General features: G+C 49.0%; 8 protein-coding genes, 1 non-coding gene and 1 pseudogene across 15 annotated transcripts; 4 read left to right on the top strand and 6 right to left on the bottom strand.

The window, feature by feature from the left end:
- Positions 1-485: 485 nt before the first annotated feature.
- On the bottom strand, positions 486-25,605 carry CALR3 (calreticulin 3). Of its 2 annotated transcripts, XM_005208499.5 has the most exons (10): positions 25,288-25,605; positions 24,972-25,073; positions 19,150-19,353; positions 10,605-10,699; positions 7,583-7,771; positions 6,397-6,504; positions 6,186-6,314; positions 5,250-5,342; positions 842-1,013; positions 486-687 (listed from the first exon to the last, which is right to left on the bottom strand). In XM_005208499.5, the coding sequence occupies exons 1-9, from the start codon at positions 25,502-25,504 to the stop codon at positions 870-872; spliced, it is 1,281 nt and encodes a 426-aa protein (XP_005208556.3). In that variant the 5' UTR covers positions 25,505-25,605; the 3' UTR covers positions 486-687; positions 842-869.
- Positions 14,117-14,189, top strand: TRNAR-CCU (transfer RNA arginine (anticodon CCU)). Its single transcript has one exon. It is a non-coding gene; the product is annotated as a tRNA-Arg (tRNA).
- Positions 25,606-25,619: 14 nt separating the features above from the next.
- On the top strand, positions 25,620-43,548 carry C7H19orf44 (chromosome 7 C19orf44 homolog). Of its 2 annotated transcripts, XM_024994813.2 has the most exons (6): positions 25,620-25,727; positions 29,104-29,195; positions 32,017-32,761; positions 34,776-35,082; positions 39,699-39,772; positions 41,118-43,548. In XM_024994813.2, the coding sequence occupies exons 3-6, from the start codon at positions 32,018-32,020 to the stop codon at positions 41,919-41,921; spliced, it is 1,929 nt and encodes a 642-aa protein (XP_024850581.2). In that variant the 5' UTR covers positions 25,620-25,727; positions 29,104-29,195; position 32,017; the 3' UTR covers positions 41,922-43,548. The 2 variants fall into 2 exon arrangements, with proteins under 2 accessions (XP_024850581.2, XP_024850580.2); XM_024994812.2 differs by lacking the exon at positions 29,104-29,195 and having other exon boundaries at positions 25,621-25,727.
- Positions 30,023-30,588, bottom strand: LOC786929 (ribosomal protein L12 pseudogene; annotated as a pseudogene).
- Positions 43,457-49,033, top strand: LOC132345680 (uncharacterized protein C19orf44-like). The gene is made up of 3 exons (XM_059888512.1): positions 43,457-44,034; positions 45,642-45,808; positions 47,730-49,033. Exons 1-3 carry the CDS (start codon positions 43,878-43,880, stop codon positions 47,799-47,801), a joined length of 396 nt encoding a protein of 131 aa, XP_059744495.1. The 5' UTR covers positions 43,457-43,877; the 3' UTR covers positions 47,802-49,033.
- Positions 48,277-67,562, bottom strand: CHERP (calcium homeostasis endoplasmic reticulum protein). Of its 2 annotated transcripts, none has more exons than XM_005208508.5 (17): positions 67,472-67,562; positions 66,991-67,164; positions 62,289-62,473; positions 61,088-61,225; positions 60,683-60,834; positions 58,968-59,112; positions 58,776-58,865; positions 57,311-57,563; positions 56,097-56,272; positions 54,009-54,444; positions 52,928-53,166; positions 51,938-52,071; positions 51,190-51,276; positions 50,700-50,843; positions 50,500-50,616; positions 49,915-50,009; positions 48,277-49,645 (listed from the first exon to the last, which is right to left on the bottom strand). In XM_005208508.5, exons 1-17 carry the CDS (start codon positions 67,494-67,496, stop codon positions 49,452-49,454), a joined length of 2,784 nt encoding a protein of 927 aa, XP_005208565.1. In that variant the 5' UTR covers positions 67,497-67,562; the 3' UTR covers positions 48,277-49,451. The 2 variants fall into 2 exon arrangements, with proteins under 2 accessions (XP_005208565.1, NP_001103268.1); NM_001109798.2 differs by having other exon boundaries at positions 48,280-49,645; positions 58,968-59,079; positions 67,472-67,555.
- Positions 67,563-72,396: 4,834 nt separating this feature from the next.
- On the bottom strand, positions 72,397-91,128 carry SLC35E1 (solute carrier family 35 member E1). Its single transcript, XM_002688579.6, has 6 exons — positions 90,673-91,128; positions 90,198-90,268; positions 87,776-87,913; positions 86,517-86,642; positions 75,899-76,144; positions 72,397-75,435 (listed from the first exon to the last, which is right to left on the bottom strand). The coding sequence occupies exons 1-6, from the start codon at positions 91,097-91,099 to the stop codon at positions 75,205-75,207; spliced, it is 1,239 nt and encodes a 412-aa protein (XP_002688625.1). The 5' UTR covers positions 91,100-91,128; the 3' UTR covers positions 72,397-75,204.
- Positions 91,129-93,406: 2,278 nt separating this feature from the next.
- On the bottom strand, positions 93,407-134,086 carry MED26 (mediator complex subunit 26). 4 transcript variants are annotated; one of them, XM_024993952.2, is made up of 4 exons: positions 133,754-134,086; positions 115,143-115,275; positions 96,804-96,878; positions 93,407-96,129 (listed from the first exon to the last, which is right to left on the bottom strand). In XM_024993952.2, the coding sequence occupies exons 3-4, from the start codon at positions 96,867-96,869 to the stop codon at positions 94,477-94,479; spliced, it is 1,719 nt and encodes a 572-aa protein (XP_024849720.1). In that variant the 5' UTR covers positions 96,870-96,878; positions 115,143-115,275; positions 133,754-134,086; the 3' UTR covers positions 93,407-94,476.
- Positions 134,087-149,836: 15,750 nt separating this feature from the next.
- SMIM7 (small integral membrane protein 7) lies at positions 149,837-162,293 on the bottom strand. Its single transcript, NM_001205376.2, is given in 5 exon segments — positions 149,837-150,932; positions 157,302-157,392; positions 161,556-161,608; positions 162,100-162,141; positions 162,224-162,293. Coding segments are annotated over 5 exon segments (228 nt in total). The 5' UTR covers positions 162,250-162,293; the 3' UTR covers positions 149,837-150,916.
- A 1,307-nt stretch (positions 162,294-163,600) lies between these two features.
- Positions 163,601-190,097, top strand: TMEM38A (transmembrane protein 38A). The gene is given in 6 exon segments (NM_001083463.1): positions 163,601-163,736; positions 182,706-182,862; positions 183,087-183,271; positions 185,700-185,787; positions 187,617-187,734; positions 188,503-190,097. Coding segments are annotated over 6 exon segments (900 nt in total). The 5' UTR covers positions 163,601-163,612; the 3' UTR covers positions 188,731-190,097.
- Positions 190,098-205,727: the final 15,630 nt, after the last annotated feature.

Raw genomic sequence — 205,727 nt, 5'->3', positions numbered from 1 at the left:
TTCAAAGCAAGTCATTTGCTTTAAGGGAAAAAAAATTAAACTGCAAAGTAATCACTATTTTCACTTGAGAGAATGGATTTCATTGCTCTGTTTTACAGAGAACCAACGGCCATAGAAGTGGGCCACAGAGTGGGGGGAAAAGCGTCACCTTCTTTATGGAATGTTAAACGTCTATACACAAGGCCTGGGTTCTCTGGAATAACCAGCATGCAAGGGAGGCATGCAAAACCTTTCCAGACCAAGGGTGCTGCATAAAGATTCCATACTGGAAAAGTTTCCCACGTTATTAGGATCTTCCCAACCCAGGGATCAAACCCAGGTCTCCCGCACTGCAGGGGGATTCTTTACCAGCTGAGCCACAGGGGAAGTCCAAGAATAATGGAGTGGATAGCCTACCCCTTCTCCAGCAGATCTTCCCAACCCAGGAATCAAACCGGGGTCTCCTGTACCAACTGAGCTATCAGGGAAGCCCCAGTAATTTACAACCCAAAGCAATAAAGCATCATTTCTCCTTTCTCAAAGTAAGTTTTACTACCTTTTTTAATAAAACATTTGAGGGGGATTAAGAAGAGGGTGTGGTGTTTTGGGCCAGAGTCTCACTGGCCTCGGGCTTCCTCCAGCACTTGGGTTTGTCCAGAGGAAATGTTTCTGGGTACCAGGATTGGGGGAGGTTGGAACAAGGGGGACCTGTGGGGAGGGGAGGGGAGGGGAGGGGAGGGGAGAGGAGACTGCTCAGGGAGAACCATACCCACCCCACTGAGAAAAATAGGAACATTTTTCAAAGAAAACTAGACAAATGACACTTTTAAAGGTAGAATAAAGTAAAGAAACAAGGTTTTACCAGTCATCTTTATCTGGGGTGGGGATGACTAAAACTCGTTCCTTCTGTGGAATCCTTTGAAGCTATTTTCTCGCCCCCTGAACCTGCCCATCAACATGTCGTCCTCATCTTCCTCCTGGGCCTTCTTCACTTCTTCCTTGGCCTGTATGGCATCCATCTCCTTTTCTGGGCCCTGGGGAAAAAAACAAAGAACCCGGTGGCCGGGGATTAGGCTTTCTGAGGGCTGACTGGGTGTCAGCATACAGCCTGCCTCTGCCTCCTGGAAGCCTCCACACCAGCTGGGGTCTGAAAAAGAAGACCCCCCTAGGATATTCAAGTCCTCATTCCTGGAACCTGGAAATGTAACCTTAAATGGAGTAGGAGAGCGCTTCCCAGGTGGCGCCAGTGGTCAAGAGCCCACCCGCCAATCCAGCATATGAAAGAGATGTGGGTTTGATCCCTGGATGGGGAAGATCCCCTGGAGGAGGGCATGGCAACTCACTCCAGTATTCTTGCCTGGAGAATCCCATGGACAGAGGAACCTGGTGGGCTACGGTCCACAGGGTTGAAAAGAGTTGGACACAATTGAAACGATTTAGCACGCACACACACTATGTAGGGGGAAAGAGCTTTCCAGATGTGATTAAATTAAGCATGCTGAGATAAGGAAATTCTACTGGCTTACCAGGTGGGCCCTAAATTCTATCACAGTGTTCTCATAGGAGAGGGGCAGAGGGAGATTTGACACAGAGACAGAAGAGGAGATGGCCATGTGAAGATGGAAGCAAAGATTGGAAGGATGTGGCCACAAACCAAGGAGCACCAGGATCCTTCAGAAGCTGCAAGAAATGAAATAAGGGTTCTCCCCTAGAAGCTGTGGAGGGAGCAAAGCCCTGCTGATGCCCTGATTTCAGCCCACTGATACTGATTTTGGACTTTTGGCCTCCAGAATTTGGGAGAATACATTTGCCATGGACCTTTTTGTTTTTGACCAGCTTCATGGCATGAGGGATCTTTGTTCCTTGACCAGGGATCAAACTCAACCCCCCTTACAGTGGAAGCTCAGAGTCTTAACCACTGGACCGCCAGGGAAGTTCCCATCTGTGATGTTTTAAGCCAGCGAGTTTGTGGTGATATTGTTATGGCAGCCCCAGGAAACAAATACCCTCTCCTTCTTCCATTCCCAGAGCACCTGGGTCTGTCTTTCAACCAGCTGACCAGTAAGGGAGAAATGAGAAGAGGCCTCAGAGCCTAAATGAGAAAATCCAAACTTTGGTAATTAAAAGAAAGTCCAGGACTGAGTGCAGATACGTCAAAGAGGTTCCCGAAGTCATTGCCGAAAAGAGTTTAGTAAGCCTTTGCGGCAGAAATCAGATTCAAGAAGAAGTGGCTCATAAGAAAAATCCCTTAGTGATAACCACCTTTCATCAGTGAAGGGGAAGTTTCCCCCCGAAATGCCATGAAATGGTCAAAGTTTAAGCACCCACTTTGCAGCTGGTCCCAGGGTGATGGACATGACATCTGACGTGTGGGGCTCTGCTGACCCAGGGATGGATGGATGGCCCTTCCAAGGGGACTGAGTCTTAGAGTCAATGCCTGAAAGAACTCCTTTCATATGCAAGCTACATCCAGAGCTCACATCCCTAACCACCTCCACTACTGGGCTTTTTATATTCAGGGCTGATATCTCATCTGAATTATCCCATTGCCAGGTGCTAGAGAACTAGCGCCCCAGGGCCCACAGAAATTCTTAAAACTAGCCAATCCTAAGCCTGTTTATCCTGCTTCATCTACTCCTTCCTGCAGAGACCAAACCAAAGTTTTTTGCTCACATCTTCCACCCTTTCCCTCTGCCTCCTGACCAAACCTGGTGCTTCCCCATATGGCCGTGTGGCCTGGCGTGGCCCCTCCTCTCAGGATCTGTTAGTAAAACAAACTATCTTTTTTTGATGGTGCCCACTTCCTGGTCTGGGAGTCTTGCCATACCTGATTAACAACAAAACTTACATCTTAACACACAGGTATTACATCTTAACACACAGGTATTACATCTTAACACACAGGTATTTCGGACTTCCCCGGTGGTGAAGACTCTGGATTGCCAGTGCAGGGGGGCTGGGTTTGATCCCTGGTTGGGGAAATAAGATTCCTCATGCCATGCAGTGGGGCCAAAAGATTTTTTTTTTTTAATTTAAGAACACAGGTATTTCACAAATGAGGATATCCAAATGGCCACAAAAGCCATGAAACAGTGCCCACGTCCATTCCTCATCCAAGAAATACACACAAAACTAGAGCGAGATACCCCACACACACCTATAGAAACCCACTCTCCCCAGTGCTGGGGAGACTGGAGGAAGCGCAGAACAGTGCGGCCCCTCGGGAAACAGTCTGGCAGTTTCTCATAGAGTTAAAGACACATCATGCAGCTCAGCAAACCCCATCCTGGATTTTAACCAAAAGAAATAAAAGCGCTTATCTACACACACACACAAAAACTATATACGAAATTGTTCACAGCTTTGATCATACTGTGAAAAACTGGAAACAACCCAAATGTCCATTAGCTGGTGAGCAAATAAACTTCTCAGTGAGATGGAGAAACAAGGTACTGATGAAACCCCAGCAATATGGAGAAATCTTGGAGACACTGCACTTGGTGTGGAAAGCAGACTCAGAAAGACTCCATGCCTCCAGTGGTTAAGACTCCATGCTCCCAGTGCAGAGGGCACAGGTTCAATCCCTGGTCAGGGAACGAAGATTCCACGTGCCACACAGTGAGGTCAAAAAAGAAAAAGACAAAAAAAGAAGACCCTATACTACATGATTCGATTTATATGACATTCTGGAAAAGGCAAAACTATAGGGGCATAAAAACAAGGACTTATTGTACAGCACAGGGAACAACTATATTCAACATCTTGTAATAACCTATAAGGAAAAAAGAATCTGAAAAAGAATACACACACACACACACATACACATATATATAGAGAGAGAGAGAGCACCTTGCTGTATACCTGAAACTAACACATTGTAAATAAATTATACTTAAAAAAAAATCCAATAGGGACAGATATCAGATCATCAGTAGTTGCTGGCGTAGGGGAGGGCTTGGCTACAAGGAGACTTCTGGGGGTGGTGAAATTGTTCTGGGCTTCCCAGGTGGCACAGTGGTAAAGAATCCACCTGCCAATCCAGAAGATCCAAGAAAATCAGGCTCGATCCCTGGGTTGAGAAGATCCCAGGAAAAGGAAATGGCAACCCACTCCAGTATTCTTACCTGGGAAATCCCACAGATAGTAGAGACTGGGGCTACAGTCCATGGGGTTGCAAAGAGTCAGACACGACTGAACACACACACACGAAATTGTTCTACATCTTGATTTTTAGTGGTGTTTTCATAACTGTATGTGTTTGTCAGAATTCATGGAACTGTACATTTCATGGCACGTAAGTCAGCCTTCAATAAATCCGACTCATCAGCAATTGACAGTAACGCCTAGCATGGCCGAAGATTTGCATTCCCTCCTGCATGGAAATTCTCATCTGTGCAGAAGGGAATGTAAATAGGATGACACGCTGGAAACCGTTTGCGTATGAACTGGTGACTGCTCTGTCTACTCCTGGGCATGTGGCCACTGAAAGACAGGTACGGGAGTGATGGTACAGGAATGACGGGAACCAGCTTATCCCTGAGGCCACAAGCTGGAAGTCTCCCAAAGCTGTATCCACAGAGAACAGATGCATAGCTTCTAGAATATTCACAAAGGAAAGACAAGCTACTGCTCTATGGGAAAATACAAATGAGCCTCACAACATGGCCTGAATAAATAATGGGTAGCTACATTGATACAAATTTCAAAAGGAGGTCAAATCCATCTGTGGTGATGGAATAGTGGAACGGCCATTCCTTTGGGGATGAGTGCCGGCTGGGAGGGGACATGAGGAGGCTCCTAGAGCTCTGGTGACATTCTATATCTTGATCTGGGTGGGGTGTTTATTATAGAAAAAGTGAAGCACCTTTTTCTATATGTGAGACTCAAGTATGGAAATAAATGAATAACAAAAGCAAAGTTCATCATGTTCATGGGCTTCCCTGGTGGTCCAGTGGTTAAGAATCCACCTGCCAATGCAGGGGACACAGGTTCAATCCCTGTTCCGGGAAGATCCCACATGCCGCGGGGCAAATAAGCCCGCGTGCCTCAGCTACTGAGCATGCGCTCTAGAACCTGTGCTCTGCAACAAGAGAAGCCACTGCAATGAGGAACCTTTGCACTGCAATGAAGAGTAGCCTCCACCAACCAAAAGTAGAGAAAACAAACGTCCGACAGTGAAGACCCAGCACAGCCAAATACACACATAAATAAATAAAGGGCTGTCTTCTTTAAAAAAAAAAAAAAAAAAAGGTTCATTGTATTCATCGTACCTTGGTTTCACCCCAGGTGGCCTTGCCAAAATTCTCAGCATACTCTTCGTCATCTGTGATCAGGAAGTTGTCAAAGATGGTTCCGGATCTCACCTGTGGATGAAAATAAGTCCTTTGATACTGGTGTGGAAAATGAAACTTTCCACAAAGTAAAAACTGCTGTGATTTATTCAGTACTGTCACAGAGATTAGCTGTCGACATTAGCACGTGCTGAAACCCTTTTCTGGAATGTCAGTTCCCTCCAGAGCACTGGTCCTCAAACTTGGCTGTGTATGGGGACCACTGAGAACATTGACAAGACCGCTGATGCCTGATCTCACTCCCAGGGATGCTGGTTTAGCAGGTCTGGGGCATGACCCGACACAGAGGCTTTGACGGTCTCCCCAGGGACTCAAGCATCCAGTGATGTTTGAGAACCGTGATTGAGACCCTGCCTGGGCAAAGTGTGAGCCATGGATGGGCAGCATCAACATCACTAGGGATTCAGGATCTCAGGTTCCACCCTGGACCCACTACATCAGAACCTGCAATCTTATCCTAAAGCTGATAGGCACCACAAGGTCAGCTCCAGGCAGATTTCCAGGGGGTGTGGGGGGCAGACAAGAAGTGTCCAGCGGACAGGAAGGATGTCCGTTTTACCTAGGGCTGTAAGTTTTGGGTCTGGGTAAGGGTGCCAGGTGCACGACAGGAGCAGGAATTCAGGGTGAAGTTCAGAGTTACTAAACCAGAGCAAGTTTAAAACCCGGCGACTTGCACATCCCTCGCAGACCAGTGACTAAGAAGCCACCTGCCAACGCAGGGGACACGGGCTTGACCGCTGGTCCTGGAAGATTCCATACACCTCAGGGCAACTAAGCCCCTGCACCACAACTACTGAACCACACATGGCAACAGAGACCCAGTGCAGAAAACAACAAAAAGACAAAATGAGCGACCTGCCAAAGCTCCAGTCCAACGGCACCAATGTTCTCAAATTCTGAGAGATCGTATTCGGTCAAATAGCTGTTTTTCATCTTCTGATGGAGCCAAACATCTTTGTCTATGCCCTCAGGTTTCAGGCCATCCTGCAACAACAAACCATATGTGCTGGTCCCTGGGGACAAGGGTGGGGAGGGGACTGGCAGGAAGATGGTGCCATATACGCACCTGGTATGGAGGCTTCTGGAGCATGGCCGCCTGCCAGTCCCCGTCCAGTTCGCCCTTCCAGTCACTCGGCTTGCTGGCGCTGGCATCCAGAAAATGCTTCTCCCAGTCCTTCAAATGCGTGCAGGGGGAAAAAGTTAGATTCTCAGCTTTGAGAAAGGAAATCTGCCGAGAGGCAGAGGCAGGCCTGTGACCCCGGGTGCCCTTTTCTCCTCCTCAACTTGATGGTGGAAGGGCTGAGTGCTGGGGTTCCTAACTTCACCAGGGGTTTCGACCACAGCCTGCAGTTTGAGGTCCTTTTGGTTAGACAGCATCACCAACTCAGTGGAAATGAATCTGAGCAAACTCCGGAAGGTAGTGGAGGACAGAGAAGCCTGGCGTGTTGCAGTCCATGGGGTCGCAAAGAGGGGGGACAAGACTTATTGACTGAACAACAAGAGGAAACTAATACGCAGCTGTTACAGTCATGGATGCTTGGCTGCTGGTTACAAGCATGATGCTCAAAAATGCTATGTTCAAATGCAGAATGAAAAGAAAATCATTTTTATAAAGGTTGCTGAGGCATTTTCTTTTTTTTGGAAAAAGACATTGGTTTGGAACTTCTCTGGTGATCCAGTGGTTAAGACTCCATGCTCCCATTGCAGGGGCCACAGTTTGATCCCTGGTCAGGGAACTAAGATCCCGCATGCCGCAACTAAGGCCTGGCACAGGTGCAAGCATGCTCAGTCGTGTCCGACTCCCTGCAACCCCACTGACTGCGGCCCACCAGGCTCCTCTGTCCATGGGATTGTTCAGGCAACAATACTGGAGTGGGTTGCCACGCTCCCCTCCAGGGGATCTTCCCAACCCAGGGATCGAACTCAAGTCTCTTGCAGTGGCCAGCGGATTATTCTTTACCACTTGAGGCACCTGGGAAACCCAAGACCTGGTGCAGCCAAATAAATAAAGATTTTTAAAATATCGGTTAAGAAAACAAACCCTTCTTGCTTTCATCTCAAATACTTCTAACTCCTTCACAATACCGTGCAGTATGCAGCTGTGTGGCTGGTCTCAGCACATGCACTCTAGGGAGGGCTCCTTGTTTGACTGTTAGCACCATCACTACCAGCCAGGCAGCACTTGCACGGCACCTGGGCACTCACAATCTACGCTTTACACCTTCTAGCAGCTGTGTGGGAAGAATCCACACCTGGGATTTGTCCTTGGCAGCCTGGTCCCAGCCCTCAGCCTCTGCTGATGCCTTCTCCATTTTCTTCAGTGACGTTAACTGCCAGTCATACTCGATGCTTCCGGATTCAATCGACTGACCATCAATTTTCACTTCGTAAGTGAGGTCTGGTCTTAAAACCAGAGTGTAGAGGTGTGTAAAGCTATCAACCTGCGTGTTTTGTGGGGAGAAGAAGAAAAGAATGAGACCCTCGATGTTTCCTAACACTCTCCTGATGAGTTGTCCAACAACTGAAGCTTGGCTGGGGCAGGCCTGGTTTCTTTCTTGGGCATGGTTAAAAGCCCAGACTGGACATAAGGAAAGCATTTAACATTCAATAAAGGAGGTCTGGAGACTTCCCTGGTGGTCCAGTGGTTAAGAATCCACCTTGCAACGCTGGGGATGAGGGTTGATCCCTGGTCGGGGAACTACACGAGAGGGAGCGACAAAGCCCATGTGGGGCACAGCTACTGATCCCGGGTACCACAACTGGAGATCCGTGTGCCGCAATGAAAGATCCCAAGGATGCAACTAAGACCAATGCAGTCAAATAAATATATTTTTTTAAAAAACAAAAAAACTCTGTGCTTCCACTGCAGGGGGCATGGGTTCAATCCCTGCTTGGGGAACTAAGATCCCTTCAAGCCACACAGTGCGGCCAAAAATAAATAAAATAAAGGACGATTGGAAGGTGGGTGGGAGGGTGCCTAGGGAAGCTGGGGGTTCCCAGGACATGCCTGTCACCAGCAGAGGAGACCCCAGCACCATACCCCGGCAGCATCAGTGTCACTGGGGGTACAGGGGCGATGCTCATTCCCAGGTCAGCCCTGATCTGCTGCGTTGGAACTCAGCGGACCCTCTGGTCACTTTCACAGGCCCTCCGGGGTCTCTGATACCACTCAGGTTTGAGAACCACCACCCCGGCATAAAGGCCCTGCCAGGAGGAGTCTCTCCCTGCTAAAAGCCAAATCCAAACACTTTCAGGGGCTTCCCTAGTGGCTCAGTGGTAAAGAATCCGCCTGCCAATGCTGGAGAAATGGGTTCAGTCCCTGGTCCAGGAAGATCCCACATGCTGTGGAACAACTAAGCCCGTACGCCACAACTATTGAGCCTGTGCTCTAGAGCCCGGGAGCTGCAGCTACTGAGCTTAAGTACCGCAACTATGAAGCCCACGCGCTCCAGAACTTGTGCTCTACAACGAGAGAAGCCACTGCAACGAGAAGCCCGTGAACCCCAACGAGAGAGTAGCCCCCACTGGCCGCACCTAGAGAAAAGCCCACCCAGCGATGAAGACCCCGCATGGACAAGAGTAAATAAATACAATTAAAAAATTTTTTTCAGTATCACTCTGATCTGCCATACTGTGTGGCCGATAACTCTATCCAGAATCAGCACTACAGTCTATTCTGTGTCCCCCTCAACCCTTGTAGTCCGCTCTGACAGCTGAATGCATGATTCTTCCAATGCTCTCCCCCTGCTCTCTGCCTGCCTCTGTCTCCACTCACCTTTCTTAGCTTAGAGTTTGAGCTGGCTGGCAATGCAGGAGACCTGGGTTTGAACCCTGGTCAGGAAGATCCCTTGGAGAAGGGCATGGCAGCCCACTCCAGTATTGTTGCCTAGAGAATCCCAAGGACAGAGGAGCTTGGCGGGCTGCAGTGCACAGGGTTGCAGAGAGTGGGCATGACTGAGCACGCATTCACGTATGCTCCCTCTCCTTGCTGTCAATCATCTTGCAACACACTGGCCTCCTGCCCAGATTCCCAGAGGCTATGGGTGCTAGGGATTCCTCAGGGGCCAAGTCCCTACTTCCTGGTGCTTACCTTCAAAGTGGGGGCTGCACACTGGGGAGGCTACTTCTTCTTCCTAGGCCCAGACACCAGGGACTTAATGCAAGCTGCCTCTTTGGAGGAGCCCGGCTCAGGATCATTGAGTATAAACAGGCCCTAGGACCTAAAGGGTCATTTTCACAGGATCCTCTGGGTAAAAACGTCAAGGATGTATGCATTCATTTTAGAAATATTCCCATTTTAAAATGTTTTGGGGGCCTTCCCTGGTGGTCCAATGGCTGAGACCCTTTGCTCCCAAAGCAGGGGGCCTGGGTTCAATCTCTGGTCAGGGGACTAGATCCCACATGCTGCAACTAAGACCCAGTTCAGCCAAACAAATAAATATTTAGAAAAAAAATTGTTTTGGTATTTGGAAGATGAATTCCTCCAGAATGATTTTTCATCCTGAATACTTCATTCCTTAATGATGATGGATGTGCATTCGTGCTAAGTCGCTCAGTCTGTCCAACTCTTTGGGACCCCATGGACTGTAGCCCTCCAGGCTCCTCTGTCCATGGGATTCTCCAGGCAAGAATACTGAAGTGGGTTGCCAGGCCCTCCTCCAGAGGATCTTCCCGACCCAGGAATCGAACCTGAGTCTCTTGCATCTCCTGCACTGGCAGGTGAGTTCTTTACCACTAGCGCCATCTGAGAAGCCCAATGATGATGGAGGCTGAAATGCCACCATTCTGCTATAACCATTATGAAGCAAATTATAAATGGGTGTCACAGCTCAGGGTGAGATGTAAGTGTGCCCTTCTGGTGGGAGGGGAGTTTGGGGGAGAATGGATACACACACACACACACACACACACACACACACACACATATGGCTGAATCTCTTTGCTGTCCACCAGAAATTATCACAACATTGTTAATCATTGTTAAACTATATCCCAACATAAGATAAAAAGTTTAAAAAAACTGTAAATTTAAAATAAAATAATTTTTCATCAAAAAAAAAAAAAAAACCCAAAAGACTTCAGAACCCAATCCAATCCAAGTTGTGGACAAGTGTCTCTAATGGGCCTGCTAAACTGGAAAGTGGGGACAGGAGAGACAAGGCTCACCCCCATGGTTCCCTTAAATATTTTAAGGTCAAAACTATTTTCTACAAACTTCCATTATCATCTTTTCAAGAGTTAACACGATCACCAATTTAATAGGAAAGCATTTACCTTACACCTGATTGATTTCTTGTTTGCATGATACTGATTCTTGAAATGTAAAATAATATGAACTGTCTTGATGTCAAATCCACAAATATCAGGTCCTACAAACAAACAAACAAAAATTAACCGCTCTCAAATTCCTTCCGTAATACATCACCAAAGCAATATCCCCACCGTTCTCCTGAAACAGTACACAAGACACAGGGAGCATACATGTCTGGGAATAATTAGATGCCCCAGGGAGATTTTTTAAATGGACGGCGACATTCAGTTCAGGTCATGGTCACCGCAGCCACTTTGAACTCAAGGGTAAGCCAGCAGGTGAGGAAGAAAAGGAAGGTCTAACAACACTCTGGTAAGCGTCCCCGCCACATGCAGTCTGAACTTCAGACCCTCCCTCGGAAGCTCTGATCAGGGCTCCTGTACCCACAGGAGGGCTCCAGAGCTGGACTGACTGGCTCTGATCCCAGCCACCTTCCATGTTGAGACGTATTTGCAAATAACATATTTGCCTCTCCCGCCTCAGTGTCCCAGTCTCTAAAATGGGGGTGTTAATCTTGACTTCACAAAGCTAATTCAAGGGGCTAATGTATGTAAAGCTTTTAGTATGGCAATGCTCAATATTTGTTATTATTGTCATGCTCCAAGAAAATATACACATATATAGATATTCTTTCTTAATAATATCCCCACATCAGAAGCAAAAGAGACGTTAGGATCAGTATGTAGATTCTGCCGAATGGTGAAGTCTGTAAGAAGTTCTATTTAATGATTTGGGGATTTCCCTGGTGGTCAAGTGGTTAACACTTTGCCTTTCAATGCAGGAAGTGCTGGTTCCATCCCTGATCAGGCCAAAAAACATGGCCAAAAAACAAAGAAATGTAAAATGGAAACAATATTGTAACAAATTCAATAAAGGCTTTAAAAGTGGTCCACATTAAAAAAAAAACCTTAAAACAAACACAACAAAGTTAATGATTTTTAAATTGGTATGAGATCAAGTTTCAGTCACCAAGGAAATGGAATTCTGTAGGATACTCTATGGAGAAGACAATGGCACCCCACTCCAGTACTCTGGCCTGGAAAATCCCATGGACGGAGGAGCCTGGTAGGCTTCAGTCCATGGGGTTGCTAGGAGTCGGACACAACTGAGCGACTTCACTTTCCCTTTTCACTTTCATGCATTGGAGAAGGAAATAGCAACCCACTCCAGTGTTCTTGCCTGGAGAATCCCAGGGACGGGGGAGCCTGGTGGGCTGCCATCTCTGGGGTCGCACAGAGCAGGACACAACTGAAGCGACTTAGCAGCAGCAGCAGCAGCAGGATACTCTATTCCTTGCTCAAAGACTAGGAAGTTCTGAATATTCTAAGCAAGGTTTACAGGAGGGATCTAGAAAATCTGTCAAGCCTTCTGAGAATGTCTGGAATTACCCAGCTGTGCCTTCATTGACTTGAAGCCGTAGGAATGCATGAGAGTGTCCGCGTGTCTTTCTGTCTCAAATAGAACTCCATTACATCCACAGACCCAAACCTGTACCTACCCCCATGAAAAAACTCTGTAAACACAGCAGATGACTGCGATTTCTTCTAGAATCTGTAGAGATGAACCTCCAGATTAAATAAGAGATAACTAGGCTGCACATAATTACTTAAAGAATATTAACAATTTGTCAGAGTACATGCGACGTTGAACTTAGAAATAGCATCCTGCTGCTGCTGCTGCTGCTAAGTCGCTTCAGTCGTGTCCGACTCTGTGTGACCCCATAGACGGCAGCCCACTAGGCTCCCCCGTCCCTGGGATTCTCCAGGCAAGAACACTGGAGTGGGTTGCCATTTCCTTCTCCAATGTATGAAAGTGAAAGGTGAAAGTGAAGTCGCTCAGTCGTGTCCGACTCTTAGAGACCCCATGGACTTCAGCCTATCAGGCTCCTGTGCCCATGGGATTTTCCAGGCAAGAGTACTGGAGTGGGTTGCCATTGCCTTCTCCGAGAAATAGCATCCTACAGGAGGACAAAAAACACCACATCTATCTCCCAGTGGAGTTCCCTGAAGATGTGTGGTTTATGAAATTTCTTTTTTTTTGTTATTGCTGGAAAAGAGTTTAATTTTTTAAAAAAACAAAAGCTATGTGAACTATTTGTATGAAAGTCTATTACCTTGGATAACCTCACATATGCAGATGACACCACCCTTATGGCAGAAAGCTAAGAACTAAAGAGCCTCTTGATGAAAGTGAAAGAGGAGAGTGAAAAAGTTGGCTTAAAGCTCAACATTCACAAAACTAAGATCATGGCATCCAGTCCCATCACATCATGGGAAATAGATGGGGAAACAGTGGAAACAGTGTCAGACTTTATTTTTTTGGGCTCCAAAATCACTGCAGATGGTGATTGCAGCCATGAAATTAGAAGACACTTACTCTTTGGCAGGAAAGTTATGACCAACCTCGACAGCATATTAAAAAGCAGAGACATTACTTTGTCAACAAATGTCTGTCTAGTCAAGGTTATGGTTTTTCCAGTGGTCATGTATGGATGTGAGAGTTGGACTATAAAGAAAGCTGAGCACCAAAAAGAATTGATGCTTTTGAACTGTGGTGTTGGAGAAGACTCTTGAGAGTCTCTTGGACTGCAAGGAGATCCAACCAGTGCATCCTAAAGGAGATCAGTCCTGGGTGTTCATTAGAAGGACTGATGCTGAAGCTGAAACTCCACTACTTTGGCCACCTGATGCGAAGAGCTGACTCATTTGAAAGACCCTGGTGCTGGGAAGGATTGAGGGCAAGAGGAGAAGGGGACGACAGAGGATGAGATGGTTGGATGGCATCACTGACTCAATGGACATGGATTTGGGTGGACTCCGGGAGTTGGTGATGGACAGGGAGGCCTGATGTTCTGCGGTTCTAGGTGAAATTGCTTAGTCGTGTCCGACTCTTTGTGACCCCATGGACTGTAGCCCACCAGGCTCCTCCATCCATGGAATTTTCCAGGCAAGAGTACTGGTGTGGGTTCCCATTTCCTTCTCCCATGCTGCGGTTCATGGGGTCGAAAAGAGTCGGACATGACTGAGTGACTGAATTGAACTGAACTATTACCTTGGAATTGGAACATGAAATTTATTTTTCCCTCGAAATTGGTCAGAAATTTCTTCTAAGTACCTGCACGTTTTTACTATTAAATTCAGCTTCAGAATGTGCCTAGATCTGACCAGAAAAATCTGGACTTTTTCCATTAACAGCAATCATAAAATAATTATGCAGGAGTGGATTTTTGTGAAAAATGGAAGCATATGGGCTCTGAAGTGGGGCTGACCTGACTTTTGGGCAAGTATTTTAATCTTTCTGAGCCTCAGTTTCCTTATTTGCAAAATGGGGGCCACATTACCCATTTCTAGCATCTTAAACATAATCTAAGATCACATAGTTAAGGCCCCTGGAAGGGCCCAGTGAAACATACTCCTCTCTTCCTCTTCAACACCTGCAAGCTGCTCTCAAACCAAAAACTGCAGCTAAGGGGATTTCCCTGGTGGTCCAGTGGCTAGGACTCCGCACTCCTAATGCGGGGGGCCTGGGTTCAATCCCTGGTCAGGGAACTAGACCCTACATGCCAACTAAGACCAGATGTAGGCAAATACATAAATAAATATTTTTTTTTAAAAAACTGCAGCTAAGAAATTGCAGGAAGTGTTTTAAGACTGACACAATGGATTTGAGTGAAATGTAACTGATTTTGAGTTAAAAACAAAGTTTTCTGTATTAACAGAAAACTTTAAATATCTTCTTTACTCCAAAATATGCTGCTTTGCAATTTACATGTAGCAGACATGTTGAGTGTATTTAAAGGTAGTATTAGGTAGATATTTGCAGTTATTTTGTTTACCAAATCCAACTAAATCAAATATTTATGAAATCATCTTTAATTCAACAGGTGGTAATATTTTTTTGCCAGATATCTCTGCTATCCTGTCTTGAGGGAATAATTACATAACCCAAATTGAGCCACTTAAAATTGTTTCTTAATCTAAAGAAAGACCTTTTTCATTCCAGATTTTAAATTCAAGAGTAAATGTGAGACATGGCAGCATACCAGGCTTCCCTGTCCATCACCAACTCCCAGAGTTTATTCAATTGAGACAGTGATGCCATCCAACCATCTCATCATCTGTCATCCCCTTCTCCTCCTGCCCTCAATCTTTCCCAGCATCAGGGTCTTTTTCAATGTGTCAGCTCTTCGCATCAGGTGGCCAAAGTATTGGAGTTTCAGCTTCAACATCAGTCCCTCCAATGAATATTCAGGACTGATTTCCTTTAGGATGGACTGGTTGGATCTCCTTACAGTGCAAGGAACTCTCAAGAGTCTTCTCCAACACCACAGTTTGAAAGCATCAATTCTTTTTGGTGCTCAGCTTTCTTTATAGTCCAACTCTCACATCCATACATGACCAGTGGAAAAACCATAGCCTTGACTAGACGGACCTTTATTGGCAAAGTAACGTCTCTGCTTTTTAATATACTGTCGAGGTTGGTCATAACTTTCCTGCCAAGGAATAAGTGTCTTTTAATTTCATGGCTGCAGTTACCATCTGCAGGGGTTTTGGAGCCCAAAAAAGTGAAGTCTCTCACTGTTTCCACTGTTTCCCCATCTATTTGCCATGAAGTGATGGGATCAGATGCCATGATCTTAGTGTTCTGAATGTTGAGCTTTAAGCCAACTTTTTCACTCTCCTCTTTCATTTTCAGCAAGAGGCTCTTTAGTTCTTCTCAGCTTTCTGCTGTAAGGGTGGTGTCATCTGCATATCTGAGGTTATTGATATTCCTCCGGGCAATCTTGATTCCAGCTTGTGCTTCATCCATCCCAGCGTTTCTCATGATATATTCTGCGTATAAGTTAAATAAGCAAGGTGACAATATACAGCCTTGATGTACTCCTTTCCCTATTTGGAACCAGTCTGTTGTTCCAAGTCCAGCTCTAACTGTTGCTTCCTGACCTGCATACAGGTTTCTCAAGAGGCAGGTAACGTGGTCTGGTATTCCTTTCTCTTTGAGAATTTTCCACAGTTTGTGGTGATCCACCCAGTCAAAGGCTTTGGCATAGTCAATAAAGCAGAAATAGATGTTTTTCTGGAACTCTCTTGGTTTTTTGATGATCCTACGGATGTTGGCAATTTGATCTCTGGTTCCTCTGCCTTTTCTAAATCCAGCTTGAATGTCTGGAAGCTCACGGTTCATATACTGTTGAAGCCTGGCTTGGAGAATTTTGAGCATTATTTTACTAGCATGTAAGATGAGTACATTTGTGCGGTAGTTTGAGCATTCTTTGGCATTGCCTTTCTTTGGGAGTGGAATGAAAACAGACCTTTTCCAGTCCTGTGGCCACTGCTGCTGCTGCTGCTGCTGCGTCACTTCAGTCGTGTCTGACTCTGTGTGACCCCATAGACGGCAGCCCACCAGGCTCCCCCGTCCCTGGGAATCTCCAGGCAAGAACACTGGAGTGGGTTGCCATTTCCTTCTCCAGTGCATGAAAGTGAAAAGTAAAAGTGAAGTCGCTCCAGAGTTTTCCAAATTTGCTGGCATATTGAATGCAGCACTTTCACAGCATCATCTTTTAGGATTTGAAATAGCTCAACTGGAATTCCATCACCCACACTAGCTTGACTTGACTTCACATTCCAGGATGTCTGGCTCTAGGTGAGTGATCACACCATCGTGATTATCTGGGTCGTGAAGATCTTTTTTGTACAGTTCTTCTGTGTGTTCTTGCCACCTCTTCTTAATATCTTCTGCCTCCATTAGTTCCCTACCATTTCTGTCCTTTATTGAGCCCATCTTTGCATGAAATGTTCCTTTGGTATCTTTAATTTTCTTGAAGAGATCTCTAGTCTTTCCCATTCTATTGTTCTCCTCTATTTCTTTGCATTGATCACTTCGGAAGGCTTTCTTATCTCTCCTTGCTATTCTTTGGAACTCTGCATTCAAATGAGCATATCTTTCCTTTTCTCCTTTGCTTTTCGCTTCTCTTTTCACAGCTATTTGTAAGGCCATTGTTTCTCTTCTCCTTATGCAATTCCCACAGTGCATACGTTGGTTTGTTTGATGGTGTCCTATAGGTCCCTTAGGCTCTGCTTGCTTTCCTTCAGACTTGTTTCTTTCTGCTTCTCAGCCTTAATCATTTCCACTAACCTGTCTTCAAGTTCTTGGATCCTTTCTTCTATATGCTCAAACCTGCCTTTAACTCTTCTAGTGAACTTTTCATGTCCGTTGTACTTTCTAACTCCAGAATTTGATTTTGGGTTCTTGTTAAGTTTACCATATCCTTGGCTTTCTTTCTTTCTTCTTCTATTTTTTTTTCGCCTTTTTCCTATCTCCTTACTGTATTTCCATTTTCTCATATTTTTGACTTTCACTACATCTTCATTTAGTTCTTTGAGAGTCATTCAGACAGATATTTAAGTCTAACAGGTCTGTCATTAGGTCTTTTTACCAGGGACAGTTCATATTGATTTTTTTTTTTTTCATTTGAGTGGGCCATACTTTCTGGCTTCTTTGTATACTTTGTGATTATTTGCTAAACACTGGACATTTGAGGCTAATGTTAACTCTGGAAATTGGATTCTCCTCCTTCTGTAGGCTTTGCTTTGTTGTTTTTGGTTTTTTGCTTGATTTGTTGAAGGCTCACTCTGTACCAAGGGTCAGCCTGGGACATAAATAGGGTTTTCTCAGGCTTTTTTCTGAGTGTTTTCCTGGGTATGTGCAGTCACTTTTTAGTTTCCCTTGCATATGCATTTGTCGTTTTAATGTCCTAATCTTTAACGCCTAGTTTCCTAAAGGGGGAAAGGTGAAAAATGAAGAGTGGGAGGGGAGGGTTCTAGCCCTTTTAGTCCCCTGAGATTCATTTCAGGGGGAAGAGGAGAGGCTTACAACAATGTATGGAGATGTAACAACAATGGCTGGCCATCTGTTTTTCTGTGCCTCTACCATCAGAAGCAGGAATCAGCCATTGGACCTCAGATCTTTGTTATTTGGAGGACAGGATCCTTTTTGCCTACCCTGGTCCCAGTAAAAGCTGCTCCAGGAACAGGGTGCACAGCTGTCTGTCAGCCATGTGGCTTAGAGGTGGGAGATGGGTAGGTACTACCAGGCAAAGAACTGAAATTCACCGCCGGTGACCTCCCCAGTCTTCTGCTGGGAGGTGCAATACTTCCACTGACTGCAGAGTTCCGTAATAGTTACATCAGAAAGATTCTGCCAGTGCAACTGTTGTCTAGGTGGGGAGACAGATTCCTGGTGCTTCCTTTTCCCCCATCTTCCCAGAATCCTCATTCTTAAAGGTTTTTGAATCCACACACTTCAGTTATGTCTGGTTCCTATAGCCAAATGTGGTCCCTTCCCAATTCCAGCACAGATGTTAATTACTCCTGGTGTTATGAGACATTTAATGTATTCTAGCAGTCACCACAGAGAAGGCAATGGCACCCCACTCCAGTACTCTGCCTGGAAAATCCCATGGACCGAGGAGCCTGGTAGGCTGAAGTCCATGGGATCGCTGAAAGTCGACACGACTGAGCGATTTCCCTTTCACTTTTCACTTTCATGTATTGGAGAAGGAAATGGCAACCCACTCCAGTGTTCCCTTGAGAATCCCAGGGATGGGGGAGCCTGGTGGGCTGCCGTCTATGGGATCACACAGAGTCAGACACGACTGAAGCAACTTAGCAGTAGCAGCAGCAGCAATCAACAAGCTTTTTATGTAAGGAGCCAGACAGTAAATAGTTCTGGTTTTGTGAACTACATATTCTCTGTCATGACCATTCAATTCTGCCACTGCTGCTTGAAAGCCGCCATAGACAAGATGTGAATGAACAGAGTGAGGCTGCATTCCAATTAAGACTTCACTTGTGGACACTGAAATCTGAGTGTCTATTATTTTTATGGATCAAAAGTACTGTCCTTTTTTTAATCATTCAAAAATGTTAAAAACCTAGGAGTTCCTTGGGGACCTAGTGGTTAGGATTCTGGGCTTTCACTGCCGTGGCCAAGGTTCAGTCCCCGGTTGGGGAACTGAGACCCTGCAAGCCATGCAGTGTAGCCAAAAAAAGAGTTAAAAACCCATCCTTAGTTCACCAGCCATAATACACACAGGCTTTGGGCTGACATGGCCCATGGTCAAGGTATACATTCCTGAGGCATTCAAAATACCTGGGCTATATAAATGTTGGATAAATAAATTTCTCCCCAGAACAATAGAATGGTACAGTTGCCTTTCTGCTATATTAATTAAATCTGTGTGGGGGCATGCTAAGGTGCTTGTCATGTCCGACTCTTTGTGATCCCAAGAACTGTAGCCCATCAGGCTCCTCTGTCCATGGAATTCTCCAGGCAAGAATACTGGAGTGGGTTGCCATGCCCTCCTCCAAATTAATTAGGTTTAACAGCACTAAAAACCTTTAGTTAGATTTTCTCAACACAACTTGAGCAAAGTCAATCTAAGGATCCTATAAGTGGAAAGGTTTTCAAAAATCACCAGAAATGGTTGTCAGTACTATCGAAACTCACCAAACATAATATAGTACTGGGACTTCCCATTCAGGTTCTTCTGATCCACGTCTGCAGGGAACAGCTTAATGTAGCCCCCTCCGCAGTCCATCTTCTGCTCATGTTTCACTGTGTACTGAATGATCAGAGTCTTCCCCTTATTGCTAAATGGTTTGAACCGTGCAGAGATGGCATAGAATCGGCTATTTTGCGTGGTTTGCAGACCTTTAAATAAAAAGTACTCATGAAGGAATAGGAATGACACCACTCAGCAAGACAGGAATTAAATGGCTATCCTCCCCTACCTAATAAACCTCCCAACCATTTATGTTGATCCTGAACCTATAGCACATCTGTACAATAATATACAACGGGCGTGTCACTAACAGGCTCTCTGCTGCCACCGAACTTCTATCTCACATACCCATGTGTGTGTTTTGTATTTAATATACCAGTTAGGTCTTAAGTTATAAAAACGCTTCAGTTCTAACTGACAGATATGCAGTCTAATTACAAATAAAAGATTCATTTTGCTTCCCTTCATTTTCCAAGGGGTGGGAATATACAAGGAAGCTTTGTAGCAACTGGGTTAAAAAATGGAGCATTCTGGGACTTCTCCGGTGGTCTAGTGGTTAAGAAACTGCCAGCCAGGGCAGGGGAAATGGGTGTGACCCCTGATCCAGGAAGATTCCTCATGCCGTGGAGCAACCAAGCCTGTGTACCACAACTACTAAAGACCGTGTGCTCCAGGGCCCACGCGCTGCTGGAAGAGAAGCCAGAGCCACGAGAAGCCTGCGCGCCACGACCAGAGTAGCCCCCACTCGCCACAACTGGAGAGAGCCTGCGCACAGCAACGAAGGCCCGGTGCGGTCGAAACTAACTAATCTTCTAAAAAATGAAATAGTGCCATCTGCAGCAACACGGATGGACCTTAGACTTACTTACTAAGTGAAGTAAGTCTGACAGAGAAGAAGAGATGTCCTATGACAGCCCTTATATATGGAATCCATATTTTAAAAAAAATCATGCAAATGAATTTACAAAACAGAGACTCACAGGCTTAAGAGAATGAATTTATGGCTGCTGGGGGTAAGGATATGGGGAAGGGATAGTTAGGGAGTTTGGGATGGACATGCAGACACTGCTACATTTAAAACGGATAACCAACAAGGACCTACTGTAGAGCACAGGGAACTCTGCTCACTGCTCGGTGGCAGCCTGGATGGGAGGGGAGTCTGGGGAAAAACAGATACTTGGGTATGTATGGCCAGTCCCTTCGTTACATTGTTTGTTAATTGGCTATATCCCAATACAAAATACAAAGTTGAATAAATAAATACATGGAGCAGTCTACTTCTTTACCTTAATTCTCATCATAAAACAGCTACTTTAGAGACACAATAGCTAAAGGAGAACAGAGTGCGGATCTGGGAAAAAAAAAAAAGGTGCTTCACCACGTGGGGTGAGTTGGTTCGAGGTGTCACCTGTATAGCGGCTCTTTTTATGAAGACAACCATCCTTTTGTTGTGTGAATCATCTTATACAAGCCTAGTCATTTACTTCAAGACCAAACTCCCTTTTCAGCTGCCACATGGCCCTGAACCAACTCCTTACCTTTTACTGGGCTATAAGACAAACCTGACCACAAGGACCTACTGTAGTAGCACAGGGAACCACACTCAATATTTTGTAATAACCTATAAAGGAAAAGAACCTGAAATATATATATATATATAACTGAAGCACTGTGCTGTACACCTGAGACTAACATGATATTATAAATCAACTATCAACTGTACTTAAAACAAGAAAGACAAACGTGAAAACAGCCAGTCTTCTTATAACCTACCCTTCTGTGCAACATAATCCTGTCCCCATAATTGCCTCTGCTGAGAGCCATCATTAATGAACCTGGCATTCTACATCAGTATGTCTAAGCCTGAATTCACCATTGACTTCCCACTCCCACACCTACTTCTCTCTTCTCCATTCTTTCCCCCCTCAACCTCTCTCAGGTGATCTGCAGTCCCTCCCGCTACCATCCAGGCAATTCTAAGGCCATCTGGTTATAGCAAACACCCTCTTCCAACAATACAAGAGATGATTCTACACATGGACATCACTAGATGGTCAATACCAGAATCAGATTGATTATATTCTTTGCAGCCGAAGATGGAGAAGTTCTATGTAGTCAGCAAAAATAAGAACAGAATCTGACTATGGGTCAGATCATGAACTCCTTATTGCCAAATTCAGACTTAAATTGAAGAAAGTAGGGAAAACCACTAGACCATTCGGGTATGACCTAAATCAAATCCCTTACAATCATACGGTGGAAGTGGCAAATAGATTCAAGGGGTTAGATGTGACTGACAGAGTGCCTGAAGAACTATGAACAGAGGTTAGTGACATTGTACAGGAGGCAAGTTCAGTTGGTAAAGAATCCATCTGCAATGCAGGATACTTCGGTTTGATTCCTGGGTTGGGAAGATCTGCTGGAGAAGGGAAAGGCTACCCACTCCAGTATTCTGGCCTGGAGAATTCCATGGACTGTATAGTCCATGGGGTCACAAAGAGTTGGACACGACTGAGCGACTTTCACTTTCAGAGATCTCTTCAAGAAAATTAGAGATACCAAGGAACATTTCATGCAAAGATGGGCACAAAAAAGGACAAAAATAGTATGGACCTAACAGAAGCAGAAGATATTAAGAAGAGGTGGCAAGAACAGACAGAATTATACAAAAAAGATCTTCACAACCCAGATAATCATGGTATGATCACTCACCTAGAGCCAGACATCCAGGAATGTCAAGTCAAGTGGGCTTTAGGAAGCATCACTATAAACAAAGCTAGTGTAGGTGATGGAATTCCAGTTGAGCTATTTCAAATCCTAAAAGATGATGCTGTGAAAGTGCTGCACTCAATATGCCAGCAAATTTGGAAAACTCAGCAGTGGCCACAGGACTGGAAAAGGTCAGTTTTCATTCCAATCCCAAAGAAAGGCAATGCCAAAGAATGTTCAAACTACCGCACAATTGCACTCATCTCACACGCTAGTAAAGTAAAGTAATGCTCAAAATTCTCCAAGCCAGGCTTCAGCAATACGTGAACCGTGAATTTCCACATGTTCAAGCTGGATTTAGAAAAGGCAGAGGAACCAGAGATCAAATTGCCAACATCCTCTGGATCATCGAAAAAGCAAGAGAGTTCCAGAAAAACATCTACTTCTGATTCATTGACTAAGCCAAAGACTTTGACTGGGTGGATCATGATAAACTGTGGAAAATTCTGAAAGAGATGGGAATACCAGACCACCTCCTGAGAGGTGCCTGCCTCCTGAGAAATCTGTATGCATGTCAAGAAGCAACAGTTAGAATCGGACATGGAACAACAGAGTGGTTCCAAATTGGGAAAGGAGTATGTCAAGGCTGTATATTGTCACCCTGCTTATTTAACTTATATGCAGAGTACATCATGAGAAATGCTGGGCTGGATGAAGCACAAGCTGGAATCAAGATTGCCGGGAGAAATATCAATAACCTCAGATATGCAGATGACACCACCCTTATGGCAGAAAGCTAAGAAGAACTAAAGAGCCTCTTGATGAAAGTGAAAGAGGAGAGTGAAAAAGTTGGCTTAAAGCTCAACTTCAGAAAACTAAGATCATGGCATCTGGTCCCATCACTTCATGGTAAATAGATGGGGAAACAGTGGAAACAGTGTCAGACTTTATTTTTTGGGCTCCAAAATCACTGCAGATGGTGACTGCAACCAAGAAATTAAAAGACGCTTACTCTTTGGAAGAAAAGTTGTGACCAACCTAGACAGCATATTAAAAAGCAGAGATGTTACTTTGCCAACAAAGGCCCATCTAGTCAAGGCTATAGTTTTTCCATTAGTCACATATGGATGTGAGAGTTGGAATACAAAGAAAGCTGAGCACCAAAGAATAGATGCTTTTGAGCTGTGGTGTTGGAGAAGACTTTTGAAAGTCCCTTGGACTGCAAGGAGATCCAACCAGTCCATCCTAAAGGAGATCAGTCCTGACTGTTTACTGGAAGGACTGATTTGAAGCTGAAACTCCAATACTTTGGCCACCTGATGTGAAAAACTGACTCATTTTAAAAGATTCTGATGCTGGGAAAGATTGGGGGCAGGAGGAGAAGAGGACAACAGAGAATGAGATGGCTGGATGGCATCACTGACTTGATGGACATGAGTTTGAGCAAGCTCCAGGAAGTGGTGATGGACAGGGAAGCCTGGAGTCCATGGGGTCGCAAGGAGGTGGACACGACTGAGCCACTGAACTGAACTGAAGGCCATCTGACTCACCCCACTCCTCAGCCATCACCATCACCTCTCAGCACCTCGCTTCTCTGTCTAGTTTAATTCTGTGGATCTTTCCATCCATGACTTCTATGTCATGATCCTGGGAGACCACAATGAGGGGTGGAATTAACCAGTATACTCAGTGTCTTGCCTGTATCTGCTCTCAGTAGACACGTGCTGGAGTGAATGAAATGCAGAGTCTAGAGCCTCAGCATTCCAGGTTGGAGGAAGGAAAAATATTATGGTGGAAAAAAAACAAATGACAACTCTGCTCCTTAGACAAGCTTCATAGAACTTGTCATTTTCAACTCCATTTTTTCCATTACAGCCTGACAATTTGGAGCACCATGTATCTATGAAACAATACAAGTACATTCCAAAACCAGAGGTTGCCGGGTTTTAGGGCAACATTGCTGTAACAGGGCCAAGATGGAAGATGAATGGAAGGTGAACGGAAGGTGGTAAAGAGGGGAACTTTTCATCTAAATCAGGGGTTGGTAAACTTTTTTCTGTTAAAGCCAGGGAATAAACATTTTACACTTTTGAGAGTCTGAACTACTCAATTCTGCCTTGAGAATTGTAGTCCGAAAGCAGTCACAGACTGTATGCAAATAAGTGAGCCTGGCTGTGTTCCACTAACCCTTTATTTACAGACTGTGAAATTTCAGACACTGCATGGAACGCTTCGTATAACTTTAACGCATCACAAAATACTATTTCCCTTTCTTTTTCCTCCAACAACTAAACAATGAAGAGGGGACTCCCTGGTGGTCCAATGGTTAAGAATTGGCCTTGTAATGCAGGAGACAGAGGTTAAGCTCTGTTCTGGAAACTAAGATCCCACATACCGCACAGCAACTAAGCCAGGGTGACACAGCTAGAGAGCTCGTGCATGGCAAGAAAAAGATCTCCTCGCCATGGAACGGAAGCTCCCGCATGCTGTGACTAAGCCCTGAGGTGGATTAAAAAGAAAATTTAGAAATCTAACTGGGTGTATAAAAAAACAGGCAGTAGTTTGTCTACTTTTAATTATTAGGAATGAGAAGCCAAAACGGAGGTTATTCTTGGTACCAGAAGGCTACTGACTTGGGGCCGGGTGGGGGTGGGGGACTTGTCTCTGGGGGTGGAAGTGGGGCCTGAAAGTTCCTACCTTGATCTGGGTGTGCAGTCATATACTATATTCATTCTATCGGACCCCCTAAGATCCATCCACTTGACAGCATATAACTTTTACCTTAATTTTTTTTTTAACTTGAAAATAAAAATGAGAAGTATCTTCTAATCTTTTTCCTTCTGGAGCGTAAGGCCCTCGGGTCTCCAAACCCATCTGACTAGTGCTTGTAAAGAGGCATCATCCTGGTCTCTTCTAAAGAGAGAAAAGACAAAACAACCCTACCCAGGTCTGTTTCCCGAATTGTGAAATGGGTTTTGGGGTGTGCCACACCTACCTTGAAAGGTTTCTATGAGGCGTTTAATATTCATTTAATTAATTTCACGTTTCCTACACTAACCTTTGTCTTTCTCTTTATGACCATAAAAATTCCCGGACGAAAGTCTAAAATGCCCAAATTGTGAGTCATTAGTGGAATGCACCCATCGGTTCCGCCAGCGCTCTGTAGGGGGTAAATAACACAGGTTAGGGCTGAAAACTGTTAATGTGTGCCGTAGGGAGAATGATGGGGACGCTCGAGGCTTCGAGGCTTCAGGGTTTTGATACCACCGATCCTTCGTCTAAAGGCCGGGCCAAATGGCAACTCAGGCCATCCGATGGGCAAACGGGGTATGCGGGAGCTTACACCCCCGCCACCATCGGCGTCGCCCCTTCACCTCCATCTAGAAATTCCTCTTGGAAGTAGACGGTGGCCAGTGCCACCCGCAGCACACAGATTGCCCAGAGCGGGACGCGAGCCGCTGCCATGGACCGTGCGGCACCACTTCTTCTCGTAACTGCCCCTTGGCGCGTCCAGCGGTCTCCGCGGCCCGCCAGGCCAGTCCCGGAACTACAGCTCCCGTCACGCCTCTCGATTATGACCCGAGAGACCATTGGGCTCGGACGCGCGGTGCACACCAGGCCCGCCCCAAAACTACCACTCCCATGAAGCCTTGCGATTGTGATCTGAGGCGCTATTGGTCCTCAGGGCGCGGGGTGACCCGGGAGATGTAGTCTCTTTCGCCAGGGCGCTATTGCCGAGGGCAACGGTCCCCTCTGGCACGAGTGTTCCACCGTGAGCGGCGGCAGCCTCCGCGGAAGGACTTCGCGGGAGGAGGTTGGCGGGGTTGGCTGGGCGGTGGCCGGGCTTGATGCCTGGACTCGGGAGAGGAATTGAGGGGAAAGGGGCGCGCTCCGGAGCTGAGTAGGTCGGGCAGCGGGAGGGCGGTTCAGGGGCCTCAAGCCTCAGTTTCCCCGTCTGAGGCGCACAGGAGAGATGGTCCGATGTGGGTCGCTCCAGGCCTTGGGGGAACAACCCGCTGGTCTGAAGGGCGCCCCTATTTTCAAAAATTGGTTTATCTTTTAACAGCTTTATTGATAACTCATCTACATACGGTACAATTCACCCTTTTAAGCTTACAATTCCCGTTATTTTACTAAAAATTTACCAAATGGTACAAACATCACCACCATCCAGCTTTCGAACCTGTGGGTCACCCGAAATGTATCTCTCCATCCCCGCTACCACCCGCAGTCCCAGGCAACCACCCATGAGCTTTGTGAGTTTGTGGACTTGGCTTTTCTGGACAGTCCTTGTAACTGGAATAACAGGGTGTGTGGTTTTTTGCATCATCTGGTATTTTCACTTAGTGTGGTGTGTTTGACACGTGTGCGTGTTGTGTGTATCATTATTTGTTCTTTTTTATTACTGAATAGTTCTCATCCATTCACTGCTGCTGCTTTCTGCGTCGCTTCAGTCGTGTCCGAATCTGTGCGACCCCATAGACGGCAGCCCACCAGGCTCCCCTGTCCCTGGGATTCTCCAGGCAAGAACACTGGAGTGGGTTGCCATTTCCTTCTCCAATGCATGAAAGTGGAAAGTGAAAGTGAAGTCGCTCAGTCGTGTCCGACTCTAGCGACCCCATGAACTGCAGCCTACGAGGCTCCTCCGTCCATGGGATTTTCTAGGCAAAAGTACTGGAGTGGGGTGCCATTGCCTTCTCCGTTCACTAGTTAATGGCTATTTGGGTTGTTGCCACTTTTTGTGTATTATGAATAAGAACTGTTACGAACATTTGCATCCATTTCAGTTATCTTGGGCTGCAGGGGATTGAAATTGCTGGGTCCTATGGGAACTACGTTTAACTTTTTGAGGACCTACCAGACTGTTTTCCAGGTTGGCAGATGCATCGTTTTACAGTCTCCTCCAAGGGGTATGATGGTTCTATATAATATCTTCACATCTTCACCAACCACGTGTTCCTTTCTGTACTTTTGATTACAGTCACTCTAGTGGGTGTGAAGGCAATGGCACCCCACTCCAGTACCCTTGCCTGGAAAATCCCATGGATAGAGGAATCCATGGGGTCACTAAGAGTCAGACACGACTGAGCGACTTCACTTTCACTTTTCACTTTCATGCATTGGAGAAGGAAATGGCAACCCACTCCAGTGTTCTTGCCTGGAGAATCCCAGGGACAGGGGAGCCTGGTGGGCTGCCGTCTGTGGGGTCACACAGAGTCAGACACGACTGAAGTGACTTAGCAGCAGCAGTGGGTGTGAAGTGGGATCTCATAGTGGCTTTGATTTGAATTCCCCTCATAGATAATGTTGAGCATCTTATTACATGCTTATTGGCCATTTGTATATTTTTTTGTGTGAAATATCAGTTCATGTATTTTGCCTATTGGTTTATTTTTAATTGTGAGTTTATAATGTATTTTTACAAAAAATACATGTTTCTGAAGCTAACACAATATTGTAAATCAACTATACTTCAATAAAAAATTTAAAAATACATATCTATTTTAGTTGTGGTAAAGTATATATGACGTGAAATTTACCCTTTTAAACATTATTATTTTTTTTTAATTCTTTTTTTTTGCCTGATCTGTGGGGCTTGCAGGATATCACTTCCCAGATCAGGGACTGAATCCCACCCCCTGGAATCCTAACTACTAGGCCACCAGAGAAATTCCCCCCTCCTTTTTTTTTTTTAATAAAAAAATTTTTTTAATTAATTTTTAAATTTATTTTAAACCTTTCAGAAGAACTAGATGCCAGAAAACCTGGCCTGGTGGTCAGACTTGCCCTCTGACCAGCACGGAATGGCCTGGAGCCTTAACTACAAAAATATTCACAGAGATAGCTGTTGTTGTTCAGTGCTTTCTACTTCCCCTTCCCCATGTCCTTGCAGCTAAAAGTTAGCCCATTATGCAGGTAGTCCAAATACTGTCATTGTTATCATTTTGTTTAGTTGCTAAGTCATACCTGACTCTTTTGCGACCCCATGGACTGTAGCCTGTCGGCCTCCTCTGTCCGTAGGATTTCCCAGGCAAGAATACTGGAGTGGGTTGCCATTTCCTTCTCCAAGGGATCTTCCCCACCCAGGGGTTGAACCCACATCTCCTGCAGTGGATGGCAGATTCTTTACCACTGAGCCATTTGGGAAGGCCCCCAATACCATCATGACAGCTATCTAAATTTTATTGTATGCCGTACTGAACATAGGATTCCTATGTTCTTATGAGGAATTCCTATGTTCCTATGTTATTCCCTTTTTACAGATGACCAAACTGAGGCACAGAATGGTTAAGTAATCTGACCAGGGTCGCTCCCTCTAGGAATTCTGCGTGGTTTCCCATTCACTGACCCCTGTGGTCAGGCCTATGCTGGGCACTCTTAGTGTATGAATTGTTAAGATGGGGATAAGAAAGCAAGCACACTAGTCAGAGAAACAGACAATAAAATAATAAAAATAATTCATTCTTCTCCAGAATCTTAGGGATTGGGTTAAATGCTTTGCCTAGCACAAAATTTGCAACCCACTCCAGTACTCTTGCCTGGAAAATTCCATGGACGGAGGAGCCTGGTAGGCTGCAGTCCATGGGGTCGCTAAGAGTTGGACACGACTGAGCGACTTCACTTTCACTTTTCACTTTCATACATTGGAGAAGAAAGTGGCACCCCACTCCAGTGTTCTTGCCTGGAGAATCCCAGGGACGGCGGAGCCTGGTGGGCTGCTGTCTCTGGGGTCGCACAGAGTCGGACACGACTGAAGCGACTTAGCGGTAGCAGCAGCAGCAGCACAAAATATTTGAACTCAGCTTTAAAAGGTGTCTAAGATGTAGAGTTGCCAAGTTAAATCAGAATACTGGACACCCAGTTGAATTTCAATTTCAGATAAATTTTTTAATATGAAGATATTTGGAACATAATGCTTTTTAGTATAAAATGTTCAGAACATTAGCTTTTACCATAAAAATATTTGTGTCATACTTAATTCTTAAAAATTATTTGCTGTTTGTCTAAAATTCAAATAACTGTCCTCTGTTTATTCTGGTAATCCTAATAAAGTAGTTTTCCAAGTGGATAGAGAGGGGGAAAAGGCTTTTTTGGGTCTCACAGTACTTTTTTGTTTTTTAATAAAAGTAACATATATAGTCTTGGTAGAACATTCAACAGTATTTTTTGTTTGTTTGTTTTGGCTGCAGTGTTCAGGATGTGGGATTTTAATTCTCTGATCAGACATTGAACCTGTGCCCTCTGCATTGGAAGCGCAAAGTCTTAACCCCTGGACCACCAGGCAAGTCCCACCATTCAAACAGTATGGAGCTGAGGCATGGTTCTACATCTCGTCTTTCCTGCCTCACAGACCATTATGCTGGAGATGTTACGCACACAGATTTCCCCCTTCCTTTAATGGCTGCCTAATATTCCACTGTGTGCCTGTGGTTGTCTGGACCTCACTGGGCCTCTGTTTCTGATTAGTACAAATAATGCTACCAAGACATTCCTTGGACATCTCTATGTGCCTTTGAGAATGTAATTGTAGGTAAATTCCCAGATGTGGAATTGTGGGGTCATGGTTCTGTGCATTTCATTGCCATTGCCAAGTTCACTAAAGGGCCTGCAGCAGACACCCACCCATGCCATACTTTTCCCAAGTCTTTAAAATCTTTTGAAACCTTGGTAAGTCTTGCAGTGGATTGTTCCTATTCTTTTGGGGTACACGAGAACTCTGAGAATACGATGAAAACTCAGGCCCTTCTCCCCAGAAAAATGTACGCTAGCACACACGCACAACACATGGCTGGCATTTTGTACAGGATGGGAGGAGAGGGCAGCCTGTGTCTGTCCAAAGGCCCCAATCCTGCTCCCGGGGCAGAGGTTCTTACACTAAGTAAAATAAGATTTCTGGGGAGCTCATTAAACATATAGATTGAGTTTCAAAAACAGCTTTTTTTAAAAAATAGTACAGCCAGTTTTAAAAACTATTTTTATTTATTTAGCTTCACTGTGTGGCATGCAGGATCTTAGTTCCTTGACCAGCGGTTGAACCTGGGCTTCCTGCATTGGGAATGTGGAGTCTTAACCACTGGACTACCAGGGCAGGCTCTCAACAGCTCTTTTTTTGGGGGGGAATTGTCAAATAATCCTTTATTTTTCTTTTCCCTTTGCCGTTCTTAACTGGCTGGGCACTCCACTGCACCACTGTTAATACCATCTATGATGTCATAAGGGTGGCGGCCATCAACATTGCAGCCCACAGACTGGGCGGTCCCCAGGATCTCTTTAATGGTTCCAGAAAGTTCCCTAGCTAGAGACCGATGCTGCATCTGCCAGGCAATGTTGACGATCTCATCAAAAGTGATGTTTCCACTGTGCTTAATGTTTTTCTGCTTCTTTCTGTCTCTTGGTGGTTCCTTGAGGGCTTTGATGATCAGGGTAGAAGCAGAAGGTACCACCTCAATCTGGGCTTGTCTATTCTGAATGGTCAGTTTCACTGTAATCCTCAGACCCTTCCAGCCACCAGTTGCCTTGGCGATGTCATCACCGACCTTTTTTGGAGACAGACCCAGGGGGCCAATCTTGGGGGCCAGGACAGACATGGCACCGACCTCCCCACCAGTGCACCTCAGGTACACAACTTTAATCTCGTTGGGGTCAAGCTTAGGTGGCATGCTGGAGGCGGCTGGTGTCAGATGAACCCAGATTCGGGACTACTGAAGAAAGTTGCACTTTGGCCTCCTCTGAGCCAAAAGCCGAGAGCTCAACAGCTCTTTTTTTTTTGAGAGAACTGAGGACACTTGGATAAAGGAGGAGACTGGACTTGGGGTGCGACTGGGGAGTAGGACTGACTTGGAGTTGAAGTGGGGCATCTGTAGAGACTGTGAAGAACTCCGGGGGTGAGCGAGATCTTTGGAATCGGCCTAAGCTCTGAATTTGGCTCTGCTACTCACTGGCCATACAGACAAAGCTATGGTTTTTCCAGCAGTCACATACAGATGTGAGAGTTGGACCATAAAGAAGGCTGAGTGCCAAAGAGGTGATGCTTTTGAACTGTGGTGCTAGAGAAGACTCTTGAGAGTCCCTTGGACTGAAAGGAGATCAAATCAGTCAATTCTAAAGGAAGTCAACCCTGAGTATTCATTGGAAGAACTGATGGTGAAACTGTAATACTTTGGCCACCTGATGCGAAGAGCTGACTCACTGGAAAAGACCCTGATGCTGGGAAAGGTTGAGGGCAGGAGAAGGGGTGACAGAGGATGAGATGGTTGGATGGCATCGTTGATTCAATGGACATGAGTTTGTGCAAACTCTGGGAAACAGTGAAGAACAGCGAAGCCTGGCGTGCTGCAGTCCATGGGGTCTCAAAGAATCAGACACGACTTAGCAACTGAGCAACAATAGCAACTCACTGATCAGGATCTAACCTGCTTCGGCCTTCATTTCCTTCCTCTCCTTCTATGAGAGAGGGATGACAATAACCAACTCACAGGGTCAAGTGAGGGTTAAATGAGATACGGCAGCTCTGAATGAAGTACTGGGGCTCCTGCTGGGGCCTGAGAATCGCTGACTTTTGTCTTTATTATGTAACATGTGTCACTTAATACCTGGCAATTCAGTGTAATTGCCAGGTAATTCAGTGGTAACATACCAGATATCTTATTTATATATTTTTAATTTATTTTTTGGCTGCCCTGGGCCTTAGTTGCTGCTCCAGGGTGCTCTCTAGTTGCACAAGCAGGGGCTACTCTTTGTTGCGGTTCATGGGCTTCTCATCGGGGTGGCTTCTCTTGCTGGGGAGCACGCACGCTAGGGCACGCAGGCTTCAGAAACTGTGGTGCTCGGGCTTAGTTACTCTGTGGCTTCTGGAATCTTCCTGGATCAGGGATCGAACCTGTGTCCCCTGCATTGGCAAGCGGATTCTTACCCACTGTACCACCAGGGAAGTCCCAGGTGTCTTATTTTCATGGTGGTCATCGGGCTTGGTGGGGCGGATCTGGCCAAAGGGCAAAAGGGAATGTGGTCTCTCCCAAGTGGTGGGAGCTGTTGAGAGATTTGAACTGGTAGTATGAACATCAGATGTTCTGATTCTTAAGTTTTCTGTCTTTACTCCCTAGAATGGCTTCAATAAGAAAACCCAGCCGTCCTGTGCGTGACATCTTTGGCGACCTCAGTGATATTTCCTTAGAAGATTCAAAGTTGGGGGACATGTGGAACTCTGATATCAGTAGACATCTTACCAAAATAGCACCCGGTCCCAGCAGATTTTTAAAAAGAAACCAGACTCTGGGTGGAAAACACTTCCTGCCAAAAGAGAACGCTGTCCTGGGGAGCGAGCACTGGCACTCTTCAAGTAGACCGTCAACCACTGCCTCCAAGGTCAGGGCCAACGCGGCGCTCATGAAGCTGGCACAGATAGAGACCAAGATCAGGAACCGGAAGGTGCGGGTGGATCCATCGGACGCAGAATCCGAGGACTGGCTCCCTAGCAGAGCTGAAGAAACTCCCCCTAGGAGGACGGCTGACCTTTCTTCACAGAACACAGGACAACTCTCCCAGGAACAGGCCCTTGAAATTCCTGTCCCTGAGACAGACATGCCGAGTGGGAAGGTCAGTAGGTTTCTAAAGAAGAGAGAAGCACAGGTGGAAAAGATACCCATGGAAGCCCAGGTTGGGAAGGAGAGGGATGCTCAAAGACCCAGAGAGAAACAACCTCCTAGAACACTGGATTCGCCAGACAGTGATGAAGAGGAAATGAAAAAGTTGCTGGGGAGCTTGACAGAATCTTCTGGGGAAAAAGAAACAACCACCAATCAGGGTTTCACCAAAGCCACTGAGAAAGAACAAACAAAACTGGTCTTGGTAAGGTTTGCATGTATTTATCCATTTTTGTTTTTTATTTGTTTATCTGGCTGCACCGGGTCTCAGTTGTGGCCCGTGGGATCTTCCCTGTGGCACAGGGACTCTCTAGTGCCAGCACACGGCTCTGGAGCTCCTGGGCTCAGTAGGTGGCGACACAAGTTGCTCTGTGGCACGTGGTATCTTAATTCCCCAACCAGGGATCGAACCTGCATCCATGCCCTGCATTGCAAGGTGGATTCTTAACCACTGGACCACCAGGGACATCCTGCATTTTGCACTTATTTATTTTGTACTTGTTTGTATTAATACTTTGCATTTGTACCTTTATGTCATAGCACTAGAGTCTTGAGGAGTGCCATCACCTGTGAGCTCCTTGAGAGAGTGTTGGATGAGGAAGGGCTGGGTTTCAGCCCATCACGGGGCCGCACTCCTGGCCTGCTCTGTAAGGGATCGGGTTTGGACACGGTAGGTGTTTGCACCATGCGGTGCTGGGGACTGTGTACCCCGCAGGACGGCACTTTGCATGACTGAGGCAGCCCCGGCCGTGAGCACTGCCGTTAGTGACCCGTGCCCGCTCGCTGGTTGGACCATATGGGAATCACTAACTTGAGAAGGCTCCGTTTCCATTTTTTTTTTTTTAATTGAGGTGAAATTCCTATAACCTAAAATTCCTAATTAACCTATTAAAAATGAACAATTCAGTGGCATTTAGTACATTCACAGTGTTGTATAACTGCCATCTGTCTCATTCCAAAACATTTCCATCCTCCCAAAAGTAAACCGTTACTGATTACTATCAGTCTTCCTTCTTGGCTCAGTGGTAGAGAATCTGCCTGCAATGCAGGAGTCACAAGAGATGCAGGTTTGATCCCTGGGTTGGGAAAATCTGCTGGAAGAGGAGGGCATGGCAACCCACTCCAGTATTCTTGCCTGGAGAATGTTGTGGACAGAGGAGCCTCGTAGGCTACAGTCCATAGGATCACAAAGAGTTGACGTGACTGAAATGGTTTAGCACGGACACGTGCACCAAATAATCACTCCCTGTTTCTCTGTCCTCCAAACCCTAATAATCACTAATCTGCTTTCTGTCTCTGTGGGTTTGCCTGTTCTGGACATTTCTCCAGTGGAATCATACAACCTGTGACCTTTTGTGTCCAGTCTCTTTCCCTTAGCATGATGCTTTCGGGGTTCACTCACATTGTAGCATGCATCAATGCTCCATTCCTTTTTATGGCTGAGGAATATTCCACTGCGTGGATGGACCACATTGTGTCTATCCACTCATCCACTGATGGACGTCTGGGATGTTTCCACCTTTTGGCAATTATGAATAGTGTTACAAGTATCTGTTTGAGTCCCTGTTTTCAATTCTTTGGGTTTTTCCTAGGAGCAAAACTGTTGTGTCTTATAGTAAGCCTGTGTGTAACTAATTGAGGAACAGACAAACTGATTCCCACAGTGGCTGCACTGCTTTGCATGAGGGTCCCAATTTCTCCACATCTTCACCAACACTTGTTATTAAGGGAGATTACGGTAGAGGTGCTTTGGCCAATAGTCACTCTTGTGACTAACTTTGTCTGACTCTTTGCAACCCTTCTGGACTGTAGCCCACCAGGCCACTCTGTCCATGGGATTTCCCAGGCAAGAATACTGGAGTGGGTCGCCATTTCTTTCTCCAGCCATGCAGGCATCGTGGGTTCAATCCCTGTGTCAGGAAGATCCCCTGGAGAAGGAAATCGCAACCCACTCCAGCATTCTTGCCTGGGAAATCCCATGGACTGAGGAGGCCAGCAGGCTACAGTCCCTGGGCTTGCAAAGAGTCAGACACGATTTGAAAGCCAAGCAATATTTCTGAGTATTTCTTATTTATTTATGAGGGGAGAAGAGAGAAAAGGGCTGAGAACGGTAACGGTCATCATGAGGCCTCACACTGTCCACCAACCCCAATGTCGCTTGATCAGGACTTACTTAGCATGTTTGGTTAATTTCCCTTCTTTTGTTTCTGCCCACGTAGGGTCAAATCCCAACTCCACCAAGAGCCCTTTCACGGCCCAGTAAAGATCTTCCCAGCTCAAAGCCATTCGCCACTTCATGGCCGTCAACCTCACGGTCAGCAGACGGGTCCCTTCCCGGTGCCGGCTTGAGAGCTCCCTCCCCACAGACGCCTGCCTCCCGCATCGTGTCGCATTCCATCCCTGGTGCCTTTTTGAACTCAGCGCCCTCGACCTCGGGGGCCGACGAGCTCTCATCCTCCCTGAGAAGGAGCGAGCCTGGGCCTCAGGAGGAGCCTCCCTCAGAAGCCACTGATGACAGTCTGAACGGTAGCCTTCATCCCTGTGCAGAGTTGTCACCCTGGGCAGGGAGGGCGAGACTGCCTTTAGGGTCCCCAGCATGGTGGTCACAGGGTATTATCATGAGGGGTGCAAGGCACCCTCGGCTCTTCCACACCCTCTTTCCTAGTTGAGGGGCCAAGTCAGATTTCTTTTTCCCCTCGGGGCCTGTGGGCTCTTAGTTCCCTGACCCCCTGCATCTCTGTGTCTGAAATGCAGTCTTAACCACTGGACCGCCAGGTAAGTCCCTGTTCTGTCTTTAAAGTCTTCATCTAGTGACCCTGCCCAGTGACAGAGCAAAGGCAAACCCTTCTCGAGCCTCATATGAGAGAAAGTTTTCCTTGTTGTAAAAGAGAAGTGTATTTCCTTTCCTTTTTAATTGCAGAAAACAAAACCAACCTCTAAGCAGTCACAGACATTTTTATTATTTCACCATCATTCAACATGATTTTTTATGTACTTATTTATTTTTTATTTTTGGCTGTGCTGCAGTGGCCAGGGTCTTAGTTCCTTGACCAGGGATCGAACCTGCATCCCCTGCCCTGGAAGCCAGGGTGGATTCATTTTTTTTTTCTTCTCTTTATTGAACTCCCCAGATCTTTTCTTTTTAAAAAAGAGAAAATTTTTATTTTGTATTGGGGTATAGCCGGGAAGGCTGATTCTTAACCACTGGACCACCAGGGAAGTCCCCAGCATGAGTTTTAATATTGTATGTATTTAAGAAAAGAACAGAAAAAGAAAACATGGATTTCTCCCCTCTGCAGTTGCCTTGCCATCAAAACCCAGTTAAATAACTGGGTTGAGTACCTGCTGTTTGCCAGCAGGTGCCAGGCGTGGTGGTGTCAGTCAGGACCACAATGAGAAACAGGCAAACCTGCCCTGCCCCGGCCCTAGTTCCCAGGTGCTAGGATGATCTTTAGCCAGTGAATCAGTGGTCAGGAAGGAAAAATAGTTTTTTTCCTTGTGTCCTTTTAACTTCTCAGCTGGATCTCTGTAACCAAAGACAGGTTAACAGGAGAAAAGCATTCTGAGATTCAATAAAGATTTCATATAAGTTTTATGTGACCCAGGAGCCTTCATAAGGAAATGAAAATGAAAAGTAATGGTGATGCCTCCTGCTAGGTGTGATGAGCAGTGGAGAGTCCTGGGAGAATGTGATAGAAAAAGGATAGGAGTAGATGAGGGGAGACAGAGCAAAACCTGCTGGTGAGGGGTGGCTCAGTTCCCCCCATCCTGGGCATAAGGATGCTCCTCTCCCCCAGGTAAAGGGAAGGTGAGTCTTACCTGAGGGACAGCCTGCTTCGGAGGAGGTCAGGGAGTCCTTGCAGCCCCTTCTGTGTCTCAGATTCCTGCAGCTCAAAATATTCAAGATGCGGACTTCCCTGGTGGTCCAGTGGTTAAGACTCTGCACTTTCACTTCAGGGTCACAGGTTCAGTCCCTGGTCAGGGAACTAAGATCCCACAGGCTGCGTGGTGTGACCCTACCCCCGAAAAAAAATCCAAGATGCTAAGGCACCATGATGTAGGGGCAGGGAGGGGAAGCACAGCCGACCAAAGTCCCCTCCCTGTGCAGGGGGATGGGCTTGAGGGTTCGAGAAAGCCCCCTTGGAGTCCCCTCGGGGGTCACCACACATGCCACGTGGCACCTCACTGCTGTTGGCTCGGATCTTCAGGCCCGAGGAAATGGTGATGGGTGTCCTAGCCAGCCTGGTGGGCGTTGATGAGAAGGTGGGCGTACCTGCACGGGAAGCCTGTGAGGGTCAGGGTTGGCTGACGTGACAGCCGACAGGAACGCCAGACCTGGGTTCTGGCCCTCCCTGACTGCCCCTCCAGGCTGTGCCTCAGCCCCCTGCTGCTGGCCAGGAGGGGTCCCCTCTGTGTCCAGACCCCACCTTCCCCTCCAGATGCAGCTTCAAGAGAGGAGGGCAGCAAGGAGTGGCGAAGACAAGTTTGAGTTTGGGGGGTCCAGCCCATCTGGGGTGGGGGCTTCCTGGTGGCTCAGACAGTAAAGAACCTGCCTGTGATGCGGGAGACCCAGGTTTGATCCCTGGGTTGGGAAGAGCCCCTGGAGAAGGGATGGCAACCCGCTGTAGTATTCTTGCCAGAACTCCATGGACAGAGGAGCCAGGCGGGCTACAGTCCACGGGGTCGCCAAGAGTCGGATAAGACTGAGCGACTAACAAGCACACTACCTGGGGTGGACACGCTTGCCCTGCTGCCTTCTGGCCACACGGCCTCAGGCTCTGTGTCTCGGTTTCCTCATCTGTAGCGTGGGGCAGAGCTATGACAGTGAGCTAGTGCACGTGGAGGGCTCCTGCACGGTGAGCCTGTGAGAGGCAGGGTTGGCTGACATGACAATATTACTAGTCCACGGTCTCCTGCTGTGCCTTGGCCCAAGCCAACCGTGATGGCTTAGTTCAGAGGCTTGTCCGTGAACGTATCTCAGGACCTGTGTGCCACAGGCATGCTGGCAACTGGCAGTGTCGGAGGAGTTCAGAGGCGGGGTGGGTGAGCCCTTAGCACTGAAGTGCTGAGCTAGGTTTTCATTTCCGTCTAACATTGCTGGGCAGCCTGGCGTTTGGGATTGCACTCAGCTAGCCTTTCCAGGAGAAGGCAATGGCACCCCACTCCAGTACTGTTTCCTGGAAAATCCCATGGACGGAGGAGCCTGTGGCCTGCAGTCCATGGGGTCACTAAGAGTCGGACAGTACTGAGCGACTTCACTTTGATTTTCACTTTCATGCATTGGGGAAGGAAATGGCAACCCACTCCAGTGTTCTTGCCTGGAGAATCCCAGGGACGGAGGAGCCTGGTGGGCTGCTGTCTCTGGGGTTGCACAAAGTCGGACACGACTGAAGCGACTTAGCAGCAGCAGCCTTTCCAGGAGGAGTGAGCCGCTTGGTCTTCCATCTCCCATTCACCCCCAGCTCTGTGCCTCCCACATGGTGGGCGATGCTCCAGCTGCCCCCGCTGACTGCCCCCTGTCTGTTCCTGGAATTGCGGGCGCATCCTGCCTCCTCTGGGAGGCTCATCCCTCCAGCCAGCCAGGCTGCTCGGCGCCCCCCGTGGAAGCCCCTAAGACACCTTGGAGGCCCCACCAAGTGTCCACCCAGCTCAGCTGGGGTTGCATGCACCTGCTGGGGCTTTGAGGTCCCACAGGGTGGACTCCCCCGTCCCCCTAGCATCACACACACCCAACCTCTGTGCTTCAGTCATGAAGTGAGCCATGTGGTGGAGTTGCTCCTCACCCTGGGTGCCCGTCAGCCTTCCTCCTCCCGGGGAAGAGCAGGCCCACATGTTGATGGGGCAAAACCTGCTGGGGCACTGGAACTACGTGGAGCCTTCCTCTTCTAGTAACCTGCACTCATGGCATTCAGGCATTGGCAGCTGGCTAGCTGGCACCACAAAGTGGAAGTTAACCTGAGCTAGAAACGAAAGTGTTAATCACTCACTCGTGTCCAATCCTTTGCAACCCCATTGACTGTAGCCCACCGGGCTCCTCTGTCCATGGAATTCTCTAGGCAAGAATACCAGAGTGGGTTGCCATGCCCTCCTCCAGGGGATCTTCCTGACCCAGGGATTGAACCTGGGTCTCCTGCATTGCTGACAGATTCCTTACCGTCTGAGCCCCCGGGAAAGACCCCCTGTGCCCTTAACTTGCTTTAAATGAGAACCTAGGATGAGGTGCCCTCTCCCAGTGGAGGGCCCGCCCCTCCTACCTCAAGCACGCTTACCACTGCGCTTCCCTCTTTGCATTGTGAGCTGCTCTGTGGAGGCCAGGGGCTGGGAAGCTTCTGGCCTGTTTTTCTTTTTTTCCTTGCTTCTCTATTTTTCAGATCTTCCTGAAAAAGGAAATGGCAACCCATTCCAGTATTCTTGCCTGGAGAATCCCATGGATAGAGGAGCCTGATGGGCTATAGTCCTTGGGGGTCAAAAGAGTCAGACACAACTGAGCAGCTAAACCACCCCCACCACTATGTTTTGGATCTGAGTTCCCTGACCAGGGATTGAACCTGGGTCCTTGGCAGTAAGAGCATGGAGTCCTAACAACTGGACCGTCAGGGAATCCTCCCGTTGTCTGTTTTTAAATATGTATTTATTTGACTGCCTCAGCTTTTAGCGGCCACGTGCGGGATCTTCGCTGCAGGGCAGGGGCTCAGTAGTTGCAGTGCCTGGGCTTAGTTGCCCCACACCATGTGGATCTCAGTTCCCTGACCAGGGATCGAACCTGCATCCCCTGCATTGCAAGGTGGATTCTTAACCACTGGACCACCAGGGAAGCCCTTCCCATTGCCTGTTTTTATAAGTAAAGTTGTACTGGGACACAGCCACGCTCATTTGTTTATACACAGTCCTTGGTGGCTTTCCCGTCATCACAAGGGCAGAGTTGACCAATGGTGAGAGAGACAGACTAGCCTGAAAAAGCCAGACTATTAATACTTACTACCTCGCCCTTTAAAGAAAAAGTGCTCAGATGCCCGGACTAGCTTTCTGAGGGCACTTTTGCATCTTCCCATCCCTAGCTCTTAGCCCAGTTCCTTCAACAGGATGGTCAATACCTGTGGAGTAAATGAGTAAATATTGCCATGTTACATTTTTAATTACAGATTTTAGAATAAACATTTTATCCCTGGATGACCTGGCTCCAGTTGTCAGTGAGAAATCAGACTTGGAATGGGAAGTAAGTACAGTGAACCGATTTTTTGTTTCTTTTTTTAAAAAAAGATTTATTTAATTACTCTGGCTGCGCCGGGTCTCAGTTGCGGCCTGCGGGATGTTCTGTCTTCATTGTGGGAATCTTCGGTTGCAGCATGTGAACACTTAATTGCAGCATGTGGGATCTTAGTTTTCGGACCAGGGATTGAACCCGGGCCCCCTGAATCGGGAGCTTGGAGTCTTAGTCACTGGACCATCAGGGGAGTCCCTGAACTGATTTTTCACTTTAGATCTTTATGCAGAACGGTTTGCAGCCGTGGTGCTTCATTTAGGTCAGCGATTCTCACCTGGGAGCACTTGGCAATGTCTGGCAATATTGTGGTCATAACTGTGGTGCTGGAGAAGGCAATGGCACCCTACTCCAGTACTCTTGCCTGGAAAATCCCATGGACGGAGGAGCCTGGTGGGCTGCAGTCCATGGGGTCGCTGGGAGTCCGACGCGACTGAGCAACTTCACTTTCACTTTTCACTTTCATGCATTGGAGGAGGAAATGGCAACCCACTCCAGTATTCTTGCCTGGAGAATCCCAGGGACAGCGGGGCCTGGTGGGTTGCCGTCTATGGGGTTGCACAGAGTCGGACACGACTGAAGCGACTTAGCAGCAGCAGCAACTGTGGTGCAGGGTGCTCCTGGCATCGAGTAGGCAGTGGCCCAGATGGCGCTCAGTGTCTCAGAGTGCACATGGTGGCCCCCACTGCAGGGAATATTTGTGTCTTGAATGTCAACGTGTCAATGTGCAGCGACCCTGATTTAAGATGATAAGAGAGGAGTTATTTAACGTATCAGACAATTAGAGCAGGTCCGACTTCAGCCTCCCCACAGCAATTCCTGCACTGACCTATATTTATTCCAGCGCCCTGTGGTGACTCTTGCTGTATTAGTAACCACCTCACCATCAGCATTCAGGATTGCCATGCAGGATCACCAGGGTTCCCCCACCAGGGTTCCCTGACCAGGGTTCAAAACAGTGTCCCTTCCAATAGAAGCGCAGATCCTTAACCACTGGAACGCCAGGGAAGTCCCAGCACAGGTTTTAATGGTACAAAAATGACACACATATTTCACCCACCTGCTGCTAACACACGCTCACACCATCAGTGTTAAGTGCAGCAGCTTCGTGCCGAAGGGTTTCAAGAATTCTGCTCCCAATACTTGGCCTGCCCAAATCTAGAAAGGACCGTGTAGACCCTCACCTGCCGGGTCCCTGGGGTGCCTTCACTTCTAATGCAGTGGTACTTTGATTGTGTATTTTGATTGTGTTGCTCATTTGAAAATACTTTCCAGTTGCCTCTGCCATCCTTCATTTTAGAAAGAAGGTCAGGGGGGCAAGGCATCCAGCAGAAGGCCCTGGGCAGGGGATCCCCCCTCTGAGAGCGAGATCTCCGAGCGCCTGAGTGAGCCGTCGGCCTCATCCCCTGGGCCCCAGGGCATTTGTTGCCTGGGGCCAACGTCTCCGGAACCTATGGCCAGCGCGGTGAACTCGACTTACTCAGAAGATTTTGAAAAATCTCCCAGTCCCACAGCATCTGAGTCAATGGCCCCTTCAGAGGAGTCTCCCTACAGGACGCTGGCCAGTCGGCCTGAATTTTCTGCAAGTCTGAAGTCAGACCTCCCTCCCTCAAGTCCCAAGTCCAGGAAGAAGCGGGCCAGGGGTGGACACCCAAGAGTCGTGGTGAAGGAAACGGCTGTGCAGACGCCCGATCCTGCCTTCACCTACCAGTGGGCTGAGGGTAAGGACGTGGCCCGAGGGTCGGAGGAGGGAGGGGGAGGCCTGCGCTGGGGATCGGCAGGAGCCCCGGACCAGGAGGCCTGGGCTGTCATCAGCCAGCTGGTGGGACCTCAGGCCCCTGCTTCCTCTTCCACAGAAAAGGGGAGCTCCCTGGGTATTCCCCACTGTCTCCCAAGCTTCAAAACACTGAAAGGTTTCAAACCAAAAACTAAAGCAGTGGTTGTCAGCGGGGCTGATCCTGGCCCCAGGGGACATCGGCCAGGGTGGGTGACTGACTCTCTGGGTGGAGACCGGGCTGCTGCTCAGCACCCTGCAGTGGCCAGGAAGGCCCCACCAGAGTGCGACCCCGCCCGAAACATCAGGTGTGACAGGGACCGCCTCTAGGACAGCGCATCCTCAGATGCTTTGGGGTCCTTGAGCATGGCGGCTCCAAGAGCTGCTGCATCGCCGGTCCAGCTGGTGGTCTGCACTCGCCGCGTGTGTTTGGTGGATTCCCTTCTGGCGTGCAGCAGGCACGGCTCATCATTTCTCTTGTTCTCAGCATTGGCCCATGTGGACGGAAAGGTTGCTTTCTTTTAGTGATTCCCCTTCTTTGTTTCGGGGCTTCCCCAGTGGCTCAGCGGTAAAGAACCCACCTGCAATGCAGGAGACACAGGAGATGCAGGTTTGATTCCTGGGTCAGGAAGATCCCCTGGAGGAGGGCATGACAACCCCTTCCAGTATACTCGTGGAGAATCCCATTGACAGAGGAGTCTGGCGGGCTACAGTCCATGGGGTTGCAAAGTGTCAGATGTGACTGAAGCAAATTTCCATGCACACATGCACTGCTCCTTTTTTTCGTCAAGACCAGGGGTCCCCAACCTCCAGGCCACAGACCACGATGGGTCTGTGGTCTGTTCAGAACCTGGTTGTACAGCAGGAGGTGAGCAGGTGAGTGAAGCATCTTCTGTATTTAGAGCTGCTCCCCATCACTCGCATTACCACCTGAGCTCCGCCTCTTGTCTGATCAGCGGCAGCATAACAAACGTAATGCGCTTGCTGCTGCTGCTGCTGCTGCTAAGTCACTTCAGTCGTGTCCGACTCTGTGTGACCCCGCAGACAGCAGCCCATCAGGCTCCCCTGTCCCTGGGATTCTCCAGGCAAGAACACTGGAGTGGGTTGCCATTTCCTTCTCCAATGCATGAAAGTGAAAAGTGAAAGTGAAGTCGCTCAGTCGTGTCCGACTCTTAGCGACCCCATGGACTGCAGCCTACCAGGCTCCTCCGTCCATGGGATTTTCCAGGCAAGAGTACTGGAAAGAAGTTCAGAGTACTGGAAGTACTGGAGAAGGCAAAGGTGCCATTGCCTTCTCCGCTTGAGTCATCCCCAAACTGTCCCCCCACATCACCACCCCCACCCCAGTTGGTGGAAAAATTGTCTTCTGCAAGACCAGCCCCTGATGCCAGAAAGGTTGGGGACCAGTCGTCTAGACAACACCCACAATGCAGACAGAGCTTGTTCCCGGGCTGTGCGCTGGGGTGTGATGCCTGCTTTTTAAAATTTACTTATTTATCTTGGCTGCATTGGGTCTTTGTTGCAGTGCATGGGCTCTTCATTGAGGCAGGTGGGTTTTTCTCTAGTTATAGCACTCAGGCTTAGTTGTCCCATGGCACATGGGAACTTAGTTCCCGGACCAAGGATTGAACCTGCCTTGGAAGGTGGATTCTTAACCACTGGACCATCAGGGAAATCCCTGTGGTTCTTGCTTGATCTGGTCCTTTGGATCTGGGGCTTTGTGATACTTCTGTCCAGACCTCGCACCTGTCCACGGGGTGTGACTACTCTGTTTTGCAGGGAGGCAGGTCAGTCAGATGGGCCCAGCTGAATCACTGGAAGGTGTTCAAGAGGATTTTCAACTCTGGCTCTGTGACTCAGAAACCTGAGTCCCTGCCCATGTCTTCCTGCTCCCTTTCTTGCAACAGAGACTTTGGGCAGCAAATGAGCACATGTCTGTTTCCTTCTTTGCAATTTAGAGATGCTTTCGTAAAACATCAGTGGTGCTGATTTCCTAGATTAGGCCTGACATCGAAAGGAGAGAGGAAAAAGGCAGCCTCTGAAGCTCACAAATGGCTGTCAGAGGAGGGCCCATCCAGGGAAGGGCAGCCACCCTGAGCTGAGTGACTGCTTCAGCCAGCTCACCTGACCTGTGTATTGAACAAGGAGAACCTACCAGAAAGATGGAGGCAGGTTTGGGGAAACTTTAAGAAGCGGAAAGATTAAAAAAAGCAAGGAGAGTGGCCATCACATTCAGGAAGAGAAAAAGACAGACTCACATAGCCTATTTCAGCATCTTACCTGTTGATGAGAAGCTCATTGCTCTGGACTCTGCCCACTCACCTCTCCCCCTGTGTGTCTGGAGCAGCGGCCGGCATGGCGGCCATCGGACCAGCCCTGGGAGGTGCCTACGTGGACCCGGCACCCATCGCCAGCCATGTCATCAGTGCAGACGCCATAGAAGGTAACAGCCCAGCCCACCTTGTGGGTTCCTTTAGGTGAAGCAGACACATTTTACCTGCAGTTTCACATCCACCCTTGGAGGCGTAGGGCCACCCCTAGGTGCTGGGTTTGGAGAATCTGTTGGTGGGACGGTCACAGCCACAGGTAACTGCCACAATTTCTGGGCTCCCAGACGACAGACTGGGTGTCCCAGAACCTTTTCTGTCTTGCAATAGGACACCCATGTTGGAGAAAACAGGAAGGTTGGCAGGGACACACTGCAAGCCTCCCGCCCCGACAGGGCCGTCTTTATGTGTTCCCTCTGAGACCGTCTCTCCAGATTTCATAGCTGCTTTCCTCCAGCAGGTGCTCAGCCAGTGCTGAGTGGCCAGTCCCGTGGACACGGCCCTTGCCTTCTTGCTGAGTGTGGAGGGGTCACGGGGCCTTGGGGAGGCCCCGCCAAGCCTGGGGTGAGAGGAAGGTGCCAGTGAAGAGGTGACGGTCACTGTAGGAAACCCAGTCTGTGCCAGGTCCCCATGGGGCCACTGATGGCTCACACGACAGAAGCCGGGGGGCGTCTGGAACCTGTTCTTTTCCTTACCGTTTCAATTTGCTTACCATTTTTAGAAGATGAAGATGTTAAAATGTATTGGTTATAAGTAAAATGTTTATATCTTAAAAAAAAAACACCCTCATCCTTTTTTTAAACATAATATTGACCTCAGTGACTTTTCCATGAGTATAGTCTTAGTAATGATCTTTTTTATTTTAGTAATGAGCATTTTTAACCACTGCAGTTATTTTTAATTGTACTTTTATTTTGTTAAAATTATATATAAATATTTAAAAAAAATTTCTGGCCATGCCATGTGGCATGTGGGATCTTAGTTTCCTCACCAGGGATCAAACCTGTGCCCTCTGCAGTGGAAACTCAGAGCCCTAACCACTGGACCATTAGGGAAGTCCCTAAAAATTTTATCTTAATTGCATTTTAAATTATTTTAATTACGTGTTTAAACATGCATGCGTGCCTGCTCGGTTGCTTCACTCGTGTCTGACTCTGCAACCCCATGGACTGCAGCCCGCCAGGCTCCTCTGTCCATGGGATTCTCCTGGCGAGAATACTGGAGTGGGTTGCCATGCCCTCCTCCAGGGGACTTTCCCCACCCAGGGATAGAACCCGTCTCCTGCATTTCAGGTGGATCTTTACTGCTGAGCCACCAGGAAGCCCCACATGTTTAAACATACGAAGTGTAAAATTTCCACTCTTCCTTATTTTGAAGTGTACAATTCAGGAGAGTTAGACCCACACCATGAGGCTGCACTGTCTGGAGAGCCACGTCGCTGGCCTTCCTCCCTTGTGTTGGACACCGAGGTTGAGGCTTCCGGTGGTGCCTGGGGGCCGATGGTGTGAGACCCACACACAAGTCAGAGAGCGCAGTTCATCTACCGCTGAGCAGAAAGGCACATAACGAGGCGAGGCGGCTGCTGCTTCCGGAGGGGCAGTACCTGCGGAGAGCATCCTGCCACAGCCGAGGGGTGGGGGTGCAGGGCTGGCCGGGGGGTGCAGCGAGGGCTGGGGGCTGGGGCCCCGGGGGGCCGACAACTGACCGGGAGCCGGGATGGCAGCCCTGACTGCATACAGCCCGGCCGTGTTCGCACTCAATGATGTGCTGAAGCAGCAGCTGAGCCTGACGCAGCAGTTCATCGAGGCCAGCCGGCACCTGCACGCGTCCCTCCTGCGCTCCCTGGACGGAGACTCATTCCACTACCACACCCTGGAGGAGGCCAAAGAGGTGAACTCGGGCTGCCCCACTTCCATGGGGGGAGAGGGCAGGGGGCTTCCAGGGTCAAACCAAAGAGGTGACCACAGTGCTGCCCCCACTTCCATGGTGGGGAGAAGGCAGGGGGCTTCCAGGGCTCCCACTTCCATGGTGGGGCGAGGGCACAGGGCTTCCGGGGCCCCCACTTCCATGGAGGGGAGAGGGCAGGGGGCTTCTGGGGCTCAAACCAAAGAGGTGACCACAGCGCTGCCCCTACTTCCATGGGGGGGAGAGGGCAGGGGGCTTCCGGGGCTCCCACTTCCATGGAGGGGAGGGGGCAGGGAGCTTCCGGGGCTCAAACTGGGGCGCTGGGGATGCTGGGGCCCAAGCCCCCTTCGGTCCTGGCCAAAGGAGCCCCTTTCTCTCCTTGGCTGTGACCAAGGCTGGGGCAGGGATGCCGTGTGACATCAGAGCAAAGGTGCCCTTCTCCTGGGTGAGGGCCCTGCCCCTCCACAGACCCTTCCTGAGGGCCACCAGTCCCAAGGGCTGGCGCTCCGGGGATATCACACTCATCTCGCTTTTTCCCCTGCAAAATTCATTTCTTGTCCGATGACAAAAAGACATTATTTTATAAAAATCCTGTTGGACATCTGTTACTTATAAAGTTCTCCATAATTTCAGGGATAATTATTACCAGCTTGATATATATCCTTTAGATTTCTCCTATGTAATATATAAACTGTTGAGCATGTATACAATATCATGTCACGTATCCTATACAACGTATAAAATATATAGAACAGGTGTAGTGTTATACGTGATGTGACAGGTGTTTCTTTATAGAAATGGCATCCTACTATATGAATTGTTCATTTTTAGCATTTCAGCTACATATATTTTAGTACGTATTTCTTAAGAATAAGGACTTTAATAATCACAATACCACTGTAATACCAAAACCAAACTGACTTTTCTCAGTTACCATTACTAGGTGTCCAGTGTTCAGATTTTCACTCATCTCATAAAAGGTGTACATTTCATTCCTGTTTTCTTCATGTGTATCCAGAGTCCTACATCAAATTTACTTAATATTTTTTTAGACTCCTAACCTATATATATCGGAGAAGGCAATGGCACCCCACTCTAGTACTCTTGCTTGGAAAATCCCATGGACAGAGGAACCTGTTAGGCTGCAGTCCATGGGGTTGCAGGAGTCGGACACGACTGAGCGACTTCACTTTCACTTTTCACCTTCATGCATTGGAGAAGGAAATGGCAACCCACTCCAGTGTTCTTTCCTGGAGAATCCCAGGGATGGGGGAGCCTGGTGGGCTGCCGTCTATGGGGTCGCACAGAGTCGGACACGACTGAACTGACTTAGCAACCTATATATATAGCAGAGGTTCTCAGCCCTGAGCAGTGAGACCCCCGAAGGCCTGACCACCTGGTTTGCCTTGGCGGTAGGGTGGGCCTGGGAGTGGGTGTTCCTCCCATGGGCCCACTGGGGACCCACTCTGAGAACCGCTGCTTACAGGCCACCCCGCCTTCCCCACCTCTTGTTTCCTTAAAGTTTATTGGTTGGAAGAAAACAGGCTGTCCCACTTTCCCACGTTCTGGCCTTGGCTGATGGCACCCCTGAGGGGTCCTCGAACTTGTTCTGCTGTTGGACGTTGTTAGCTGAATGCAAGCTGAAGTGATCTGACTGCTTCTGCCTACAGCCCCTGAGTGGCTGGTGGCCTGCTCTGCTCCAGGCCCATACCCTGAGGGTGGCACCCGAGCCCTTCTCCCCAGCCTGTATCCTCTGGGCAGCCGGGTAGCCCTGCCCCTGTCCCCTTTACCACAACCCCTCTTCCTCTTAGCCCCTGGAGACAGACAGGTGCCATCCCCAGGCCCCAGGACCTCAGTGCACGGAGGCAGCAGCGGTGATGGCTTCCTTGTGTCCTCTGCCCCACAGTACATCAGACAACACAGGCCCGCCCTGCTGACCATGGAGGAGGCCCTGGAGGAGGTAAAGAAGGAGCTATGAGTGCCAGGAGAGATGGGCTCGAGTACCTGAGGAGCTGGTCCCGTACACCGGCTGTGACACTCACCCCCGAGACCCCAGGGGGCATTCGGTGGTTGGGGTGCTCATCATTTCCAGCTGAGTAGCCATCTTGTTGGTGTGCCTGTCGTGGGAGAGGACACCACAGGCCAGTGAAGTGGAACCAAGTGGAGCCTGTCACCACGCGCACAGGATGGGGATGCCAGCATGCCAGGGGATGCCACGTGGAGTGGCTCCACTGGGGCAGGTGCTGGCTTCTCAGGCTCACGAGAGACGGTGGGGGTGAAGAGCCCCCTCGACTAACGAGGGAGCAGGGCCACGCGTCCATGCTGGGGACCCCCGTGAGACACCCAGGCAGAGCTCCGACCCAACTCCACGATTCAGACAGTCTGCACTCAGGACGCACCTCCGCCCTCCTCAGCCTGAGTACGCTTCTGATTTAAACACAGGGATAAAAGTCTTTAAAAAAAAAGGTCTTTATTTGAAGGCAAAACAGTAAAATCCACAAGAAATTGTTAACAACACGTTTACATTTTATCCTGAATCAGACACCTTTGAACAATTCACAGCTACAGGAAATCTAGAACAAAAATCAAACAGTTTATCCTATCAGGTTGAAAAGTTGGAGAGGATTTTGCATCTTATTGAAAAGAATTTTCCAAAAATGTTTCTGTACAAATAAACGGCACTGCACCAAGCTGCCCGGGGATGCCAAGGAGGGCGGATCCCAGGCGGCTCCTGGCAGAGGCGGCCCCCTCTGGCCTTCCCGCCCTTTGGGGGTAGGCGGGGACCCGAGAAAGAAGTGGCCGAGCAGGAGGCAGGGCCAGGGCTCGCACCCCACACCCTGGATGAGAATGGGCCGTCTCACACGAGTGCTGGTGTGGGGGTTCCTCTCAGTGAAAAAAGCAAGTGGAGACGCCAAGGGTGCAAGTTCTCCGAGGGCGTCATTGTTCCGTGACCTGAAGATGCCTCAGGTGAGTTTCCTCAGAACTTTTTGTTTCTGCAGGTAACAGCAAATGGCTAATGTTCAAAAAAAAAAAAAGAAAAAAAATCCTCAACTTAAACAGCTAAGTAACTGAATTAAGGGCTGGTATGTCTCAGGGGAAATAGGTTTCAAATTATGTCCCTGGGGATCAGCCTAGATCAGTATTCTTTTTTCTAAAACTAAACCGCTTGGAATAAAAATGAAAACCCCATTTAACTCTGCAAATCAAAAAGGTTCTGCTTTTTTCCATTTTTAACGAGTGAGCAGTAGCAGCGCCTGGCCTGGCGTGCGTGCGCAGGGCCCGTGCACACACGCCCCCTGGTTTCAGAGGCTCAGGCTGAGGGGAGAGTGAGACGGCCGTGCCTTCAGACGGTGGGAGTTTTTATCCAGGGGTCTTGTGTCGCTTGCTTCACTGTCCGGGGAAATAAGCTTGTGGCCGCGTGGGCTGGGCACCCCTCGTGACGCCTGCTGCTACGTTAGAGCTGGTGTGCGGGTGGGGTCTGGGCCTTTGGCACCATCCAGCGTGGCACTGGTCACGAGACCCGCGCCCGTCTTCCTCCTCCTGTCGCTCCCACGGGCAGAGCCGAGGGGAGCGGGCTGCCCCTGCCATCCTCCACCAGCAGTGGGCCCAGCAGCGGGGCTCTGCCGGCCTACTTGCACTCCTCCCGGGCCTTCATGCGGGCGATGAAGGAGTAGCTCTTGTTCCTGCGGTAGTTCTCGTAGGGGTCGTCCAGGGCCACGCCCACACCCTTGTACTGGTCCCACTTGTCCCGCACGTCCCCCCCCTTGATGGGGTCCTGGATCCCTTGCTCCTTCACGCCGAGGCCACCTGATCCACTCCAGCCTGAGAGAGAGACGGATGAGTGGTTACGACCCAGGGGACCCAGGGGAAGCCCGAAGCATTGCGCCTTTACCCTGATGTGAAGTTCAGTGCAAATGCCTACAGGGAGTCCACGACACGCAGGGCACACACTTGGAACTAACGCGGTGAGAAAGAGCACCGGCAGAAGCCCTGCAGGTTTCTGTTTTCCAAGCGGGAACCTTCTGACTCCCTCAGCCCTGTCAAACCCCGAGTGCCCAGAGCGGGCTGTTCTGTCTTCCCCGGAAACTTACCCATTTTCACCAGCATCTGATGTCCTTTGTTCTCTTCCCCAAGCCTTGAGTCGGGTATAGGAGGTGCTGAATTAGAACCCAGACCAGCCGAGGAACTAAAATTAAGACAGGTAACGTCTTTTACAAAAGAGCGGATACATTTATTGGAATGAAAACTTAAGAGTATTACAGCATGTGGCTTCTATGAAGGGTCGCCAGCGTGAGACGGACACACACACACACGTTTCGGGTCTCTAGCCGCCTTCTTTATCCTCTTCGCCGGCCAGTTAAGGGGGTCCCCTAAGATGACGGTCCCTGCCCCACACTTGGTGGCAACGGCCGGCCACACCGAACCCGTCAAATGGTTAGAAAACAGAGCCCAGCCCTGGCCTTGGGCTTCACAACGTGACCGCAGAGGTAAGAGCGAGGAGGGAGACGTGATGCCACCGTCACTGCGCTAGCGAGCGCCCAGGGGCCCCCAGGTGCCGCCTGGGCGCGGGCCACCTAGAGAGGATCTTCTAACGACACGTTTCAACATTCACAGCAAAGCATCAGAGGGTTCCAGTGGTACCAGAGATCATTGGACAGTTAAGACAGAAATCTTACGGCGGGGTGGGGCTCCTGGACCGTGACCGGTGCCTCCTTCCTGGGGAGTAGGACTTGGACCTTGAGCGCGAGCGGGAGCGGGAGCGGCTGCGAGAGGAGCGGGAGCGGCTGCGGCTCCTGTGGGCCGGGGAGAGGAAAGGGTCAGTACGGCCACCGAGAGGCCCCAGGCCTCGCACCCCGTGTAGCGGTGCCCTGCTCACCTGGATCTAGAACGGGAGTAGGAGCGAGAGCAGGAGCGGGACCGTGACCTCGAGTAGGAGCCAGACGACTTGGAGGACCTCGAGTTGGAGCGTGAGGAGGAGCGCCCTCGGCTTTTGGATCTGCTCCGAGACCTTGAGGGTCCACTGCGGGGAGAGGCCTGGTGAGCCGGAGGCACCCCCCAGCCCTGCCCTAGAGGACCCAGAGGAGCCCAGTGCGGGGGCAGACACACCCCTTCCCGCACGCTGCGCGCCAGCCGGTGCGTCCTGTCTTACTCTGGCCGTGTGGGCGGCGGCTCCCGGCACCCTTACCGTAGGGTGCTTCACCCAAGACCCAGGCAAAGACCAGAACTAACCCCATCCCTGCCCCTCGCCTTGGGCGTGACACCACAGAGAGCCTGTGGGCCATGGTGGAGTTGCCTGCAGGCCGCCCTGGGACGAGACTGTGGAGACTGGCTCTCCACGGGGGACGTGGCGGGCACGTGACTCTCACCTGTTCCTCTTCTCCTGGCCTTTCCTCCGCCGGGCCCGCATCTTTGCTCGGAAGAACTCGTAGAGACCGTTCTGCTCCCAGCCTTCGCTGTAAGACACAAGTGTCCCAGGGCTGAAGGGAGACCCAAGTCTCCCTCCTCAGGGACCTTCTGCCCGACAGGCCGTCCCTCTTTTGCTTGGGATCCTGAGCAAGGACCCAGCACGAAAGCCCTTGGGGGCTTGCCTCGACAGGCTGCCCCTTGGAGGAGGAGCCAGGCTGAAGGGCGGGCCAGCCCCGGGATGCGCCCCCAGCCCTGCGTGGCTTCCTCGCCTTTCCAGGCTGGGGTTTCTCTGAACAGCTGAGCAGGTTACCATAACGGGGGCTGAGGCACTCTGATGTAGGCAGGTAGGCCTGTGCCCTGCCACACGGCAGGGTAACCACTGAAGTGAGATCACCAGGGGAGAGGCTCCTGAGGGACGCCTATGACAAAGCCTGCTGGGCGGCAGCTGGCCGTCTCTGAAACACACCTGCCCCGAGATAAGCGCTTGTCTGATGTGATAAAAGCTTTCTATCGAGGGCACTGCACGTGTGACACGCAAGCTGGGGGAGAAGTGGGCCCTCCTAGTCAGGCTCCTCACGCCACCCCGGGGCACAAGGTGTGCCTGCTGTGAGTTTCTGGTGAAGAAAGACCCGGGAGGACAGGCCGGGAGGGGACAGCAGCCTCCCCTCCTGCTGCCGGCCCCCCGGCGGGTCTCCGGGAGTGCCATACCTGTTCCTGGGCCTGTCATGGGAGGGAGGGCTGTAAAAGGCCTCCACGGCCGCCAGCAGCCTCTCGCTGGGTGGCATGGGGGGTGGGAGGCGGATGTCTTTAGGATCCAAAGGCTTATACTCGTGGTCTTCCAGCTGCAACAGAGAACACGCTGTCACCACTCCCTGCCTCAGCGCCCCAGGCCCATCCCATCCAGGGAACCGAGGGGCAGCAGACAGCTGTCCTGGGCATCAGAGTGCCTCAGGCGGCCCTTCTTGGGAAACCCCATACTCTTGTAGGGCTTTAACCACACCAATGACTCAGTAGCTACAGAATTCTCTCTCTACCAAAAATGCAAAGACCCTGTTTATCCAGACCCTCCGTGGACCCCAGATCCCCTCACTTGCCGACCACTGAGCTGTGCCCAGATGCCCACCTCCGGGGCCCCGCTCTGTGCCCCCTTCTCTGCTCCAGCCCCTACCCCAAGGGCAGCCCCACTGGCACCTCGACCTTTAGCTCTCCACGCTGCCCCCGTGTAACCTGTCTCAACTTCCAGGGAGGGGCAATGACCAGAGTGCCCTGAGCCCTGGCCCTGGCTCCCTTCTGACCCCCTTTCCTGCCTTGCTTGGTTGGTTGACCACCCCTTTTCTGAGAAACCCTTGTCCTCAGTCCCTGGACAAGGGGCTTCCAAGTCCAGGACCAAGAGGACCCCCCTTCACACCCAGCCTTCTCGAGCAGTACCAAACCTGCAGCCCAGGACGGACGCTCAGAGGAGCAGAGGGACATGGGCCTTGCTCACGGCCACGTGTGAGCGTGCAAGGTAGGGTCGTTAACTGAGGCACACCCTTAATGACAAGCTGATCAAGTTCATTGGGGTGCAGGAAATGGGGGGGACAGGGGCCTGGGAAACAACGTCTTGTAGCCAAGTGGGGAATGGATCCTACCCGTGACCGTCCCACCTGGAGGACAAGCATGCGTGGCGAGGCCTGGCGCTCAGCTCTGCAACGTTACCTTCACGAGGGGGGCCATGAGCCCAGCAGGGAGGTCGAAGTAGGGCACGTTGGGGACCAGGCTGGGGTCGTCATGGTTGATGTGCGGAGGGCCCTGTCGCCGCATGTGCGGGGGCTGCCCGTTGAAGCCGTGGGGTGGAGGGCCGAAGTCAGGGTGCTGGGGCCCACCCCAAGGCGGATGCTCGTTGATCCCAGGGTGAGGCATGCGGTGGCCGGGGTGGTGGTGAGGGGGTCCCATTTCTGCAGAACAGAAACTGCACTCAGGCCTGCTGGCAAGTCAAGAGCTGGGCAGTGCTTTGTTCACAGCCCCGAGGAATAGCTGGGGCTGGCAGTGGCCTGTCCTGCACACACAGCTGCACCTAACAGACCTCCGGGGTGAAAGAAGGAACCACAGGGAAATCACATAACCTTCAGAGAGCCATGTTATGAGCTCAACTGTGCAAATTCCCCTGCAAATTCACTCCTAGTCCTGAGAAACTGAGGTCCTGTGAGTGGGCCCTGATCCAATACTGACTGGTATCTCTGTAAGACGAAGACACTAACACATAGAGGAGACGCGGGGAGAGGTCGGCCATCTACAGGCCCCCAGGAGGCCTCAGGAGGCACCAAGCCAGCTGACACCCTGATCTCAGACCTCCAGCCTCCAGAACTAACTGTGGAGAAATCCTTGCTGTGGGAGGCACCCAGCCCATGGCCCTGTTACAGCAGCCCTAGAACACTTCACATAAGCAATAAACCTACTGGTTTCCCAGCTCAATTTATAGTCAAGAATGGATGCGAAAATCCAGGAAGAAGCTACGAGTAAAAACGAAATTTTTTTAGAAAACACAGAATCAGCCTGCCCATGTGTGGGAGGTGGCCCACAACAAGGCTGCCAGTGTGCGCTCACCTGCCCCCTGTCCGGGCCTGGGCCGGGCTTCCCTGTCACCCTACAACCCCCCCGCCTGCCACCCTGGCTCAGGGCATGCCAGGTCACATGGCAGGCTGGCGAGTGAGCTGGCCTCGGGGATCTCGGGACAGGTGAGGATGTGTTCACTGGCCCCAGGACAGACCCCGCCCCCCAAGGCTGATCTCACACTCACCCGCTTGAAAGTCCCCTTGAGGGTAGTCGAAGCGGTGAGGGTAGGGCGGCCGCTCGAAGGGGTGTCGTGGGGGGAAGTCATCCTGCATGAAGCGGGGTGGGAAGCGGTTGAAGTTGTGGGGGTGCGGCGGCTGGTTGAACTGCGGGTGCTGCTGGTGGGGCGGGAAGGGCCCGCGGAAGTGTGGCGGCCGCTGCATGCGGAAGGGCGGCTCGCGCTGGCCCCCGCCCCAGGGCGGCTGCTCGTGCTGGCTGTTCCAGGGGCCCTCGAACTGGCTGTTCCAGTTGGGGTCAGGTTGGCTGTTCCAGGGGGCGTCGCGCTGGCCGTTCCAGCCGGGGTCCCCGCGCTGCTCGCCCCACATGCCCTCGTGGCTGTTGTTCCAGGGTGGGCAGTGGGGCGGCCCGCCCTGGTGGTGTGGGTAGGGGGGCTGCTCAGGAGGCTGCAAGGCAAAGAGCAGAGGTGAGTCCCGGCCCGTGCCGGGCACGCGGCAGCCACCTGCCGACACTGGTGTCTGGCTGCAGGGTGGGCGGCCGTGAGCCCAGCACCTGAGCTGCAAGCCTACAGTCCAGCTGGGCATGACCGCCTTCACGTCACTCTGACCCGGGCGGAGGATGTGAGGTGCCTGCCTGCACCCCGGGCCCAGAATCTCAACTGCCGCACCCACATCAGGGCCGGGGAGCACCCCAACCTCATGCCTGACAGAAGCCGTGGGATGAACACCCGTCCACGAGCCCCTCAGCGGCACAGGGCAGGGGTGCTTCCCCAGTGCTCCCCGGGTGTGCAGGCTGAGCCATGGGGCCCGACCACACCCCTGCCTGCCTGTTCCCCCTTCCGTCGCGTCTCTCCCCAACACGGTTCTCTCATCCTGTCTCAGTGTCTGCTATGCCACCAGGAACTGTCTTACCATGAGTCGAAGACAGTAAGTTCCAGAGCCTGCCTGGCTGCTGCTCTCAACACTCAATGAGCCAGGACTGCAACCCAGACTCAGGACCAGCGTGAGGCTGCCCAGAGGGCCACCTCCAGGAACAGGGCTGGGAGGCCGGCTCAGGCCACCACACCCTCAGGTCTTTCGAGAGAAACCCCAAAGCCAGATTTTCAATATAACAACTATTTCAAAACGCATAAGACGCCACATGGGCAGGCCAGGCCGTGGTGTCCTACCGTGCATGGTAGGCACACTGCTAGCCTTCAGTGAGGGAGCCCCACTGTTGTGAGCCTAACCTGCTGGTCCCTAGAAAGACTGAGCCAGGAGACCTGAGGCAAGTCTGTTTCCGCATCAACCGAATGGGCAGAAGCGCCTCCACGTGAGAGGGTGCCCATGACCTGGCTGTCACCGCAGGCACCCACAGATGGGGGCCGCTTTGTGCAGACACCCAATCCTTTGTGAAGCTGAGGGTAGGCTGGGGGAAGGGGGGCAAGTCACAGCCATGATCCCTTACTCGTCAGCCCAGAGCCATCTCCCTTACACACCCCCTCCAAACAGGATCACAAGGGAGGGCCACACCCAGCACAGCCGGCCCACAGGCAGATGGACGCCCAGAGCTGGACCTGGACGCTCTGACCAGGCCCAGGCCTGGACAGCAAACTGTGGGCTGCCTGCCAGTCATGCTCTGCCTGATAAGTTGCACCCGCCCTGGCCTATGAGTCTGACTCCAAGGAACCTGGAGGGAGGGATGGACCAGTGTCCCAGCCCCAGAAAACGCTGCCGGCTGAACGCTTTTCACTTCCTTCCCTTTCTAAGCACCAGGTTCTTTCTAAGGTGATGAGATGTTGACACTGCTGGCCGAACCAGTTAAAAAGGGAAGGAAGCACATCACCGCACTATACTCAACACGGTGAACCTTCCGAGCATTCACGTGAACGTGCGGCCTGTGTGAGAAGCCCAGGCAACCCAAGCGCCCAGGAAGGATGCAAAGGCCCAGCTTTCCTCCCCAGCTCCGTCCCCACACCTTGGGAAGATGACCACCCTCTGGCCACCCCTGCCACCCCGTGCCCTGCTGCAGAATCAGTTAAAGGCCCATGAACCCACACAGGGGCCAGCACCCACCTGCCTGCCATCCACCTACCCCAGCAGCAAGTTCTAAGAGATACCTGCTGTTGGCCCCAAGGAGCAACGGGGTGAGGCTGGTCGAACCAGGGGGGCTTGTTAGGTGGGATCTGGTCATGGGGCCCAGGGCCACGGGGGCCGCTGGCGGCAGGGTCCTGAACCCCTCCTGAGGTGTCGTATTCAGAAGACCCGGGCATCTGGATGGGAGGCTTGCTGTCATCTAGAACCAGACAAAAGAGCAGTCAGAGAAGGGGGCGGCAGGAAGCACCACCAGAAATGATCTTCAGCAAGCACCCAGGGCCTAGCCAGGCTGGGCTTTACCGCCCAATAAACCCTTCATTTTTGACCCCAAGGAAAACTGCTACTGCCTCGGGGAAGGCAGCACAGATAGAAGACTTGTTAGGGATACACACCTCTCTTCTTTGAAAGCTTGACAGTAAGTATCCTACCTATTGACTGCTATACCATATGGACTTTAGCTTACTCAAAAATTTTTATCCTCATTTTATTAAATACACTTACTGCATCTAGCTGAAAAATCATTTCTTCCCAACTGTTATTCTGCTAGATTTTCTAGTATTTACCAAAAAAAAAAAGATTTTGAATTTAGTTAGCTGTGCCGGGTTTTAGTCGCAGCATGTGGGATCCAGTTCCCTGACCAGGGGTGGAAGCCGAGCCTCCGCATCGGGAGCACAGAGTCTGAGTCACTGGACCATTAGGGACGTCTCAGACTTTCTAGTATTAAACCACCCTTACATATTCCTAAAACATACCCTACTTGATCATGGTGTACCTTTTAAATCCTCGGCTAGACTTCACTTGCTGAGGTTTTATTTACTATTGTCCCATCTCTGCTCAGAAATGACAGTGGGTTAACATTTTTCTATATTATTACCACAACAGACCCAGGTCTTCCTAGACTTTAATAATTCTTACTCCGTTGGCTCTCTTAGGTACTTGATATCTTTAAAAAAAATTTCTTTCCCTGCTCACGTGCATCTTGTATAAGTTATCCTGGCCTAGAAAATGACTTGGAGAGCCTTCCTCTCCATTCTCTGGGATGGTTTGTATTCAACTGTCTCAGGTGTAAGGGCTGGGTTGCATGTACCCGTGAAATCACCTGCCTGGTGCTTTTAAGTAGATTAGAATCTGATCCTAGGATTGGACCTGAGACTACAGAACCCGAGCCCTTCCTGAGGGGAGAAGACTGCTTTCTGGAGGCTGCCTCCGGAGGGTGGGTGCTGAGGAAGCCACGTACCAGGCTGGGTGGTTGGCGGGATGGCCGGGGCGGGTGTGGGGGCTGGGGGCGGGGCAGGCGGCGGCGGTGTGGCCTTGACGTCAGCTTCCATTTGCGGCATCTGGATCTGCTGCTGCTGCTGCTGCTGTTGCTGCTGCTGCTGAGTCAGGCTGTTGACAAACTCCTCATGCTGGGTCTTGAGGGTCTGGATTTGCTGCTGGAAGGCCAGCTGCACTGGCTGGACCACTGAGGAGTATTCAGTGATGAGGGTTGCCTGGGGGAGAGCATGGAAGCCAGCGCTCAGCATGTGGGACTCAAGGTCCGAGACCCTCTGGAGCAGCACAGGGACAGCACCCAGAAGGTTGGGGCGACGCTGTAGGCAGCAAGGTCCAGGGATCCAAGGCTGGCGAGGGATTGTCACGTAAAATAATCAGCTTGGACTTGACAACCACAGAGCATCTCAATCTAGCCAGATTTGGTAAAGAACAGTGCTGCAGTAGCTTAGAATTCCCTCACAAAGGGAATACACAAGGACGGCCGTGCCCTGGGCTGACACACACCCTAGGACGGGCTCACGTGCCATATGGCTTTGAACAAGTCACCACCTCCCTGGGGCCTCAATTTCTTCATCTGTAAAATGGGACGATAACAGAACCTACCTCTGGGGACTAGGAAATAACACAGTGAACAGGACCAGGGCGGCTCAGTAACCATGAGCTACTGCCACCAACTCAAGAAAAGAAAAGCAGGGAATATCACTGTGGTATGGTGATGTGAGCCCGTTCTTATTTAGCAACAAAAAAAAGTGGGTAGAATTTTTTAAAAGCCTGAGATGCACTCTCCTCGTTTGCCTCTCTGAGCTCGAAAGCTTCTCCCCTGTAGGGAGGGCGGTGGTCAGGAGCATCACAGGGGCAACAGTCAGCATGTGGCTTCTGACGCTCAAGCTTCTGACACTTCTTGATGTGCAGGAAGACGACACCTCACGGCCTGACAATCAGGGGTGTGAGCTGTATCTTTTATCCAGACAGCTGTTGCTGGGGTGGCAATGCCAGAGCCACGGCAGAGGGAACCAAGGAGATCTGGCCCTCCTCTCCCTGCCCTGCAGCCCTGTCCTCTGAGCAGATGCCCCCTCTGAGAAGCACACAGGGGACCCTGCGCCCAACACAATGACCATGGCAGCCTACTTAAGGTTTTACGCACGTCCCTATCATGCCTGGAGGACCAGGGCAGACGGACCAAAGACATCCCTGAGAGCAGGGCCCACACCAGGTAGCTGGTCATGGCAAGCCAGGAGACACCCTGACGGGCTCCCTTAGGGGGAGCTCACTGGCTGTTGTGGAGGGGGTGGGCCCCAGTGCTGCTCCTCAGACCCCGCCTCCTGCTGCTCACCACCACACCAGGGCACCCCTGGGAGTTGGGTTTGGAAGATGCTACCAGGACCCCAAGGGCACCACCCAGCCCCCCAACCTCAGGGAGCAGCGCCCACCTGGTACTGGCCGAGCCCCAGGGCCGGGCTCTGTAACTGCTGGATGATGGAGTCGTCGAAGTAGCCGTTCTTCTCCCAGAGCTGTAGGAGCTGGACGTGGAGAAGGGAGAGGCTTGTCAGGGGGAGACAAGCACACACGCCCCCAGCGTCTGTCCCCGTCCCCGCCCCGCCCCGCCCGGCTGTCCCGCGTACCCGGGCGATCTTCTGCTGCTTGTCCTCCTCCACGGCCAGGAAGCTGGTACAGTAGATGGGCACCACGACCTTCTGCAGGGCGGCCAGCAGCTCCCGGGCCTGCTTGCGCTGGCTGTGAGGGAGAGACCTTCCGCGCGTCAGGGCCCTGGGGCGGGACCCAGCCACGCGCCCGTTACCATTGCGGCTCCGGCCACAGCCCCCTCTGCCTTCTTGGGAAACGGGCCCCCAACCCGGCCAGGACAAGGGCTGGGCCCCCAACAAGAGCCGTGCTGGCACCTGGGCCCGAGGGACAGACGGCAGTGGGAAAGAACACAGCCCTGGGGCTCTCAGAGCACGGCCTGTGCCCCCCGGTCCCCTCCTCAGCACCATGACCCTTCCCTTCCAAAGTGGCCTGAGGACTGCCAGACATGGGCTGGTGAGAGCCCCTGCTGCCCACAAGGGCTGGGCTGGTGCTGCTGTGGGTGTGGGGCCTAGTCCCTGAAGCCTCGCTCAGCAGAGCTACCCTCTCTGCACAACGCAATCTGGGATGGGACCCTGCCTTCCACGAGGGAGCACGTGGGCTGTCAGGGGGCCTAGCAATCAGGTCCGCAGGATGAGGTGGCCTTTCAGCGGGGGCAGGGCACAGCTGCGGGTATACTCTGAGCGTGAGTGAGTATGGGGACTCCCCAGGCTGTACGACGAGGTGTCAGAGCCTGGGAAAGAAGCAGGGCAGCTGGAGCCCCTCCCAGAGGCGAGCCCACCCCAGGGAGCTCAGAGACAGCAGCAAGGGCCTGAGGCTGGGGGAGGGCAGTCCAGGCAGGAGGACAGGGCCGGCGGCACTGGGCTTCCCAACAGCGGGGCTCAGGAAGGGCATGGCTGCAGAAGTGCCAGAAACAGGGCTGTCTCTGCCGAGCTGCCCTGAGTCCGTGGAGCGGCTGGTGGAGCAGAAGGGCACACAAGGTTCCGAGCAGCTGCTAGTTTCCCAGCGGCAGAGAAATAAGGGAAGGTGAGGCAGGGAGTGCGAAGTGGAAGCGGAACTGCCCACGTGGCCCAGGAAGCAGGGAGTGGCGGGCCAGCTGCATGTGGGCGGAAGTGGGCAAAAGCCGGGTCTGAGCCTGCTGCCCTCATGGGAGCTGTCTCTTCAGCCGGTCAAGTTCAAGGTCAAATGTGGCAGCCAGTCTTCACAGCGACAGGCTAGCCTCACTAGCCCCGTGAGCTTCCACCTGTCTTTGGCCCAGGGATTGGTTTCACGACTTAACCTTTGTTGTAAGACACCAGAAAGGCCGTGAGCAAGTACATACTGGCCCGGCCTTAGGATGGCTGGGTGGAGAGGGGAGGCAAGTCTCTGGGCTGGGACACAGGATTAGCCAGGAGGCCCTATGGGAAGACTCCTGAAGCAGAGTGCATTCAGGGCAATGGAGTGTGTGTAGATCAGTGAAGAAAGGAAAATGAGTGGCAGGTATGAACAAGGCAGCCAACGGACACTGGAAAACACGCAGAAGTTGCCCTGAAAGCAAGGCGCAAGGGGACAGTGGCCTTGGGGGGACGCGGGGTCCAGGGTAGGGGCTGAGGGGTGTATGTGAGGGGAGAGGGGGTGGCTGTCCTCCCCGTGGGGGCTTGTGGTTCAGACCAACCCTCAAGAAGAGGGATCCCAAGACAGGCCGGGCTCCTGCGGGCAGAGCAGTGGCCGGGAGGGGGCGGAGGAGTGGGGGATGGCGGGGCTGGCAGGCGCTCACCAGTGGTGCAGCACGTCGTTGATCAAGTAGATGAGGTGCAGCCGCAGCTCGAAGTGCGCCCCGTCGGCCGTGATGCGGTTGCGGAGGTGGCCCGCCATCAGTTCGCAGTGCGGCGGGGACTTGGCGTTGCTGAACATCCAGTTCTTCCCGGCCTGCAACGGCCAGGACAGCAGGTGAAGCGGGGCTGGCTTCCCCAGGCCCGAGGGTGTGCGGGTGCCCGGAGTGCCCAGGAACCTCCACCCACCTTCCCTCTCTCTCTTGGCGGGAGAGCCCACGGAAGTGCTCAGGCAGAAAGCAGAGGGAGAAACGGGGTGCCCCGAGAGTAGCCCCGGCCCAGACCGGCCGTGGGCGCCCACCTCGTCAGGAGCAGCAGATTCTGGAGCACGCCCCGCCCCCGCCCCTCACCGAGATGGCGTCCTTGGTGCAGGTGTCGATGATGGGCTGCAGCAGGCTGTCAAACTCGTTCATGTCCAGCTGCGTCTCCTCCAGGAGCTTCTGCATCTGCTGCTCCAGTGCGTGGGCCACGGCTGCCGTCACCTGCTCCTGGAAGGCAAGGGGACGCCAAGACTGTGTGAGGAGGGACCCCGGCCCAGGCACACCCAGGCTGGCCCATCCGTGCCCCGCCCCCAGCATTCACACCGGAAGCCTGAGACACGAATCGGAGAGTCACGCCGCAGTACAAGAGTAGGCAGCGGGGGTAGCCAGGCAAGACACAGGGGGAGACATTTCCCCCCGAGAGGTGACAGGTGGAAACGTTAAGGCCCAGAGGAACAAGGAACCTCTGCACGTGAACTCACCAAAAAAAGAAAGAAAAATGAGTGGCGGTGTGAACAAGGCGTGGGGAGGATGCACATCAACAGACACCAGTCAATAAACGCAGGGCCATCGTGCTGGCAACCAGGAGTCCAAAATTAACACGCGGTGCCAGACTTCTGCCCATTAGACTGGCAGACTGAAGTATGGCTGAGACCCAGCACTGCAGGGGGACAAGCGGTCAGCCCAGGGCTGGCTGAGGCTGGACTGCTCGGTTTGTGAAGAGTTTCATGTGCAAACTGAGAGTGAACATTCTGGAGTGTCTTGTTTCCAATACATCAATTTGCGTCTCAACTCCAGTAATAAAATTGGGGCTGGTGTTTCAAGTGTCCTTATCCACCTTGGGTTTCCAGCAGTTGATCCTACTGTATCTGGCCAAAGTACCAGGCTGTGATGGACTGGGACAAAAGGGTCCACCTCACAAGAGCCTCCTCCTAACTGGCAAGAACTGTGCGAACGGCACCAGAGGCCACCTGGCGTTCTCTGTCACACCATTTCCGACGTGCAGGCTCACTTGTCACACCTGCTGCAGCATGATGGGGGCATGTGTGTCAAAGCCTATGCAATGAGCTCACTGGGAGGAGACCCAACCTTAGGGTCCGGCGTGAGGGGTTGAGCTAAACACAATAAAGGCGGTGGCAGCGCGGGAGGAGCGACGACTGTCTCGCTCCAAGCCCTGGGCAATGGGACAGCCCCGTCCTTAGCGCCAGTGCAGACGTGAAACCTGAGGCACAGAGGTGAGTGCCGGGTGCCCCTCGGGAGGAGGGGTGGGGCGGGAGGAGCGGGCCCGTACCTGTCTGAGGGCCAGCAGGTGCTGCTCCTGCTGCTGCAGGTTCCACTGGCTCTGCTGGATGAGCTCGTCCATGGATGGGGTGCCCTGGGCTGGCGCGACGGGTGCCGCAGGGGCCAGCGGGGGCTGGGGCAGGGGAGGCAGGGTCGCAGCCGGTTCCAGCTCCGGGGCCTGCTGCTTGCAGATGACTGGCAGGAGAGGAGAGAGGCAGCCCCTGTGAGGAGGCGGCGGGGGTCCAGGTATCCCCTTGGCGGCTACTTGGGCAGCTCCCCTCTGTATACTCACCCCCCAGCAAAGAACTCCTATGACCTGTCCCAGCTATGTTCACCCTGTCTCATAGGGCCTGGCCCTGGGCCCTTTCCACTTGCCCTCTCCTCGGAGACCTTTGGGATGGTCTCCACTCTCCAGCTAACACCATCTGGCCTTGCCCACGGTCCATTAGCCCAGAAGCCCAAAGCCACCCGCTTCCACCCTCGCCTGGGCCTGAACAAACAGTCCCTCCCCAAGGGGTTCTCTTGACTCCGAGCATCCTTGCCTGCTGTCCCCCAGTCTACTCTTCCCTTCCCAGGTAACAAAGCTACCGAGCCTCTGGAGGGCCAACCAGCAAGGCCAAACAACTGCGGCCCTGTGGCAGGAGCGCGGCAGTGACCCGACACACGCGGTGGCCTCTGGACACTGGGCCCCTCGCATTCCCTTCCACAGACTCTACTCTCCTGTATTCAGGGGTCAATCCAGATTGAGGCAGCATAGGCTGCCCCATCCTGCTGGCAGGAGACAGGATGGGCAAGTGCAGGCCCCGAACCTTGCCAGGTAAGACAGGAAGGGAGGACTTGGGGAAGGGTCCCGGGACAGATGGCTGCCCTCTCTGCCTCTGGGCCTCATCTGGTCTGAACAGGACCATACTCTGCTGGAGCCCTTCTGAGTCCCACCCTCAGGGGGCCCAGCCAAAGAAAGAACAATGGGGTGGAGTGTGCTGCCCAGGGCCCGCCAGGGCGCCTAGGTCTGAGGTGGGCCTTCTGGTCCTTGCACCCAAGGGCAGCCCATGGGACCACCCCGACGTGCAGTCTGGATCGCGCCCCTCGATGCTTCAGCACGTGTCGCCTTGCTGTCTTTCATTTTCTGTCTTTACTGGCTCCTCCCATTAGCATCTAGTCATGGTGGAGTCTTCAGTCTTTACAAACTCCCACTTCAGCCTGTGCCTCCCCATCCAACAATTTTAAAGCCAAAGTTCATCTTCAGTTCTTCTCTCCTTTATCTCAACCCACAGAGGCCTGGGCTCTGCCTGCCCACCCCACCCTCAAAGCCACTGCAGTCATCCCCACTCAGCCAGATGGCCCCGTCTCAGCTCCTTGTCGCATGTGGCTGGCGTGGCTGTCCCCTTTCTCTGTCCGACTCTTACATGCTGGAGGCCTGGACTGTGAACTAAATGCTCTTCTCTGAGCAAGCCTCTAGGGGAATGTGATGTATTGCTGTGGCTGCAGTTACAATCTGCACTCTACGACAGGGAGCCTCCCACCCTTGGCCTGTGAGGAAACCAGCTGCACGGCAGCAGGTGAGCAGTGAGCAACCGAAGCTGCATCTGTATTTACAGCTGCTCCCCATCGTTCCCATTATCGCCTGTGTTCTGCCTCCGGTCAGGTCAGTGGCAGCATCAGATTCTCACAGGATCATGAACCCTACTGAGAGCCACGCATGTGAGGGATCCAGGTTGCGAGCTCCTTATGAGAATAATCTAATGCCTGATCTAATTATGGTGAGTTGTGTAATTATTTCATTATATATCACAATGTAATAGTAATAGAAATAAAGTGCACAAGTATAAGGCACTTGTATCATCCCAAACCAGTCCCCCCCTGCCCCCACCATCGTCTGTAGAAACGATTCATTCTGTCTTCCATGAATCTGGTCCCTGATGCCATAAAGTTTGGGGACCACTGCTCTATAACCCCTAAATCTACCAGTGGCACCCTGGATTCCTCAGGCTTTAGGTCTTAGACCAAATAGCCACTGTTTTCTGCAGATGCCCCAAACAGGTATGGTTTCCTCTCGCCCTGTGCCCCACCCCTTCCAAAGCCCCACTCCTGATCCATGGCTGGCACAGCCACGCCCACTTACCCAAGCCAGAAGCGAAGTTCGTGCACCTCTCTCTCCCTTGCACCCCACACTAACCAGCTGCCCCACGTAGTCAAGTCACCCTTCTAGATCACACACCACTCTGCGCGGCCATCACTGCCACGACTCTGGCTTGACTAGTCACCTAGGTTTCCCTGCGCCCAGTCCTGCCCCCTTTCCTCTTCTCTACCCCATGGCCGTAGTGCTGCTGATCCAAGTGGGGTCCAAGGGGCCAGCCCCAGGTGACACCGAGACAAGCACAGAAATAGCAGAGGAGTGTTTGGGCGCTTTCACGGCAGTTTGATGTTTCATGGTTTACATTTTTTGGGGGCTGTGCCGTGCAACTTGTGGGATCTTAGCCCCCTGTCCAGGGACTGAACCCAGCCCCTGGCATTGAAAGCACTGAGGTCCTAACCACTAGACCACCAGGGAACTCTCATAGAAGTTCACATTTTTATTGTACTTTGCAAAACTGTACTTTCTGCAACAGATTGGAGGGAAAAAAACAAAACCAGTTTGCTGTGTAGGGTGTAGGAGTTTGTAGGGTATAATTCCTGAGTGGTCCCGGAACTCAGTCTTCTCAAACCACCAGGCTGGCTACAAAATGGCTAGCCCTGCTCCAGAACACAGTACCAAAACCCTTCCAGAGCTTCCCTAGAGCTTCCAGAATTTCTAAGTCCTTTGCAAGCCAGCCCTCCCTGCTCTGCACTTCTGGCCACTCCAAGAATCACTCGTTCTCTGGGGTTTGGGAACCCTAAGCTTCTGTTCCCACTACTCCTCAACCCCTCCTAAGGTTCCATCTTCTGTCTGAACACTCTTGTCTCCTCAATTCCTACTTGGTTAACTCTGTCACAGACTTTAATGGCAACGGAGATACTGTTACCTGCAGAAAGGATTCCCTGAGCCCCGATCTTCGCCTGCTAGAAGCACCCCAAGCTCCCCACATTATGGCACCAAGTCCCAGGCCACCTCCTACTGCTGACCTTCCAGAGTGGGAGTGGGCTCCCCTTGAAGAAGTATCTCTCACCTCATGGTCACTCAAACCGAAACACAGTCCTCCCTTGCCCAGTTACATCACCCACATCAATATCCACCTGGCATTTCAGTTCATGTATTCTACCCCTTAACCCTAGCTGTCCCCAGGCCCACTTTCTCTACTCTACTCACTGACTTAATCCAGACCTCATCACCAGCTGCCAGCCTCACTGGTCCTGGTCTCCATTCATGCTCCCTCCAGCCTGTCCGCCACATAGGCCACGCAAACCCAATCCACCTCTTCCTGTTTCAGCCTCTCTAGTGGTTCCCTACTGCCTATATCAGGGGTTTCAAACCTGATGGGCTGAGGCGAAGGAATGGTTTGCTCCAGAAACACATAGGTAAGTGAGTACATTTTGTCTACAATTTCAGGCAACAAATCTCCCCTAATCACATATCTAACCTAAATAGGCAAGACTTCCTTGGTGGTCCAGTGGTTAAAAATCAACCTCCCAATGCAGGGGATGTGGGTTCGATCTCCAGTTAAGAACTAATATCCTATATGCTGCAGGCAACTTAAGTTCTCACAACACAACTACCGAGCCCCTGAACTCTGGAGCCCATGAACCACAACTAAATAAATATTAAAACAAACGAAAAACCTAAACAGGTACCAGAAGAACCCCTGAACAAAGGAAGAAAACCCAAACTTTCCCCTTGGAAACTTTCCCACTCCAGAGCAAACTCTTCTGTCTACACACGTCTAGGTGCCATGCTGGATCTCTTACGCTTTGGTTTCTCTCTCGGCTCTCAAAACACACTGTGCCTGTTCAAGCCACTGTACTTTTGCCATAAGAACACCTATTACATGCTGCCTGTTAGGCACAATAATGTCCCAAACAAGGTCTGGTTGGCCTCGAGGAGCTTGTAGTCCAGGGAGCATTCACCTTTCAATGTCCAACTGCTTGGCAATCTGCAACACAAAGGTATCTAGAAGCTAGGGATTTGCTATTGAACAAGACAGACGTGAGCTCAGGGACTATCTACCTGGTGTCTATATTTGTTATTCATAGGCTAGCTGTGATAACAAACTCCATCTTAAACTCTTTAAGGTCAAGGCCTGGTTTCTGAAGCACAAACCAGTGAACATAAACAGTTACCAAGTAATAAAGTCCACAGGACAATTCATTTTGATCTGGATTGCAACCACCAGAAATGCACAAAAACCCTGCTGGACGCCCCAGAGAGCCCGCAAAGAGGGCTGGACGGTATTCATCCGGAGGGTCCCACTCAGCCTGGCTTCTATCACTTCCTCTCTGTAAAACACTGAAGCACTCTACTCAGTGACATCAGTCATCAAGTTTGCAAAACAACAGGAATCCTTGATTCCGAGCCCAGAAGGAAGATCAATAACCTCGTTCTCCGTAACACTCGGACCCTGCAGCCTCAGGGCTGCAGGACTCCAGGAACAGCGGGAAAGATCATACATGCCGAACTAACCCATTTTCACAAAGAAATAGCATGCGACCCCAAATAAGGCGTTTAGTGGTAGAGCCCGAGATGGAATCGGAGAAAGGAAGGGCTAGAGGAGGGGGCCCGAGAGCTGGAGAGGACTCACGCTGCTGCTGCTCCAGCGCCAACTTGCACTTGTAGTAACTGTAGAACTCGCCTCCGAACAGAAAAGAGAATTTTGGGTTGTCCTTCTGCTTCTCCATCGTCATCTTTTCAAACTCGGGCCCGTTCCGAGCCACGAACTGGGCCAGCTTGTCGATGACATTTCGGAGCTCCTGGTCTGGAGGACGGAGAAAAGGCCACACGGGGCATCAGCTAGGACCGCCCAAATCCGGGGGCCCTGGTTTCCCAGCCCGCGTCCGCCGGTCGGGTCCCTAGGGGTGGGCCTCGGAGAGGCCGCCCTTGTACGGGTCCCGATAGGGGCCAGAAGCGCGCCGGGAATGCGAGGACCCGCGGGAGAGGCCGCGGGCAAACCCGGGAGGCCGAGCCCCGCCCCTTCCTAGGCCCGGGGACCCTAGGAGGCGGGGCGGGTCAGCTGGGGGTCCCGGGGAGAGATCAACGGGCCCCGAGTCAGGGCTGGGCCTCACCGTCTGGCGGCAGCGGCATCTCCATGGCTCCGGCCGCGGGGAACGTCCTCCGGCGCCTCACGATCGCCCACCAGGGCCGTCTGCGGAAGCCGGCCGGAAGTGGCGCGAGGGAGCCTTTTACGGCTGGCCTCGCGCGCTGCTTCCGCCCGCCACTTACGGCCGTCGCCAGGAAACCCCGGAAGTGGGGGTACGGGGTGGGCGGGAAGAAGCCGCGCGTGGCTGAGCGCGCGGGAGGGGCTAGCGATGCGTACGTGCGATGGCTTTTCCGCGCATGTCCAGAGTGGGCTCATGATGCGCGACGCCGGGTAACGGCTGGAACGGCGCGGACGACCGTTAGCCGCGGGCGTGCTTGTCCGCGTTGCAGTCCTAAGGCTTGACTGGCTGAGTTCTCTGCGGGAGTAGGGAACCTGGGGAATTCCTGCCCATGTCAGGGCCTCTTTTCTCCTCGCGGGGCCACGGTGAAGAAAATACGAGGTGAGGTACGTCCGGGAGGCTCCTGGACGCGGCGCCTGTCACATCTCCCCGGGCCCGCCCGGAGGTAGAAGCCGAACCGGGAAGCTACGGGCTTCGCAGGGATGGAACTGGCTTTTTGAGGTTCAAGAGATCTTCAATTCGGTTTCTTCTTCTCGATCCAGCGGTTTGATAAGATTTTAAGGCGAGGGAAACCCCCACCTCCGCTAGCCTCCGAGTGCGCCCCTCTGGGGCTCCCGTGGCTTTTGTGCAGTCGTTTAAGCAGCGGTGATCGAGCGAGCGCCCAAGACCTGCGGGTGCTGGGCCCTCTACACCGCGCGTCCAGAGGCCACGGCGCCATCCTGAAAGATGCAGTTACAGTGCTTCCAAAACGATGATGTTAATGTATGCCAATTGTGGGGAAAGGTAACAAGCTGCAGTATGCATTAGACATGTAAACTGTGGACTTGCCCGGTAATCTGACGCTGAGATAACTTTGTTCACATTAATACTTGGTTGGCTATACGGTATTTTATTTTGTGGAAATGGATGTCTGTGTGTTTAGATACGTTTCTTTTTTGTTGTTTCGTAATTTCTCCCATCTGACGCTTATGGTTTGTCTCCTGTACGCGAAATATTGCCTTAGACCAGAAGCCGGCAAGCTTTCTATAAAGGGCCAGATAGCAAGTATTTTATAGGCTCTGATGGCCAAGAGCCAAAAACGAGGCTTTTATGTAGGTGCTTATATAACCAAAGATAAAAACATCCAGAGTACTTGTTGGTGGAATTTAAAATATAACAATTGAGTACAGTTTTTAAAATATAGGTCTAATGAGAAGAATGCAGTGCTGTTTTTGAAGATTGCAAGTCAGTCTTTGCTGTCCTCAGTTGATTGCAAATGTTCACCTGTAAAGACCATCCTTGGCTCACAGAAAGGCAGGTTGGATGTAACTTGTGGATGAAACAGTGAACAAGTCCAACCTAATCTCTGCTCTCATGAGCCCACTGCTAAGATAGGCAGACCCCATAAATCAGTAACAAATATATCACCTCAAAGGTGTTATTGAGGAAAACCAAAGGGTGTGAAGACTATGAGAAGGGAGAAGGGCAGTGTCTACACTGATAAGGTTATCTGAGAAGGCCCTTGGGAGGTAAGGTTTGATTGAGATCCCCACTCCGAAACCAGCTATGTGAACACTCCAGGCAGAGGGACTGACTATCAAGGGGATGTTCTGTTTCTTATAATGCTCAGAAATCTGGATAGTGTGATTGCTCTGTATCGGTCAAGATCTGTATCAAGTAGCTTTAACCTGGGGTTTCTCCAGTGGTCCAGTGGTTAAGAGTCCACCTTGCAGTGCAGCAGACACCGGTTAAATCCCTGATCTGGGAAGATCCTACGTGCCATGGGGCGGCTACGTCCCTGTGCCACAACCACTGAGTCCACAAGCACTGGGGCCTTGCTCCACAAGAGAAGCCACCACAGTGAGAAGCCTGTGCACTGCTACTAGAGAAAGCCTGTGCGCAGCAATGAAGACCCAGTGCAGCCAAGAAGAAACTTAACCTGTGATCACCACAGCTGGACCACAGAGATAGCCCTGTTGCACACATGTATTTTCGTGAGATGAAAATACTCGGCACTTACCAGATTCTTAACAGGATCTCTGAACCAAACAAATTGTATCCTTTTTTCTTTGGTTGGCTGCACCTTGGCATGTGGGATCTTAGTTCCCCTACCAGGGACTGAACCCGTGCCCCTGCAGTGGAAGTGCAGTCTTAACCACAGGACCACCAGGGAAGTTCCCATGTGGTCATCTTTAATGACTGCATAGGACAACGTGGTGTGGATTTACCATACCTTAGTGAAGCCAGTCTCTGGAGTCTCTTGGGTTGGTTGTGCTTTTAAACCACTGTTAAAAGTTTAGCTTGTGCACAGGTGTTGAGGTCAGAGAGTTTGCACTTTCAATGCTGATGTTGCTCAGCTACCACCAAAAAGGTTGTATACCCTTGACCAGTGTGTCATACATTCATCTCATAGTGTTTAAAATGCTGTTTGAGACTGAAAATTTAAGCATTACAAAGCCTCCCCCAGGCTTATTTCAGTGGGCCAAATCAGAATCCACTTGTCAGGAGAAAGCAGGAGAGAGTTGCGAGAAGTCAAGGCTGCTGCAGACAGAGATGATCCTCAAGGACCTAGAAACAGAACTCTTTAAGAAAACAAGTAGAGTGCACACTCCTTGGTGAGATGAACTTGCCGAGGGGACCATGTACCAAAAAGGCAAGAATTTAAGACCCATGTGCATGCCCATTTTTGTCCTGCAAATGTGCTGGAAGGAATTTATCCTAGATCAGAAGCGCGTGCAGCGTTGTGCACTGCAGACTTATCCCATTAAAATAGTACTTAAGATGCAGCAATAGGGGTTGGTTAATTGTAGCACATCCTCTAATACCATATACAGCAGACACAGAATCAAGGAAGAATATTTAGTAACACGAGGAAGTGTTACTAAAACGCAGCTTACAAAATATTATGGGCAATATGCCACTTTTGAAGAAAGTACATACATCCTTCTTAAAGGCAACGGCTATGTCTAGCTTCTTGTGTACCTTTTCAGAGATCACCTGTTCACAAGCACCTTTATATCTATATAAAACAAGTTGTTTTCTCTCTTTCTTTTTGACCTCTGTATATTTGGCTTTAATATTTTTTTCCAAACTTAAAAAATTATATGTAGACTATAAAAATTGTTATTAAAAAAAATAGTGGCTGACTGAGGAAATCTAGGCCCATCTAGATCCATGGTTTCAATAAAGCCAAAGCTTTGTGTGGCTATAGCCTCATCTGCAATAACTGAACGCTGTGTGGTCAACAAGCTGAAGCCACGGCAGGAAGAATGTCTTGTGGGAACTGAGAAGATCCTTTCATGTCCTAGACAATGAGCATTCCTTGGGCCTGATTGCCTGTCACCAAACCAACCTCTAGTCACAAAGGAGCTGCCCTGGGGTGACAAAGGAAGATTCCAGTGTCTGAGAGAGGACATCTCTGAAGAGGGGTTCCAGCTCTGGGGTCCGAGCAAGGAGGCCATCCTTGAACCTGGCTCTGCCTGACTCACAAGACGGTGGCACTGCGCGTGGAACTGCAGCAGACAGTTGCCAAGCTGCTTGGTCACCTGGCCATCAGGGCTCCTCCAGGGTCTTCCTGTCACAGGGGGCCCAGGCGAGTGAAATGAAAGGATGTACCTTTGACTGTGTGAGGCAAAGGTGACAAAAAACAGAACTGCTCACTTACTGAGGCTGTTTTGCAGGGCACAGGGCCCTGGGCCTGGAGTCTGACAATTGGGTTCCAGCCCTGTTCAGTGGGCCAAGCCTGACTTTCTGTTGCCATCTCCCTCTGTAGAATGGGGCTAATATCTGTCTTTTGGGTTCTGATAGTTAAATGAGACATGTGTATCAAAAAATGTGTGGATAAAATATTCTATGAATTGAAAATGTATGTCAGCACATCCCCACGTGCCCCTCAAATAACCCTGCACTTTAGCATTTTCTCCCCCACCTCTAACACAACACCTGTGTGCTCCTTAGTCACACATCTAGAAATTGAGCTGAGTGCTCAGAGGGCAGGAGGCTTATTTGTTTCCTGTTTTGGGCACCACCTAAGCACAATGGCACCCCACTCCAGTACTCTTGCCTGGAAAATCCCATGGATGGAGGAGCCTGGAAGGCTGCAATCCATGGGGTCCCTGAGGGTCGGACGCGACTGAGTGACTTCACTTTCACTTTTCATTTTCAAGCATTGGAGAAGGAAATGGCAACCCACTCCAGTGTTCTTGCCTGGAGAATCCCAGGGACAGGGGAGCCTGGTGGGCTGCCATCTATGGGGTCGCACAGAGTTGGACACGACTGAAGTGACTTAGCAGCTTAGTAGCAAGCACTCAGTAAATCACTGAACAGAAGGATGTAGGCAACTGTTTTAGAAGAAACTTACCTACCCATTGCGATGAAAAGAAACTGTTGGCAGTGGTTTCTGAGTGATATGGGGGGGAATGCAGTACCTGTGTGATCCTGGACAAATTACTTAACCCGTCTGGGCCCCATTTTCATCTGTAGCAAGGCAAAGGGTAACTGTGGAGTGTGTATAAAAAGCCCACATGTATCAGGTACTCACTATTATTCCTTCACACAGATGCTGGATAAGCATAGCTGTTGCAACATTCGTGGATTTTCCATGTTACTCTGTTCAATAAAGACACGTCATTAACTGTGATGCTGTGATTTCTACTTTTATCCTACTGTCTCACAAATCCATAAATCACACATCTAAATTTGGGCTCAGAAAAAATAAAAAGGTTGCAATATACCTGGATGTGGGAACCAAGTTGGTGTGTTCTTTCTGCCTCTTACACATTTTGTGGCTGGACACGCTGATGACAGACTGACTCAGAAGGGGCCCTTCACCGACAAACTGGGACCAATCTTAATTCCCTGGAGACCATCATTTATTTTTGGTAAATGCCATCCAAGAATATACACAGTATCATTCCTGCAGAACAGTCTATAGCATGAAAAGTCCTGAAAACACGGTGACATAAAGAGTTCACGATTTTCAGATTCTTCAATAATGTTCTCTGCCTTAAGGCTGTTAGACCTTAAGGGATCCAGGTCTGGTTATGTCCCAGTGATAACACAGGACCTGCTGTGCGATGCGTGCTACATACACAGCAGAGTTCAGAAATTCCAGGTGCTTCTTCATTTGAACCTGTTTGACTTCTCTCCTTTGTAATAGGGGTTTGATTTTTCCAAATAATGAATGACTTAAAATAAGGTGCTTAAAAATTCTACACTGAGTCTCAAGATAGTGAACAAACACTATTTAAAAATGCCCTCTGAGCCTCAGTTTCCCCTTCTGTAAAATGAAGGGGTTGGGTTTGAATTAGTTTTGCAGACCACACCGTGGATGGGTGAACTAAATTTGCTGTTACAAACCCCAGCAGGGAGGAGGGTGAAGCAACCCAACTGCAAATGTGGATGTGAGAGGAGGAGTAGTGGGGGCTGAGCCAGGGCAGCAAGTGGCTGGAAAACCAACCTTCAGGAGGTCAACGTCCGCTCTGAACTTTCAAGTCTCAAAAGTATGTCTTTGTCTTCTGATCTGATCGAATATGATTGTCTCATTCCAGTGTATGTACTCACTGTAGATTTATGTACAGAACTAAATATTTGTTTATTCATTTATAAACCGTAAAGAAACCAGTCAGGTATCTCCCCTCACCAGCAGATCTTGCTTTAGAAAAACAAATACACAAATTCCAGCAACCTCAGAAATTTCATTAAACCTGCAGAGAAGCATAATTCATTTTGGAGTTCAATTTTATGTTCAAGGAATCAGTTCCTATCATAAAGACAATTACTGTAATCTCTGTGCCATGCAAAACTATCTCCATTTATTGTGGACCAACTGCAGGTCCAACTCCTGCCCCTGCTGAAGGCACTCGGCAAGTTCACGAAAACATCCTTGAGGACGGCCCCTTCCTGTTTCGCACAACGTAGTCTCAGAACTTGAGGCCAAAGTAAGGAAAAAGCAAGCCAACGCCAAATGGGTTCTCCTGAGGCCAGTGGTACTAAACAAGCCAGAAGGCGACCTCATGACCTCTCCAGGAGCGGCCCATCCAGGAGTGACAAAATGTAACCTCTAGGTACAAAGTTCCCATCATCAAAAACAAACAGGAGTCGAGCATAAGCAATGGTTGGCACTTCCTCTCGGAGCAGAGAACCATCTCACATGCCAGAAGGTAAAAGGTGACCCGAGGTCCCATCTGCTGATCAAGCCAAGTGCCTGTTGAAGAGGCTAGGTGCAGGGCAGAAGGAAGAAGGCAGCCAGCAGTCAAGGGAGGGTCCTCTCTGAGGCCACAATCTCTTATGCCAGTGTCCCAACCTGGACCTCAGCACACGGGTTACCCTCGGAGCTCACATAATCTTCCTGGTGATGTGATTCTGCTAAAACGCAAACTTCTTGACCAAAGACCGATTTGGCAAACCAAATCCTAGCCTGGTGCTTGCCCCTTCCCTGGGACATGATTCATATCCTGACGGAAACATCGCTAGAGCAGCTAACAGAATCAGAGCGCCAAGCTCTGTGACACAAAAGTATGGAGATGACCTTCTTGATTAATCTCACTTTCAGAGGTTGTGGTCACTAGAAAAGCGCTTCAGAACACTTCATTCCTTCCTACTAAATGCAGACATGTGCTGAGACAGGCATCGCCAGCAACCTTTCTTGTTTTTAAACGTTTAAAAACCAAAGGGGTTTCCAACCATAAGCCAATCTGCATGCATCCTGCATCCCCTAAGAGGGGGGTGAGGGGTGGGGGACCGAGGCGAAAAAAACACAGACAACTACAAAATATGCCCTAGAAAAAATGCAAGATCCTCATAAAACCAACATCTCACCAGACACCCTGTTAAGCACAGAGTGTTGAAGGCTCATGAGAACAAATTGAGTATTGTGGTTGAGCTTGAAACGCTGAACATGATTTCGAACGATCCTTCTCGCTGCTCCGAGAGGAGGGTCGTTCCACTCCAGCAAAGGAAGAGAGTCAGGAGTCAGCAGCAGCCCTTCCCTTTCGGTCGGCACACCATCTCTGACTTGCAGGTCAGAGAATTAGGCTGTAAGGATTCAGTGCTAATTGCAATTGCTCTGCATTGAGGGACGTTGGCCAGAATTGCAAACCGTCATGGGGCTGACCCAAAGCTGAGTCTACCTTTGTGGCTGGAGAGGTTTTCGTAACCCTTGCACTCCTCTGCTCCACACCTGCTTCAGTCCTGTGCCTGCCTGAGAAAGTGGCCAGTCACAAAGCACCACCCTAGGGTCCTTTCCTTGCCACCCTCCCTGTAAAGCACACTTCGCCCACTCTGAGGTCTGTGTCCTTTCCAGAGAGGGTCCTGGCTGGAAAGCAGAAAAAGAACTCTGAAGAACAGACTTGGGGAAATAAGTCTACACAGAAAGGTAAAAACCTAGACAAGGTTTCCAGAGTGACGCCGCCCTCAGAAGACAAGGCTCCAGGAAGAAAGGGCGTGAAACACCGGAGCTCAGGGGTGGTCCCCACGGCAGGGTCTGCTTCCTGCTGCCCCTGGGCGGGCTGGGGGCCAGGGACCCCAGGGTCTTCTGCTGGTTCCGCACCATCCCCCCGTGGCTGGGTTGTACATTCACTGGTGGTCAGGAGTTTCTGATGCTGCTGGGGGCGGGGATGGAGGGGAGGACTGGAAGAACGTCCTGCCCAGCTCACTAGGCTCTACACGTCATATCGGTTCAAAGTATATGAGTTTGGGTAGCTCGGCCGGCCGTACTGGAAGTGATCTGTCAAGATGTTGTTGCGGCCGTACTGGTAGTCACTGTGCGGGGGAAAGAGCGTGCCGTTGTGGGGCTTCTCCAGGGGGCTCCGGTGGTGCTCCTTACTGCTCAGGTCCCCTGTCGTGACGGGGAGGAGGTGCTTCCGGGCTTGCTGGTTCGCGTCATACTTGGTCTGCAAGGTCAAAAAAGCAGTGACGCCATCAGCTTCATGCCTGGGACGCAGAGGACACAGCGGGGGCTCGAGATTCATGGCCAAGAGGCCTTCAAGGTGACACAAGTGTCACCCCGAGTGGAGCTGGGGCACGCTCACTGAACGGTTAATGGAGCAGCCCTCCCTGTCAGCCATCCCACAGCTTCACGGGAATACACAGAACCTTCGCAAGGAAGGAGTGAAATTCCCAATAGAGCTGCAGTAGAACTGAGCCAAAACAGAGTGAGGCGTGAGCCTGGGGCATCCGTGAGGGAAAACGGAAGCCCAGGGTGGAGGGAGCGGAGCCAAGACCGTAAACCAGGCAGTGGCAAAGCTGGGAGCTGGAACCCCTGCCTCTCAGTTCCTGGTGAGGCTCCATCCTCTCCACCAATGCTTGGTGCCTTCTTGGGTGTCAAGGGGACAGCCTCCCCCAGCCCAGACTCACCTTGTTGTACAGAAAGACTCCGAGGATGGCCGTCAGCATGCCCAGGACATTGGTGCTGGTGACGGGGTTCCGCAGCATGATCAGGGACACTGTGATGACCATGATCCGCTTGGTGGCGTTGGCAACTGAGTAGCTCAGAGGGCTGATGAGGTTGAGGATGCTGAAGGCGATGACGTTCTGGGCAAAGTTACAGAAGCCGCTGACGGCCAGGAGCAGGAGCGTCCAAGGCCACTGGGACACATAGGTCTGCAGAGACGGGGGAGTGAGAGCAGCACTGAGGTCAGAACAGCACGCCCGCCCTGGGGGGTGACACACAGTGGTTTCTCGGGGGCCACACTCCCGGTGAGGGAACAGGCCCGGGCAGGCCATGCTGTGATACCAGGTGCTTATACGTACAACCTCTATCCTTCACGACGCTCTGCACGGCACAACAATAATAATAATAACCACCCGTCCCTGCCAAGGAAGTGGAGGTTCGGGGGGGACATCAGGTATTTAAGGGGTGCAGAGGACATGAACCAGAGCTTTCCCCTGTCCCTGGGCAGGGAGGGTTGGGGCTCTGGGTTAGCAGAGCAGGGTCTACATACTGGACATCACCTGTTTGAGCTGCTATGACAAAGTACCACAGGCCAAAGGGGTTACCAAAAAATGTTGATTTCTCACAGTTCTGTGGGTTGAAGTCCAAGATAAAGGCGCTGGCAGACTCCATATCTGGTGAGCGCCCTCCTGGTTCAGTGGGTCTCACTGGGTCCTCACAGGGCAGAATTGGCAAGGGAACTCTTTGGGGTTTTTCTCTTTTTAAAAATAATTTTATCTGTATATTTATTGGCTGTGCCAGGTCTGCACTGCTGCGTGGGCTTTCCTCTACTTGCAGGGAGAAAGGGCTACTTTCTAGTTCCAGTATGTGCATTTCTCTGTGGTGGCTTCTCTTGTCGTGGCGTGCAGGCTCCAGGGCTTGTGAGCCCTACAGTACAGGCTCAATAGCTGTGGTGCACGGTCTTAGTTGCTCCATGGCATATGATCTTCCTAGATCAGGGGTCAAACTCCCATTTCCTTCACTGGTGGGTGGATTCTTGATGCTGAGCCACCAGGGAAGCTCTGGGGTCTCTTAGAAGGGCACGAATCCCATTCATGATGGGCCCCACCCTCATGTCCTAATCACGTCCAAAAAGCCCTGTCTCCAAACACCATCATGTTGTAAGGTTTAGGTTTCAACATATGAATTTTAGGGGACACAGACATTCAAACCATGGAGACATTTTGCATTGTAGCAAATGGGGAAGTCCTGGGGTGGCAGCCTCTGGGTGTGTGAAGAAGTTCCCCCACAAGGCAGAGAGCCCAAGGCTCTAGTCTGCCCCATCACTGGGAGTCCCCAGGCAAGCTGCCCAACCTCTCTGGCTTCATCTCTGCAATGGGGAAGATTGATCCTGATGAGTCTGTACAACACTGCTGCTGTGAGGACCAAATGCAATCATGGTTTTGAAAGTGCTCTAAAACAATCCCAAGCCAAACGAACAGAAAATGATGTTATCATCAAAACTTTAGTTGCTGACTTCCCTGGTTGTCCAGTGGTTAAGAATGCACGTGCAGGGGACACGAGTTCAATCTCTGGTCCAGGAAGATTCCACATGCTGCAGAGCACCCATCATGGCAAGGAGCTCGGCATGCCACAACTAGAGAAAGTCTGCATGCAGCAACAGTCAAAAATCAAATAAAATTTTTAAAAAAGGAAGTGAAAATCTTAAAAAACAAAATTTTACCATCCGACTCTCGCCAGAATGAAGCCACCATAATAAAGGGGGCCTAGAAGTAAAAACTAAGATCACAACACCCAGCCCCATCACTTCATGGCAAATAGATGGGGAAAAAATGGAAATAGTAACAGACTTTATTTTCTTGGGGTTCCAAAATCACTGCAGATGGTGACCAGAGCCATGAAGTTAAAAGACATTTGCTCCTTGGAAGAAAAGCTATGACAAACCTACACAGCACAGTAAAAGCAGAGACATTGCTTTGCCAACAAAGGCCCATCTAGTCAAAGCTCTATTTTTTCCAGTGGTCATGTATCAATGTAAGAATTGGACCACAAAGCAAGCTGAGCACTGAGGAACTGATGCTTTCAAACTGTGGTGCTGGAGAAGACTCTTGAGAGTCCCATGGACAGCAAGGAAATCAAACCAGTCCATCCTAAAGGAAATCAATCCTGAATATTCATTAGAAGGACTGAAGTTGAAGCTGAAGCTCCAATACTTTGGTCACCTGATGTGAAGACTCAATTCATCAGAAAACACTCTGATGCTGGGAAAGACGGAAGGCAGAAGGAGAACAGGGCAACAGAGGATGAGATGGTTGGATGGCATCACCAACTCAATGGACGTAAGTTTGAGCAAACTCCAGGAGATGGTGAAGGACAGGGAAGCCTGGTGTGCTGCAGTCCATAGAGTCACAAAGAACTGGACAAAACTGACTGGCTGAACAACAGAAGAAACACCAACTAGCAAACATTAGGACCACAAACTCTTCAAAGAGCCTGGGCTGATCTCAGGCCAATTCCCAGACTGCTCTGACCTCTCACACAGGAGGACACAGCTGGATCTCTCAGACAGTGGGGTCTAGTGGCCTTGCCAGGAAGAGAGCTGCAGCAATCCTCGGGCAGTGGCCTGATTATATCTCCAGCACCTTCTGATAGGGAAGGATCACATAGTCCTCTTAAAAGTGAGGGAGATCCAAGTAGGGACCTGCTCAGAATTACCTTCAGGGTGAGCTGGCCTGTTCCCCCAGGAATTCTTCCCTGAGGTGACCCACAGGGACTTACAAGCTATTTTTACAAGGCAGCCTGCTTGCAAAGCAACCCAGCCAATCCAGCGTTTTAAAAGAACTGACATACAAAAAAGTTGAGTGTTTCTTCCTTCTGGTGGATAGTTCCATGTGTATTAACACACATATATTGATTTGTGTAGCCAGTACCACAGTCAGAGTTCAGAACAGCTCCATCACCCCATGGCACTCTCCAGGGCTTCTCTGTGCACCCTCCCTCCCCCACCCAGGCAACCACTGAGGTGTTCTCCACGATAGGTTTGTCTTTTGGAAACAGTCCTCTAACTGGAAAGATGCAGCATGGAACCTTCTCAAACAGGTTTCTTTGATTCAGCATAATGCCTGTGACATCCACCCAACTTGTAAGGGATGACAGTTGGTACCTCTGTTCTTGCTGAGAAATATTCTGCTGTACAAACGCATCGAAGTTTCTTTCTCCATTCACCTGTTGAAGGACATCTGGGTTGTTTCCAATACTCTGTGATCATAAACAGAGTTGCTAAACATTTGTGCACAGGCTTCTATGTGAACCTGAGTTCCATTTCTCTAGACACCCAGGAGTGAGACTGCTGGGACATGTGGTCAGTGTATGTTTAACTTCAGAAGAAACTCCCAAATGTTTTCCAGAGTGGCTGCGCCATTTTGCAGTTGCTCCAACAACAGGAAAATGCCAGCTGTGCCCCATCCTTGACAGACACGGTACTGTCAGTACTTTTCACTGGAGCTATTCAATCAGATACAGAGCGGAATCTCCTCATGGTTTTAACTGGCTTTTCCCTAATGACTAATGATGTTGAACATATTTCACATCTGCACAATCTCAGTGGTGAAATTCAAGTCTTGGGCCTATTTTTAAACTACTGTTGAGTTTTAAGAGTTCTTTATATATCCTGAACACAAGTCCTCTGTCAGTATCTCAGTGGCAAGTATTTTTTTCCCAGTCTGTAGCCTGTCTTTCTTTAGTAGTATTTTGGGAAGCAAAAGCCTTTAACTTTGATGAAGCCCCCATTTAGCAATTTTTTTTTTTAATGGACTGTGCTTTTGGTATAATGTCTACAAACTATTTCCAACTCATGAAGATGTTTCCTCTGTTTTCTTCTAAAGGTTACCATTTTTGCTCTTATATTTAGGCCTAGAATACCTTATGAGTTAAATTTTGTATAATGTGTGAGGCTGAAGTCAAGGCTCAGATCTTGCATATGGATGTTCATTCGCTCCCACACCATTTGTTAAAGAAACCATCCTTTCTCCATGGAGTTGCCTTTGAACCTTTGCAAAAAATCAGTCACCCGTATCTGTGAGTATACTTTCATGCTGTCTATCTGCTCACTGATGGACGTCTTTTTCCACCAATATCCATAGCTTTATACTAAGTCTTAAAATTATGTGATTCCTCCAACTCTGTTCTTCTTTCTCAAACTTATTTAGCTATTTCAGTTCTCTTGCCAGTCAATGTAAAATTTCCAATCAGCTTTTATTAAACAAATTTTAATATCTATAAGTATCTATCTCCAAATATATACACATAGGGAGATAGTTTCTCAGCTTTTTTTCATTAATGCCTTTGCCCAGCAGAAGTTAAAATTTAAGTAATGATTTATAGCTGAATGTAAGAAGTATAAGATTTTGTTGAGTAGAAAGAATTTTATTTCTTCCTTTCAAATCTATTTCTTTACCTTGTTTATTGTTCTGGCTACGATGTTAAGTATCATGGGGAATGGGCCTATTGAGAGTGAACATCTTTACCTTATTCCTGAATTTAGGGGAAAAAACTTTCAATTTCTCATCATTATGTTAGCTATGTATGCCTTTGGTCAAGTTGAGGTAGTTTCCTCTATTTCTAGTGTGTTGACTTTTTAAAACTCATGACTGGATGTTGCATTTTGTCAAATGCCTTATCTGCATGAGTTGGTATGACTATGTGTTTTTTATTAGGCTATTACAGTAGATTACATTGATTGATTTCAAAGTATTGAATTAGCCTTGCATTCTTGATTTAAATCTCACTTTTTCATAGTGTAGTATGTTTCTTAACATATCCCTGCATTTGATTTATTCTAATATTTTATTATTTATTTGATTCTAATATTTTATCACAATAAACTGTGGGAAATTCTGAAAGAGATGGGAATACCAGAGCACCTGACCTGCCTCTTGAGAAATCTGTATGCAGGTCAGGAAGCAAGTTAGAACTGGACATGGAACAACAGACTGGTTCCAAATAGGAAAAGGAGTACGTCAAGGCTGTATATTGTCACCCTGCTTATTTAACTTCTATGCAGAGTACATCATGAGAAACGCTGGACTGGAAGAAACACAAGCTGGAATCAAGATTGCCGGGAGAAATATCAATCACCTCAGATACGTAGATGACACCACCCTTATGGCAGAAAGTGAAGAGGAACTCAAAAGCCTCTTGATGAAAGTCAAAGTGGAGAGTGAAAAAGTTGGCTTAAAACTTAACATTCAGAAAACGAAGATCATGGCATCTGGTCCCATCACTTCATGGCAAATAGATGGGGAAATAGTGGAAACAGTGTCAGACTTTATTTTGGGGGGCTCCAAAATCACTACAGATGGTGACTGCAGCCATGAAATTAAAAGACGCTTAGTCCTTGGAAGGAAAGTTATGTCCAACCTAGATAGCATATTCAAAAGCAGAGACATTACTTTGCCAACAAAGGTCCGTCTAGTCAAGGCTATGGTTTTTCCTGTGGTCATGTATGGATGTGAGAGTTGGACTGTGAAGAAGGCTGAGCGCCGAAGAATTGATGCTTTTGAACTGTGGTGTTGGAGAAGACTCTTGAGAGTCCCTTGGACTGCAAGGAGATCCAACCAGTCCATTCTGAAGGAGATCAGCCCTGGGATTTCTTTGGAAGGAATGATGCTAAAGCTGAAACTCTAGTACTTTGGCCACCTCATGCGAAGAGTTGACTCACTGGAAAAGACTGATGCTGGGAGGGATTGGGGGCAGGAGGAGAAGGGGACGACAGCGGATGAGATGGCTGGATGGCATCACTGACTCGATGGAAGTGAGTCTCAGTGAACTCCGGGAGTTGGTGATGGACAGGGAGGCCTGGCGTGCTGCGATTCATGGGGTGGCAAAGAGTCGGACACGACTGAGCGACTGAACTGAACTGAATATTTTATTAAGGACTTTTGTCTCTATTCTCACAAGGGATATCTGTCCTTTTTATGGTTTGTTAATATGAACCAAAAGTCTTCTTTTCCACTTGTTTTCCAGAGGAGATTGTGCAGAACTGGTGTTTATTTTTCCTTAAATGTTTGGTAGAAATTACCCATAAAACCATCTGGGCCTGATGACTTCTTTCTAGGAGGCTTTAAACTATGAATTCAATTTCTTTAATAGTTATAAGATTCAGGTTATCTTCTTCATCTGGAGTGGGTACATTCTGATACTGTGTGGTTTATGAGGAACTGGTCTATTTCAGCTGTCATTGATTTTATGTGTGTAGAGTTGTCAGTAGTATTTTTATGGTTTTAAGTTCTGTGAGTTTTGCAGTACTGCTCCCTTTTTCATTCCTGATTATTTGTATTGTCTTATCCCTCTCTCTTTTTTGGAAGGGTCAGTTTTGCTTCAGTTAAAATTTTTTTTCTTTTCCCTTGAGACTTCCTCTTTGGTCCATGGATTATTTAGAAATGTGCTGTTTAGTTTCCAAGTGTTTGGAAATTTTCCTGTTACTTCTTTGTTATTTACTTTTAATTTTATTGTTCTCTTAAGGTTTTTTTGACATACAATATGATCTATTTTGGTGAATTTCCACATATACACTTGAAAAGATGTCTATTCTGCTGCTGCTGGGTAACATATTCTTTAAATGTCAATGAGATTTCCAGTTGGTTGACAGTGGTGTTCAATTCTTTATTCCTGATCTAGAGACCCAGTGATTTTGGAAATTCTATATTTGCTGGATATAGAATTACGTGTTAACAGTTCTCTAGTTTTAGTACTTTACGAATGTTATTCTACTTCATGGTTTCTGATGAGAAACCCACAATTGTCCAAATTTCTGTTCTCCTATAAATAATGCATCCTTTTTCTGTTTTCAAGCTTTTTTTGTCTTTGAATCATTTTCTTTCTGTGGCTCAAAGTAGACACCTTCAGCTGACTTATCTTCAAGTTACGGACCTCCCTCTGTCATCTCTATTCTGCTACTGAGTTCATCCAATACCATCCAGTGAGTTTAAGTTGTTTCTTCCATCCTGAAATTTCCACTTGGTTCTGTCTTCTATTCTTCCCATTTGTGTCAAGAACATTCTTGGAGCATGATTATAAATAATTGCTTTAAAGGCTTTGTCCAATAATTTCAATATCTGGGTCATCCCAGTACTGGCATCTGTTGATTGTCTTTTCTCATAAGACTTGAAATTTTTCTGTTTCTTTGTATTCCCAGTAATTCTGGATTATATCCTGGACGTTTAGAATATTATACGACTGTGCTGCTAAGTCACTTCAGTCGTGTCCGACTCTGTGTGACCCCATAGACGGCAGTCCACCAGGCTCCTCCGTCCCTGGGATTCTCCAGGCAAGAACACTGGAGTGGGTTGCCATTTTCTTCTCCAGTGCATGAAAGTGAAAAGTGAAAGTGAAGTCGCTCAGTCGTGTCCGACTTTTAGCGACCCCATGGACTGCAGCCTTCCAGGCTCCTCCGTCCATGGGATTTTCCAGGCAAGAGTACTGGAGTGGGGTGCCATTGCCTCCTCCATACGACTGTAGGTCCCATGGATAATGTTGATACTTGGCTTTAGCAGACTCAGCTAGGTTCAGGCTACAAGCCTAACCAGCCTCCAGTGGGCTGTGGTTCCAGCACCAGCTCTGTTTTCAAGCCTTTCAGTGGCACACAGCAGCACACAGTGACCCCACGCAGCGGTCAGCCACGGGCCTGGGCAGTAGACTGTTCTGTCTTTGTGTGCTGTTAGGATCAGATCCTCACATGTGCAGCTCAGAATTTTGTTGTTTTATTTTTAAAATGGTAACTTTGTCTTTCCAACTTTAACTGAATTTCAGATTTCTGCTTGCTTTTCCATTTTGGCTCTGCCTTTTTTGTGTTTTTTTTTTTGGTTGCACTGCATGGCATGCAGGATTTAGTTCCGTAACCAGGGATTGAACCCATGTCCCCTGCAGTGGAAGTGCAGAGTCTTAAGCACTGGAACACCAGGGAAGTCTCTTTTATGGTGTTTTATGAGATCATTTCCCCCAGGTTCCTTCTTTCCATGTCTCCTTGGTATTTTCTGGTTTCTGAGGTCTCCCTCTTTCAATTATCCACTTAGAAAGCTGGACTTAATAACCCCACTCTGATTCCTTCCTACAACTCTACCTCCATTCGGGGCCAAGCAGTGGGAGGATGAAGAAAAGAAAAAAAGTGCAACAGGGGCTAATCCTGTCCTGCGATTGCAGAGGGAGGTTCCCACCTGAGCATCTCAGGGGCCTATGGGACCTTGCTGCCACCACCAAACGGGACTGCTGGGGGCCTGGGACGTGAGAGGACAAGGGAAACAGAAAGAGAGGATTCCCCCCGTGCTCTCAGAGCACCACGAATCTCCTTTCCCCTCAGCAAGCCAGTAAAGAGGGCTTTTCACTCTCTTCCTCCCCCAGTGCCCACTTCTGTGTTTCCAGATGCTTTAAGTCCAGGCTGAAGACACAGGAGGCAGAAGAAAGCAAACCCACAGCTGGCTCAGTGGTGTTTTGTAATCTGGTTTCTCCATCAGCCTGCCTGTCCCCATTTACTTTTCAGTTCTCAAGTACTGGCTTCACCCATCCTGTCCAAGCTTTAAAACTGGGCCACCTGCTTCAGAGTCTGGAAATCCATACCTGGCTACAGTTGAGCTGTTGGCAGCAGGTCTGGATATGTCTGGGAACTGTCTGCTGTAGCCTTTGATTCTTGGAAACATGGTGAGTAGCAGGCCCAGATGATGTGTCTCCAACCTGAGCTTTCTCCCTTCCACTGTGGAGCACAGCACCAGGACACACCTAACTCACCTGGCTGCTGCGGGAAGACACGGGAGGGCGGGGGAGCCCCACTAGGAACCCCACTTTTGGGGGCAGCAGTGTGGAATACTGTGCGCTGCTAGGGCTGCTGTTAAAACGCATAAGGGTCCCATCAAGGCAAACAATATACGGCTTCAGGGCTTCCCTGATGGGCCGATGGTTAAGAATCCACCTGCCAATGCAAGGGACGCAGGTTCAGTCCTTGGTTCAGAGCCCATGTGCCATGGGGCAGCCAAGTCCATATGCCACAACTGTGGAGTATGCATGCCAGGGCCTGTGAGTTGGCAACTACTAAAGCCTGCGTACCCTCGAGCCATGCCCCGCAGCGAGAGAAGCCACTGCAGTGAGAAGCCTGCACACCACAAGTAGAGCAGTCTCTGCTCACTGCACCCAGAGAAGGCCTGCATCTAGTGACGAAGACCCAGCCCAGTCAAAAATTAAAAAAAAAATGACCTGACGAGAAAAAGAGATCACCAATGGCAATGGAAGTAAGTTTATTACTAAAAGAAAATAAAAAAATGTCCTAAATGCAAGAGAAAGCAAAGCAAAGAGAGCAAGGAGAGAGCAGAACACAATCTACACATGCCTGTTTGTGAGTGTGCACAGAGACACCAGTGCGTCAGAGCAGCGTAGCAGCGCTGACGCCAGACCGACAGGCAGTGCGAAGCAGCAACCAGAGGAAGGAGGACCTGACAGGCCAGTATGGAACAATCCCCACGATGCGTTATTGAGTGAAAACCTTTTCTACCTTTTCTAAATATCTAAAATATCTAAAAAGTCACTATTTGTATAAGGAGGGTGGAGGAATGAACACACTTGGCCCTCAGTACCTGTGGGGGATTGGTTTCAGAAGTCCCCAGATCTGAGGATGCTCAAGTCTCTCATATAGTAAGATGGGGTAGTGCAGGGACTTCCCTGGTGGTCCAGTGGTTAAGAATCTGCCTGCCAATGCAGGGAACACAGGTTTGATCCCTGGTCCAGGAAAATTCCATATGCTGTGGAGCAACTAAGCCCGTGAGCGGCAACTGCTGAGCCCACGCACCTAGAACTTGTGCTCTGCAGCAAGAGAAGCCACTGCAGTGAGCAGTCTGGGCACTGCAATCACGAGCAGTCCCCACCTGCTCCAACTAGAGAAAGCCCAAGCAGCAATGAAGACCCAGCGAAGCAAAAAGTAAAATAAATTTTAAAAATAAGAATTGATACACTGATCTTTAACAGAAGAATCCAGTCGGACCTCATTAAGCCCTACATTGACTCCATCCAGCTCAGACCAGGAAGAACCATGTCCACCTCCTTATCACTACTGCTTGCATTGGTTTCCAGTACCTTCTCTGGAGGCTGGTCCTGTAGGCCGTGGGTGGGAAGATGCTCTCTCCTGGGCTCAGCTCAGAGAGCTGTGGGTACATCTGGAGTCAATGGCAGTACAGACAGAGATGACACCAAGAAAGGACTTGAGCAGTGCAAGCAGAGTTTCTAAAAGGCCAAGTGAGACCTGAACCAGACCGTCAGGGTGGGAAAGTTGCCTGTGCTGGCATTTTTTCTTCCTTGAATGCACTGGCACAAATGCAGCAGTTATCAGCAGCTGGGATCTAGCACGACTGAGAAGAAAACGCATAAGAAGCCGACTTGCTTGACTGCACTCAATGTTGAATCATCAAAGAGCTGAGAGCTAAAAGGGCTGGCGGTCAGAGGCCCGATGCCCCAGTCAACACAGAGGCATAATTCCCTGACAAAGTACCTACTTCGGAACCAGCTAAGAAAAGGGCATGTTCTTGGCACAGGCCAACTCACCAGGTCGCTGCTGACCAGGAAAGCCGAGAGATCTACCAGGACCCACGTGGGGATCATAAAAAAGATGGCATGGCAGCCCAAGATGTTCAGCAGCCGGAGATGGTGGATCCTTGAATCTCTTAATACCTGAAGAGAGAAAACCTCTTTAAAGGCTGGTTGTAACTATAAGTGGCAAGAGGGGCTCCGCTTACCCAGGCCTGAAACATGGTGGCTGCCCATTATCCCTGGTATCTGACCTTGACTGCCAAACCTGCAAGTGCGCCCATGACGAGACACACGGCCCATGGTGAGGCACACTGCCCATGACGAGACACACGGCCCATGGTGAGGCACACGGCCCATGATGAGGCACACGGCCCATGATGAGACACACGGCCCATGATGAGGCACACTGCCCATGACCACAACAAGCGCCGTGTTTCATATGCAAAGGACCGAGAGAAGAAAAAACAAAACCCAGAAACACTCAATTGCTGGTAAAGCTACAGTGAAACAGGCACTCTGAAATGGTGCTGGTTCGTGTCTAAACTGGTATATAGTTCCAGAAAACAAGCAGGAAAAGTATATCAAAAGCTGTAAATATCTCATACCCTCTGACCCAAGAATGGTAAACTCATCAAAAGGAAATAACCCGAGAAATAGAAAAATGTTTTGCACAAAGATGTTCATAAATTGTATTATTTGTAGGGATTAGTTGGAAATAATCTGCATGTGCAGTACGGAAACCAACTGTGTTAATTATGACACCTGCAAAGAATGTGATTATTATGAGTTATGAGCAATAATTTTTAATGATATGGGAAAATGCAATGTTAAAATAATAAATGAACAAAGCAAAACTTAAAAAGTATGTGTAATATTGCAACTCTAAAAACCATGCAGGAAAAACCCCCTAGCATTAACAGTAGGGAACAGCACTGTGGCTTTCCTCAAGAAAGAGGAAACCCTGAGCCAGGGGGCAGGTCTCTGTTGAGTCTTGGTCCCCAGCACCTACTACAGCGCCTGTCACACAGTAGGTGCTCAATAAAATTTCTGATTTCTTTTCACTGCGCTTTTCTCTATTTTTTCACATTGAATGTAAGTCAGCTTCCTATATGATAATAATAAAGCTATTTATAAAACAAAACAATAGAAAAGCAGCAGAAAGGCGACAGGATGTTTTTGTCCCAACAATGAAGAAATCGTTAGCTGGCTGCTTTCTTAGACGCCACCCACCCACCCCAGAAACAGCAGGTGCACCCTGGATGGTGTCCCAGTACCTTTTTGGAGAAAATGTTCTGAAGCGAGAAGCACAGCGTGGCTGCAAGGGCGCTGACCAGCCCCCACATGTCGAAGGACAGCTCGGTGACGGTGGCCAGCAGGACGCCGCTGATGATGGGGATGAGGGACAGGTACACCTGTGAGAGGATGCAGCAGTGGCCGCCAGGCCGGGTGGAGCTGGGCCGCCCAGCGCTGACGCCTGGGGGGGCCCGACTGCTCTCTCCTCCCCAGAGGGGCACCACCTGCCACTCTGCATGCAGGTGTTAGCTGGGACCGTAACACTCTGGGGAGTCAGGCAGAGGCAGATGGTTCTCAGAGTACCCGAGGGCAGGGCCGTGTCACTGTGGGCACCCCAGCCATGCCAACACCCCCATTACATTAAGAGCCACAAGCCAGGGCTGGTCCTAACAGGATCTACCCAGCTGCCGCCACCAACACCAGGATCTGAAACTGTTAGCCTCTGATGGGTTTCCTGGGTCCCTTTTATTTTGCACTCTTCCAACATGCAGTTATCCCTAGTGAGGACACTCCCCCTACACCTTCTTCAGCTGGAGATCTCCGTTCCCTTCAGGGGTCACAGTTCACAAAGGCCAAGAACTTTCCCTGACCCAGTGCCCCCTAGACAGGGTAAGGTTGCCCAGCTGTGTGTTTTGGGAACAGCGCTCTCCACCCACTAGAAGCACCCTTTACATCGTCTGCATCCCTGCACTCCTTTAGGGCAGCTCATTGTTCACTGCTCTATGCTGGTACCTGGCACTTAGCGGGCACCCAACAACTGCTGGCCCCAAGCACGAGTAGTGAGTGCTGTGACCGGGGTCTTCCAGAAGGGTCAAGCATTTCCGGGCCTGGAAAGTCCCTGGAACTCTCACAGCTAAATAGGCTCCCAACTTCCAGAGAAATAGGGTCCGTCCCCAACATTTGGCTTTCCTTACTCCTGGCTCATCCTTCCCCTACAAACGATACTCATAAAGCACTCTGGGGACTTCCCTGATTGAGACTCTGCTCCCAATGCAGGGGGCTGAGGTTTGATCTCTGTTCAGGGAACTAAGATCCCACATTCGGCACAGAATGGCCAAAACAAACAAATAAAGAGATTAAAAACAAACAAAAAAATACTTCAGAGATTTGGGAGGGGGTGGTGAAGCTCCACCCCCATCCCCACATACACAGGGTAAGAGAGCTCTGAAGTCCAGAATCCCTGCCCCTCACTACTGGCTGGTCCTCAGGCTCTTCCTTTTGAAGGCTCATTGCTTTCCCCGAGATGAAATGATCACCAGCCTTACCTGGAAAGGGTGGGGCCACAACTTAATCTGTCGTCATCATCATTAGTCTCCTGCCTAAGCCATTCCCCTGTCTCTCCTCCCTGTGAAAGGTTCTGGCTCCCTGCCCAAGCTGGGTACAATGACCCTTACCACAGGAAACCTGATAAACACAGTGTGATACTGAGAGAGGCAAGACACACACCTCCTGGCCAACTCCGACCTGGGGAGACCAGGCACATCTGACAGCACCTTGGGGGTGGGTTGCAGGGCACACCAGATCTGGCAGGGGACAAGACTGACCGAAAGCAGACACCAGCCAGGGGTGGCCCCATTTCTATAAGCTGATCCAGGGCACTGCCGTTCTAAGTTACATAAAATACAGGATGCCAGAAACCAACCACATAGAGAAGAGGCGCTCTGTCCAGCATGAAATGGATTCCAGCTGGGACAACAGGAATCCCACTTCCACTTAAGGACACAGGGCAAGGCTGTCTCTGGCTGAAGCCACAGCTTCTCTCACTCCAAGCCAGGAAATACCCTGGCTTGGCATCTCGAACAGACCCTGGATTGTGCCCAGAGCATCTTCCCCATGCAGCCCTGGGCTCTGCGGGCTGCCATCACTTCCATTTCCAGACATTCACAATTCCTGGCTGTTTTTATTTCGAAGACTTTGCTGGGCTTTGCCAAAATCAGATTCCTCTGACTAGCTTCTCACTTCTGACCCCAGAAATCCTGAGCCTGACCACTATCTCTTGCAAAGATGTAAAACTCTGTCAGAGTTCCGTTCCAGCAAGGAGTCAGATGTTCCAACCCTCATTCCACTGGAGGGGGTGGTCTGGTCAAGATGGGACCAAGTTATCCAAGTTGCCTACCAGCAACCCCAGGATGGGAATCCAAACAGGGAGGAAGGCTGGATCTGAGATGGGCAGCAGCATCCTGAGGCCACACATCAGAAACAACTCAGGAACACACACCCCACTTGCTACTGCCCCGGGGGGTGATTCCAGAACGTTAGCAGCAAAAGAGGTCTAGAAGATGACTTCCTTATTTGACAGGAAGCCAGGCAGCCTGCAGACCAGGAACCTGGACCACGTCACCAGCTCAGCAACAGCTGGGAAGCCTCTGGGGCCCCCACCGGCCCAGAGCCCGCCTAGGTTACCTTGGTGCTCTGTTTCTCCTTCATGATGATCCGGGACAGGAGGACCACCCAGATGGGCATGGTGGCCTTGACTGCAAAGAGAGGGTAGGGGCATTCAGGGAGCTGCGCTAGTCCCAGAACCCACTCTGGGACCTGTCCCAACCCCACTAGGGGGGAGGGGTGAGAAGGCTTGGCTGCCCCTCAAGCCACTTCAGCTCTTCTCTATCTGTGGGCCTTCCCCGAACCCAACACTTCTGATCCGCCCTGCTCACTTCCCAGCTTTCTTCTCAGTCCCTTCCCTCCCGGAGACCCCTGTGCGTGTCCCTCTCTTGCTAAAAGCTTTGGCGGCCTCCAGCGCCTTCTGGACTGAAACGGACTTCTCAGCCCGACATTCCAGACCGTCGAGGGCACCCCAGCCGGCGCACTCCGACCCAAGCGTCAAAGCCCCAGGTGGCGTGCGCCAGCCGCCGTCCCCTAGGCCAGCCTGGGCACCCACCGGTGTGCGCGTAGGACACGGGCACCTTCCATATGCTGACGTGCGCGGACACTGATGCGAAGTACTTGCCGAAGGCGAGCGGCAACACGTAGCGCGGGTAGAAGCGCGGCGGTAGCAGCGGGCCGGACGACTGATGCGGACCCGGCCCAGGGCCCGAGACGGGCGGCGCCGGGGGCACGCGCCAGGCCCGGAGCAGAGGCGGGAGCCCCGCGCACAGCGCCAGGATGTGGCACAGCGACACGGTCACTGGGAATGGGAAGGCGCTCAGGATCACCTTGTTGACCACATTGCCGCCCGCGCTCAGCGCGTACCACAGCAGGCACAGCGCTGCCACCCGCGCGCCCTCGCGCGCCCCCCCGCCGCCGCCTCCGGCGGCTCCCGAACCCCCGGCGCCCGCGCCCACTCCCACCGCCGCCGCCGCCGCCATCCTTCCCGAGCGGCCGCCCCTTCCCGCCTGTCCGACGGCCGGACGCCGGGCGGGGGCGGGGCAGGACCGGGGCGGGAGCGCCAGCCAACGCGGCTGCCTATTAGCCACCGGCGCTTCCGTCAGCGCCACGCGCCGGCCGACGCGCCCGCCACCACGTAGCGAACGTAGGCTCCGCCCTCCTTTCGATGGGCTTCCTGGAGGGCGGGGTCTGTCCCGGAAGCGGAAGGAAAGGGGACCGTGAGCCCCGAAGGGCTCTGAGAGCAGTAGGCTGTCCTCCTGCTGCTGCTGCTGCTGCTGCTGCTGCTGCTGCTGCTGCTGCTGCGTCGCTTCGGTAGTGTCCGACTCTGTGCGACCCTAGAGACGGCAGCCCACCAGGCTCCCCCGTCCCTGGGATTCTCCAGGCAAGAACACTGGAGTGGGTTGCCATTTCCTTCTCCAAGTGGGCTGGCCTGAGGGAGCCTAACTGGGTCCCGGAGCACACACAGGAAGGGCGGGAGGGACCGCTATGTCGGTGTCTGTGAGCGGGCGATCGAGTTCGCGGGTCAAACCTCGATATCCGGGCTTCATTGGCGCCCTCCAGCCAGATTCCTGATGGTCGGAAGACAAAGGTAAAAGACCAGACCTTACGGGAAGAGAAACCGAATGGTGAAAACCTCTCCATGGGCTAAATTCTTTCTGCAAACCGGGAGCGAACTCCCGTGGCCGCACTCCAACAAAAGGACCAGCCCAGAGCGCCCTGGAAGCACGTTCTGGGAACGCGCTGTGCGGTATTACTGTCTTCATTTCACCGACTGATGGACCGAAGCCCAGGGAAGGGAAGCGACGTGGCATGGGTCCTCTGGCAAGTTTGGGAGTCGCAGTAATGGCAACCTCCTCGGGCACCTGTCTCTAGGGATCTGCAGGAGGGAGGGGCGTGGTGCTGACCCCTACTGCTGATGCTCAAGGACCGGTTGGGATAGAGCAGCCCAAAGCCGCAACGGAAAACAAAGCGGTGTTTTCAGCAAGATGATCTTACACTGCAGGACTTTGTTTCAAAAATCATGTACTTCCAACTTTGGGGGCGATAGGGAATGTAAAATTTTCCTTCTACTCTATCTTTACTTGGCAAATTAAAAAGTGGCAACCCAACTTGATCCGCAAAATGTTGATGGGAAGTCACAGCTTAACCTTGTGTTCTGAGTCAGGCAGTATCCGTACCCTAGGGCTTACTAGATACTCAGACACAGGAGAGGTGGGGCCTGCAGGGGGTTAAGGAGCAGTGACCTCCCTCAGAGCCCAGGTCTGAGAAAAGGAGATGCTCATGGGGCGCCAACCTGCACCTTAATAGCTTCCAGCTGTGCCTCTGACCCTTTGTCGGGAGGATGTCATCCTCAGGATGCCCACATGTCAGCTGGCCACAATACATGTGAGAAAACAGGCACAGTGGACTGAGGAAACTAGTTATTCCCCAGCACAAATGGTCCTGATGACAAGCTTTTTGCCCCCCCTCCCCACCGCTAAATTTGGATCATATAATTTAATCCTCACAGCTTTGGGGTATCATTTATATCTCCCAAATGGGGACAGGTGTATAGGAGTAAAGTGATTAGCCCAGCTCCATACAGGTGGTAGATGGCAGGGGCTGCCCTCAAAGCTACTTCACCCTCTTGTAGGAGAGGGTATGCCCTGCACCAGGGCTATGTCAGAATTCCCCAAGGCTCTGCAACTGTGGCTCTGGGTTGATTGCATGTTTCTGGACCTCCTGATTTGCCTGGTGGGGCTGCTCCTCTAAAGGGGGAGTTGATTCTTCATCTGACATCAAGTAAATATGGTCAAGATGACTTATTATTCCAGACTGAAAAAAATAGAAAGCCAAAGCTTATGGTTTCAGAGATGAGGGAGAAGAATTAAAAGATCATCACTTTATAGTTAAGGAAGAACTGCAAATATTTCAGGGGTAAGACAAGGTCACTTGAGACCTGGGTTGTGGAGCCTGCTTGGGAGGGCAAAGCTGTTTCTAGGGAAAGTGAGGTCTGGAATGGAGACAGATGTGGTCTCTCCGACTCTGTCACCCAGAGTTAGCAGATGACTCTGGAGGTGGGAGAGGCATTGTGACCCTGAATGAATGAAAGGCAAGGTAGAGGTCAGTCTCCATGCAGAAGGCTAATAGGCTGGACTTGGTGACTGCCCTGCCCACCTCCCCACAGCCTGGCTAGCTATAGGACCTGAACCTTGGATATGGGGTCCAGGTTGTCTTGGCTAATCCAGAATCCAGAGAGGATGAATGTGGCTATAAAGGACCAAATTAAAAAACAATTCTCAGACTGGTTTGTGCAAATGTTTTTTTTTTTTATTATTTCCACATTTATATCACAAGGTGTCCACTTACTGGACCAAATAGCAAAGTTGCTCCCTTCTGCGTCCTGAGAACACAGAAGTCTAGGTACTGTACATTCACTAAGGCTCCTTGTTTTTGCAAATCGCGTTTATGACAAATAACCATAAGGCAAACGAATCTAAAGGAATGGTTATGAGTGTTTCCAGCATACAGACAGGTCTCTTCTCGCCCAACAGTACAGCTTACACACCAGTAGCACCCGCGGTTACTTTTGTGTTTTGAAGGGAAGGGAAGTCTAGAAAGGTGAACTTTTCTAGATATGTGTGGGAAGGGGAAACTGAAGAGGGAAGAACAAAAGGCAAGTTACTTGTCTGGTGGTCAGATGGAAGAGGGGGCAAAATAAACTTTAGAAAACAAATTTCTGCAGCATTTCTTTAAAAACTGGGCTGTAACTGAAACCAGATACAAATGTGTGGACGCCCAGGGAGCATGGGTCGAACTGGGTGGCCAGCCGGCCTGCCTGATGCCAGCAGCTCACTACAGCTGAGGCACCGTGATGGGAAAGCTGGCCAATGGGGTGCAAACCGAGGCCACAGTACTGCCCACTGCCTCAGACGCTTAGGGCCATGTTAAAAACAGAAAATGCAAAGATGAGATGCGTGCTTCTGTCACTGTGTTAAAGGTAACCTCTCCCACAGGTTTTCTGTGCCTGCCTGCAACTGAGGTCCCAGCTCACCAGGGCTGGGAAGCATCCGCACCTCTTCTGGGGTGGGAGACTAACGCTTTTTATAGCTGGTTTGCTATAGAGTTCTGAACTCACTTTGCTGGCCTTCCTTTCACGCGGTCCTTCCTTTGCAATTTTGTTAGTAAACTGGTAGCAGCATTTCACAAAAGGAGAATTTAGAGGGATGAGTGCAGAGAGACCTAGAGACTCTCGCCCCCTCCCTCCCGCCCCGGGCCGGACCCCCCGGATTCCCAACCACTGGAGGCGGCGGGCCCTGGCGCCCGTCCTCCCTGGCTGACTGCAAGGTGGGAATGCACTTAGAGCCCGAAGGGCCGGTCAGTCCAAGCAGACATAAGGCAGAATGTTCAACCGCCCGTCGTCGCCGTGCGGGTCGAGCGATATGCACTGCGTCCAGTCATACCAGTTACCCTGTGTGTCCTGACACCCGTTCACCCCTGGCCACTGGTGGGCCTGGATTTTGTCCAGATCGTCCCGGGTGACCTCGCGGCTCAGCCCAGGGAAGTCCGTGGGCGGGCCATGAGGCACCAGCACGTGCGGCTTCCGGGCCCCGCGCCGAGTGCTTTCCTCCTGCTTCAGGTACTCGGACATGAAGTGGTGAGCGCCCGGGGTCTGTGCGCCCGACGACGAGAGCAGGCTGCTCTGCCGGCTCAGGTAGGACTGGATGATCTCGTTGCGCGACAGTTCCTTCCAGTTCGTCTGTTCAAAAGGGCTCTGGAGGCTGGCCTTGGCCTCGGGCTTGTCCAGCTCTGTCCTGGGCTGCTCCGTGTGCACGGGGCTGTCGGCCCGCACTGGCTCTTTCTGGGTCAGAGGTTTGATCTGTCTTGTCATGGGGTCAAAGGTGAGCTTCCGCTCTTTTAACCGGACAGGCTTGACACCAGCCTCAGCCACCTGCCCGTCCAAGTTAACCGTGTAGTCACGAGGCCGGTACCTCTTCTTCTTTTTGCTGTCTGACCCACCAGAGGAGGCAGCATCGCTGTCCGCCTTGGAGGAGTCTGGGGAGAAGCCTGCCCGGGGCAGGAGGGGCTCGGCCGGCGGCAGCCCCGCCTTGCAGCCCAACCCTGCAAGCCGCTGGTGGCCCTCTGGCTGCTCCAGCCAGCGCACAGGGCTCTCTGCGCTGGGCAACAGCTCGAGTCGCCGCACAGGGGGCGTGGACGGCTGGGCCAACGGAAGCGGTGATGGCACCTGCGTGGCATCCAGCGACTGGGGCCGAGGTGATGGGCTGGGCAGGGAGCCCTTGTACGTGTACGGGCTCCGCTGCCGGGCAAAGGAGCCCTCGTGCCGTGAGTTCCGGGAACCAAGAGAGCAGCGAGGTGGCCCCTTGGGGTGGGGGGGCCCTGGAGTCTCGTCCACCTTGTCCAACTGCTGCAGCACCACAGCCTTCGTCTGCAAACAGGGCCCGGGGGGCTTGCCCAGGCCCGGGGAGCTGGTGTGCGGCCTCACGGCATTGACGGGGATCTTGCCACTGTGCTTGTCGTTCTCGCCGTGCTCCAGGAGGTTGCCCTCAGGGCCCACGTGCCCACTGCTGTCCAGGGGGCTGGGGAAGCTCTCGGGACTCCCGCTGATCCCATTGGTGGGGAGCGGGGATGAGTTGGGTACCAGGGAGTCATGGCTCGCCTTGGAGACCTTGGGAGGTGGCCCAGGGTGACCAAGGTCACGCTGGTCTCCCCGGCGCTTGCGGCTGCCCAACCTGTCCAGCCGCTGCCCGCACAGCCTTGGCATGTCATTGCGGTACTTCAGGTCGTGGACACTCTTAGGCGGGCCGGCCGCCCCTGCCTCTGGCCGGCAGTTATGGGCACCGCCGTTGGCTGAGCCGGGGGCACCCGCCAGCCCCCGCAGCGCAGCCTCATTCTGGTGCACGGGCTCGATGAGCTTCTGCCAGCTCCGCAGCAGCTTCTTGGCCCGCTTGGCGAGCTCCTCGTTCTTGGTCTTCTTGCGGACGTCGTTGATGAGCTTCCCAAGGCGGGTTTCCTACAGCCAGAGAGACACAATGACACGCTTTTAGGACAGGGACACCCCGTGAAAAGAGAGCTGGGCAGAAATGGAGCTTCCCATGGAGCTGGGGGAAGGGCTCCATATCTTTGTAATGACCCCACAGGCCCCCTAAACTACGGGTCTCCCAGACACAAAACCTATCAAGATTTTGGGTCCCTTGTGACATTTAAATTCTCAAACCCAAGTCCTCAGATCTTACAGTCCATGGGACAGACAGGGCATTCTCAGAAGCATCATCTCACAGGTTCCCAACTCCTGAAGGCTGCGGACCATTCACAGCCACCGCGAGGACACTTTGCCAGAGGAGATTTCTAGGTGAGAGTACACTGTGGCAAAGGCAACAGCACACGGGACCTCGAGCCAGCATCACTCACTGGAAGCCCTGCTGCGCACTGCAGTGTGCAGGGCCTCCTGCAGAGAAAGGGGCCTCAGCTCTGAACTAAAGCCTCGTATTTCCTGCAGTGCCTGTGTGCTGTGGACTGGCACAGTGCAGGCCAGGAGGGCATGCCCCCCTCACTCTTCCCTTTAAGGCCTTGCTGGGCCAGTGAGCAAAGTCTCTGAGGCTCTAAGAAGTCAGGAAAGCCCAGGGTTGGGGCAGCCCAGGCCCCGCCCTCACTGCCCACCCTAGTGCTCAGACCTGGAACGCTCACCTCCAGTGCCTCTTTGGTAATGGGGTATTTCTCCAGGCTGGAGATGACTTCCTGCACCGCCACCATGTTCCGGATCTGTAAAACAAGAGCCACTGTCAGACCCTAGGCACTTCTCCCTTTCCCAAGAGCCAGTGGGGCCAGCATCACCAGAGACCCACCTCCTGTAGCCTCCTACCTGCTCCCAGGGGCCAACACGACACCTAGTGCGCACCCTCCCATCTGCCTCCTCCAGTGCACGGTGAATAGGTGACTGAGTCTGTCCACGGACACACCCATCTGCCCAAGTGGCTGCGCACAACTGAAATTCACATTTATGAAACAAGATTCACTCTTGATGTGGGAAATGCACTTAAGTCTGCCATCTGACAGGAGGTTGACTTATTGAATAAAATGCGCCACGTTTAAAACAGCTGTGCATAATAATCTAATCAACTTAGTTGCATTAACAAGATCTTTATAGAGTTCATCTAAAGACATCACAAGGAGAGCAGAAGTCACAAAGTGGGAGGAGATCAATGCCACAGGCCCCCCCGGTATGTGTTTGAGCCCACAGAGAACAAGGGCGGGGAGACACGAATGGGGACTGGGCATGACAAAAGATCGTGCAGCAGTGCTCAACTCTCCTGGCCATCAGGCGAGGCAGACCGAACCCACAAGCGGCTGCAATGAATACACACCAGACTGCTGGAAATGGCATCTGACAACACCAGGTAGTTCTGGGGTGCGGCCAACTCTGGGGAGCACTGGGCTGTGTCTGGTCAAATCAAACACTTGTGTGTCTTGTGACCAAGCAATTCTATACCTCGGATGACACGTGCTATGAGCCAGGCCCTGTTCTACCAAGGTCTGTTTCCATACAGCACCACTCCACTGAATTATCACAACCTCAAGTGGAAGGTGTTAGCTATTATTACATCACATTTTATGAATGTGATGTAAAGGAGTGGGTCATGTGGCCGTATGTTGTAATGACATCACTGTAGTCCAAAAGCTGAACAGACTAAGAAATTCAAGAGCTCTAGAAATGAGCACACTGCAGCTTCAGTACATCAACAAGATGAACTTCAAACCACGGTGGATGAAAAGTCACAGGAGATACACACTGGGTTGATTCCAACTACACTAAGCATCACAGCATACTCAAAAATTAAAATGAACCCCAGATCTAAATGTGAAAGCAAAAACTCTAAGGCTTCTAGAATAAACAGGAGACTATCTCTGCAACCCTGGGGTAGACAAAGATTTTTTTGGAGCCCCAAAGCAATGATGTCTAAGAAAATATCCTGACAAACCAGGCAGTGAGGAGGCTGGTCCCACAGGAACAAGGCCACCTGCTCCCTGTCCCCAGCCCTAGGATTCTGGCCCTGACAGGGTCCTGGGCTTGCCACATGGCCTCTCTCCACCCCAGTGACCTCACCCTGGTATATTTAGAGCCCTGGGTCCCTACACACTCCTGAACCAGCAGTGCCCACAGAGCGAGCCCAGTGGCACAGAGTGTCCTTGTCCTTGGGCAGACGCTGTCCTGCTGCCAGATAGGAGGGGGGAGCCAGAACACCTGAGCAACCCTGGGGGTTGGAGCAAGCTGGCACTGTAGACCCTCGCACAGCCAGAGACCCTCCTGGAAGCTGCATAGGGTGGGGCTGGGGAAAGGCCTGTCACCCCACCGTCACAGCCGAGCAGCCCATACACTCAGGCGGGTATCCAAAGAGGCTTTCGGCTTTGAGGAGGCGCTCAGGCTCTCCGCGCTGTGGAGAGCACTGTCTGCTGCCTTCCTCAAGTTCAGGGCCGCCCGAGGGCTCATCCCTCTGGTTCCCCTGCTTCAGCCATGCTAGCAAGGGCACTGAGCCTGTGTAGGGAGCATTATCTGGGCATCTGGAGGCAATCAAGCCCTAAGGACCAGGGAGCAGGCCAAGTTCTGCCCTCACCACAGCTAACAGGCAGGTGTCCTGGGCTCTATGCAGTGCGAGGTTGGGCTTCCAGCCTCAGATCCAGCAGACAGTAATAGCCTAGCAGCCTGCAGCCCTTGCCTCCACCCTCAACGAGAGGGCCCAATGCACAGCAGAGACGCCAAGGCTCAGATATAGCCAAGGGGAGGCTTCTAGCCAGGCTCCAGGCCTGTGAAAAAAACCCAGTACAGGACTGCTGGGGCAGGGAGGGAGGTAGGCGTCAGGTAAAAGGCAGGCCAGGGGTGCCTGTGGTGAGAGCAGTATCTAAGCTGGGCCTCCAAGGTGGACAGCAGAAGCCTCAACACATCCAGAGAAGGTGAGATGGTATCAAAGCCCTGGAGAGGGGAGAGAAGTCCAGAGCAAAGACCTTGGCGTGAGCCAGGATGCCAGCAGGAAGAGCAGACCTGGGGAAAGCAGGCTGACTACACAATGGCCTTCCATTAACCTTAGCCACGGTGGGAGCCAAACTGCTCCCGCTACCCTAACAGACCACCCTGTTTTTAGGTCCTGCCTGGCACCTGTCTGTCCAAAAATACATTCACCCACCATCACAGCAGAGACAGTATGCCACTGTTGCGCAGGAAGGAAGCCTCTGAGCCACTCCCAGACGCTGACCCCAAGGGGGACTTTGGGGCAGCTCTACAGGCCAGAGAGCCCAAGGGTCATTCACAGCCTCCTGCTCTCAGGAAGAGCCTGGCACATACATGGCCTTTGGATATCTCCCCTGGAATTCATTGCCATGGAATGAAACCAAAACAAAACTACTAAACAAAAAACCACCTCTCAAAACCACTTGCCAAACAGCTTTCCCAAAAGGAGCAGAATTCACATGCAAGGGACGTCTGAACACTTGCAGCCTCATCTTCTCATTAGGACTCCTTCAACAGCTACAGATTCATCTTTATTTCCTTAATAATGAATGAAGCCAAGTGCTACCTACCCTTTCTACTAATGTCGACTTTTCCTGTAAGTTGTTCACTGTCCCAGCCCACATATTTTCATTATTTGATTGGCCTCTTTATTGCAAGTAAATATCCTTCCAGGTGATGATGTCTGCCCCTGTGCATGGGGATGCCTAAGTGTCCCCAGGGCAGGCGCCAAGGAGCAGTGTCAGGAGCAGGGAGGGCTCCTCTGGAGAGGCAGGCATCAGGCGAGGTGGGCCAGGCAGCAGCGGAGCACTCCGAGGAGCAGAGGCAGGGCCGGAAGTCCGTGGGAGTCAGCGGGCAGCCCTGGGCGAGGCCCAGGTGAGCACGGTCACTTGGTGACCAAGGGTGGAACTGCCTTCTCCTCTACTGCACCAAGGACTTGCAGATTCTAGACTCGTGATTCACGAGGGATAACTGGGTATCCATGGTCAGACAGGAAAGTGAACCAATATCCATCCCAGGCAGAAAGGAGGGGAAGCAGCCCCCTAAACTGGGTTCCTCCCAGCCGGGCTCAGGCAGGGAGAGAAAGAACCCTTCCCAAACACATCCCCATTTACACCTCAGGGACGCCCCAGGGCACATGCTGGCAAGCGAGGAGGGGACCCTCCTTACCAGCACCAGACCCCAGGGTTCTTATGCGGACCTCCCGTCGGGAGAGGACCAAGAGCACGGGGGAAGCAGCCAGGCCTCCCTCTGGAGAGCCCCACATCGAGTGCTAGGTCACGACCGCAGCCAGTCTAACCCACATTTGCTGCGTGACTCACAGTGAATGAGGAGGAGGAAGGGGCACTGGCTGCCCACAAGTGACAGGACCAGGGGAGGGCGGCGGCCCTCACAAGCAGCTGGGTCAGAGTTCAGACCATCTAGTGCAGGATGTCACTACCTCCTCGGCACATGTCTGAGAGCTGTTCTGCGGCTGGGTCACTGCTCTGCATCTGGATCCATGTGCGGAGGTGGGGCCAGCCCAAGGGGGCAGATCCACCACTGCTCAGCCTCCTGCTAGCAGTAATTCAGGGCAGAGGTAGGTAAACCTCAGGCCCTGAATAATTACCGCCCTGTGGGGGATTTCCAGCCCTGATGTGAAACAAGGAACTGAGACTTCTTTGGCGTCTATCCGCTCACTGCTCCCTTTTCTCCACGCATCAACGGTTCCCACTCCACTCGAAATCCCCAATCTCTTGGCAGTGCAGCTAGACGTGTGCAGCCCTGGTGGCAAAGGGGAAACCCTGTACTCCCCAAGTTCAAGAACTGGTGAGACCCAAAGGCACTAGAGTAAGCTAGTAAGGCATTTCAGCCTGACTCTCACAGGACCACTCCTTGTTGGGTTCCTGCAGGCACCGAAGTCTCTAGCTTCTCTTTCTTGAAACTCCACTTTACAGATAAGAAATCTGAGGGTCCAGAAAGGCAACAGAAGCCTAGTGCTCACCATGCAGCTGAAGATGGAGGAGAGTGGCTTTACACTAGCCTGGCACGGGGCCTGCCCACCATACACAGCCCAGCTGGTGCTTTACTGGGGGGCTCCCAGACACCACCAGGCTGGTGACAGCCTCCCACCCACATACTCTCATCAACCTGCCACAGTGGGAAAATGGACAGGTTACAGAGTTCCTGGTAGCCACACAGGGTGGCTTCGTGCCCAGAGCACCAATGGATGATGGTCTCTGGGCTGCCTCTGTCTCCCACCTAGGGTGCTCTAGAGCTGAGAGGTCTCCAACAGCAGGGCCTTCAGCCCATCCCCAGTGCTTGCCCTGAGCTGCAGACCACTTGGTAAATGACAAAGGCACTGCAGTCTCCCTGCCAGGGCCTGAAATGACACACACTGAGGTGGGACTCACCCCGCCTGTCTAGCCAGCCCGTGAGCACACTGTGGCCCTGCACCTATGCAGCACAGCCCACACCAACTCCTTCAGGGGCTTAAAGCCCACCAGGTCAGTGGTAAAAGCTAGTTCACTTTAAAACCAGCCATGTGGAAGTCACACTTTTTTTTTTTTTTAAAGCAGAATAGTCTAGACTAGAATTTACAAAAACCAATTAGCTCAAAAGGCTTTGGAACTGTTCATCAGCAAGCAAGCTGTCCTTCCAAACCAAAACACGACACAGATGGCACCCAGAAGCAAGCAAACCTCGAGCTTTTCGACGTGCTGAGCATTCTAAGGTCATCCTTGGCTGAGTCACCATGCCCTGCCAGCCCCATGGCAGGTGTCAGTCGTGTTTGCTGAGGGTGTGCACGCTGGTGAAAGGGACTTTGCCAGGCGAGTGTGTGTCTGTGATTTGGTCCCAGCCTCACTCTTCAGCCACAGCAAGTCTTCCCGCTTCTGATGAACTTTACACGTTCCCAAAACGGGTGCCGTTCTGTGACTCAAACTGCCTCTACCACAAGTCAGTGCAAGAGGTGAGCCTGGTGGTGACCAGCGTGTGTCCCACCCGACTTTCCCGAGTGAGGAAAACAAGTCGATGTGCCTTGAGTCTACCTCTCAGCTCTGCAAGGTGCAGCCTCCTGGCCCCGCTCTGCCTTGCTCTGTCCCACAGCCAGGCAGGCGCCAGGGGAACCTTCCTCAGGCAGATGCCCTGTCAGCGCCCTGCCTGGCTTTCAAAGGCGCCTCCTTCTGCCAGGACCCCATGGGAACCTCACACCCACAGGAGCTAAGTCACTCTCATTCACGGCTGCTGAGAGGAAGAGCGACACTGGGGTGGGGGCTGTGTCTCAGCCGCAGTCGCCAAGCTCACCACTTGCAAAAGCACAAAAGCACTTCCTCATCAGTGGGGCCCATCTGCTCCCCGGGAGCGTCCACAGCTGGAGGGTGGCCGCTGCCTGTGTGGCCCTGCCTGCTGTACACTCACAGCCCACAGAGCACCCGTGGCCAGAGCAGCCGACTGCAGCTGCGACTTGGCCCAGGAAGCCGGCAGAGAACACTGCCTGCACCTCATGAGCAGCCCAGGAAGAGGGAGCCCAGGGCCGCTACCATGAACGGCGGCCAACCAGGGGACCTCTGTGAGAGGCTTGCGGAGGTGAGAGAGGCTTGCAGACAAAGCGGGGGAAGTGGGGGAGACCAGCACTTCTCTCCACAGTGCTGGCCCTCAAGCCCTTCTCTCATCTGTCCCAGCAGCGCTTCCCAACAAAACCACAAGCTTCAGCTCTCCTGACCTCTGAATCAGGTCAACGCACAATTCCTGTTGTAACTTGGCCCTTTCAGAGAGTGTAAGAGCTCTCAATGTGTCGTATCTGGGAGTTGGTTCATTCCTACAGTTTGCAGTTGCAAAGTCAGAAAGCCAAGCAGAGTGTTTTCTATCTGCATCCATGCTTGCAGAAGGGTCTGGTTGTCAGTGCCTGTGACAACATACAGCACACCATGTGGGTTCCTCCCTCCCAGCCGTGCTCTCATGGAAACAGCCAGTAAGAATACCAGCTGTGTAAGACGAAACGTCCGATGCCCGTGGGAGGGGCACACAGTGCTCGGCCCACATACACCCAGAATACCGGCAACCCCAAATGAGAACCAGCCAGCTTTTCAGGAAGCGATGGGGCCAGCCTCCGAGAGAAGGCTGAGTGAAGCCGCAAGGGGACGGCAGGGCACTCCCGCACTGCAGTGAACCCTCCTGGCACTCGGGCCGGGCAGAGAAGCAGCCGGGCCGGACCTGGCTTCCAGTGCCGGCCCAACCAAGACTTGAAGCAAGACCAGCCACCAACCCGAGCCCAGCTCTCCTTCCAGGAGTCAGGAAGCCTGCGTGGAATGTTGGGAAATTCACAGATCATCTGTAGACATTGAGGCACGCTGACTACCCTCTAGGGAGACTGTGCCCACGGGGGTCAGGCCAAGCTGGTCCTATCCACTGCCCACCAGGCCATTCTGTGGTTTCTAAGATCCTTTCAAGACAGCACAGTGCCCAATGTGGCATGCCAAGAGTCTGCCAGTCTGCTCACTTGGGCTGCTATGGGAGTCCTGAGAACAGGGGAGAGCCTAAAATTTCCCTCAACAAGGCACCAAACACAGGCCAGGGAGATAATAGGAAGGGCTGGTTACGGCCCAGTGTTGAGGCATGGGTAGAAATGGCCGAAGGCAAGGACAGAAGCAACAGGTGAGGCACTGCAACTGAGGCTGAACTGAGCCGCCAGGAACACCATGGTGGCAACACCCAGCAGGCTCCTTTACGACATCTGAAGGACTATGGAGAAGAAAGCCAAGGCCGTACCCCTTCTCAGAGGGCCTCAAGCCCAAACTAGCCCCAGAACCTGAGGCTGCACCGCTGACGACCAGGCTGCCTGGGGTAAGCACTGAGGGTGAGTCACGGACATGCGACAGACACGCAGCCCTCACCTTCCTGGGTACTCCACACGGGGTCACCATGTCTGTTCTGAGAGCAGAGTAACAGGAACTGCCAGTGCCACAGCAGATACATCACTTGGCAAGTCACAGGTTAGGTATAGAGGAGCCCTCGTCTCCTTCCACAGAACAGGATCTGAGATCTGCAAACTCACCAGGCCCTAAAGGTAACTGAGGGTTGGGTGAGCCTGTCCTACGTGATACAACAGCCACCAGGCAGGACACGGCCTAATGGGCTGCACCACACACTCCAGGGCAAAAAGCATGAGCGAACACTGCACACAGGAGGTGAGCAGAGAGCTCCGAGCCCACCCACCTAGCTCACTCAGTCATTCCTTCAGCCACGAAGTGGGAGGATGACAGAAGTGTTCTACAGGCTCCTGGGAGGGGAACAGGAGACACACATGAACACCCAGGACCTGGCCTGACTGGCTCACAGTAAGCACTCAAGAAAGGGGATCACCACGGAGCCGTCATGGGACTACACTTGAGAGGGGTCAGGTTCAAGGCCACCTCTTTCCCCCACCTGCTGCCCTGAGCTTTGTGTGGAACCAGAAGACCAGCAGTGGGTGTGGGGACTTTCTCAGTGGGCATTCCTGCAACAGGGGAGGCATTCCTGCAACAGCCGCTGTGGAGAAAACCAAGGACATCATCACGTGGAGCAGGAAGGGAAGTCTGTGCATGGTATCAAACACCATGTAAGGATGAACATTCACACCCCAGGACCCAGCAAATCCTACTCTGGGGTAGGGACCAACAGAAACCTGAGCGCATACATGTCGAGAATGGTCAGGGCGGCCATATTCAGAACAGTCCCATCTGAAAACCATCCACATGGCCACCAACACTAAACAGATGATGAAGTCACGATCCAGCTGTTCAATGTCAAATGAAGACAGTACTGCTATACATAACATCGAAGATAAAACCTCAAAACAAGTCGAATGAAAGACTGGAAGCTCAAAAGCTGGCAAAATTTGTCCATGGTGACAGAAGTCAGGGGAATTGGGGGTGGGGAGAGGCTAGGAGAGGGAAGAAGAATGGCTTCTGGGGAGAAGCTCTATTCCATGACCTTGGTGGGAGTTACTGGGGTATGTTCACTTCACAAACACGCACTGAGATATAAACTTAGAACTTACGCACTTTTCTGGATATATGCTATACTTTTAGGAAAAACTGGTCTGAGAAGCCATCCCATCCTAGAAACAGATGCCAGAGCTACTGGAGTTGAAGAGGAGGGAGAGGTACTGTCAAGCCAGCCCCTTGCCCCCCATATGGGGGGCAAAGACCCTCTGAGGGTCCCATAGAACAAGGTCTGAGAACGTGGACCAGGAGCCCAGGCTGCCTCTGAGATACCCAGCATGTGCTATGTTTCACAGCTCACAGAGAAAGGCATCCACACCACTCCCACCCCAGGCAGAGGCCAGTCTGGGGAAAGCAAGGGCATTCTGAAGGCTCTACCGCAGGAGCACTGAGCAGGCCAGTGTTCCCAGGAAGGAGCAAGCTCTTCAGTTACTGAAGAGAGGCAGGCAGGCAGTAACCACTACCTGGGCATCACCAGCTGGCACCCCGGTTAGGTGGGCCTCTGGCTCCTACCACTTAGGTTCTCTCCTAAGAACACAGACCTCCAGAGGAGGTGTTATGCCACTTCCCCAACGAGGAAGCCAGGGTGCCCGTTATACACCTGGCCACAGTTTCAATACTAACCTAACCTTCTAATCCTGTGCAGTTAGCCCATGTCTGCCTCCACTCAATGGGCCACCAGCAAGTCGTATTGATGCCAGGAACAGAGAGCTGGCTCAAGGGAGGACAGTGCAACAAATCAGATAAGGGAAATTCCACATGCCTACACCAGGAATGAAGACAGAAAACAAAGACTAAAAATTAAAGTGGGGAAGGCAGATTAACATTCAAAAACCAATGTAATCCTTTTCTAAAAAGGAAAAGCCCATGATCATTTCAACAGATGTAGAAAAAAAAATTGACAAAATTGAACATCCATTCCTGATGAAAACTCTCAGCAAGCCAGGAACAGAAGAGAACTTCCTTGGCCCAGCAACACCCACAGCAAACATCACACCTGGTGGCGAAGAGTCGAATGCTTTCCCCCAGGAAAAGGCACAAAACCAAGGATGTGTGTCACCACTTCCACTCATTTTTGTCAGGAGATTCCACGTAGTTCAATAAGGCAAGGGAAAGAAAAGGAAGAAAGAAAAAGAGGGAGGGAGGGAGGAAGAAAAATCCATCTAGATTGGAAAACGAGAAGTAAAGCTGTCTTTATTCATAAATAACAGAACAGTCTATATGGAAAATCTTAATACAAATTCTACAAAAAAAGTGAGTTTAACAAGGCTGTAAGATATAAGTTCAATATAAAATTCTATGATATTCCTATACGCAAGCAACAAACATTCAGAAATTGAAAAATTTTAAACCAATTCTATTTACAACAGCAATTAAAAGTATGAAGAACTTACAGATAAATTTGACAAAAGGCCTCAACACTGAAAACTACAAAACAGGGCTGAGAGACATTAAGAGGGGCATCCGTTAATGCAAAGATGGCTGCTGTCTAGTCGCTAAGTCGTGCCTGACTCTTGTGACCTCCATGGACTGCAGCCTGCCAGGCTCTTCTGTCCATGGGATTTCCAAAGCAAGAATACTGGGGTGGGCTGCCATTTCCTACTCCTGGGGATCTTCCTGACCCAGGGATCCAACACGCGTCTCCAGCATCAGCAGGCAAATTATTTACCACTGAGCCACCAGTGAAGCCCAATGGAAAGATATACCAAGACAATAGCTTGGAAGAGTTGATATTGTTAAGATGTCAGCTCTCCCCCAAACTGATCTATAGATTCAATGCAATTCCAAATGGAATTCCAGCAGGGTCTTTGGGAGAGATTGACAACTTGATTCTAAAATTTATACGGAAACATAGAGTTCCTAGAAAGGTAACAAACTTGGAAAAAAAGAAAACTGGAAGCCCGTATTACAAGCGTGGTACTGGTGCAAAGACAAACTGACCAGATCAATGGGACAGGACAGTCCTTTAACAAACCCACACGTGGGCAGCCAGCCGACGCTTAACAAAGATGGTAAGGCAATTCAGGAGTGAATGAGTAATCTTTCAACAAACAATGCTGGAGTAACTGGGTAGCCATAGGCAAAAAACAACACTGAAAGAAAACATCAAACCTTGACCTCTATCTCACAAGATACACAAAAATTAACACAAAATAGATCATAAACCTAAGAGTGAAACTACAGAATGTGTCTTTTCTACAGAAGAAAACAGGAAAATCTTAGTGACCTTGGGTTTAAAAGGCAAAGATTTTAGTAATAATACACAAAAAGCACAAACTACAGAGAAAACAAACTGAATTTCATCAAAATTGAAAATAATTTGCTCTTCAAAACATGACACTGCTATGAAAATGAAAAGGCAAGTCACAGACTGGGAGAAAAGATACACAAATCATGTATCTAAGAAAGGACTTGTCTCTAGAATATATAAACACCTCTTTCAATAATTACACAAAGAACCCAAGGGAGGGAGGAAATGGGCAAATGATGTGAACAGATATTCAAATCTTTCACCCAAGAGATATGCATGGCAAACACAAATACTTCAAGAGATACTCAACCTTATTAGTCATAGTGAAAGTCGCTCAGTTGTGTCCGACTCTGCGACCCCATGGACTATACAGTCCATGGAATTCAGGCCGGAATACAGCAGTGGGTAGCCTTCCCTTCTCCAGGGGATCTTCCCAACCCAGGTCTCCCGCATTGCAGGCGGATTCTTTGCCAGCTGAGCCACAAGAGAAGCCCAAGAATAGCCTACCCCTCCTTCAGCAGCTCTTCCTGACAAATTCAAATTAAAACCATCGTGAGATATCACTATACACCTATTAAAATAGCTAAAGCTAAAAAGACTGACCATACCAAGTGATCACCAAAGTGTGGGACAACTGATACTCTCATACACTGCTGGTGGGTGGGGTGGCAGTATAAAATGGTATAATCACCTCGGAAGACATTCTGACAGATTATTAAGCAACCCAAAAGTCCATCAACACATGTATGATAAATTTTAGGATACTCATAAAATGAAACATTACTTAGCAACAAAAAAGAACAAACTATTGATATACACAACATGCATGAATCTCAAAATAAGAAGGAAAGAAGAGCCTAGATTAAAAAAAAAAAAGAGTACATGATTTTACAAAATTCTAGCAAAGGCAGATTAATCTACACTGACTATAGATTAGCAGTTGCCTAGGGATGGGGGTGGGCTGAAGGGAAGATTACAATGGGACAAGAAAAACTTTTGGAAATATGTTTAATACCATGATTGTGATGATGATTTTTCAAGTGTATTCACAGATCAAAACATATCCGATTGGGTACTTTAAGTGTGCACAGTTTATTATATGTCAATTATACCTCAATAAATTTGTGAAATGACTATGGAGGCAGATGACAGATGCAACAGGTCCTGGAAAAAAAGGAGAGGGCGGGAGGCAAGAGAAGGCAGGCTTCTTTGTTGGAGGTTAGCTCCCCCTGGGGTGGAGGGCGCAGCATGAAGGCCCTTCTCCCTTCAGGAAAATGAAGAAGGCTGTCATGCCCAGGCCTCTCACGGGTATCATAAGGCCTGTGTGACAAAGGCACGTGTGTGTGATGCACTCCTCATAACAGACTGCGCTCCAGTCTGCCTAGGCATTATCTCAATCCATATGCGCTGTGCCCCCCCCCCCACCCCACCCATTCTGCTTGCCCTGCAACACCTGTGCACCAGCAGACTGCACAGCCTGCCTGCGGGCCGGGAAAAGGCGCAGCAAACGCGCTGTGGCTGGAGCTGGGTGCCGGTGTCTTACAGGTTGTGAAATGACAGGCTCACTAGCTCCCCGGGACTGAGCTTCAGGACACGTGCTCTCCTCAGCCTGCCTGTGGGGTTCTGTCATCCTTCAACTGGAGACCCTGGCGAGGGAGCCAAACTCCTGTCCTCACATGGGAAAGGCCAGTGGCCACAAACATCTACAGAACGTCTTAGGTAAACAGCAGTCTGTTCTCCTCTCCAACAGGTGGTGTGAGTGATAACCTATTTCCATCCTCCTGACGAGAAAACAGCCTCTGAGCATCTGACAGCTTCTTTCTCCCCCTCACTCTTCAGTCTTCTCCAATGTATTAAGCTCCTGGGCATGAAAATGTCTGAAATCCTGCCCTCCCCCTCCCCCGAGACAGCTGAGCTAGACCCTTACTACTCTCAAGCGTGAGTGAATGAAGGACAGATAGATAAATGAAGTCCCACCTTACTGTCCTCAACAGCTGGCACTGTGTTAAGCCAATGTTATAAACCTCTCAGGGGTCTCCCTCTGTAGCAAGCTGGGATCTGCAGTCACCAAGTTAGCATCTGGAAAGCAAACAGGCCTTTCCTGTTGCCAGCTGTCACCTGCACCAGCCGCCCCACAAGGGTCACAGGGAACAGGGAGGTGACTCTCAGTGCCGCTCACACACAGCCCCATGGAAGACAAGAGGAAAAGCACCATGCCTGGGTGGCCAGCAGAGGGAAGGCTGGGACAAGAGCAGCAGAAGGCTATGACCAGGGTTGCCACGTTGGTCAGTAGGACCCAATGGCTTTGGGGAGAGTCTTCTATTTTAAACACAATGGTCCTAGAAGTTACCACAATGACAAAGATTTTTTCCAAATTACCTTGGCCACCATGAAATGATTCCAAAGGATTACATAAACAGGGGGAAGGAAAGCCAGGTGAGGTTTTTGCGAAGGCAACATTAAAGCAATGGGGACGTCGAACACCACAATCCAGTGTGCTAATGCAGTGACGGCAAGATCTGCGAGGTGGTAGCCCTGCCTGACATGCAGCTGAGCGGAAGGCTGCTGGCAGAAGATTAGGGCGCAGGGGAGGACCTCGACGGCTCCCGAAGCCATCTACTACCAAAAGCCAAATCAACTGCTTCCTCCCAACCTTCCCTGATGGGGACCCTTGGGAAAGCCTGACCACTCAACAGTCGTCCCCACTGGGCTGGTGTGGACCCCATCAGCACCATCTGCCTCACCCCAAACCACCTGCATCCCACAGGGGAAGGGTGGTAAAATTGATCCCGAGGATGAGCACCTACCCCATGGCTGAATGTCAGAGGACAGCCCTGCAGCGAGACATGACATCCCAGTCATCAAACATTTGAGGCAAGGTGGGACCCAGCTCCAGGAGAAGCACCACAGCAGCTTTTCCTTGCTTTAAATGTACCAGGCAAAGAACACTGAGGAGAACTGGGAACACAGAAGACTTCGCTTTTTACTGTATTTCCCTCAGTATATAATTTTTCTATTATTATTTTCTCACTACTTTAAACCAGTTTTTTAAAACTTTTTAAAAAAGTTTATTTCTTCCCTTTTCTGTAGCCACCATTACAGGTGGATACCAAACAGAACTGACAAGGCAACTAGGTGAAGAAACAGCACAAGTTTTCACTAAAACTTACATTAACACTGAAACGGAAATTGAGAGAGAGGTCTAACTGGGCCTCCCAGGTGGCGTTAGTGGTAAAGAACCTGCCTGCCAATGCAGGAGACTGAAGAGATGCAGGTTCAATCCCCGGGTTGGGAAGATGCCCCGGAGGAGGGCATGGCAACCCACTCCAGTATTCTTGCCTGGAGAATCCCATGGACAGAGGAGCTTGGCGGGCTATAGTCCATGGGGTTGCAAAGAGTCAGACATGATTGAGCATGCAGGCTGTCAACGCACCCAAACTGCTCTGCCCAGGTAAGTTTTCACCAAAGTCGGGGACCTTTCAGCCCTGCCTTGCCTCATCTCTTGGACCCTGGGCAGATCCTGACATCCCTCTGCATTCAAGACCTCTACATCCTCCTCTCAGAGCTCTTCAAGGCACAATCTCAGTCCCTTTCCTTCTCTCACCGCACTTCTCCACTGCCTGAGTAGTCCCACCCCCAGGCAGCATCACAGCTGCATCTGGGGCCCAGGCATCACCTCTGGATGCACTTAGAGGCACTTGTGCACCTGACAGGTACTGACGCTTTCTAAGCACCACCGGCTGACTCCACTGCTCCCCGCCCTCAGAAGTGGGCTAGGACCCTTGGTGCAGGCAAGCCTCCCTTTCTCTCACCTCCAAATAAACCCACTCACACTAGCCCCATTAGACATATGTTCTTTTTTAAAAATGTATTTGTTTTTAATTGAAGGATAACTGCTATACAATACTGTGCTGGCTTCCGCCATCCATCAACATGAATCAGCCATAGGTATACATATGTCCCCTCCCTCTTGACCTCGCCCCCACCTCCCTCTCCATCTCACCCCTCTAGGTGGTCACAGAGCACTGGGTTTGAGATCCCTGCGTCATGCAGCAAATTCCCACTGGCTGTCTATTTTACATACGGTAATGTATGTTTCAATGCTACTCTCCCGATTTGCGCCCCCTCTCCTTCCTGCCACGTGTCCACAGTCTGTTCTTTATGTCTGAGTCTCCACTGCTGCCCTGCAAATAGGTTCATCAGTAGCATCTTTCTAGATTCCATACCTATGCATCAATAGACAGTATTACTTTTCTCTTTCTTACTTACTCCACTCTGTATAATAGGCTCCAGGTTCATCCACCTCATTAGAACTGACCCAAATGTGTTCCTTTTTATGGCTGAGTAATGTACGTGCCACAACTTCTTTATCCATTCAAGATGTTGATAGACATCTTGGGTTTCTTCCATGTCCTAGTTATTGTAAATAGTGCTGGGATAAATACTGGCGTACACGTGTCATTTTCAAATATGGTTTCCTCAGGATATATGCCCAGTAGTGGGATTGTTGAGTCATATGGTAGTTTTGGAGAAGGAAACGGCAACCCACTCCAGTATTCTTGCCTGGAGAATCCCAGGGACGGGGGAGCCTGGTGGGCTGCTGTCTATGGGGTTGTACAGAGTCAGACATGACTGAAGCGACTTAGCAGCAGCAGCAGCATGGTAGTTTTACTCCTAGTTTTTAAAGGAATCTCAATACTGGCTGTATCAATTTACATTCCCATCAACAATGCAAGAAGGTATCCTTTTCTCTACACCCTCTCCAGCATCTGTTTGACGATGGGCAGATCTGACTAGTACGAAGCGATACCTCACTGTAGTTTTGATTTGCATTTCTCTAATAATGAGTGATACTGAGCATCTTTTCATGTGTCTATTAGCCATCTGTACGTCTTCCTTGGAGAAATGTTCGTTTAGGTTTTCTGCCCACTTTTTGACTGGGTTGTTTGTTTTTCTGGTATTGAGTTGTATGAGCTACTTTGCATTTTGGAAATTAATTCTTTGTCAGTTGTTTCATTTGCCATTATTTCCCCCCATTCTCAGGGCTGTCTTTTCACCTTGTTTATAGTTTCCTTTGCTGTGCAAAAGCTTTTAAGTTTAATTAGGTCCCACTTGTTTATTTTTGTGTTTATTTCCATTATTCTAGGAGGTGGGTCATAGAGGATTTTGCTGTGATTTATGTCAAGTAGTGTATTGCCTATGTTTTCCTCTAAGAGCTTTATAGTTTCTGGCCTTTCATTTAGCTCTTTAATCCATCTTGAGTTTATTTTGTGTATGGTGTGAGGAGGTGTTCTAGTTTCATTCTTTTACATGGAGCTGTCCAGTTTTCCTAGCACCACTCACTGAAGAGGCTGTCTTTTCTCCACTGTATAATCTAAGGCATGTCTTCTTTGGATCCTGATTTCAACCCTGATATGGTGAACCTGAGCTTACCTTCTAGCCAACTTGTGACGGTTGCTTTGTCTGAGCACGCCTAAATCCAGCCCCATAACTGACCAGGCTCAGTGATGAGGACCTGAGGCTTGATGGTGCCCAAGCTCCTCACCCTCAGTTCTGGAGTTTTCCTCCACCCACTCTGGTCTTCCTTTCCTCTGAGAACATCTTCTAGGCCACTACCTACATCACTCTTGAACCCCAACAGCCCCAGGAGGCAGATAACAACAATATGGCTCAGGTCTGACCTCAGAGGCTAAGTTCTGCCTTAGTCCCTCAAGCCACAACCAGCCTGGGCCACGGCAATGTTTCTCTGGGTGACTTTCCTGCTCTTATCCAGAGTTTGCAACAATTATGTAGTTGAAACTGCATCATAGATACTGGTTTTTCTTTTTTTCATTGAACACTTCTTCCTGTTGCTGCATACTCTTCATAATGATCTTAACAGCTAAACATCCCATTTATGCGTCATAATTTCCTTGACTTTCTCCACTGCTGGGCATCCCATCTCCTTCTGGGCTCCCCTACTGCAACCAATGTTGTAATGATCATCTTCACAACTTCCTTATCTCATTTTTCCCTAAGAAATAAATTCAGGTGTTCAACTCTGCCCCAGGGGTCCAAATACTTTTATGGCGACTGGTACTGCCTCAACTGGTTTTCACTCTCACCCTGGGCAATGCAATGACCCCACTACAAAGAGGAGGAAGAAAGCAGAGCCAAATCTGCTGTACCCTGCACAGGGTCCTGAAGAGGCAGGCCCAGCTGTCTGGCAGACTGGACTCAGATGTCAGGGCTGTTATCTTTTCCTGCCTTCGTCACCTATTCCATGACTCCACCAGCAGGAAGGGAGAGAGCACCCAGTGCACACAACTCTCCAGGACCAGCACTAAGGCTGCTCTGCCCCCCGCCGCGCCCCCCCTCCCCCCAACTCCAAGGCTGCTGAGAAGACAGGTGAGGATCAATGGGACCGTCACTCTACCTGGGGAGATCAGCTGGGATAGAAGCAAATATGGCATTAATCTTGCTGAAACCTAGAGCAATTTTTACAGCTCAGTGGTGAGATTATCAAGAGTAACTGAGATCTGCCAGGAGAACACAGCCAGAAGACAGAGCTGCCACTTCCGAGGAGAAAGGTGCCCTGCATACAGAGATGGAATGGCTGTCTCCAAAATCAGGAAAACCGTGGACGTGGGAGCCAAAACCATTCAGATTGCATACTGAAACAGCTGCAGCTCACAGAGAGAAGACACCAGAGTTCATTCAGTGGCTAAGCATTTACCAGGAAAATCAAAATGTGTTTGTGCTGAGGAGGAACTCAGGGAGCAGGGGGAGCTGGAGAGACTTACAGTCATGGCAGGGAAGAAAGGAGACTGACAAGGAAACAGGACAAAGTGACTGTATGCAAAGCTATGAAGAAAATCACCAACGCGACACACTAGAGGAAGGCTTCCTCCCAAGCCCTGGGCCAAGAGAGGTGGTCACCCCAGCCTGGAGTCCCAGAGAGAACCCAGGGAAGCAAAGGGTCTGGAGCAGAATGCTGGACCCAAACCATCTTCAGAATAGCTGGCCTCCAAGACACTCCAACCAAGAGAACCATCCCAGGAGTCAGTTGCAAAGGCACTGACGCCATCTTGGACAAGGAGCCTGCGGCCCGCAGCCCAGATCCAAGCAGGACAGGGGTAGGGTCTCAACCCCAGAGTGTGCTGCATTCAGCTCTCGCCAGCCAGCACTCAGGAACCTTGGGAGCCAGCTGTTATACACAGCCACTGTTAAAACATGCGATGATCAATCACTTGTGGTACAGTGGATGAGACTCCATCTGCCAACGCAGGGGACACGGGTTCAATCCCCGGTCCAGGAAGATTCCACATGCCTCAGAACAACTAAGCCCATGTGCCACAACTACTGAAGCCTGCGTGTCTAGAGCCCGTGCTCCGCAACAAGAGAAGCCACTGCAGTGAGAAGCCTGTCACTACAACGAAGACCAAAAAGAAAGTAAGTAAATTTTTAAAGAAATGCTACAATAAGGGAGTGGTTGGGACTGCCAGCTGAAGGCTGCTGTGGGCAGGCAGTTATCTCCTGCCTGGTAGCATTCTAAATTTTCTAGAAAAGTCACATATCTGGATTTTTGTAGGAAACCTCCATTTGTATTTTTGTGGCTAATTACAGTTTTAAAAATACTGTACTAGGAGATGTCACAAATCCTTGAGCTCTACCCAGCTCACAAATCACCTCTACTTATGCTCAGTGTCAGGTAGACCGCAGACGCTAAGAGCGATAAAACTGCACAAGCAGGCCTGTGTGTCGGGTGGACACGACATGTATTAACTCAGTGAATCCTCAAAACCACCCCGGGAGATAGGTATTACTACTACCTCTCATTTTCCGCATAAGCACAGTGAAACTCCAAGGTGTTAGGTAACTCGCCCAAGGCCACACAGTCACGGAGCCAGATCAAGTCCAGGCAGTGTGGCTCAAGTTGGTGCTTGTAAGCTTTATTTCTAGTTCCTGAAAAACAAAGGCACCAACATGCATAACAGAGACAGTGTCTAAGGGAGTAGGGAGGAATGAGTTCAGAGCTCCTCTGACAAACACTCTGGTGAAAATAGATATCACTTGAGATGTTCCTCTGAGCAGCAAGGATGGATGTCACCTCTGCGTTACTTCTGTTGTATTCCTGGGGTCTGGGGTGACTACTATCCTAGATCACTTGAGTTCCTATCTGTTTTATAGCACATGTCCTGGATTTAACATTTTTTAAACAAAGTTTTAGAATTTCATTAAGACTAGCTTTTAAGTGGAATCTTTATTGCTTCTTAATTTATGGTTTAAAAATGTGTAACGTAATTTACTTTAGCACTCCCTTTCACTTCTACGGGATATCTTCATTTGGATAGCTTTTTTGTTTTTAATTGATGTCTAGTTGATTTACAATGCTGTGTTAGTTTCAGGTATTCAGCAAAGTGATTCAATGTTAAAAAGGCTGAAAGAGACAAATATCATGATATCATTTGTATGTGGAATCTAAAAAGTGATGCCAATCAATTTATTTACAGAATAAAAACAATTCACAGACATAGAAAACAAACTTACAGTTGCCAAAGGGGAAAAGGGGAGGGATAAATTAGGAGTCTGGGATTCATATACACTATGACATAAAATAGGTAAGCAGCAAGGACCTACTGTATAGCATAGGGAACTATACTCATATTCTGTAATAATCTATAGCGGAAAAGAATCTGAAAAGGGATATATGTGTATGTGTGTGTGTGTAAAATTGAATATAACTAAATCACTCTGCTGTACACTTGAAATTAACACTATAAATTAACTATACCTCAATTTTAAGTGTAACGATTTTTTAAATTTGAAAACAAAGGTGATGAAATACTCATTTTTCCCCCACAGTTACTATTATTCGGGGCTTCCTAGGTGGCGCTCATGCGAAGAGTTGACTCATTGGAAAAGACTCTGATGCTGGGAGGGATTGGGGGCAGGAGGAAAGGGGGATGACAGAGGATGAGATGGCTGGATGGCGTCACTGACTCGATGGACCTGAGTCTGAGTGAACTCTGGGAGTTGGTGATGGACAGGGAGGCCTGGCGTGCTGCGATTCATGGGGTCGCAGAGTCAGACACGACTGAGCGACTGAACTGAACTGAAATGAGGTGGCGCTAGTGGTAAGGAATCCACTTGCTAATGCGGGTTAGATCCTTGAGCTGGCAAGATCCCCTGGAGAAGATAATGGCACCCCACTCCAGTATTCTTGCCTGGGAAATTCTATGGATAGAGGAGCCTGGCGGGCCACAGTCCACAGGGCAGTGAAGAGTCGGACACCGCTGAGCACAGCATTATTATCTGGGTTTTCGAGTTTGTTCATGACTACCATATCTTGGCCATGTCTACTACTGCAACATGTCTTCCCAACTTCACGTTGGGTGACATCATGCTAGTAGCTTGAAATCAGACACAGTGAAAGTATTTATACCATGGAAACCGGCAAACACTACAAATCAGGGCTTGATTTATTCTCAAGTTGGTGGCCTCTGTAGAGTCCTGGGCTGCATCCAGACCACTGCCTGTTTTCGTAAAGAGTTTTAAAAGTTTCATTTTATATATTTTTTATTGAAGTGAAATTCACATAACATAAAATCAGCCATGTAAATAAAGTTTTAATGGAATACAGCCATGTTTGTTTGTTTACAAATTATCTGTGGCTGCTTCTGTGGTATGCATAAAGGCGGAGTTGTGACAGAGACGGTATGAGCTACAAAGCTGAACTGAAAATATTTACTATCTGGTCCAGAAACAGCTCACCAGCCCCTGGGATTTAGACTTAAGGAAATACTGATTATGCAGATTAAACTTCAAAGTGTGCCGCCGGTAGGAACAGCACAAACAACTGAGGAAATATTCTTCCAGTATTTGAAAACTATTATCTGATTTTGCAAAGATATTACTTCACTCACTAACATAACAATTATCAGTCAATGTTCATGTCAAAATTAAACTCTTAAGTTGACTATGGATACAAAACTTCAACAAAATACAAACAAAGCAGTCTGGGTGAAACAACTGGCTACATCGAACTGAAAATAAAGTGTTGTGTTTCATGATTACTTGTAAACTGTCTGCTACCTATCCTTTCTATGAGTATAATCATGTATGTACATATAAGGCATTTTTCCTGGAAAGCCAGCTTTCAAACATTTATAAGCACACCACATAGAGTAAATTAGAGTTCTCTATTACTTCAAAGTGCTTAAAATAAAGGCTGAATAAAACTAAAATCCATTTGCATTACTATAATTCAGCATAACATATAAATGAAAAGAGGAAAGAACCTGCATTCTTTAGATGCTAACTCTTATAAATTATGGCGTACTTAAAAAATGGTTCTAAGTTTTATCATCTCTGCAAGCAAACTGAACTTCTCCATGGTGATTATCAATGTCAAGGAAAAACAAAAAAACCCAGCTAACACATAAAAGTTGTGTTCAAGGACACAGTGCTCCCTTTTAGGAACATCAATAATGTTACTGGGAGATTCAATAAAGTTCAATATTCAGCAAATCCCCTAACACTTTACACTTTATTTTTCTCAAAACTATACTGAAGAAACGAACTGCTCGCCCCTCATTCCCAGCTCCAGTTTCCCAGTGCCCTGCCTGGACACCCTATTTCCTATGTGTTTCGTGAACTGACAAGAGTCTGGAGACAGGCAGTGTGACAGCAGGGAGGGGAGGGGAGGGAGCTCTTTACAAAGGCTGGACAAGAGAAGCCTGAAGGAATCTGAGGTCAGATCTAGGGAGGTGTCCTACACAGCCATGAATGAGGGAGAGGGAAGTAGAAATGAGACAAGAAAGGAAAGAAGGGGCCAAGCCATACAGCACCTGTCATTGTTATTGTTCAGTCGCTAAGTCGTGTCCAACCCTTTGCAACTCCCCGGACTGCAGCACACCAGGCTACCCTGTCCTTCGCTATCTCCCGGAGTTTGCTTAGATTCATGTCCATTGAGTCGGTGATGCTATCTATGGTGTACTTATCTACGCCTCTGTAGGGCGTACATCTCACCCTCTGTCGCCCGCTTCTCCTCCAGCCCGCAATCTTTTCCAGCATCAGGGTCTTTTTCAATGAGTCAGCTCTTGGCATCAAGTAGCCAAAGTGTTGGCGCTTCAGCATCAGTCCTTCCACTGAAATTCTCGTTGATTGGTTTGATCTCCCTGCTGTCCAAGGGACTCTCAAGAGTCTTCTCCAGCACCACAACTCAAAAGCATCAATTCTTCATGACAATAGGAAAGGGGATGCCTGTTCTAATCACAGAGGATCTTAAGCCAATGGTGTGATCTGATATCAGTTTGGAAGGGGCAAGACAGAGAAAAGATGATGAAAGGAGAATATACATTTTGGTAGTAGAGTTACCAAAGTCATCTGTAGGATTTGCAGGTGGATTGGGCGCATTAAGGTAGAGAAAAGCGTGGCGCACAGATGACCCCAGGACTTGAACAGAGCCACAGCTACTGCGGCACTGACTGCAATGAGGAAAACTTCATACACGTCTTCTCTGTCCTGGTGGGCTGGACTCCTGTGCTCTGAGAGCATGAAAAGCATGATGGGTGGGCTTGACTGGGGTAAAGAGCTGCACACTCCTGTTCTGAACCTTCCAAAAAGGCACGAGAGAGAAAATAACCCTCTTCTCGCCGCTGGTTGCAGTACACAGAGGCCCCCTGATCCACTCCACATCTTGATTGCTCTCAATAGTTTAAGTACTCTTCAGGCTAAATCAATCTACTTTTTCTTCTTCTTCTTTTTTTTTTTTAACTGTTTAATTGAAAAAAACAATAGGAAAAGCAAAAACAAAACCATTCCTATTGCCCCAATACAAATGCCTCCCATTTTACCCTAAGTTCTAGTTTTTGTGCCTTTCCTAGTTGTGCGATGCTGACCAAGAAAAAAAAAAAAAGCCCCTTTTCTTCATCACGACAAAGCGTGTCCACTTCCCTGCCATCTTCAGGGTCAATCTCCACAGCTCTCTGCTGTCTGACTCAGTGGATGCACCATGTTTCCTAAGCCTCTCCCATGCCATTTAATTAATGATACTAACAATTACTATTGGATAAATATATTCACTAACATTGTTATTAAAAATGATCATGTATCTGTAAATAAATTTCCAAGAGTTAAAAAATGTCTAGATCAAAGGACATGACCAAAGCTACACCTCCTGTCAATAAGTATTTCTCAAAAGGAAGAAGTATGAAGTTTTCCTGGGTCCTGCCAGCAGGGCTGGGTGGGATGAGGGGGGAGAGTAGGAGATGTAAAATAGCAACAGGACGGTTTGACGCCCAGTCTTGCTTACCTGCCAATGCCATTTTACCTACATATTTGAGTATAAGGTATGCATTTCTCAGTTATTCATCACATTAGTATTTCCCTATCTGGTAATGTCTCTGGGAGGTTGTGACTGTTAGCTCTGAGTAAGTTCACATTTAAAGAACACTGCTTCGTAAATTAGGCGATTTCACACACACAGAAATCTGTATTTTGATCCCTTCCCTCCCCTGGTCTGCACTGCAATATAGAGGGATTCGGAGAAGTTCAGGCAGGTGATAAGTCCGGTTGGGAGTTCCAACCCTAGCACTTCTTCTAAAGAAGTGTGTCTTTCCGTCTACAAGCCTGAGATTTTGTTCTACAACCAATTTCTTCCCACTTCCCCCCAGGGAGCTTTCAGAAATGTGCAAAATTATGCAATGTTGTCTGGTAACTGCTCACACTAAAACGAAGACTATCTTTGGGAAAAAATACCATCTGTGAAAACCAAAGTTAAATATCTACAAACTCATCCAGGAGGAAAACTGGCCCCAGCCCCACCCGTCAAGAAAAGCAGGGGTGGGGGCATGTACTTGCCTGTGTTCAGTGTCTCCGATGTACCCAGCGACTCCCTTGGGCGTTACTTACCCTTTGGCGGGCAGGGCCTGTCTTCACTTTACAAGAGGACAGCAAGTCTGACAGACTGTCCGCAGTATCTGCTGCGATTTGCCCAGAGACAAGCACCGCAGAAACAGAGCTATATAGATTTGAACCCAGGTCTACCTCCAAAACCCCTGCATAGGAAATACTTTTTCTATCTGCCCATCCATTCGTCTTTTTCATTTGGCGGGAGGCTCAGACAATTTTGCACCCATCAACCTGTAGTTAAGAAAAGGGAAGAAGGCTTTCTTCTCCAAAAGACAAGACCTCATGAATGGCACTGACACAGCTCAGAGGGCCCAGAGATACCAGAAAAACCAGGAGGTGCGAGGGGGTGGGGGTTGCCAGGAGGGGACGGGGGCTGTGCTCTGCACCCCTAAGCTACCCCATGCCCCATGTGGAAAAACACAGCAAAGGCCTCAGTTCTTACCCAAAGCACAAGGGATGAGGCCCAGAAGCGCACTGGCCAACTGAGGTAGGCATTAAAATTAAACCCACATCAGGCAGGTGCTCCCGAGGCACATGTGGCTGGGGTTGCCACATGCACGGGCAAGCAGAGACCATCTCCATCAGCACCAGTGCTCTGCCAGGAAGCAAAGAGCTCCACAGGGATTCTCACTGTCGCCTCCCCTCCTTGCAGAGGCTCTGAGGTCAGTTGTGCGGTGGCCAGCTACTTACCCTGGCTAAGCCTGAGTCTCATCTGTTAAATGGGATACTATCCATCACAGAGTGAGCGTACAATGAGTTGCTACTGTCCTGCTTCTGTTATAGTCCAAAGATAAAGTCCTTACAAACATACAACCCTTAAAAGATGACATCAAAAGACACTGAACACTTGGATTTGTTAAGCAGGGTTGCTTACTAGACTGACTGAGATTCAGTCCCTCCAGGCTGACTCCACCTGCAGGTCTATTACCCACTAATAGAATGAAAAATCCGCTCTCTGCTCCTTCCAGCTGCAAGGCCTCAGGTAAGAACAGGCTCCCTCACTCTTTTCCTTATCTTTACCACAGAAACAGCAGCAGCTCCCGCCCTCCTCTAGGTGACTAAGCCCAAGTCAGACATTGCACCAGGCACCTAACACACTCAACCCCTCAGGACAACACCGCCAGGTGATGGCACAACAGCCACACATCACAGGTAGAGAGACTGAGGCCCAGAGGCTTTAGGTGATTCACCCTGAGGCCACTCCGGCAGAAGCAACTGAGGAGGACCTGGAGCCACTGCTCTTACAGCACAGCAGGGCTTCAGGGTTCAGAACCCTCTTCCAGGGGGAGTCCAGGTGGCCCAAAGGAGAGAGGAGGTATGCGCACTCCTGGGTGGGGGGTTGGTGCTGGGACAGAGGGATCATCACACCACAGAGGAGGCTAGGCAAGTGCTGCCAGACCAAAACTGCCCACCTTCTCGCCTGTCCTGTTTCCAGCCTCTAGAATCTCCAGACTCCCTAAAACTGAGCGGCACACACAAGACACACTCAATGCCTGAGTGCTGACCATGCCACTATGGCTAGAAGGGAACTGACGCACCATAGGAGGACCCCAAACAGCTGAGGTGTGGAGAGGGCCAAACAGTCAAAGGAGAGGGCTGCCCTTTGGGGAACCAGCCACCCCAACCCCAATGCTTGTGAGCCAAGCAGCTGCCCTGCCCAGTCCCCACCAAACCTGAACTCTTTCTACCCTGAACCCAGCTTGGTGCTGCCAGATTAGGCAATGCTTGTGCTCACCCACAGCTTGAAATCAGAGATGGACCCACAGTAAGCTGGTCATTGGCCCTAAAAGAATTAACTATATGCAACAGCAAGAAAGGGACCAAAGCAGAAGGGGACACAGGCACGCCAGACAGGTTAAAGGTGGGCAAGATCAGACCAGGGTGCCAGGAAGAGAAGACAGTGCTCCTTGGACAGCTGGCAAGGGCCTTGCTGTGGGAGGAAAGCCACACCTTGAGCCCAGAGAAGCAGGTAGGAAGGAAAGAGAATGGAGGGCAGACTATCCAGGTGGGGGTGCAACAGCAGGTCAGGAGCTGACAAGCAGCTGAGAGAGGCTGGAGCAGGGCAGGAGAGAGGAGGCCAGAGACCAGACACTGTGCTCAGCTGGCTCTCTTGGTTGCAAGTGACAGAAAGGTCAGATCAAATAAATGGACTTCACCAAGAAAAGACGCCACCAACTCACCTAGGGCCAACTGAGCCCCGGCAACTTATTCCTCCCCATCCCTCTGGGCCACTCTTACTCCTGGGCAGGCTGTCCTCACGCAGCAGACCCTAGCAGCAACCTGTTCACATCCTTCCCATTTAAGTCTCCCCCAAGTACCCCAGCAAAGCATTAAAACTTTCAAATGGTCACAGGTCCGTCCCTGAACCAATCACTGGCCAGGAAAGATGTAGCCCCATGACTGGCTAGACCTCAATCACCAAGCACCCTAAGGACGTCCACCAAGGGATGGAACCTGGGTGAGCTGCCCACCGACAAGTCTGTGAACTGTCAGCTACCACCCACACATCAAGACCCAGGATGCTTCAGGCCAGGGACCACAGTCCACTCTCAGTAGAGGATGTCCCACTAGCACATCCTCCAAGGAAAACTAAGGCTGCAAACCTAACTTCATCCAAAACTACATGGTGAACAGCAGAGTCACACTGCCATCTCAGTTCTGCCCAACTCTAAAGCCCAAGTTTTCCACCTGGAGAAAGACTGCCTTCTTCACTATGTCATCTACAGAGCTCCCATGCTACCCAGTCAGCCACATGGCCCCAACAGAGAGAGTGAAACATCCCAGTCTGTTTTTGAACACTCACTCTGGGGCTGGCACACACAAGAGCTGGATGCAGAAGACTGGCTGGGAAGAGGCTACATCTCCCTAAGGTCCCATTCACAGGAATGGGGCGACCAGGGGAGGCAGCCAGCAGAGCAGTCGATTGTGGCACCACCAACCAACAGCACAGCATGCCGAGGGCAGTAGCTGGCTGGCCTGCAAGCGCCCAGGGCTCACCGGAAACCATGGTGAGACATCTGCGGAAAGTCTTAAAGGCCAGACAGGGGTCCTCAAAGCAAAGTCAAATATTCGAAGGCAAGGTGGTACAATGAGGTACAAGGAGGAGAGAGCAGAAAGGCCAGTGCAGTACAGTTCAGGGGCCCAACCACAGCAACTTCTAGCGTTAGTCCTCAGGCTTCCTGAGTTCCCAAGCAGCTGCATTCAGCACTGAGCCTGCGGTGGGTCACTAAGGACAGCATAACACCCAGGGAGACGGCCTCAAGTGACAAGTGTCAGTAATGCGTCCTCATGCCCAAGGCCAGCTCATCTCACAAAGCAGATGATGCCACTTCCTATTTCCTGACTTGGGGGCGCCCACCACCGACAGGACAGAAAACCATGCCGACTACACTCCTGACAAAGGAGCATCATCCCCAGGGCAAAAGGCAGACGCTTACTCCCCTAACTCTGAGGGGGGCCAACAAGCAGGTCCACCAGCAACCCAAAGACAGCCCCTACCTCCTGGTCCAGACCAGTGTCTCACTGTCTCTGCCCTGCCACACGGGAGGGCTACAGCAGTCAAGGGACACCTGCGGCTTCTGTCTGCACAGCAGAGCTGCTGCTTCTGCAAGCTCCTCCCCGACTTCCTGTGGACATTACCATTTTCACCCCACCCCCAAGCCAAGCCAGAGTAAGTCTCCAGGAGTTTTCAAGCTGAAAGCGAATCCATCCTTGTCCAAGCCTTCAACAGTTCTAATCCCAGAGCTACTACGTTTCCCACCACGTGGAACAAGTCTATCCACATAACACACAGATGCACGTGGTGTCGAGGACAAAAAAACAGAACAGTTTCCCTCTCAGTGCTCCCACTCCAATTCTAATCCCAAACAATATTTTGACTCAGTGGTGCAAGGAGAAACCTTACAAACAAATACAGGATGAGCTCACCTCATTAAGGAGGGTGATGGTGAGAAGTGAAGCTCCTGCATGCAGCAGCAGCAGCTTTGGCTTGCTGACCAGCCTTCAAAGGGAGAACTTTAAATGCTTAAGAATAAGAAGCTCCTTTAAAATAGAAGCGAAAGGGAAATGTCCATTCACAAACCTCTCTGCCCCCAGACACACCTCAATCGTAACACGTGGCCCACATTTGCCACTGCCCAGATGCCAGCATCCAGCCAAGGGGGAGCAGACATCACCAACTTTGAGTGCTTGTCAGAGCTCCCCAGACACATAGGAAGGGGAAAATGAAGGGCCGTGAAAGATCACCTGACCCGCTCTATCTCAGCTAACCTAAGTGAAAGAAACCAAACTCTGAAATGCAAGCAGGTACCAGCTTCTGTTAAGCAGGGGAAGGGGACAGTTAAGAGGAAATGGACACAACAATCAGCTGTGACCAGACCTCCCAGGAGCCATCCATGCTGAGCCTGAGAGAACACAAGGCTGGAGAGCTCGGCTGCTGCTTGGCCATAGGCACCGCTTCCTCCCACCCAGCCCCACGCAGGCAGGAGAGGTGACGGCGTGCGGGACACAGCACAAGCAGGGCCGTGCTGAGGCTCCCCTGGACTCCCAGAGGGCTCCTTAGCCCAGGATGGGGCCAGAAGCTGCAACCAGGCACCTGCGCTAATACAAGGCACCCAAGTGTGACTGCAGGCAAATCAGAGTCTGCAGTTCAGCCAGAACAAAGGGGTACTTAGAACCCCATGCTGCGATCTGACGCCATGCAAACCACCCGTTGCTTACTCCAGAATTCATATTTCAGTTATGTCCATTCTGTTACCTGGACCCAATCCCGGGCCCAGCAGAACACTCAACTACTTGAAGGCGCGATCATATCAAAATTTTAATTTAAAGAGGTGACGAAAGCAGCACCTCAAAGGCATCACCCAGGGTCACTACCAGGCAACTCCCACCCTATTCTCCCATGAACAGTGCCCTAATGTTTCTTGGGGACACCTCCTCTACTCTGGGTCAGTCCACCATGTCCTGATTTAGGGGTGAACCAATCAACACAGTCTGCTAATTCAATCAAAGTCCAGACAAATTCAATCAAAGGACCAGAAAACGTCTGCTCGGCCTTCTGGGGAAGAGGTACCTTCCTCTTCTGCCCTGGATGATGGTCGGTAAGAGTGATTCCCAAAGCTACAGGGGCTGGGGAGACGATACCCACTGTGCAAAGGCAACACAACCAAAAACAAAACAGAGAGATGGAGTAAAGCCAGGGTGTCACCTGAGAAGAAATCCACTTCTGGGCCTCTGTGCAACACAAGCCAATGCAGAAGTCATAAAGGTGCTTTGCCTGCAACTATCTAACTGAATGCTTGAAGGAAACAATGTGAAGTAATTAGCAGAAACCATTGTTTCCATTTTACATACCTCCACATCAGTGTCACTCACCCCCCTCCCCCCCACAGCACTAAAAAGCTGGCTTGCCAACTATCTGCCTGGCACAGATCCCAAGGCACACCAAGGGGGTAAAAAAAAAAAAAAGCTGGGACGTGTTCACTGGAAATGGCTTTCAAGAAGGACTGGCCTTAAGGACACAGATAGCTATGTTGGGGATCACCCTGTGGCCACCAGCCCACCACTCACCCCAAGCTGGACCAGGGACCTGATGGCAGAGGGGTCCAGAGAGCTAAGCTGGAATAGGGGAGGGGGATATCCAAGTAAGGCATCGTAGGGACAAGGGAACCCCAGCCCGCAGGTGTGTGCCAGGAGAGCCAAGGCCAGCTTAGCAGGCCAGGTGCTCTGCAGAGCCAACTGTGACCGGGGAGTGTGTAGGGGACGCAGCTGAAGGTACAAGCAGGAAAGCGGGGCTACTGGCACCTGGAAGAGGACAGCCAGGCCACCAATGGCCTCTCGGTGTGAGCCATGGTCACGTGCAGCTGAATTCTCCATCAGTAACTCTCCTGACTCCACCACAGAACCCCCCGGGCACAGAACTAGGGCCAGCCACCTACAAAATCACTTTGCACACAGTGGACAAGTGACTCGAGTCTCCATTGCAGCCACCAGGCTGGCCTACCATGAAGTGTGGCCTGGAAAAAGCATCACCCACTTTCTGGCCCTGAAGAATGAAATCTGTGAGGGTAGGGGGTGGGGGTGTCCAGAAAGGGTTTGGTTTGTCAATGTCAATGATCAAAAAAGGCCAAAGAGTCTCTAGGTGGCATTTGATCAGTGTCTCTAGGGATCACATATAGACAGGGATCTAAGATCGAGAGCCACCTTCTCTATCAGGGGTGAAAAATGCCAGCCAAGAAACAAAAAGTGAAAAATACCTTTTTCTCAGCTGATTCAAGAGAAAGCAGAGTATTCAGGTACAACTTTCCTGCTGAATAAGCATAAAAATGCTGCACAGAAGAATCCAGCCTAAGGATCCAAATCTAGGCAGGAGAGTGGACTGCCTGCCCTGTATCCACTGCCCTCTCCCAAGTGACATGGGAGGCAGCAGCAGATGGGTGAGGACCAAGTGGGGAGGTTCCAACCCGAGCCATCCCTTCTAGCACTGTGTCCACGGAGCCCCAGTTTCTACACTGGTACCTGCCTCACCAGGTTGCTGTATTGCTGTACAGGTTAAATGTGTAAAGTACTGGCAACCTGCACCTACTCAGTAAATGCTGACAGCTGGCTCTGAAGACCAGCCCTTTCACAAGAACATCATCAAGCATCTGAGCACCCACTCACTGAAGAAGTTCTTTATGGATACTTGGGGAATAACTCTGGCTCTGTTATCAAGGAACTTGCCATCCCATGGGAACAGATATAGTCTCAGCAGGAATGTAGAATTTTTAAGTTCTGTTAGGTGCCTGAAGGAGACTGTCTTGGATTAAAGTGGGAAAGGTTTCTGGAAAAGGGAAGAGGTAGGGATGACAGGAGGCCCCAGCCAGAGGCAGTGCAAAGGGTCCGATCCAATGTGCCACACACAAACAGGGAGTCAGCTTGTAGGTTTCCGTAGATGCTGTCTTGATGACAAGCTATAACTTTACTTCAAAACATTACTGGATTAGGAGCAGCTTCTGTCCTTGAATTTTTTTAAAACAAAACAAAACAGTACACCTGATCAGTGTACTGATGGCATCAGGTGGATGTTCCTGAATGTTTCTGATCATAAAAATGGAACTTGATATCCCAAAAGGTTAGGAGCCAGTAGGCCAGAAGATTTTTAGGGGGGAAAGGTTGTAGGAACTGGGAAGAAAATGGAAAGGCAAAGCTTAACGTTTAAAAACACTTCACATTTAAGGTAAACCTCAGAAGATGCACTGGACTTCAACTTTCATTCTGGGCACTGCTTATGTAACAGGTTGTTAGGCCCACTGGCTTTGGAGCCAACCAGCACTGAGTTTGGGCACCGAGCTTTCCCATATCCACCTCTGTGACACTGGAAAGATCCCTCAACCTCTGCTGCTGCTAAGTCACTTCAGTCGTGTCCAACTCTGTGCGAACCCACAGACAGCAGCCCACCAGGCTTCCCCGTCCCTGGGATTCTCCAGGCAAGAACACTGGAGTGGGTTATTTCCTTCTCCAATGTATGAAAGTGAAAAGTGAAAGTGAAGTCGCTCAGTCGTGTCTGACTCTGTACGACCCCATGGACTGCCGCCTACTGGAGTGGGGTGCCATTGCCTTCTCTGCCCTCAACCTCTGCTCTTCCCTAAAATGAAGATGGAGCATCCTTGTGTAAGAGTGGTTCAGAGAACCACCCAGGATGCAAAGCACACTACACATCCCTGGCACACAGTAAGTGCTAGTAAATGGCAGCTCTTTGTTTTATAGTCGCCAATGGACGAATTTCCAGGAAACTCTGTTGCAGTCCCAGGAGCATTTGAAGGCTTTTAACCCCACCCACCTGGCTGGGACACATCTGACATGACCCTTCATTTTAACAGGATCCATATATAATCACAGAACCTCCAGGAACTCACAGGTCAAGAGTCTGAGTCCTGACCAAGGGCCCAGTCCTGTGCGACACCCTCCTGGCACCCTGGCCCTGGACCCTTGAGCCAGGTCTGATGATCATCAAGAAGAGCTCCCCCGAGTCCAACAGCACCTACCTCCCATGAACTCCTGCCTTTCGAGTCCTAAGTTTGCCTCCAGAAGCCACACAGAGCCAACCTAAACCCGTACTGTAAACCAGCCTCCAGGCCCTTCACCAGCCTTCTTCCTATCCCATTGCTGAGACGGTAAACTGTTCAATGACTTGCCAGTGATTCCTCCAAACACTCCATTCCCCTCAGGTCAGAGACAAACCAAGAAATGACTTCCTTTTCCTTCTGAAAACACAAATGATGGAGGAAAAAATGATTCTACAAAGTCATTTTACGTTCTTGAGAATTCTGAACCATCTCTGAATAAGACGCATGAAGAACTGTTCCATTTGGATCTAAGAGCTGTAGCCCTGTGAGGCTGCCCCAATCCCAGACCATCCATGCGCACACTACGCCTGCTCCAGGTCCCTGCAGGGTAGTGGCTGGGTATCCCCAGGTCTGCCCCCGCCACAGCCAGCACCATAAACACTCACTAGAAGTGTTTACTCCACAGCTCATCCACCTTTTCCAGTTTTATCATATATCTCCATAAACAGCGTGAGTCGAGTTGATGATTGAAATGTAGGTGTACTGCCTCCCAAGAACTGAAATTCACTCGGAGTGTACTTTTAAATCCAGCATGCGGAATACTGGTAGGCCCTCCCTATGCAGGAAATGCTCTCCAATTCATGGAATCCCTGTGTCAACACCTGTTCAGTCTGGAGGATGAAAAGGAGCAGTGGGAGAAGGGGGCTCTAAGTGTGGGCACTCACAAGGCTGGACTGAAAATGCACTGCCTATGCAGCCAGCCACTGAGCCACAAACTCAGGCACCCAACCTGACAGCCAGCTATGTGGGCCCCACAGGCACCAGGCAGACTCAGGACAGCCACCACCAGGAATAAAGAGAAAAAGCACGACTTCTGCTGAGAGACAGAGAGCCCCCAGCTTCCAGAAAGCAGCTGACAGTGGTGGGGTGGCAGGAGACCACTGGAGGCAGTCACAGAGAGGTCATGACGGGTTAAAATCAGTTCTGGATAAACCAGAACTCCATCTGCGAAGACAGACACATGGACAAATTGAGGCAAAGTGAGCAGAGCGCTCCTCCTTCACAGAACGCCAAGCCTGGCCCCTTGGAGGCCATGGCCCACCACTCAAAGCGGTGTTGTGAGCCCACATGGCCACAGTGCCTGTGCCTGTTTGTATCTGTATCAGGACAAATGCCTCTCCCCTAAGCTGATCTGAACTGTCTTCCAGGCCTCTGTGACCTGCAGCCAGGACAACATCCCCTGATGAGAGCCACCTCTGAGGACCTCCGTGAAGACAGAAAGCAAAGTCCACCTTCTTCTGAGGAAGAGGGCAAGTCACAACAAGGACTTAAACCTGATGACAACCAACACTGTCACCTGTCCACTTCCCAAAGCCACAAAATGCCATCCTGCTGTCCTCACACATCCTGGCCACAACAAAAAGAGCAAAGACAGGAAGGCTACTGAATCTGGGCCACCGGCGTGATCAGGAAGAGTCCACATGTTTCGATTTCATATGTTCTAATATATTAATGAGAATTGGAACTAACAGCCTTCCATTTTAGAACTTAAAAGATTCCTCTTTTCTGCAGGATCAATGGTGTTTTATAAAAACACCAGAAGTGCTGAAATCTTGAAGCAGAAAAGAAAGCTGGAACACCAGACCCATGACAAGTTCCACATCAGTTGGCAGTTACCACATCACGGTGTGGTCTGGCCCAGGATTCTGTTCCCCGGACAGAAACCTTCAGATGTTTCCGGGACAGGTTGTCTAATGTCATCATCCTGTTGGATCTATCACAGGTAAAGTTGTAATCTCTTATAAACTTGTGTGGGAGAGAAGAGGCACCCACATCTTTTCTTACCAGCTCAAGAACACTGCCCTCATGGCCTCTTCTGAAGCCGTCTCTCCATATTTGAGATCACTACAGTGCATTTAAAGTTGGAAACATTATCGCTTAATAACTCTGGGTAAGTCCCTAACTTTAGGGCAGTCACCTCACATTAAGTCAGTAGGAAACAAAGGCATTTTGTCCTCTCCAGACCATGGAAGACACTAAACAGCACCTACTGTCATGATGTCGGCTTCTGCACCCACAGAAAGGGGAGACTGGCCACGCACCCCACCTCCCTTTACAGGCTGTTAGAAGAAAGTAGGAGATTTTGCTGAAGTGTTGCACAAAGTCAGATAAAGCATACATCTCTGTGCAGAAGTGTGTTAGTATTTGTTATTCAGAAAATTCACACAATAGATACTGCATTAAAAGACAAAACTTCTCGAACAATTCACGTTAGCGTCTGATGCCCAGGTCCAGAATCTGAACCTGGATCTAGAAGGAGCTTTATGGGGCAAACACACCAGTCCCCAGTCCCAGATTGTGGATGAGGAACCCACAGCCCAAGGAAGCTCACTGGTATCCTCACCTTCCAATTCCTAGGTGGGAAAATGATCTTTTCCATGTGTCTCTCTGCAGAGGCCCCTTGGTCATCTCCCCTTGGCACCTGAAGTCTGCAGAATACTGAGGAAGAAATGTAGTCCTGAGATTTCCTGCTGGAGAACCCAAGAAGGAGTCTAGGGTTCAGTAGTTTAACCAGCACTTAGAAAGTACGCCTAACACTTCTGCTCTAGACGGAGCAGACAGAGAAACAAACTCCTCCTGAAGGCTGTCCTCTGGAAGACAAAGCCCGAACTTTAGCAAAATAAGGAGTGTCCAGTACAAAAGGGAATCTAATCACTTGCTGATGAGGAACCTAATCACTTGCTGATGAGACTATGCTTGAGTGGACTGACTCCGATTTCTGGGCAGGAAGAAGACAGTCCTCCTCAACTTTATCCATGACAAAACAAGATTAACAAAGGCACACACTGCACTTCGGAAAGATTTTCAACACCCTGGGCTGCCATACAACGGTAAGAGTAAGGCTTTCACTGTTCTAAACAACTTTTAGTTGCTTCTTGAAAAGGAGTGTACAGAATTTTTTACTGAGTTGGCAAAAATTATTAAATCAAAGCCTGATGCTATAGATATTCAAGTACTCCAGAGGCTAGAATTTAGAGCAAAGAAGTTTCCTCTTAAGAACCCTCTTTGTCAGTGAGATGATCAGAAAATGTTACTTTGTTACTTCCCTAACTTTTTAGATACTTGTGGATATTAGGTCAGCTCCCTGACATTGACTTTTCAAGCAAAAGTTAAGTTTGTTATCATAATTGCATGCCCATAAAGGTAAGCATTAATGACACAATTCTCTATTGCTTCTCTCAGAAGAGGTTTAATTTTAGTGTTGGCTCTTCAACAGTGTCCCCATTTTTATTTTCCAGGAGCATCTTAAATATGTGTCAACTAACGATGCAGAAGTGGAGTTTCTACTTGGTTAAGGCAGAGAAGAGCAGCTGTGTGATGGCAATGCCTTGATGAAGCCACCTAGCTCTCACCTGAGCCCAGTTCAATCAAGAGAAACTGCAGAAATATGGTCACACCATCTCTACCAGCAACCTATTCCTCCACGGCTCAGAGTTTCTCTGTGGAGTTTGCTCCAAGCCACACTCCTGTCAAACGGCTTGTAACAATACTCAGGAACATCACTGACAACAGCAGCATTTAAAGGAGGCACTTTCTCATCACTCATATTCAGAGACAATACCCTGATTTCGTCCACTATACTTACATCAGTATGACTCTAAGTCATCCCAGATAACCCACGTGAAATGTGCACTCCATGATACGTAACACAACCATAGGCTTGGACCCTCTTCCTCTTGTTCTCCTAGGAACCCTTTAGAGTCTTACAAAACAGTGGAACCCCTGAGGTCACCGCCCCACCTAAGCTACAACATGGTGACTGCCTGTTAAAGCGCCTCCTGATCCCAAAGCTCTCCTAGGTGGTATTAGGATCAGGGCTAATATCTCAGCAACCATTCAGAATCTCTGGAAAGCAAACAAGCACATGGAATTCAAGAAATTACACTCTGAGGTGAAAGTCACCAAGGCTCATTTTTCATTTCACTTGTTTTATCCTCTAATTTTTCAGTCTTGGGAACTGCTGCAGCACCAGTTACTGCAAACATTCTGCAAGGTTTTATATAGCTTGTGCCTACTCCACCCCCAAAGTCATAACAAAAATGTATACATTTGTTAAAGACAAGTACCACCAAGTCTATCTTCATGGGGCCTGAAGACCAGGAATGACAGAATTACTTATGATACAGAAATCGGTCTCACAAAGATCACAACTCCTCTCTTTCTACCAAATTTGTACAATCCAACCATGAATAATTCCCAGAGTGCTGGCTAAAACCTACTGCTAAAAGTAATCCGCAAAACTCATGTAAAGGAAAAGCAAAAGTCCCCACAGGGACAGAAACCTAAGTTACCTGGCCAAGCCAAAGATGATTTCTTCCATCCCCAGCACATTAAAGTGGTTTCAATGGCCACTTCCTGGTCTCCCAGGAAATGCAGGGACTCACTTCATACCTGGATGCTACAACATCTTGCCATTGCTGAACTTACTCTGGCCACAAGGGAAAATGACCCCTATCACGGACAACCACTCAGAGAAAACATGAGAATATGATGACTCTTTCCCAACACACACGGTGGGGGGCAGGGGAGATCCCTCCACAAACAGCAGCCTCGGTGGAGCACCACCTGAGAAAGCGACACCCTGGGGTTAACCCTGACTGTCTAGGTCACAAACCAACAGGCTAGGGCCCCACGTAGGGGGCAGACGAAGAAGGGCTCTGGGTGGAATGGGAGAGCACACAATCACCTCTACTTCACTGCCAAAAAGCGGGGCTCTGCCTTGGTCTGAGACGCAAGGAGTACTTAGGCCCAGAAAGGTAATAGGAAGAATCCCACTCTCCACAAGATCATCTTCCGTCGGCAGCGACCCCAAGAGAGACCCAGCGAAGGCAAGTCCACTCTCAGAACCGAAAGGGACTCTCCACGCGCCTTGGGCACCCGGCTAGGTGTAAAGGAGGCCGGGGGGGCTCCCTTCGAAGCCAGAAACGTTCTTCCAACCGGGAGGAAAGGTAAACAAGACTTCCCTCATCACCGAGAAGGCCGAGACACCGGCGGCACGGGCTCCCCGAGTCCTACCCCGGACACCAGTTGCTCACAGCCTTTCCCCCTCCCCTCCCCCCCGCCGGGAGGGCTTCCCGGGGGTCGCGGGTCCTATGGTAAAGGCGAGGCGGGGAAGCACCGTCAGGAACAGCAAGGGTCGTAGAATTAGAGTGGATGAGGGGGAAAAACTCTAGTCTCAGCTCCCATCTGCTCCCTTCGCCCAGGCCGCACGAAAGCCTCGGCCTCACGTACCGAGCGCTGCCGGGCTGCCCGACCAGCCCCCGGCCCGGGCCCGGGGGAAGAGAGACAGGGATGGCAGCGGCCCTCAGGGGAAGCTGGGTGTCCGGGGGATCCTTCGGAGCCCGGCGGACGAGGAGCACTAGGGAGGGGGAGGGTCCTGGGCCCACGCGGCCTCCACCTAAACCCGTGTGAGGAGCACTTACGTTGCTCTGAGGGTCGATGGCCTGCAGCAGCCGGTCCCTGATCTGCTGCGGAGACGGCGGAGCCGCTGTCATTGCCTGGGCGAGGCGGGGGGGGAGCGGCCGGGCCAGCGGGCGGGCGGGCTGAGGCGGAGGACCGGGGTCACTCACTCGCCGGCCTCCGGGAGCGGAGCCTCATGTTCCCCGCGGCGCCGGGGAAAGAGGGGGCGCGCGGGGTGACGGAGAGGTGAGCCGGGGCCGGGGCTCAGGCCCGGGGCGCCGCCACCACCAGAGGAGGAGGAGGAGCCGCCGGAGCCGTCGCCGCTGCTGCCGCCGCCTCGAGAACCAAACTCCAGTGAGCTACCCCCGCGCGAAGCACTCTGGGTAACCCGCGCCGCACGCAGCGTCGGCGCCACGCTGAGGAGGTTGGGAGATAGGGCGGGCAGAGACGCCGAGTCTGGGCGGGGCCACTTGCAGGCCCCGCCCCTAGACTCCACGCATGCGCGCGCAGGCGCAGTCACCCCCACCTCTGTTCCGCCCAGTCGCTTGGCCCAGGGAGCCGTTGGGAGGCGGTTGGGCGGGGCAACGGCCGCCGCCTGGAGGCCCCGCCCCCACCCAAGTCGGGAGGTTGAGGGGGTGGCGGCCAGAGGTTTCCGACGGAAACGCTAGGTGAGCGCTGAGTCCTTGAACCCTGGCGCTCTGGGCGGACGCCCTCAGGGCAGCGAGGCGGAGAGGGCAGATGAAGTACCCCACTCCTAGGGTAGAAACGCTTTCCCCATTCTGACGAAGATGACGGGAATCGTGGGCGGGAGAAGCTGCCAAGTTTCCTGAGCCCCGGGGTCCTTCCCAGCTCCTCTGCGTTCGGGGAGGCCAGGAGGCAGACGTCCACGTTGTAATTCTGTGCGCCGAAGGGTCAACTGAGGAGCGCTGTGGGACGCTCCAGAGGGGGTGGGTGCGAGTCGGGGGTCTGCAGCGCCTCGGGCTACTATCCCCAAAACATGAGACAGCAAAGTGTCTCACGGAGGAGCCGCTACCGCAGCTAGGAAAGCCCCGAGGCCGCATGAGTTGACACCAACGTTGCAATCCTGTGTCCACGCGTTTCTCAGCCTGGGCACCAGTAACATTTGGGGCTGGATCACTCTGTCCTGTGCGTTGCAAAATGTTCGGCAGCATCCCTGGTCTCTGCCAGTAACACCCTTTTCCTGCAGGGGACCAGAAATGTCCCCAATCACTGCCAGAGGTCCCCTGGCTGGTAGACTCGACCCCTGTTGAGAATCATTGGTTTAAAAAACCCTCCCACCCTGCTTTGAATGGTGGTGCTGGAAAACTGAAACGCCCTTACAAAGGAGGAAACTGAGGCCCAAGGTCACCCAGAGTTATCGGTCGAACCCAGAACTGTTAAATGTCAAGTCTAAGGGCTTCTCCCCGCCCCTAGCCTCATCATTGCCTTCTTTCATTGCCGGCTCTCTCCGTGGAAGCTCTTGTTAAATATACGGTTATGCAAAGGGGTAAAAAAGGCAGGCTGAGTGGATCATTAGCCGCAGCCTCGAGAGAAATAACTTTTCTTCTTGTTACAGGAAGACCTACATTTAAAACAGGAGAGAGGCAGCTGATGAGAACCACATGCGCGCCTCGGCTCTGTGCTACACCTGTTAGTCTTGCATTTGTCATGCTTCTGGGAAGCATTTTTATTTGCAAAAAACGGCTGCTTCCCCACGTGGTTGTGGTTGCCTGCTCCTGCACGTGTGAAAAGTTTTACATCACACTTGTAGGAGAAAATAAATATGGGCAAATTACCTCTCTTTATTCACTCTCCCTCCTAGAATGAGGTGCTTTGTGTACATGGTGTCCAGGTTGGAAACCAGCCCATTTGGAGATACTTTTTATCTCACTACAGATAAGCAAAAGAAACAAGCCCTCCCCCGAGTATATTCGGGTTCTGCCATTATTTTTAACCTCAGACTTGTCTTTTTAAATCAAGGTTCCTTAGAAATAAGCTGCTCCCCCCCACCCCCAGCATGATTCAGATTGTTTAAGAAAAAAATCTAGAAAACACTCCATTGACCTGCTCTTAGTAAACTAAGAAGAAACATTAAGATGACTGTGAGCTCTGTTAAAGGTACGGATTCTGTGTCCCCAGTAGATAAAAGTGCATGTGGATGTGCTAAGTCGCTTCAGTTGTGTCCAACTCTTTGCCACCCTACGGACTGTAGCCCACCAGGCTCCTCTGTCCTAGGGATTCTCCAGGCAAGAATACTGGAGTGGGTTGCCATGCCAGTCCTCCTCCAGAGGACCTTCCCAACCCAGGGATTAAACTTGTGTCTCTTATATAAGTCTCCTGCATTGGCAGGTGGGTTCTTCTACCACTAGCACCATCTGGGAAGCCCAGTATATAGAAGTGAAGTGAAAGTTGCTCAGTCATGTCCAACTCTTTATGACCCCATGGACTATACAGTCTATGGAATTCTCCAGGTCAGAATCCTGGAGTGGGTAGCCTTTCCCTTCCCAACGCAGGGATCAAACCCAGGTCTCCCACATTGCAGGCAGATTCTTTACCAGCTAAGCCACAAGGGAAGCCCAAGAATACTGGAGTGGGTGGCCTATCCTTTTCTCCAGCAGATCTTCCCAACCCAGGAATTGAGCTGGGGTCTCCTGCATTGCAGGCAGATTCTTTACCAATTGAGCTATCAGAAAAGCCCAGTAGACAGAAGAGTCCTTATTAAATACATGTGAAGTAAGTGAATGAATGTCTCATCCAGATACATGGTAGTTGTATACACACACCCAGACACATTTATGCAGATCTGTCACACAGTGGAGGATCAAATATTTAATAAATGAAGTATTGCATTAAATATACACGAGGATGAACATGGGCACACACAGACGTATGGAGAATATGTAGTTACCCATTTGAAACATTTATTTGGCTGCGACCGGTCCTAGTTGTGGCACTCAGGATCTTTTGTAGCCATGAGCGGGCTTCTCTTGTGGCATGGGGGTGAGCGCTTAGGTGCTCTGCAGTATGTGGGATCTTAGTTCCCCGACCAGGAATCAAACCTGCATGCCCTGCATTGGAAGGCAGATTCTTAACCACTGGACCACCAGGGAAGTCCCCTGTGGAGCTAGTTTTGAAGCCAAGTCCTAAAGACGGGTTAGGGGCTCATTAATACAGTACCATAATTGCACTGTCCAGGCAAAGCGTAGCAGAAGCACAGGGAGGGGAATCCTGAAGTAACAGGATTGACAGACGCAGCATGTCAACTGAGAGCTACACATTCACACCCCCTGACTCAGGATTTTGCAACTTTTAGAAATGTATCCAGAGGAAGCAGTCAGATACAAATGTGTCCGTACAAGGAAGATCAACGCAGCAGCATCTTTATAAGGGCAAAAGATTGGAAGCCACCTATGTGTCCAGTAATAAGGTGGTATATAGATAAACTGGGAATCATTTCATGAAAATGGGATGGTTATAGACTAGAAGAGATCAGAGGATCCTGTAATTCCATTTGGGTGGTGGTCTTGTCTTATGAATGTGTGCAACATGTAGAAATTCACCAAGCTGTGTCATTATAAACTTTGCAAATTACTAAGTAAAAGGACATAGAGCTAGCTAGATCATGTAGCCATTATAAACCAATACTGAATAATATGGGAAAATGCTCCTAATGTTAAATGATAAAATGCAACATATAAACTATGTATCTTACAATCTAGTTTTATTAAGATATGCAATATATGCTTACACACATAATTCATGAAAAAAATACTGGAAGGAAAGAAACCAAAGCACTTATCTCTCACAGGTGCTTTTTATTCTGACGATTTTGCCTGAAGTTCCACATTTTCTGGAATGAATATGGGATGCCTCCTGATGATCTTGTCCAGTGCTGGTGGTCACTGTGACCTCTAGTAGCCTCTAGTTCTCACTTTCCGACTCAAATACTGTTAATCTGTAATCATAATCTCCAAAATCCTGAGGACGGATCTGCTGTCAGGCTGACTGATGGTTGTCAACCTAAGTCCTGACAGTTTGTTTTCCCTATGGGCCTCAGTTTTGTATTATTCTTAGTAATCAAGAGAATGACAACAGGGAGTATGTAATATTTATCAAGTACCTCCTATGTGTCAGGTTCCACTCTGAGGGCTTGAGATGAGGGCCCTGATCAAGCCCTTTGGACAGTCAAGACCCTTGTAAGGCTCTTCTCCTTGACTCGGTGTGGAGGTCTGCAACTCACTTTGGTCTAGGGGATGCAGTAAAAGCCACACTCTGCCTGATCCAGAGTAAACCTTTAAGAAGGTCTTAGTTACTATATAACTCAGCAATTCCACTCCTTCGACCACCACAGGAAAAATGAAAACATACATTGGCATGGACATGTACAGGTAAATGTCTATAATAGTTCTATCCTTAATAGGTTCAACATGCAAATACCAAATGCCCATCCACTGATGACTGGATAAACGAAGTGGATGGCTATACACTGCAATATTACTCAATCATAAAAAGAAGTGGAAGGAGGGCAGTATAGGGGTAGGGGAGTGGGCAGTACAAATTACTGGGGATAAGATAGGCTACAAGGATGTATTGTACAACAGGGAATATAGCTAGTAATTTTGTAAAAGAAAAGGAACCTTTAAAAGTTGTATAATTTTTTTTTAATCTTATTAAAATACTGTATAATCTATTGAAATGCTCAAATAACCTAATCTTTTGATTGTGATGATCTAATCATCTGTTAGATTGAATTAGAGGCTATTCTTTTGTTTACTATAGTTTCCTGTTCTCTCAATTACTTTCAGGAACAAAGAAACAAAATCAGTCACTCCACTAATTCTCCAGTGAATTGCTTTATTTTAGTGTCTACAAAAGTAAAATAAGTTCAGTGAAGGAACTGCAGGATAAAGGATAACGGTATTGTAGCTTTTATCCATGATTGGCCTTTTCTACTCCAGGCAGCTGTAACATAGGGTTTGAATCTTCCTGTTCTGCCTGCTCTAAAAATGCAGTGGTCTCGTAGTTCATCTTGCCTAAGTCCTTGGCCTACTGAGGTCCTCCTGTCACATACCACATGTCACACACTGGTACACACCATACACGTGCATTTCCCATGTTCCTGGCCAGCCTTATTTCTCGCCATCGCTAAGTGGGTTTTCTCCACTCCTGTCTGTCATGCTGGTCACCTAATTCTCCAACTGGGTGACTTGGCTCCTCAGAAGACCTGGTCAGAGTCATGTGGCTGGATTGGGAGTGAGAAATGGAGTAGTCCTGCCATATCAATAAACAAGGGGGTCACAATCAGTGAATTTCTGAACCCTAAGGGCAACCAGGAAAGAAAACAATACCTGTGACCCTGCAGCCATGAGGCAGCACTGGGGAACTTGGAATGTAAAAAAAACATAGGACACTGGCCCCAGACAGCTGAGACACATATTCAGTTCAGTTCAGTCACTCAGTCACGTCTGACTGACTTGCGACCCCATGGACTGCAGCGTGCCAGGCTTCCCTGAGATACTTATAGAAGGCATGATTTCAGTGAGCCCAGACTCTTGCATCTTCCCCTTCATAGAAAAGCGCTAAATTCCTTCACTTTAGATAGCAGGTTTCCTTTAATTAACAATAATCTCTTTATGTTCAGGCTACGTGTCCATTGTTGTACAACTTCATAACCTGGCTCCTCCCCTTGCTTCCCTGGAGCTGCTCTCTCAGGGTTTCTTGAGAGGCTGTCTCCCGGGCTTGAAGTCCTAAAACTTCCCATTGAAAAAAACATAACTGTCAACTTTCAAGTTGTGACTATTTTTTAAGTTGAGAGGGGCAAGATGATGACTGTGGTCCAGAGCTCAGGGTTCCCAGACTCATGGGGAAACACAGGAACCTAATCAGGTATAAGCCATTTCCCTAAAGAGCAGATGACGGTCAAGGGGTTTTGTGGAAAATCAAATGAGGAGACTGACCTCTGGGGGTGGGGCGGCAAATGGAAGCAGATGGAAGCCAGGAGGAAAGATTCCCAATGTAACTTCTCAGAAACATACACACAAAAACACATGCACAGGACCAGGTCATTTATCAAAATTTCTTCTGGCCTTTCCTGAACCTTCCATGCACTTTTCAGCTTTTCAGGGTTGCTGAATCACAAACTCCCAAGTGAAAGTACAATTTTGATGCAAAGTGGTCAAACCTGGGATCACCCATCCCCCACCCCCACCCACCATCCAGGCAACTATAGTCTACTTGCCTTAAAGCAGAACTGGATTATTGCATCAGATGGCCCAGACAAGAATCTCTTATCTCAAAGCAACTTTAAGGGGGAAAGGTCAGGGGACAAGCGCAAGCAGGTTCTATTGGAAGGGTCTGACCTACCCAAGCCGATATGATTTGAGATCTCGCTTGCCCTGAGAACGTCCTGATCTCTGCCTACCACTCAGGCTCACGGGTGATGACTGCAGAAAAGGACGGAGGTTCTAATAAGCTCTATTTGCATCTTTTTCCTTTTTAACCTCAAAACGCAGTGTTGGTTTTCCTCATGTTTCCTGGATGCTCGGATGTTTACTTCTTTGTGGTTTTTCTTTTCTTTCCTGATTACACGAGTAATAGATATTTGCAGTATAGACAATTAGTCAAGTACAGCAAAATATGAGAACGACTTAAAAATCATCCCCTGATGGGTACACGGAATCTCTGCATTGGTCTACTTCTGTGTGCATTTGAAATTTTCCATGAGTTTAAGACAAAAAAAGGGAAAAAAGAAACCACTCACCCAGGCCCATGTGTTTGTGTGGTTTTGTGTGTGGCAAATGCAAGTTCTGTAGTTAAGAGATGGTGTTGTCTGCAAAACCAAAAATTTTTACTGTCGGACAGAGTAACACCCCATGCCTCAGGCCCCCATTGATTTGATGTGATGTGTTCTGTCTGAATCCTTTACAAAACCCATGGATGGTAGCGCCTCTGTCCATGGAATTTCCCAGGCAAGAATACTGGAGTGGGTTGCCATTTCCTCCTCCAGAGGATCTTCCCGACACAGGGACTGAACCTGTGTCTCTTGCATTGGCAGGCAGATTCTTTACCGCTGAGCCACCTGGGAAGGCAGCCCCCAAGACAGCCCTGTCCTAATCCCTGGAACTTGTAAATAGTGTTTGATGTCCAGGGAGAATTAAGACTGCAGATGGAAGGAACGGGGCTTCCCAGGTGGCCCTAGTGGTAAAGAACCCGCCTGCCGATGCAGGAGACATGAGAGATACAGGTTCAGTCCCTGGGGCTGGGAAGATGAGGAGGGAATGGCAACCCACTCCAGTATTCTTGCCTGGAGAATCTCATGCACAGAGGAGCCTGGTGGGCTACAGTCCACCGGGTTGCAAAGAATTGGACACGACTGAAGGGACTTTGCACACATGCCTAAAAGGAAGGTTGTGACTCTGCTGACCTTAAGATGGAAAGATGTTCCTGGTGTAGCCACAGCCGTCTTAAATGGGGAAGAGGGGAGGAGAAGAGTCAGAATGAGAGAGAAGGCATCATGAGAAAGATCAGACCAGCCCCTGCTGGCTGGGATGACAGAGGAAGGGGCCATAAACAAGGATGCAGAGAGCCTATAGAAGCTGGAAAAGGAAGGGAAACAGATTCTCCCCTACAGCTTCCAGAAAGAACCAGCTCTGCCAACACCTTGATTTTAGCCCAGTGAGATTCATTTTGGACTTCTAACAACATTCAGAAAACTAAGATCATGGCATCCAGTCCCATCACTTCATGGCAAATAGATGGGGAAACAGTGGCAACAGTGGCTGACTTTATTTTTGGGGGCTCCAAAATCACTGCAGATGGTGACTGCAGCCATGAAATTAAAAGACGCATACTCCTTGGAAGAATAGTTATGACCAACCTAGACAGCATATTAAAAAGCAGAGACATCACTTTGCCAACAAAGGTCCATCTAGTCAAGGCTAAAGTTTTTCCTGTGGTCATGTGTGGATGTGAGAGTTGGACTATAAAGAAAGCTGAGCACCGAAGAATTGATGCTTTTGAGCTGTGGTGTTGGAGAAGGCTCTTGAGAGTCCCTTGGACTGTAAGGAGATCCAACCAGTCCATCCTAAAGGAAATCAGTCCTGAATATTCATCAGAAGGACTGATGTTGAAGCTGAAACTCCAATACTTTGGCCACCTGATATGAAGAGATGACTCATTTGAAAAACCCTGATGCTGGGAAAGATTGAAGGCAGGAGGAGAAGGGGACAACAGAGGATGAGATGCTTGGATGGCATCACCGAGTCGATGGACGTGAGTTTGAGTAAACTCCACGAGTTGGTGATGGACAGGGAGGTCTGGTGTGTTGCGGTTCTTGGGGTCGCAAAGAGTCGACCACAACTGAGCAACTGAACTGAACTGAACTGAACCTCCAGAACTGTGAGATAATAAATGTGCTGTGTTAGGGCTTCCCTGGTGGTTCAGGGGTACGGTCTGTCTGCCAATGCAGGAGACATGGGTTTGATCCCCAATCCAGGAGGATCCCACACACTGTAGAGCAGCTGAGCCTCTGCACCACAAGTTCTGAGGCCTGTGCTCATAAGTGTGAGGTGATAACCTCACTGTAGTTTTGATTTGCATTTCTCTAATAATAAGCAATATTGAGCATTTTTTTCCCATGTATTTATTAGCCATCTGGATGTCTCCTTTGGAACAAAGTCTGTTAAGTACATCTTCTACCCATTTTTTGGATTGGGTTGTTGGTCAACACACCAGAAAAACAAACCCAAAAAAATTATTTAAAAAAAAAATTATTATTTTTTTTAATGCCTCAAAGCATACTATTTTAGCCAAGTAGATGAACTAATAGCTGTTGAGTATCTACTACAGCCCAGACCCTTGACCATCTATTATGGACTGAATTGTGCCCCTGTCCAAATTCATGTTAAAGCTGTAAAAGGCTACGTCAGGACACAGCAAGAATGTGGCAATCTGCAAGCTGAGGAAAGGGGCCTCACTGGGAGTAACACTGCTGACATCTTGCTCTTGGACCTGCAGTCTCCAAAAGCTATGAGATAAGAAATGTCTGTGGTTGACGCCACTCAGTCTGTGATATTTCGTTACGGCAGGGAAAGAAGACAAAGACCTCATCTCAATTAAGCCTTACAAAACCCTGTTGAGGATGTCTTTTAATAAATGTACTGGACTTCCCTGGTGGTTAAGAATCTGCCTGCTAGTTTAGGGGACAATGGTTTGATCTTTGGTCTGGGAAGATTCTACATGCCGTGGGGCAAGGCTTTGTGCCACAGCTACTGAAGGTCAAGTGTCTAGAGCCAGTAAGAGAAGTTACCACAGTGAGAAGCCCACTCCCCTCAGCTAGAGAAAAGACCGCTTGCAGTAACAAAAACCAAATTAATACATAAATATTAAAATGATTACTTAAAATGTGCTGGCCCTAATGAAATGACCACATCATTCCACTGAGTGCCTGCCCCACATCAGGCAGGTCACAGACACGTGTCAAAGCTCTCTCCTTCGCTGTCTCCGTATCACAGACAAGGACATGGGGGCACAGAGAAGCCAAGATGCAGCCCCGAGTCACGGTCTGTCAGTGCCAGAGCCAGGGGCTCAGCCAGATCTCCACCGTGCTTTCCGCTGCAACCTTCGTTACCATCTTGTTTCTGACTCACACAATAAACTCTAACTAAATGCACCATGCTTTACTCCCCCTAAAGTAACTTCTACAACCTTTCCAGCACAGTCACTCTTGCAGCCCATGTGTGCAAAGTCACTTCCGTCATGTCCAGCTCTTTGTGGCCCCCATGGACTGTAGCCCGCCAGGCTCCTCTGTCCATGGGGATTCTCCAAGCAAGAATACTGGAGCGGGTTGCCATTTCCTCCTCCAGGGAATCTTCCAGACCCAGGGACTGAATCCAAGTCCCTTACGCCTCCTGTATTGGCAGGTGGGCTCTTTACCTCTAGCACCACGTGGAAACCCATCTATACCACTAACAGCCACTGACACTAATGCAGACTAGACACAAACGAGTAAGAGCCACCCATGATACATCCTTTTTGTTTTTAATTGTCCAGTCCCGGGACGGGCAGGCAACCCTTCTGTAAATGGTCAGCCAGTCAACATGTTCAGTTCTGTGGGTCAAATGGTCTCTGTCTCAAGGACTCAATTCCGTCCTTGCGGTTTGAAAGCATCCACTGATGATACACAAACAATTGGGTGCGACAAAGTTCCCATAAAACTTCATGGATGAAAAAACATGAATTTCCTTTCCATTTCCGTCTTGATTTGCTTTTCAACCACTTAAAAACATACGATTCCACCTCCTAGACCACGAAGAGACAGGTGGCGGGCAGCAAGAGGACAGGAGGGAAGCCAGGTGTGGGAAGCAGCTTGCCAAGCCCTGGCCCAACCACAAACCAACCAACTGATCGGAAAGAAAGCCATGGGCCGACACTGATGAGCTCTTGCTGTTTTTTACTGAAAAATGTAGATTTTGAATTTCCAGTTTGCTACAGATCCTTTCGCCCAATTTCTCATCCAGGAACACTTGCTATTAACCAGACTCCTTTCCAGGAACTCTCAAGTGCCAAAAATGGGCTTGAAGGGGATAAAGTGCCTTCCTCTGCATAATGAAAATCAAGGGAATGGTGAAAACAAACCCCCAGGTAGAATTTATATCTTTTCTTTAAAATATTTATGTTTTATTTTTATTTATATGGCTATGCTGGGCTTTAGCTGAAACATGTGGAATCTAGTTCCTGGGCCGGGGATCAAACCCAGGCCCCCTGTGCTGGGACCATGGAGTCTTAGCCACTGGACCACCAGGGAAGTCCCCCCCCGACCCCTTTTTTTAAATAGCATGTTTTTTGCTTTATACACAAACAGCACATGTCTTGCATCAACATAGGAAAACATCAGGTAGTTTGTCAAATCTTTCATGAACTCAGATTTGGTTAAGAAGGAGCTAATGAAAATGCTTGACATGAACAGGAAATGCCTCCCTGGCTTTGCAAATCTAACCACTTCAGAGGAGGGCCAATCTCATTATCACATCTCCTGCAGCTGCTTAAGAGGAATCCCAGGGAGCCCGGCAACGATTTACCCCCTAACTATCCAGGGAACTAAAATTGGGTCTGCTCTGTGAACCACCAAGGGAATATTTCATGTAAAGATGGGCTCCATAAAGGACAGAAATGGTATGGACCTAATAGAAGCAGAAGATATTAAGAAAAGGTGGCAAGAATATACAGAAGAACTGTACAAAAAAGATCTTCACGACCCAGATAATCACGATGGTGTGATCACTCACCTAGAGCCAGACATCCTGGAATGTGAAGTCAAGTGGGCCTTAGAAAGCATTACTACGAACAAAGCTAGTGGAGGTGATGGAGTTCCAGTTGAGCTATTTCAAATCCTGAAAGATGATGCTGTGAAAGTGCTGCACTCAGTATGCCAGCAAATTTGGAAAACTCAGCAGTGGCCACAGGACTGGAAAAGGCCAGTTTTCATTCCAATCCCAAAGAAAGGCAATGCCAAAGAATGCTCAAACTACCACACAATTGCACTCATCTCACACGCTAGTAAAGTAATGCTCAAAATTTTCCAAGCCAGGCTTCAGCAATACGTGAACCGTGAACTTCCAGATGTTCAAGCTGGTTTTAGAAAAGGCAGAGGAACCAGAGATCAAATTGCCAACATCTGCTGGATCATGGAAAAAGGAAGAGAGTTCCAGAAAAACATCTATTTCTGCTTTACTGACTATGCCAAAGCCTTTGACTGCATGGATCACAATAAACTATGGAAAATTCTGAAAGAGATGGGAATATCAGACCACCTGACCTCCCTCTTGAGAAACCTATATGCAGGTCAGGAAGCAACAGTTAGAACTGGACATGGAACAACAGACTGCTTCCAAATAGAAAAAGGAGTACGTCAAGGCTGTATATTGTCACCCTGCTTATTTAACTTATATGCAGAGTACATCCTGAGAAATGCTGGGCTGGATGAAGCACAAGCTGGAATCAAGATTGCCAGGAGAAATATCAATAACCTCAGATATGCAGATGACACCATCCTTACGGCAGAAAGTGAAGAACTAAAGAGCCTCTTGATGAAAGTGAAAGAGGAGAGTGAAAAAGTTGGCTTAAAACTCAACATTCAGAAAACTAAGATCATGGCATCTGGTCCCATCATGGGAAATAGATGGGGAAAGTGGAAACAGTGACAGACTTTATTTTTTGGGGCTCCAAAATCACTGCAGATGGTGACTGCAGCCATGAAATTAAAAGACGCTTGCTCCTTGGAAGAAAAGTTATGACCAACCTAGATAGCTTATTAAAAAGCAGAGACCATTACTTTGCCAACAAAGGTCCGTCTAGTCAAGGCTATGGTTTTTCCAGTAGCCATGTATGGATGTGAGAGTTGGACTATAAAGAAAGCTAAGTGCTGAAGAATTGATGCTTTTGAGCTGTGGTGTTGGAGAAGACTCTTGAGAGTCCCTTGGACTGCTAGGAGATCCAACCAGTCCATCCTAAGGAAATCAGTCCTCAATATTCATTGGAAGGACTGATGCTGAAGCTGAAACTCCAATACTTTGGCCACCTGATGTGAGGAACTGACTCATTGGAAAAGACCCTGATGCTGGGAAAGATTGAAGGCAGAAGGAGAAGGAGACGACAGAGGATGAGATGGTTGGATGGTGTCACCAACTCAATGGACATGAGTTTGAGTAAACTCCGCGAGTTGGTGATGGACAGGGAGGCCTGGTATGCTGCGGTCCATGGGGTTGCAAAGAGTCAGACACGACTGAGCGATTGAACTGAACTGAACTGAACTGAACCGAGGATGGTTAACTATCAAGGCAAAGGTGGAAAGCCAGCTGGTATGAGGTCAGCTGCTGTTGCCTAAGACAGTTATCTGGGTGGAGCTGAAAACCTCATCCTGGCTCACAGATTAAGCAAATTTAATCTGCTTAAGTGCCAGACACTGCTCCCAGTCACAGATGACAGGGACTTAGAACCAAGTTCTTTGGTATGTATGTTAAGTATTATGTATGTATGCATAAACAATACATACCATAGGAGCAAATGAATATTAACAAAAACAAGAAGTAAGGTGCCTAAGATGCATTTCTGGGGGTGGGGGCGGTTCTTAGCCTAAAGCTGTCAAAATGTTTGTGTTTTTTTATACGTAAGTTGCAGCAGTAGCTATAAGTTTAGTCATTTTACCATCCTATCTTTTTTTGATATCTGGGTTTTTAATTGAAGCATAGTGAATTTATAATGTTGTGTTAGTTTCCAGTGTACAGCAAAGTGATTCCATCATATATATATTTGTGTGGTTTTGTATGTGTATTCCTTTTCAGATTCTTTTCCATTATAAGTTATTACAAGACATGGAGTGGAAATTCTTTTTTAAAGTGACTCCAAAAACCCACTAGGGATGAGACACTGAGATGTCCACTGCTGTGTTATTTATAATACTCAAAAACTAAAGACAACTCAAGTCTCCATCAGCTGGGGACCAGTTAAATTAATTATGGTATGTCCACACAATGGCTTACTTACAATTAATAAGAATGGTATCATGGGGAAAAAAATGCAGAAATGTGGTCATATTATTAGGTGAGGAAAGCAGGCCAGAAGATACACAAATAACCATTTGTGTAGAGTAAAATGTATCCACCATACCCAATGCACATGTGTGGAAAAGGAGCCAGAAGAATGCATACCCAGAGAGATACTCCCTGGGGGAAAGTGATTATGGGTGATTTTTCCCCTTATAGCAAAGCTGTACTTCATAATTTTTCTACAATGAACGGGCATTGGGAGTAAGAAACTTTAAAAGAAAATAAAACAAACAGAAGCTACGGTGGTGGCACCTGACAAGGGAGCCCCCCTGGGTGCTCTGGGAATTAGCAGTGAGAGAAGCCAGCAGAGCCACAACAATGGTGCCCACAGTGGCGTTTATAACGGCGGACACAGCACAAGTTCAAAGTACATGTGAGAGGGCCAAGGTTAGAGAGATTTATTGAAGCTCCACGGGAATTAAAAATGAGAACAATGAGACCTCTCTGGCAGCCCAGAAAATATGAAGGAAATGATGCTGAAATGAAAACAGCAGAGGCTCAGAGATACAGAAAACAGAATTATGGTTACCAAGGGGGAAAAGAATTAATTAGGAGTTTGGGATTAACAGATACATACTACTATATACAAAAGAGATAAATAACAAGGCCCTACTGTATAGCACAGAGAACAACATAATGGAAAAGAATCAGAAAAAGAATGTATAGATATGTATACAACTGAATCACCTTGCTATCTACCTGTAACATTATAAATCAACTGTACTTAAAACAGCAGAACCCAAACTGCCTTATCCACTGTAGAAACTACCAATATGTATAAGGAAAATGCTAGAAAAGGAATGGGAAGACATAAAAGGTCTTCCATGCTGGACGTTGTTCCCAATTGTTTGAAATCATGTGGGTGCTCTTTTCACAGTCTGTGTGGGGCTGTCTGAACGAGACAAGAAGGGGGAAACTCAGGCGGCGAGGGCACATGCGTGCTGAATGCCGACCGTGCCACCAGCCCAGCACTTGGCCCGCCTTCAGGTCGACCGCACCTGACAGCTAACCCGAGAGCACACCGCATGGCTTGGGGGACCCGCGTTCCCCAACTAGGGATTGAACCTCGGGGCACAGTGGTCAAAGTGCTGAAAGTGGTCAAAGTGGTGAAATCTTAACCACTAGACCGCCAAGAAACTTCTCCCCCTTTTTTCTTCCCCCAAAGCCCGTTTTCAAGATGTGAAAACTCTTTAAAATGGCTTAAGGGAAGGCTTACAGGCAAGAAGCAATCAGTCAAGGAAGAAGGAGCTTCCAGGGAAGCTTTCATGGAAGAAGCAATCAGTCAAGGTCCCGTTAGCAAGACACAGAGATTGGATTTGAACCCACATCTTCAGACTCAGAACACCAGCACTTGCATGATGTAGGGTCCTATGCATCCTAAACTCAAACTCAGGTAACCTTTGGTGCTAACCTGGGTTCCTGAAAAGCTTCCTGAAGATACAGATCCACGAGTTGCCACTTTAAAAATGTGTAACAGCCTTTGATGTGCGTCCCCCAAAGCTCCATTGCTCATAAGAACTGAACAGTGAGATAATAGTTCTCCAGAGAAAAATACAACTATTGAAGCAAAATCTCAATGACAGCATTCTCTTCTCTGAGTTCGATTCATCTCCACGATGCACAAATGCCTCGCTTCATTGAAACCTCAGCATCGGGTCTGAATAAGGCGAAGAGGTTTCCTCGCACCATTCATATGGCTTGAGGACTGACCAGCCAAGATCTTGGCACGTCTGTTCCTGCTGACGAGAATACCAGCCTGGGTGAAGCTCAATTCAGCAGCCCCATTCCCCGCAACTTACAAACCATGGGATGATGCTCAGCCTGGATTTGATCAGGGAATAAATGACAGAAGCAATGAAGTATTGAAAGTGAAAGTGAAAGTGAAGTCGCTCAGTCGTGTCCAACTCTTTGCGATGCCATGGACTGTAGCCTACCAGGCTCCTCCCTCCGTGGGATTCTCCAGGCAAGAGTACTGGAGTGGGTTGCCATTTCCTTTTCCAAATGAAGTCTTGGGATGGCCAAAAATGAAGTCTTGGGATGGCCAAAAAGTTTGTTTGGGTTTTTCTGTAAGATGTTATGGAGAAACCTGAAAGAAACGTTTGGCCAACCCAACAGAATGAATTAGCTAAGCAACAGAATAAGTGATTGCGACCTGGCCTAGCAAAACCCCTCCATCATCTCTCACTCATTCTACTCTTCCAGGTGCAGCCCATCAAAATCTTAATCGCCCAATTCTTGCCCAACATATACTGAACAAAATCTGAAAAGGAATATCTAACGATGCTTCTCTAACTTTTTGAAAGCCTCCATAATAAAACAAACCATAGGTGTTTCCCAACAACTCAAACTGAAAGTCAACTTCTATAGTAGAAATTAATACAACGTTTTAAATCAACTCTACTTCAATAAAATAATTTTTAAACAACCCAGTGACAGTGACAAAAAAATAATGAGTAAAATACAAAAGTCAACTTCTTGGTTAAAAAAATGTATAAACAAAAGGCCCTTTTTAGAAATGAGCTTTATTTTCAATCCTACTTAGTTCTAAAAGCCTGCATATTTATTTTTTCCTCCCACCAGGTTACCTAGAAGCTTGGATTTCACACATCACAACAAATAAATCAAACACCTGCAGGATCCAGGTGCTGACCACCAGACAGCCATGTTGATGATAAAATTCGGACTCGAATTCAAAGAAGCTTCTGTGCAAAATGCTGTATTTCCTCAAATGAGGCTTATAGTTTGTCAATCTTGATATCATCCACTTAAAAAGCAGACCCCCGAAACCAAGCTTTCAGAACTGGATCCCAGTACCACCACATAAATCACTCTCATTCTAAAAACTCTACAATTAATGGTCCCCAAAAGTTACTTTAATAGAGGGCTTCCAGGCAAGGGAAAGTTTCTCATAAAACCCCCATCCACCCTGCCAACTGCTCTGCACCTCTCTTCCATGGGAACCAATAATACTTCACCCTTGAAGTCCTGGGGCAACCTTAGTGGTACCATGTGGCTGAGTACGTCGAGCACAAACCATTGTGATGGGGAAGGAATCTGGACACTGACCTAGCAACAATGAACTTGCTCAGTCATCACAAACACAGTCCAATAAGAGGCTGCATCAAACCGAAAAGCGAACCTTTCTGCTTCAGATCCCTGGTAAGAAAGATTTTTACAAATCCGTATAACTCGAACCAAAAAAGGATGGTTATTGAAAATAAACCAAGAAAGACACAGAAACAGGTTTCCAGGGAAAGCCTGGTAGAAGAGAGATTCTGCTCTGATTAAATAGGTTCTTTTATCTTTGGGGAATGCAACATTATCCCAGCCCTTTACATACACTCTCCTCAGACTCCTTAAGTAGACAGCATTTCAAGGCAGCGATCAAAGAAAACATCTTTGTAAAGAAAACAGCGATGTGGCTGGGAAACCATGAGCATCTTGGCGAACATCTTTTCCACCCACCACAAGCTTGGACTTTCTGGGAAGGTCAGTCGGTTTCTGGTCAGAAACATTCTTGAAGTCGTCAGGAACGGAGCAAGAGAGACTCAGAAGGTGTGTTCTCGGTTCTGCATCTGGAGCTCAGGAACCAAACAGCCTGGAAAAATTAGAGGGCAAACCTCCATGAGGATGGGAAGCTGTAGGCCTGAAAACGCTGTCAGGAAATATTTTCCGGTTACCATTACTATGGGCTTCCCAGGTGGCACCAGTAGTAAAGAACCCAGCTGCCAATGCAGGAGACTCAGAGAGGCAGGTTCAATCCCTGGGTTAGGAAGATCCCCTGGAGTAGGAAACAGCAACCTACTTCAGTACTCTGGCCTGGAAAATTCCATGGACAGAGGAGCCTGATGGGCTACAGTCCATGGGACCGCAGAGTCAGAAACACACTAAGATTATTTTATACCATTTTCTGATTTTACAAGTAACTCTATTACACAACAATGTAAACACACTTAACACTCAACTGTACACTTTAAAAAAAGTAACTCTTCCAAAAAGTACCTACATTTTATTTGAGCTCATGCTCTATCACTGCAAGTCAGTGGTGACTTTCATAAATGAAAAAGACCTTTGAGTAAACAAGTATTAGAGAACTGTTAACTGAAAAACTCTGGAACAAGAGAGGCCTAGAAACTGTATAAATGTTCATGAAGTTTGGGAATGGGTATATAGGTTATGATACAGACCTACAGGGGAAAACTACAGAGTTGTTAAAAATATACACAGCTGACTCTTGAACAACACAGGTTTGAACATGTACCAGACCACTTATACGTGGGTTTTTTTTTTTTCCAATAGTTTCAATAGTTTTTTTCAATATTGTTTTTTTTCCAATAGTAAATTCTGCAGTACTCCAGGATCTAAGGTTTGGTTGACTGGATTTTTCAACAGGAAACCCTGCACTGCTACATGACCCAAAGCTGGTTGACTGGATTGTTTTCAACAGTAAGGACTGCAGTACCACACGATCCAAGGTTGGCTGACTGTGGATTTTTTTCAACTGTATTACTGCAGTACTACACAATCCAAGGTTGGCTGAACCTGTGGATGCAGGACTGCCGACATGGAGGGCCAACTGTAAAGTTACACTTGGATCTTCAACTTCGAGGACGGTCAACTCCCCTAACCCTTGTGCTGTCAATGAATAGTATAAGGGAATTCTCTGTATTATCTTTGCAACATTTCTATAAACCTAACTCTTTCCAAGATAAAATGGTTATTTGAAAAACTAACAACAGATGGGGAAGGAACAACTGAGTCACACCACATACAAATGAGACCAGCTGGATCCCCATTCCACACCATACACAAAAGTTAACTCAAAATGGATCACAGACCTAATTATTAAAACTATAAACGTTTACAAGAAACTTGTAGGTGAAAGTCCTTGTGACCTTGGGTTAAAAAGTGAAGTGAAAGTAGTATCTGACTCTTCTCGACTCACAGACTGTAGGCTCCTCTGACCCGCCTCTGTCCATGGAATTCTCCTGGCAAGAATACTGGAGTGGGTTGCCATTCCCTTCTCCAGGGGAATCTTCCCGACGCAGGGATCGAACCAGGTACCCCGCATTGAAGGTGGACTCTCTATTGTCTGAGCCACCAGGAAGCCCTGGATGAGGCAATGACTTCGAGGCTGTAACACAAAAAGTACAAGCGACAAAAGGAACAGACGCACTGCTGCTGCTGCTGAGTTGAGTCAGTCGTGTCCGACTCTGTGCGACCCCACAGACGGCAGCCCTCCAGGCTCCCCCGTCCCTGGGATTCTCCAGGCAAGAACACTGGAGTGGGGTGCCATTTCCTTCTCCAGTGCATGAAAGTAAAAAGTGAAAGTGAAGTCGCTCAGTCGTGTCTGACTCTTAGCGACCCCATGGACTGCAGCCCACCAGGCTCCTCCATCCATGGGATTTTCCAGGCAAGAGTACTGGAGTGGGGTGCCATTGCCTTCTCCGAACAGACACACTGGACTTCATCAAATTTGTAGAATTTTGCGCTTCAGATGACACCATCAAGAAACTGAAAAGACAATTCACCAAATGAGAGGAAATACTTTCAAATCATTTACCTGATAAGGGACTGGTATCTAGAACGTAAAAAGAACCCCTACAATTATAACTTTAGTAATAATCCAACTAAAAACTGGTAAAAGATCTAAACAGGCATTTCACCAAAGAAGATATACAAATGGCCAATGGTTCAATGTCATTAACTGTCAGGGAAATGTAAATCAACCTTCATATCCATTAGGAAGCCTATAATCAAAAAGATTGACAATAACAAGCATTAGCAAGGTCATGCAGAAATTGGAACCGTCAGACACTGCTAGTGGTAATGTAAATTGCTGAGCCACTTTGAAAAAGAGTCTGGCGGTTCCTCAAAAGGATAAATATAGTTACCATATGACCCAGCAATTCCACTCCTGGGTATATACCAGAGATTTGAAAACTTAAATCTGCATAAACACTGTACACAAATGTTTGTATCAGCATTATTCAAAATAGCCAAAAAGTGGCAACATCTCAAATATCCACCAACCGATGCACAAACTGCGGCATCTCAATACAATGGACTATTATTCAGTCACAGAAGGAAATGAAATAGTGACACACGCTACAACATGAAGAACGGAGAAGACGTTATGCTGAATGAAGGCAGCCAGACACAGACAGCCATAATGACCCCACCAGTGTGAAATATGCACGACAGGCAAATCCAGTAGAGACAGAAAGGAGATCAGTCGCTGCCTAAGGGTGGGAAAGGGAGGAATGGGAAGGAACTGCTTAATGGGCAGTGGGTTTCCCTTGTGGCGGGTGAAAACATTCTAGAATTAGAGGTTATGGTTGCACAACCATATGAGAGTACTACCAGATACTGAATTGTGAAGACTGACTTCCACTTTTTACTTAAAATCTTTTTCCATGGTTTGACACTTTCCTTTTCTCCCTATCTTCCCCTGCCCATAATTTTTTTACGAATATTTCAACATAAAGAAGAGTTAAAAGGACAGTTCAGCAAACACCCACAAACACACGACCTACATTCTGCAATTACACTTCACTTTACCATGTATCTATGCGTTTATCTACCCAATTATCCATCTACATAATTTTGGATATGTTTCAAAGTTGCAGATATCAGTGCCCTTGGTCTCTAAACATTCAGACACCTTTCTCCCTGTGAAGTGAAGTGAAGTGAAGTCACTCAGTCATGTCCGACTCTTTGTGACCCCATGGACTGTAGCCTACCAGAGCTCCTCCATCCATGGGATTTCCAGGCAAGAGTACTGGAGTGGGGTGCCATCGCCTTCTCCACTTCTCCCTATATTTCAAGCTTTTTGTTGTTGTCGTTCAGTCACTATGTCATGTCTGACTCTTTGTGACCCCATGGACTGCAGCACGTCAGGTTTCCCTGACCTTCACTATCTCCTGGAGTTAGTGCAAACTCATGTCCATTGGGAAAAGGCAATGGCACCCCACTCCAGTACTCTTGCCTGGAAAATCCCATGGGCGAAGGAGCCTGGTAGGCTGCAGTCCATGGGGTTGCTAAGAGTCGGACACGACTGAGCGACTTTTCACTTTTCACTTTCATGTATTGCAGAAGGAAATGGCAACCGGCTCCAGTGTTCTTGCCTTGTGGGCTGCCGTCTATGGGGTTGCAGAGTCGGACACGACTGAAGCGACACAGCGGCGGCGGCAGCAGCATGTCCACTGAGTCGATGATGCCATCCAACCATCTCATCCTCTGTCGCCCCGTTCGCCTCCTGCTCTCAATCTTTCCCAACATCAGGGTCTTTTCCAGTGAGTCAGCTTTGCGCATCAGGTGGCCAAAGTATTGGCGCTTCAGCTTCAGCATCAGTCCTTCCAATGAAAATTCAGGGTTGATTCAAACTTTTTAGGACTTTTAAAAAATTTCCAACTGAGCTCAGCTCCAACAATTACAAAAGTGAGTGTACAGAATACTGAACCATCCCCTTGGACCCGCTGACTTCCTCAGCAGTCACAGCACGGTTACCTCAGTGGACAGGCTGGACTAGATCCTTCCGATTCCTCACTGGCAGTTGCTTCCCCCACTCACTCATTCAGCATTTATTCAGCGTTACTGTGTGCAAGTCACAACGCCAGAGTGTGACGCTAGAATGTACCTACAGGTGATATCCCACCTTCTTTACTTTCTAAACATTTTCCTGGGTGTGCGTGTGGGTGGCAGTGGGGAGGCAGAATTCCCTGACAGTCCAGTGGTTAGGACTCTGCACTCTCACTGCCGAGGGCCCAGGTTCTATTCTTGGTTGGGGAACTAAGATCCCACAAACCATGGAGCATGACCAAAAAGAAAAAAGAAAATTCTTTGTAGACATGTTATCAATGATGGTGTCATCACCATCGGTCATATGAGTATCTTTTGAGCTACCTGACTCTTCTCCTATTCTTGGAGATTTAGGTGATTTCCACTTTTCAACATCCTGGAAAAGCTGGTCGCTACCTCCCTGACAGAGCCCTTTCTGGAGAGAAGCTTCCCTCACTCAGAGCACAGGCTGAAAAGAGTTGGCCTAGGTCAGGGATCTATAAAAAGCCACAATCAAAATCAGGATCCTGGGCTACTGGCTAAGCTAGCCTTGGGCTGAGCTGAGAGGTTACGAAGCCTAAGGCTACCATCCTGATGGTCACAAGCCAGCAGGCAAGTAGTGAAGAAAGCTGGTCAGGTAGGAAAGGACGATGAAGCCGATGGACAGAGAAAATGATGAGAACATAATGAGCTCTCTTCTGCCCCAGAACCTTCACATGCTACTTCCTGCACTACTGTGCCTCTCTCCAGCTCTGTAAATGGCAGATTTCCTCTCGTTCTTTAGGTCTTGATTTCAACGGCATCTTCTTAGCCTCTCCCTGACCATCCTAAACCAGGAGCCTCCCCCTTCAATTCTCCACCTCGTAATTGATTTTTTTCCTATTTTCTTGCTATGCCCCTTTTATTCTGTGCATTCGCTGAAAAGAAAAATGTTAGTCGCTCAGTTGTGTCTCACTCTTTGCGACCCCACGGGCTGTAGGCCGCCAGGCTCCTCCATCTGTGGGACTTTTCAGCACGAATACTGGAGTGGGTAGCCATTTCCTTCTCCAGTGGATCTTCCTGATCCACAGTTTGAACCTGGATCTCCTGCATTGCAGGCAGATTCTTAACCATTTGAGCGACCAGTGCGTTCACTGAAGGCAGGGACTGTGGCTGATTCGGTCTCAACTGTAACCCTGGAGCACAGCCCTCAACAGACACTTGTGAATAAATACTAATAAATGAATGAAGGAGGAGCTCCCCAACACTTCTACTTTCTGTGAGGACTTAGTTATACTTCCTACACTCCTGCAAATTCCTTGATCTCTTCATGAGCCCTCTTTGTACCCAGGTAGGCCTCATCCAAACTCCCCAAAAGGGTCTTTCCAAGCATATTTTTGGGCTTCTCTGGTGGCTCAGACACTAGAGAATATGCCTGCAATGCAAGAGACCCGGATTTGATCCCTGGGTCGGGAAGATCCCCTGGAAAAGGGCACTGCAACTCACTCCAGTGTTCTTATCTGGAGAATTCCATGGACAGAAGAACCTAGCAGGCTACAGTCCATGGAGTTGCAGAGAGTCAAGACACAAGTGAGCAATTAATACTTGTCAGGCATACTTTACAGTCCTCTTTCTGGCCTCTAAAATACTTTCTAATGCCACAGAAACCCCTGCTCACCTGACCTCCTACACCCTGGAATCATCCCCTTAAACAGCTACTTGGTTGACACAAGGACCACCCAGCAACCGCAAATTCAGCATCTCAATGACTCAAGACAGCCAACTTTTCACTCTCTTCCTCTTTAGAGAAAGGACACGGGGTGGGCCCAGCATGCCCCAGAACCCCTGATTCTCTTGTTTGTTTTTTTTTTTCCCCTGAGTCTCATAATTCATTAACAGCAGTATTGGAATTATGGCCCTGACACTGACAGGAAAACCAATCCAACTGGATATTTTTCACCTAATGAGAAAAATATAAATAGGCATAAAAAACAGAAATAAATTCTGAATACACTTCTGCTGGCTTCCAGCAGGGTGGGAGCAAAACCCAGCAGCACACTGGTCTCTCAAGCCATATTTTCCACTTTGACCAACGCCAAGCATAGGCTAAGCACAACAGAGCTGGCAAGAGGTGACGGAGCCACAGGCTCCAGGGAAGGCATCTCTTGGCAGCTCCCGCCAAGGCCCCGGGCATAGCCAGGACTTGAAGAACGCCATATTCTAATCAAAGCTTCAGCCTGGACTGCAGGGACATAGTTTAACTCGTGTAGACCCCAGTTCCCTCTCGAGCATAGAGAGTTACTTTGAAAGCACAAAGTATGACACAGAAGTGCAGACTGGGAGGACAGAGAACGACCATCAACGGGATCATTCTAGAGAACGACACTGAGAACAATAATGACAGAAGAGACAGGCGGGCTGGACTTACACGATCATGCAGAACATCATGAAGACATTCCACAGGGCGATGAAGATTCGAAAGTATCTGAGGCTCAGCAGGAACTCCCGGATGTTGTCACCTGGGAAGTCAGAAAGCATTTTCACAAGCAGTGCTAACACTTCTGTTTTCACCACTGCAGTGTACTTCTGGGGTCCCTGCCCGCCCCGCACCCACTGCCCCCGTATTCCAGCAGCAGCATGGCTTTTCCTTTGGGCCACCTCTGTTCCCCAACCCTGAGCATGCAGGCTATAGATGCCACTGACCAATCCCCAGAGAGGACCAAGCCCCCAGCCTCTGAGTGGCTCAGGGAAGAGCACGTGACCCAAATCTGTCCAGTGAGAGGTGGCCCTGGGACTTTGGCCCCAACTACTGGGAAAGAGGCATCTGCTTTCTGCCAGGGTTGCTGGGCTGTGAAGATGGAAGCCCAATTCTCTAAGGCAAGGGTTGGAAAACCATGGCTGGTCCACAGGCCAAAACTGGCCTCTGCTACCTACTTCTGTATAGCCCATGAGTGAAGAAATTTTTTTTTTTAATAATTAAAAAAAAAAAAATCAACAAAGCGTTTAGTGAGACACAAGAAATTACATGAAATTCAAATTTTAATGTCTGTAAATAAAACTTTATTAAAATACAGCCATGCCTATTTATTTACATATTGTCCACGGCAGCTTCCAAATCACAGAGGTGAAGTGTTGCACCAGAGACTGATGGCCCACAAAGCCTCAACTGTTCATGATCTGGCCCTCCACAGAAAAAATGTGGGTCAAGGGTCATCTTTATCAGCACAAGCCAGCCTGAGAGTAAAACCAACCCAGGAGGAATAAGAGCTGGGGAGGGTCACGTGCTACAGGTCTGGTGTAAGCCCTGAATACACATGTGTCTGAAGACCATGCTACCCTTGGATGTTTCAATTCGATTTACACATTTTGAGCTGGTTTCCAGGATTTACAACTGAAGTGATAGTGTTAGTTGCTCAGTCACGTCCAACTGTTTGTGACTCCATGGACCGTAGCCTGCCAGGCTCCTCTGTCCATAGAATTCACTAGGCAAGAATACTGGAGTGGGTAGCCAGTCCCTTCTCCAGGGGATCTTCCCGACCCAGGGATTGAAGCCTGGTCTCCCGCATTGTAGATGGATTCTTTACTATCTGAGCCACCAGGGAAACCCCTTACAACTGAAAAAGCATAGTAATTCAGGCAAGTAAAACGACAGTTCTGCTTTGGTGACGACTTACTCTAGTATACACTGATGCCAAGGAATAGAAACCACTCCAAGGAGAGGGAATTTGGTACATGAAGACTCCAGAGGGACTTCCCTGGCAGTCCAGGGATTAAGAATCTGCCTTCCAATACAGGAGATGCAGCTTAGATCCCTGGTTGGGGCAAGAAGATCCCACATGCCTCAGGGCAACAGAGGCCGTGTGCTGCAACTACTGAGCCCATACAGCACACTAGAGAGAAGGCCTGTGCACAACGAAAGATCCCACATGCCACAGTGAAGACCTTGTGTGCCACAGCTAAGATCTGACACAACTACAAAACATAAATATTAGGGGAAAAAAAAGATTCCAGAGATCTGGATTCCAGAACCTTCCTCTGGGGTTTTGAGTTGATTACCCAGCCTCTTAAGGCCTCCAGAATGAGATGAACGGATCCAGATGAGGTGCTCCACAAGGGTGGCACCCCAAGTGCCATCCATAGATCAGGGCTGTCTGGGAAGTATGGAATACCAGGCAGGAGCTTGGAAACTTTCAGAGCAACCCAACATGATGGCCACTTGGTGCTGCTGCACCATCCAAGCACAGCAGCAGCACAAGGGCTTGCTCAACATAGTTTAGACAAGTCCAGCACCGTCCAAAGGGGCTTCCCTGGTGGCTCAGTGGTAAAGGACCTACCTGCAATGCAGGAGCCGCAGGAGACGTAGGTTTGATCCCTGGGTGGGGAAGATCCCCTGGAGGAGGGCATGGCAACTCATTCCAGTATCCTTGCCTGGAAAATCCCATGAACAGAGGAGCCTGGTGGGTTGCAGTCCATGGGGTTGCAAAGAGTCGGACCCAACTGAGTGACTAAACAACAGTGTTGTCCAAGTCATGGGGTTAGTGACACGAAACACACCCTCCATAGTGTTGGCCCAGCACGGACTGCAAATGTCAGAGACAGGTCTATCCCCAGGATGTCTGCAAGGCAATGCTTGGTGAGGCCCTTCTCTGAGCCCAGGATCATAAAAATGGCCTCTCTCCCTCTCAACAAAGGCTGATTAAAGGCTACTAGTCTAGGGAGTACAGGGAGGAATGAGACGGGTATCCCCGCCCCAAGGAGCTCACAGGGAGGACAAATACTAAACAAGTAACCACATAACTGATAATTCACTATGAGTGCCGTGGAGCTATAATGGGGTTCCCAACCTGGCATGCGTCAGGAGGGGGGTGGGGTCAGAAGTCTCACCGAGAAAGTGTAGAGGCTCGGATGTTAAATATGGGCAGAAGTTTGCTGCCCTTCCGCATAGGTGACTTGGGCCTATGTGTGCCCCAGTTTCTTCCAGTGTAAATAGGGGTGATGCAGGACTGGGAAGTCCGGTGCACAGTGCCCATTATATAGCATGCTCTGATACATGCAGTCACTATGATATCAGGGGTCAACCAAGCAGACGATGGAGAGAGAGGAGCATTCTCTGTGGGGGCAACAGCCCACACAGAGTCCTAGCTTGAAGGAGCCTTGCAAGAAGCCCCCAGTCAGAGGAAAGTCGCTGTTCTAACCATCCTTGTCATCAATGCTCCTGCTACCTCTAAGCTAGAATAGTGCCTTCCACGTAGTGGCGAGCAACGTACACAACTGCTGAATGAATGATGCATGTATGAATGACTGAACAGACGGACGGTCTAGTGACTGAGGGGACAATCTCTGGAGACAGAAAAACCCAGGCTCAAATCCTCATGCTGTCACTGATTTGCTGGGTAGCCACAAAAAAGTTGAGCTACACTTCTGAGCCTCAGTTTCCTCATCTGTAACACAGGAAATGCTCCTTACCTTTTAGAAACAGAGGTGGAATGAAATACCTGTAGGAAGAACCTAATAAGGCGGCCACCACCAGGCAAGCCCCCGATAAAGGAGAGCTGTCAGACTGTCTGTTCAGATTCACAGCTCCTCAGGGTTCCTGCTGTCCCCATGCAATGCTCCATCATAGCACCCATGACCTTGGCACCACACAAGGAAGCTGGAGCAGCAACCCCATTGCTATCCTACATCTTCTCCTTTACTGTCTGTTCTTTGTTGAGGAACTGTTTGTCCCACTCTGTGTGACCACAACCCAAAGGCAGGAATTACCTCTGTCTTGTTCCCTGCTGTGTTCCCAGCATCCAGCACAGTAGCTAGTATATAAGAGGAGCTCAATAAATGCTAGGTGGATGAATGGATGAATGGATATAACAGTCAGGTACAGGTCCCATTAGACTCCAAAGTTATACGAGTCAATTTAGCTGCAAGTATACATTCGAGGGCCACCAGGGGCCAGGTGGGTAAAATGCTATAAAGATAAGGGGCGGAGGCTGGGATAAGCTAGAGTCCACAGGCCCCACTTCGATGGGGTCCTGCTTCTCAACTCCCATTCAACAGATGCCAAAAGGTCTCTTGATCTCCAAGTAGTAGAATGTTCTGATTTACATTTGAATTTTTATATGATATCTCCTGGCTTATTTGAAAGCTAATCTACTAGAAAATTAATCTAGTTGAAAATTAAACAGGTCTACAGCATTCTGAACCCACTCCAATATTCTTGCCTGGAGAATCCCACAAAAAGAGAAGTCTGTGGGGGCCCTGTGGGGGCTCTGGTTCATGAGGTTGCAAAGAGCTGAACACAGCTGAACGACTGAACAATAACAACAGCATTCTGAAGGTAATACTTATTTGTGAGGATATTCACTCATTCACACTGGAATGTTGGAACTTCAAGGACACAAGGAAGCCAAAACAAGCTGGAACCTCTTTTCTGGAGCTTAAGATCAAGTGTGAGAAGTAGATATTAGCCAGATGATAGCACAGACAGAAGAAAATTATAATTGTAAAAAGTGATATGAATGCTGATCTACGCAAGGAGGCCTGGTAAGAGAAACAAGTGGATGACAAAGATGGGTAGAAGGAACAGCACAAACTCAGGCCACCCCCCACCACACACACTTAAAACTGATGAGAAAAAACTGTCCTCTCCGAAATGTACCAATTTCAGAGTCCTGATAGGAGGCCTTACCTGTGCTGGGCTCCCTCGACTCCTCCCCAAAGCCCTGCGTGTCCTTCTTTTTCCTACAAAGAGAAGCAGACAGCGTCCACTTTCAATAGGACAGACACATCACTTGGTCCCCAGGCCCTGATCCCCAGCTCAGAGGAGAGTTCTAGCCCTACCGCTGGTCTACTGTGACTTCGAGCAGTTCAGTGATCCTCCCTGGACCACCACTTGCCCCGCCAATCATAGCTATGACTACAGCCATCGACGAGGTGGAGGTGGTGGTCCGAGGGTGCCAGATGTGGGGCTGAGGATACACGTTAGGGCTAAGAGATTCTCGGGGGATGGGCCTGAGGCTCTCATGGGTGCGAGCAGAGGGATACCGGGGGAACTGAGAGTCTGGATTTCAAGTTGCGGTGGCGCAGAGGATCATAGAAGACGGACCAGAACGGAGGCGGAACTAGAGGCCGGGACTTGGGGGCGGGGCCGGGGTCCTAGGGCAGGCTCACGCTTGCAGGGGCGGGGCTACAGTTCCCCCGGATGGAGCCACGGTCCAACGCGGCCTACTCACAGCTTAAAGTTGAGCACCGCCCCGGCGTTCATCAGCAGCGTCCTGCAGAGGAAGAATACGGTTACTTATACCGCCCCCCACCGTAAAGGGCCCTCATGTCCCATCCTCTGGTCCCCCTAATTACCCAAACAGCAGGATGTCCCCGATCATCGTTACGGCCGGAGCGTCCGTCAGAACAGGAAGCGGAAACCTCGGGGAGGGAGGGGAGAGACACATGAGCCAGCCAATCTGGAAGCAGCTCTGGCGAGGGCTGAGCCAATCAAAGACCAAGACGGTCAGGGTCCCGCCTTCTACAGGCCAAGCCCCTTAAAGGAAGAGCCAGCGCCGCTCCTTGCTTGAAAAGTGTTAGTGAAAGTGTTAGTCGCTCAGTCGTGTCCCACTCTTTGCGACCCCATGGACTGTAACCCTTCAGGCTCCTCTGTCTATGGACTTCCCCAGGCAAGAATACTGGAATGGGTTGCCATTCCCTTCTTCCGGGAACCGTTCCGACCCAGGGCTCGAACCCACATCTCCCGCATTGCAGGCATATTCTTCACCATCTGAGCCCCCAGGCCTTGAACGTAACCAAGAAAGGGCGGGGCGAGAACCAGACGTCATCCAACGGGAAGGAAGCATATGAGGGCAGGATTGGGTCACGGATTGGAAGCCTACCGCCCATGTGTGAGTGACCAGCGCTCCACACCACTAGCGCAGCAGCTTTTCCTTCTGCTGGGCTAGGCTCTCAAAGGATGCGGCCTTTGGAAAAACGGGATTTTTTGATCATTAAACTGCATAAGGGAATGGATCCCGACGCAGTGGGCTCTCCCTGACATGTACATCCCGACTGTTGGGTTCCAAAAGGGCCTCCTCCTGGGCCCCACGGAAGGCAAGATCCCCACTAGCCGTGGGCACTATCGGGGGCGGGGGTTCCCACTGAGCGGTTCCCTCGGAGGACGTGATTCCTCGCGGGGGACAGAAGTTATGACTTAGAGCTGGGATCATGACAGATCGATAGAGGACGAGGGATCTGACCGAAAAGACCCTATGGGGCACGGGAGTATGAGGTTCACAAGTGATCCGGTCCCACGGGGGGATGGAGGTCTCGATCCAAGGGCTCCACAGAGGATGTGGGTCCTAACCGAGCCCCACAGGAGTGGGGTCCTGAATGATCCGTCCTGCCTTAGTGGGCTCCTTGAGGAACGGATATCGCCCCCCTCCAAGGATAGATTCCGTGTCCAACTCACAGTCCATAGCGACCCCGCACCCGGCATCATCCACCCACCCCACTCCCCCGGGCTGGGCTGTATCGGGTCATGATGGCTCGAGAGGCAGAGTGTGGGATGCTGGACCGATCGAGCTCCGTGGGACAGGACGGTCCCACGACCCGCCGGGAGGCCAGCGGTCGCTCCTCCTCTCCCGCGGGGGCCGGGTTGGGGCGGCGCCTGGCGGGCGGGGGCGGGTCCAGCGGCGGGGGCGCAGTTGCCAGCGACTGGACGCACCGGGCCGGGGGCTGGGGTGGGACCCGGTGGGCGCCATGGAGCTGCTCTCGGCGCTAAGCCTGGGTGAGCTTGCGCTCAGCTTCTCGCGGGTGCCCCTCTTCCCTGTTTTCGACCTTAGCTACTTCATCGTCTCCATCCTCTACCTCAAGTATGAGCCAGGTGAGCCAGGGCCGGGGTGCTGAAGAGGGCTGGCATTACGGGGCGGGAGACGGAAGGAAACCCAGGGGTCTGGAGGAGGGGAAAGGCCTGGATCGTGGGGAAACAGTCCCAGGGGTCGGTTCGGGGACGCCGGCAGGTTCTGGTATCGTGGGGGCGGGCAGAGGGGACAGATGTGAGCGAGGGCAAGGAGAGAAGCCCCTGGGATTGTGGGGCTGGGGGAGGGGAAGCAGATGCAGGAGAGGAACGTGATTGTTCAGAGGAATGGGGAACAGGTGCTGGGGAGGATGCGGGGAGAGAGAAGGTCAAGGATCCTGGCAGGAGGGGGTCGGATGAACTTGGGCGAGGGGCTAGGTCGTGGTGAGGGCGCAGGCAGGGGTCGGCTCTGCTGGCCAGGTCACAAGTCCTGGCTGCCTGCAGCCCTGACCTCTCTCCTTGCCCTTGGCGCCGGGAGCCAAAGCCGCAGCTGAGTGTCTATATAAGGGCCGGCAGTGCTGGGGGCTGTGATCAGGTTCAGAGAAAGTGACACCGATGTCGCTTCCCTGCTGTGGCTCTGGGGCAACCTCTTCTCCCTTTGCCTGGGCCGAGGCTGTGCTGGAGCCCAGCGGGAATTCTTCCAGCTCTGGCCAGGATCCTTTCCACTTCCTGAGCAGGACCGGCCCTAGGGCAGGGTAATTTGGGGTCAGCCTCCTCCCACCGGCTCCAGACCCTTTTGGAGAATCTCTGGGGGAAGACCCAGAGTCTTGGATTTTTTTTTTTTTTTTTTTTTCCAGTAGGGGTAAATGGCCTCCTTAGAATGCAGCCTATTTTTATACAAGGCTTAGGGAGTGTTTCTTATTCATCTCCTCCTGTTTTAATAACTCTAGCACAACAGCAAACTAAAGGGATAATAGAATTTTAGCTTTAGAAAAAAGACCAATCACCTGAAACTTTGTGATCTGTTCTCCCACTTAGATGTAAATTACTCCTGTATCCTCTCAGAAATAGCTTTTCTTTTTTTTTTTTTAAGATGATAAAGATAGCAGCTGCTGCTAAGTCGCTTCAGTTGTGTCTGACTCTGTGCGACCCCATAGACGGCAGCCCACCAGGCTCCCCCGTCCCTGGGATTCTCCAGGCAAGAACACTGGAGTGGGTTGCCATTTCCTTCTCCAGTGCATGAAAGTGAAAAGTGAAAGGGAAGTCGCTCAGTCGTGTGGGACTCTTAGCGACCCCATGGACTGCAGCCTACCAGGCTCTCCGTCCATGGGATTCTCCAGGCAAGAGTACTGGAGTGGGATGCCATTGCCTTCTCCAAAAGATAGATGCTAGTGTACATTAAAGAGAAAAATCAAATTGAAAAGCCTAAAGGAAAAAAGAGATAATTACAGTCGATGTTGTGGCCGCCTTCCAGACCTCACTTCTCTGCTTTTATACCCCTGTGGTTATGGATGTAAATGCGCAGTCTTATGCAAATAGGATCATACTCTGCCTGCAGAGTGTTTCTGTTCTGTTTTATTTTAGCTCGTCCACATGCCAGAGCCTATTTCTTTATAAGGGCTTTTGGAAAGCAGTTACTTTGCAAAGCAAAATAAGCTTTGTGTTGTCTTAGCCTGAACACAGGGCTGTACTTCCTGTCTGCAGATGAATTGCTGGTGGCTCATACCAGGTCTCTTGGGCAAGTACAGAGCCTAGCACACATTGGGGAATCTAAAATTGTGGAGGGCAGGAGCCCGGTAGTGATGTAGGACACAAGTGTCTGGAAGGAAAGCGGTCTCTGGGCTGGCTGGGAGCATGCAGTAGGGGTTGAGACATTCCTGCTGGAGTCATAGAGTAAAACTTCTGGACTTGAAGTGCTGGAGCCTGAAGGTTCTTGAAGGTTGAGAGGGTGCCTTAGAGGCTCCCCGGGGCCCTTCTTCCCCTATCTCATCTCTGCTGCTGCTGCTAAGTCGCTTCAGTCGTGTCTGACTCTGCGACCCCAAAGACGGCAGCCCACTAGGCTCCTCTGTCCCTGGGATTCTCCAGGCCAATTGAGTCAGAAAGTCTGGGATAGTGACCTGGCATGCTCCTGTTTCAAGCTCTTCTCCCCTAGGGATGCTGAGGAAATAGAGGCTAAGCTAATTTACATACGCAATGAACCTGTGGTCCCATAGCTGGAACCCAAGAATGACTACAATTGTTCCGGAGGACTCGCCTACCCTTAGAAAAGGGAGGCATTGGGCTTAGCTATTGAGCCCCCAAGTTTGGTGTTCCTGCTAAGCCTCTGTAAAGGTTTCTTCTCAGAGTCTGTGTGCTGTTTGCAGGGCCAGCTAGAGAATGCATGGGCCCCTAAGAATTTTGTGAACCTGAGAGCCAATCTGGCTTAAGGAATAATCTTCAAACTAGAAGTCAGTTCTGCCTTTAGCAGTGAGTAAACACCAGGCAGGTTGTTTTGCTTACATGAGCATCAGTTTATTCATCTGTGAAATGGGCTCATTGGTACAATAATCTGGATTCCCTTACCTGGCTCTTGTGAAGATCTGTAGAGAACTTGATCAGTAGTCAGGTCTAAGGCACTTGTGAGAGGTAGTAGAATGATTTGTAAGGCATGGGGCAATGTGTTTCCTGGGCTGCAGGCATTTTCTGGGTCAGGCTTTCATGAGAATCCTGAATGAGGATGAAGCACAGCGTGTGGTCCTCACGTGAACAGCATCTGTGACCCCTGAGTTAAGAAATGCAGAATGCCTGACTCCCCACTCAGACCTACTGAGACAGACTCTGCATTTGAACAGGATCCCTGCAAGCATACTAACATTTGAGAAATGATGGACTAAAAGAAGCTGGAGCTCCTCAATAGGGCAGGGAGGGCCAAACCTGACTCACCTCTAAGACCCCTAGCTCTATGCAAGAAGAGAAGAAGAAGCTGTGGATGCTGGCTGCATGATTGAAGGAATGAGTGGATGAATGAATGACAATCAATGGCTACTTTAAGACCTGATCCATGCAAAGAGCCTTCCAGACTAGTGGTTCTCAAGTATGACTACACATTAGAGTCACCTGGAGAGCTTTGAAGATTCTTGTTGTCCAGGGAGTACCCCTTCATCATGAAAATCAGAATTTCAGGGGATGGTACCAGCATCAATATTATAAGTTCCCCAGATGAGATCCAGCTTTCTGCACCAGTGTTTCCCAACCTCAACACTAGTGACAGTTAGAGCCAGATCATCCTCTGTGGTGGGGGCCATCCTGTGAGTTTCAGGATGTTTCACAGCATCCCTAGCCTGACCCACTGGAAGCCAGCAGCACATCCCAATTGTGACATCCAAAAATGTCCCTAGACATTGCCAGTGTCCCTTCAGGGGGGCACAGCTACCTCCAGTTAAGAATCATAAATCTAGACTGAGTCTTAAACTCTCATGCTTCCAAGGGCCTGTCAGGTCACATATAGAAAGCAGTAAGACAGCCAGGTGAGGACAGTCCCCAGGTGAGATCCAGCCACGTGCGTCGCCACCTGATTGGGGCTGGAACTAGCAGAACTAATTTTTCAAGGGAAGCTAGAAATGTGATTTGCAGCTTCCTATGTTTATATGTTGGCTGTTTGAATATCTTTATTCTTTTTTTTTTTTAATTCATAGACAATTTTTTTTAGAGCAGTTTTAGATCCAGAGCAAAAAAATGAAAGTAGTTTTCCATATAGGCTGACTACCTCCTCCACATACAGCCACTCCTACCATTAAGGTTCTGCACCAGAGGGGAGCGTTTGTTATAGTCGATGAACAAACATTATTGTCAACATCATTATTGTCCTATTAGCATTATTGTATTGCATTATCAACATCATTATCAACTGGTCTATAGTTGACATACGGGTTCCTTTGTGTCGTACATTTTATGGATTTTTTACATAGTGACATGTATGCATCATTATGGGGCCTCCCTGCTGGCTCAGTGGTAAAGAATCTGCCTGCCAATGCAGGAGAAGTGGGTTCGATGCCTGGGTCAGGAAGATCCCCTGAGAAGGAAATAGCCAGTATTCTTGCCTGGAAAATCCCATGGACAGAGAAGCCTGGCAAGAGTCAAACAATACTTTCTGTAACTAAAACAACAACAACAACCATCATTGTAGTATTGCACAGAAATGCCTCACTAACCTAAAAATCCCACAAGCTCTGCCTATTCACCTCTCCTGCCTCTTCTCCCCAAATCCCTGACAGCCTCTGATCTTTTTACTGTCTCTATACTTCTGCCTTTCTCAGAATGTCACAGTGTTGCAGTTGTACACTATGTAGCCTTTTCAGGCTGGCTTCTTTCACTGAGCAATATGCATTTAAAGCTCCTCTGTGTCTTTCTGTGGTTTGATAGCCCATTTCTTTTTAGTGCTCAATAATACTCCATGGCATGACCGTTCCAAGGTTTAATTATTCACCTATTGAAGGACATCTTCGTTGGAGTTTGAGCATTTAAAAATTACCTGGGGAGCTCAGCAGAACCACAGTGAGGAAGAAAGCTGAGCACAAAGGCTTGGGGGAGGGAGACTTGTCTTAGAGAAACTGAGCACACCTCCCATGTTCGGACCTCACAGTAAACAGCACAGAAAGGCAGCAGCGCCAAGAGTGCCCTGTGGGGACTCCTTTGGTGATCCAGTGGTTAAGACTCCTTGCTACCAATGCAGGTGGCCTGGATGCAGTCCCTGGTCCAGGAACTAGATCCTGCATGCTGCAACTAAGACCTGGTACAGCAAAAAAAAAGTACACCAGGGAATCTTCTAGCACTCCCCAGCCATCCACAGACAGGACACTAACCCCCAGAGAGGGAATGTGTGGAGCCCATCACAGATCAGAAATAGGGTCAGCATCAGTGCTTCTTCCTTAGGCAGATCTGATTTTTATTATCAGTCCATCCACTAAAATCTCCACCCACAGGTACTTTCCATTTCAGCCCAGTTCCAGAAATAACCCTCACATAATTGCTAAGCACTAAGCTTCATTTCTTTTCATCTTTCACAGATGAAATGAATAATAGCCCTTTGAAATGAGTAATAGCCCTAGGTGACCACCTCACCCAGGTTTGCCCTAGACAGACATCCAAAGCCCCAGAAACCTCTCAGCCCAAGCAAACAGCGACAGTTGGTTGCTCTAGACAGCATCCCCATTCTACAGATGACTAAATCAAGGCCCAGATGGGGAGTGAGCCACCAGAGCTCACCCTTGAGAGGGGAGTGCTTTGGTGGCAAACCTGAAATTGAAACCCACATTCTTCTGCTTCCTGGCACTGCTCTAAGACCCAGCAAAAGAAATCAGAATGAAGCATGGCAAAGGGAAAGAGCCAGGGGGACAGTTTCTCCACCACTGCCTTGCTGTGGATCCTTAGGGCAGACTGTCCCTGCCAGCCTCAGTCTTCTCATGTGGTGATGGGGAGACTCGTCCTGTCTTTCCAGTGTTGCTGGGAGAGTAGTGATAAAGACAAAAAGCTCACAGACATAGAAAACAAAATTGTGATTGCCCAAGCAGAAAGGGGAAGTATAAAATAGGGGTATGGGAACAAGGATACACATGGTTGTGGTGGTTTAGTCGCTAAGTCACGTCTGACTCTTTGGCGACCCTGTGGACTGTAAGCCTCCATGCTCCTCTGTCCATGAGATTTCTTAGGCAAGAATATTGGAATAGGTTGCCATTTCCTTCTCGAGGTGATCTTCCCCACCCAGGGATCGAACCCATGTCTCTTGCATCTCCTGCATTGGCAGGCAGATTCTTTACTACTGAGTCACCAGGGAAGCCACAGATACATATTGCTATATATAAAATAGATAAACAACAAAGCTTTGCTGTATAGCACAGGGAACTATATTCAATATCCAATAATAATCTATAATGGAAAAGAATCTGAAAAAGTATGTATTTATATATGTATAGCTGAATCACTTTGCTATATATCTGAAATTAACATGATATTGTAAATCAAGATCCTACAGTTCAATTTTATTTATTATTTTTTTGGCCACACTACGTGGCTCGTAAGATCTTAGTTCCCTGATCTAGGCCCTTGGTAGTGAAAGCACAGGATCCTAACCACTGGACTGCCAAGGGAATGCCCTTTAATTTTTTTTAAAAAGCATAATTATGGTAATAAACAGCACTGAATCATCAGGATAACTCAGTGAAGGGAATGCTCTCATTCTCCCTTTGACAAAAGAGGAAACAGGCTGGAGGTGAGAGGGGGTGGTGGTCATCTGCCCAAAGCCACTGCAGAGTGAGCCGCAGAGCCAAACCCCAGACGTGTGGCTTTTCTACCAGGCTTCCCCCATAGTGAGGAGCCTACGGAGTTCCTGCAAAACCCAAGCTCCCCACACCCCCACTCCACCTTATCGTCCCAGCAGGCAAAGGAAAGATCCTGGAAAGAATTCAACCTCTGGGGGTTATTTTTAGTTGCAGAGGTATCCATTTCTGCAAAACATGGGGGCCTCACCTGACCCAGCCCCTATAGGACCCACCAGCTGCTCCCAAGGATTAACTCTCAGCTGGCAGCGTTTTAAATAGATGCCCGGGGGAGAGAAGAGGGCACCGGGCTTCATAATGGAGGAGCTTAGTAGATGCAGAGAGGATATACTTTAGGCTTCTGACTTCAGGGTGAGATGGAGGAGGGAAAATTTGATTCCAACCCCTGATAGGAGTTAGGCAAAGAAGGGATTAGGGTTCCCACCTGACAGAAGGAAAGAGATGGAGGGAAAAAAAAGATGGTTTGTCCAAGAACATGTGGTTAGTCAATGAGGGTGTAAAAAGAAAGGGAAGTGTGTTGCTGATTTAATCTGAAACGACTTTTATGAGGCAGGTTTCTGATTATAGTATGTATTAGTATATGCCAGAAAATGGATAAATAACTTGTGATCTGTTCCTATGATGGCATATAGTACAGCAGTGGAAATGAATATTCCCCTTGAAAATACTGAGCTCAGTGAAAGAAGCCAGATGCAAAGGGCCATATTATATGAGCCCATCTGTATGGAATGTGGGCCTTCCCCGGTGGCTCGGCGGTAAAGAATCCACCTGCAGTGCAGGAGACTTGAGTTCGATACCTGGGTTGGGAAAATCCCCAGGAGAAGGGAATGACAATCCACTCTAGTATTCTTGTCTGGAGAATCCCATGGACAAGGAGTCTGGCGGGCTACAGTCCATGGGGTTACAAAGAGTTGGACACGACTGAAGCGACGGAGCATGCACGCATATGGAATGTATAAGTTCAAGAACCACCTTCATCACTTGAAAAGGAAACTCCAGTCCCCGTTAGCAGTCGCTCCCCACCCCCTCCTCAGTCCCTGCGTTCTGTCTCCATGGCTTTTCCTTTCCTGGATATTCCACATCAGCAGGGTCACAATGTGCGTTGTGCCGTGCCTGGCTTCTTTCACGTGGCGTGTTTTCAGGATTCACCCCTGTTGTAGCACCTGTCAGTGCTTCATTTCTTTTCAGGGCTGAATAGTACTCCGTTATGTGGATGGACCACATTTAGTTTATTCGTTCATCTGCTGATGGACGTTTGAGTGGCTTTCACCTTTTGACAATTGTGAATAGTGCTTCTGTGAACATGACCTTTTAAGAGTCTTCTAGAACCTATTGGTGGGTTGTTGTGCATAAAACCGTGTGCTGCCCCACCCTAGGCTGTGAGACCTCCTGTTCCTAGGTCCCCATTCACAACTACTGGGGAGGGGGCAGGTAGTGGGGGCCCCCCAGGGGGCTTGGTGTGATAAGGCAGGAGAGCACCAATCCCAGTTCACAACCATTGGGGAGGGGCAGGCAGTGGGGGGCTCCCAGGGGGCTTGGTATGATAAGGCAGGAGAGCATCAATCCCCGTTTACAACTATTGGGGAGGGGCAGGCAGTGATGAAATATTTCAAACATACAGAATATGCATGACACAGATACCTCTGTGTTCGCTACACACTTACCAGATGTAAACATAGATTTGCTTCAGATCTTTCTTTTTTTTTAAAGAAATAGTGACAAAGCCAGTCCCCTCCCTTCCCCTCTTTCCCTCTCTAGCTATGTTGTTGTTCAGTCGCCAAGTCGTGTCTGACTCTTTGTGACCCCATGGATTGCAGCAAGCCAGGCTTCCCTGTCCTTCACCATCTCCTGGAATTTGCTCAAATTCTTGTCCATTCAGTCAGTGATGCTATCCAACCATCTCATCCTCTGTCACCCGCTTCTCCTCTTGCCTTCTGTCTTTTCCAGCATCAGGGTCTTTTCCAGTGAGTCAGCTGTTCGCATCAGGTGGCCAAAGGATTGGAGCTTCAGCACAGCATCAGTCCTTCCAATGAATATTCAGGGTTGATTTCCTTTAGGATTCAGTGGTTTGATCTTGCTGTCCAAGGGACTCTCAGGAGTCTTCTAGATATGATCACTGCCCTAAAATCAGCCTATATTATTCCCATGCCTGTGTGCATACCTTCACCGATGTACATATGTCTATGGACTGCATGGAGCAGTTTGTGTTGTTTTACATATATATTATACATAGAATGTACATAAACATATCATTTTGCAACCTAACTTTTTTATTCAGCAGCAGCCTTATGGGATTTATCAGTATTGATGCATCTGGAGTAGGGGTTCTCAGCCAGAAGATCTGTCCTCTGGGGATGTTTGGCAATATCTGGAAACATTTTTGGTTGTCACAACCAGGGTGAGGTGGTGGTTTATGCCCACCACACTAGAAGTGTCTTGACTCTTTGCGACCCTATAGATTATAGCCCGCTAGGCTCCTCTGTCCATGGGATTTCCCAGGCAGGGATACTGGAGTGGGTTGCCATCTTCTTCTTCAGACTGGGGGTGGGCTATTAGCATCCAACAAGACAAGGCCCGGGATGCTCCTTGACATCCTACAAGGAGCATCCCGGGCCATCCTACATCCTGTGGAGGGGCCCCACCACAGCAGAGAGTGATCCAACCTCACATGTCAGCAACGCTGAGGCTGAGGAGCTCAGATCTGGATCTAGTGTGTCGCTGGTGTTTGTTTTGGCCACGTCACACGGCTTGCAGGATCTTAGTTTCCCAGCTTGGGATTGGAGTCCTAACCACTGGACCACCAGAGAGTTCCCTAACTGGTTCATTTTTGTTCTTAAGGTTTATTTATTTGTCTATTTTTGGCTGCACTGACTCTGTTGCTGCAGGTGAGCTTTCTCTAGTTGCAGTGAGCAGGGAGGCTACCCTTCATTGAGGTGTTGGGTTTCTCACTGTGGGGGCTTCTCTTGTTGCAGGACCCAGGCTCGAGGTGTGCAGGCTCCGTAGCTGTGGCACACAGGCCTAGTTCCCCTGTGGCATGTGGAAGCTTCTCAGACCGGGGATCGAACCCTTGCCCCTGCATTGGCAGTGAATTCTTAACAACTGGACCACCAGGGAAGCTCCTTGTTCACTTAAAAATAACTACTCTGTGGTACTCCATTTTGTATGACTCTGTGTTCACTCACTCAGTCATGTGTGACTCTTTGCTGCCCCATGGACTGTAGCCCGCCAGGCTCCTCTGTCCTTGGGATCTGCCAGGCAAGAGTACTGGAGTGGGTTGCCATTTCCTACTCTGGGGAGAGGGGGATCTTCCTGACCCAGGAATCAAGCCCACGTCTCTTGTGCCTCCTGCATTGGCAGGTGGATTCTTTACCACTAGCACCGCCTGGGATGCCCTTTGTGTGGCTCACCCCTTACCAAGAATCAGTAGACTCTGCTTTTCTCCTGCTGCCACGGTGTGGCAGCGAAATGTGTCCCCACCCCCATGTCTCTTTGTTCACGTGCGTGAGTTTCTCTCTTGGGCAAATAGTGAGGAATGGAATTGCTGGGGCCAAGTGACTCACAGGTGACTCGTTTCCTCAGTGTTTCCAAATTGCCTCTCAGCTGGTTCTGCCTATTGATCCTCCCAACTGTGTACCTGCAAGGGAAATGGGCTTTTTTCCTCTGTAGGAGGGGCCGATATTCCCCTCCCCAACCTTCTCTCTGAGGTTCACTGATCTGAAAAGAAGGCAGCTCCTTCTATAGAGTAGAGTGAATTCCATGTTTCTTTCCCCAACATGAGCTTAGAACACTGGACACAGGACCCGAAAAGAGGCTTGGATGCTGACAGTGTATTGTTCAGGTTTTGTGTGTGTGGGTGTGTGTATTTCTTTGTTTCTAAGATGTTTTTGATGTGGACCAATTTTTAAGTCTTTATTGAACTTGTGACAATATTGCTTCTGTTTTTTATGCTTTGGTTTTTTGGCTGAGAGGCATGTGGGATCTTAGATCCTGACCAGGGATTGAACCCCCACCCCCTGCATTGGAAGGAGAAGTCTTACCCACTGGACCCCCAGGGAAGTTCCCTGAACACTGTATCTTGTGCCGAGTGTCCCTTAGCTCTTAGCTTCCCTCTCTCCCCTTCTGACCTTCTCCCATGCACTCTCTTTGCCTGGATCATCTTCTCTCTTCCACCCCTCATCCTCTAGGAAATCCTTGCTCATTGTTCAGATCTCAGGTTAAGCTGCTGCTGCTGCTGCTAAGTCTGACCTCCTCAGTTAAGACAGTTGCTGAATTAAACCCTTCAAAGCACCATGTGCCTCTCCTTTATGAGTTTTAACCTCCATTTGTGGAATTATTTAACCATTTTGCCTCCCTACCAGACTACGGACCCCACAAAGGTAACCCCTGAACCAGCTCTTGCTATAGCTGTTTCTCTGGTGCCCAGCAAGAGCCTGGCACATGGTCAGAACTCATAAATCCTCACTGAAGCCTGGGTGATCTTGAGAAAGCCACTCAAGATCTGTTGCCTCTTCTGTCCGGTGCTATGTTAGTCTCCTAGGGCTGCCATAATGAATGACCACAAACCAGAGGGCTTGAAACAACAGACATTTATTCTTTCCGTGTTCTGAAGGCTAGAGTCCAAAGTCAAGGTGTCTGGGTCCTTCTAGACACTCAGGAGAGGAACCATTCATGCTTCTCTCCTGGTTTCTGGTGTCTTCCAGCCATCCTTGGCATTCTTTGGCTTATACACAAATCACTCCAATCTTTGCCTCTGACCTCATATGGCTTTTTTAAAAATTATTTTATTATTCTTATTTTATTTAGTTTTTGGTCATGTGGCATGTAGGATCTTGGTTTCCTGACCAAGGATCAAACCTGCACCCCGTGCATTGGAAGCATGGAGTTTTAACCACTAGACATCAGGGAATCCCCCTCATCTGGCTTTTTGTATAAATTTCCTTTGGCTGCCATAATGAAGTACCACAGACTGGGTGGCTTACAACAGAAATGTATTGTCTCACGATTCTGGAAGCTGGAAATCCAAAATCAGGGTGTCAGCAGGGTCATCCTCTCTGATGGTTCTAGGAAGGAAGCTTAGGAAAAGCTTCCGGAGGTGGCTAGCGTCCTTGAAGTTCCATGACTTACAGCTCCATCAGTGCAGTCTCTGCCTCCTTGTTTATACAGCCTTCTCCTCTGTGATCCATCTCCTCTTATCAGGAACACCAGACACTATTAAGGCCCACATAATGATTTCATCTTAAATTAATTACATCTGCAAAGACCGTATTTCCAAATAAGGCCCCATTCACAGATACCAGGGGTTAGGACTTAAACATATCTCTTTGTGAGTTTAACTCCTAACACCTTCTTATCTGTGTCTACATCTCCTTTTCTGCCTTTTACAAGAACACTCATTGGATTCAGGACAAACCCAGATGCTCCAGTATGATCTCATCTTGAGACCCTTACCTTAATCACATCTGCAAAGACCCTGTTTCAAATGAGGTCACTTTCTGGGGTTCTGATGGACATGAACTTGAGGGGAGAAGGGAGTACTGGTCCCTCCTGTAACTCACTGTAGGTAGGGATATCAATCCCTATGTTACTTGGGGTGGAAGCCTGGGGTGTGAGGCTGAAGCCTTGAGGATGCTAAGAAGGTATGTAGTTACCTAGGATACAATAGTAGGGACAGGGGAGCCTGGTGGGCTGCCCCCTATGGGGTTTTACAGAGTTGGACAGGACTGAAGGGACTTAGCAGCCCAGGATACAATAGTAACTCAATTAAAACAAGGAACTCAGTAAGTAAAGAGAGCAGGGGAGGTTGTTGTTATAATGTAACTAAAAGTGCCCAACATAACTGCAATGCTTAAGAGTGTTCAGTCCACATTTGCTAGAATGTAACAATTATTATTAGCTACCATGTATCAGGACAGTGCCCAGCATGGAGGAAGGGAGGAGGCTGGGATGGAGGGTTCCACAGCAGTTAAGATGGCTAAGGTCCTTGTACTCACCGAAGGATTACGATCAAGTCAACTTGATGGGGGTGCTTCCCGGGTGGCGCTAGTGGTAAAGAACCTGCCTGCCAATGCAGGAGATATAAGAGATATGAGTTCAATCCCTGGGTTGGGAAGAATCCCTGGAGGAGGGCATGGCAACCCATTCCAGTATTCTTGCCTGGAGAATTCTATGGACAGAGGAGCCTGGTGGGCTACAGTCCATAGAGTTACACAAAGTTGGACATGACTGAGTAACTTAGCATGCATGCATGCAACTTGTTGAGTGTATCAACAGTATATAGTTATTTATATCAAAAGCTTCACACTTAGTACATGGCCTAAAGAGGTCAAGCCTTCAGATTTGACAATTTTACATTTTTTATTTATTTTTATTTCTTGGGCTGCACTGGTCTTTGTTGTAGCATGCAGGCCTCTCTAGTGGCAGCACATGGGCTTCTCTCTAGTTGTGACCTGCAGGCTCAGCAGTCGCAACACACAGGCTTAGTTGCTTCAAGGCATGTGGGATCTTAGTTCCCTGACTGGGGATTGAACCCTCATCCCCTGTACTGGAAGACAGATTCCTAACCACTGGACCACCAGGGAAGTCCTAGATTTGACAATTTAGAGACAAAAGTCATCCAATCTCTAGATATAAAGAGAAACTTTCCCTTCAAAATCCCCAGAGCTGGACTGACTATATCTTTTGATTAGTCTCCTGATTAACAGATCATATATTGTAACCTTGTTATCTCACATCCACATTGAGTGGAGTTTTCATTGGATTTAAGTAAACCATTTAAAGAGAGCTACTGGGGGAATACTACTCAGCCATAAAAAAGAATGAAATCATGCCATTTTCAGCAATGTTGATGGACCTAGAGATTATCATACTAAGTGAAGTAAGTCAGAATGAAAAAAACAAATACCATATGATATCATTTACACATGGAATCTAAAATATGACACAAATAAACTTAGCTACAAAACAGAAAAAGACACCCATAGAGAACAGACTTGTGGTTGCTGGGGTGGTGGGGGAGGGAAGGAATGGGAATTTGGGATAAACAGATGCAAACCATAGGCGGATGAATGTGTATATATATATATATATATACACACACGATGGATAAACAACAAGGTCCTACCATATAGCACAGGCAACTCTATTCAGTATCCTATGACAAACCATAATGGGAATGGATATGAAAAGGACTGTATGTGTATACATAACTGAATCACTTTGCTGTACAGCAGAAATTAACACCACCTTATAAATCAACTATACTTTGATAAATTTAAAAATAAAATTTACAAAATAAATAATAAAGACAGTCATTGGTACCACCTCTGGCTATGAGAGCTAAGTAACTGTGTCTTACAACTTCATTCTAAATTCATTCTCTGGAAGATGAAGCTAGTGGGGGAGGGAAGGAATCAAGATGATGAACTAAGTTGTCACACCAGAAGACACCTGAGTTCCAAGCTGGGGGGGTGGTAACTGGAAGATTATGACAATAACAGTATAAAGATAGACCTGAACTATTTCAAAAGATTTGCGAGACTTTCAGTGGGTAGTACAAAGTGTACAGTTTGACTAACAGACATCAGTCTTGTACCTCTAGTGGTTTTGTAAACATGTTTTTAAAGAACTAGACCCCACACACACACACCTTCATTTTAATTTGGGATCTTAAAATAGCTTTTATCTTGAAAATGTTCAAGACTCATAAGTAATTTATTATTTATTGTGCCTATGCCACACAGCTTGCAGGATCTTAGTTCCCCTACCAGGGATTGAACTCTCCACAGTGAAAGCACCAAGTCCAACCTCTATGCTGTGCTGTGCTGAGTCGCTTCAGCTGTGTCTGACTCTTTACGACCCTATGCACCATAGCCCACCAGGCTCCTCTGACCATGGGATTCTCCAGGCAAGAATACTGGAGTGGGTTGCTGTGCCCTCCTCCAGGGGATCTCCCCGACCCAAGGCTCAAACCCAGGTCTCCTGCACCAGTAGGCGGGTTCTTTACCACTAGCGCCACCTGGGAAGCCCCCCTAACTGCTGTACCACCAGGGAATTTCCAGAAGTTGCAAAAATGAAGCAAAGAGTTTCCAGCTTTCCCAGCTTCATCCAATGACAACATCTTACCTGATGATAGCTCATTATGAAAAAAAAAAAAAAAAAACCTGAAAATTGGGACTTCCCTGATGGTCCAGTGGTTAAGAATCTGTCTTCTTATGCAGAGCATGCAGGTTCAATCCCGGGTCAGGGAACTAGGTCCTACATGCCACAGGGCAATTAAGGCTGTGCCCCACAGCTAACCCCACTGGCTAACCACAGTGAAAGATCCTGTGTTCACAACTATGATCGGACACAACCAAATACATATTAAAAAATAAAAACACTGGAGATTGACACCAGTATTATACCATTAACACCTACTATAGACTTTACTCAGCTGTTTTTCCTTGCACTTTAAAAAAATATAGTCCTTTGAAATTTTTCTTACATGTGTAGATTTGAGTAACCACCACCACAGTCAGGATATAGAATGGTTCTGACACCCCAGGGAAACTCCCTTGTGAAAAGAAAGTGAAAGTCGCTCAGTTGTGTCTCAAGGCTAGAATACTGGATTGGGTAGCCTTTCCCTTCTCCAAGGGATCTTCCCTACCCAGGAATCGAACCCAGGTCTGCCGCATCGTGGGTAGATTCTTTATCAGCTGAGCCACAAGGGAAGACCAAGAATACTGCAGTGGGTAGCCTATCCCTTCTTCAGCAGATCTTCCTGACCCAGGAATCAAACCAGGGTCTCCTGCACTGTAGGCAGATTCTTTACCAACTGAGCTATCAGGGAAACCCCCTATAATTAGATCTTCTTTAGAAGCCTAACCTCTGGTAACCACTGATCTGCTCTCTGCCACTCATCACTATGGTTTTATCCCATGGAGAATGTTATATAAATGGAATCATTCAGTACATAACCTGAGACTGGCAGTTTTCACTGAGCATTATACTCTTGAGATCTGTTCAGATAGTTTTTGCATCCCTGGTTCATTCCTGTTTCATTATTGAATAGTATTCCATGGTACAGATATACCAGGGTTTGTTTATCCATTCACCCATTAAAGCCATTTAATTGTTTACAAATAAAAACTGCTATGAACATTTGTATGCATGACTATGTGAATACCAGATTCTCCTTTTCAAACAAAATCTTATGCCAGAGTCTGAGATGAAGCAGTAAATGAAATTGTGCTCCATTTTAACTCCAGCATACCCACCTGATTTCTCTTTTGCTCCTGCAAACCCTCACGGTTCCCAGGAACACAGTTTGAAAACCCTTGCTCTTGGGAGCCCAACTTCTCAGCCATGGATGGAAGGTTTTGGGTTATCAGGGCTGCAGGATGTCAGAACATGGACCAGCTCATTCCCCTATCTCTGTGTGCTCGACTATGTTGCACAGAAGAATCACTCAAGAGCGTTAAAAAATCCACAAGCCCAGCCACACCCCAGAACCACCAACCAAGACACTTGGCTGGGGCAGAGGGATCAGGTGTTTGTAAAGTCCCCAGGTAATCCTGATGTATAGTCAAGGTGGAAACTAACACACCGAGCCATCTTCCTTAAGGATAGGGTCCCTGTTTCTATTTGCTAAGTAAGTCCATTGTTTCACATTTTCTTTCTTGGGTTGAATAAGAAGACTCAATTAGTATCATTTGTGTGTGTATGTATCTTCAGCTGTGGGCTTCCCTAGTGGCTCAGTGGTAAAGAATCCACCAGCCAATGTAGGAGACGCGGGTTTGATCCCTAAGTCAGGAAGATCCCTCGGAGAAGGAAATGGCAACCCACTCCAGTATTCTTGCCTGGGAAATCCCACGGACAGAGGAGCCTGGTGGGCTTACAGTCCATGGGATCACAAAAAGAACTGGAGGTGACTGAGTGACCAATAACAAAGCAATGATCTTCAGTCGCAGAAACTGTGAAATATATTGCATCTTTTCTTTGCTGGCCTTTTTTTTTTTTTAACAGCTTTATGGAGGTATAATTCTTGTACCACCCATTTAAACCATCCCATTCACTGGTTTTGAGCATATTCACAGCATTGTGCAACCATCACCTCTCAAAGAAACCCGGATCCTTGAGTTCTTACCTTCCCACCGCCCGTCCCCTCCATCCCTAAGCAACCACTAAGCTACTTTCTCTTATTCGATGTGAAAAAATTGCATAAAGTACCAATAGCGTGGAGTCCACAGGGGAGTGGAAGTCCTCAGGAGTGACTGGCTCCGTAGAGCCAGGAAGCCTTCCTGGAGGAAGTGACATTTGTGCTTGGCCCGTTTTGCTTTGTGTCTTTGTCCCTTCTATGCTGCTAATAGGGTTGCTCTCTCTCCCTCCCCACTCTGTCGGTATAATTCTATAGTCAAGGACTCCCTTATCCAGCTTTGCTCATTGCTCTTTCTGCACCCTTCCACACACATGGGCCTGTCTGCACTGTCCGTCTTGGTACCAGTATCTGGTGACTTCCCTCTGCCCTGATGGCACTCTCCCAATAAGACAAGACTTGGAAGCAGGACTTCAGATTCTCCTTTCAAATTTCTTCTGTACCTTCCTATCTGGGGCCAGTCAAAGCAAGTAAACCTTCTCCATAAGAGCACAACTCAACAACAGAGGGACAGCCCAGTTTTTTCAAAAATGCACAAAGGACTTGAATAGACATTTCTGCAAAGAAGATACTGTAATGACCAATAAGGACCTTCCCTGGTGGTCCAGTCGCTAAGACTCTGTGCTCCCAATGCAAGGAGTCTGGATTCAATCCCTGGTAAGGGAGCTAGAGCCACACGCTGCAACTAAGACACAGTACAGCCAAATAAATAAGTTAAAATATTTAAAACAATGGTGGTGCAGAGAAGAAAAAAAAAAGACCAATAAGCATTTGAAAAAAGAACTCAGTATCACCAGTCATTAGGGAAATGCAAATCAAAACCACAATGAGATACCACCTCCCACCCATCTAGATAGCTATTCCTAAAAAACAAAACAGTAAGTGTGACCCAGGAGGTGGAGAAGTTGGAACTCTTGTGCATTGCTGGTGGGAATGTAAAATGGGGTGGTTGCTGTGGAAAACAGTGGGAAAGTTTCTCAAAAAGTTAAAAATGGAATTAACCTTTGATCTGGCAAATCCACATCTGGAATTATACCCCAAAGAATTGAAAGCAGGAACTCACATATATTCATATGCTCTTGTTCTTAGCTGCCATATTCATAATAGCTAAAGGATGTAAGCAACCCAAATGTCCACTGACAGATGAATGGATATGCAGAATGTGGTAGACGCACTCAAGGAAATATTACTCATTCTTAAAAAGGAAGAAAACTCTGACACATCCTATGACATGGATGACCCTTGAGGATTTTATGCAAAATGAAAGGATCCAGTCACAAAAATGCTGTATGATTCCACTTACTTGAGGTCTCTTGAATAGTCAAATTCACAGAGATGGAAAGAAGAGTGGTGGGCGTCAGGGGCTGGAATGAAGGGGGAATGGAGAGTTAATGTTTGATAGGCCAGAGTTTCAGTTTTGCGAGGTGAAAAAGCTATCAATATGAATGATGGGGGTGGTTGTGCAATAACATAGATGTGCTTAACGCTATTGAACCATACCTTTAAAATGGTTAAAGTGACACATTTTATGTATATTTTACCACACCCACTTATTTTTTCTTTTAAATAAGGAAAGACCAAATGTACAGGCGTAGGCTTACAGGAATCTTGGCATCCTCCCAAGGCTGCATCAGATGTTCTCAGCTGCGTGTTGCCCTCTTCAAGCTTTAGTCTCCTCATAATTCCCTGGTGGTCCAGTGGTTAAGACTCCACGCTTCCACTGTAGGGGGCACGGGTTCAATCCCTGGTCAGGGAACTAAGATCTCATGAGCTGAGAGGCATGGCCAAGCGAAACAAAACAAGTTTCAGTCTCCTTGGGCAGGATAATAACAGTGATCACTTGGCTGCAGTCATCAATGAGGATTTAATGAGTCCTTCCTATAAATTCTAAAACTCAGTGTCTGAGAGGGCTTCCCTGAAAGCTCAGTGGTAAAGAATCTGCCTGTGATGCAGGAGACCTGGGTTTGATCCCTGGGTTAGAAACATCCCTTGTTGAAGAAAATGGCAGCCCACTCCAGTATTCTTGACTGGAAAAATCCCGTGGACAGAGGAGCCTGATGGGCCACAGTTTGTGGGATCACAAGAGCCGAACACAACTTAATGAGTAAACCACCACCATCACCACCTCGGACCCAGGAATGCTTGCTAAATATGAAAGTGAAAGTGAAGGTCACTCAGTCGTGTCTGACTCTTTGCAACCCTATGGACTTTACAGTCTATGGAATTCTCCAGGCCAGAATACTGGAGTGGGTAGCCTTTCCCTTCTCCAGGGGATCTTCCCAACCCAGGGATCAAACCCGCATTGTAGGTGGATTCTTTACCAACTGAGCTATCAGGGAAGACCTGCTAAATATGATTTGTTTTAATTATCATCCTCTCTGAGCTCAGAGGAAAGAGCCCCAACCTGGTTCTGCCTTCTCTCTGTGTGATCTCAGACACATGTACAGTCTCTCTGAGCCTTGGTTCTTCCTCTGTAAATGGACGAACTGCAAGGCTTTGGGCGGACACTCTGAGAAGGTGGCTGAATTAGGATGGGCTGGTCAGAGGGCATGATGGTGAAGCATGCCCTCAGCGCCCTGGTGATGGTGGGGACACCCCCGTACCCCTCAGGAGCAGTTGAGCTGTCCCGGCACCACCCCATGGCATCCTGGCTGTGTGCCATGCTGCATTGCTTTGGGAGTTACATCCTGGCTGATCTGCTCCTTGGGGAGCCCGTGATCGACTACTTCAGCAACAACTCCAGCATCCTGCTGGCCTCAGCAGTCTGGTGAGCGTCACGGGTCCGGCGGGATGTGGGAGAGCAGAGCAGGCGGGCAGGGCGATCCCACCACCCGGGAGGTGGGAGGAACTAGGACCTGCCAGCCAAACCTTCACAGTTAGCCCTGACTCACCACCCTCTCCGCCCAGCTGTCCTGAGTCTGGACACAACCTCGTCTCCAGGGGCCCCCAGGGTCTAGCTCCCCGCTGATGCTTGGCATTCTCTCCCCAAAGGTACTTGATTTTCTTCTGCCCCCTGGACCTCTTTTACAAGTGTGTCTGCTTCCTGCCAGTGAAACTCATCTTTGTGGCTATGAAGGAGGTGGTGAGAGTTCGCAAGATCGCCGTGGGCATCCATCACGCCCATCACCACTACCACCACGGGTGGTTCGTCATGATCGCCACCGGGTGGGTCAAAGGTAAACAGGACCATGGCCAGAGCAAAGGGAAGCCACCCCACTGAGAACCCCTTCTCTCAGCCATCTTATCCAATCCCATGTGAGAGCTAAGACCCCATATGCCTTGGGACCAAAAATCAGAACAGTAGAAGCAGTATTGTAACAAATTCAGAAGAGATTTTTTTTTTAAGTAAGTAGGACAATGAAACATTGATAGCTAATGTCTCTGGAGAAAGCTTTCTCAGCTGCGCCCTACTCACACGTGGGGCTGGACCCTTCTGTGTGTGGAGGCCGTCCTGTGCATTGTAGGGTGTTGAGCACATCCCTGGCCTCCACCCACTCGATGCCTGTAGCACCTACCATCAGTGCAACAACGAGAAATGTCTCCAGACGTTGTCAAGTGCCTCACAGAGAGGAAATCATACCCCTGTTAAGTTTTGTGGACTATGGCCCTTTTGCCAGCCCAGTAAAGCCTACAGACCTTTTTATGTTTTCTTAAGTGCATAACATAAAATATATAGGAGAATAAAGGAAACCTAATCTTTTAAAGTAGTTATAAAGTGTTTTAAAATAGGCTTTAGTAGTTTTATGCCTATTTGTTATTGCTGTTTGTTGTTTAGTCACTCAGTCGTGTCTGACCCTTTTTTGATCCCATGGACCATAACCCACCAGGCTCCTCTGTCCATGGGATTCCCCAGGCAAGAATACTGGAGTGGGTTGCCATTTCATTCTCCAGGGGATCCTCCCAATCTAGGGATCAAACTTGTGTCTCCTGCATTGGCTGGTGGATTCTTTACCACTGAGCCACGTGGGAAGCCCTTTATGCATATTTACTATTGATTAAATAGCAGACTTTCCACTGACTTCTAATAAGTCTCATGCTCTTGGAGCAGTGTTGAGCACAAATGGTATTTGAAATCATCTACAACAATGATAATGTGAAAAGAAAAAAATCCATTAGTTCTGTTGATGACAGTCATAGACTTGCAAATCCTGCCGAGGTAATTGCCTCCCTTCATGATAAAAGGAAAGGCTGTGTTTCAGTGAAGGTTGTGAAAATGAATATGTAATTCTGTTTCCTCTCTGGGTTCCTAGACTCTAGGTTAAGATCGCTAAACCAGGGTAAGTTTTGAGTTGAGCTCATTGTGCCTCTTACTTGACCTTCTTTAGCAGAAAGTTAGCATCACCCCTTTCTACTGACGAGGGGAATGAAATGACTTCCCCAAGGTCATGAGGCTGTGGGGGCACAGATGGGGTTTGAGGCCATGTCCTCTGAATGCAACATTCACATTCGTAACTATTTTGAAGCCCCCCTTTTCCCCCTCCTCCATCTATGCTAAGAGGCAGACCGAGATAGACATTACGACCAAAACAAAAAGTTACTAAAATTACATAGGGACAGTTTATAATGGTGGGTCAGTCCACTAGGATGATATAACCATTATAAACAATTATCACCTAAAAACAGAGAACCAAAATACATAAAGCAAAAACCGAGAGACGTTAAAGGAGAAACAGACAATTCAACAGTGTTAGTTGCAGAGGTGAACCAGGGAGTGACGAGAAGGCAGGGAGAGAAGGCTTGAGCAGGTGCTGAATACCACTAAGCTCTGTGTTCCTGTTTCCTGACAACCAAAGTGGGTACTCCCAAATGCCTGGGAGTACCCTCCAGCGAGCCAGTGTCCTGAGGCACCTTTGACGCTTAGGGCTGGATCACGCTCTGGTGGGGGCTGCCCTGTGTGTTACAGGATGTGCAGCATCTCTGGCTTCAACCCGCTAGTTGCCAGTAGCAGCTCCCTCCCCAGTGGTGAAGTAAAAAATGTCTACAAATATTGCCAAATGTCTCTTTGGGGCAAAGACACCCCAGAAGCAAACTCCTGGGCCAGTGGTACATATTGGGCACCCCAGTTGGCACAACCACTCCTTCAGTGAGTGTCTAAGCCTCTTTAGCCAATACATTTGGAGTAAATGGGAAGATTCTTCTAGAAATTCAACCAAAAATCTTGATATGGGTCTCCTTATTGTCTCTCTAGGAAGCCTATACTAAAGAGAAAGGTCCCCAGGGGTATAACATGCCTTCCAGAGGGCAAGTGGCTCAAGAAAGGTTGAAAGCTCAGAACCCAAGGCGGGAGAGGCTGGGGTGCCTCTTGCACAGTTCAAGGTCCTGGATTGAAAACATCAGGGCAGACAATCCAGATTTGATCAAGACATATCTTGCAGGTGGGATATGACCACCCCACCCCCTCTTACTTCATGCTGGTTTTGCTCTGAATATGCCTTGTGATCCTTGGGAAGACTGTCCCTTCTTGGCCTCAGTTTCCCCACCTGCAACACTTTAGGCTCAATATACCTCTGGAGAAGACTCCAGAAACTTCTTGCTTGGGAATTCAGCCAAGAAGAATGGGAAGCTAGGGGTGGCAGGCTTGTTCAGAAGTACCCTGTCCCATAGGCTCTGGTGTCACCCTCATGTCCAACCTTGAGCAGCTGCTCCGAGGGGTCTGGAAGCCAGAGACCAACGAGATTCTGCACATGTCCTTGTGAGTATCCCATCTCCCCCACCCCCTGGGCCTGACCCTGGGTTGGATACTCTGGTAACTTAGGAGCCTTGGTTCCTTAATTCTCCTTCCAGAAGCTTCCAGAGGCCATGGCTGGGGGACCTCAGAGGCAGAGCCTTGATACTACTCAGAGGGTAGGCAGAGCTTCAGGGAGATAAGACACTCCTTCTTCTCCCATGTAATGGGTTTTGAAGATTGAGTAGGAGTTTTCTGGCAAAGAAGGAGACTCTGGAGAGAGGCCAGTGCTTCTGCCAACTATCAAGTCAGAAAAGATTCTGCCTGGTTCTTCAGGGCCAGGGTACAGATTTTGGGTGGGAAGTGAGGGTGTGATGGGGAGTGTGGCTGGGGTTAGGTGGAGAACAAAGGGTAAGACCAGATGGTCATATACAGGACTCAACCAAGGACCCCATGAGGCATTAAGTCTAGTACATTTTTAAAAGACCTGAAAGGATCAGGCTAGTTAAATTTTCTTCCATAAAGCTGTTGCCATTAAAATATGACAACATTAAAAGACTCACCCGTGTGCCAATGATGCTTTTGAACTGTGGTGCTAGAGAACACTCTTGAGAATCCCTTGGACTTCAGGGAGATCAAACCAGTCCTAAGTCAGAAAGGAAATCAACCCTGAATATTCACTGGAAGGACTGATGCTGAAGCTGAAGCTCCATACTTTGGCCACCTGATGTGAAGAGCTGACTCATTGGAAAGACCCTGACGCTGGGAAAGATTGAAGGCAGGAGGAGAAGGGGATGACAGAGGACGAGATGGTTGGATGACATCACTGACTCAATGGACATGAGTTTGAGGAGATAGTGAAGCACAGAGGAGCCTGGCATGCTGCAGCAGTCCATGGGATTGCAAAGAGTCGGACACAATTTAGCAACTGAACATCAACAACATCTGCCAGTGAAAACTACCTCCCATGTCGTATGTTGCAAAACATGGCATGATCTCATTTTATCCTCATGAGAGGTGTGTTCACACACTCAGCTCATGGGCAAGTCAAAATATCGGAAGCCTATTCTTCAAAGAAGAAAAGGAAAATCAATAAAAATTGTGTGTTATAATCCCACATTCCAGGGGAGTGCATCGTTCAGGAGTCCCCAAGACCACTCTCAGGTGCAACGATTTGCTAGGAAGAGGCATAGAACTTGGCCAAGCTGTTATACTTAGGGTTGTAGTTTATTAGAGTAAAAGGGAACATTAAAACTGGCAAAGGCAAAAGGCACGAGGGATAGAATCCAAGGAGAGACCAGGTGCAAGCTTCCAATTGTCCCCTCTCCGAGGAGCTGTGTGGATAGTACCTGTTGCTCCCAGTATCCATGTGTGACTGTGTGTATTTAAGATTGCCAACCAGTAGTGTTCCCTCAAGCCCTGGTGTTCAGGGGTTTTCCTGGAGCTTGGTCACATGGGCCTAACTGACACCCTGGATGGCCAACCTCAGTCTCCAGTCCCTCCAGAGGTTCAGCTGATACCATGTGGCCCTAGACCCCACCCTAAATCACATCGTTATCATCTGGTGTGACCCAGAGTCCCCAGGTGAACAAAGACATTCCGATCAGGCAGAACTTAGTGGGTACCTCTCAGGAGCAGGCCAGAGGAGAGAGCTTTCTTTGCACCAAGTTACCTCTTTACTGCCCAGGGAGGCACTGTCTCGTCTGTGTCACATGGGCATCTTCCCACCGTGCACCCCGGAGAAGCTGGGGTGGGAGCTGGGCACAGCAGGGGCGGGTGGAGAAGGGGCTCTGGGCCAGAGGAACAAAGCCCTGAGCCATGTAGACCCCCCAGATAACCAGAGCCACCCCGTGCAGCCCCACCAAGGCCAGCCTGTATGGAGCCATCCTCTTCACCCTTCAGCAGACCCGCTGGCTCCCGGTGTCCAAAGCCAGCCTCATCTTCATCTTCACCATGTTCATGGTATCGTGTAAGGTAAGTCCTCCTGTCCTGGCTAAAGCTGACCCATGCTTCCTGGGCTGAGGATGGAAAACTTAGGCTGATAGCCTTGGGGGGTCTGGGGAAAGGACAGCCCTAAGGTCGAGGTGTTGGGGGGAGGAGCTTGTCAGCAGGTTCATGCCTGAGAGCAGGGTATGAGATCAGGGTCCAGCAGGTGGGGGTGAGAGTGAGCAGAACAAGGTCTCCCTGGCAGAGGGTCCCATAAGGCCAAGATGGGAGCAGGAGAGTATGGAGTCTGTTTGGAGTATGGGGGCCTGTGCCTTGGGCATGGAGAGTGGGCTGGACCAGGAATGGTGCGAGTTGCAGTCACTTCCTACTCAGGAAAGGTCTTTCAGGGCCACACACCCTTCCCTGCCCCGTGGAGCTGGGGAACTTCATTGCTGGCTCCCTAGGAGGGGACCACACTGAACAGAGGAAGGGAGTGAGTGACCCCAGACCAAGCATAGCTCCTCTCTGATCCCAGGTGTACGTGTGGTGGGTGGGGACATTCCTGGGGAAAAGGCAACCAACTGATTCGGTGTGGCTGGGATTTTAAGCACCAAAATCTTTGCATCCTGGAAATGGCAGGATAGTTGATCACCTTCTTGGGGGTGCATGCCGCCAGAAATCTGAGTCTAGGCTCCCTCTGCCCTTGACCTTTTGACCTTCTCTCTCTATCTCCCCTCCCCCCGCCCCAATCTGCTTCTGCCTCATCCTCCCGCTGGCTCTCTCGCTGTCTCCTGTACCTCTGTCATCCCACCTCAGGTGTTCCTGACGGCCACCCACTCCCACAGTTCCCCTTTTGATGTCCTGGAAGCCTACATCTGCCCTGTGCTGTTTGGGTCGGCCTCGGGGGGCGACCATCACCATAACAACCATGGTGGATCCCAGGGTGGCAGCGGGCCCGGCTCCCCACACTCACCCCTGCCCAGCAAGTCCAAGGAGGAGCTGAGTGAGGGCTCCAGGAAGAAGAAGACCAAGAAGGCAGATTAGGGGGCAGCCCAGGGGGTCTTCAGGGCACCAGGGAGAGGACCCAGACCCAGGACCTGGGCTCCGTTCTCCCCTCTCCAGGCCTCTGCTTCCCTGTCTGCAAACTGGGGCCATCAGCCCGCCCTCCAGGGCTGATGTGGGGGGTTAAATGAGATATGGGGGGTGAAGGGCATTTGTAGGAATGGGGGGTCCCTTTCTTCTTCTGCCAGGTCCCCATAGAGTTACAGCTTTGGGGGAGCGGTCCACAGAATCCCAGCAATCGCTCCAACCAGAAACCTTGGCGGTTATGTTCTTGGTCTTGTTACTCCCTCTCTAAAATGACACCTTGACTCCGAAAGAATGTCAAGCCATGTTGACGCTCATCCATCTGATGGATGTTTACTGTCTGCTGTAAGGTAGCTGCTGTGATCTCCACGTCTCTTCCTATCAACTTCTCCTGGGCATCCCTGGGCAAGCTGCCACCTGCTCTGAGCCCTGCATGCCCATCAGTATAACGGCCCCTCACCCCATTCTGTATACAAGGGCTGCTGTGAGGCTGGATCTGACAAACCAGCTTTGTAAGCTCAGAAGCACAACGCAGTCAGGAGGTGAGGCCTTGATGGGTGTTCATCATGCTTAAAAAACAGTTTTGCAGTTTAGATCTTTTGTGTTTGTGGCTTGGAGAGCCCCACAAGTTACCTGGAACAAAGGAGGCCGTCAGTAGATGTGTCTAGGCCAGACTGGGGAGCCTGGAGGGGTGGGGGAGGCTTGTTCTGATCCTTGGCTTCAGGTTGCCCCCTAAACCAAAGAAATGCAGCTGGCCGGGCGGGGGTGCCAAGATCTGGCTCTAATCCAGGGGCTTCAAGCCCTCACTGTCGGACTCCAGAAGCTCCATGAGACCTCCCTCAGTGCTGGCATCCTTCATTGCCACTCGCTCAGTCATTCAACAAACACTTGCCTACTATGTGCCAAACCTTGTGCTGCTACTGGATGGGCTGGGAACTTGATTCAGGGTGAGCAAGGGGGATGGGAGCTGAGCGCCCCTCCTGGCCACCCTCACCTCAGCCTAGGTCACCAGGGTATTTGACAGGGGTAGGTGGGTTGGGCATGGCCAGTCTCAGGTGGGATTTGGGCCCAGAATTGGCCAGCTTGGGACTGTTCTTTGCATGTGGGTGCTCAGGGCATGCTCAAGGCATCAGCCTGTGGCTGTGTCACATAGGCCTTGGGTTGTTGGGGTCCCAGGTTTTGCCCAATTATTGGGAAAGTGCCTTGGTCTGGTGATGCCCGGGAGCTTGGTGGGTCCTGAGGCTGTAGGGCCCCCAAATTCCTCCTCTTGTATGTCTATCAAGGCTCAGCGTGAAGGATCGGCAAATAAATTTGTTGTGAAAGAATCCTGAAGGCTTGTCTGGTTCCTTCTTGCTCTTTTGGCCTCAGGGCACAACGGGAGTGTGTGAACTTAGAGACACATGGAGGTTGTAGGAGAATGAAGCTCACGGTAGCCCTTAGTCACCAGGGGGAGATGGAGGCGGTGGGTGAAGTCTGTAGGGATTAGGTAGACTTAGGTTTAATCCTCACTGTGCCATTTGCAGGTCATTGGGCTTCCCCTTCTCTAAGCCTGTTTGCTGCTTGGGAAAAAGGATGATGGCTATCACTACCCTTCAAAATAGGCTGGATGATCAATGGGATTAATGGTTGGGATTTGCAGCTAAGAGTCTGTGCAAAACCCAGTTAATGCAAGTCAAGCCACAGACTAGGAAAAAGTCTTTGAAAATCACACATCTGATAACAGGAGTGGATCCTGCATATATGAAGAATTCTTAAGCCTCACTGACAAGGAAACCCCTCAACTTAAAAAGGAGCAAAGGATTTGGGCAGACATTTCGCCGTAAAGAATATACAGGATGGCGTAGAGATAAACACACGAAAGATGCTCAACATCCTTGGCCATCAGGTAAATGGGTGGAAAGATACCACTTCACACCCGCTAGAGGACTAAAATTAAGGAGACCGACCACACTAAGTGTTAGCAAGAACACGGAGCAACTGCAACTCTCATACATGGCAGGTGGGAATGTAAAATGGTGCAGCTGCTTTGGAAGACAGTCTGGCAGTTTCTTAAAAAGTAAAGTTAAGAGAGTCTGGCAGTTTCTTTAAAAATTACTGTATAACCTAGACATTCCACTCTTAGGAATTTGTCCAAGAGAAATTAAAATATGTGTCCATACAAAGACATGCACATGGATGTTCATAGCGGCTTTTAAATAATAACCTCAAACTGGAAACAACAAACGAATTTCCATCAAAAGGTGAATGGGGCCTTCCCTGGTGGTGCAGTGGTTAAGACTCCATGCTTCTGATGCAGGGGGCTTGGGTGTGCTCCCTGATAGGGGAACTAAGATCTCACATGCCACGCAGTGTGACCAAAAGAAAAAGAAACAAACTGAATGAATAGTGCTCAGTGATAAAAAGGGACGAACAATACCATGAATGAGCCTCAAATGCATCATGATGGGGGAAGAAAGCTGTACCAGAAAGTGTGCACATGGGATGATTCCCTTCATAAAAAATCATAGAAAAGGCAAATTCATCTATAGTAACATCTAGTCATGGGTACTTGGGGGGAGAGAGAGAGATGGGGGTGGGGTGGGAGGGATGGCAATGAAGTAGAAGAAAACTCCAGGTGATGGAGGCCTTAACCTTCCTGATTATGGTGACGGTTTCACGAGGCTATATACCAGTCATGTGTGTGTGTGTGCTAAGTTGCTTTGGTTGTGTCTGATTCTTTGTGACGCCGTGGACTGTAACCTGCCAGGCTCCTCTGTCCATGGGATTCTCCAGGCAAGAATACTGGAGTGGGTGACCATGCCCTTCTCCAGGGGATCTTCCCAACCCAGGGAACGAATCCCTGGGTCTCTTGAGTCTCCTGCATTGGCAATCGGATTCTTTACCACTGGGAAGCCCTACTGCGCAGTTACCTATATATCAATCACATTTCAATAAAGCTGTAAAACAAACTTAAATAAAAAACTTGATAAAAAATGATCAAAAGATTTGAACAGACAGTTCACCAAAGAGAATAGATGTATGACAGTGTCCATATAAAAGAGAACATTAGAACACAGACATGCACAGAGAAAAGATCATGTGAGGCCACAGGGAGAAGATGGCCATCTACCGGGAATGGAGAGAGGCCTCAGCAGAAGCAAGTGTGCTGTGGACACCTTGATGTCTTGCTGCCAGAGCTGTCAGAAAACAAATTTATGTTAAGTCACTATATCTATAGGACTGATGCTGAAGCTCCAATACTTCGGCCACCTGATGCGAAGAGCCAATTCACTGGAAAAAGACCCTGATGCTGGGAAAGATTGAAGGCAGGAGGAGAAGGGGACAACAGGATGAGATGATTGGATGGCATCACTGACTCAATGGACATGAGTTTGAGCAAGTTCTGGGAGTTGGTGATGGACAGGGAAGCCTGAAGTGCTGCAGCCCCTGGGGTCACAAAGAATCAGATATGACTGAGTGACTGAACTGTGTTCGGTGTTCAGACTGTGAATAGTGTTCTGCTAAGTCAGCCCTAGCAAACGAATACAACACTGTTGAGAGTGAGTAAAATAAAAATAACTCAAAATGTCAGGTGCTGGTAAGGATTTGGCACTGCTGGAATGCTCACGCACTGCTAGTGGAAGAGTTAGAAGACAGTAGTTTTATATAAAATTTAACATCACTGACCATATAACACAGCAATCCCATTTCCAAGTAAAGCAAAAACTCAAGTTCAAGCAAGAAAATTTATAGTGGCTGGTTTGGGTAATCAGCAAAACCTGGAAATATCCCAAATGCCCTTCAGCTGGTGAGTGGCTGAACATCATACAATGACTCCATCCCACAATAGAAAACTACTCAGCCAAGAAAAGGAACGGGCTTGTGACACATGCAGCAATGTGGATGAATCACATATGCATTTGTTCACCGAAAGAAGTCAGACTCAGGCTACATCCTGTGTCGCTAAGCTGTGTCCAATTCTATGTGACTCCATATACTGTAGCCTGTCAGGCTCTTCTGTGCTTGGGATTTCCCAGGCAAGAATACTGGAGTGGGTTGCCACTTCCTTCTCCAGGGGATCTTCCTGACCCAGGGATCGAACCTGCGACTCTTGTGTCTCCTGAATCGGCCGGCAGATTCTTTACCACTGAGTCACCTGGGCAGCCCCATAGGATGCTATAGGAAAGGCAAAAGCATAGAGACAGAAAACAGATCGGTGAGTTCCAGGGTCTAGGAGTGGGAGGAGAGATTGTCTTCAAAGGGACCAGGGGCATTTCAGGGGGAGAGGGTGGCAGAACTGTTCTGATTCTTGATCATGGTCAAAACTCACAGGACCTATGCTGAGAATTCTACTTAACCCAAAAGAAAAGGAAAACTAGAATAGGCTCTGAAGCTTCTCAGACCTGTTCTTATCCTGTCTTTTCACCTTCAAGAATGCGTGGCTTTGGGCATGTGAACCCCCTTCTCAGACCCTCAGTTTCTTCCTAGGACTACCAGTAGGAGTCACCAGAGTTGGATCACAAAGCCAGCTCTGTAGGGTCCCCAGAGAGTCTGCTGTGCTCATCTAGCGCCTGCCGGGGGCTGGTAGTAAGCCAGCTCCCTGCAGTCCAGCACGAATGTTCTGGGATCTCATTTTATGAGAGAACAGATTGTACCAAAATAGCCTCTAGGCCTATTTTGGGAGGGGGATGGGCAAGCCACCGGCTGGCTGGGGGACGATTGGCTGGGCAAGCTGACTCTGCCATCTGGGGTAGTGCGGGAACTCCGAAGGCTGGCTCTCAAGTCCAGAGTAATTTGAGCAGCAGGAGTCAGGCTCCATAGTTTCTTTGGTCTTGAGAGAAAAGTTATTTTATTGCTATTACTATTATTCTGCATGTGCTCAGTTGCTCAGTCATGTCCAGCTCTTTGCAACCCTTTGGACTGTAGCCCACCAGGCTCCTCTGTCCTTGGGGATTCTCCAGGCAAGAACACTGGAGTGGGTTGCCATTTCCTGCTCCAGGGGATCTTCCCAACCCAAGGATCAAACCCACAGCTCCTGTGGCTCTTGCATTGGCAGGCAGGTTCTTTACCACTAGCACCACCTGGGAAGCTTCCATCACTATTATCATTATAAAATCCACAACATGGTATTATTATTATTGTAAAATGCACAACATGGTATTATTATTGTAAATAAACAACATGGTTTTATTATTATTGTAAAATACACATGGTGTCATTATTGTAAAAGACACAACATGTTTATTTTTTATTATTACTGTAAAATGCACAACATGGTATTATCATTATTGCAAAACACACAACATGAAATTTGCTATCTTAACCTTTTTTTTTTTTTTTGCTGCCCTGGGCAGTTTTGGGGATCTTACACCCTCAGTATGAAAGCCCAGGTCACAGGGAAATTCCCACCATCTTAATAATTTTTAAGTACACAGTTCAGTGGCATTAAGTACACACTCACGTTGTCATGCAACCATCGCCATAGTCCGTCTCCAGAACTTGCTCACCTTCTCACGCTGAAACTCTATCCTCGTTAAGCATGAACATCCCGTTTCCCACCCCCAGCCCTGGCACCCACTGTTCTACTTTCTTTCTCTAAGACACTGGCTGTTCTAGGGGCCTCACAGAAGTGGGATCATACAGTACTTGTCCTTTGCTGACTGGCTTATTTTACTCAGCATGATGTCTTCGAGGTTCATCCGTGTTATAGCGTGGGTCAGAATTTCCTGCCTTTTTCAGGGCAAATATTATTCCTTTGTATGGACATACCTGGTGGCTCAGTAGTAAAGGATCCACCTGCAATACAGGAGACGTAGGAGACGTGGGTTCAATCCCTGGATTGGGAAGATCCCCTGGAGCAGGAAATGGCGACCCACTCCAGCATTCTTGCCTGGAGAATCCCCAAGGACAGAGGAGCCTGGCTGGCTAGAGTCCATGGGGTCACATAGAATCAGACATGACTGAACACGCTCATGGACATATCCACGTTTTACTTATCCACTCATCCGTTGACGAAAACTATGGGTGGCTTTTACCTTTTTCTTTTGTGAAAAAGCACTGCTGAAACATTGGTGGACAAATACCTCTTAGGTTTTTGTTGTTTAGTCGCTAAGTAGTATCCAACTCTTTGCAACCCCATAAACTGCAGCACGCCAGGCTTCCCTGTCCATCACCAACTCCCAATGCTTACTCAAAGTCATGTCCAAAGAATTGGTGACACCATCCAACCATCTCATCCTCTGTCGCCCCCTTCTCCTGCCTTCTGTCTTTCCCAGCATCAGGGTTTTTTTTCCAATGAGTTGGCTCCTTGGATCAGGTGGCCAAAGTATTGTAGCTTCAGCATCAGTCCTTCCAAAGAATATTCAGGGTTGATTTCCTTTAGGATTGACTGGCTTGATCTCCTTGCAGTCCAAGGGATTCTCAAGAGTGCTCTCCAGCGCCACAGTTTGAAAGCATCAATTCCTCAGCGCTCAGTCTTCTTTATGGTCCAACTCTCACATCGGTACATGACCACTGGAAAAATCAAAGCTTTGACTAATATGGACCTTTGTCAGCAAAGTGATGTTTCTTTGAGACCCTGCTTTCCTTTAAGAGGGAGATTGTTGTAGCGAAGATGATGGGGTGGATGCAAAGCCACTGGGTACCAGAATCCAGTTCTACAAAGAAAGAGAACAGTGACCACATTACAAGACCTTTATTTCTTGGTACCACATATTTTGGCTAGAAACGTACATGCCTTTTGTTGGGGGAGGGTGGTCATTGCAGGTGTATGAACTTCCTGTGGCTACTCTAACAAATTACCACAAACTTGGTCACTTGGAACAACAAGAAATTATTCTCTCACAGTTCTGGAAGCCAGAAATCTGAAGTCTGGGCGTGCTCTTTCTGAGGGCTCTAGGGGAAGATGCTCTTTGCCTCTCCCAGCTTCTGTGGCTCCTTTACTTGCCGCTGCCATCACTCATATCTCTGTCTCCATCTTTACCTGGTCTTTTGTCTCTCTCTTTCCCTTTCTTTTTTTAAGGACACTGCCCAATACAACAGTATAGTCAAAGATCATTGATCATAGATCAGCATGAAGAGTATAATAACAATCAAAAAGCCGGAAATAGTACAAGAATTACCAAAACGTGACAGAGACCTGAAGTGAGCAAATGCTGTTGTTAAAATGGTGCCGCCCAACTTGCTCAAAACAAGGTCGCCACAGGTCTTCAATTTGTAAAAACAACACTCAGCCACACAGAGTATATTGTACTTTTCCCCAGTAGGGAGAAACCTGCAAAATCTTGTCTGTCAAACCATGAAGTGATACCTCTACCCACTCTTCACCTAAGAAAGGGAAAGAGGAATCAAAAGAATATTTATCAGGCAAACTACATTAGATGTTTGTACCTCCAACAGATGTTAGGTGGGATGAACAGGGGTTCAGTCTCGGAGAAACTGATTAAAAATGTGACCTGAAACCAATGAATTTATCTCTTTTTTTAGAAAAAATTGTTATTATTTTTATTTAATGCTTAAAGTTTTAAATAATTTTTGGCTGCCCTGGGTCTGCACTGCTTTGGGCAGGCTTACTCTAGTTGTGGCAGTTTGGGACCACTCTCTAGCTGCAGTGTGCGGGCTTCTCACTGCAGCTTCTCTTGTTGCAGAGCACAGGCTCTAGAACATGAGGGCTTCAGTAGCTTCAGCAGTCAGCCTCAGTAGTTGTGGCTCATGGGCTTAGTTGGTCCACTGCATGTGGGATCTTTCCAGACCAGGGGTCAAACCTGTGTCCCCTGTATTGGCAGGTGGATTCTTATCCACTGCACCACCAGAAGTGTCCCTCTTGAAATTCAAGCATCTTGCCTCTACAATGGGCTATATTAAGAATTGACTAAGGGTGGTGAGGCTGTGGTCTCATCCTAAGGCTTGACTGGGGAAGAATCTGCTTTCCGAGTCCACATGGTTGTTGGCAGAGTTTTGCTTCTTGTGGTCTGTTGGACTGAGGACCTCAGTTTTTTACTGGCTGTTGGCAGGAAGTTGCCCTCAGTTTCTCAGCCATGACAGCCTCTTCAGTCCAGCAAAATTCATCAAAGCCAGCACCTTTCCTGTTAGCAAAATGGAAGTTGCAGTGTTTGTTTTTTTTTTTTAATTGAGGTGAAATTCACATAACATAGTGGTTGGTTAGTTTTAACTAACCACTTTAAAGTAAGTAGTTCAGTGGCAGTACAATCACAATACTTTATACCCATAATTTCTACTTAGTTGCAAGACATTTTCATCCCCCAAAAGGAAACCTCATGCCCATTAGCAGTCATTCCCCATACCTAATTCTGCAGCCTCAGGCAACCACCAATCTGTTTTCGGTCTCCATGGATTTGCCTGTTTTATAAATGGAATCACACAATATGTGCCCTTTTGTGTCTGGTCTCTTTCACTTGCTGCTGCTAAGTTGCTTCAGTCGTGTCTGACTCTGTGCGACCCCATAGACAGCAGCCCACCAGGCTCCCCTGTCCTGGGATTCTCCAGGCAAGAACACTGGAGTGGGTTGCCATTTCCTTCTCCAATGCATGAAAGTGAAAAGTGAAAGTGAAGTCACTCAGTCATGTCCAACTCCTAGCGACCCCATTGTAGCCTACCAGGCTCTTCTGTCCATGGGATTTTCCAGGCAAGAGTGCTGGATGATCTTTAAGACTCTAAATCCCCAAATCTGATAATTAATAGAAAAAATGAGCAGTACAATTAACTAGGTAAAACCAAAGCAGTTTGTATCAAACTCTGTGCCACCTCACAAATGGGACATCTCACTATCCCTCAAGTATTCACATTTCCTCAATAAAAATCTACCATAATTAGGTTGGGCTGCTATAACAAATTATCACAGACTGGGCTCATTAAGCAATGTTTATTTCTTACAGTTCTGGAGGCTGGGAAGTGCAAGATCAGGTTGTCAGCACATCCACTGTCTAGTGGGTGCTCTTCCTAGTTTGTGAATAGCTGTGTTCTTGTATTTTCACAGGGCAAAGAGGGAACCACTTTCATGTCCTCTGCCTGCCTCTTGTTTGTAGAAAAAACTTAGTCTTCTAGGCCTTCACCAAGTTCCAAAGAACACATTTGAATCAGAAAAGCGAGAAAATGCAGAACCAAAGAAAAACAGTCAAGCAAGACAAGATAATGATGTGTTCTCAGTTGCTCAGTCCTGTCTGACTCTCTGTAACCCTATGGACTGTAGCCCATCAGACTCCTCTCTCCATGGGATTTTCAAGGCAAGAATACTAGAGTGGATTGCCATTTCCTTCTCCAGGGGATCTTCCCAACTCAGGGATCAAACCTGTGTCTCTTGTGTCTCCTGCATTGGCAGGTGGATTCTTTACCTCTGCACCACCTGGGAAGGCCAAAACAAGTCAAAGACTTTCAGTTCATCCTTCAGTTCAGTTCAGTCTCTCAGTCGTGTCCGACTCTCTGCGACCCCATGAATCGCAGCACGCCAGGCCTCCCTGTCCATCAGCAACTCCCGGAGTTCACTCAGACTCACGTCCATCGAGTCCGTGATGCCATCCAGCCATCTCATCCTCCGTCGTCCCCTTCTCCTCCTGCCCCCAATCCCTCCCAGCATCAGAGTCTTTTCCAATGAGTCAACTCTTCGCATGAGGTGGCCAAAGGACTGGAGTTTCAGCTTTAGCATCATTCCTTCCAAAGAAATCCCAGGGCTGATCTCTTTCAGAATGGACCAGTTGGATCTCCTTGCAGTCCAAGGGACTCTCAAGAGTCTCGATAGTATCCTGAGCCATATTCTTGAGCTATTTTGCAGATACTGAAACCCCCATTCAGGAGGAAGGAGTTAACTGTATGTTGACCCCAAACATAGACCCACAGATCAGTTGGAACCAGAAGGTTGATCATGTTGACTCGTGAGTATTTCACCATCAGTCACTCAGAGGAATGCCTGTGAACCGATCATGTACCCTGAAAACCTCTCCCTCATCCCGTCCTTAAAAACCTTTCCCTGAAAGACATTGGGGAGTTTGGGTCTTTTGAGCATTAGCTGCCCAGACTCCTCACTTGGTGACTGCAATAAACACAGTACTTTCCTTTGACATAACTTGGTGTCAGTAGACTGACTACACTGTGTGCTGGTGAGCATACTCAAGTGTGGTTTGGTAATAACCCCCCCACACAGAAAAAAAACACAAATGAAGAGAATTCTGAAGATGAGATGCAAAATCATGCTTGGAACATAACTGGGGGAGGGTGCAGGAATCTTTCAAGCATTGGAAACGTTCTATTTCTTAAGCTCGTGTAGAGTCACCTGATTTTGTACAACCCCTGAACTAAGAATGGATTTTACATTTGATTAATGACAGGAGTGGGGAGAGAGGACAATTGTCTCATGCCATGTGAAAATCATGTGAAATTCAAATTTCATGTGCCCAGAAATAAAACCTTATTGGCACACATTCATGACCATCCGTTTATGTATTGTTTGTGGCTGCTTTCAAAGAACAATGATAGAGCTGACTAGTTGAGCCATAGGCTGATCTGCAAAACTGAAAACATTTACTCTCTGGACTTCAAGAAAGTGTCCATTATGTTATTTGTTATATCTAAATGTGTTGTATCTTATATGTCATATGGAACCTCTCCAGACGATGCAGTTTCTTGAACATGCTATGCTCTCTCTCAGAGCATTTGCACGTGCCACCCTCAAGGAGAGAATACCTCTTTGTTTATTCTAGCCTCTGGTGGCTCCATTCCTCCACTGGGGCTGCTCTACTCCAATCCCTGCCTCCATCATCATATCGACTGCTCCTCTGTGTTCGTATATTCTCGTCTTTCTCCTACAAAGATACTTGTCATTGGATTTAGAGGCCATCTGGGTAATCCAGGATGGTCTCCTCTTGAGATCCGTAACTTAATTACATCTGCAAAGACTCTTTTGCCAACTTTAGGGTCACATTCACCTGTTCTGGCAGTTAGGGCAGGAATATATCTTTCTGGCAGTCCCCATTCAACCCAATAGGCTTGGTTACATTGAAATTTTGGGTTTGTCCGAATGGACCTCCTATGAACATGGTAGCATTGGTCCCTTGGAAAATATCAGTTTCCTGAATTATGCAGAGGTTGTCGTGCTTTCTTCTTCAACAACAGAAAGCTACATTCATTAAGATCACCACCATTCTGTTGCAAGAAAAAAAGCCTTTTAAAAATGTCAGGAAGTGGTAGACATGGGATTTCCAAAATTTTGATTTCCCTTGAAAGCTTATATCTTACCATTGGCAACAGCACTGACAGTTGTTTTCCTTGAAGTAACAGGCTCCTTTTGTTCATTTTTGAGGAAAAGTCTGCCAAACAGCCAAGTCTGAATCATACTTTGTCAGATATTTCAAATAAAAATGGTGTTCCCTGAAAAAGGATGCCAGCTGGATGCCAAAATGTGTTCAAGTGCTTTTCTTTTGGAGATGATCATCGAACTTCATGCTCAATAGGAGGGCTTTATGTGTATTTCCCATTTGTCACACAAAATATTAAAAAGACATGGACTCACCTATTGTGTGGTGAATTGTGTCCCCCTAAAAGGTGTATAGAAGTCCCTAACCTTCAGTATCTAAGAAAGTGACCTTATTTAGAGATAGGGTCTTTGCAGATGTCATTAAAATGAAACCACCAGGCTGGGCCCTAATCCAGTAAGACTGGTGTCCTTACAGGAAGAGGAAAGCTACATTTAATGTCTGAACTCAGACATTAAAGAGGAAAAGGCAAGGTGACGATGGAGCCAGGAACTGGAGTGATGTGTGTGCAAGCTGTGTGTGTCCCAGTGATGTGACGCAAGTGATGTGTGAAGTGGGTCACAAGGACTGAGCCATCACAGATGCTGGCAAAGACAAGGAAGACTTTCCCTACAGCCTTGGGAGAAAGTGTGGCCCCTGCGAATGCCTTGGTTTTGGCTTTCTGTCCTCCAGAAGCCTGAGGGAATAAGCCTGTGTTATTCTAAGTCCTCCAGGCAGGCCCAGGACACTAATCCATCATCCAAATATGCTGAGTAGATAGAGACTGATGGAAAAGAAAGTGAAAGTGTTAGTCAGTCCAAGAGTCTGACCCTTTGCCATGCCACGGACTGCAGCCCATCAGGCTCCTCTCTCCAAGGAATCCTCCAGGCAAGAATACTGGTGTGGGTAGCTATTCCTTCCTCCAGGGAATCTTCCTGACCCAGGGATCAAACCTGGGTTTCCTGCATTGCAGGCAGACTCTTTAACATCTGACCTACCAGGGAAGCCCATGATTCTGTTTATGTGACATTCTCTAAAAGAACTTATCTTTTTAAAAAATGTAATGTGGACCATTTTTAAAGTCTTTATTGAATGTGTTACCTTATTACATCTGTTATTTACGTTCTGGTTTTCTGGCCATGAGGCACGTCAGATCTTAATTGCCTGACCAGGGGTCTGAACCCACTCTCCCTACATTGAAAAGTGAAGTCTTAAGCCCCAGAATGCCAGGGAAGTCTCCAAGAGAACTTACCTTGACAGAGAAATGGGAACATGCCAGGAGCTTGGGAGGGCTGTCCAAACAGACAGCCTAAGGGAGTTTCTTGTTGTTCAGTTGTTCAGTCGTGTCCAACTCTTTGTGACCCCATGGGCTGCAGCACACTAGGCTTCCCTGTCCATCACCAACTCCCAGAGCTTTCTCAAACTCGTGTCCATTGAACTGATGATGCCATCGACCATCTCATCCTCTGTTGTCCCTTTCTCCTCCCGCTTTCAATCTTTCCCAGAATCACGGTCTTTTCCAATGAGTCAGCTCTTCACATCAGGTGGCTAAATGGAGCTTCAGCATCAATCCTTCCAATGATGAATATTCAGGGCTGATTTCCTTTGCGATTAACTTGTTTGATCTCCTTGCTCTCCAAGGGACTCTCATGAGTCTTATCCAACACCGCAGTTTGAAGGCATCAATTCTTTGGCCCTCAGCCTTCTTTATGGTCCAACTCTCCCACCCATATATGACTACTGGAAAAACCATAGCTTTGACTATACAGACCTTAGTCAGCAAAGTAATGTCTCTGCTTTTTAAAATGCTGTCTAGGTTTGTCATAGCTTTTCTTCCAAGGAGCAAGCATCTTTTAATTTCATGGCTGAGGTCACTGTCTGCAGTGATTTTGGAGCCCAAGAAAATAAAGCCTGTCACTGTTTCCATTGTTTCCCCATCTCTTTGCTATGAAGTGGCAAAGATGGGACCGGATGCCATGATCTTTGTTTTTTGAATGTTGAGTTTTAAGCCAGCTTTTTCACTCTCCTCTTTAACCCTCGTCAAGAGGCTCTTTAGTTCTTCACTTTCTGCCAAGGAGTTTGAGGGGATGATAAAGCTAGTTGGGTCAGTATCCTGATTGTGGTCATGGTAATATTAACATGCACATGCGCCAAAGTCTGCTAACCTGCACATTAAAGAGTCAATTCAACCGTACATGAATTATAAAATAGTATGAGAAAGTGAATGAGGGGGAAAATATACTCAAGGGTTGAAATTTTCTTAATAATTTTTACTGTTTCACCAAGCTTCAGAGATAAAATCAAGTGACAATGGCTCCCCCCAACCCCTTTTTCTGCACAGGTGCTGTGATGAGCAGTATCACGACTTCCAGTACATTTGGTGCTGTTGCTGATTTCTGCTAAGGCACCAGCAGGATGCCTGAGTACCTTTAGGGTAAATGCCAGCCAAGAGAAGAAGGCAAATGATGTAGCATTAACGTCATGGTTGGCGGTTTAACATTGTGGGTCCTGGAAAGGATTTGGGGGACCTCAGGGGTGTGCTGGACACATTTGGAGAAGTGATTTCTAGCACGTGGGAGGCATGGATAACCTTCCCATTTTGCAGATGAGGAAACTAACATTTGGAGAGGTGAAGTCATTTGCCCAGAGGGACAGGAAAAGGCTTAAACACTGGACTTCTGGACACAGAGTAGGTGCAACTGTCCAGGGAGCTGGACAGTCCAGTGCTTGTAAAGCTTCAGAGCATGGAGGCCTTGAATAATTTAAAACAGCTAAATCATATTTAGTATCATTAGTATAACAGTATACTATGATACAGTCTAGGTTTATATGGAATTCGATTTAATATGTACTATAAATAGCACAAGTACATTAATGTACTGTGAAAAAGGGAAAGTGTTAGTCGCTCTGATCTTCCTGACCTGGGAGGGAACCTGGGTTTCCTGCATTGCAGGCAGATTCTTTACCATCTGAGCCACCAGCTGCTGCTGCTACTGCTAAGTCGCTTCAGTCGTGTCCGACTCTGTGCGACCCCATAGATGGAAGCCTACCAGGCTCCCCCGACCCTGGGATTCTCCAGGCAGGGGGAAGTCGCTCAGTCGTGTCCGACTCTTAGTGACCCCATGGACTGCAGCTTACCAGGCTCTGCCGTCCTCGGGATTTTCCAGGCAAGAGTACTGGAGTGGGGTGCCATTTCCTTCTCCAGAGAAGCCCACTAATGTATTGTATGCCATTTAATTTACTATGTTCTATAACAGCATATAATAAATGAATATACTATATATAATTTGATTATGTACTATAATAGCATATAGTGAACATAGTATATGCATTTAATTTGCTATGTGCTATCACACAGCATACAAAAATTATGTGATTTAATTTCTACACACTATAGCATAACATACAGTAAATTAATATGCTGTAAGTAATTTACTAAAATGTATGCATTCATCATATATAACATGTTATGTGTGGGTGAGTGCTAAATCATTTCAGTAGTGTCCGACTCTGTGCGACCCTATGGAGTGTAACCTGTCAGGCTCCTCTGGCCATGGGACTCTTCAGGAAAAAATACTGGAGTGGGTTGCTATGCCCTTCTCCAGGGGATCTTCCCAACCCCAGGGATCAAACCCATGTCTCTTACGTCTGTTGCATTGGCAGGTGGGTTCTTTACCACTTGCATCACCAGGGAAGCCCATAACACACTATATACAGAGTAATAAATACATATATTTCTAAAAAAAAAAATGTAACCTCATTACAGAACATCTGGAGAAAGAAAAATAACCCTTAATTCCAGATGCAGGTTGTATTTTAGTTTATTTCTTGTCATTCCCGCCCCCTCCCCCCGCCCTTGTACTTCTAGCTGTTTCTTTTAAAAAAAAAAAACAAACCAAAAAAAAAAACATAATATCTACCAAATTCTACCTCCACTTCTGGACCTGGCTCTTTTCACCCAATATTTAATCCTAAGATGTTGTCCACGATGCTACACAGCTGCACTGTCCAATTTGGTAGCTGACAGCCATTTAAATTTAAATGGATGACACTTGCATAAAACTGACAGTTTCCTTTCTCCATGGAACTAACTCCGTTTCAAGCACTGAATCGCCATGTGTGGTAGGTGTCTGCCCGTATTGGGGAGCACAGAGAATATTTCCATCATCTCAGGAAATTCTATGGGGGCAGCACTGCTCCACAAGCTTTCTAACCAGCATTTTTAACTTTTTTTTTTTTTGGCTGCAGAGGATGGAGGATCTTAGTTCCCTGACCAGGGATGGAATCCGTGTTCCTTGGAGTGGAAGTACAGAGTCTTAAATATACTGGGCCTCCAGGGAAGTCCCCTATCTGGCATTTTAAAATAAAGACTATCTCTGTGATAAAAGATGCAAAGATTTCAAAGGGTAAGCAGTGTTCGTGTCTCCTCCCCCATCCCCAACTTCTGTCTCTCTCCCCAGACACCACCATGGCCTCTTGCTATCCTCCCTTTAAAAAATATTCTTTCCCTATGTGAGCATGTGAGGGCTTCCCTAGTGGCTCTGTCAGTAAAGAATCTGCCTGCAATGCATGAGAGCTGGGTTTGATCTCTGGGTCCGGAAGATCCCCTGGAGGAGGGCATGGCAACCCACTCCAGTATTCTTGCCTGGGAAATCCCATGGACAGAGGAGTCTGGCGGGCTATAGTCCCTGGGGTCACAAAGAGTCAGACAAGATTGAGCGACTAAGCACAGCATATGTTAGCATGCATACATATATATGTCCCCATCTTCTCTATATATATTTTTAAATTTTGTTTTGGCTGTGCTGGGCACGCAGGCTTTGTTGCGGCATGGGGCTTCTCTAATTGTAACACACGGGCTTAGTTGTCCTGTGACACGTGGGATCTTAGTTCCCTGGTTAGGGATTGAACCCACATGCCCTGCATTGAAAAGCAGGTTCTTAACCACCGGACCACCACAAGTCCCCACATCTTCTTTTTGAAAAATACCTGCTGTTTTATACCTTGTTTTCCCCACTATGTCTATTGAGAATTGTTCCTTGTTAGTCGCTAGGAGTTGGACAGGACTGAGTGACTTCACTTTCACTTTTCACTTTCATGCACTGGAGAAGGAAATGGCAACCTACTCCAGTGTTCTTGCCTGGAGAATCCCAGGGACGGGGGAGACATGTGGGCTGCCGTCTCTGGGGTCACACAGAGTCGGACACAACTGAAGCGACTTAGCGGCAGCAGTACTATGAAAGCTGTAGGTGAGGATGTTTCCTTGTCTCCTCCAGCTTCTTGGGGTGTCAGTATTCCCTGGGCTGTGACTGCATCACTCCAGTCTTTGTCTCTGTCTTCACTGGGCCTTCTCCTCTTTCAGTTCAGTTCAGTTCACTTCAGTCGCTCAGTCGTGTCTGACTCTTTGCGACCCCATGAGTCGCAGCACGCCAGGCCTCCCTGTCCATCACCAACTCCCGGAGTTCACTCAGACTCACGTCTATCGAGTCAGCGATGCCACCCAGCCATCTCATCTTCTGTCGTCCCCTTCTCCTCCTGCCCCCAATCCCTCCCAGCATCAGAGTCTTTTCCAGTGAGTCAACTCTTCGAATGAGGTGGTCAAAGGACTGGAGTTTCAGCTTTAGCATCATTCCCTCCAAAGAAATTCCAGGGCTGATCTCCTTCAGAATGGACTGGTTGGATCTCCATGCAGCCCAAGGGACTCTCAAGAGTCTTCTCCAACACCACAGTTCA

The sequence above is a fragment of the Bos taurus genome, chromosome 7, assembly GCF_002263795.3.
Source record: "Bos taurus isolate L1 Dominette 01449 registration number 42190680 breed Hereford chromosome 7, ARS-UCD2.0, whole genome shotgun sequence".
NCBI classification, from domain to species: Eukaryota; Metazoa; Chordata; class Mammalia; order Artiodactyla; family Bovidae; genus Bos; species Bos taurus.
The sequence above is the reverse complement of the archived record's forward strand: the minus strand, read 5'-3'. Positions and strand labels throughout refer to the sequence as shown.

Coding starts and splice junctions, on each gene's coding strand:
- CALR3 (XM_005208499.5), bottom strand. CDS start 25,504: ATGGTCTCTCGGGTCATAATCGAGAGGCGTGACGGGAGCTGTAGTTCC. Junction 19,354..24,971: donor TCATAAAGAGAAAGACAAAG/GTTAGTGTAGGA, acceptor TTTTATTTAAAG/GTCTGCAAACCACGCAAAAT. Junction 5,343..6,185: donor TTGGACTGGAGCTTTGGCAG/GTCGCTCATTTT, acceptor TTTCATCCACAG/GTGAGATCCGGAACCATCTT.
- C7H19orf44 (XM_024994813.2), top strand. CDS start 32,018: ATGGCTTCAATAAGAAAACCCAGCCGTCCTGTGCGTGACATCTTTGGC. Junction 32,762..34,775: donor AACAAACAAAACTGGTCTTG/GTAAGGTTTGCA, acceptor CTGCCCACGTAG/GGTCAAATCCCAACTCCACC. Junction 35,083..39,698: donor CACTGATGACAGTCTGAACG/GTAGCCTTCATC, acceptor TTTTAATTACAG/ATTTTAGAATAAACATTTTA.
- LOC132345680 (XM_059888512.1), top strand. CDS start 43,878: ATGAGAAGCTCATTGCTCTGGACTCTGCCCACTCACCTCTCCCCCTGT. Junction 44,035..45,641: donor CAGTGCAGACGCCATAGAAG/GTAACAGCCCAG, acceptor CCGGGATGGCAG/CCCTGACTGCATACAGCCCG. Junction 45,809..47,729: donor CCCTGGAGGAGGCCAAAGAG/GTGAACTCGGGC, acceptor TCTGCCCCACAG/TACATCAGACAACACAGGCC.
- CHERP (XM_005208508.5), bottom strand. CDS start 67,496: ATGGAGATGCCGCTGCCGCCAGACG. Junction 57,564..58,775: donor TGGGGCTCGGCCAGTACCAG/GTGGGCGCTGCT, acceptor GCTCTCCCCCAG/GCAACCCTCATCACTGAATA. Junction 54,445..56,096: donor CTCCTTGGGGCCAACAGCAG/GTATCTCTTAGA, acceptor TTTGCCTTGCAG/CCTCCTGAGCAGCCCCCCTA.
- SLC35E1 (XM_002688579.6), bottom strand. CDS start 91,099: ATGGCGGCGGCGGCGGCGGTGGGAGTGGGCGCGGGCGCCGGGGGTTCG. Junction 90,269..90,672: donor CGTGTCCTACGCGCACACCG/GTGGGTGCCCAG, acceptor CTCTCTTTGCAG/TCAAGGCCACCATGCCCATC. Junction 75,436..75,898: donor GAGTCTTTCTGTACAACAAG/GTGAGTCTGGGC, acceptor TTGACCTTGCAG/ACCAAGTATGACGCGAACCA.
- MED26 (XM_059887996.1), bottom strand. CDS start 130,710: ATGGAAAAGATCATTTTCCCACCTAGGAATTGGAAG. Junction 96,879..130,674: donor TCCCACCTAGGAATTGGAAG/GTGAGGATACCA, acceptor CTTGTTTTACAG/ATCCGGAACATGGTGGCGGT. Junction 96,130..96,803: donor TTACCAAAGAGGCACTGGAG/GTGAGCGTTCCA, acceptor CTCTGGCTGTAG/GAAACCCGCCTTGGGAAGCT.